This window comes from Phlebotomus papatasi, chromosome 1 (assembly GCF_024763615.1).
Source record: "Phlebotomus papatasi isolate M1 chromosome 1, Ppap_2.1, whole genome shotgun sequence".
NCBI lineage: Eukaryota > Metazoa > Arthropoda > Insecta > Diptera > Psychodidae > Phlebotomus > Phlebotomus papatasi.
Window position 1 is genome coordinate 16,260,396 of NC_077222.1, and position 288,358 is coordinate 16,548,753.

The 288,358-nt window shown below is 33.7% G+C and overlaps 3 protein-coding genes and 1 non-coding gene across 4 annotated transcripts; all 4 read right to left on the reverse strand.

Annotated features, from left to right (window-relative positions):
• Nucleotides 1-17,769: 17,769 nt before the first annotated feature.
• LOC129798000 (uncharacterized) lies at nucleotides 17,770-19,023 on the reverse strand. The gene is made up of 3 exons (XM_055840929.1): nucleotides 18,716-19,023; nucleotides 18,362-18,654; nucleotides 17,770-18,304 (listed from the first exon to the last, which is right to left on the reverse strand). Exons 1-3 carry the CDS (start codon nucleotides 18,923-18,925, stop codon nucleotides 17,866-17,868), a joined length of 942 nt encoding a protein of 313 aa, XP_055696904.1. The 5' UTR covers nucleotides 18,926-19,023; the 3' UTR covers nucleotides 17,770-17,865.
• A 40,141-nt stretch (nucleotides 19,024-59,164) lies between these two features.
• LOC129798001 (uncharacterized) lies at nucleotides 59,165-198,199 on the reverse strand. Its single transcript, XM_055840930.1, has 7 exons — nucleotides 197,466-198,199; nucleotides 139,473-139,909; nucleotides 74,236-74,327; nucleotides 74,066-74,176; nucleotides 64,891-65,187; nucleotides 60,280-60,431; nucleotides 59,165-60,186 (listed from the first exon to the last, which is right to left on the reverse strand). Exons 2-7 carry the CDS (start codon nucleotides 139,561-139,563, stop codon nucleotides 59,955-59,957), a joined length of 975 nt encoding a protein of 324 aa, XP_055696905.1. The 5' UTR covers nucleotides 139,564-139,909; nucleotides 197,466-198,199; the 3' UTR covers nucleotides 59,165-59,954.
• On the reverse strand, nucleotides 86,249-87,952 carry LOC129798002 (uncharacterized). Its single transcript, XM_055840931.1, has 2 exons — nucleotides 87,514-87,952; nucleotides 86,249-86,829 (listed from the first exon to the last, which is right to left on the reverse strand). Exons 1-2 carry the CDS (start codon nucleotides 87,532-87,534, stop codon nucleotides 86,428-86,430), a joined length of 423 nt encoding a protein of 140 aa, XP_055696906.1. The 5' UTR covers nucleotides 87,535-87,952; the 3' UTR covers nucleotides 86,249-86,427.
• On the reverse strand, nucleotides 164,959-165,031 carry Trnas-aga (transfer RNA serine (anticodon AGA)). Its single transcript has one exon. It is a non-coding gene; the product is annotated as a tRNA-Ser (tRNA).
• Nucleotides 198,200-288,358: the final 90,159 nt, after the last annotated feature.

Here is a 288,358-nt window from a genome sequence, read left to right on the forward strand (position 1 = left end):
ATTGTAGAAAAATATATCATTAATACTGGCTTTTGGATTACAAACTTTAGAATAACCAGAATTTACTAATTCGGTTTTAGATTTTGACTGATAAATTTACCTTCTGATTCGTAAATTTTAAAAATAGGCGCAACTGGTTCGGTGGTAGGGCGCTTGTTCTATGTAGCAAATGCACTGGGTTCGAGTTCCCTTTAGGTCTTTAGAGATCTTCACATCTAGGAATCCTGCTTCTGAGATGACCTAGTTGCTCATACGGATGTTATACTTCTTTATTAGGCACAATAAATATGAGCTCCTGTTCCAGGATTATCAAACCCGAATTAAATCCGATTCAGCCCAAAATATGTAGGGCCACGTTTTAATAAAACAGAGTTTGGATTATCAGTTAATCATATTAGTCCATCCCTCTGTTATGCCCTAGGCACACTTACGACTTAATCCGAGAGACAACTCAGTGGAAAATGATTGAAATGTAGTTTAACCATTATTTCTAATATAATTACGCTAAGTCGTCTCTCGGCTAATCCTCAGGTCTGTCAAGGCCCTTAGTCTGTTTCACAAACGATTCTGGAGATCAAACGGAAAAATATTATGTACTTGCTTCTTTTTTAATGAAAGTATCGGGTGGACGACATCAGACGGTGTTGTTAAGTCTAACGATGATTTAACTATATGAATTTCGACTTATTCTGTACCTGAAATAATTAATATTTTTGTTTGAAAGCAATTTGTTTTTAAAATTTGTTATTACTGTACCTCCATGGTACACGTCTGCCGTCAGCTTAGCTTAATCGACCAGCCTTTAAAGAACCATATTATACTATTCCTTATGCCCTAGACAGACTTACGACTTATGCCGAGAGACGGCTTAGTGGAAAATGATGGAAAAGTAGTTTAAACATTATTGCGTATATAATTGAGCTAAGCGGTCTCTCGGCTAATCCTCAAGTCTGTCGAGGACCTTGCAAACCACAAACCAAGTTTTTTTTTCATAAGTGATTGGTCATCCTCGGATTCACACTAGCCCCTATAATAAGTATCTTCATTAGAGATGGTAAAATTTCAGAAATTTCACAGCAGTCGCCACCTACTTTAGGCGGAAATTCATGAAATTTCTTGAAATTTACCAACTCTAATCTTCATGAGTGTTGACCCAATTTGAAGCAAATCTGGTATATTCTATTAATGTAGATAGATTTTATATTTTACTGCAAGAAGAATGGTACAATTTTAAGTGTGAGCCACCTGAGCCTGATTAAATATTATTTTTCGTGTTTTTTCGCCTCTTTATATTGTGTTTCATCGGTGCCGGCCAAAATCCGGAAAGTCAAAATCCTGAACATCCAAAATACCGAACGCTAGAATCCTGAAACAAAAAAATCCGTAAATGGCCAAAATTCCGAAAATCAAATTTTTGAAAGCCAAAATCTTGAAAACCAAAATTCCAAACAGAAAAGATCTCGAATGGGTCGAACTCTCGAATAGGTCGAAATCTCGAAAAGCCAAATTCCCTAAAACCAAAATCCCAAACAGAAAAATCTGGAATGGGTCAAAATCCCGAATAAGTTGAAATCTCTAAAGCCAAAATCCTAAAAACCAAAATCTTAAAACAGAAAAGATCCCGAATGGGTCGAAATCCCGAATAGGGATATCTCTAAAGCCAAAATTCTGAAAATCAAAATCCCAAACAGAGAAGATCCCAAATGGGTCCAAATCCCGCATAGGTCGAAATCTCTAAAGCCAAAATCCCAAACAGGAGAGATCCCGAACGAGTCGAAATTCCGGAGAGGGCCAAAATCCCGAAAACAAAAATTCCGAAAGCCAAAATACCGAACAGAAAATATCCCGAATGGGTCAAATTCCCCAATAGGTCAAAATCCCGAAAAACCAAGATTCCAAAGTTTAAAATACCTAAACCCAAAATCCTGAACGCTAAAATCCCAAAGGAAAATCCAAAAAGGGTCAAGATTTCGAAAGTCAAAATCCCGAAAGCCAAAATCACGAAAACCAAAATCCCGAAAGGACCAAAATCACTTTGGTGATTTCTTACTTTTTGCATGTGTAATAGGTAATTTTATAATTAATCTTTTTATAAATTTTGATCCACAAAGATTATTACAAATTCTTAAATTGTGAAAAATACTATTTACTTATTTCTGAGTGTATAGTACCATCACACAACAAACCGGACTCAACCATACAATTCTTCATACCATAAAAGAGTCACACTTTATTGTACCTTATCAATTTTATGGTAACAACGTTAGTTATAAAACATTTGATATAACTTTAACAATAAAAAATAAATTAAGCCAATATTGCTCCCATGATATTCAAGAGACAAAACTATTACATTTGTTCTCAGCAAAAGTGGAAACACGAGCCTCACTTTTACTTAAGTACTTATATCCAACTCGTTGTTTATTCTGGCATTTTAATGAGGGAATTTTCCATGGTTTTTCAGGAAAAAGTCCCCTTTCGGGAAAAAAGCATGAGGGGAAATTATCGCGCAAATTGATCATTTTTACGGCAAAGAGATAAAATTGTATGGAGTATTGTGGTGAATCTCAAACCAACTCAAACTCTTCTCATAGAGAACTTTAGCACACCCACCCCCCTTCGAAATCCCAAATGCCAGAAGTTGACTGGTTTTTATTGACTTTCTACGCGGAAATTCGTCTTGCCAGGAATCTAAATTCACTATATTTTGGAGAGAGTGTTGTGAAAGTCAGTTACTAATATTTTTATTGTGAATTTTTAGTACACTTTTTACTGTGAACGTGATGAAATTCTTGGCTTAATGCACTTGTGCTTTATTTATGATTGAACAATTCTCAATGTCGAATGTGGTAAATTTATGGAGCAATTTTGAGACTTTTGAGAAGGATTTTCGTGTTGAAATAATATATGTCATGTAATGTTATTATATGTTGCTTAGGGGAAAGTGGGAAATTTTCGATACCTTTCATTAGTTTAAGTTTAGTTTTTTGAGTTTATTCATATTTTTATATTGGAGTATGATTATATCTATTTTGCGAAGTAGTTGCCCGGCTTACACACTAAAAGTACTTATTAAGCACTTAATAAGTACTTAATTTTATGCAATGTATTAATTTTAAGTAACAAAATGTGAGAATTAAACGGTTCGAGTAATACTTTACCGGGGGTATTATCCTTTAAGAATTAAATTATACGGTTTTCAGACTTGTAATTCAAAGAATCTTTTACCGCTCGAACTTTACAGAGAGAGTAGCAATTTTTTATTAACAAATCTTCGCGTTTTCGACGCTTTCTGAGAAATTTACGTACGCTGTTTGTCCATCTGTCTGTCGGTCTGTCCGGCTGTCGCTAGCTCTATAGGCGAAACGGTTAGAGATAGCGACTTGGGACCTTTGGGGTACTCCTCATAAGTCGATCCAAGGATCGTTAACATGCCCCTCATTTTACCCCCACCCCTCCCCTTACCCTCCATAACCATGTTTTTTTTGGGGATTACTCGAAAATGCGACGCGCGATATTTTTTCGTTTCTGGATACATTTTAGAGGTGACCCAGACGCACATTTCGACCTTATACGAGAAACCGTTGAATCTCTAAAACTTCTTAAGAACAGTTTTTCAAGGTAAAAGTTAAATAGGCTCTAGAGAGCCTTTTTGTCAACCGAATGGTATCATGTCTGGGCTCGTTGGAAAGGTATTAGAATTTCTGAATCAAATTAATTCTGAATTGATAATGAACCGGTTCAAAATCGATAACTAATTTTTATCCGAAGATCAATTTTATTACGGTGAATTGTGGAAAGATGGACACTTAGGAAAAAGTTCAATTTCAAATGAATTTTTAAGCCGTATAGATAGATAAATGTTTATTTCATGTCATTAGAATGTACATTCTGTTACTAACTATATCTTACAAAAATTTGTATATTTTAAATTTGAGTTGCAACCGATCCCTGCGAGAATGAAACTTTTCAGCGTTCTTGCCTTTCCAGCAGATACTTTTTTATGTATAAATATTTATTTTTTCATTTATTTTGTATCATGAGATTCCTTGTGAAATGCTCTAACAGAATCTTAACAGTTTTTATTAGAAATTTCAATCAATGAATTAGAATATTGTATCAATTTAGAAAACAACATATTTTGGAAAGTGGGACAAAAATTTTTGGAAAGATGGACATAGTGATATTAATGACAAAATATTATTCGAAATATGTAGAAAATCAATTATTGGGGGTTTTCTGCGTATACGTGCACATTGGATGCTTATGCTAATCCCTGCTTTATGTCCGGGTAACACTTGAGGAATCCTAATTACCAAGAACTTCCTAGACGTCCAACCAAAAAGAGGTTCTGTAAATTTCACAGACGCTTAGCGCTGTTCAGCAGTTATAGCTTTAAGGCGGATGCAACTTTTTAGTACACTTGGATACCGAATCCGGCCAGGTCCTTTTCCACTTGCTTTGAGAGTTCTGTAGAGGCTCCACTTTGTTTCTCTCAAGGTGTTTTTGCGTTATTTACTACCCACTCTGACAGAAAAAGTAGTCGTCGGAATCTGAAAATCTTGGCAGCCTTTCTCCAAGAAATTTTCTCGTTATCAGCTACTAACTGCTGTTGCAACTATTTCTTCGGATACTTAAGGATCTTTGTCTTTCTTGTTAAGAGTTGTCATGATTTCACTGTAGAAAACCACAAAATTCATTCACGAAATCAACACTTTTTTCTCCTCTTTAACTTTAATATTTCACAAATATTTGTTATTCACCTTTTAAATGGATATAGGGAAACTGGGGCACCACCAAACACGGGGTACCACCAAACACTGCGATTTTTTAATCGGATATTCGACTTCAGATGATAAGACCTATAGGAATTTATAGGCACTATAGGGATGCTTGTCCACTGAAGGAATGGTCAAGATAGTCCAAGTAGTTTAGAAATAAAAATTAGTGTTTGGTGGTGCCCCAGTTTCCCTATATCCTTCGATTTTCACTGCGGACTTAATAATATTTCACAAATTATGCCGAAAAATCAAGCAAAACACTTTGATATTTTCCTAGCAACTTCCATAAGAAGCAGAAAAAATGATAACTAACATAACTACCGTGTGAAGGTTATGAATGTCACGTCAGTAATACATTTTTTAAATTCTTCTTGCAAGTCACCCTTTGATTGTTTAATAACGACTTTTGCATTTTTAACTTCTCAAATAATTATAAAATTAGGTTTAATAATCTTTTTACCGAAAATTGAAATATTTAATTGATTTATTATCAAGTTTTTAAGGAGGTGTCTCACATTCCACACTGCTTTGTCCAATTTTCCAAACTGTCTCGCTTTCCAAATTTTACCCTAATCCTAAGCTATTTTGGGTGATCCTTTGAGTAATTTGTGAATCGGTTTAAATCGTAAACGTAAACGTTAAATGTTGCGAAACTACTTTTGAGATATAGGATCTAAGTTCCGAGTGCGTGCATTTCGCAAGGCATGAGACTAAATCGATAATGAACAGGTTCATGACCGATAACTTATTTTACTCCTATAAGGTATTTTGGGCAATGTTGTGATTTATAAATCAGTTCAATTCGGTTCTGAACTTAATGATTTGTTTATTAAGTTTATTGAACATATTGAGTATTTTTAAACTTTTCATATCTAAAGCCCTCTATTCCCCTAAAGCTTTCCTTACAAAACCAAAATTTGATTGCCGCAACTCCGATTATTTCATTCAGAGAACATCTTACGGTTATCACAATGGTCTGCTACAGTAAAATTTTAATTCAATTGCTGCAAATATTCTTTTCATACTAATAATAATTATAATCATTTAATTTTTCCCTGATGTTGACAATAATAAATTTGTGGGTTTTTATGGCAAAAGCTATCTATTTTCAATAATAATCCAGAAACATATGCATTTGAGCATTTTAATCGCATCAAATTGTTAAGCTGTTCTTCTTTCTTTTGTTTTTGTTCATGGGAAAACCATATCGAAAATGGCAATAAATGCAAGAAATGGGGAAGAATGCAATTTATTTGAAGATTTATCACCTCAAAGATGCGAATGGTGAGAAAGTTTATGGAGTCTAATGAAAAAGCTGTGCACGCTAAAATGGGAAAAGTACGTAGATCACGTGAATTCTTCCTTTATTGTGGGGGGTGGGATGGAAGAAAGATAAATATCAAGTTGAGAACTTCAATACTCATTAACGTCTTTCGGTTGGGTTTGGAATAAATAACTGTTGGTGGTGGAGATAAATATAAAATTTTTATTGTTTTCCTCACGATTCTCGAGCTTTTGTGTGCAAAAATGCAAAAATTGACTGTTTTTGGGTTGGAAAATGGAGAAACTTCCGCAGAAAAGTTGATGGGTATGGGGAATAAGGGAGGGTTTAGAACAATGGGTATATTGGTAATGTTGTCTGCAGATGGGAAAAGCTGTTTCATAAGTTTACTAATAAAAGTTTCTGTGAAAAATATTGGATTTTAATTTGTTTTTACGACTCCATTCAGTGTCGAGTAGATGCTTTTGCAAGATGAAATATATGGATGGGAAGCATCGTCTCTTCAATCTCTTGTCCTGGGCAAAAATACCACACAATACTCTTTCCAAATCGATACATTTTTCATGAGTTCTTCTATGGGGACGAAAATGCAAGAAAGTTTTTAGAGAGAATGAAGAAAACTGAAGATGTAGTACGGGATTTAATTGGGGAAATCTGTTATCACATACATTCAACCCCAATAGCACGGAACATTTGCCTTCCACCATAAAGCTTTCCATCTGCCCTCAATGTATTCCTCATCTTGAGCGAAAGTTCAACAATGAGCCATCCACCACCACCCAACCAATCAAGCACATCATCTTTCAATTTCAATTGCAAACTCTTCACTTTGCAACCCCCGCAAGCCATACTACGCCCCCTAAAGCTGTGTATTCATTGAGTGAACCCATCTTTCACGATCCACCCCCGTACGTCTCATCGAAACATTTTATGTTTTGAGGGAAGGTGGCTCCATGAGACGGTACTTGGGGGTTGAGTGAACCGGTTTAATTTTAATTGGAGTAGTTTCATCCGATTCTCAACCCTTTTGTCTTCCACCCATCCAAAGACATAGTTTGGATTTCGGCAACGGAAAATTTATCGACCTTTAAGTGCTGCCTAATCTTTCCTTTCGTCGACTGTACAATATAGTTAGACATTTCAAATAAATAGAGACTTTTGGATAAATGAGTTTCACCTCCAATAGAGAAAAGCACCTCGAGAGTCTCTTAATTTTCATCAGTCTATTGGGAAATTTTGCAAAAACTTTTCCAATTGCATACTCTTGAATTCTGAAACTTTTAATACTGAATTTATATTATTTGTAGAACTCTAAATATTTTATTTATAGATATTAAATATCTAGGTGGAGTTTTTTTTTAGTTTTCTGAAAATCCGTGGTGTGGCGCTGAAGTAATAAACGTACCTATTAGGCCGACTAACCGTTCGTCCATTCGTTCTGTTGAGTTCGAAGAGATTTAAAAAGTCAATGTAGGAGAAATTAGGGCAAGGTGTGTCAAGCTGGAAATTTCAAATTTAGTTTTATCCTTTGATACTGGAAGAACCGTTAAAAATAATGTTTTTTTTGTTAAGGTTCACTGAAAACCGAAAATTGGTATCTTTCACCGTTTAAATAGGAGGTCGGTGATAAGTTAAACTGAAAGCGGATTGTATATACTGCTCACTCTTTGGAAGAGAAGTAAACAAAAAAGTTATTGAGAATTATTCTAGGGCATTTTTATATTGTATTTAAACGTAATATTGCACTGAATACATAATCTTTATACAAAACCGAAAAAATCGTAAAAATCGTTTTAAACTACTACTTTGGAAGCATTAGCGTTCGGAAAACTAAGGCTCTGTCTGAAACAGTTTGACGTGATAATCATCAGATAGACAATCGAATCAAAAGACGAATTTACACAATCGAAAATCTTGGAAAATATTGACCTAGTTTGAATATTTTCCCATATACAGACTTGTTGATGAGCTTCTTTTATACGGGCTTCAGACGTAACGTCCTATACAGACTTACTGCTGAAGTCGAGAGATAGCTTAGTGGGAAATTGATGGGAATGTAGTCTAATCGTTACTTTGACTGGGTCTCGGTCAAAATCCCGAAAGCCAAAATTCCCTAATGCCAAAATTCCGTAAGCCAAAATTCCAAATGGAATAAAATCCCGAATTCTTATAAGTGTTCTAGCTACTCCCACGATTGCACCAGCGCGTGCTGGACGCAAAGGGAAATTTTCTGTATCCTGGGAAATTATTTTATATATCTAAATTTTGGCGTTCGGGAGTTTGGCTTTCGAGATTTTTGGCTTTCGGGATTTTGACCGGGACCCAATCTTTCGGTCTTTGTGATCATATCTCCAGCCACTGCAATATTCTTTTGGGCTGTGATCTCCCATCACTCTTTGTCAGCGATCGGGTTCTTTTCTTTTTCGTCGGATAATTTCTGGAAGCCTTCATTACTTAGCCTCACTTCTGATTCCAAGAGCTTCGACTAGGATAAGGGGACTCTTGGTCCCGAAGGCTCGCTCGAACCAGCTTTCGCGGACAATATTTATTTATGGGGTAGTTCTTTTCTACTCCCTTCCTTCTCATGCCAGAACTTCTCTGAAAGGCATTGCAAGCTATTTGCCAATTTGGTTCAAACCAAGTACAGCTTTTTCTTTTTTTTTGTTTTATTTACGTTTATCTTTTTTCATACTTTCTTGTATTTTCTCTGTACCTTTTTTTCTCGTGTATTCAAACAATGTAGGACGCATAGACCCTATCTGTTTTGAATTAAAAAATTGCCAGATAAATAAAAAAAATATCAATTTATAAATATCAAATTATATATACTTCTACTTCCTCTGTCCCTATAATGCTACGTTTGGGTAAAATTTTAAGATTAAGAAATGATTTCTAGAAATTGTTTTAATATTGATAAAAAGTCTCAAATATGTTTACATATGAGGCATTAACAGAACATTAAACATTTACCTTAAAAGATCTACTCTCAATGATTTTACTCGAAAAAAAAACTTTTCTCAGAATAAAAAAATTTCTAAATGCAAGGTAAAGTGCCCTCAAGTCGACCGGTAGAGTTATTTATTCAATTTATTTTTATTTGCACTAAAATTTGGCGTATGATCTAACATTAATAGGTCAATTATTGTATAAATAAGTACGAATCAGTGACAATTTCATAGAAATTCACCATCAAACATTCAAATATTGACCACCGGTCGAGTCGAGGAACCGGTCGACTCGAGGGAACTTTACCTTACGACTTTTTTTGGGACAGAGGGAATATCATGTTAAAGCTAAGAGCATAATTAATATTGTTTTGCTTTGAAACTTCTTCAATAGAGTAGGTGAATGAAACGAAGATCTAGTCGTTTCGAATATTCTAAGAGGCAGTTTCGAAGACATGTTTATAAAACGAAAGTTATTGTACATTGGGCATAAATTTCCATCCTGAAATCATAGGTAAAGTTGATCATAAACCCTTTGATTTAGATTATTGTGATTTTGTAATATTTTTCCTGAAGAAATTAAAATGAAAAATAATTTAACAAATAACTGGAATTGCTAACAATCTCTCGTAACGAGCGCCAAATAGCCTAACTTTTCCATATGACTGGGACTCTGGGGCATTAAATGTTTCGAGAACTAATCTCAAAACTTCATTTGTTTTGTTAAGAGAATATTTCCTTGTTGAATTTACCTAAAGATTATCAGTTCAAGAGCTTCCAAAACATTATGATTTTACTTTGTCTCCCCTGGTGTGATCCTTTGAACTCTGGCTCCATTTAGGTGTTCTTAAGCAATGAAAAATTTCTTCAAACTTCTTCGACACTTTGCACATGTTTCACCGAAAAGTTCCCAAGCACGTGCCCTGAGGTGCGAGAAATAGAACTCCTCTGCAAATGAAGATGATGTTTCTGATGACGATAAGGGACTCACATGTGTGGAGGGTTATCTTGTGAGGAAAGGGTGACGAAGAAATCAACACTGTGGAAAATTTACTAAGCTCATCCACTAAAATGGGTATTCCTTTGTGCGATTTCTTGCTTATTTGGATTTAGTCTCCTCTCTGGCACGCAAAATTGAATGGAACGCTATATGAGGATGCCCTTTTCCTTTGGTCATACTAGTGGAAAATTGATTTTGACGGAAAAAACAAGTTAAGGGACAACTTTCAACTACTGATTGCATTTCTAATTCTAAGCTCTGTTGTATTCTCTATTCTCAGTTTTCCGAATTTTCCTCCAATTTTACTTGGTCTATTCAAGAAAGGGATTAACACGAAGTTGGGGAGTTTCTAGGAAATTCGCGTATACTTGTAGCAAGCAACATCATTATATCCAAAAACTTATATAGCCTTCTAAATACTAAAGTTTGGGGAATATTGAGTAAAGTTTATTTTACAAACAGTGCTACATTTTCATAGTGTTTTGAGTTTTTAATGTGCTAAATTTTGTAAAAGTATCATGTTTTTGTTAAAATACTATTTAAAATAAAGTTGAGTCTTTCGGGAAAATTTAAATTCTTGTCAGTTATGGAATTACGTTTTAGATGAAAATTAAACTATTCTATTAAATTCTATAAATTGCAATTCAGTTGCTTTTCGATAACGTAAATAGTCCATTGTATTTACTCTATTAATTTAACCCATTTAGTCAATGTACAGGAAGGTGCCCATGCTTCGTACGATCCCAAACTAGGTATTGACTAAATTTTTCCTATGTTTCTGAACGTGTAAAAAATCATTTGTAGTGAAAAAGATATCTAGGGGAAAGTACTCTCCCTTCGAACGTACATGCCTTCGAATAATGTGAATTTATTCTACTTTTCTTAAGAGATTTACACATGATTATCACATAATTATCAATAATTGATGATAAGCTAACCAATATTTAATAGAAATGTGTAAGTGTCTTAAGAAAACTAAAAGTAAATTCATATTATTCGAAGGGAGAGTACTTTCCCCTACGATAGGTCATGTAGCTTAATTTTTGCTCCGAGCAGGCCATATGGTACTAATGTCATTGAAGTCACATTTATAAAATTCTCAGAAAGTTCTGTAAAACCTTGATATCAAAGCTGAATGTAATTTCACAAGCTCTTATTGAATCTAAATGGGTACCAAGTTAATTAGACTTTAGCAACTTTAGTAGATGTTATTCAAGATTTTCCTTTCATCTGCACATACTCATATTTTTCGGAAGGAACGTGAAAATGTAGAGAATTTATCTATGTTTATATGTGTCACAATGGGTGAGATAGAGGCGGGCGCAATTAAATGCAATATCGCTAGGAAAGATATCATGTCACATATGCACCCTGCTCGAATAATGCCTCATAAGTTGCCGTAGTACGACTTGAATTATTATTATTGTACGTGTAATACACGGTGTGCGGCTTACGTAAGCCTTTCGGGATCAAAGGAGTTCCATTGGACAGAGGTGAAGCATTTCACAATGTTCCCAGAGACAATGGAGCTCACACGGAGGCAGGATGAGATGACATAAATTGGCGCGCTTTTACCTCCAAAAGAGGCGGCATCGTATGCAACACATTCACGTACATCTGCATCTATTCATTTCTTATACTTTTTACCTTTTTTCCACCTGAAATTGCACAATGGTATACACCCTTTTCGTGGCAGTTGTACAATATTACTGCAAATAGGGTACTTTTGGTGACATAGTCATAACTGTAAATAAGTTTTTTAACCGACAGATTATGGATCTGATAGTGGGTTTTGTATTAAGATTCTTAAAAATGATATTAGGTAGGTATTAATTTTTAGCAATAACCGCGTTAAATGATGTACGTCATTTCCCGGAGAAGTAGACAAGATAGTTTTTTTTAGTGTTCTGGAAGCTTTGCTTTTCTCTTTTATTTGAAAAGCACAAAAAAAACTGAAGCTCATCGTTTGCCTGAAAAAGCCTATCGCTAACGTAAACCTTAGTTTAGCGTTTTGCAAATACGGCAATACAGTCTGGAGCTTGAAACCATAAACATACCGATCTGCTAGCGAAATACTAGTTGAAACCGGGCAGAATACTCCGAATTTTTTATTTTTTATTTTATTTTATTGTGCTTACACTCGAGTCCTTTTCAAGTAATTATATATTTTGCGTTTATGCGGCCACCACCGTCTTAGCGTTGACGACCAACCTCCGGAGTGAAAACGGTGGAAAACTCCTTCACAGGTTGTATATGCCAATCATTCATAGGATACATAGTTATAATTCTTGCTATATGACATAACAACATTCCCTAAACACCGTTATGCAAAATTTAATACTGGACCTCGAGGGATAAGTACCGACTTAAAATTTAAGTAATTTTGTTACGAATAACAAAGGTGGTGACCATGTAGCTTATATTGGGTGAGATTCTTAACAATCTCACCTACTATAATCCTAACAAAATTTCATGTCGTCCGATCGACCTCAAATTTGGCCAAAATGTGTTTCAGCACTTCCTGATCACGAATATATATGTGGCTAATTTACGTTCCCGGCCGGCCGGCCGGCCGGCCGGCCGCTCTTTGGAGCTTAATAGCTCCTAAACTAAAAAAGATATCGACTTGCGGTTTTCGGCAAAGGTTATATATCGGGTGAAAATTGCAACTTGGTGCATAGACCCCCCACCCCCCACCCCTCCTTCCGCCATTTTGAAGACCCCCCTTTTTTTGTTTTCTCAATAGCTCCGCCCCTATGGCATTCAGCGGACTTAAATTTTAGTATGTTATAGCTGGGCCTTAGAGCTTTCCATCAATACCAAACTTAAGGTCCCCCGACCCCCCTGGCCCTAGCTATAAGGGTCCAAAAAAAATTTCTTAAAATGGCCATAACTCCGGTTCTAATTGTCAGAATATAAAAAGTGAGGGCTTTTTGGAAAGCTCTCGTGAAATGCCACTTCCCCTTCTAATATCGCAAGTTCATAAAACCACCGCTAGGGGCGCTTTTTTTAAAAAGAAAATTTTTAAATCTTAAAAGTTAAATAACTCAAAAATTCCATTGTGCATCGGGCTGAAAATTTAGTATGTTGTAGCCGTTGATTATACCTATCAAACAAAAAAAACCTTAAGTCGATCCATAACCCCTGACCCGAGCTATAAGGGGTCAAAGTTCGAACATTGACCGGCCTCTATCTCCGGTTCTAATTAACATAGCGACCTAAATTTTACCTTTTTGGTTTCGTCTCGATGAGCACTTTCAGATGGAAGTTCAAAAAGTCACCACAGGTGGCGCTGTGATAGCATCAAAATTCATCGAAATTCAAAGTCACTTTTCTCAAAAACGGCATTGTGCAAGTTAATGAAATTTTAGTATGTTGTAGTCCAGTCTAGGACGTTTTCAAAATGGTGCGTATGCGCGCTGTGGTTTCAATAGAACCGGAGATATGAGGGGTCAAAGTTCACGAAATTCAAAAAATCATATCTCCGGTTCTATGTGACCGATTTTGATGAATGAGGGCTTAAACGAAAGATCTCACCAAATGCTACAACTTTCTAGAATATTTGAACTTCGTGGGACCAACACCAGGGGCGCCACAGTCGAAAAACCAATTTCAATATCACATAACCTCAATTATCTCGACTGTCGCTGAACCGATTTTGATGATTACTTCAACATAATTGTAGAGCACATTTGTCTCTACATTTCGTCCATACATCATTTTCCACTCAGACTACGCTATCACTCCGATTTTGCCGTTTAAGTGTGAAAAAATTGATTTTTCCCATAATAACGCTTTGAAATCACTCAGATGCCAATTTGACTGCCTCTACTCCACCAAGACACTTAAAATAGGGGTTTAAATGGAAAGTCCCGCAAAATACAACAATTCTTTGATATAGTTGAAGTTCAACAAATGACTACTTGGGGAACTCTGGATGAAAAAACGAGTTAAGAAACAAAAAACCTCGCTTATCTCGGCTTCTGAGTAATCGATGAGATCAAGTTCTACGGCAAAATTATAGAGAACATTCTGGTCTACATTTTACCCATATATCACTTTTGTGCCAGTTCATCCAAATCCTTGATATTTTGGTTTAAATACAAAATTTGTATAATTTCACGAATTTGATTCAAGATAACTGAATGGCGTCTCCCAACTTCAGCTCCAAATCGAATTTGCATGCACTCCGAGTTAGCTCACGTTAAGAATCTCACCTACATAAGCCGGTTAGGATTATCTGTCCCTTTTCCTCCCAAATAATATTTTGATATTTATTTTTGACAACATCTTGAAAAATCTTATCATATGTAGCACCATTGGGAAATAAATTGGAAATGCTAGAAAAATCAAAAGTAGCCTCCATTATTGTGGTACAGTATTTATGGAATTCCATACAGCTTTTCTTAATATCAATTTTATATTACTGCTAATGCAAAAAAAAATAACAGAAAATGGCTTTTCTTGAAACACAGAATATCAAAAAAAAAATAAATAATAGCAAATAATCTTATCGCTGGAAAAGGATTATAATAAACTGTTACATCTGGAGGATTCTGGAGGTAGCTAACCTTGTAATTTACGTGTTAGTGGTTCATAATTGATTAAAGCTTGTTCGAAATTCCAATACCTTTCAAATGAGTATGAACTTGACAAAATCGGTTGAGAAGTACGTCTTTAATTTAACTAATTATTCTTCGACCTTAAAAACTTACTAATTTGGATTCTTCATGCAATCTTTGGCCATTTTACACGAGTTTACTAATTCCGTTCAAGTTTCGGTTAACGAAAATCTTGTTTTCAAAGTGTGGCACTTCTAAGAATATTTCATTTGAGATCTTTGAAACTAGTTTTTTACTGCTCGAACTCAAAGAGAGAGCAATTATATAATCGTCTTTTTTTTTCAACTTTGCACTGTTCTGGAGCTTAAACGGTAAGAGATATCGACTTCCAGTCTTAGATGACCCCCAATGAAAAAAACAATATCTCTCGACGTTTCCCCCCCTCTAACCCCTCGAAAACCATATTTTTTCGGTTTTTCTCAAAATTGGCCCAAGCTCTCTCAATGATTTTTGGATATGTTTTAGAGGTAGTCCAGGCCCAAACATACCTATGACCGGAAAATTCGCCATTTTGAATTATTGAAGGTCAAAGGTCAACTACTTTGAAGGGCCCATTTTTCTACCGACTTGAAATCGCTATTTTGAATTATTGAAGGTCAAAGGTCAACCACTTTGGAAGGGTAATTTTTCACCCCGTTTGGTTAAATTTGGATTTTTTGGAAAGGTATTGAAATTTCGAACCCGGCTGTATCGGTAATGAACCGGTTAAGTACAGATTTTTGAATAATTTTACATCCCCAATAATTAATATTCCCTAAAAATAATGTTTTTTCGGTTTTTATCAAAATTGGCCCAAGCTTTTTTTAATGATTTTTGGATACGTTTTAGAGCTAGTCCAGGCGCACATTTCGCCCACACATACCTATGACCGGAAAATTCGCCATTTTGAATTATTGAAAGTCAAAGGTCACCCACTTTGGAAGGCTCATTTTTCACCCCATTTGGTTAAATTTGGATTTTTTGTAAAGGCATTGAAATTTCGAACCCGGCTGCATCGGTCTTCATCGGTAATGAGTCGGTTAAGTACCGATTTTTTGATTTTCAAATGCTTTTGTGATTTATGAATCAATTTGATGTCTAGTAGATCAGTAATACCAAAAGATCATGCAAAAAAACTAATTCACGGTGAGCTCTATCTCGTGAGTTTGAGCATTCCGTAAAGTTGGGACGCTTTGCCATCTCTTTTTTATTGCAACATTTCTTATTCTTGTAATTTTTGTAGGAAAATAGAATTCTAGTTTTTGAATAAGCTCCACCTACGTTTTTTTGGCCACGCCTCCTTTAAAAACTAGGCCCGTTTAAAGTACAATATTTCATACTTGTAACCAATCAATCAACATTTAATTAATATTTATCTAAAGAACATTGTGGAAGTTTTAGAATCTTAGTTAATTTTCTCGAAAAATCAAGTAGATACTTCTAATCGTTCGAATTTTAGGCTCAAAAGCTTAAAACAGGTTTATTAGGGGATGAACGGAAACACTTAATCTATCTTGATTTTCACAAATTATGAGGATGGTTGTCATCTTCAACACGTATCGAATATGGCAGGGAAAATTACATACAAACGGGAATTATTACACTGCACTTGGTGTTGGGTCACTACTTCTGCTGTAAAGTGTACTGACTTTCTATTCTACTATTCAACTGACTGACTGTTGTGCCATTTTTTCACTTCTGGATATGTTTTAGATTAGAAGTTAAAATCGTCGTCATCGTTTTCAACCGCTTATTGCTATTGGGGTTGCGGGCCCATGACAGCCCGTACCTGTAGATTTTCCGCCACATAGACAAACATTTCGAAGTGCCGTTGTCATCGTGGTAGGCTTGCCGAACCTGATGTCACTCCAGAGCCTCTTCTGTTACTGTAGTGCCCTCCGACTGGGACCAGTAGTTGAAGCAACAGTTTGCCCATTGTCTTGTATAGGTCATTTCCAGTGCAATCGATCCGTCATCTGAGACTATTTGTTGTGTTTTTTTGCGAGCAGAATACTGTGAAACAGGGTGCAATGTTGAGGTCACAGGCTTCCTTCCACAGGAGACACGGGTTTTGAGGTGGTCCGAGGTTTAGTATTCACTAGGAACTTCTCGTAGACGCCTGTAGCTACTTCCAAACAAACTATAGCCACTTTCTATCCACTAAATGGGACGCGCCCGATTGGTACCCCAACCACACAGGCTTAGAACTTACCTAAGCGGACATTTCGTCCACATACGAAAATACCGCTGAATCATGCTTAATACTGTTTTTTCAAGGTTAAAGATTAAAATGACCATAGAGAATGTATTTCTTAAGCGAATGGTATCATATTGGGCTCGTTGGAAAGGTCTTGGAATTTCATACAAGTCTGAACCGGTTCCAACTTTTATATTACTTCTAAGCTATTTTGAGAAAGATAAGATAAGATAAGATAATGCAATTTTCTGAGTGATTTTTAAGTCGGTTAAAATCGGTTTTGAACCGGTAAACGAATGATCCAAAAGTACTTTTGAGGTATATCATCTAAGTTACGAGTTGGATCATTTTGCGAAGCCTTAATTGAATGCTTTTCAACCTCGTTTTTAAGTGTTAGAGCAATAACATTCGCAACATTTTCTTATTATCTTAAAAGTAAAATAGCATTTCCTCAAAAAATAATGTGAAATGTCAATTATATTCAAAAACTTTTGTCATAGCGCAAACTTTTAGAGTTTTCACCAAAGATAGCAAAGGATATAACCAGACTTGCTACTTTGTGTATTTCATTGAATTGTTGAGCAAATTGTTAATGACTGATTCACCCCTTGAAATTTGTCCATTCTTTTCAATCTTCGCGAAGTTATGTGGATGAAATTGTTGAGATATGAAAAATTGTAAGATGTACAATGAACACGAACTCAACCAGCTTTGTGCAAGAATATTGTTTGCATGGAAAACCGCATCAATTTTCCGCGAACTTTTTGCATTTATATTGCAATTATGAGCGAAAAGTGGGCGGATGGTGAGGGTATGAAAAACTTGTCGATGAAAACTTTCGAGAAATACTTAAAATTCTTAACGCATATTGCTCCATATTAAAAATGACTTGCTTGAGCTTTTCTTTGAAAGTTGCACCGATTTTCACGAAAACTCTAATGATAATATTATGCAACATTTTAGTTTTTTTTTGTATATGATTATCTGTTGAATTTTATTGCATTATCTTGGTTATTTTTGGAGATATTACAAGTTTTTTGTTCTTGGCGTTGGGTATGTTTATTTTCCTTGGGAAGATTGGGTAGTGGTTGTCGTGGAAGATGATTGCGCATTTGTTGTAGTTGTACTGGACGCTGGAGGTTGTGTGGTCACTTCCGGTGTGCAGGTTCCCTTAGCGCATTTTGAGCCAACTGGATCGAAGAAGTAACCAGTAGGACACTGAACACTGTCCACTTGGAATGTCGATCCGACTCTGTAGCAAACGTTGTATTTGGTGCAGTCAAGTACGTCTACAAACTTGCCCTCTTTGCTGCAACGGAAGGTGCATTCGCCAACATTCGGATCGTATTGGCTGTTAACTTCATCAAGACACTTCATCACGACGGTTTTTTTCGTATTTTTGTCGGATAAGCAGAAGTAATAGTAAGCTGGATCGTTTTTGTATACCCCAAATTCGTTGGGTGTCTTGGAACAGTCGACTGTAGCGCAATCTAGGGCACTAAAGATAAATTATTAGTTGATGTTACTATAGAGTAGATGATAATCTGTGACTTACTTCACTCTCCTGCCGCAACCGCGTTCCTTGGACTTGTAGACGTAGTTTGTTGGACAGTCGTAGGCTACGGCATCCTGTAATGGTCCTGGGCAGATATAGTACCTGGTGCATTGATCAGGATCAGGGTAGTATCCTTCCCCAGTGCATGTGAAGTCTGACTTCTGGGGTTCTTTGCAAGTGGGATCAGAATCATCAGGCGTAGCTGAACAGTAAGTTTTGGTGCAGTAGGGCGTATTGGGATTCCTTTCTGCGCAACTCTGGCTACTTACAGGAGGGTCCGCTCCCAGGCATTTCTGAAAAATTTTCAAACCCCGTTCTAGGTAACAAGTTTATCTAATTAATTATCAAGCATACCATCAAAGTTCGGCAGTCCTTGCATTTTGGCCCAAAGGTATTCCCACAAGTTGCTCCAGGTCCTGCAGCTCTTGATGCAAAGACAGTTTGCCTCGTAGAGCGCCTTTGGACAGGAATTCCTGGCACTACTTCTTCACAATGCACATTGACGACAAATGTCGCCAAGATGACGAGGGAAGAAATAGAGAGTATGACTTTCTTGGGTGACATTGCAACTCAAACTGCTTTCAAGAGCATCTTTGTGGTCTTTTTATAGTGCAAAAGCCGTAAATTTGTAATCTTATCACCTCAGTTAAAGAGAAATGCAGACAACAATCTTATTGCATCTTCAGACGTTTGATATTACGATGCACTGATAAGGTCAATGTTATTGTTATTTGCATTAATTAATCCCCTGATTTATTACACGAATTCTGCGGATGAATTGCAGGTATAATTAGGTATAGAGACCGGAAAGGGGATTTTTGATTCAAATATTGGGATTTGTGTCTATTGTACACGTACAGTTCTTGGGAATTGACGTGAAAATTTATATGGATAATTTAATCACAATAATACATTGTTGAGAACCCATTCATCTGTGTTCATTGATAAATGACAGCGGTTTATTTGAAAACAAATTTATTGGGGTAATTATAAAAGTTTAGAATTACTTGCAGGGGAAAGATACTGAGAATTAGCAGGAAAACTCATAAATCGATTAGGCAGTAGAAAAAAACTAATATTACTGTTCAAATAATTATTTATTATTTTATCACGTTTACGAAGCAAGTTTTCAAGATTCTTTTGAATAAGATCTTATAAGTATCTTTGCATTATTTACCGTTTACCGGTACTCAACCGATTTCAACTAACTCATAGGGTAAGTGTGCCGAATTTCGGCATAGTTGCATGCAAGCGCCAAAGTCCCAGGTTTGAAATGCAATATTTTTAATACAAATTTAATTTTTTTGTTACTTCTTTTTAAGGAGTGTTGCTTGGAACCTTATAGAAAGTTTATCGTCTTTATTTTCTTTAAAATCATTCTTAATATATTATAAATAAATTAAAATGTGTTCCCATGTCTTTTTCACATTATCTCGTTCATCGAAAATACATTTTTTGTTACTTTTTTTTTGCATCGTGTGATCTTTAGAGTATGTAGAAACTAAAAATTCATGGAAAATTTGAAGACTGAAAAAGTGGCAAAATTACAAGCTGGCCGAAATTTGGTACACTTACCCTAAATCACTTAAAAAATACTCCAAAATAGTTTTAAGAGTAATAAAATTGATTTTCGTACAAAAATTACAACAGATCTGAATCGATTTATAATTCACTCAACACATTTTCCAAAATGACTTAGGAGTAATAATGTAAGTGTGGCAAATTTCGGTATAGTTGCATGCAAGCGCTAAAGTTTCAAGTTTGAAATGCAATATTTTTTTTTTAATACAAATTGAATTTTTTTTATTTTTTCTTCTTAAGGAGTGTTGCTTGGAATCTTGTAGACAGTTTATCGTTTTTATTTTCCCTAAAATCATTCTTAATACATTTTAAAATGAATAAAAATGTAGACATAGCTTTGGTGGTCTATTTCGGCCACCTTCATTCCCATAGTTCCTTGCCCTTCGGGAATTCTTCCAATGCCTTTTTCACATCTTCCCGTTTATCGAAGCTACATTTTTTTGTTATTTTTTCGAATTGTATAATCTCTAGAGTGTCTACTAGAGTATACAAAAATTAAAGGCGTGATTAGAAGGAATCACACCTAAAAATTCATGGAAATTCTAGGAATAAAAAAGGTGGCCATAATTGGAAGCTAGCCGGAATTTGGTACACTTACTCTAAATCACTGAAAATCTCCCTCAAAATAGTTTTAACCCTTTAAGGACAAGAGGGTTAAAAGTTGGGGGTCAGAAAAAAATCAATTGTTGTGACTTTTTAGTGCAAAACATAAATTTAGAAAGACGTAGGAAGAATTTCATTTTTGGGTCACCGGTGACCCAATCGCCCTTAAGAAGTTAAAAGTAATAGGGGAAACTGGGGTAAAAAGTCACAAATTGAAAATTAAATATCTTGCAAGATAAAAGAGATAGCGACTTAAAATTTTTTCTATAGATGGCTACCATAGACCTTCTTCAAAGTCGTAAGTTTCTTAGAATTCGAACAAGGACTTTAGAAAATAAAAAATATTGAAATTTTTAGCCCTATTTTTGAAATGTTTTCCTTACAACAGATATCAATTTTGACAAAAAATTATGCACTGGTAAGTATTTCCTAAATGATTTGAATTCTTTGAACCACTATCTATTTTAGAATTTTACAAAGATTCTTTTCTCCAGAAATTCTTTTATGAGAAATTGCCACTTGGGGTAAAAAGTAACAAAAGGTATGGAGTAAAAATTAACAAAGATCGAAGTAATTTCTGATGTCTCACAGCGAAAAGATACGTCATTTCCGCGTCTCGCCGCTTGTTGTTTGCATTGGTCAAACGATTAGCAGTTTCTTGTGTGTTTTTTTCTAAAATAGCTTGAAAGGCGCTTTTCTCGTTCAGGTAGAGAAAACGGTGTTTTACAAAGATGTAGAGGAATAAATTTCCTATGAAAATATGTCATCTAGCTATTTTTTTTTAATTTACGAAAGCTTGTAATAAAGCAAATCAAAATGTGATGATATCTCACACCTGGTACTATTTGCCCCAGCATTTTTGAGAATGGTCACAAAATAATTACCTTTTAGAAAATATCTCGATAAATGTATTTCCTTACAAAATAGAGGAAAATGACTTTCACAAAGTTGTAAAGCAGTAAATTTCCTATAAAACTGCACTAATTATAAATTTCTGGGGCGTTAGGGTAGCTTGTAAAAAAATAAAATATCCGTTTTGTTACTTTTTGCCCCAGTCTCCCCTAATATTTATTTTCATACAAAAATTACATATCGGTTCATTACTAATTCACAACTGATTTGAACCCTTTGAACTGATTTATAAATCACTCAAAACATAGCTCAAAATGACTTAGGTGTAACATAATTTAATTTGGGATAAAAAACTGTTTATGGGTTATGAACCCATTCATAATCGGTTCAAAACCGATTAGAATCGGTTCAGTTCGAGCAGTAAAATGTAAAAATAATATAAGGGAAACTGGGGCACCACTAAACACGGAGTAGCACCAAACACTGCAATTTTTTAATAGGATATTCGACTTCAGAGGACAAGACTTATACAAATTTTTAGGCATTATAGGGATGCTTGTCCACTGAATAAATGGTCGAGATAGTCCAAATAGTTTAGAAATAAAAATTAGTGATTGGTGCTACCCCGTGTTTGGTGGTGCCCAGTTTCCCCTATACATATATTTTCTAGAATTCATAATCCTTTAGCTTTGTGATATAAATCAACGATATGGTGCGTATACCCGTGTACGCATGTTGGTCGAAAATTAAATTCGACGTGTAATTAATTCACACTCAATTTAAATGCAAAAGAGTTTGAGGGAACTTTCTCACCTGCTCTCCCGAATTTTCATCCAGGGGTTGAATGTTTTTAATTGCGAGCAATTTGACTAAAAGCCATTATCTTAGAGTAAAATTTCAATTATCGAAGGGGAGGTGTGATGTTTGAACCCCTTGATTTTATGCTTACCGCCCCCCAGAAAAAGTCTTGTTGATGCGGGCCAAAAAGGAATCCAAATACGAAAATGTGGGACTGGGAAATAAATTAATGGGTTGGGAGAGTGCCGTAGTTAGTCAGAGCTATTAAATTAATTGTTTTCAATGACTGCGTATTTTATGGGAAGTTTCGGTCTCCATGGTCCTCTAACCAGAAAAAGGTGAACATACCCCCCACATCCAGTTCAATTTTCCAAAAGCTTCGTTTTAGCATTTTCCTGGACATTAAAATAGAGTTGGATGCTCCTTGTCCGAAATTATTTAACATTATTTAATTGACTTCTTTCACTTGGATATTCTCAAGAGGGGTGTACACAAATATTTCTCCGCTTTGAGAGCTTTTTTTCTGAGAAAATAGTGCAACCGAACAGAACAGTCAATTCGGAGAAAATTCTGCACTTTTAGTTCTATGTGGAGCATACTTGGGTGAATGATGAGAATTCTATTCCGTATAATATAGGTCGGGTTAGGGTACTGTGTGTAGTTGGCAGGATGTGTGTGTGTATTACATCGCAGTGTAAGCAAAAAACAATTTCAATTAGAATGAAATGCCCTGAAGCAATTACCGGACATTTAAATGCAAACAATAGTACCATTTTCAATCGAAAGTCGTCATGGGGATCCAGCACGAGACAGAGAGCATGTCTGCGAATTTGTCCCTTTTACCATCAAAATGTACTCACTTTTCCTGGGGCTGTAGGAGGGGGTGCTTTCCAGGAGAGAGAGTGGATGGGTAAAAAGAACACGAGCATCCCGCTTCAAATGAACACCCTGAGCTGATATTTGTTCAAAGCTTCCTTTCCTTGTTCCGTGGAACGTGTGGCGTGTGAATTGGCAGAACGGGGGTTTTTCCTTCGCAAGAAGCGGAAAATGGACTTTTAATGGTATTTTCGAATAACAGTTTGTTAATTGAAGTTCGTTTTTAATTATTTGATGCCATCCACTGTGACCCTTCCTGGGTTTTTCTTGCATTTTCTTTGTGAAGAAAGGACTCATGCAATTTTCTGTGATGGGTTTTCCCAATTAATTCTTTTCACCGGGTATAAAAAGCTCAATTGTCTTTACCAAGAATAATAATTCATTTAAAATTAAGTTTAATAATTTTTATAAGTACCATTTTTAGATGTTCTAAGGTTGGCTGGTTTATACTACCTTACGATGTAATAATAGTGAATATATCACGAAAATTAATTTTTCTTTTAACGTTCAGGTTTTAATAAAATCCAAGGAAATGAGTAAAACTTCTTGAAATGATGTTGAATTCTTTGCTAAATGAAAATCATCTTGACTGCAGTGTATTCGTGAAACGAATACATTTAAGCGTATGCTTCAGTCGAGGTGAAATTTTACATAAAAAAATAGAGGAATAAGTACATCGATATCCGTCAAGTTAATTAAACTCTATTAGGGTAAGTGTGCCAAATTTCGGCATAGTTGCATGTAAGCACCGAAGTCCTAAGTTTGAAATGCAATATTTTTAATAAATATTGATAATTTTTGTTGCTTCCTTTTCGGGAGGGTTGTGTGGAACCTTGAAAACTAGTTTATCATTTTTGTTTTCTTTAAATCACTTCCTAAAATATTAAAAAATTAATAAAAATATGGACATTGCTTTGGGTAGTATTTCGGCCACTTTGTGTGAAATTTCGGCCACCTTTTATCTGACCACCTTTTGTGACGGAACGGATAGAAAATTTCAAAACGTCAAAAGGAACGAGTTTAATATTTAATTTAATACGTTTATATGACTCACAAGCCCTGAAATCTTCCGTGTAATTTGTCCTAAACACCTGAAGAGTAGCATCTCAAATTTATGCGCAGATTCCCGTAGCAATTTGCACTTCCTGAACTCTTCCAATGCCTTTTCCACGTCATCTTTTTCATAGAAGCGATGGTTTTTTCTCTGGTTATTGTAGAACTCAGAAATTGAAAAAAAAAACCTTAAAATGAATAAGAAATTTAGGAAAGCAAAAGATATTACCGAAATAGGCAACACTACCTCACCGGAGAGACGCTCACAAAGTATATACTTTTTTACGCGAAATACAGGATCCAGCTGGGAAATTTGACCCGAAATTAAAAGATTGATTCACTATTAACATAAACAGAAACAATCTTTAATGAAAACTAATCAATTTTCATGAAAAACACCGAAGGAAAACCTTCTGCACTTCACCACAAATCACAAGACTGCTAAAGACACAATCAATCTGTCACATTTTTTGTAAGACTCTTTCCACACTGAGTTTTTACAACGCAGTTTAAATTCAAATTATACCTAAAATTTAACTGTCTTTGTGTTAATACATCCTAAAATGGATAAATATTTGAAAGCAAAATGAATTGATTGACTATTCGAAGATTACATACATAATTTTAATTAATTTATTTGCATGGCCGAAATTACACTCAAAGTGGCCGAAATTAGAAGCTGGCCGAAATTTGGCACACTTCCCCTATACACAGAAAAAAAAATATTTTGTAAAAATGTTCGTAAATGTTTGTGAATTTCTATGGGGGACTTACGAAATGTTCGTAAATTGTATAACCCACAAACATGTTCGTAAAAGTTTGAACTTTTTTCACAAACATTGTTTGTAACATGATCACTTGACGAGCATTTTTTGTATTTTTACAAACATTAATTCGTAAATGTTCGTAAAATTTTGTCATTTGTTCGTAAATGTTTGTTTGTTTGACGAACATTTTACGAACATTCACGAAAAAATAGCAAAATTTTACCAAAAAATTTTGTGTGTTTACGAACATTTACGAACAAATGTTTGTAAAAGTACAAAAATGCTCGTCAAGTGATCATGTTACAAACAATGTTTGTGAAAAAAGTTCAAACTTTTACGAACATGTTTGTGGGTTATACAATTTACGAACATTTCGTAAGTCCCCCATAGAAATTCACAAACATTTACGAACATTTTTACAAAATATTTTTTTTCTGTATAGAGTTATTTCGACTCTACAGGTCTTTTCTTATTGCATCCACAGTTTAAGCTTACTTATTGCTCATATCAAGGGTTTTTCGACATTCATTTTTCCGTACGTTTTTGCATAGAGGCACTGAAGACTAATGACATTTTTTTTCCTAAAGAGAATTGACTTATCAGTCTGATATACTTCAAAATAGTGCATTCAGAATTATATAAAAATACATATTTCATAATGTTCGCCAAAATAATACAAGAACTATAATCAAATTTGTTAAAGTCGCAGTGCAATATCTGCAAAATTTTTTACAGTAAAAAATGAAAAATAGCTTCACTTTTTATCAGGCTTGATGGGCCCCTGGCTCATATGAAGTTACAAAGGCACAACTTACTCTATATTTTTGCTGGAACGCTTTGGAGAGAAAACTGTAATTCCTCGATTTTTTGGCACCCTAAAATTGTTCGTCCTCCACCCTCTGGGAACCATGTTTCTTAACATTTCTTTTCGAATGAGACAGTGATGCTGTAACGCTAGCTGTCGCGTATCCTTCTGATCCATCTCGAAATTACAGATAGAGGTTAAACGGTTAGAAATAGCGATTTGGGTGGAACTCTCGAAAGACAAAACAGATTTCATATAAAACGGATCAAGGATCATGTTCTTTAACATTTCTTTTCGAATCAGACGGTTTTTGTGAAATTATGTAACCCTGGCGATCGCCTGTCCGTTTTATCTAAATAGAAAAGCCTTTTTGTTACAGTAAATTCGATTTTAGTGACTTCTACTCGGGAATGACTGCTACTCTGGAATGACTCTCAAATGTTAAAAGAAGATTAAAATTGATGTAAAAATCCCAAATAAACGTTAACCCTTTAAGGACGATTGGGTCACCGATGACCCAAAAGTGAAATTTTTCCTACGGCTTATTTTATATTTTACTCTATAAAGTCAGAAAAAGTTAATTTTTCTGACCCCCGATTTTTGACCCTCTCGTCCCTAAAGGGTTAAAGGCGGAAAGCGAAGTAGGGTAACGTGTGGTATTTCCGGACTAGGTTCTTTTTAGGACATAATATGGGTTTTTCTGGACACACCAAAAATCCTCTAAATATTTGTTATCTTATTATTTTTAAGTTATATATGAAATTTTAAGCTCTTTTCGTATCAGAAAAACATAAGACTTCTGAAATTTTATTTAATTTAAAGTGTAAAATACGCGTGAATTTTGAGTATCACATTCCACTTTTTTACAAAACCTTCAGTGTGGTCAATTTTGCAGATGTCAACACAAACAGTGCTGAGTTTTTTTCGATTAAAGACACTTTACAAGTGAAATTTAAACAATTTTTTTATGAAAGAGTGAAGTTTAGACCTTCTACTTAAAGGTAAATAGTCAGGCTCAGTGACATTTATTTGCTTAATAGCGATTTTTGTCTGTCCCGAAAAACCCAATTGTTCCGAAATACATAATTCTTACTTCTTTACATTTTTTGCAATTTTGAATAAAAAATTATGCAATTTTCAAAATTTTTCGGTAAGACCGTCTTCAGACTAGAGGTTTAGTCCAGTTTCCGAAGGTCTTAAAATCCTAAATAGCAATCAATTTAATAGTTTTTCAGATTCAAATAAATTATTTCCCCTTAATAAATCATTTCTAAGTCAAAATTTTCCAAAAAATTTCGACTGATAAGAAATTAGAGAAATTAAGCCTTCTGGCTAAGTCTTAAGTCTGAAGCCCGTATAAGAATTTTATTCTGGATAGAATAAGGAACATAAATATTTGTATCAACAAAGAAAAAAAATAATTTGAGAAGTCCTTAGGGTGCTTGAAATTTAATAGTGCTGAAAAGTGTCCCGAAATACCACACGTTACCCTATAGGCTGCATAGTTGTTTAAACCAATTCTCGTATTCCAAGTATCAAGTGGAGGTCAATTTTCCCTTGACCCTCTTCATTTCCTCCAAAATCAAAGTTTTTTGGATTTCTTCGAAAGAGGCTTCAACGATGCCATTTATTTTTGGATATATTTTGGGTCCAAAGATCTAGTTTGTAGTTGTCAAAAAAGTTATCGACATTGAATTTTCGAAGCTCAGAGTTAAATTACTATGCAGGGTCTATTTCTCCACAGGTTTTCTTCTTAGACACTGCCACGTTTTTGCATGAAATTACTCCGTATTGGGTACTTTCTGAAACCAACTTAGGGATTTGTAAGCACATGTATTTATTAGTCTCTTTCAAGTAACTGTAACATTAATGCGGGCTTCAGACTGAGGGTTTAGATCAGTTTCCGAAGGTTTCGAAATCCTAAATAATAAGCAATTTTAAAGATTTTTTAGAAAATAATTTACCATTCGCTTTCGTATATAATTTTCAGCCAAATTTTCCCAAAAAAAAATGCTTGACAAGAAATTAGAAAAGTTAAAGAGAGAGAGAAGATCTGTACGGAAGTTATAGATCAAACGGTTAAAGATAGCAACTTTATAGTTTAAGATGACCCATATACCATCGCACTAATTATACATGATTTTAATTTATCGTTCATCCTCATCAATTTTTGGATTTATTCGCTTAACAATTTGTTTCTTATTCAGACTTTTATTGAAAGTGGTCTAAGGGAGTTCGAATTAACACGGCTAGTGATGTGTAAGGTCTTACTCCATATCTGTTATTTATTTATTTTTACCAAATGATAGAAAATTTTTTTATTGATTGATGATTTGGTATTTTTAAATACATTAGGTGAATTTATTTCGAATTTGATTTTGGTCAAAATAGGCCTCAAGTCCGAAGACCTTGGTAAGGGGGGGTAGGTAAGGGGGTAACAAAAAAGGGAGTTCGAACGATTAATGTCGAAGTATTTGTAACGAATTTTTTTTCATTCTGTAAAAGAATGTTATTAGAATAGACTAAGTAGGGGAAAGTACTCTCCCTTCGAACGTTCATGCCTTCGAATAATGTGAATTTCTGTTACTTTTCCTAAGAGATTTCCACATGTTTGTCACATAAATATCAGTAATTGATAATAAGCTAACTAATATTTAATAGAAATGTAAAAGTCTCTTAGGCAAACTTAAGGAAAATTCATATTAGTCGAAGGTATGAACGGTCGAAGGGAGAGTACTTTCCCCTACAGGTATCAATGTTACACAAATCGATGTGTCAGTTAGCACATATTACGCCTTGTCCTTATGATGGATATTTTCCCCAATCCACCAAAGTTCCAATGTACTCAACGTACTTATTTCTTGGTATTCTATCCGGTGGTGACGGAAAAGTGAATCAGCTGAGTTAAAAAGATGAGGCCACAGTGAATCGCTCAAGTGGGGGCTCTGTGGCTTTGAATAGTGGGGCTCCAGTAGAAATTTGAGACTGAAGGGCTGAGAGAGAAAATGCCATGGGCGGAAGTAAATGACCGGTGAATCAAAGGGAAAAGGGAGAGAGATTCGTGTGGTTTGTCGGTTTCTGGTTTTCCACCCGCCGCCGTGTAACTCGTATTTGGTGGACCAAAGAGTAGATGGGATTGCATGAGGTTTAAGGGGGAAAAAAGGTGATTTAGTTTACCTCTTCAATATTTTTCTGCACTCCGGGCGCACCATGAGTTTACCTCTCACACTTCTCTCAGTCATTTTTCCCTGGGTTCCAAAAACCCTTCCATCTGACTGGGAAATGAGAAAAATTTCTCATTTTGTTAATGTTAAAAGCTTCACGGAGCTTTTACTTATTCCTCACCGAGAGACTTCTTTTTTTTTTCATTTTGACTCTATTCATTTTCATCTCGGGTGATGTTTTATCAAGAAAATTTCCAGTGAAATAGACATTCTGTTTTCTTTTCATGCATTTTCCCCATCCAGTTAAAATATCTCCAGTTATTGTTGGCTATATGGTGCACGTTAAAAATGAGAAAGTTACGTCTCTGACAATTTTTCATCACCTTCTGCCAAGGTAAAGCTCCTGTTGAAAATAAATTTGCAACGTAGTATCGAAAGGTATGAATTTCCAGCCAAAGAAACTTCAGTTCAATCCAAATGTCCAGCAAAAAAAAAGATCGTCTTGCATTGTAATTGAGAGGAGGTAATACTTCGTGTAAGAAATTTCACGTAAGAGCTGTGAACGGTATAAGTTAAAATGGGGGAGCTTTTAGGGGTGGTTGCATTGAGAAAAGTCTCACATAAGGGGCGTATATGCTGTAAATGTGAGTAATTTCTCTTTGGACATTTGCCAACTAAATTTAAGAATTGCAACTGTTCGCCACGGGCACTTTATGCTAAATGACCTGAATCGAATTTTAATGCAAACGAAGCCAGAGGCTTAGACATGTCGCACAGCACCAACTCCTCAATCGGCCAGACCTTTTTCTGGCTCTCACACGAACCCCTACTCCCCTTATGGCATTTACTATGTCTACAGAGTAAAGCTCCGGAATTGTGCACAGAGTCCCTTTTTATCCGATTTCCTCTCAGCAGAGCTTTATATTCCACATCAGCGTCCTCTTTGCACGAAATTGCATTTTAAATGTGTACACAATGAATGCCTTTGGGAGGGCATGTTTGCTTTATTACCATGAAAGCTCATACCAGTGATTAAGTGATTGAAAAGAAATTTTATATATACAACCATCCTTTGTGCAACATTCCATGAGTTTTTAGTTCAGTTATCGTCTGAGGTTTACAAACTTATAATCATATCTAAATTTATTTTCTTTTTCACGTCCAATTTTTTATGACAAAAGCAAATAAAAGGCCAATAAGAATTTTAAATTTGGTCAATAAAAAGTTCAATTCGGTCCAAGCCACTATCTCTGGTAACTTCTGGATTAATATTTAAAATTGCCTTAGTACTCTCAGTCATAGTCTTACTAAAATTTCTTTTGAATGTTTGAACTCATTTTGACTCTTCGTTTTATTCTTAGGGCAGAATCACATTTACAGTAAAATGCTCACCGTCACCGTCAAAGCCCTCACCGTATTTCGTTGATTTACGCATTTTCATTGCAATTATTACGCAAATTTTCCATTACGATATTAACTTGTCTCATACTCGGTGGCACTAGGTGAAAATAGTATAAGAAAATAGAATAAATAAAGCGAAAATGCGATAAACGGTAAGCAAAAAAAAACTGTAGGATTTTTTGCTACAGTTTTTCGCACAGTTTTTTTGCTCACCGTTTATCGCATTTTTGCTTTCTTTATTCAATTTTGTTATACTATTTTTACCTAGTGCCACCGAGTATGAGATAATGTAACATGGTAATTGAGAATTTGCGTAAGAATTGCAAAGAAAATGCGTAAATTAACGAAATACGGAGAGGGCTTTGACGGTGACGGTGAGCATTTTACTGTCAATGTGATTCTGCCCTTATCCTTAATTTTGTGTGACATGTCAGAAAAAAGTAAGATTTTTTTTGTACAAAAAATCATATTTATAAATTGAAGAAAAATACTGATTTATTTGTTACTGAAAAGTATGTCGTTCTACTTTGTACATTTGATATTTAAAAAATAATGAAAAAGTGAAATTTAGAAGCGAAGTGAGTTTAATTTTTTTTATATTCGCACCTGGCCCTTAAACTAAAATAAACAATGAAGAACGGATGGCATTTTTGAGTTTATTGGACCATAAATTGACTTATAAAAATATTACATTACTTTTTTCATATTAAAAAAAAATTGACGTTAGAGGATTAAACTGAACTTTATAAATTTTTTTTTTTTTAAAAAGATTGTATTCCTTATTGGCGCGTTCCTTATTAATTGGTCTTTGTTAAAATTGGTCTTTATTTGACAAGAGTGAAGGCTTTGGCAAGAATCCTAAGTCTTTTAATTTGAAAAGTACGAATTATATGGTGAACACCGGCTGTAATTACAAGCAACTATGCTGAAATTTGGTACAGTTCCCCTATTTCTGATGTTTCACTTTTTTGATAAGATCTGAATGAGAAAAGATTGCTTTATTTACATTTGTTTTATTTACATTATATTGCTTTATTTACTCATTTAGGTGGCTGCAACGTCCCTTTAAAGGACCAGTAGGGGAATTCTGTAATTTTCGTGGCATTGTCACGCGTGAGTTCGAAACCTGACAATGCCATTCGAGCTTTTTTTGTCATATCATATGAGTTCGAAAATGCAATTCATTGAATTTTTAATGAAATCTCTTTACTTGATGATTTTATGAAAATACAGTAGGGGAGACTGGGGCAAAAAGTCACAAAACGGATATTTTATTTTTTTACAAGCTACTCGAGCGCTTCAAAAATTTCTAATTAACGCAGTTTTATAGGAAATTTACCGCTCTACAACTTTGTGAAAGTAATTTTCCTCTATTTTGTAAAGAAATACGTTTATAGAGCCAATTTCTAAAATGTAATTTTGTGAACATTCTCAAAATGCTGGGGCAAATAGTATCAGACATTGGATATTATCATATTTTGATTCGCTTTATTACGGGCTTCCGTAAATTTGTAAAAATACCTAGAGGACATATTTTCATAAAAAAATTATTCATCTACATTTTTTGTAAAACGCCGTTGTCTCTGCGAGAAAAGTGAGAAAACGAGAGAAGCGCTTTTCAAGCTATTTTAGAAAATACACACAAAAGACTGCAAATCGTTTGACCCGGTGGCAGCCAAAATCCCGAAAGCCAAAATCCCGAAAGCCAAAATCCCGAACGCCAAAATCCCGAAAAGGCCAAAATCCCGAAAGCCAAAATCCCGAAAGCCAAAATCCCGAAAGCCAAAATCCCGAATTTTTAAAATCCTGAAAGGGATGAAATTATATGGAGGAAAATGTTTAGAATAATTTTCCAAGACACAGAAGATTTCCCTTTGCCTCCAGCAAGCGCGAGTGAAATCGTGGGAGTAGCTATGACACTTTTAATAATTCGGGATTTTGGCTTTCGGGATTTTGGCCTATTCGGGATTTTGGCTTTCGGGATTTTGGCGTTCGGGATTTTGGCTTTCGGGATTTTGGCTTTCGGGATTTTGACCGGGACCCGTTTGACCAATGCAAACAACAAGCAGCGAGACATGATAATGACGTTTCTTTTCGCTGTGAGACATCAGAAATTGCTTCGCTTTTTTTTGTTACTTTTCGCTCTCTACCTTTTGTTACTTTTTACCCCAAGTGTCCATTTTTAATAAAAGGATTTCTGGAGAAAGGACTTTTGTGAAATTCTAAAATAGCGGATTCGTATTCAAAGAATCCAAATTATTTAGAAAATATTCACCACTGCATCAATTTTGGTAAATAAATAGATAATAGGGGAAAGACTCATAATTTTGTCCAGTTTCTTATTTTGGACACTTTGAGGATAAAATTGGATACTAAAAATAAATTGATTAAAATGATGGATTTTTATTCCAATAATTGATGAATAATGAATTCTATCTAAGTATTTGTTCTTTTTGGAAGATTTTAACACTAAATACGTTAAATTTTGAATATGATTTGAGTTAAAATTGCTTTGTTGAAAATTCAGTGTGAGCAATTGCTTACGAGAAATATGACAGAACTTTGTGTTTACTTCAGTCTTATTTAGCTGTGTTGAAGTACTAACAATGTTTCTTCGCTTTTTTTGAGTGATATTATTGAATATTCATTGAATATTGTGTTGATTCGAATTCTAAGAAACTTACGACATTGAAGAAGATCTATGGAGGCTATCTATAGAAAAAAATTTGATGCGCTATCTTTTTTACCTTGGAAGATATTGAATTTTGAATTTTTCCATTTGTGACTTTTTGCCCAAGTTTCCCCTACGTCTTGGTTGATTTGTTTAACAAAATTCATTGTCATTTGAATTGCCAGAAATCTCAAATATGTGACTTCTGACAATGCCACGTGAGCTAAAATGGCAATGTCACGGCATCAAAATCGCATTTTCGAAAAAGTTCTCCTAAGATTCGAACCCAATTTGTCATATGGCATTGTCAGAGCGTTATGCTGGTTTCAGACTGGTGTTTTAGCCCAGTTCCCTGAGGTCTCAAAAATATAAATAACAAAGAATTTTATTGATTTTTCAAAATCAAATGGATCATTTGCCCTTAATATCCAATCCTAAATACCAATTTCCTAAAAAATCGTGTCTGATTATGAATTAGAGGAGTTAATCCGGATGGGTTTATCTTAGAATTCCCCTCCAGGCCTCTCGCACTAACCTCATCGAGTCCTGGCGAGTCTCCGTTAGCTCGCTCCAGAAACGGAGCATAGGTCGCTGTCGAAAAGTCCGTCTTGTAGGATGCTTCTTGCGAGTTTTCGTAACAATCTTGGTTTTACGGGGAGGGGTTGTTAGCCCTTGCCCAACACTCTCTAGAAGGAACAGATTCCTTGTTCGTTAGCCTCAGGTTCGTGACTTCCTATTGGGGTTGGTTACCCAATCTTCTGTCATTCACCTGAGTGTACCGTGTCCTAGCAGGTATCCAGTCCGCTTGGAGGTGAATATAGGAATTGAGGGGAATAGGCTGTGTGTGGCATTACTGCCCCATTTAGACCACGTTATATTGTTTTAGAGTTCAATTTTTATTGCTCGAACTCCACGGAGAGAGCAGTTTATATACCTAAATTTTTTCACCCTCCGGTACTGAACCGGTTCAAAACCGATAACTAATTTTTATTTGAAATTCTATTATATTAGTCCTAAGTTATTTTGGGAAATGTTTTGAGTGATTTACAAAACGGTTTAAATCGGTTGAGAACCGGTTTTGAGTCGATAAGTAATTTTTGTCCGAAAATCAATTTCATTGCTCTTAAAATTATTTTGTGGGATATTTTGAGTGATTTACAAATCAGTTTAAATCGGTTGAGAACCGGTAAACGGTAAATAATGTGAATGTATTTTTCAGTGATAGCATTTAAGTCACGAGTTCGAGCACTTTGCAAAGCCTAGGACGCTTTGCCATTTTTTTTTAAATAAAATCACTTGTATAATTCAAAATACAGGCAAGTGGAAATTTATGGATGGACATGGGGTTCAGGATCTGCTCTGAGAAAAAAGAGGGTACGATTAACTTTTTTTCCTCATAACATTAACACTTTTTAGGTGTAAAAATATATCAACATTTTTTAATGTTAATTTTACACATTTTAAGAGTAAAATTAACATGAAAAAGGTTAACTTTAATCCCCAATACACCTAAAATGGGTAATATTTACATCGATTTCGGATCAATACTGCAGGGTAAAATTAACATTTCCGGAATGTTATTTTAACTTATTCGGATTTCTCTCACTCAGTGTAGTAATTTTGATTTAACTTATCCTTCTTGCAGGGACAATAGAAAAGATTAAAGATGAAAATACCTCTCCCTGAAACTGCCCCATCTTCCCCGGTGAGGATTTTAAAAATTAAATCCTTTGTCTAAAATGGACATAAATCTGTAAAACTTCGTGCATTTTTTTAATGAATAAGAGTAATTCTTAAGCTAATTTGAGTTATTAAAGCAACTTTTCCATTGCAATGCATATCAAAATTGTTTTTACAGAGCCCCTTTTCATCTGTGAGTGTTTGTTCTCAAACACTTTCAGTAACTTTCTTTTCGTAATGTATTCATTTTGTTGTGGAAAGGAAAGCTCAAAGCTTTTCGCTGAAGTTTCCATTGTTATATGATCCCAGAGGGTTGATGAAATCTCTGTGTGTGAATTTTTTTGCGGTGACTTGACGTCAAATGCTCAAATATCAATTTTTTCCCATTGATTTCCACTCAAGACAGTTGTCAATGGTACCACAGAGGATCTCTCCTGAGATTCTACAATTTCTCAGCCTCTTGTACATCCTCCATCTGCGATGTTGGGAATATGGGGATGCGCGGGGGGGGGTCTATCACTTAGGGTGGTTGGGTGAAGTACGAGACACGCCGGAATTTCATGTGATATGATTTTCTTGTTTATTCAGTCGAATATCCAAGGATATTTGGAAAGTGTGTATGGTGTTTTTCCTTCCTCATCCACTCCAAAAAAACATGACAGCATAAAATATGTCAGAGTGACTTTGGGCTTGTCGATAAAAATTTGCTCACAGTGCTTCAAACCTTCTCTTGGCGAATTATCCCAAAACTATATATGTAAGTCCTACACCGAATACAATTTATTTTATCGAAATTTGTATGCTCGAGGGATGGATGAGACCACAACATTGGTCTTATGCTGCAAATATTTGCCAACTGTTTTTGGGGAGGATTATTTGGGGTGCACAAAAAAAAGCAGAGTCTTTCAACCACAATTCATGTTCCAGATATTTATTGGAAAATCCTTCCAACAGAAAATATATATAATATTATATATATTTTTTTCAGAGTGTCTCATACCATCCAATAAAAGTCAGTCTTGTGGTTTATTTTGCTGAAAAGTATTCATCTCTTTTAATGAATCTCAATGTCCTTTTCACCCATTTCCCCCCTTGAAAAATCTTATACTGAAACTTTTCTCTCAAGCGAATCATTAACAAATTAGCAAAGCCCAAAATTTAATTAGGATTCGCTAATATTATCTTCAGTTGTATTCTTTGGGCCAAATTATTCCATTCTCGCGAAACTTTTTTTTTGTGTTACACCCCTACCCCTTCGATGCGCAGAAGAAATGCGGAATTAGCAAAAATTAATATTCAAAGGGAAATTAGCATCTTGATAAGGGTGTGTGGACGTTGAGAAAAAAGTTTAACCACCGATGGGACAGAATATTGCTTAATTAATTATAATTTCTCTTTTTTAACTTTTTTTTTTACACTTCTCTTGAACTACAATATTCTGTTTTGGTGGTTGTTTGGGTGTTTCTTGAAAGAATGTAGCACTTTTTCACAAGACAGTGATTCATGCACAATTTCATTAAGGCAAACTACAGACGGTGTGAAAAGTTTACTAACTTAATTTTGGTTTTCTAAATTGCAAGGATCATTTAAGGAGGTAAACATTCTGTGAGATTGTGAGACAGTGTAAAATTATATTACTTAGCTATGGGATTATTATTTTATTTTTAATAGAGTTTTTGAAAGGTGTTGATTATACCATTAAGGATACATTGAAATTCTTTTGAGTGACTTACGAAAATGTTGATTTTGTTAAAAGCTTCGTGGGTATTAAAACTGTATTTTTTCAAAATACATATTTTAAAAATCAAAATTTTGAAGAGACCACCAAATTTTGAGAAATGTTAATTCGTTTTTTCCGAAAAATCCTTAATTTTAAAGAGCCAATTTTTTTAACGTGTAAAATAAATTGTAGCGATTTTTGTAATAATAATTCTGAAATAGCCTAGATCTTGAAAATTTATTGAACCCGTAAACACTGAAAATAAAGATGAGATCCAATGAGATCTCATGTAACATAGAGAATCGGTTAACGGATTTCAGACAGAAGACTTAGGCCCTTGATAGACTTGAGGATTAGCCTAGAGACGGCTTTTTTAAGGCCAACTAGCAATCTTAGCTGTATTTTGTTGAGATTTTGAATTTCTGCTCCCTGGATACTGTGCTCTTGACTCCCACTTAAAAAGAATAGGCATTAGCACGGATGAGACTTGCCGATATAGTCTGGAAGACGAAGAGGACAATATTCACATCCTGTGCTACTGTCCGGCATTTGGGATACAGCGGAGAATATCACTGGACGACTCTGTCTGCCCCGCCTCTGTCATCAAAACGTCCCAATCTGGAGCTTTACTGTCCTTTATTAAGGGCACCAAAATAGAGCTCTAAAAAACAAGGAGGTTGGGTACAATAGACTGATCAGTCGCAGTGCCCGGGCCTGTTTCTAGGACCTCCTCAACATGAATAATAATAATAATAATAATAGAGACGGCTTAGCGTAATTATATTAGAAATAATGCTAAAACCAGATTTCCATAATTTTCCGCTAAGTCGTCCCTCGGCTTAAGTCGTAAGTCTGTCAAAGACCTTATTCAGAGGAGTTAATTGTAGGACTGATTAACATTGTAGCCTTAAACTTAGAACAGGAAATTTTTATTCCAAAAATATGTGCAGCCACAGTGAGGCACTTCATCAATTTGTTAATGCCATATTCGCTAGTTTATTCGTTTCTGACATCTTATTCGTTTCATTATTCGCTACCCCCTCTTTCGGGGGGCCACTGTAAATCTTTGGCTAATATATGCACCAACTGTCTGCATTTTTCAAACTTGTCGATCCATCCGTCGAAGAGTTTCGTTCCGTTCTCGTGGCAGACTATAACGTCGACTAATTGGAGCCCTTCTCAATTTTATAAAATAAAGTCGGGTCTGAGGCAGGTTTTGTACGGCAGATCGATAGGTGTCTCCTTCATTACTATGGATCCGTTCGGGCAATTTCAGAGACGATAAAGTCCAAAATCTTGTCATGGTGATGAATTTGTCTTATTTTAATGTGGGTACACATTCCAAGGATGCGACCTAAAGGCTCCGTTCAGTAACAACCTTTCGAAGAGACAAAGCAACTTCAAAGCCAAGCCAAACCTATTCGAATATCAACCGGAAGCCTTAAGTGCCAGTTCATGTACTCGACGCTTTAGCTGATTGTTCTGCCATTTAAAATTTCGGTATTCTTGATACTTCAATCGTCAACAATGTTAACAACATTGCGTAAACGCTTGTCGCAAAAAGTGAACTTTTGTGTAGTTATGTGTACTTTTGTGTAACTCGAACGCACGTTGGAAGTTTGAATGTTCGAACTTCCAACTGGATTTTAGGTAAGTTCTCTTTGATACTCCTTCGAATCGATGCAGAAAAACCTCAACCGGAGAGAGTCCTCAAATCGGGAAGGTTATTACTGAACGAGAAGAATGTCTCCAGCATCGAACCGAATCTATTTGAAGTGAGGCGTTATTATTATTTATTATTATAGTATTGAAGTGGTCTCAAAACAGGCCCAGGTACTACGATTGATCAATCTATTATATCCACCCTTCTTTATTTGTTAGAGCTTTATTTTAGTATCCTTAACAAAGAAAAATGAAGTTCCAGGTTTTGCCCATGTCATAACAGAGGTAGGGAAAACTGTATCGCTCAAAAATATCTTCCGTTGTATCCCAAATGTTAGGCAGTAGCACAGGATGTGAATATTACCGTCTTTGTCCTCTAGACAATGTTGGCAAATCTCATCTGTGCTGATGCTTATCTCTTTTAAATGGGAGCCAAGAGTACAGTGCCCCGTAAGCAGGTCAACTTGCGTTGTTAACTGGCGTATTGCTGAGATTTATGATCTCTCATTCCCATTTTTCGTAAGGTTCCATTATTAGTTTAGCACGCCGAAGATGAGATCGTTTAAGCCAGTGTATCTTGTGCAAATAGGCGTTGGATCAATGATTGTCTAAGCTTTTTGATGCACTCTTCCACCCAGCTTATGTCTGACGATGTTTTTTGATGAGATGGAGAAAATGGTGATACAATCTTTAGAAGCCTCCAGAAATTGTGTTGCCTGTAGGGCTTTATATGGGTGTGAAGTTGCAGAGCCCATGTTTAGTTCATGGTCTGGGACTGCTTATTTACGAAGAATTGCTTATTTGAAGCTAACCCTGGCAGGTCTTACACGAGAACTGTCTAGCCTGTTCAGTGATCCACCACCTACCGACCCCTCTCCAGGTAGTGTAAGCAAAGCTCCGGAAAGTGAGAGATTTCTTGCCTAAATTATTGAGAAATAAAGCTTTCCTATCTTTTTAGTGTTAACTTTTTAAGTCTACCGTTTCATAACCGATCAGACGTGTTGAAGATTCAAAGACCTTTCCAGTGAAGTAAAATTTTCTTCAATCAATCAAAAAAAAAACCTGTTTTAGAACTAAATTAACCTATCATTTTGAAAGAATCGATAATTAGAAAAAGGCTTCCAGGCTTCGCACACGCTCTGGCTTCGAACACGTCATATTTTTCCCATATTCCTTTAATGAACTTGACCTATTTCTTCAAGATGTGTTTAATTTAAAACTAGCTATCAAGAGATATTGCCACAGATATGTCAGATTAATTAAAGGAATATAGGAAGAATATGAAGTGTTCGAAGCTAAATTATTTGAGAAGCCTGGAGGCCTACCCCTACAATGATAACTCAGAATTATTCTTCAATATTTTCGTGTTTTTCATGTAGAATAGGACAGCAAGTATATAAGAACATCCACTGGTTCTGCATATATCTAAAGTTATTGTAAAAATTTACTTATAGTACATGGTCTTCGGAACAGAAACTAGAACGCCGCCTGTGTAACTTTTATAAATATTCCTTATTTTAAAGAGTTAATATTTAAATTTAAAGACCTTTCAATTGCACTTTAGATGAATTAAATCGTTTGGAGAAAACTGAAATTATCACAAATAAAGTACCAAAATATGGTGAAAATTCCATTGCCTACATTACAGGCGCAAGGGGTGCAAATCCTGATTTTTGACAAAATATGAGAGGAAGAATACAAAATAATTGTTTGTGTATAGAGTAATTTTTAGAGGTGATGAAAAAGGTGACAAGTTGTTGATCTTGGTGTTAGCAATCCTAACTTATACACTGTGTAACTTGGAGTACTTTCTTTACGAGATATTTTCAACAAACACAATTTCCGACAGTTCTTATCCAAAAAGCGTCTATTTACTCTACCATGTATGTTCTATGCTTAAGTTTATTATCTCATAAAATGAAATGGATGGGTTTTCCTTCCATTTCAGCCAGTCTCATCCTCTTGTAAAAATTCAAGAGGCTGTATCTTTTTCTTTTACAATTTATATACATCATCTTTTCTCGGTATGAGAATGAGTGCATTTTCAAGTCATAAAAAACCATACCATGGCACTTCTGTGTGATAAAGTGCCCCCATGTCACACTCAATTGGCATATTGCCTGGTACTTTTATGATTTGTCTTAATTAGCAAATTAGTCTTATGCTAATGTGCACTCTCGATTACAATCTCATCACATACAAATTGCAATCATTAGTGTCATCTTCTGGTGGTGCAGAAATTTGTGCAAAAGCTCCGCCCCATGTGAACAATTTATGAGGGGGTGGTGTTTGCCAATGTTCGTGCGGGGTTAATTATTTTGGAACTCTCAAGGAGGTTCATCTCACATTTCTCATTTTGAATGTTGTATTAATTAGCTGAGAATTGTCTTCAATGGATTATTGACACAACTATATTGATTATAAAACCAAGAAGCTTGATGTGTCTGATTAGTGCCAATTAAAGGGATAAGGTATTGCACTATAGCTTAGGAGATTTCCATTACCAAACTGCTTAAAGCAATTTAATATGCCTCATAGGACAATTCTTTTAATTGAGACTATTTCACTGACTTTACTATCACAGATGATTTTATGTGGTCTGATTAACCATCTGCGATTGAACTTATATTCACATAGTATCTATATTTAAAAAAAAGTCTTTGATCTGGGAAATATCAACCGGTTTAAACGGTCTGGCCAGCTGTCCCGTATAATAGAAGTTATTAGGGTTCAATTGATCAATTTCACGTTTAGGGGAAGGTTTTTAGGCTTCGTACAAAATCTCACTTCGAACACTTCATATTTTCCCCATATTCTTTTAATGAATGTGACCTACTGTAATTTATTTTAATAGCTAGTCTTAATGAATATGAGAAAAATATGAAGTGTTCGAAGCCAGAGTATGTGCAAAGCTTGAAAGCCTTCCTATACATAATTTGAAGAAAAAAAATTCACGCTAAAAATTTTGTACCTACGAAGAGTTTCAATATATTTTTGAATAGCCAGATTTTTGGCAGTATTGATTGCAAAAATGTGATTCGCATGAAATATCTCTACTGTCCTTTACGTCATGACTTTAACTTAATTTAGTTTTATTTTTTAAATGTATCTGTTTAACTTATTCTGATGACTCTTTGTAAAAAGGCTGTAGCATACCGGGCAAAATTATAATAACGACCATCTAAAATCAAATCTGGCAAGTAGATAGCTAAAATGGAAATTATAAATTATTAATGCTTTAAAATAGGTAAATGGGAGATTAATAAATCATGAGCTATATTGGAAAGTCAAGAATAATTTAATCTGATTGGTTTTGCATTATTTACCCCACTCCATTGTATCCCGACCAGACTATTACTATATCGAAATTGACCGGACTCTATCTCTTATATTTATTAAATAATTTCAATGAACTATTTTCCTTTTATTAGTCATCTGTACTGCGCCCACAGAGCTGGGGTAAGTGTAAATAGCCGAGACAGCGACAACTGAGCGATAACCATTTTTTTACACTTCGTGTCTCAGCTATGACCATTTTTCTTCAGTAATTATTGAGGAATTACCATTTTTCGTTCCGAAAGCTCTTGGCACTCCGAACATTTTTATTCGCGTTAATTGTATGAATGACCGTTTATTTTTAAATCATTAAATCGCCAAATTGAAGATATAAGTACATCGAAAATTGTTCATTGATAGAAAATTCTTCCAGGAATGATAAAATATGCTAAGTTTACTACAAATTAAATCTTGGTAATATCAAAATTGTTTACAATTTTCGTGATTCTAAAATTAACACTCTGATTGATTGTTATTGTTTGATAACAAATAATAAACTTAATCATTAAACTAATATTTTATTTATTAATTTAATTATTTACATATTTATTCCTTATTATCTTTAAATTAATATTTGCATTTTGTCAGGTAATAATGAAAAAATATTCTTTTTTCTGTTTATGAGCTTTAAAATATATTTAAAAATTTCGAAGGGTAATATCAAAAATCTACGGGAATCGAAAAATCCCGTGGACAATTTTTAATAAGTTGAAAAACTTTTTTTAAAATAAATAATAAAATAAATAATGAACAAAAAAATAAAAAATGTAAATTAAATAACTAATAGTCATTTTTATTTTATAGGTATATTTTTAAATAATTCACAATATCTTCACTAATACTAATCAAATGATAATAAGTATATAAGTAAAAATAAAAAAATTAAAGAAAAACATATGATTAAAATTTGATGTTTTATGAGGATTATTTCTTAAATTTCAAGGAAACAGTCTCATATTTTATATAAATTTTATATAAAACTTAACTTTAAATTCATTCCGGAGATTAAAATCGGCGCTAAGGCAGCGTAAATTTAAAAATTTTACAGAAGAATATTTTATAAAAGTATTTGAAAATTCATATTGGCATTTTAGGTTTCTCTGTGTTTTCTGTTGAAGACTTTTTATTTATTTATTAATGAAAACTTTAGAACCAAATCGATTTTCTTTGATCCGAAAGAGAGTATAATTGGAATACTAATGAAAATTTAGGTCAATTACATAAGCTGTCCCAGCTATCCGCTTGAGATCGAACAATAATAAAAAGTGGGCAAGACAACGAATTTGTAATTTCATGATTCTCGCTCTTCTCGCTAGGGTTGAAAGTTTGTAAACAATACCAATAGGCTTATGAAAGCCGCAAATCGAAAAAATAGTAAGGAATTCTTAGAAATTCCCACTAGTTTTTGCTTGTTTACATTCTCCCCACACTTGCAGAAACATCAGCTGATTAATTCTATTCCGAAAAAGCACAGACATCAGCGCCACCTTTTCTTCAACATTTGTGGTGAATATGGATAACCATTTTTTTGGTTATCGAAGCTTTCAAAAATGGTTTCCGAAGCTTTCGCAAAATGGTTTCAGAAAGCTCGGGTAAAAATTTCTCCTGGCTCTGTGGGCACTATTTAAAATTCTAAATAACCAGTGATAAGCTCAGATTACAGGGGATCTCGGTGTGCTTGAAAGTTAGGGTGCACGCAACTTGGAATGCACGGATTTAATTTCGCGGATTTATCGCTACCCTTTTGATCTGACGAGTCGTTCCGATCTGCCGATTCGGCAGAATTTTTGTATAATATCTGCGTGGAAATCTGTTGTAAAATTCCGCAGAAATTCCATGGAAATGCTGTGGAACTTCCGTGGAAATTCCGTAGAAACTGCGTGGAAATTCCACGTAAGTTTCGTGTAAACTGTTTGTTCAGTGTATTTCTTTACCTCCAAAATTCAACTTACAATCTAATTTTCACGCATTGCGAGTTAAGAGTGCATACTGCGAGTTTAGTAAGAGAAAGCGCGCTACCTTCGGTCGATTCAAGCTATGGATAATTCATTTTTTTCTATAGGTTCCTTATGGATTTCACCCATAGCCCTTTTCTGAAAATTTAAGGTATTGCACTAGCTATTTAAATTTAATATTATAATGGGCCACATTCATTTATAACACATTGAAAAAAAAATGAATTGTTTGAGTTTGAACCATAAATCGTCCGAAGGTAGTGCGCTTTCCCCTACTACGGTACGACAATGGTACTATTTAATTATTTCTCTCTTGGGTATTGTTGTATAGGATTTTAATAGACATCTTTCCAAAACGATATTAATTTTCGAGATTTGTGTGTAGGTTCATTCCTTGTGGTATCTGACTCTCCTTTTCTATCGCCAATTCACAGCTACAATAAGGTAATGCAGACTTATCATTAAATTTCTAGGATTCTTTCATAAAATATATTGAGAGAATGCTCTGCTGAATTTTCTTTCATATCTCGTGTGACAGTTGTGTATAAAATTAGAGGAAAAAGAAATTCTCCACGGTGTCAGAAATATGCTTGGCACTTTTCTGTAAAACAATCGCATAAATTTACACCTATTTTCCCTCAAGTTGCTGGCACATTTTGCAGCATGTTGAGCAAGAGTGTCACATTCAGTTGGTGCTATATTTTCCCTTCTATCAGCCAATATTGTACAGGGATGGAGCAATACATGCCAAATACGGCAATTGCTGATGAAAATGACAACATAATAAAAGTGGTTTGGGGGAATATGTGAAAAGATTCACCTGGAATGTTGCCTTGAATGTGCTTTCGAGGGCTTTTTCTGTTTCTGAAAATGGAAAGAAATTGAATTTTAGGGTATCCCACACAAGTGTGTGAATCTCAAACTGACACCCTTCATAGGGGGAATATGAGGTTTTAGCACCCAAAGCCCGTATTTCAAACCAACTTACTTTTTATGTTTGGTCCCTTGGGAGGACACACTGCGAGCGCATAGTCCACGGAAAAGTGAATTAAATTTTTTGGTCATGAAGAAAAGACTGTTTTACACCCGAAATTTCGCTGTGAGATTTCTGAGGATTTATTCAGTGGGTGAAATTGGGTGACTAAAAAGTTACTGTATGATGACAGATGTTACCCTGTATTGATTTTCTTATTTTATTTTCATTCTCATGTGTATTGAAGCAATTCAGAAGAAATTATCGCGATGGGAATACCCAAGAGTTTCAAAGATTATAAGGGGATTCAAATTTCTTTTTTTTTTTTTGAATATGAAAGTCTAAGAATAATTCGAAAATTCGCAAATCAAGGACAAAATACTTTATTAGTTTGTAAATAATTGAAAATTAATACTATAAAATATTATAAAATAAACTTGTGATTTGAAAAACTTATGATTTTTCTTAGTCTTGCAATAAAAAATTTAAAAAAATAGTTACCAAATAAAAACTAGTAATATATTTATTTTTTTGATTATTTTAATGTGAATTTAGTTAGAATGTAAAAGAACTAACAATAAATGTGTAATATTTTTATATCGCTTTTGTAAGTTGATAAACAAACTGAAAAAAATATTTTCTTTGCAAATTTTTAAAAAATTCAAAATGTAATCTTAAAGAAAATTTTGTGTTAAGTAATAGACCTCTTTTTTGAAACCTACTAAATTACAAAAATATTTAAATAATTGCCATAGTATTTAAATATCACAGTGAAAAAATTAACACTATTATAGTGTGTAATCTTTCACACCACTATTATAGTGTTAAATTTGGAAAAAGTGTGTAATTTAAAATTGTTTAATTTAAAGTTCCTGATGGTTGTTGAATTTCAAGATGTTGAATGTGAAATTGTTGAATTTTCTTTTCGTTTCGAAGATTTTGATTTTTTTGCCTTTTTAGACATCTTTATTGGTTTTTCCTGTACTCAGGATCCCCTCTAATGCGAAATGATTACATCAGATGCTCGGATCTTTACGATATACTTATTATGCATACAAATATTTGATGTTCTATGTGACTTTTGCCCAATGAAAAGCACCTCGACTGAAGTATAAGTCTTAATTGGAAATTCAACAATTTTTACACAGCTTTTGTTTAAAAATTCAACAACTTTTGTCTCAAAATTCAACAACTTTTGTTTAAAAATTCAACAAATTTGGTTGAAATACACGAGGCGTCACACTATAATAGTGTTAAAAATTATGATCAAACTATAATAGTGTTAATTTTTGATCATGTGACAAAAAATACCATAAAGTTGTGTATTTTTTCACACTATAATAATGTGAAAAACTGCAATCATACTATAATAGTGGTAATTTTTAGAATTTGTCAAACAGTTTTAAATCACGAAACATTGTTGAAAATTTTTTATGATTATAACAGTGAGAAATTTTACACAGATCGCAATTAAATAATTAATTCATCCGATTTCATACACACCATAATTTTACACATTTTCAAATTAAACATTATTGTTGAAAATTTTTCAACTATAATAGTGGTAATTTTCAATCACGAGACAATAAATTACCAAAATGTTGTGGATTTTTAAAATATTTTAAAATTAAACAACTAAAATGGTCGATTTTGCACTATTGTAATAGTAAAATTTTACACATTTTTTTACTGTGTAATTAAAACGAATTTCTATTTGAACATATAAAAACTGAATTAAAATCAATATCCCGAATAGGACTCAATAATAATATGAAACAATCTTTTAATTTTAAACAATACAATAACTTTAACAATAATTTATTTTCGAGTATAGAGGGAAGTGGGGTACCTTTGAAATTGGGATTTTTCTCCTATGTTATTATTATTTCTCCTATGAAACTGAGCCATATTATAATGTAATTTAACTTCTCAAGCTGTTTGTGTAGCTAAATTATGTCACGATAAGGCTCAATTTTATTTAAAAGTAAGTGAAAAATCCCAATTTTAAAGGTACCCCACTTTCAAAGGTGCTGCACTTCCCTGTACTATTCGCTCTTATTTAATGTTGTTAAAAAGGAAGATCTTTAAGTAAATAAACTGCTTATTATACTTTTTAGACAGTTCAATAATTGTGAGAAAAAAGGTTTGCGACACGTCCTAGACTTTGCGAAGTGTTCGAATTCATGACTTAGATGCCTTAGAACACTGAGAAAAAAACGGGGGTGCGATTAACTTTTTTTTCCTCATTATTTTAACACTTTTTAGGTGTAAAAATATATCAACATTTTTTAATGTTAATTTTACACCTTTTAAGGGTAAAATCAACATGAAAAAAGGGCAACTTTAACCCATAATACACCTAAAAAGGGTAATATTTACACCGATATCGGATCAATACTGCAGGGTAAAATTAATATTTCCGGAATGTTATTTTAACTTTTTCGGATTTCTTTCAGTGAAGAGTGTATTTATTTTATTCATAAATCACTTAAAAGATCTCCCAAAAAATTGTTTTAAGTGTAATTGGAATTAATTTTCGGCCAAAAATTACTTATCGATTCATAACCAGTTCATTACCGATTCACAACCTATTAGAATCGTTTCAGGCCTTAGTTAAGGCTTGTCGGGAATTCCAAGCCGTTTTCAACGAGCCCAAAAAATGATACCAATCGATTGAGAAATGCGCTCTCAGAGCTTTGACTTAGAAAAACCGTTATTCGGAGTGATTCAACCACTGAGAGAAATCCGAAAAAGTTAAAATAACATTACGGAAATGTTAATTGTACCCTGCAGTATTGATCCAAAATCGGCGTAAATATTACTCTTTTTAGGTTTATTAGGGGTTAAAGTTACCCTTTTTCATGTTAATTTTACCCTTAAAAAGGTGTAAAATTAACATTAAAAATGTTGATATATTTTTACACCTAAAAAGTGTTAAAATTATGAGGAAAAAAAGTTAATTCGACTGTACTCTGCATGTCGAAACTTGTTTCCTATACCAATTTCTCTTTTTAGGTGGTTTATTGTCTGCGGTGTCACTTGGTTCTCATTGTAAAGCGTACGTCCTATTCGACAATTGTTAGCCCAGTAAGTGCCAGAACAAACCAAACCTCATCCCTAGACGGGTTCTGAAGTTTGCTTGAAGATTTGTTCCGAGGAGGAAGTTAAAAGGTGGGTGGCACCACGGACACTCGTTCAGAAACACAATTTTTAAGCATATCTCAAGAACTAAACGATCGATTCCCTCTAATCTTAGATGTGTTTTAGAGACTGTCCTAGCGGATATTTAAGCCATAGATCCCAAAGATGCCCTACCACTCCTTCTTGATGTTCTCTCAAATTTTACATTTTCATTCCCGAGCATCAAATCGCATAATTCCAATGTAAACCCTATTTAATCCGGTTCCTTTGAAATCGGGCTTTAAATTCGGAAGTCAGTTACGTTTAGAAAAAAAGTTTGTTGACATTTTTTCACATTTGGTTATGAATGTCGAGTGAAGAAAATAAGCCTAATTTTTCTATGATTTTTCTTTGTTGTGTTGTAATTTATTTTCATGACCGAATTTTTCTGTAACTTGCGTGGCATTTCGGTCCCATATGACCGAATTTGAGATAGTGTACTGTATTAAATTCTTTAGAGACTGTCCCATTTCACATTGATTACCCTGTGGAAGTAAATGATAGAGTGAAGTGAACGATCATCTCATATTGACCGTAAAAATGTGAAAAACCACTTTGCTCTAGATTTTATTGGCTAGAAACATACGACCAATAAAAGTCCCGTGACACCGTTAAAAAGTAACTTAAAAAAAATCATGCCATTTCGCTGACCATCTTTGAATCGTGTCACAAAGGAATCCTCATGTTCCTTTTAGGAGAGCTTTCTCACTCTCCTCAAATACTCAAAAATTCAGAGAAAATATGCTTACAAGACTTGAAATAGTAATGTCTACCAAATATAATTGATTTTACCTGTTCATAAAATTTCTCCTTTCATCGGGAAAATTCAATGGGAGAATTTAATTTGTCCCGATGCTCATAGATATTTCTGGAGAACTTTTCAGGTGGGATGAGTGGAAAAAAAAATCTGTCTATATATATGTTCCAAAATTGCTTTGTGTGGAAACTTTTTCATCACTCGGCTTTCTCATCAAATCACATCAATGAATTCGATTCTCTTCCAATTTGAATGGTGCACACACAGCAAATTCTCGTGCAGTCACTCCAGGCTTTCGTGTTTTCTGTTTTCTCCCCGGGAAAAAATCCAAAGCTCTGGCAATACATACCTTCCTGGAGGTACTTTCTCTTCCCATTGTGGGGTTTCCTTCTCTATTCTACCCTTTTCCTAACTGTCTTTTTTTCTGTGGAACTATTTGTCTGACAGTAGAAGACACAATCCGCTTATAATGACATGAGAGTACTGCAAGCAGCCACCAGTGTCCAAAAATTGTATGTTCTCTGTGAATTTGCGCCACCCCCTACCAATCCTTTTGATTCTCATAAATCTCAATGAATGGGAAGCATGCCTATCTCGTTTCTAACAAAAGAGGGGCATATTTTTTTGCTCACCAATTGATTATTTCCTCTAGTCTTTTTTCTGCTGTCCGTGAAAACTTTCCATCGGATGTTTTCTCTTGCATCCCGGAGGTTTAGTATCTCGATGTTCCACAAAAATCTCCGATGAAATGCAAGTCCAGCAAAATTTCGTACACGCGTACACAGAATATCAGTGGCAGTGGCACATAGAACGGATATACCAGGAAAGTGAATAACATGATTCTCATTTCTGCTGAAAATTCTCCAGGAATAGTTCTATTGGCCATGAAAAGCTTTTCAAAAATTTTTGCTGAATAGAATATTTTGTCTTTATTTTCTTTTCAACAATGTTAAAAAGCTAAAATTAATTTACTATTCATTTTCAAAATATAATCATCATCATAATTAAAAGGCCTTATTTAAAACTTTATTAAAATGTATTAAACTACTAAAATTTTTTGAATCGCTTTCGAAATATTATATTACATGCCGAAATTCCGGTGGCAGTCAAAGTCCTCAAAGCCTAAATACGAAAAGACAAAATTCTAGAAAACCAAAATCTCGATAAGATAAATTCTCCAAAGCCAAAATACCGAATAAACTAAATCTCCAAGATACAAAATCCTTAATGGACTCAAATTCCGAACAGCCAAAATTCCGAAAACCTAAATACCGAAGACCAAAATTGCAAAAGTCAAAATTATCCAGAATAGCTTAAATCTCGAACAGATAAAATCCCGAATGGATCAAAATTCCGAATAGCCAAAATTCCGAAAAGCCAAAATTCTGAATAGCCAAAATGCCGATTGGGTCGAAATTTTGAATAAATATTCTGAAAATACAATACCCAATGACGATAATTTTTCGCTGGAGTCTTCCTAATATACAGGATGCGTTAATTAAATTGCAACTTTTCAAAATTGATGGCTCCGGCACACCTTTTAAATTGGGAAAATTTCATTAAGTCGAAATTCAGAATCCCTTTCTTTCTCACACGCTTTGCATATACCTGTCTCATTCTTTCGCACTCTTCTTCTTCTTTTGAACATCACAATAAATTCGATATATCTCAATCGAATTTGAAGACTGAAAGAATGAGATAGACATGCAAATCTTTTGAGAAAAAAATGGGATACAAATTTTGATTTCATGAAATATTACCGATTTAAAAGGTGTGCCGGGGACATTATGAAACAATTTTATATTTTTGTTTTGATCACTTTTTGCATGGACAATGACTGAGTCCGGAGATGAACATTTCGCACGTAGCTCGAACGTTGGCTTCTGGAATTCGGCCATCCACGACGCTGGGTTGCTTTCAAAGCATTAATACTTAGATTTTTGTATTGGAATCGGTTTTGCAGTACTACGACGTTAACTTATACTGGGTAACTAGACTTCAGATTTTTCAAGAAAATTGTTTTCAAGATAGGTAGGGGAAGGTTTTGAAGGTTCGTATTAAAAAAGGAGTCCAAGATTTAAGATTTTTTACTGAATGTCACACACGCCGAATCAATTATATCACTATATCAAAAAATCTCTTACATATTGGCTTCATAATTCTGCCTCACAAAATTCCTGGAAGTCCTTTGATTTTGCTCTACAAGAAAATGAAAATATAGCGGCATTTTTTACGAAGGTGCTCTGGTTAACTCAGCTTCGTACCACTTCTTCCCACCTCTGTAAGCCTCATTTTCCCCGAAAACATTACACCGAACACAAAAATTTGGGCATCACTACTTAGATGGAACTTTCATCTACTTGTTTTCACCATTTGTAGGAGATATCACGCATTAAAAAACAATTTTGAACTGTTTTTCTAACACATGTTTTTGACACTCGGAAAACCATTTCTTCCTTGCATTCTGACAGTCAGTTAAGAGCTTGGTTAGGTATGATTCTCTCATAATCACACCTATTGTATTCCTAGGATTTTCTCTATCACCTCCAATTGGTCTTACAGAACATATTTCGGACGTAACTGATTTCAAAAATGACCAGCAACCAATTTAAAGTGAAATGTGGGAAGTTTCACTTTAAAACAGGGAAAATTGGATGAGAAATACTCAAAATACATCGATGTGGCAATTAAAGAATCACATATACCATAAGCAGTCTAGTTTCATCACTGCACAAATCAGAAAGTAGTAATCACACCTATTGTAATAATTGTTTTTTCTCTACTCTAACGTCTCGAATCTGTCTTACAGAACATTTTTTTAACATCGGTGATTCTTAGAATTACCAGTGATTAATTTAAAGAAAAATGTGAAAAATTCCGCTTGAAACAAGACAAATTGGATGAAAAATTCTTAAAACGCACCACATGGGCAATGAAAGAATCACACATACCATAAGAATATCTGGCTTAATGTTTAATTTGACAGAAGTAAAATAAAAACATCTGATGAAGTCTCATTTTGATAGGGAAGTGCGTGTTTTCCTTCGAGATTTTAGTGAAAATTGTTTAATATCCTAATTTTCTTGAGGATTTATTCAGTGGAATCTCTGATGAGTCAAATATCCCGAGCGGCGTGCACAGTGTGACCTAAAACAATGAGGAATTCTCAAATTCGGTGGTTAATAATTTTGACAGATTTTTTACGAATCTGCAAAATTAAATTTTCCTGAGCTGCAACGGTGGTAATTTTTTTGAATTTTCCTCCACCCACAAAAACGACCCCCTTCAAGCAAGAGATTTTCACGGTAAATATTAACCCTAATAAACCCTCTATAACTTGGAATGGTTGCTTTTTCGAAAAGACACTTGCAGTGTGCAAAAATGCATAAAATATTACGCATCAGAATTACGATTTTAGGCCTATTTTTTTTTTTATTTTTGCCTTTTGGACCCAGGAAAAAGGCCTAGGCTTCCAAGTTTGTCAGGAAATGTGAGATGTAGGACTAGCTTTTAGATTATATGTCCATGGATGAAATTCATTTAGTAACTTGGAAAAAAAATCAACTTTTACGAAGCTGCAACATTACGAAGGTGCAAAACCTTCCCCTAACTCACTTTGTTGGTGTGTGGTATTCTTTTTTGACTGCGGTTTGGTGTCGCTTTTAATTGCACTCTGTTCGATTTTCGAGATATCCTTATACAGGCTTTAGACCTAAACTTTAGTCAGTCATATGGCTTAACTTCTCTAATTTCTTATCAAACAACATTTTTGGGAAAAAAATTGATTTAATATTAGATATTAAAGGCAGATGGTCCATTAGATCCCGAAAAGCCTCTAAAATTGCTTATTATTCAGGATTGCGAGACCTTCGGGAACTAGACTAGGTTCACTAAATACCAAACAAATTCGTTGTTTCCTGTTGCGGCTTCACTTTTTGGAGTATCGTTTCCCGGCTGTAAAGTAAATGGACAGGACGAACTTGCAATTTTGAGGAGAGGGACTATTTAGATGATCAGGTTGACTGTTCTTATGGTTGTAATACCTTACCTCCATTTCGTAGGGCACCTCTGTCGAATATTCAGAGTTTCCATTGCATCTGCAAATCTTTTATCCATTCATCCATCGCCGTCTTGCATTAATTGCAACCTCCACGACAATAGGTCATTTATCTGCCGGACTGACCCTACACGATACCGATTTTGTTCAGTTATTTTTACGATTATATAGTTATTTTTCGATATCGACCATAAAGTTACGCAACCACTGCCAGTATCCCTGTCTCCCTGTATCCGCCTAAGGTTCGAAACACAAAAAAACTACTCACATTTAGGAGTTAAGGGGTCTTCTTTTGGAATACTATTGACTGGCAAAATGGAAGCCAGTCAATGTTAACAATGAAATGAAGTAAATACTCTGTAGTAAATGAGTCTTATTATACGTAAAGTATTATTACATTATTAGTTAAAAGTGTATCGTAATATTATTATGGCTATGTGGTATGTGCCTCTGCTCACTGTCTTCTCTCTTAATATCAATGGGAATATGTTTTTTTAAGTATTGCCCCTAGAAAAGGCAAGTTTATAAAGGTATTTATCGTATTTATCATTTTTTATTTGAAGTAATTGCATTCAATTTAATTTGAAATCGAAGTGTAAATGCAAAATATATCATGATATTTTGCGAAATTTTCAGATATTGTTATTAATTGCATTTTCAATTTTATTTATCTGGTATTTCATAAAAGTAGAAACAGATAAAGAAGCCAATTTTCCACCATTAGTTCTTTTTCATTCAATGATTTTTTCCACAATCCATGCTTCATATATATTAATTCACTGCTCCATTATCCCGATCGCCACTTGGAGGTTTCTTCTTGGGGTAGGAGAAGTTTCCCATGATTTTGGGGGATCAGATATACCTCCCTGAAAAAAAAAAATTGGTATGAGTGCTCTGTGTTGAAAATGATACAAAGAGTTCCTGTTTCCCATCGCGTAATAAGAATTCGCCCCATTGTTGATCCCATGGAGGAAGTTGAACGAGTTGTTTGCTCTTCCCTTCTGCCTCACTGTCACTTCCGGTTCCGTTTGTTCGTTCTGACGTTCAAATTATTGCGCAATCACCGCTACAACGGTGGCATGTAAACAAAAGACAAGCAATTGGCAGAATTTTTGAACTTTTGCCTTCCATCTCTTTGTACTTGGTGTCTCTGACCTTTCTTGGATAGCAATGTGTGAGCTTTTTCTTGGTGCATTTTCTGTGCCAGTTCAGATGGAAAAAGGCACACAAGAGCAATGAACGGAGGAGAGGAAGTGATTTAGTAAAAGACACTAAACGGAAGCTGATTTTGCTCAGTCATTTCTTTACTGTCTGTCGCTATTTGCAATTGCAGAAACAACTTCTTCCTGAAATGTGGTAATCCTTCAGCTTTCTCATTGACTTGTACAGATAAAGACAATTTCCAAACAATTCCACCATGCATAATTTGTGCGCTGAAAAGATGGGAGCTTTTGCTACTGAAAGCTATTTTGGTAAATTTATTCTCAGTAATATCTCCCTCTCTGTTAATGGATTCCATCAAATGGAAATTGAAATAAATTAGGAAATGTTCCAAAAAAACTAAATGATAGTTACATTGATGAATCAGATGAATCGATATGAAAAATCATGAAAAACTCCCTGCTAATAATTGTGAATCGAATTCGTTTTAATTAAAATAATTAATTATTGGCTACAGAAACAAGCATGTGGCAAGTTAATTTTTTTATATGGAGCTAATTAAAGCCAATTCCTAAATTGATCTCTGAAATTTAGTATATTTTTCTCTCCATACGGAAAGGTATCTTATAATACGGAAAAACTTCTCTTTTTTTTGTTATATAGTGTAACGGTCATGAGTGCAAAAAACTTCCCATATAAATTTAAATCAAAGTATGAGAAAGTGGCTTCAAATTTCAGGCAACTTGCCATGGGCGTGTACAGAAAGCTTCTCCATGAGCCTACATGAAACTGCCGCTCTCGTACCTTTAGAACTTAAAGCAAAATTGTCAGGACCATCTTAGAATTTTACTAATGATGAATATCTTATTGTAATCACGAAGCTACTAGTAAATTTTATTAGAATTATGTTAATTCGATAGACAACTGCAATGGTCCAGAAATTTACGAAAAAAGGGAACAAGACTTGAGCACTGCTTTAAAGAGTTTTATCCCATCCTTTTCAAAAGAATAAGAATACATATGCAAAAATTGAAACTGGCCCTTCGTTAATTGTCCCACCTTCCACTAATCATAGCTTCAGAAGACATAGGAAAATTGCAAAATTGCATTTTCTTCTGACATTTAAAATTAATATAAGGTTTCTCGAACATAAATTCGTCAAGAAACTTTTGCCCGACATTGTCGGGGGACGTGGGGTACCTTTGAATTGGGGCGGCTTTAAAATTGGGCTTTTCGGGATTTTCTCTCCTATTTTTAAATGAAATTAGATTCAATCATGAAGCAATTGTGAAGCTAAATTACTTTCTGAAAAAGCTCAATTACATTTAAAAATGCAAGAAAAACACCTAATTTAAAAGCTGTCTCAATTCAAAGTTTCCCCACACCCTTCATATTCCATTTACGTTTACATTAAATTTTTTTGTTAAGCACTTACCTGTGAGGGTCCCGATCACGTATAGCTGTGCAGAGAAAATCTCACTGAAAAATTGGCACGATATAAATGAACAGTAAAAGTTGAAATTAAACAGTAATAAAAAAAATTAAATTCAATAAAATTGTCATGAAAATTTTGGCAAAAGGAATAGTTTCGCATTTTACCTGTAACGTCTGTAACCATTTCGGACGTTTTTTATTTAAATTATAGGGAAGACTGGGTCAAAAGTAACATATCGAAAATTTCAAAATTCACGGACGACTATAACTTCGAATAATTCATTTTTTTAATGTGCTTTAAAAAAATTAGATCATTATAATATCATATTTTAATAGCTAGTCCAATGTCTCAAGTTTTCAGAAAAGAACTATGAGCGAAATCCATAAAGAACATAGAAAAAATTGGGTTATTCGAAGCTTGAGCCGTTCGAAGGTAGTGCGCTTTCCCCTATCTTCCAAGATAAAAAAGCGGCTTAAATTTTTTCCGTATAAGGTAAAGTGCCCTCGAGTCGACCGGTTCCTCGAATCGACCGGTGGTCAATATTTGAATGTTTGATAGTCAATTTCTTTAAAATTGTCACTAATTCGTATTTATTTATGGAATACTTGACCTATTAATGTTAGGTCATACGCCAAATATTAGTGCAAATATAAATAAATTGAATAAATAACTCTACCGGTCGAATTAAGGAACCGGTCGACTTGAGGGCACTTTACCTTGCACTGTCTCCATAGACCTTCTTCATTGCCGTAAGTTCCTTAGAATTCGAACAAGGAATTTAGAAAATAAAAAAAAAATTAAATTTTTGGACCTGTTTTTTTTTTTAATATTTTCCTTACAGCAGATATCGATTTTTAACTATTTATTCAAATGATTTGGATTCTTTGATTACGTCGCCATTATCTGTTTTAGCATTTTTAAAAAGATTCTTATCTCCAGAAATCCTTTTATTAAAAATGATTACTTGGGATAAAAAGTAACAAAAGGTATGGGGCAAAAAGTAACAAAAACCGAAGGAATTTCTGATGTCTCACGGCGAAAAGAAACGTCATTGCCATATGTCTCTGTTTGTTGTTTGTATAAAATGATGGTGATAAAGATCCGAATAAAATTAAATAATACGCACAGACCAATGTAAACTCTGTAGGATAAAAATTCTACAGCGATTTACTGAATCTAAGATATTTAGTGTAAAAGGAACACAAAACGCTTTTTCTATTATTTTTTTGTTTTTTTTCTGCACTTAAGTGACATTTTCTCGAGAACTCTTCGGCAGAACGGTTTAATAGAATTTTCTTCTGTCAGAAATAGCCTTTGGAAAATAACTTGAAAAGCGCTTTTCTCGCTCTGATATAGAAAATGCTGTTCGATGAAAATATGTCATCTAGGTGTTTTCAAGGATGTTTTTTAAATTTACGCGAGTCCGTAATAAAGCGAATCAAAATGTGATAATTTTACCCAATGCCTGATACTATTTATTCCAGCATTTTTGAGAATGATCACAATATTTCCTTTTAGAAAATGGCTCAATAAATGTTTTTTTTTTTACAAATTAGGGGAATATAACTTTCACAAAGTTTAGGCCTGAGCTAAAATAAAAGCCGAAGAGAATTTGGTGGTGCCTGTTGAGATTCTTCGAAGTACCGTGAAAATTCACGTGGAAAAAAATGAGAGGTTTTTTAATGTTAAAATAGCTTAATACCTTGGAGTTAAGTCATTTTCACAAGAAAATCCTTTTTATAATTTAGTTGAATACAGCTATTTGGGTTAATTGTATATACTTGTCGATATTACAACAAGAACATTGGGATGAAATTTTGAGCTGGAAGACTCATATTCTTTTGAGCTGTCCCAAAATTCAGGATAGGTTTGAGAAAAATACTTTTGTACAACACTATTTTGGTTAATAAGGAATGCAAAAGTACTTATTACAAGAAGGGACACGCCCTGATAATAAGGATAAAATAGAGAAGAAAATATTTTGTCGCATTTTAGAGATTTTTCGCAAACGCAGCGCCGCGGGACGTTTGTCAAGTGAATTATTTGTGTCTCTATCTCTCTCTCACAGTTGAATTGCGCGCGATTTAAGAACTTTCCATCTGAAGTGATATTTGCATTTAATTTCTTTGTGTTTCTACAAGATTCAAGTAAAAGGACGTATAGTGAACAGCTATCCGTCTTCCGACGAAGATATCAAGAAGACTATTTCTTTTTATGTGAGTTTTTCTTTCTATTATGTCTTTTAATAAAAATAATATCTGTTTTGTGATTTATTTCCCCAGTCTCCCCTACCTGTTTTGTAGTATAAATTTAAGTTTTTAATTGACCAAAATTTAATTATTCACAATTTTGTTATTTTTACTGTTCATTAACTTTTTGACGTGATATTTAAATACTGCTTATAGGAAGGAATTTTAAGATTCAAAACAAATTAGGACAAATAATTTGAATACATTTTTGTACCATTACTGATACTACCAATTTTATTCTATGAGGACACCTCCGGTAATCGCCAGTGGAAAATTTGATTCACCTCAAGAAGAATATCAAATTTTCTGTCTTGCCCAGAGCTTTCGGTCCTGATGTGGACCTTCTTCAGTGGCTACAGAAAGGTTTTCATTTATTTTCAAGAATATTCTCATACAACTCAAATTCTCATATTAACTTTTAAAAGGATTTTTTAATGCTTCTGCAACTTTATTTACCATAAATAAGTTAAATATATAGAAAAATCCAATTTCGCGATTAATTGCAATAGTTGTAATCGAATGTGAGCATAATACATCGATGGCTGTTTCAGGAAAAATGCCAATATTTAATTGCGAAAATTGAGGAAAATATGCTTTTTTCAAAAGAAAAAACATATTTTTCATAAATAATGAATAATTTTATAACCCCCGATTGAATATTTCCTCAGAATAATTTTTTTTTTCTCTAGAAAACAATAACGAAATTCACTAAAAAATGCAAAATTTTTGGTCAGGAGTATGTTTAATACTCCTATTTGACCATTCTCTATAGACAGCATACCGCAGCATAAATCCTATAACAATATAGGTAATAAAAATCGCGATTATGATATCCCCCAAGTTGTTAAATAATTTCAGGAGAAATTCCAAGTTCATTTTGAGAGAAAAAGAAAAAATGAAAGAGAAAATCGGGTAAATGGTTTCCAGCGCCATCTACCGGCAGTGTTTAGTTCTCCCATCATCCGCTGCGAGCGCTAAACAGTGCCATTTTCATGTATTTGCTCAGCACTTTTTGTTCGAGAGCTGCTGACTGGCCAGCAGACCGATTCAGCAAAAAATGCTGAAAATGCTATTTTTTCTGCTAACTGTGCTCGCTGGGAAGGTACTTCTGTGAGCTTTTAAACTTTAATTTACGATTAAAGCTGTAATCTTTCTTTTGCTTTTCTTGCTATTTATTTTAAACTTCCTTCTTTTCAAAGTGTCAAAATATCTTGTATTCACCTTTTCAAAGATTCTACCATAAAATATTAATACTGTCACGATTTTTTTTCCATAAGAGATATTTTTAGGCAATTGTAGAAGATGTTTTCTGTGAAGTCAACCAGTCATATTTGGTGAAAGACATTCAATTGATGAAACGAGACACGTGCGAACAAAAATTCTTCTAAATCATCATGATGTTCAGGAAAAAGGGAGTCTCAAATATTATTTATTTCAATGATGCTCAAGGTGAGGGCGGGAAAAAAAGGTGTGTGAATTTTCATGGTAGCGTATATGAAGGCTGTAATGAGGATTTTCACTTTGTTAACTTGCAATAATGTGCCCCTTTGGCATTTGCCAAGTGCTTAAGGATGTAGAGAGAGAGGTGCAATATTAAGGATGTTGGTGGCAAAAGATGCTGAAAAATACGTAATCCTATGTCCCATTAGGATGAAGTGAAGGAGGAAGGGGATGGGCTTCAAGTGAATCATCAAATGAAGCACTCTCGTAAATGAGATGCATATACCTTTTCATTCACATGCTGGTACATCATTATAGACAGACGATGCGTTTTTTATGCTCTGAATGAGCTTTTATGATGTTGCAAAAAGGAAGCTCGCTTGGGGAAAAAAAAAACAAGGAGCAAAAAGTTATGATGGGAAAATTGCAAAAGAATATCGGATTTTTCTGATGGAATTTCAATGGGCGATACTAATTTTTTATTCAGCTTTATAATTTTGTACATATTTTATTTTTTTGGGATAGAAATAGAATATGATTGAAAAGGTAAATGTACTCACGTACGAGCCCAGTTTTTTTTCTCCTAGTAGCTGTCCAACTGCCAAAGGGACCAAAAAAAACACAAACTTGGTGTAATTTTTCAAAATTTATTGTGTCACGATTTTCTTCTACATTTTTCTCTCACATATTTCCCATTCTCTATACACACTTAAGTCTTTTTTTTTATTTCCTTATCTTACATTTCTATATACACTGGGGGATGTTTTTTTTTATGTCAATATCGGAGCTCTGTTAATTGTTATTATGCTTCTTTCTGTAAAGTCACTACTGTACATTTTATCATGGAATATTTCCTCACTAAATACCTTTTAAAGCAGCTTAATTGTTTTACAATCTCATTAAGTTCCTCTGCGTAATGAATTTTCCTATCTGAGAGCTTTTTTCGCAACAAACCTCTTCCTCATGCTCCTTGAATCACACTTTGGGACTTTTTTTCAGTACAGCTCCTTCTCAGAAAATTATCCGCAAATTTTGCACTTCAAAGTATTATTCATAATTAACGAAATGAAATTTATTCATGAACTATTGCATTTTAAATTTAATCAAAGATTAAAAAAATATATACACATAACAAATAATTATGATGCGTATAATTATCTGAGCAAGAACTGTAGGTTACTTAACCTTTCTCTGCTCATCCAGGAAAAAAAAAAGGAATTCTCTCTATAAAATGTAAAATAAATTATTTCCCTGGTATATTTTTTTTCATCCAACAAGACTCAGCTGTAAGTGAGGTCTTTTGCCCTAAAATGTTTTGTGGTGAAACATGGGGAAAAAAAAACTTGAAATTTCCGCCGAAAAGGTGAAATATGAAGAAATGCGTGGTGGGCGTTTTTAAATGGGAGGTAGGGTGGATTTATGAAAACATTAACACAACCACCAGAAAACAAACAACTGTCCGGAATATAAAACACTTGTAACATCCACCTAGAAGGATGGCACTTCCGGTGAGTGCTGAGTTGTCCGGATCACTGCCCTTGCCACTTCCGCTTCCGCTCCGTTGATCCATCGTAGGGCTAACTTTCTCACCGAAAGACCATGGATTATCCTGTATCAACTCCAAGTCCACGGCAGCTGCACCGCGGTATCTGATTGGGTAGGGAGGGAAAGAAAAAAAAATTTGCATGAGTGGAGTTTTTCCTAAAAGGGATGATTTCTGATTTCCACTAATAAGTCCTTACAATGTGTATATGTTGGTTTCGCAGCGCACGATGAGGTGCCTTGTGTAGGGGGATACTAGATTGTAGTTGATGTGAATGACTAGCTCTGACCAGGCTTCGCGTGCCTCCCACGATTGACCACCGTTGACGCTGTGGAAGCCCGTATGAGTGGACTACGAAAGACAGAGTTGTAAATATTTGTAATTATAACGATTTTATAGATATCCTTATTATCAATCAATGAAATTTACATGTAAACAATTAATTTTGAGTAATATTTCAGAAGGCAGCATTATCGTATTATCTCTCTTAAAATTTTAAAGCGGACTTTTAGTACATGACTATTTTTTTGTACTAAATCATAATCAATTTTTCGTACTGCTGACACCTGTCAAGGCTGTTTTTCTCAGGCCTTGTCGTGTATCAAAACCACTAAGCAGTGTTGTGACACAAACCGAAACAAAAAATATCGATTAACCCATTCAGTCAATGTACCAGAAATACTTGAGATAGAATGTTCGTATTTTGGGATTAGTTTCCTACAGATTAATAGATGAAGTTTTTGAAAAGAAAAAAAATTTATCCATCATGGGGGCGCGGGGAGCCGCCCTCAAACACGCGTCTTAACGGTCACTGAATTTAAATTCTGTACATTAATTCATTACAAACTCTATCGATTTAGATAGAGTAACTATCAAAGAAAACATATTGTCAACCAGAATTCAAATCAGGAAAGAGGATGAAGGCCAATTTTAACAAATTCGACGGGATATCGAATTTTCCGTCCGCCATTTTGAGCAAAATTTTTGCAAGACTTCACGCGAAGCGAGAAAAGAACAACAAAATGTATTCCCATCTCTGTCGGCCTATTTTTTCCAAGTAATTGAAGGACTAAGGTAACTAAAAATCCATTCCCGACATAAATTCGAATATTAATTTCCCTAGAATAAATCATCTAAAATCAGTCAATTTGCGTATGATGTATAATACCATGGTAAGGAACGGGTTAAGTAAAAGCACATGAGAACAAGCATGTACTAAAAATTCTCCAATGAAAGATTTCTCCTTTGCATTTTTGATGGAATATCACTATTAATCATTAAATTCGCTGCAAATTACTTTTTACGTTGATTTCTGGTTAATTACTATATTGAAACCCTATCAACCTCGCTAGCAACAACAGAAGTTTCATGTTTAATATTTAAAAATATGTTTAAAAACCTGGATTAGTTCAATAATTTCAAATAGAGTGCACAGAGCACATCTTTCAAGAATAAAAATGATACAAGAACATCTCGCGCGAGCTAGTATCTCTTTTAACAGACTAATGCTCAACGTCTTTAAAACATGATTAGTTTGCATGGGAGCTACCAGATGAACCAGTCAGAGGGAAAATAAAAAAAAAATTATTTAAAGCTTAAGTCATATGTCAACTTTGAGCCGAATTTCGTTAAGATCGGCCAAGCCGTTTTCAAGTAATAAATTTTCGAAGTTGTGAATTTTCATAAGCATAGGGGAAAGTGCCCATGTTTTACACGGTCCCAAGCTTCATATTGTCTGAATTTCCTCCTATGTTTCTGAATAAATATGACTCGGCAATGTATTTTAAAATTAGGAGACTCTCCCCTAGTTTTCAAAATATGGGTGCGATGGGTCACATTTATTGGAAAACATAGGAAAAATTTGGTCATTCTTAAGCTTGGGACCGTGTAAAGCTTGAGCACTTTCCCCTATCGTTATATTTTCCCAGGGACTGACAGTCCGTTTTGACTTGGGTCTCGGGAAATTTTAAGTTATACACCGATACCTACAAAATGAGCCTAGTCGGCCTAGTCCCGTCTCTGGCGAAAGGTTGGACCAGCTCATATACATTTTATTTATTTTTTTATTTATTTATAAAAATCACTCGAGATCCCCTTACATAGACAGATAGATAGACTACATTTTTGCTCATTGTCCTTTGCAAAGATTTTTTTATGATGACTTATTATTTATTATCGTTTTTATGTTTGTCTCGCGATATTACAACTAAATGTATCCAGCAAGATTTGAAAACAAATTCAACTAAAAGTCATTACAAGTACAGCACATAATAATTCTGAATAAGAAATTGAATTTTTCACGATCTCTAATTCCTATATCGTGAAGTACATCGCCTTCAATTTTTTCTACTTAAAAGCTCTATTCTAAAGCTACTAAATGTGCTGTATAAGGATTTTTTGAGAATAGCATTAATATTTTTTGGAGCCTGCTTAAAAAAGAATGCATTAGGTCACTTTTACTGGTACTATCAAAACGCTACTTTTTGATATTAAATTTTATTTTACGCATAACTTACGTAAATCAGGTAGGGAATTCTTTAACAGTATGACAATGTCATATGACAAATTTAATTTTTTTATGTGGTAAATTCGGTAGAACTAATTAAAGATCCGACTTATATCGGTTACATAGAGTTTCACAGAGTTGCTTTACAATTACCATTACATGCTCACTGGGCTTTAATGTTGTTCTACTCGAATATTTATTTTGAAAATTTGTCATATGACATTGTCATACTGTTACAGAATACCCCTGCACTCTGCAGGTTGTAATATAATCGGTTTAAATAAACTTCACAATTCACAAGTTAAAAAATATGAAATGGAAACTTTAAATTATTCAAAAATTCTAATTCTTCTTCTTTCGGTTGGGAATTTTTGATATTTTTTATCTAACAAGTTTTTTTTCTTAAAATTTTCGTTTGTATCAGGTTTCAGCGCATCCCCTTAGCAAAATCTTAAGTTTTATTCTAAGATTTTTGCTGAATATGTTTTTTTTTCAAAGATCTTGTGTATAATCCCTTAAATGTAAAATTGATTGCTTGGGGTATTAACAAATATTTTAGTTTTATTTATTATTCTCTTAATTCTTTACATTAAATTAAAATGTAACGTTAAAATTAATATGGAAAATCACTTCTTTGGCGTCTACACACTAGTAGAAATTTCTTTAAAAAATGCCTTTTCAAAGAAAATTATCCCTGTCCTTATAGGCAGTAACGTCAGAATTTTCTTTAAAAAAGCATTTTTTTTAAAAAAAATTTCTACTAGTGTGTAGACGCCAAGCCTTTTAGCGATCTGCAGATTGAAAGTTTAGCTCAGTTATGCCGAAAATAGACACAGGCTGATCTTGGAGAATACTCAGCTCGAAAAATTTGGCGGTAAAGGATCAGCCCAAACTATCATACACTGAGGATTTAGGATTAAGGATTAACGTTTTCAGCGTAAATTTCTGTTAAATGTGCACACTTTGATTGCTGAAATACTTCTTAAGTGCAATATCAATGGATTTTGCATATAGATAGGAGCACTCTGACCATCCAATTATTCTAATTTTAATGCATTTTAAGTTTTTGCGACATTGCATACCATTACTCTCCATGTTTTTTCACCCAATTGAAATATCGAAAAGCACCCAAAAACTCCCAAAGTGAAGTTTTTCATTTTCAGCACTGGCGCTGCTGTCGCCTAATCTTCGTAATTTCACTAGACCTCACGAATTTAGAAGATCAGCCTGATCCTCCAAATTATGGGCTGATCCGTAAGTGTATCGACACCAATCCTCATTTTTCGGGCTGATCCCTAAGCCGATCCCTGTGTCTATTTTGGGCTTTACCGAAGGTCCCAAAATCCTAAAGCCCATATTACATCAGAGATTTAACTAAATTTGCAGAGATTTTACATTTCGAAATACTATTTAAATAAATTAAATATGAAGTATTTGAAGAAGCAAATACTACTTTATACTAATTTCAGTCATATGTAGTAAATACCATTTTTTGTGCAATTTGTACATTTTAAACGATATAAACTATGTGATCAGATCAAAACTCAAAAACTAAAGACATTTCTAGCCAGATTTTTTTGTTGGCTCACAATTAAATATCAGTAATCTATTTGGTTCTCAACTAATTTTTCGTTTATACGCTAAACTTCGATTAAATGTGGAATTTATGCTCATTTAAATCATTAATAATGTAGCAACATTAATTGTTTAATAACAGGTTAGCAATCCAAGGAAATTTTTTATTAGGGTATTATGGGCTGGATGGATCGGTTGGATCAGAAATTGTGGCAGGGGAAAGTGGTCTGCCTTTGAATGCGACAGAATTTGAATGTTTCCATTTTTCTTTTATTTCTCAAAGCAAAAATTCTATTTCATGAACTATGGTTAATACTATTAACTATTTTCTATTAACTTCGATTAACAAAATGGAATTTTAGCTTTGGGAAATATGAGAAAAATTGGAACATTCAATGGCTGCCGCATTCAAAGGCAGGCCACTTTCCCCTACTTGCATTTTCTTTGTGTATGCATATATTGTAAATGATGCACCGCTGCGTGTCGTTTGCAAAGATTGCAAATACAAAGCAAATGCAATTAGCATAGTTGCTGATGAATTCGACGATATGCAAGAACTTGCAACTGAAGATAGGCAATATCCAAAATAAAACAAATGCAATTGTAATATTAATCTTAGATCTGCCTTGGCAACTCTGTTGCGGTATTTCTGTCTTTGCTATCAATGATTGTCGACAGGAGTCAATCAATGGGAAGAATAGTGTGTGGATGAAAAGAATGTTGTCTCACCGAATAAGGTATGGCATTGATGCTCCATGTGAAATTGACAGGCGGATATGATGGACTGGACGTGCAAATCATCTTTAGGCTCTCATCCATCCGCACCAGGATCTTGTTGTTGAACACACGCAAACTATTCACTGTCATTGAGGGCTGTGCTTCCGGTAGAACAGCCACAAGCATCGTGGCCTGAGCCACTTCGGTGTGAAAGGATGGTGCATCTGCTGACACTTCACACTGATACGTGCCCGTTTGGTTTCTCGTCACGGCTCTCAGTGTCACGATATTGGCGTTAGACTTGTTAATCTGAGGATGAGAGTTTGGTGTTAGCAGGAAGAGGCGTATGGTTTTTGAAGGAAGAAGAGAGAGAGAGAGAGAGAGAAATTGGTTTCATGAATGTAATTTGAGTGCTTGAGACTGGATGAGGACAAATTGGCCACAATATGAGCTATCCTTGTGGATGCATTGCTCTCGAGCAACAACATCAAAGAACCTCTCCCCTCAAATCGATCGCCCAGTGAATTCATGCAAGATTCCAGACTCCTCTGGTATGCACTTAATTAATAAGATAAATTCTGCACAAGCTCTGGAGGTTAATGTCCAATATGCGCATCTGTTGAACGTCACTCAAAGGAAACCCTGGGAGCTTTGGTCTTTTAAATGCCAACGGACCAAGATAATTAATCAGTGGATAAAAACTTCTGATATTATTTTTGCATAAAATTAATCAGCACAGTTAAAAGTTGACACATCCTGAAAGGCATTTAAGGCCACACCCTTTCAGGAGTCATCACTAAGCTAAACTTTCGAGCACTTTACTGCCAAATGGAGAGGACAATTAAGAAAATCATCAGCACTATTTCAATCATAAGCTGGACTCGAAGAGTTCTATCAAGTGAAAAATAAGCCACGCCCCTTTAAAAAAACAATTATTGCATTTGCTTTTAGTATTCCGGTAGAATGTTAAATTCTTCATAAAAAATTAGAGATTTAAGGTGTCTACACATTGGGAGCAATTTTCGTCAAAAATTGCGTTTTTGACAGAAATTTGACGTTTCCCCCTACAACGCTGCAGGGAATTTCCTTCAAAAAACAATTTTTGACAAAAATTGCTCCCAATGTGTAGAGGCCATTAAACAGGAGGAGCAAAACACAACAGTGGGCGTGGTTTTCCACGGTTTTTAGTCTATTAATTATTCTATTATTTTTATCTTTCAACAGACTTAGCTTAAATTTATTCAGGACCTCATAAAATCTTCTATTATACGACTTAAGAATATATTTCAAATAAAACACTTCAAGGGGGCGTGGCCTATTTTTTAAAGAGGCGGAGCTTTGCTTGTCCGCTGATTATAATATTTGTCAGATGTTTCCCTTATTTAATTTCATAAAACCCTTTTTTCATCTTTGAAAACGGTCACGTGTAATAGAAGTCGCTTTTTAATGAACAATCCTTCAGATAGAGGCGTGGCTTGAAGTTACACTAAGAAAAAACCTAAAGAGTTAAAACAACTCTATGGCAGAGTTGAATTAACTCTACGAATATCGATGCAATTGTTACTCTTGCTGTGTTATCACACTTGCACATTAAAATTTTAATATGATTCACATTAATTGTCGCTGGTGAGAGTCCAAATGTGTAATTTGTGTGTTTGAATCATTTTATATTTAAAATTTGATCTATTTGTTGATAAAAAGGTAGACTTGGCCCGCAAAATTTGATATAAATTGATTTATAGCATTAATGAGAAAAATTAATGCGATTTTCTCTTTAATTTTTTAATGTGAAAAATATTTATGCTTTAGGTAAATTTAAACTTATTTTTGCATGCCAAGTCCACTTCTTTATCAATAAATAGAAAAACCCCAAATATTAAGTGAATCAAAGACACAAATAACATATTTGGACGCTCACAAGCGACAATTAATGTGAATCACATTAACATTTTAATGTGCAAGTGTGATAACGCCGTTATTCGTTGTAAATTTCAGTAAATAGAGTTGAAACAACTCTTCGTGCGAGTTGAATTAATTCGTCGGATATCGATGTAATTATTACACTTTTTTGTGTAAAATTTCATCTCGACTGAAGTATATGCTTAAGTATTTCCATTTTAAGAATATACTTCAGTCTAGAAGATTTTCGTGTGACAAAGTTCATATGGAACATCAACTAGAAATATGCCTAACAGTGTTTCATGAAGACATGCGCGTGCATTATACGTGATATTTCGCTCGAAACATAGGGAACTTGAGGTCAGGCAAATATTAAAAAAAAGAAAATTATAAAATAAAAAAAAATTAAATTGCAAAACATATTCATTTTGGGATTTGAAAGAGTTATTTTAACTCTAAAAGAGATTTTTTTAACTCTTGAAACGAGTTATTTTAACTCTTAAAACGAGTTATTTTCAGTCTTAAAAAACGTTATTTACACTCTTTTGTCATGTAAATTTTAGGAAAAAAAAGTTAAAACAACTCTTCCGAATATTACACCTAAGTCAAATTAAAATCAACTTTAAAATATAGTTAAATGAAAATCACAACGAAAAAGAGTTAATTTAACATCGATTCGAGCAAATTTACTCGATCATTTTTCTGAGTGTACTTTTTTTGCATGGAACTTATGCAGATAGTGCAAGATGAGATTTGAAGAGAATTTTTAAATCAATTTATTATTTATTATATAGAAGTTCCTATGGAAAAGAAATCCCATAAAAAAGGGCATAATTACTATATATAATTTTCCAATTTGTCCCTTAGATTCCATCTCAATATCCCGACATAAATTTCCACCCCTATTCAGTTTTTTTTCGCAAGGTTGGAAAAAAATGTTGCTCCCTAAATGACTGGCAATAAATTGCAAGTAATTTTTGGTGCCTAATTTGCATAATTAAAATTAGACTCCTTTTTTTCGGGTTAGAATAAGGGTGGAATGTGCTTCGAAGGAATTGTCAACAATAAAAATTATTATTTCAATTTTGAATACAGCGCTTACAGCAAAGCACTATACTTTTTCAAGCTTGTCACAGTTGGAAATTTCCACTGCAAGGGGTGAAAAACTGGTGCAATTGAGACATCTTTCATTCTTGCGCAGCTTCTGGTGGAATGGAGGGCAACCGCCCTTGGGGTGTTTTTCTGGCTAAAAGTATGATAAAGAAGAGCTTGAGATAAAATTAATGGGATGAATTGCAGAGGAATTTTTAGGGGATGTTTCACGAATATTTCAAATGTCTTATTTCGAGGATAAGAATAACAAAAGGCAGAATTTGTGGAAATTGTGGCTTTAAGAAAATCACTTTGAGAGTTGCTATTGGTTGCTATTTGATATAAGCCTTTTGGATTTTTACCAATCAAAACTATTACTGAATTTTTATATTTATTAAGCAACGGGCCAAAATTGAAAAAGTGTGGATCTTGTGGAAACTGTAAGATATCAGCATGTTTTTCTTTTTTGTTTTTGAGCAGGCAACACTCTTATTATTATTTAAATTTTTAAGGACTATTCGCATTGAGTTAAATTATTTATTTCTATAAAATATTTTTATGCTATTGCGTTCTCTGATTGGCTAAAGCTATAATGCTTACAAGGCCTAACCAATCGTATACGGATGGTGCACTAAAATATTTGGATAATGTCCAATACTCGATTTAGTTCATGGAATTAAACTAAGCTGCCAAATTTGTGGAACTTGTGGAACTATAACTTTGGAAACAGTGGAAATTGTCCTAGCAACTGTGGTATTTGGTCTCTATTAGACTTCGTTACTAATATTCATGCATTTCTTCAACACATTTTGAGCTCATATCTTTCCTAAGGCTCTTTGTTTTAATATTCTATTAATTTATTCAAATTGTGGAAACTATTAAACGTGGAAGTTGTGGAACTAAATTTTCAAATTGAGGTTTTGGTAAAAATCTAATCATGTCTTGTGATCATTTATTATTGTAACATCATTCAATTGAATACTGTAAATCATCCACTAAAATAAAATTGTGGAATTTGTGGAATCAATCCTTATAATTTCGAATTGGCCACCAAACATGCAAAGTATCTCTTCGGTTTTGCAGTGAACTGAATTGAATCATTGCAGATTTTTCTTTTTCCCTGCACTCCATATCATAAACACAATTTCTGTTTTTTGCTTTTCCCACATTTTCCACAGAAATCGTTAAAACTAAAAGCTCAACGCATAAAATGCTAACATTGATTGTGGGTTATAGGTGACAAAAAATCCCTGGGGATGCTTGTAAATTAAATTCAATGTAGTAGGTGAATTTCCTCACATTGACTGCAATGTGTGAGTTGCAGTTTTTTTTTCTTCATTCAAATCCAATGTCCACAGAGTTGAGTTAGAGGTAGTTCTAAATATGAATATTCATTGAAATGGATTGTATGGTGTTGCATAGTGAGCTTTCAGAAACTCTCATTCCTTCGCTAGCATAGTGACCAACATTGCGACCACACCATTGCACACAGAATGCAAAGCTGCTAAAACTCTTTCAACATCATCCACTCAAAGTTGAGTGTCTGGCACTCTCATTCTCTAACATTGAGTGCATAGTGTACTTCCTGACCACCCTACTTCTGTAAAAGGGCCCTGTTAGACATTTAGAATGCAACAGCATTTATTAATTTCTGCATTTTGTAATTCTTCCCCTTCTTTATCATCTCGTGCGCTGTTATGCATGATTATAGGCAAAGTATAGAGTAACTCCCATTTACCACATACTGACACTGCAGGACGTTAGCAAACATCATGGGGTTGATAAATAATTGAATATTGTGCATTGTGCACTAAGTAATACAAATATTTTGAAAATTGCTTTTTGTAATACTATCGAATTAGTGAGATGCATAATGCTTCCATGGTAAAGTTCTAGGCGTTAGATATTTAACTTGTCTTGTGGTATATCTTCTCTCTAAATAGCTGGAGAAATGTATGTACATATTGAAGCAAATTCCCTACGTTTGTGCAGGAAAAACTCTTCAATATGGACATAAAGTTCTCTTGTGTGTAGAGGCCATAAGATATAGGCTCTGATACGACTTTGAACAGGTATATATTACAATGTGGTCAAACTCCCGAAAAGACCAAAAAACCCGAAAAGGCCAAAAACCCGAACGACAAAATCTCGAGATGGTAAAATCTGATGCTAAAATTTCGCATGGTTAAAATCTTAATAGGGACGACATTACAAGGAGGGTAAAGTATAGAATAATTTTCCAAAACATAGAAAATTAACCTTTGCCTCCAACAAACCTGGGTGCGATCGATGGGATACCTATCACACTTTTAAGAATTTGTGATTTTGGCTTTTCGGAATTTTGGCTTTCTGCGTTTTTGATTTTGGGTTTCTGGTTTTGACAAATTTTGGCTTTTTGGGATTGTGAATTTAGGCTTTGGATTTGCGGGATTTTAGCTTTCCAAGATTTTGGCTTTAAGGGATTTTGGCTTTTCAGATTTTGGCGTTTAAAATTTTGGCTTTCAGGGCATTTGGACTACTCGCGAGATCTTAGCCATACGGGATTTTGACCCATTCGGGATTTCGATCCAAGGGTTTTTGGCCAACGAAATTTCAACAAATTAGGAATATTCTCTCTTTAAAATTTTGACTTGTCGGGATTTTGATTTTCGGGATTTTAGCTTTTAGGAATTGCGACTTTCGAGATTTTGGCTTTTAAGTTTTTGGGATTTTGGATTTTTTTTTTTAGTATTTTGGGCTTTTTAGGATTTTGGTGTTTGGAAATTTGGTTTTTCGGGATTTTGTCTTTTCGGGATTTTGCCTGTCCGGGATTTCTGTTTTCGAGATTTTGGTTTTCGGTATTATTGTACCCTTCAGTTAATAACAGTACAACGAGAAGGAAGCCCCTTCCCTATATAGTTACGCCCCTTCTTTTTCAATAAAATTTTTAACTCAAAGAATACTTTTTCTTTCCATTCTTATAATATTAGTTATCCAGGTTAATGATCCCATTAAGTGATACTTAAGGAGTTTTATCCATTTGATTCTTTTGGAGAAATTTACATTTAATCATTTACTTCAGGAGTGAAAAAGATGGAGGAATTAACTAAAAATACCCTGCTAAGAAGCAATGATACTTATATTGTTGTCTTGGGGAATGCTCCTATTTCCTACCAATGCTGACTACCCTGTCCATAAATACTCTCTTTGCGAATATTTGCGATATTTTAATAGAAGAATCGACTTTTACAAATATTATAATCATTCAGAAATTTAATTGATATAAATTCTCTCATTCTATCAAATATAACAATTTTATTTTTTCTCTTAAGTTTGAATAAATGTGTACTATATATTCAAACGGATGAACCCTGTAGGACTTAATCCGAAATTGATTGAAATTGAAAATTTTAGTCCTTTTTCCTAAGTAAGTTTTTGATATATCAAAACTTCATAACTCCTAAAGACAATACACCCTGAATATGTTCGTGGGTAGAGTTTTTTTTTTTGAAGGATTGAAATTTAGTAATTTAAGACAGGTTAAAATCAATATTTATTACTACGGGTTTTTTTTTTAAGAAAGAATGCCTTATGTTAGATTTTTGCAAAATATCATGAATGACATTTTGTAATGACGTTATATCATTTACCGAATAGAAAAGCAAGTTATATATGAATTGAGTTTGTTTTTTTTTTAAACTCAAATTCAAAAGTTATATAAAATTTTAGAAAATGTTTGTGAAATTTAGGAAATTCGTTTAATAAATTTATTTCCTAATTTATCTAAAATATTCAATTGTTTTGAAATGATAAACTAAAAATGAAGTTTTGTATAAGGGAAGAGTACCATGGATTGGAATTTTAAGAGATATATATACTCTATTTTAGTTGAAAATATAAGCTCCATTATTTGGTATTTTTGAATATACTAATTGGCATACTAAGAAAAAAAAGGAGGGTGTGATTAACTTTTTTTTCCTCATAACTTCAACACTTTTTAAGTGAAAAAATATATCAACAATTTTTAATGTTAATTTTACACCTTTTTAAGGGTAAAATTAATATAGAAAAGGGTAACTTTAACTCCTTATACACCTAAAAAGGGTAATATTTACACCGATTTTGGATCAATACTGCAGGGTAAAATTAACATTTCCAAAATGTTATTTTAACCTTTTCGGATTTCTCTCACTCAGTGTATATTACTGATCTATTTAACTATTTCACTGAATTTACAATTTTTCTATTTACGGAAATCAATAATAAATAGCATTTTTCTGAGAATAATCGCTAAAAAGCAGCGAATTTATTTTCAAAAATTTATTGTTAAAAATTATTTTGAAAAATCATAGCAATTTGTGAAATAAAAAAAATACATTGAAAATTTTTGAATCTGAAAGGAAGTAATTTTGTGAAAGGTCTGAAAACAGATTATAACCAATACCATTTTATCTTGCCACGTTTTCCAACATATTGTTTTGAGTTAACTGATAAGCAGAACAACCATTTAATACAAGGTACTCTGACAAAGAAAAAGCTAGTCAAAAAAATATAAGGAAGGGTAACACTATCCTTTACAAGTCCGGGCTTTATTTTTACTTCGAGAAACTGACCTAGTATTGGTAACCCACTTGTCTTTTATTAGGTTAAGGTTGCCATATCAAATCCATGCTTAACATTTTACTTAATATTTTTGAACATAAACTTGAACATAAATGAAAATTTTGATCTATTGCATACTTCCCTTAAAATGATTATCTAATACCAAGCGATTTACGCTGACGTTTTCAAAAGAGAATCATATCATAAATTTTCGAAGTATATCTTTATAAGCTCCTCATACAATTCATTTTCATTCAAGATGCAGCAGTTATTCATGCTTTAGGATTGATCCTTAAAATCATTTGCAATTATGTGAGAGTCATGAAAAGTTTTCCATAAGAAAAAGTCTGAGAAAATTATGTCCGAATGACTCTTATGAGATAATAAATTGTTGGTCGTACGATAGATTTTCGCAAGTGAAGTGTTTGGTGTGTAGCCAAAAGATGCAACCATGCACAAAAGCTTCCCCAATGTCTAAAAATTGCATCAGTCATTCTCCCCTTTCTGCAGAAATCGTTCTTTTCATATTCTTTTTTTTCGCCTAGGGTTGGGGTTCTTTTTTTGGGGAATAAAAGTGTGAGAATGGAAAATTCTGTTTGACGCTCATTTGCATTTTTATGGATGAACATTGTATATGGGGACATGTAGAAAAAAGTTTGGGATTTCACTAGTGATATTGCTTGGTACTTATTCACTTGCTTTAGCTATTTATGTGTGTAGAGACTCATTCCAAAATTTTAAAATATGTCTTTCTGTTGGACAAAAAAAATGGTTAAGATTAAATTGAATGAATGGAATTATAGACAACTGCAACCATTCTGTGTGCGGAGTGTCCTTAACCATAAACACTTTTATTTGCGTCTCTAGGATTTTGAAGATTCTCGTTTTTACTTCTCTAGCCAAATTTATGAAAATATAAAACGCAATGAGCATCTAAAGCAGACGCCTTGCGTAAAATTCACCCTCAGAACGAAAAAAAAACTCGAGAAATTCCATTGCTAAAACCCCCAAAAAAAGCTCATAAATGAGAACCTCATCATGGCACATTGGGTGGATTTATTCGGCCGTTTCTTCAGCCCAGCCCTTCAATTTTTCAGAGGTGTGAGCCACTCCGGCGGATTTAACTCTTGATCCCTAAGCTCATAGTTTTTACTCGTCCTGAGTAGTTTCTGCCTGCCATACTTCAGGGGGGAGAAAGCTCATTTATCTCGCGAAATGATGTAATTTAAAGTATAATCTGGCTTTAGTGATAAATCCTCTTAAAAAATTCTTCGGCTCCTAATCTCAACTTTGCGTGCATTTTTACGAGCATCTTCAGAGTGAGTAATTTTATCCAGAGATCCATACACACTGTTTTGTTTCTAAATTGCAAATATTCCTTTTCACCACGCCATCCACGGGAATCCATTTAATCATGCCTCGAGGGTAAAAGAAGTATCCCAGCCTCTCGATGGGCTATGTTTCAAGACGATACACACCAGCTATGAATATTCCACTCCACCCCAACCATGAAATTCGCGCCAAAAAAATACCCTAACCTCAGTGTGAACAACCTCCACCAGCTTGTGCGTGAATTTATGCTCATGTTTTTCATCTCTTATCCCATGATACTCACATTCACCGAGATGCCGGAAATCTCAAAGACACGCGCCGGGGGCTCCTCTTTCGGGACATACCGGTAGAATTCCTCCGAGTCGAGATACCATCGAATTAAGTAGAGTGCATCCTGCGGAGACAATTTATCGGATTACACAACTTACCCACTCAGCACTGCATGATACTCACAGCCTCGAGGTCGTAGTGACAAGATAGGGTCACCGTGTCACCCACTGCGACGGCTTCGGGAACGATGATTTTCACATTTTTGAGGCAAACAGCTGAAAAGAGAACCGTGTTAATGCTATTATTTCATATTTTTCCGGGTGCTTATAAAAAGTGTTAAAGTAAATATTGTCCAAAATTTGCACCACTAGGATTTTAATAATACGGGAAACTGAGGCACCACCGTACACTTTTGAAAAATAGGAATTTTACGGCATTTTCCATGAAAACCATGTAAGTTAGGAAAATATTGCCTACATCATGTTATAGCCTTATGCCCTAGACAGACTACGGCTAAAGCCGAGAGACGAGTTTGTAGGAAACTGATGGGAATGTAACTTAATCATTATTATCATTACAATTACGTTCAATCAACTCTCGGTTTATGCTGTAAATCTGTCCAACACATTAGACATAGGGGACATAGGCTATACACTAAGGCAAAACAAAGGTGCTGTAAAGTTGTGAAATTTTCTGGGAAAAGAAAATTGTGTGACTAGCGCAAGGTGCCCATGCTTTGCACGGTTCCAAGCTTGGTAATGACTTTTCCTACGTTGTTAAATAATTGTGACTCACGCCCAAATATAAAAAAAAAACAGAGGAAAGTGTCTCGTTTTAAAATATATTGCGGAATCACATTTATTTGAAAACAGAGGAAAAATTTTGTCATTATGAAGCTTGGTACTGTTCATCAAAGCATGAGCACTTTCCTCTATACATTTTTGACGTTTCACCAAATATTCGGGGTGCCTTCGAACACTGTTTTGAAAAACAATGTACGATCTCATAAATAGAACTAATGTAGCAATGTTTTGATTAATTTTGACCTTGTCCATGGATTCTAATACATGTCGGTCTCTTTCTCTGAGGTTTATTATCTAATTAAAAAACCTGAATGTTCGAAACTACCCCTTCCCCTGTTTGCTGGTGTCCCAGTTTCCCCTAACATACAACACATTATTTTAATTCGAAAAGTTACGTGTTTGAAAATCATTAGACTTATTGATTTTGATTACACACAGAAACAATTTTTTTCATAAAAACAGTTCTATATGGAAGATGGGGCAGTTCCAGACAGCTAACCTTTATAAATTATTTTTAAGCTAACTGAATTCAAATCAATTGGGCACTTAGGGGAGACCGGGGTACTTTTAACCAGCAAATGAGGCTTTTTTTCGCGCATGATTTGTGAAAAAATGATAAGGTTTGTCTAATATTTTTATGTTTCATAAGTAGCATTGGGTTATTGGCTATATGAAACAGTGTAGTTCAAAGCTCTAAAATCCTTGACTTATTTGACAAATTTCTCATCCGAATGGCAATATTGCATGAAATATCAATAGTACTTTTTCATCTAACAATTATCCATGTATTAGCGAAAAATCATCAATAGTTTTATCTCGCCACGGAAGAGTGACTACATCTGCCCCGAGGGCTGTTTTAGTATTTATCATCTTATATAAAAAAGTAGATAATTATTGTCCAAGTGTAATATATCTCTTAATTAACTTTATTAAACCAGAAACAAAGTAAAACTATGAGATTTTGACTAACAACTTAGAAAACCAAATGCTGGGTCAAAAACTGTAACATCAAAACTGCAATTCTATACCCATTTTATAAAAATGCTTCTAAATTGTAAGATTACAGGATCAGACTTACAAATATTTCTGGGATTATGGAGATGTATTCCTGCTTTTATCAAAAAATACTTTGCTCAATGTACATTTTAAGGGAAACGAGAAAAAAACCACTGTCTACTTCTACCCCTGGCTATAGGTACTCCGGTCTCCCCTAATGCGCCAAGGCCAAGTGGTACAGCATTCGCTCTATGATGGAAGTGTCCCGGTTTCGAATCCCCCTATTAGGTCATTAGGAATTTTTCTGGAATTAAGGTGTTCAAATTGCATCCAGTGAGCTTTACTGCACTTTATTTCACAGGGCGGGATTGACAACCCTATCCCGTATAAGAAACAAAATAATAATTCATGTTCCGTTTTCCCCTAAGGGAAGGCCTAGCCCCTCTATGGAATGTTGTCTTAGCATTATTATTATTTTAACTTTATTATTAATTTTAACTAGTTTCCTATGGTTATTGGCTATTTGAAATTCACGACACATTTCTAGGATAAGGGAAGTGCTACAGAAATCGCTATTGTTTTAAGATAGATGAGTTGTACGTACAATATTCATTGCTTCAATGTAAAAAAAATCGAAAATTATTTGCTGATTTTTAATAAATGCGAAACATAACTCGATAATTCCTACGCTGCAAGTTCTAAATGGTGGTGTACTGATTAAGTTTGGTTTTTTATTTGCTAAATTTAATTTACTAATGACCAAAATGGGTCTTTCTCAATTTTTTCAACCAATATTTCCTTTCAATTTTTCTGGCACACCTTTCAAAAGACACAAGTTTGAGCACTCTGCAAAATGGAGAGGCTCTGGAGTTGATTTTCTTATACGTTTCTATAATGATTTTCCGTCACATAAATTATCCATATCAATTTACCTGAGGATATTAAATTGAGTACTTGGTATTATATTTTCAGGAGTATAGTAGTATTAAAGATTTCATCTTGTTGTGAGCTGAAGGAGTTAAATGCTTAAAATTTACTTTAGGAAGTGATTTCAGGGCCTTAAAGGACATTTAGTTGCGGAATACACGCAAATTCATCGATTTAATTATGCGCTAAATTTGTAGCATAATGAGAATAATTTAATTACTATTGGTATACATCTTGACATTACAATTAAGATATTGACTAAGGTGATTTATGAGAAATTCTTCTTAATTTATAAAGTTAATCGTTAGTTTCGTAGCACTTAACAAGTTCCTTTGTAGATACAGTCGCTATTTAAAATCGGTTTTGCATAAGTTCGAATTTTAACGAACCTTCGGAGAAATCAGGATAAAAGTTTGAACGGAAGAAGGTAAATCATTTGCATTCATCGATTTTTTCAGGCTTAATCTTCAGGAAGTATTTTATAATAATAATGCTGGCACAGCATTCCATAAAGGAACAAGGCCTTCCCACAAGGGGATTTCTAGACATGCATTATTATTTTTTCTTGTACGGGATAAGGTTGCCAGTCCCATGCCCGTGGAATCAAGTGCAGTGAAGCTCACTGGATGCAATCCGAACACCTTTAATGCCAGAAAAATTCCTGGTGACCTAAAGGGGATTCGAACCCGGAACACTTGCATCATGAGCGAGTGCTCTACCACTTGACCCATTGAGTGCCCCAGGAAGTATTTTGCACTTCTTTATTGTACGACAAAAGGTGTGCACCATGCGTATTACAAACGAAACACGGGATACGTTGTATGCTATATGAATACGATATACAAAGTACGATATACGTACTACAAAGGAAGGACTACATACGTACGAAAAGCAACACACGACATACTCTGTACGAATACAATGTACGAAATACGTACGATGTCCGACAAAAGGAATACGACATTCGAATCCGACATACGAAATGCTAAATAAACACGTCATACGACAACCGAAATACGAAAGTACCAACCGAATGAAAACGGGTTACGACCTATATTTGTTTCTTTCAATTTTTATTCACTACAACGTTTCGGGAATACGCTATCCTTTTCATCAGATCTACAAAACGTTTCAAACAATTCAGTTACACTTTGAAAAAAAAAGACATTTTCAGAGGAAACTTACATAGAATAATTTAGGAAGAAACACGTAAGGTATATATCGTTACACTTGACCTGCACTGGGATTGGATCATGGAGCTCATCACCTACCTGATTAGGATACATCATATTCCCTAAACGTTCGTTGTAACGAATAAAAATTAATTGAAGCGGAAATAGGCCTTAATCCGTTTTTACCAGATATTGCACTCAATCGGGATATGGAAACTTCGTATTTTACATTTCGTATTTTACATTTCGTATTTTACATGTTCGTATTGCACATTTCGTATTTTACCACTTCGTATTTCACATTTCGCCTTTCATAAATTTTGTATAAAAATTGAACAGGCTCTACTGATATCTTCCCTAAGCACAGAAAATTTCTCTTAACCTCAACAAGCGCTACTGATATCTTCCCAAAACACAGAAAATTTCCCTTTGTCCCAACAGGAGATACTGATATCTTCTAAAAACACAGAAAATTTCCCTTAGCCCCAAAGAGGCAATACTTATAATTAGAGCTTGAAGTTCGACTTTCAACTGAGACCCGAGGCGCATAGTGCCCTTAGCCCCATAAAACTGCAATTCTATTATTTTATTAACAAATTTAATATGATACACACTATACGAATACGACATACGAAATACTACGAATATGAATTCGAAATACGCACAACTTAAGACACAAGAAGTATGACACACGAAACTGAATGCGAGATACGTACGACAAATGGAAGGCGACGCACGTACTAAAACAGAACACGACAGTAACAACAGGAATACGACTTACGAAATAAGTTTGATTAACGAAGTACGACATACGTACAATTTACGGAATAAACACGGTTAACGAAATGCGTACGATTAACAAAATACGACATACGATATACGCATGTCATATGACGTAATACAGTAGAACCCCGCTATAGGCCATCGCTCTATAATCCACAATTTATTGGCCGTTGATTTCAAAACACTGATTTTAAGTTAGGTTATGTTTTTTAGTACGCGACATGCAAAGTTGTCATAATTATTTTAATATTTTTGGCAAACTATTGAGTAGTTGTGATAATTGTGATCCAGAATGAAGAGAGCGAGGACAAGTACCACAATCGCAAAGAAAGTGGAAGCCGTCGAGCAATTTCAATACTAAAACTCGTGGATAATTTTAATGGACTATAGTGCGACCCAAGTGTCAAATCTGGAACCAAATATGGCCTATAGCGGGGCTATAGGCGGGGCTAATATATGTACGACCTATAAAAAACGACATATGTAGGACCTAGTACCCGGCGATTGGCCTTCAAAGTTGAAGCCTATTTCTTACTTTCACATACAAATGCGTATGGGAATTTTTCTGCACTAGTGACCGTTACACGATATATGTCAAAATTGTGGTATGCCTTGTGTACAAGACTCTGAGCCTTGTAAAGAAGAATAAATATACTATATATCCGTCTAAATGCGGTCTTGTTCTGAGAAGTGTAAGCCGAGTTTATGAACAATTTGTGAGTTGGCTTCAAACAGCTCCATATAAAAAAAAAACACTTCGCCGGGGGCTAGTGTAGGACAAACGGAATAAAACATACTTCATACGAATGCGCCATACAACATACGAATCTGTGTCATTTAGGCATGAAAGAAATCCACTCCTTAGCAATCACGCGGCAATTTATCCTCAAAATGAGTAATACACTTTCACACATTTCACATCTCAATGAGGTGGAATTTGTCATTTTGGTCTTGGGCATGGTGCCCCATTTCTCACTGACGCCCAAGACATATTTTATGTTTGTACACACTCTGAGCAAATTGCAATGGTTGTTCCACCCCGGGGATGCCCTTCGCAATCCCTGGGAGCAGGAGGTACAGTGTGAGAGTCCATGAAGAAAATATATTGATAAAGTTTACAGTGGGTAAAGGAACTCCCACCCTCCTACATCACATTCTCGCACTAATAGTCGATACTTGGTATGTTTGAGCTTCCCAGAAGCCCATCCAAAAATAAAATGGATGGGTATCGTGGCATGAAAAAGTTCTTGTTTTCATCTTCACCCACTCGTTTTATCCTCATGGTGAATTTATATGGTGGATATTGGGTGGAAAAAGAGTTGATTTATGTCATGTTTAAGTGAAATCGATAGTGAAAATCAAACATCAAGCCACTGAAATGCTGACTTTCAGGGTCAGATGGAATATGAATGAGGAGAGAGCTTTTATTCTTTTGGAGCATCTTGAGAGTGAGTGAGAGATGAAGACAAAGTTTTCTGGTTGAACGAATTTCATTTTGTCAAGTTCGAAAAATACATTTTTGAAATTGGAATTACAAATGACTCAAAGACTTTTCAATTAGATTATTCTGTTTGAGACTATCGTATTTCGTAACTGTTTATTCCTTTTTGCAAGAAGAAACTTCTTATTCATCTTGCAGAATGTCTGGATCGAATGAATAATAAATTTTGCAGAAAGCGACAACACATCTCCGAAGGGATATGTGATACCCTTTCCAGGAAAACTTTATACTTTTCCAGAATCATTTCCATGAATAAATAATTTAATGCTATTGAATTCTGTGGATCCACTTTCATCTCTTCACGCATTTCGCTATATGTGCAAATTCTCTGGCACAAGAAATCTCTTATGTCGTCATCCAATTATGTATATATATCGTCCAATTAAATCCACCAAAGATGAATCAAAGAAATTTCTCAATATTCCATTATGATTCACATCACCAGGGAATTTACTCTTCAGTGTGGTAGCATGTAAGGAGATAGATAGGGAAGATGAGGAAAAATAATGGGGGAGTTTTTCTTGGATGCCCATTAATAAAATAAATCATTTTATTTTTATGCTCTTTCCACTCTGACGAGACAACAGACTGTTTCATAAAGTGAAATTGTATAATGGGGCGTTCGTCTCAACCCTCTGTCGTATATGAATTTTCTCTCTATTTCCTCAATGGTAGGTGGGAGAACTTTGAGTGACATCCAACGACAAAGAATCAGCATTTCTTACCATAAAAAAAAACTTTTTAACAATACCCCAAAATGAAAATACATCCATCGTCGTCCTTCCGCTCACATAGACCCGAGACAACTTGCATTGTGACTGAGAAATGCTTGTATTTTCATTTCGTATCACCAGCTTTTAGTTTCTCATAAGGTTTCTGGAAATTTCAGAAGTTTTTGATGAAAATTTCACAATTTGTATTTTTCTTTCTTTACAGATGAAGTTCTTTCAATGAAGCTTTTTAAAATGGTAAGTTGCTAACTAATCATATACTTCTATGGGGGAGGGTGGGGCAGTTTCACACATGCATTACTTTTGAAAATTACATTTTTGGGTGATAAGGTAAAATGCTCTCGAGTCGACCGGTTTGATGGTGAATTTCTATAAAATTGTCACTGATTCGTATTTATTTATAGAATAATTAACCTATTAATGTTAGATCATACGCCAAATATTAGTGCAAATATAAATAAATTGAATAAATAACTCTACCGGTCGGATTGAGGAACCGGTCGACTTGAGGGCACTTTACCTTAATTTAGGAATTGTGCTATATAATACTACTAGGTTCTTAACTATGATTTTTTACAAATATATGGGAGTTGCGACATATGTAGTGCACACACTTGAGTGAAGTTATGTTTCTTTGGATGATATAGTCATCTGTTAAGAATATTCAGTTACAATACCCACAGATATTGCAAATTAAAAAAAAAATGTTTTACTAACAACAAAAATGTTCCGTTTTGTGCCAAAAAGCAGCATTTGCGGGGAGTGGTACTTTAGGGCTTTAATTGAGAAAAAATCAATTAAAGCACGTCATTTGGCTAAAGAGACCAACAGAAAGCATGCATAATCGAAAACCGCATATGGAAATCGGTTAAAATATTTCAGAAATAGTAGGTGAGATTGTTAAGAATCTCATCTAATAGCGATTTAGAAGAAGATAATTGACTTCTACATAATCGACTTTTCTTTGTTGGTTCCTGTCACGACTTTTTGGTGAATTTAGAACATTACGAGAACTAGGGAAAAGAGTCGTTATAGGGTAAGGAACCGACGTAACAATTTATTTACAATCATCCGGTGATCGTCGGATGGGAAATTTCAGCCGAGAATAAAAAACTTTTCTTCCCAGAGCTTTCGGTGCCCTACGTACCTTCTTCAGTGGTCGAAAATGTCAGGTTTCTGGGGATTTGTCTTTCTTGGGGGCCAAGGGAATGTCTTCATTGGGTTGATGGATTCCGAAATGAGTACATTGGGTACAAGGATTTCCCTTTGGCCCCCAAGAAAAACAAAGCCCTAGAAACCTGACATTTTCGACCACTGAAGAAGGTGCGTAGTACACCGAAAGCTATGGGAAGAAAAGTTTTTTATCCTGGGCTAAAATTTCCCATCTGACGATCACCGGATTATTGTCAAGGCAAATAGTCGAGATGGGAATCAACGCAAAGAATTGTCGATAATGCAGAAGCACTTGAGAACAGTAAAGTTCTAAAAAAAGCAAGTTCATCCTTCATTAGAATAGCACCATAAAACTCGATGTTTCCTGTATTTTTAAAAGCGTGAATCGCGTACTAAATTTTTGATTTACTAATAATAAAAATTTATCGTTCGTATTATTTTAAATTACTTTTTTTTAAGTCACAAACGGTTCTTTGAATTTTCTGATTCAGTTTTATAATCGGTTGTAGAGAAGAGTGCTATTAAACGTGGTATAAATTTCGTTCTTTAATGGAACTCCTATTTTCCACACTAAAATTCTATTTGGGTAAGTGTGCCAAATTTCAGCCAGCTTTATATTTCGGCCACTTTGAGTGTAATTTCGGCCAAGCAATTAAATAAATTACAATTATGAATTTAATCTTCGAATAGTCAATGAATTTATTATGCTTTTAAATATTTATTCATTTTAGGATGTATTAACACAAAAATCATTAAATTTTAGGTATAATTTGAATTTAAATAGTGTTGTAGAAACTCTGTGTGGAAAGAGTCTTATAAAACAATCTGACAGATCGCTTGTGTTTTAAGCAGTCTTACGATTTGTGGTGAAGTGCAGAGGGTTTTCTATCGATGTTTTTCATGAAAATTGATTAGTTTTCATTAAAGATTGTTTCTGTTTATGTTAATAGTGAATCAATCTTCAAATTTCGGGTGAAATTTCCCAGCTGGATCCTGTATTTCGCGTAAAAAGTAGATATTTTGTGAGCGTCTCTCCGGTGAGGTAATATTGCCTATTCCGGCAACATCTTTTACTTTCCTAAATTTCTTATTCATTTTATTTTTTTTCAATTTCTGAGTTCTACAATTGCCCATAGAAAAAAGAACATCGCCTCTATGAAAAAGATGACGTGGAAGAGGCCTTGGAAGGGTTCAGGAAGGAAAAACTGCTACCGTCGTTGCGGGTGACTTTGCACGTTTTTTCGCTATTTTTCAACTTTGCTCTCTAAAAGTGGATAGTTAAAGTGAAGGGAGGGGGGTTTTTGAGTAAAATTATTTGTATTCAGTTGTTAATGAATGGATTTTGTGCCACTAGCATTAATTTTATAAAATTTTACTATGTTTAAAAAAATCAAGAAAAAAGGCTTGCACTGGGAATAAGGTGCGGGTGACTTTGCACTTTTTAATAAATACTAAAAAATCAACAATTTCTGATAATAAACGACAATCAGGATCTTCACATCTAAGGGTAAGATGCACGAGATCTACAAGATGACATGATCGCCATCTTGATTTGACGTTTCTGTTCGCCATTTTGAATAACTGTCAAAACCTAAAACTGGTCCGATTGAGTTGAAATTTTAGTATGTTGTAGCTGATGTCAAGACCTTTTCAGAACGTATCTATGTCCCAGTCTACGTCAAGTATTTACCTAGATACAGAGGCTCAAATTTTAAAATTTTGAAATCATCATATTTTGGCGATCTTTATTTACTAATCCTTAAATTTAAAATCTAAATGAAATGCCTCAGTAACCATTAAAAATGGTTGAGGTTTTTATTTTATATATTTATTTACTCTTACATAATTAAAAAAAAGTAAATGAAAAGTGCATTTATTAATTTTTTTATTTTTTCATTTTTGCAAAAACAGTTTTTCAGATCTTCAAATAATATGCTGTTATAAAGAAAAACATTACTTTTCTTTTTGTTTGTTATTTAGATCTCATCGCCTGACGATAGTACTGTCTTTTTTGTGATGATTTCGATAAAAGAAGCTCTCCGTAGTTCTGTATTCATGAAAATGTCAAAATTTTGAACTTAGAGCTCCTGTATCCAGGCAATCGCTTGACCGAAGTCGGATGTTATATATGTTCTGAAAAGGTTTTGACATCAGCTAGAACATACTAAAATTTCAGCTCAATCGGACCAGTTTTAGGTTTTGACAGTTATTCAAAATGGCGGACAGAAATGTCAAACCAAGATGGCTACCACACCATCTTGTAGATCTCGGTCACTTTATCTTAAATTATCAAAAAATTGGATAATTTTTAGCCAAATACTTTTATAATAAAGCTTTAGAAAGACCATTACATGCAATTTTATAACATAAATCATGCGTTCTTAGAAAGGTAACAGGGAAAAAAATATTTTAATAAAAATAATCAACAAAATCGAAGTGGATTATTCTAGCCAGATAAATTTAGAATAGATTTGGGCAATTTACTACTCTGAAATCGATTTTAAAATTGCACCTTCAGATAACTTTTTCACGGAGTCGTTTTTTGACAAAATACCTATACTAGGATTTCATTGACTATTACTGAAACCACAAGAATCCTTTTGAGGATCATTGTACCTTACTTGGTACTTAAGATATCCCTATATACTTTGACATGGTAGACCGGATCGGCGAAGACTATCAATAAGTGCTAGAATTGTTCAAAGTCTTACGAACAGCAGAGTGCAAAGTCACCCCCCGAGTGCAAAGTCACCCGCAACGACGGTACGGGAATTTGCGCGTAAATTTGGAATGCCAAGGTAAACTCTTCAGATCTTCAAGACAAATTACACGGAAGGTCTCAGGGCTTGTGGGTCATATAAAGGTATTAGAGTAAATATTTTTAAACTCATTCCTTATGACGTTTTGAAATTTTCTATCCGTTGCTTCATTAAAATGGGTCACAAACAAGGTGGCCGGTATTACACTCAAAGTGGCCGGAATTCTACTCAAAGCAATGTCCATATTTTTATTAGTTTTTCAATATTTTAGGAACTGATTTAAAGAAAACAAAGATGATAAACTAGTCTTAAAGGTTCCACACAACCCTCCCGAAAAGGAAGTAACAAGGAATTTCAATATGTATTAAAAATATTGCATTCCAAACTTAGGACTTCTGTGCTTATTTGCAACTATGCCGAAATTTGGCACACTTACCCTACTTGATCTGAGTTTCCAAAGAAAAAAAAACAGACACGATGTCTCTTACCGTTTGGTCTCTAATGGTGTCTACTCACTAGTAGAAATTTCTTTAAAAAATGCCTTTTTAAAGAAAATTTCCCCTATCCTTGTAAGCAGAAACGTCAGAATTTTTTAAAAAAGGCAATTCTTAACGAAAATTGCTTCTAGTGTGTAGACACCATAATAGAATAATGATCGTCAAAATTATGATCTTCATGTCTGTTCTCGCAAAACAAAAGTATTTTGAGTACAGAAATCCCGTTTTCTAGCACTCTTTGTAGTTCACGTATTTTTATTTATTATTTCGTTCAGTTTTTATTCAAAATATCGCTTTGTGAATGCAGTTTTCACTAAAGAGTAATTAAAATAAAAGAAAACAAATGTCCCCTGGAATGTTATCAGTTGGTGGAGTTTTTGATACAAGCATCAATTTATAATAGTTTATTATTTAGCAGAAATGTTTTTCACTATTCAGTATTATTAAACAATTCTATAAAAACAAACAATAGCAGAAAAAATATAATTTTAAATATAAAGAGTGCGCACTTTGATATCGATACCATCATCAAATAATTATTTTAATGGATGAAATGCCTTTAGCATTTTTTAACGTTTTTTTTCAGTAGTTTAGGCTTCTTTGAAATTTTCGAAAGTTTCACACACTATTCTTTAAATTTAGATTCCTTTCTAACAGTCGAAGATGTGGTATTTTCTTGGAATGAGGGTGAATTGAGATAAATGGAACGGAGAGAAATGGGACAATACTATAGATGGTGAATATATAATCAACTAGTGAGGGTATATCGCAATTCATGAGGGGTGGTCCCCTTTTTCAAAGCATAACCACCAACGTGGAACATCAGTGAAAGATGGAGATTGAAACGAATATAGTGAATTATCTAATCGAAATTCTCGTTTATTGCTTCATTGGTTTCACTATGAGTTGCCACTTTCTATTTACGTTGCCACAACTCTCAAATTCTCACAGGTTCACGGAATTGGAGTTCTGTGTCTGGGAAGTCGGTGAAAATAAATAAATATATTGGCAGGAGAAATGGGAGTCCCACATGTTACGAAATGAAATTATCGAGTTCGTCCTTAGGCAGAGCTCGAATGTTCCTTCCGAAGCTTCCGTTGGCTCTTGCGAGGGCATAGTACACTGGATATGCTCCGCCGGCGAAGTTTACTGGTACCACATGACCTCGAGGTCTTGGGGAAACACCCAGCATTCTAAGGTGTCGGTCTTGATGGTAGTTGGGAGGAAGGGGTTGGATCACAACAATCTCTGAAGAATCCTTCTCTGGTGGTAGGTCTTCTTCCCGAAACTTTCTGTCGCTCCGATGTAGGGAATAGGGCAGGGCTCCATCGGGAGAGAGGATTGTGATGACTTGAAGAGGAGAATCTCCTTCAACTCCTGGTGCTGGAGCAGCAATGCTTTGTCGAACAAAGATGAAGATGACAAGGGGAACTATCTGCCAGAGGGAGATAGATTATTGCAGTCTTAAGGCTAAATAGTCAGAGTCTTTGACCTGAAAGCTTCTCGGAAAATTCACAATACTATTATTTTCCATGATACTCAACATTCTTAACAAATTAATCACAGTCCTTAGGGGTCTTAAGCGATTTTTAACCGGTTTGCAATAATTTTATGCAAATTTAACAAGGTGCTAAATTATTCTAAGGTCTTTATTTAGCATATACGGATTTTTTTTTGTAATGACAAAATTGCAGTTAATAACACCAATTTTTCAACCTTAACTTCTTTAAACACCAAACAATTTTATGTAATCAAACAATTTGCTTTGCCATCATTCGCAAAATTGGGTATTTCTTTGAACATCTGCTGCATTAATTATATCTCTAAATTAAATATTTTTTTAAGCTCTTCACACTGAAATTGCATGTTTTTGTGAGAAGACAACAGTCCATATACTTAAGCATTGTATAACATTTTTCACACATTTCACAATAAATCTTTCGAGAAGCTTTCACGGTCACTCAAACTGCCATAATAGCTCTTCTCCGAATATCTGTGCATTTTTGGAGAAAAAGAAGAAGAAGAAAAAAAGAACTTTTGCGGTGAAAAATTCAATTTCCATAAATTATTTTCCGGTTCACATTCGGAGAAAAGTTCCACTTCTAGCATTTTTTTTTACCACTTTTCCAAGAGTCTGCATTTTTCCGGTGAGACCGCACTAGAGTGATAAATTTTTGCAAGAGAATGTAGAAGAGGGGCAAGAAACACCTCTTAAGTCAGGCACTCTCCAGGCACTGCGAATGGTATCTGAGTACTAAACTATTCGATGGGAGAAGCTAGTGACATTCACTCTTGTTTACTATCTTCACACTTGCGGTAATTAATTTTTTGGAGGTCCACCAAGTTGTGCACTCACGAACAGACTGGTCAGTTTTCGCTGAGTACGAATCAATTTAATCAATTGGCAGGTTTTTTCGCCATCAGCATCTCTAGACTCCGATGATCTCCCTCCCTCATGCCATTGGGTACAATGAAAAATTCTCTGGGATGTTTTTTATCACTTCACCTCGGTAAATTGCTCATAAACACACGGCAGTGTATATCAAAAGAGTCCGGTAAAAAATCACGCGTATTCTCTCATGAGATTCACTCAGGTAGCAGTAGTCGTTTCAGAGACTTCGCGATGTAAACTTGGCGAGAAGATTCAAAGTTTCATGAAAATTTGATCATTCTTAAATTGCTTCATATTTGAAAAGTAACGTTTACTGAAATTCTTTAGAGAAATTTTACAGACTTTATGATGCAAATTAATTAGTTTGTTAGTTATTTTATCTTTCATTTTGTTATTTTATTGTATTTCATTTAGAAAACTTAGTGGCCATTTAAATATCTTAGTGAATCTATGACTTAATCGTATGAGTTTTAACCCTTTAAGGAAAATAGTATTAAAGATTAAAGGTCAAAAAAATCACTTTTATTGACTTTTTAGCTTTTTCTGGCTTTACAAGGCCGTAGGAAATTTTTTTTGGGACAGTCCCAAAACTTTTCTACAAGGCTTAGAGAAAATTCGGATTTGAGAATTTCAAAGGGAAAAGCAGTTGCCAGTATTTTCTTTGTTATTTTATTTTAAAGAAATTTTATTTTTTAAATGATCAGAAAAAATGATTTTTGTTTTTGGGACACTACTGGTGTCCCACTTGTCCTTAAAGGTTTTAAGAGAAAAATTGAACACTCAAAGGTTGACACATTAAAAATTTGATGACTATTTTCCGTTAATTTTGTAATTGTGAAATATTCAACCATGAAAATTCCACACCTAATATATTTCATGCACGAGAATTTTCTGCATTTTGAACTTGAAAGTTTCGAATTTTGAACCTATACTTAATTAAAACAATTCTATTTTTTCATGTGCCTCATCTTCAAGACGATTTTACAGATTTTTATATTAATGCCAAGATTTATATGAAAATTTATTTATTTTCAACTGATATTTTTTTAATAACCAAAATAAATGAAATATTATCCACAAGATCGTAAGTTTTACATCAACTATACCATCATCCCATATGCATATCTAAAGATATATTTAGACTCTTGCAGAGATTTTGAGTAGAATGATAGAATAATTCTAAGTAATCCTTTAAACTTCTTAACTTGAGTGGTTTCGTCTTCTTTTTAAAAATTTTCAGGGTCCCAGAAAAGAAGTCAAAAACAGTCTTACTGTGTTATCACACTTGCACATTAAAATTTTAATATGATTCACATTAATTGTCGCTGGTGTGAGTCCAAATGTGTAATTTGTGTGTTTGAATAATTTTATATTCAAAATTTGATCTATTTGTTGATAAAAAGGTAGACTTGGCCCGCAAAATTTGATATAAATTGATTTATAGCATTAATGCGAAAAATTAATGCGATTTTCTCTTTAATTTTTTAATGTGAAAAATATTTATGCTTTCGGTAAGTTTAACCTTATTTTTGCAGGCCAAGTCCACTTCTTTATCAAGAAATAGAAAAACCCCAAATATTAAATGACTCAGAGACACAAGTAACATATTTGGACGCTCACAAGCGACAATTAATGTGAATCACATTAAAATTTTAATGTGCAAGTGTGATAACGCCGTTATAATGTGAAAGCAATTTAATTCAATTTAGATTTACTTTAATATCGAGAGACAAGTTCTTCCTGATACTGAGCTTAATAACTGGTGTGAATTTGGTATAAATCAGTTTTTCAAATATATTTAAAATTTTCTAGAAAGAAATTATACATATGCAGCTTTTAAAGTATTAAGATTTCCAATAGTATCTTTGATAATTTTGATATTTTGAGATAGAACGATATGGAAAGGAAACATTTACGCATTCCAATTATGGACAAGCAGCTGAAAATGAATGAATACAAACGTTGATGTAGTTTTTTTCTTAATAAAAAATAGTTAAAACTTATTAAAACAGCATGAAATTTTAGAGTATAAATTCCAAAATATTCGATAAATGTTTAAGTCATGAATATTCGAAGGTACCAAATTTACGCAATGGAACTTATACGTACGAAGCATTAACTATATTTAAGTTTTGAAAATTATGCATACCATTTAATTCTGGTTCTTTTAAAAATTTGTTTTTGAGAATATTATGCTTTTGGGTCCATTTATATTTGATATAAAAATTTATTTTTAAGTTTATGTAATAAGTTCTGACTGATGAGATTGTAAAGTTTTTTAAGTTTTGTTTCTCCAACTTGGTTTCTTGAAATTGCACATCTAAAAAATTCGCATCCTGTGCCACTTGTTATAGGTACAGTAGATACAGGTGACTACCCGGGGTGACTTTATCTCTCTGCTGACCGTAAGCTTATCTTTAATTCTAGCATGGATAGTCTTCATCGATCGATGAAAACCATCATTAAGAGATAGAATTAAAGAAAAGCTTATACGGACATCAGGGGAAAAAGTCACTCCCGAAAGCCAGAGTCATCCGAATCTACGATATAGGGGAGACCGGGGGAGACTTAGCCAGCAAATGAAAATTTTTCTTGCGTATAATTTGTAAGAAAAATGTTTTTGTTAAATAGGTGTTTCGTGTTTTCTTCAAATAAGTAGTGATTTCTTCAATATTCCCTCAACGGCAGGCTGTAACATCCCACTGCCTAATACCATGCGTGGCTAATTCTACCCAGGTCTCCCCTACTTCATATCTGCCAAATTTAAAGCGGTTTATAACTTGTTTTCTGTGAAATTTCGTTTTTCTTAAGTTTCATATCCTCAAATTTTTACTTTGTGTATTTTATCGAATGATTTAAAGAGGCTTTATTTAAGAAAAACTTTATGTTGATGATACTACATAAGACTATTTCATTTCGACAGTATGAGATAAAACTATTTTGTAAACCATGTAAGATTTTCGGTTTTAGGAGCTACGACAGTGAACGATAAATTTTAACGTTAAAAAACGTTGAAATTATGTTTTATGTTAAATCTATAATTTTGTATGAAAACGGTTTTGGTTTTTTTTTGTTTTGTTTGTTTGTTTGAAAACGGTTTGGTTGGATTTGTTCGTTCAAGTGCTCTATAACAAAATAAGTCATTTACTTTCTCGTACAAATTTTATTAGTCAATTCAGCGAATCTGTCTTTTGTACTGATCAAGCGTTTGTTGCACAGAAAACAAATTTTTCTAAAAATTGTTCGTAAATGTTTGTAAATCCCTACTGGGAACTAACGAAATGCTCGTAAATAGTATAACCTACTTGAAATTTCAAAAAACTTTGTACTTTTTCCACAAATGTTAAACACTTTACGTGTATTTTTTTATTCCTTTACAGACGTGCATTTTTGTTTGACAAAACTTTACGAGCAAATGACGAAATTTTACGAATATTTTTCTATGTGTTTTTCGAACATTTACGAAAAAATTCTTGTAAGAAAACAAAAATTCTCATCGAGTGCTCATGTTGCGAACAATGTTCATGAAAACGTACAAACTTTTACAATTTTTTTGTGTGACACAATTTACGAGCATTTCGCAAATGCCAAAAAGTAGTTCACAGACATTTACAAACAATTTTCGATTTTTTTTTCTGTGTGAAAAGAAGATAGGGCGTTGTGCTCAAAAAGTATAAAAAAACATAGTTTAGTCGAGCGAGTAGAAGTTCGAATTGTTCAAAGAAAAATGTCCTCACTTTCAATGGATACCAGATGGTCCCCTATCTATAGGGCTTTGACGCATAATTTTTTTACGGTTTAGAATTAACTTTACATTTGATATTATAACAAAATTTCAAATGCTTTGAAAGCCAGCTGTGACAAAGTTAAGCCAAATTTTATTTTGAATCTTACGGCTATCCATCTTAAGGTAGGTCCTTCACACACTTACGACTTAATCCGAGAGACGGCTTAGTCGGAAATGAAAGAAATGTCGTTTAACCACTATTCCGAGTATAAATACACTAAGCCGTCTCTCGGGTAATCCTCAGGTCTGTCAAGGCATTAAAGCTTTTAAGGTATAATTGAAATGTTTATTCATATCCCGAAAGCCAAAATCCTGAGAGCCAAAATCCCGAATGCCAAAATCCCGAAAACCAAAATTCCGAAAGGGCCAAAATTCCGAATTCTTAGAAGTGACATAGCTACTCCCACGATTGTACCCGCGCTTTCTGGATGCAAAGGAAAATCTTCTGTGTCTTAGAAAATTATTCAAAATATTTTCCCCTATACAATTTTATCCCTTTCAGGATTTTGAACATTCGTGATTTTGGCTTTCGGGATTTTGACCTTTTCGGGATTTTGGCGTTCGGGATTTTGGCTTTCGGGATTTTGGCTGCCACCGGTTTAAAATATTCCAATAATGCCTGATCATTAACAATTATTTTAAGTAAAATTCCACGGCTTCTTTTTAGATCAGCCAAGCTTTCAATAGGGCGTGAGACTGACAACCCCATCCCTGTATAAGGAAAAATAATAATGGATGTCCCGAACTCCCCTTGTGGGAAGGCCTAGTTCCTCTATGGAACGTTGTGCCACCATTATTATTATTATATTATTAATCTTTCAATAGATATTAAAGAAAAGGACTTTTAAGTTATCAATTGGAATGGGGTGATATAATATCTAAGAACACTATGCTAAAGACATTTGAATAAACATTCATTATTCAAGAGAAGGTTAGTAGATGCACTTGAGATTGAGATTAGTATTCAAATTGGTTTAGTGGCTGAAATAGTCCTACTCACTCTTGTTAAAATGGTTAAGTTTGTCTTGCTTATTTCATAATTGCAAGATTATTGCATTATAAGATATTTATCAAAATATCCAGTAACTTGGATAATTCTTCAAGATTTTACCGCCAAGAATAATGTTCTAGTTCTTGTGGTATTCGTTTTGGCACGTTTTAGTTGAATTTTGCTTCTTGCGAATGGATTTAAATTTCCGTAAACATTTCCAATAATTCCGAAAGTTTAAGCATATAACGTTTGATGACTTGTTGAGTGTGAACTCATCGATGATTTGCCTAACGAGCATGCAAGGGAATGTGCCTGGAGCGAATGATGTATGTAGTGTATTCTAGCTTTCTGACGCGCAAAACATCAAACTCGACCTTGCATCTCTTGACCCGGGACGTCATGCACAACACCTGAGATTCTACGAAGTGCCACTGCGATGAACTAAGCTCTGAGTCACACTCCCTTGGCAAAATCTTTGGAGTTTGGGTATGGATTTGTCGACAAGTATCGATTGTGATGAATAAATAATGGAGTAATCGCGTGGTATCACATACTGAAATATCTTCGATGTTTGGCGCGCAGACAAATATGAATAAATAATGTTGACATCATCGCACAATCTTCCACCGTGACTTTATCTCTCCCACCCAGAGATTCCCGAAATGCATGAGAGGCATTCCTACCACATGACACCGTCTCAATGCACATTTTCTCGCCTGATTTATTGGAAGATTCCTCGACATGGCATTCACACTACCATTCTCGTAAGACGTTTTTTTTACGATCGTCTCGTTTTCTGGCGATTTGAGGGAATTGATTGAGCACACAGCAAAATCGATAGCTATCAATTTTTACAGTATATATGCCATTGAGAAGCTGCAGAGGCAAGTTAAGTGGCAAAAAAAGGGTTTACACACAAGAACAAAATAAGATTAACTTCAAAAGAGAACAATTAATTTTTTTTAAATCTCTCTTCTTGTCTTTTGTTGGGTTAATCCATCGTGCTAGAAGAAAACGGTAGAAGAGGCACTACGATAGTTGGAAGTTCAGCAAAAAGAAGCTCAACTTGAAATTGCTTCAGTTTCACAAGAACCCCACCATCTCGGTAATTGCGAGGTCGTCCCCACCCTGAAGAAAAAAAAATCCACGCCTGAAAAGTGCAAAAGCCTCAAGTGGCGGCAAGTCAGGTTCTCTGCAAAAATCACTCTATTTGTTCTATGCCATGCCTCTAAGTCTCTTAAGCTTTCAATCCACTTAAGACATCTTATTTGTTTTCGGAGTGTATTGAAAATTCATGGTGACTTCTTCTTTCACGGATTTTTCATCATTCGACTGGGTATTTTGTTCCAAAGATTGTGCTTCAACAATGCCCGGGTCCGTGAGAAACTGGGGAACATCAGGCCATTCAGTCGCCTTCCGGTTGAGTTTTTTTGCAATTGAAAGGATGTTTCAGAATGTAAAAGAAGTTTATAAATAATACGACTAAATTAACATCGTCTGGGAAAATTTTATAAATACGAAGATGATACTAAGGTTGACCTTAAAACGTTAGTTCAGAAGCTTTAAACATTTTACACATAAATATTTAAAAGCCAAACTGATAACAACATCTGATGATTTTATCTTCAGACATAATTAAAAGTTTTAAGTATCTTGTATCACAATTTGTTTTTTTTTTCTTGTTATGACGTACATATTGAGCCTTGAGAAAGTTAACCGTTCAGGCTTAACGGGTCATAAAGCACAGTGAGAATTAAGTTTTTGTGGATATACCGTAAGAAAACTAATAAAATTGACCTAAATACGTTGTGCGAACGGGTAAGAAGCGTATGAGCTAAAAAGAAATTAAAAATTGGAGCAAGTAGGGGAGATCAGGGCAGAATTAGCCAGAAGAAGAGTCATACAGTGAGGTGTTATAGTTTTTTCAGAGAGAATATTGAGCAAACTATTATTTATTCAAAGTAATTAATTCCCTTCATTGAAATATTTATCATTCTAATTTAAACAAGTTTTTGTCAAATTATAAGCAAAAAAAAATTTCATTTAATGCCTAAATCTGTCCCGGTCTCTCCTACCTGCAAAGTAACTTTAGTGTATAGAAAAGAAGAAGATGGCTTAACAATGTATAAAAAAAAATATTTCTTATTAAAAAAATATTTTTCGAAAATTTGATGAATCATTTTGATGTATTGACTTAATAAACAAGTAATAAATTAGCTTGTTATCCGATTAATTAAAAAGAATCATGGAATCAATAAAAGTGTTCGTTTGCAGTTTTTTTCTTTACGACCATAACTTATTAACGATAACGACTAACTGCTATAAGGTGAAGGCTTTCAGGCCTCGCACACATTCTCTCTTCAAACACTTCATATTGTTCTCAGATTTCTTTAATAAATCTGACCTATCTATCGCAATATATATTAATAGTTAGTCTTAAGTCACATATTCATGAAAAAAATAAATCAGTATTATGTGGCTCCTTGGAAATTACAAGGGGTCAACTCACTTTTTTACGATTTTGAGATTCTAATGCACTTAGAAAGACAATTTAATAAATTTTAAGATGATATAAGTCATTAAATTTCGTTATTAGAAAAGTTTTTCAAAATTTTAATCTTTTCAATTACTTGCATAATTTTGTTTGAAGTAAAGGGGCACAAAATATATTCATCGTTCAAATTTTTGTGAAACAGGGGACTAACTCAAGCAAGTTGATCCCTTGTAATTCTAATTTCAGCAAAATTTGTACATAATTTAGAACGACAAAGAGCTAACTCATTAAAAAACATATTTTGAGAGGTAAAAATATAAAAGTTTCGATGTTTATATTAGTGCTCATACAAATAGAAAAGAAATAAATTGTTTTTGTTTAGTCATTAAATTGAGATACTTATTTACACAAAGTTGAATCTTTCATGTTGTCTCCTGAAAAATTTCCGAAAATTAGTTGGCCCCTTGTAATTTCCAAGGAGCGATATGAAGTGTTCAAAGCTCAAAGTCAGAGCCAGAGCGAAGTTTGAAAGCATTCCCCTTGCCATTTCACTTTGGATGTTTTTATATAGAGGTCCTTTTGCTTGTTAAATAAATGGTTTTATAAATTGCTTTGCGTTTTGTAAAATTGATTTTGTGATTTTTTTAATTACCAAAACGAATTAAACAATTTATAAGCTTATTCATTTTATTAAGCTCCATTGAAGCTTGCTTTAATTATTGGTAAGTGCGTTGTTCCAGTATATGTCATATTTAAAAACTAAATATTTTTGCTGGACAATTATATTCTATTTATTGAGTTTGTCTTTCAAGATTATCAACACTTAAAACATTTGAAACCTCATTACAAATTTTTCACTTTTTAACAATAAACCGACTAACTGTTTTTGGTCGTTTTTCCTAGCGCGCTTGGTCAAATGACAGACCGCGGTAGGGTAGGATATTCAACAATTTTTTTTCTTAGAAGAGAGAAAAAATTAAAATTTAAACACTAAAAATATATTATATGCATAGGGTGGAATTACCACTTCTCGCCAGTGCTCTACTTTTCGCCATTTATACTCAAATCGCATTTTTACTATTATTTGTGAAATAAATTAGCCGTAAAATTATGTGTATCTCTACTGCTGCTACATATAGAATCGAAAAACATTAACTTTTTGTTTTAAATTAAGGTGTTTGAGCATTTTTTAGGGCAATATTTTAATCAAGTGCATGGAATCAAATATTTCTTAGCAAATATGCCAAGTGCCATGAAACTTTTATTGAACAAAATTTATGTTTAATTATTTATATATTTAATATTATAGTTAAATATTTAATTTTATATCATTTTTATGTAAAAATAAGCCATGGCGGAAAGTAGTAATATTCAGAAATTTATTTACCACTTTTCAATAGGCGACGCTAACTTCACTTCATAGATTCTCAGTTGTCAAATCTGCTTTGCTTACTTTCTGCAATAGTCTAATAATTTGATTTCTCAAACAAAAGTGAAGAAGAATCTTTTAAAGTGGGTAATAATAAGATTACAATAAGGAAAAAGAAATGCTGAATGGGCTGAATATATTATTTTCATAATATTGCCTAAAATAATTGAGTTTAGACCTTTTCAAGTGAGTGGCGAGAAGTGGTTACAAAACTGGCGAAGAGTGGTAAAAAGTGGCGACGAAGTGGTTATTTTTGCATTGTTAATAAAAAATAGTTTTCTACGTAGTCCAGTGTTAAATTGTAGGACTATTGTTGTGACGAATCTAGAGTCAATATATCTGAGTAACTTTGTGTCAAATTTGAGTTAGGGTAAAGTGGTACAAGTTGGACAGTGCTACAAGTTGGACAATCAATGGTACAATTTGGACAGGGCTTTTTGTCTTGATAAATTTAGTACTTCACTTTTATTTGTATATTTTTAATGCTTTAGTTTTATAATTTAGTTCCTTGTGCTTAAAAACAAATATTGTACTGTATTTATCAAGAAAAAGGCCATGTTCAACTTGTACCGGCGAATTGTCCATCTTGTAAAACTAATTCCAAATTATATCACTTTACCCTATCTGATAATTAGGGGTCAAATGAAATTTTATATTTTTTCCTAAAAGTGGCGATAAGTGGTTACTTCAACGTATTTTAAGAAATTCGCAAAATTTGATAGTGACATTGTACCATTTAAATATGTATTAATTTTAAAAAGCTTTTAAACTGGTGAATTTGACCGGTTCTTAGTAGGTTTAGTGTTAGATAAAAATAATTTTAGGAATTATATTAGCTTTTTTATAAGTTAAAAAAATTGGAAGGTTAGGAAAATAAATAAATAACAAATGTAATACACAATACTAAGACATTTTTTTTCTTTTTCTCCTAAAAATGAGAAAACTTAGAGGAAAATGTGTTAAATCGAAAAGTTTAGAATTCGGTTTATTCCAAGATAACAAACGAGAGAATAGCAATTTAGAAATAGAGATTAGAAAATAGTTCTGAAAGCACTTTTCCAATGAAGAGAGAGGTAAATGGTTTTAGCAAAATTGTCAAGCGATAAATTTTCCATAGAAAGGTTCTAATTGGAAATCTCATGTCCTTGGGAGCTCGTAAAAAATGAAATATCCGTTCTTGAATTATTCTATTAATTTTCCTCTGTTTTAAATTGTGTATTGTTCTATGTTATGTTTTCATTGTTTTAAATGTGTTTTTGATTTAGGATCATTTTATCTTATAAGTTAGTTCGCGGAAGAAAATCTAAATTCAGTCACAAATTAATAAACTACTTTTGGAGTATTGCAACCTAGTCAAGAGTTTGTTAATTTTGCAAAACCGGAATACTTCATCATTATTTTTCCTGCATAAAAAATATTTCGTAAAATTGTTTGTAAATGTTTGTAAATTCTTACTGAGGACTTATGAATTATGCCCAACGCACAATAACTTTTGTTTAGTAAACATGTTTTTGACATTTTAATGAGAGTGAGTGAGATCTAGATCTAGTCATCTCGCTCATTCTAATAGGAGATTTTGAAAACATGTTTACAAACAAAAGTTATTGTGCGTTGGGCATTATGATCAGCATAGAATAACTTTTGTTTGTAAACATGTTTTCAAAATTTCCCATGAAAATGAGCGAGATGACTAGTTCTAGATCTCACTCCCTCTTATTGAAATGCCAAAAACATGTTTACTAAACAAAAGTTATTGCGCGTTGAGCATTACTCGTATATCGTATAACCCACTAAAAAAATCGTAAAAGTTTCACTGGTAAAAATGAAAGAATCGAATTAGATTATATTCCATCCTTTTCAAAAGGATGGATCATATTTGAACCTTTGAAAGGATCAATATAGTGTCTCTTGAAATTTTGTATACAAATTTATCACGTTAGATTATGTTTTATCACGAACTGATTACTGATAACATATTTCTCTCATCTGAGCGAACACCAAAGATGACTTTATAAATGTTTTTGTTCGTTTATTCCGGAGGTAAATAAGTGTCACAACAGGGATACTTTCAAAGGATACTCGGTGATCCTTTCGTTTTTACCAATTGGATAAATTTGACCCTTTTATTTTTACCACGTGTTGTACTATATCACAAACATTGTTCACAACTTGATTACTTGACAAGCTTTTTTGTTTTTTGCAAATATATTTTTGGTGAATGTTCGAAAACACAGAGAAAAATGTTTGCCAAATTTCGTCATTTGTTCGTAAAGTATTGTTAGATAAACAAAAAAATAACAAAAAATGTTTGTCAATTTTTGTCAGTCTGACAATGTGTGTCAAGAAAATACAAACTTATACGAACTTTTAAGTAAGTTTATAGGATTTACGAGCATTTCATAAATTCCCAGTGTAAATTCACAAACATTCACAAACAATTTTACGAAATATTTTCTCCGTGTACTGATTTACCTCTTGGTTTATTACACTAACACAAATCATATCACTGGAATTATATTTTTCTCATTTCTTTTATTGTTCTGAGATGTCAAAGCTCCCCACAGTTGTCACTTGCACCTAAAAAATCTCATGATAAATCCCATCAGTCTCCCAACAACATTGTCCCCAAGAGGATTTCAAAATATTAAAAAAAAAATCCAGAGCAGAGGTGTCATTCAGTGACCTTTGGAGAATTTAAAGCCGGTACTGCAGAAAAAGCTCCCCGTAGTGTCCCATGATGGATTCTTCTTGGGAATCAATGGGGGAATGGTGTGTCAGTCCGAAAAAAAAGCTCATGAGTATCTGCATGAATATTAGATGAAGGAGCTAAATGTTTTTTATACTCAATGATTGCGTGTTTTTATGTTTGGGGCAGTGTTCGTTTTTTTTTTCTTTGGGAAGGCCCTCTGAAGCAGCAAATATTTCATCGAGAGTGGAATTTCTAAATGGTATGTTGGCGAAAACATTGGGAGATAGGAAATTTACTGCTGTGCTTGGGTCAGGGAGTTAATTACACTTAAATTAAATATTAGCCGCAGTGTGTAGAGTGTAGATGCTCCCGGAAGACAGTATAACCAAAAGAGAAAACACTGATCGATAATGTGCTTTTTCGGGAACCCACAAAACATCATCGTTTTACCGTGAATGCTCAAAAAGACATGCCAGCTCGTAACTTGGAGGTTGGAAATGATGCTAAAAGCTTCACTCTTAATGCGTAATTTTATACTTGAGATAATTACGGCAGATATATATTAAATAGCGGATATTTTCATCAGGCAGAAGAGTACTTGAGCAAAAAAAAAGTGCCTCGTCTCTTTGGTGAATTCCAAGTGATTTTTGAAGCACAAAAGGGTTGATAAATTCTTCAAATTTTCTCACCTGATGGCAAATGGGCGACAAAATCAATTTAACCCTCACCATTTTGCATAAATTTTTAGCATCCATTCAGTGGGGTTGAATATGGCAAATCACCCCAAAGCATTCCACCATTTATTCTCATCTGATAATGTGTTTTCATATAAAATTTATTAATTGATCTATCGCAATAAATTTTATGTATGCAAAATCCAGATGCAAATTGAATTTATATTGATTAACTGTCGTTAGGGAGGCATATTTAATGAAATTCTATTTTAATTTTGTACCCTTTTTTTGTCTCATGGCACAAGCAAAAAATGATTTACAATCAACTCAGAGTCTGTGTATTCCCAATTGGTTAAAAGCAATTCCACGTAAAAATTGGTAAACAGAGTTGAAACAATTTTATATCATTAATATTGGCTTTGGGAATTTTGATTAATTTGCTTGGATCGGAAAAATTGGAAAAAACAGAAATATATTCTGTAGAGCACAGAGACAATTTGATAATTGTTAATGCAGTCGACGCCAGAATCCGCTAATCGTAATCTTACGACTTAAACCAAGAGACGGCTTAACGTAATTATAATCAAGATAATAATTTGACCAAATTCCCATCAGTTTTCCACTAACTAAGCCGATTCCCGACTTAAGCCGAGAGATGGATTAGTCATAAACTGATGAAAATGTAATCTGATAATTATTTCGATTATAATTACGTTAATCCGTCTCTCGGCTGAATTCATAAGAGAGAGTTCAAATAGAGTCAGGCCGATCCTTAAAGATATTTGGCCTATAAAATTTGACAGTTAAGATTTATCCAAAATTGTTATAGACTGAAGGCTTAGGACCATCGATGAGAGCTCCTTTTCCAAAATGTCCTTTATCCAATCTAAATATTCGCGATGATCCCTGAGCCTGAGCCTATTCTGGCTCTAAGGATGGGGGATGTACTTAATTGTTCTCTTATACTTTATTGAAATTATTACCAGTAGTTGTAACATTATTTTGGTGAGTCCTTACTCTGTTAAAAATCGCTCGTAAAAGTTTTGTAAAATCTCGTTGCCACATATAGAAAAGTAACGAGATGTTTGTCTACCCCTGTCGCCATAGAGATTTTTGTAAAAATCATTTCATTTTCAACAAGATATCTTGTTGATATCGGACACTCCACATTTTTTACTATTAATATACAAAATCTTGTAAAAGTTTTGTCAGTATTCTTTTTTTATTCACCAAAAAATGACGACTTTGTAGTCGGAAGTGGTCTCTAAAGTCCTATTTAACTATTTCCTGCAGACAGCATGCCGGCGTATAATTGCTATATATAACATAAAGCATGAAAATCATGATTATTACTTCCATCAAATTGATAAAAAATTTGACAAATAAATTCCAAGACCATTTTGAGAGAAAGAGATAAAAATGAAAGAGAAAACGATATATTTTGCAACGCCATCTATTGAGAAATTCCCATGAAAACCAGATTTTGTTAATTAATTTTGGTGGATTTGGTTTTAATAAGATATCTTGTTGGAAATCAAAAGATTTTACGAGAATCCCTATGACGACAGGGGTAGCCAAACATCTTGTTACATTTCCATATAAATCGTCTTATTTTACAAATATTTTACGAGATTATTTACGAGATATTTTTTTCAGAGTACGATTAAAACTTTGACAGCTGTCAACTCTCAAATTGTTACGTCGAAACCGTGAAATTTGAATGTGTAAATATTTTGTTTTTTAAAAACTGCAGTTGCTCGGTAAACATTATATTACGTATTTTTTTGTATCGAATAATGACATCTGTCAGATTATTCATATCATATAGATAAATGACAGATGTCATAATTTGTCTTCTATTTATTGTGTGAGGAATTATATGTCTGTTAGATTCTTTGTAAAAAGAATGATAACTATCATACTTTAAGCCCGAAAACGGAGAAGGCATAGGATGAAGATCAGCGATTGAAGCAACCTCATATTTTGCAGTAGCAACTAAGAACTAGGGAAAACTAGGGCAAAATTTGTCAAAACGAAAATTTCAATATTCACTATTTTCTAAAATAAAAGAGACTGAAGCTTGAAATTTTTATTATAGATAGCCTTCATGAACCTTCTTAAACTTACAAAGTTTCAAGGGATTTGAGGAAGGATTATGTAAAACAAAATATAATGAAATTTTGAGCCCTAATTTTGGAATATTTGGCTTACAGAAAATATCAATACTGATTAGCTCAATTTAAGCATATTTAGTAGAGAAATAGAGAAATAGAAATAATAGAGAAAAAATATCTTCGACAAAGTTGTAGAGGAATAAATTTCCTATAAAAATATGTTTATTTGATATTTTTAACGTTTGCGAGAGTAAAACGTCACAAATTATCCGAAGACTGACAAAATTTGCCCCAGCAATTTTGAGAATTTCCACAAAATTGACTTTTAGAAAATGATTCGAAAATCACAGTTTTTTTTCAAAATAGAAGAAAATAGTCTTCTGCAATGTTGTAGATCAGTCAATTTCCTATAAGAATATGCTCATTATAAAACGTTTAAGTTTTCTCAGAACTCGTGAAAAAATTAAATATGCGTTTTGATAAGTTTTGCCCCAGTCTCCTCTACTCAAGTACAATGGTCTTTGTGCGTTTTTTATTAAGAAATTGCTTGATAAGCATACTGTACCGTACGAGTTTATTGGATCAGTGAACAAATGTCGAGCTTTTATTGATGGGATATAATAGAATGACATTAGCAATGTCATCCATACGTAAGAACGACAACTGTCATATTCTTAAAAAAAATAGTGACATCTGTCATATTCTGCGTTCTATGATGACAACTATCATAACTGTCATACACAATGTTATTAATCAAGAATGGTGACTAAACAGTTGATAAATTATCTAATTCGATTTTAAGTCGTCACGTCGTTCCTCAGATAGCACATATATTACTCAAAACAAGGCAATGGGTTGTATTTATGCAAAAGTTGTAATAGTTAACCTAGATAATGATAGTTCTAATTTTCTACTAAATTTTTACTACCATTAGCACCGAAAGTGTTTTGCATACATCAGAGTGTTTCTGTAACTTATTCCAAAGAACTCTCCTGTGGACTTGCAATTTTTCTGTGCCACTGAAGTGAATTCGCAGGCTTTTTTAGTCCCGAAAATTTCTTTGAAAACAGAACTCCCTGTAATTATAGGTCTGTATTCGGGATTGTAAAATTGTTGATTGATACTGACTGAATTAGTAAAGGTTGCAGAGAAAGTTTGAAGATATATCTTATTAAGATCGGTTCAGGAATGTATAGTTGCTTCAAATTCACAGCCTAGGGAGAGGTCGATCTATTTTGCGCAGTTGGGATAATCTGGATAAACTGAGTTTTAGCAATAGGCTGAGTTATCTTTAGAAATTTGCGAAAAAAATCTTATGTCTACGTAACTTCACAGTTAAATGTAAGCCCACATTCCCCTATAGATTCAAAAATTTTAATACAAATATACTGACTGCAGAAGACAATTAAATAATGAAAACTCGTGGTGTTTTGCAAATGAAATGGGTTTTGAAACAATTTGAATAGGGTTTGCTATTTAAATGAAAGAAGTCTATATGTATGATAGCCTTCTAGAAGTCTATATGTATGATAGCCTTCTATTCTATAAAATTTTGTTTTTTGCATCTTAAAAATTCAGTGATGAAGAATTTGAATCATGACGAATGACATCTGTCATTATTTTGTGTCAAAGAATGACAGCTGTCATATTCCATCAGTAGAAGAATGACAGAACAGCTGTTGGTTTCATAATCCATGTAATCCACTGTAATCCTAATCTATAACATGTATTGCAATATTAATTCTGTTCACAATATCCTCTGCAAAAAACAACAGAATCCTTGACGACGCTAAAACCATTTAGAAACTCTTCTCTCAATAATTAACGTGCGCATGAACAAACGTAGTGTTTCCTATTGAGATAAGACATTTAATAACAACACATGAAAAATGAATCAGTTTCTTCGTGAAAATTAATTAATTATAAAACAAGAGGGGAATTAAGTGCCTCTCATATGAGTTGGGAGCAAATTTATTCTGACGTTTGTATTCAAGTGAAGTATTTTGGGCACCATAATTCTCATCATCTTTTTTCCATCCCATCTCCCTTCATTTTGGCCACACAATTCAGTGAACCGTTGACCCGTGCAAAATCCATTAATAATTGCTTCATTGTCCAGCAAACAAAGTGCCCGTGACACATTCTTGAGAACATAAATCCTCCACTTGGTTCCCATGAAATTCAACGAAACAAACACTATGTGCCCACTTCTTGAAGATCCTCCAGTCACATATGCGGGGTTGGGATGATGGGTGGAAATTGTTATGCGATTATAATACGAAAGGAAGAGACACTGGGGTATCCTTCATACCTTGGACCGCTCTCTTGCGTAATTACTTTCCATTCTGCTCGTGTTTGGTACCCACACAAACCCCTGTTGGTGCGGTTTTGCACATGAGTCAGTACGATACAGAAGGCGCCATTATAGCCCCTTATGTTATCCTCTTCCTAATGTTATAATGAAAATTTCCTTTGACACATGAAAGAAAGATTTCTCTTGTTTTTTTCACCCTCAGACTCTCTAATGCTTAGACTCTTTTCCTCTGCTTTTACTGCATGAGTCCTTTTTCATATTAATATGGATGTGACATCATAAAACCCATACATTTCCTTTCATTTATACATCAGTTAGGTTTGTGGTTTTTACGAAATTCAAGATGTGCTTGAATGTGGGAAGTTAGTGCCATGTTCCTAATGTATCGATTTATCAACATTACATATCTTTAGTATAGGCTATTCATTTCAAGAAAATACAAAGAGTAGTTGCTTTGAAGATCTTAGTGAAAGAAAAGTGACTTTCTCGTTCTTAAATCGAACAAAACGATAGTAGAAAAGAAACATTTGTTCTCAATTTGAACCCTAATCGTTCAAAAATGTGTAACACTAGACACATTTTAGAATCCCCTGTAAAACCTGTACTGAGTTAATTTACTAATAATGGAGAGTTTTTAAGTGAAATTGGAGGTAAGGTTGGGGATATGTCATTGTAGACTTTATGCTTGATAAGGGGTGTCTATGCCCCAAAAATATAAGCTTCCACTTAAGTCAATTTTTCAAAATCTAATGTAAAAATTTAACAAATATATTTTTGAAAAAAATATGGTTAAAGTTATTTGATATAGAAATAGATTAAGTGGATTTAAAATTTTTATTAGAACATTGTAACATTCAAGAGAAATTATGAAAATAATACCTTTAGAATGCGTTTCTATTTCTCTTTGTCTTTGATGAGTTTGACTATAAAAGAATTGGTGATTTAAGTGACGGTTAAGTTCTGATAATTAACCCAAGCGCCAGCACCGGTAGGAAAGTGGCCATAATCCTAATCTGTGATCTTAAATTACGACCCTATCTATGATATACTGAATTAGGATCTGTCCCTAGATAAACTATATGGGATCAGGGTCAATATTCCGAAAGTTAAAATCTCGAACGTCAAAATCCTGAAAGCAAAAATCTCGAATACCGAAAATCCCGAAAAGTCAAAATTCTTAATGGGCCAAAATCCTAAAAAGGCCAAATTTCCAAAAACTTCAAAATCCTGAAAAAGTTCCGAAAAGCTTAAATACGTAAAAGGCCAAAATCCGAAAAAGCCTAAATCCAAGGCCAAAATCTTGAAAAGCCAAAATCCTGAACGCCAAGTGCCTGAGCGCCAAAGGCCCAAAAAGGCCAAAACCCTGAATGGGCCAACTCCCGAATGGACAAAAAGAAAATCAAACATTCTGAATAGACAAAATCCTGAATAGGCCAAAATTTCCAATGCTAATAGCTCGAAAGCCAAAATACCAAATAGTTAAAAGTTGCATAGTTTCTACCACGATTGCAGCCGCACTTATTGAAATTTCTTGTGTTTTAGGAAATTATTCTACGCATTATCCTCCGTACAATTGCGATCCTTTCAGGATTTTGACGATTCCAGAATTTGGCTTTCGAGATTTTGGCTTTTAGAGATTTTGGATTTTCGGAATTTTGACCCATTCGGGATTTCAGCTTTCGAGATCTTGGCCGGTACCAAATATAGGCATCTACTGAATTGGAATTCATCTCGTATACAGGCTTCAGGCTAGAGCTATTGCTGAGACTGAACGCTTAAGGCATAGCCAGAAAAGATCAGGTTATAGCTAAGTCCAAATATTTGAATTATCTCGTAGCTTATCAATGATGAGGCATAAAATATAATTATACGGTGTTCAGGTACTATTGTATAACGTTTTGGACAAAAAATAGAAATGAAAAAATATTAAAAGAGATTTCCCACAAAAGGTTGTCAAAATACTATTTGACAATCCATCAGATTTATTGTCAGAATCTAAGCACTAAAAGTCTCAATTCAGATGTCTAATTCTCGAACGTAACCAGTCACAACTTCTTACTGATTATTGTCTATTTTGTTTGTCGTTTAACTGGTTAATCGTAAATTTAGCCATAGCCAAAACCAATTATCTCATACAACATATGATTACATATGTTGATGATGATATATATGATTAATACATTCTGTATTAATCCGAGACACTTTTCCTTTTTTTAAGCAGTGAGGCAAAATTATTGTAAGAAAATATATTAACCAGTACTAAATCAAATACTTATTTGAATACGTTCGTGAATTTGAACCGAAGTTTGAAAAGGCTTCTGGATCATCCTCAGTAAGTAATAAAATTATTTTAGTAAGGAAATGATATTAGCCTTAGGTTTGAAGCCGACCGTATGGATTCTTCCTTACCGTTGCTTTTTGCACATATTATGTGTAAAATCAAACAGTTCTGCGATAATAAATTAAATCATGCTCTATTCTTCATTGCTACACAAATAGATTTGAGTTAATAAGGGAAATGACATTTTTTCCGAATAAGAATGAGTACACGGTAAAAAATTTCGGCAAATGTTTGTTCTAAAAATTAGCTCGTCCACGGAAACCATAATTTTTGGCACAATCTTGTTCATTTTACGAGACTCAAACAGATAATCAATATTAGTAACGAATTACTTCCAAAACGTAAACATTCTTAAATTGTTTTTTATTTGATGTTCCTTATGAACTTTCGTCACCCAAATCCATCTCGACTGAAGTATAGGCCTTAACTGTAAGACGAAATCTATTACACGAATTTGTTCCCGACAATTCGAACAAAAAGATTTCCCATATGAGTAACAATTTCGTTCCAAAAATTACCTCGTCCACGGACACCGATAATTTTTGGAACAAATATGTTACAGATGTAGGAATAATATTGTTATAAAAAAGTGCCAATTTGTTCCTGACAGCGGAAACAAAACAGCCGAGTGCAACAAATTCTATTCCAATTTTTAGGAACAAATTTGTATAAACGAAATCAACTTAAATTTGTAGACATTCCACCCGATGGAAGCCAAAATTCCGAAAGCTAAAATCCCGAACGCCAAAATCCAGAAAAAGCCAAAATCCCGAAAGCCAAAATCCCGAAAATTCAAAATCCTTAAAGGGATGAAATTATATGGAGGAAAATGTTTAGAATAATTTCCCAAGACACAGATGATTTCCCTTTGCCTCCAGCAAGCGTGGGTGCAATCGTGGGAGTAGCTATGACACTTTTAAGAATTCGGGATTTTGGAAATTCGGGATTTTGGCTTTCGGAATTTTGGCTTTCGGGATTTTGACCGGGAACCATTCCACCGTATCAAAACGATTCCAAAAGAAAACTGTAACAAAATTGTAACTATATTTCGCAACAAAACTGTAAAGAAAACTTTTTGGAACAAATAAATATCTTCTCTAGGTACAAATTGATTCCAAAAAAAATGTTCCAAGAAAAAATTGTTCCAATGTTTTGGCCAGTGTCCAAAAGTTTTTACCGTGTATACAGTAGAGTTTCTCAAATTCGAGCATTTTAGACCGAAATGTCATCCGAATTATTGAGAAATTCTAGCGTAAAACTGTTTGAAATCCATTTTTTTTTTTATTTAACTGCCGCCGGAATTAACTATTAGTAGCACATTATTGGAAGATCTGAATTAGCGAGAATCTACTGTATAATAAGGATATAAAATATCAACCATAAAAATGTAAGGCTAATTATTAGCCTTTTAATTCTAATTTAAAGCTTACCAAAGGCTTATGCTCCGTTAATTTTTTTCAGGGGCGGAATTTCATTCCAAAATTGATACTAGGGTAAGGGCTCATAATTTTGGACAATCTGCTTATAAGCATCGAAGTTCCAAGTTTGAAGTGCGCTATTTTCAATACTAATTGACATTTCTTGTTACTCTCTTTTCAGAAGGGTTGTTTAGAAACTTAGCAAGCTATTTATCGTCTTATTTTTATTAAAATTAGTTTTAATACGTTTAAAAATTAATTGATATGTAGAGGTGACTTTGGCTCTTATTTTGGACAACTTGTTTATTAATTTGTCCAACTTGGCTGTAAATTTGGACAGCTAATCCGCCTCAATAGGATGCCCATTGTTCTTCATTTGATGAACCAATCTTACCAAGTCCTCTTCCTGTTCATGTAAGGGAAACGTAGAATGTCACAGAAGCCCGGAAACTTTCCATATCATTCATTAAAGTGAGTTGACTTCGATACTCCAAGTACGTGCGGATTCGCTCATTCCCTGACCATTCCGGCAGCCTTTCAGGGCATTTCTCGCTACATCTCTTTCGTAGAGATGATGCTCCTTTGTTTCTCCAGGCATTTGTCCAACCTAGTCATCACAAAAGCTAAAACTTCACGAAATTTCGTGAGAAAAACACCTGTCCAAAATAAGAACCATCACCTCACTGGTGAATGTCTTAGAAAATTTCCCATTTTTCACACGAAAAATCTAATTCACAAGGCAAATCTCACTTCAGATCAAATGTACAAATCACCACTAACGTGAATCAACACAATATTCAATGAGTATTCAATAATATCACTCAAAAACAGCGAACAAACTTTGTTAGTACTTCACCACAGCTAAATAAGAACTGAAACACGAAGTTCTGTCATATTTCTCGTAAGCAATTGCTCGCACTGAATTTTCAACAAAGCAATTACAACTCAAATCATATTCAAATTTTAACGTATTTAGTGTTAAAATATTCCAAAAAGAACAAATATTTAGATAGAATTCATTATTCATCAAATATTGGAATAAAAATCCATCATTTTAATCAATTTATTTTTAGTGTCCAATAATAGTAATAGTACTAGTTGAATATAAAACTTTCTACGAAACAATGCAAAAATGTAGAGTAGCGAAGGAACTTCAACGAAATTTAAAATAAACATTTCAATGTTTTTTTTTTTGGTGAATATAAAACAAAGACTTCTTTGTCGTCTTTGGTACTTCTAAGTTTTTTCTTGTCATTTTACTTTTTAGTTAACTTTTTTTCAAGACATGAAAATTGGTGTAGTATATTTCACATTTTCACTGTATTTATCCACTTTATGTCATTGACGTTGTAGGGGGTTCGGTCTAACCCCTGCTGGGAGCAATACAAGGGGGTGGTAAATCCTCTCTATGTGGTTGGTAATTAGTGTAATACTGGTTAATTGCTTTTGGGGCACATTGTTGCTCTCCCATGTTCATCTAGACATTTTTTCCTTGAGCCTTGGCGACCATTTCGATAAATCCATGCGAAGCTCTCGGGGAAATTTATCTGCAGGACATTATCTCAATTTTTCACCACAGCGATCTCCATCCAAAGTGATTAAAGTCAGTGAAAAGACGATAGACGAAAAGAGTGAGTGACGTGCTGTCAAAACTTTTGCACTAAGACCCTCCCCTCAATAAATCTCTATTGTGCACAGGAAGTGCTGAAAATTTCTCAAGAGATTAATGGTTTTCCTATTTTTTTTTTCGGGAACACCTCTTCACTAATTGCTAGGCAAAGTTTTTGGAAGAGATTGTTTTTTTTTAGGGTAATGTTTGGGGAATTCTGGCAAAATGTAAATTTTTATGTTAAAAAAAAATTGTGGAGAATGTGAGGTTAGGACTTTACTCCAGATTTAGTGAGTTCTATCAAATTTCTGTTGGGAATTCCACTTTAGGAAAATTTCTCTCTGAATATTTTTGCTGTTGAAACTTTTTGGAGCATGCAATTAAATCATGTACAGTACAAATGAAAGTGATACACGTGTTTTCAGTATAATTTTGAGACACCCTCCATCATCTCCATGCATTGTGGCATGGTCCTCTCCAAAAACTTTTCCCAGAAAGTTCCCTAGCAAAGGTGCTTTCGTTGGGGGCGGAGTGGGAAAGGGGTCTGGAAATTGTGGGCGGAAAGTGAATTTCCTCGTGTGCGATGGTGGATGACATGAGCGGAATGTAATCTGAGACGGATTAGTTTAAAACCATCTCGCTAGATACATGGATAATTTATTATATAATTTTAGGAGCTGAAATTTATATCATCGCGATAGGGCTCGCTCTCGCATGAATTTTATACCACATTTGCCCATTGATATATGGGGTAAATTTCCACAAAGATAGAGAAATATACCAACCAAATAGTGTTAAATGGTAATGGGATTGTGTTAACTAAATAGAATTAATCGAATAATCTACAATTTAGTCTTTTCGGTTTTGTCATGAAATTGCGAAAGAGAACTTGGTACATAAAATTTGGGCCATTATCTCTATTGCAAAAGCTTTTCATGATTACAGAAAATTCGGAACATTTTATGGGATTTTTCATGTTATTTTAGGGAATTTGTTCAAATTGAGATACAGAGAAATATTTAAAAGGTTCAGATTTTTTTGTTTGTTTTATCTGATATTTAACCATCATTTTCAGATAAGCCTAAATGTGCATTAATTTTGTTTTCGTAAAGTTAAATACAATGAAGATTAATGAATACGATTCTATTAAGCTTAAAATCAGGATATTTCATATGATCTTGAGGCCAAACAGAAGTAGATTTTGATTCTCCAATTGTGTCTTGGATAAAAGGTAAATGGAATTATATTTGAAGAAAAAGTCGTTGAAGTTCGAAGAATTTAAATTCAATTTCGAGTTTTCATACTAAATTTTCGAACAAAGTGGGGAAAATTTATCAAATATCACACTAAAAGGCTGGCAAAAGAGTTACTCAGAGATTGTGGAGTGATTAACTTCTGGGGCAAGAACAGTAAACGTCGTTGTTCTGTTTTTTCCTCACAACAATGTGAAAACCGTCATATTTTGACACTGAGCACTTCGAAATTCGAAAAGGATGTTACTTCCGCCACCTTGCGAAAGTATTAAGAAGTAACAAAGTGTCTTTTTTGGATCTTCAAATAGATTTTCGAATTTTTTCAAGATCTACTTCTGTACGGAAAGAATGGGGATTTTTTAACTATAACATTATCTTATATTATTTTACACTCGTTCTTTCTTATTGGTATTAAATTTATAAAAATAGATAGTGCAATACCATTAGAAAAGTGTCTTCTTTTATGTATTTTGACATCTGTCAATTTTCTTTCAAATATAATTGCTACATAAAGTTTCTCTTATTTTAAGTAAGACTTGTAAATATTTCAATAGAATACAACACAGTATCTGAAATTTTTATCTACGTGTTTACTAAGCAGTTATTAAAATAGTTTTTGTAATCATAACATCTGTCACACAATTGTCATTTTTGACAGATCTTAAAAATATTTTCTAAATTATGTAAATTTCATATCTTCTCCAAAGAACATTGAAGATGGCTGAATACACGAATAATTGGGTTTAAAACACAATTTGACTTCCATGAATGTATATCCATTCCATAGCAACATTTGGAGAGAGAACGGAGAGAGATATCGACAAGCGGTTATCGGCAAAGGTTATAAATGTCGATTGGTGTCTAGAAGTAGGTGATGTTTGGTCTATATCTGATTGTTTCTATATCGCCATTCTGCAAAATTTTGATTTCTCGAAAACCGAGCCTCTTCAGCTCCTAAGATATCGATCGATATTAAATTATTAATATAAAATTTTAATTTTAGTACGGTATTTCTGAATCTAAGAGGTATTGGTTAAAATAAAACTTAAGTCCTCTCTATCCCCTTGACCCGAGCTACGAGGGGTCAAGAATTGAATTTTAAAATGGATATATCTCGGGTTCTAATTGTCAGAATTTGAAAAATTTTTGTGTTTTCGAAAGCTCTCGTGAAATAATAAAACTCTTTTAGTATAGTCTTTTGGTCCGATGGAGTGTAACGGGAGATAGACCGAAGTCGCGAGATGTTCGGTATTTTCATTCATCTCCTGTAAAATTCTTTCGATTAATCGAAAAATCGATTTTCGAAATTTCGATTTCGAATATTTCGAAAAATAGACAATGCTTTTTTTTAATTTTTTAGTGTGTTGTAGCTAAAATCGAGACCTTTCCAACGGTAAGTCGCACTCTTTCCTCGATGTTCCCTGACCTGAGCTAATAATCAAAAATGTTTTGACCGGACTGCATATTCGGTGTTTATCAAAGTGTTATTCATAAGCAATTAGAGAGCCTCGAGTTCTCGGTTCCTCGATGAAATATATGGGTTACCCGGGTTCTCAGAAAAAATTTATGGGTTCCCCGGGTTCCCTGAAAAAATATATGAGTACCTTGCTCGTAAGTTCCCCGGGTTACTTGAGATTTCCATGAAAAATGTAAGGGTTCCCCGGTTTCCCCGTGAGTTTTCTGAAAAAATGTTAAGGTTCCCCGAGGTTCCTGTGAGTTCTGCTAGTTCCACGTGGGTTCCTTAGGTTCCTCGTGAGTTCCCCGGGTTCCCCGTGGTTTACCCACGGGTTCCCTGGCCGAATAGATTCGAGTTCCACGAAATGGGTTACCCTTTGGTGTTTTTGAAGTGATTTCAATAAAAAATTAGCATATCTTGTCTGAGATCGAGACCTTTCTAATACGGGCTTTAGATTAGAGACTTATGGCTGAGACTTAGCCAAGGCGTAACTCATTTCCATTTTTTCTAACAAGGGTTTCTGGTTTCTCGGGTTTCGCGATGCAAAGAGTGGGTTTTTCGGGTTTCGTGAAGCGTTTCTCGGACAATTGACGAGAGTTTCTCAATGTGAGTTACCCCTTGGACTTAGCCCTTAAGTCACAATCTGAAAAGATCAAGTTGTTGCTAATTCCAAAAATTTCGTGACTTGAATTGAATTTGAATTTATTTCATCTCATTCTTAACTTTGCTAGATCCTCCTAGAATCGAAGGTTTAGTGCTTTTTTAGTGGCTCATCGATGATGGTGCACCCTTGTAGTGAAACATAATTTAGTCATTTCGGAGGTAAAAAAAAATCTTTTTGTTCTTTTGTTGGCTTTCTGTACTTAAACTGTTTAGAATAGGAAATGCATAGTGACAAGCCCAGATAAGTTTATGGTAGTTGAGATCAGATCGTGCATTAATCTAGTTCAGCATAGTTTATTTATTTTGTTAAATAAGTTCATAGCTGGTTCGTTATGTTTCTAATGGTAACTTTCCCGATGGAGCAGATTTAAAGTATAGGAGAAAATGCCCATTCTTGTTCAAATGTTTGGTTTTTGTATTTTTGTGAGTAGGATTGATTTCTGGACATTTATTTTTTCGGTTTTAAAAATACTGAAGTCGGGCTAAATGAATCCGAAAATTTATTATTTTGGATTTTGAAAATTGCAATGTTATTTGATGAAATTCCTCACGACAATGATTCGGTTAGTAGGGGAAAGTGCCTATGCTTTACACGGTTCCAAGCTTTACAATGACTAAATTTTTTGTGTGTTTCTCAAAAAATGTGACTCAACTCATCGATATTTTAAAAACTAGGAGAAATTGTCTTGTTTTAAAAATATATCGCGGGGTCGCATTTGTTCAAAAACATAGGAAAAATTTAGTCATTATAAAGCTTGGGACCGTTCAAAGCATGGGCACTTTCCCCTATCCATGTGATTTTGACATTCCTATCTTTGATTGAATGTTTTATTTTGTCATCTAAAATATTTGACAATGCCTAATTTGGGATAGATTTGAAAATCATTTTCACATAATTTCGCAATTTACTGCTAAACGGCACTTATTGACAGACGTTTATTTTGACATCTGCCAATGAGTCGTCATAAATGACATTTATGTCAATTTGAAATACCATATTAAACTGTGACTTTTTATTCACATTTATAACTTTATGATTTTCACCTCTGCTGTAAAAGGAGATGTGTGAAATGACTGATTTCCAGTCAATTTTATCGGTACTTGCAAAAGAGGATGAACCTTCCTGAGCAGCTATAAAATCTCAGCCGGTATACCATACAAATACCCTCCTTTTTTTGCAATCTTATTTGCTCCATGCAAATTTCAAATCAGTTAAACATAATACGTTCAACCCCAAGAAATATCCCATCACTTCTTTATATGTTGTATGGGGAATATCGCATTTCGTGCGGCAAAATACTGAGCCACAAAAAATACGACACTCATTATGGCACCTTTTCTACCAAAAGAACGGCAAACCCAAGCGATTTCCCATGCCGTGAAAATGTCTTCTGAGAGCAGGAAAAGCTTCTGGTACTTCTTGAGATGTGAATGTCGCACACACTTTTCCATAAATATGTCAAAGGAGATCCCCAGCATTGAGCTTTTGGGAAGTCTTGGGGTGGGAGTGTGCAGAGAGAGGTTACCAAAAAAAAAGCTCCACATTGTTCCACGCACGAAGGTTTTTCTTGTGCACAATGAGTGAAAAACTCAATTTGGTTTAACAAGCACCCCGAGGTTTTATAGACGACCGAGAGTATTTGTTCGCTGATAGAGGTGCCTTTTAATGAAATTCCAAATTGAGGGCGAATTTTGGAGGTTTTCAAAATCTCTGGCCCCATTGAGGCCACAAAAACATCACATTTTCGAGACAGTGCTTCCGGTACGGTGGAAAATTCCATTGTGTCAGGCACAGAAGTATTTCAAGATGCCTTTCTGAGATCAGGAAGAGTGTATTTTGTGAGAAGAAGAAAATTGAGGATTTTCTGCACGAAAAAACTCTCATAATTCACTGAAGGGGTGCAAGAATTAAGTGGTGCAAATGTAACCGTCCTCTGTTTAAATGTTTCACAAAGGCTAAAAAAGTTCTCGAAAGCTTCCCCTTTGAAAATTCAAACGAATTGTTTAAGAGTTTGTATACAGTGCTTAAATTTCCTTTTGAGACTCATACTAATTTAATTGACGTTTTGAAACAAACATGTTCATTACCGAACGGAAAGAGACTTAAAACTTTTGAGTACAGCTTTGAATGTGTACAAAATATTATCAGTAAATAATTATTAAATTAGGATATTTAATTCTAAATTCAATTTGGCTGAAGTTTTCAAATAAAACGTTCAGTATTAAAAATCGAAAATAGCTGACAACGCCACCTGTGTGGAAAAAGCAGAGCCCCCTCGCGGAAAAAAAGGAATTGTCAGCGGATTTATTTAAATTTTTTGTTCCTTTGGAGATATTGTTCCATAAAAGAAGTCATTCAGTTCTCTCAAGATAAAAAAAAACATAATGAAAATAGTGCGAAAATGAATCTTTCCAACTGATATCACAGACTAAATCTATAGCAGTAAAATCTTTGACCAGACAATAATTACGAGCTGTGGATTTTCTCAAAATCAGGGAATACTGCCACAAGGCGCTGTAGTGGTAGTGAACTAATCATTGCTCCGCCATTTTGTAATTTTTTTTTAAGAAAAAAATTATTCACTTGTAATATGTGTAAACATATGCGGAAAATTTCATGAAGCTTATGATTTTCCTTCTCCTCAAAAATAAATAAATAAATAAAAATAAAAATCGCGAAAAAATTCTAAATTTTGACTTTCTAAATCAGACTTCCCCCTTAAGTCAATAAAAATAAAAAAAAAGATAATCACGAAAATCATGAAAATTGGTTCGAATTAAATTAAAAATGTTAAGTAAAAAATTAAAAATGATCCATAAAAATAGAAATTCACAATTTCAAGCACATTTCAAGAAATAAAAAAAAATAAATAAAAATTTCGTTTCATTTATTTTACCCATATGACTATCACACAACGTAAAATCGTTTTGAAGAAAAGTTTTAATGAAAACCAATTCACTTGATAGAAATTACAGTGGCGGCTAAAATAATAGAATCACTTTGCAAAGCTTATACTTTTTTTACTTTTGTGTTTTTTCCCAATTTGTTGATATAGATTCTGAAGTAGAAATCTTCAAATTCTTAGAATTATACAATAAGGGTTGTTTTAACCGCTAGAGGTCTCTATTTTACACAGAATACATAAATAGTGAAATTTAGTTTGGCCAGAAAAATTGCAAAACTATAATTTATGGTTTCTAAATATGGCTTTATTTAAACTTATTCGATCTATAGACCACATTCTTTAATTTATATGAAAGTGGTCCTATCGTGTTGTTCAAACCAATTTCAGTATTGATGTATTCTGTAAAAATAGAGACCTCTAGCGGCCAAAACAATACTTATTTGACGTAAGGTAATTATTTTAAACATCTCTATATCAAAATTATTTCAACGAATAGTAATAAGCAAAAATTCCTAAGGTAAAATAGTGGTCTTTGCGAAATTGATTCTATTCTTTTGTCCGCCACTGTACGTAATATTTAATAATTTAATAAATTAAACCGGCACACTTCTTGTTCCCAAATAGAAGTTCCACTTTTTCTTGTAGAATCAACTGAGATGTTTTTAACAATTCAAAGTGTAAACTTCCGGAGGAGCAGCTCGGAACAGCATCCTCACGACACGACTATTATTCCCAGACTGACACTCGCTTCAGCTGGAATAGCTAAATCATAGCGCCCTCTGTCTAATCGACGTGTATACAGATTTGAAATAACCGATTCGTACGCTTGTGATTACAAAAGGATGATTTTTTATTCGACTCTTATCCAAATTAAATTGAAAAATATGTTTGATATCGTATTAAAAAATAAACGCTAAAACTTTTGTAATAATTAACTTTAAGGTCGCAGGGTTAGGTGGAGGGTGTCAAGAAGTATCTTAAAAGCGATAAAACGAATTTTGCAAAAATAGAGTTTTGCCAAAAATAGAGTTATTCGTTTTATATTCTCAGCCGTCGATCTGTTTATCTAAAAAAAAGTCGATACTGTTTATTAGAGTTTAATATGTCAATATAATCACAATCAATCACATAATTTTTCTCATATTTTGTGTTAACCGAATGCCACCTTAGAGTGAAAGGAACACCTATTGACACTTTAAGAACTCGTGTCAGATCCTAGTGACACCCTATTCTATACCATTTTGAATACACTTATCCTTACCGAAAAACGTAGATTAATTAAAAAACATAAAATTACTTACATTTTATTAGATACATTAAATAAATTTTAACATTTTGACAAAAGCGTCAATAGGTGATCCCTGTCGAAGAGGTCTCATTCGACCCAACAATTATTTTCTAATTGTCTTTTTTCAGATATTAATATTTAAATTTAAACTGTCAAGTGCACTTGAAACGCAATATCGAAAATGATCCTGGATGTTTGTCGGTAAGTTCAATTTTTTTTTTATCTTCAAAATTTAAATTCGATTCATTAATAGAGAAATCTCATTTATTAAATTTTGTTACGCTTAAAGATTTGTAAATTATTGAAAATCTCGCCTGGGTAATCATTTGTCATTTTGCGAAATTTCTCTTGAAATTTCGTTAATTAATGCAATTTAAGTTACAGGATATTATTTCTTAAACATACTATTTTTAAGTAAAAGAAATTGTAACGATGGCTTTCTTTAAACAGATCAAACAGATAAACCCATCGATCGAATTTTCATTATTTTGGGGACCAATTTATTTGGAAATCAAAAGTGAAATCAATTTGAATGATTCTTGAGTAAATATAGCATTCTCCCCAAATATAAATTTAGAATTCACAGTGAAAATGTAACCGTCTTGTTTGAGGCACTTGAGGCAATAAACTGAGAAAATATATGGATTCTCCTACCCAATATCATCCCTAAATTTATTATTTAATAGAGCAAATTTGAGAAAATCATAAATTCACCGATATATTTGCGTATATAAACCCTTCCTCATTCCATGTCTTACCTTTTTTTAGAGGGGAACATTTTCTCACGACAAAATGCACAATTTAGGATTTTATCAATTTGATATTTCTTTACGACTAGGGGAAACTGGGGCACCACCAAACACGGGGTAGCACCAAACACTAATTTTTATTACTAATGGACTATCTCGATCATTTCTCCATTGAACAAGTATCCCTATAATGCCTTTAAATTTCTATTAGTCTTGTAATCTGAAGTCAAATATCTGATTAAAAAATCGTAGTGTTTGGTGCTACCCCGTGTTTAATGGTGCCCCAGTTTCCCCTATTGAAGATATACCTTTATGGAAAAATAAATGCTTTTAATACTATTTGTTGAATTGCGGTAAAATAATTGAGAGGATTTTATGTAAATTCCGAAACATTTCACGTTGAAAGTTTTTAGATGGAAAGCTCCTCATTAAGATGTGAATTCACAATTTGTTATCTTATTCATCGGATAAGTTCACATGCATGGTCAAAGTTCAGTTGACCACAAAACACTTCTCTGTCTGCACTTGACTTTCCCCCTTAATGTCCTCATATTCAAATGTGCGGACAATATTTGGGATGAAGGCGATAGAAATTGTTAATGTTGGGTGCTTTTCTATGGCACAAAGTTGTCATCAGTGGTGTTTGTGTTGTGTGTGAACTTTTACCACTCAAAACTTTCTCCAAGCTATGACGCATAAAGCTTCTATTAAATTATCCCATACCATTGTGTTTACATTGTGGGTGGTGTATTAATATTCAAGTGGGTGGAAAACACTTCCTCATTGAGGCTTCCAACCACCACTTCCGGGTAACAATACTGATATGAGATCAGAAGTGACGCTTGGGAATTTTACACCATGGACAGTGGCTTTAATGTACTGAAACTTCTCTTAAGGAAAATTGTTATGTACACATTGTTAGAGAATTTGTGGAAGACTCTTTAAAGGTATATTGAATAGATTGTTTGCGAAAGATTCTGTGAGGTTCTAAAACCTCCAAACTAATCATTTTTAAATTACTGAATTACCAGCTCTAACTACCACTCCTCATTATTGACTGATAAGTCAGCAAACTTTAGGCTAACATTGCATTGGAATAGAATGGAAGGAAGTCATGCATTATATAAATGGCTTATGCAATTGCTAATATCTTAAGAGGATCTCCAAGAAATTTCAGCCCCATGGGATATTAATTAGTGGTAGAATGGTGGAGTTTTGGAATATTGATTGACTTAAGTAAAGAGGCAGGGGATCCGACTAAATCACCAAATTACTCCCCAGTAAGGCGAAATTGTAATATCTGAAATTTATTAATTTAGAAAACAAATAAAGGAAGGGTGCTACGGATTGCCAGATTAGGTCAAATGCTTCATAATATTGTATATATATAAGAAAATATAAGTCCTATAAAACTTGGTATTTTTGCAACGTTCATTTTTAGAGGACACTGGGGCAGTAGTAAACAGTGATTTATTATTTCTGTGCCAGGATTAAGTGGGGCACTTTTGAAATTGAGATTTTTGTCATATGTTTAAGTGGAACTGAGCCATATCATAATGTAATTTAGCTTCTCAATCGGTTCGTGTATCTAGATTATGTCAGGATAAGGCTCAAATTTATTTAAAAATAGGTGAAAAATTCCAATTTCAAAGGTACCCTACTTTCGAAGGTGCCCCACTTCCCCCTACTTGAATTTATTTCGTCCACTTCTTGAATGGACAAGACCCCTATCTATGATATCTATTATCAATACATAGGTGCGGATGACCTTGCCTCCCTCTGCTTTTCGTAAGGTTGTTTTTCAATCCAATATATAAGGATGGTGTTAACCCATCTAACATATTAGTTCCGAAATAAGATAGAGACCTTCCTTACTCGGTATTATGAATTGCAGGGGGCAAAGTCATTCCCAGAAGACAAATTCAGACATATCTACTGTATATTATGGGCTTGAGATCTTGGGTAGAACCCTATGGCTTAACTTTTCTAATTTTTTATCAATCCAGATTTTTGGAAAAAAAATTGCTTAGGAATTCATATTAGAATTAAATTTTGAAAAAAATCAGAAATTACTTGTAATTTAGGATTTAAAATTCTAAATTAATCTAAAATTCCAGTCTGAAAGCCATGTATTGTTCTTAAGCATAATAGTCTTATGCAGACAAAATTACGGCTTAACCCGACAGACGACTTAGACGGGAACTGATCTAATCATTATTTTGATTATCTCGGCTTAAGCCGTAGGGTAAAGTGGAGTAATTTAGAATAATGTTTGATTTGGAACTTTCAGATTTCCTAACAGTTTAGATGACAAGAGGAAAAAAACAACGAAGCAGTGTTCTTGAATATAATGTCTTGTACTTTTTCGTGGTTTTCTTTTTCTCTTTGATTCTAAATTTGCCCATATTACCCCAAGATTTAAGATTTAGCCATGGGTCGGCTTAAACCAGTATCGGTTCCTCTGTATCCAGGCCATTTTTTTTAAGGCCCATCATGTACTGTTTATTCCTCTACTCTACTTTAACCGCTAAGGTGGTTCTCCAGCTCTATATCTCGATTTCTGTGTGCCTGAGATATACACACAGAGCTGTTTCCTTATTACGGCAGACTAGCATAGGTTGGTTCAGTTGCAGTGAATGTGTATTTTTATTGACAGATTTCTTAATGCCGAACCCATTTCGGCATTGAGAGATTTCGTTCATTGTCAATCCATTGGCTTTACTTTTTATTCATCTACTGGCCTAATTAGATACGGCTCGGCTGCTAAAACATCTTCAGCTGGCTAATTTCAAACCCAAGACTTCACATACATAGAGACACTACTCTACCAATATATCCACTAAGCCTCTCAAGCTTACGCCGCAGGTGTGTACAGCACATTAAGCGATCTTTGGATTAGAGCTTTAGCCCAGTCCCAGAGGATTTCAAGATCCTGAATATTACCCTATTTTATTGGTTTCTCAGATGCTAGATCGTTTGTCCTTAATAATCCAGTCCTAATTTAAAATTTTCCGAAAACCCTTGATTAATAAAAATTTTAAGAAGATAAGCCATATGGCTGAGTCTTAAGTTTGAAACCCATATTGTATGGTTTCCAAGCCGAGTTTTTGAAAGTCTTGAATTTCTAAAAAAAAAAAGCAATTACAGTGATTTTGTTTAAAAAAGATTTGATGAATGAAATAGATGAAATACTTTTTAAATAAAGACAAACCTATAGGTAAAAAATTCCCTAAAAAATTAAGTAATTAAGGAATTACAACACTTAAGACCTATGGTCACATTTGAGGCCTGCAGACCGTTCTACAAAAAGAGCTTTGTTATTAGAGAACCTGACCGAAAATTCTGCTACCAATATGCTGGGTTTATTTTTTAATTTTTTTGTAATTAGTATTCTTTTTTGTGTCATTAAAATTTTATTTTTTAATATTGGATGGATCTCGAGACCTAAGACCCTAGTAAGAGAACGTCAGGTAATCAGAAACACAAAAAAAGTATTTATATTTGCAATCTGGTATCCTGAAAGATTCCAACTCTTATGGCGCTGGCACACCTTTTCAATTGAGTAAAATTCAATCACTTGAAATTTCACCTCTTACTTACCCTTTCTAAATAAAATATGTTTGTCTCTTTCTGTCAAATGAAAATTGAAATTTCAATTTCATTTTCAATTTCAATTTTCGTTTGGCAGAAAGAGACAACTATATCTGATTTCAGTTTGAAAGAGTGAGAGGTAAAATTTCAATCAATTGAATTTCACTCAATTGAAAAGGTGTGCCAGCGCCATTACAATTTGAATTTCAATTTTTTAAACTGATATAAGGTAAAGTACCCTCACTCGACGGGGTTCCTCGACTCGACCGGTGGGTCAATTTTTGAATATTTAATGGTCAATTTTCGTTAATTTCTATGAATTTATCACTGGTTCGTATTTTTCATGGAATGATTGCCCTGTTAATGTTAGATCATACGCAAAATATTATAGCAATAATAAATCTACCGGTCGAGAGGAGGAACCGGTCGAGCGAGGGCACTTTACCTTATGTTGCACTTCAAGAAACTTTAATTGAAATAATATTAAATTGCTAGGAATAAGTTCATAGAAGTTCTAATCCTAGATTTTCTATGTCAATATGTTACTATTTTTGGCTCTTTAAGAAGTGTCCTAAATACAGTGCTTTTAAAATGACTCTCAGTAAGAGTGCATTTGTATGCTACCTCTAGAAGACTCCTTGAATATTTATAAGGCAATTCCTGACCCTAATGTTGGGTAATTTCGAATCTCAGCCACACCGGAGGATATGTTCACACCCTGAGAAGCACGAAGGTGGCTTCTGGCTTTTCCACACCGAATAACAATATTGCACATGTGGAGCTTTGTTGACGTGTGCAACCGTTTATCTTCATCATCATCAGGGTTGAGGGGGCACATCACAAGACACTCATCAGATGCAGAAGCATCTTCTCATGGTATGGATACCCCAGCTCATGATACCGCGGACTCGGGAAAGTGCCATGAAGTGCAGATGGGACGCGTGGGAATCCATTTTCCTGCGATTGCATGCAGATTTTATAAATTGTTGCAATGTTGAGAGGTGTCTGCTGGCTTCATCACCATCAACCATAAATTCACTCTTCACACTATCTCAACCGTGGGTGTCTAATCAAGAGGTAGAGACAGTTAGGGATGGGAATCACAATGAGGGATTTCAATCTGGGTGATGATTTCAGAATTGTTCCAGGATGTAATATTACAACATATTGCATTTTATATTCATATACCCGAATTAATTAGATGTCAAGAAAGTCTATGAATGTAATAAGATACTATCTGTACATACAACATGAGCTACGTCTAACAATTCGGAAGGAAGTTTTGAATTATTTTAGAAACTTGTAACCTTCGGGGATTCCCCATGTCGATCTGGAGGGTCTCCCGATCTTCCCTACCTCTCCAAAATATTTTTTGGGATTGCTATAAAATACGTCTTGTGTTTTTCCTCATTTTGGTATGTGTTGTTTGGAGATTACCTAGGCGGAAATTCTTCCATATGCGAAAATCTCATTGAATCATTCCTAATAACGATTTTTCAAAGTCAAAGATTTAAAAGGCTTTGTAGATCGCATTTCTCAATCAAATGGTATTATATTTGGGCTCGTTGGAAAGGTCTTGGAATTTTAGATAAGTCGGAATCGGATACAATCGATTATGAACCGGGAATGAACCGGTTCATAACCGATAATAAATTATATTACTCCTAAGCAATTTTGGGCGATGCTTTGAGCGATTTATGAATCGGTTGTGAATCGATAAACGGTAAATATTGCGAAAGTGTTTTTGAGGTATAGGATCTAAGTCACGAGTTCGAGAATTTCGTAATGTATAGTAAGGTGGGGTAACTGGATCGTTTTCTGAAGAGTGCTACTTAAATGCTTGTTTTTGGACTGATGAAATTCTTTTTTCTTCTAAATCTATAGAATTATTCACTGTTTCATTCAGAAACATAATATAAAAAAAAATTATCAAAAATATTAAAGAAAATTTATAAAATAATGATAATACTGAAATAAGTCAGCATACACTAACTGGGTCGCTTTTTCGCTAATTCACTTTTAATTAAATCTTTGGATTTAAAATACTTTTTTCACAACACTCTCATATTCCACAAAATTTTTCCATGCAATCAATTTTTATTTATTTAAATAAATAATAAACTTTCAAGTCCGCACTCTCTTCAACAGCTTTGGAAGTGTTGGGAAATGTATTTCCTTTTTCATAGTTTATTAATATTTTCTGTTCTCACAACTTCTTGTGGACTTCATAATTCCTCTAGTGGAAAGTTCTAATAATTTTCTTCACATTTCACATACTCAGGAGCATTATTGCTGTGAAGATTTCAAATAAATCAATAAAATTTCAACTAAAATAATTCCCTAGCAATGCATAAGAGTGTTTGGAAGTACATTTCGTTCAATTTTAGAGCACTTGAATAAAGGCGTTTTTCAACAATCAGAGATGAAAAAGAAGGGAAAATCATTAAATAACGTTCTCTCTGCTACTAAATTTAATCACCTGAAGTCTTTGAAATTCAAGAACCTACAGAAAATTGTTGGAGCTTTAAGGTGAAGAGAGAGAGCTTTAAAAAGCTACGTGAGTGAAAATATGACTTAATCGTCAGGCCAACACAAGAGCAAAAAAAATGTTCACAGTGTATTGAATTTATTTCTTCTGACGCAACATTGTCAAAAAAGGGGGCTATAACGAAAATTTATTAGATGTGCCTCTTTTTTTCCATATTCAACACTACGCATATATCATTTGTCGCAATATTTTCACTGTCAGAAATTTTAATGGGAAACTGTTGTGTCACTTTGTGTTATTGTGCGATATGTGTTTATATATTTTTTTTCAGTTCATGAGAAAAAGTCTTTTTCACCTCTCACTTTATTTATGGAAAAGAGACAAATCCTGTCATATGCAGAGGAAAATTTGCTGAAATTAAAAAATGTAATTATATGAATTTTAATACACTCAGACTTGGTCATTGTTTGCTGTTCTCTTTGGGCAGAATCACAAAAGCTGGAGAGGGAAACTTATTTCAACATATGAAAACTGTGATTCAGTTTATTAGCTAACTAAAATAAAGGGAAAATTAACAACGTGCGTTGTTGTATTGGACGACACTCGTTCTCACAACCGAAAAAGTTTAGCCATACCGGTAATAATAGTAATAATAATAATGCTGGCGCAACATTCCATGAAGGAAAAAGGCCTTCCCGCAAGGCACGCATTATTATTTTTTGAGGTTATCAATGCCGGTGAAATCAAGTTCCAGTGAAAGCTCACTGGATGCAATTCGAACACCTTTAATGCCAGATAAATTCTTGGTGACGTAAAGGGGATTCGAACCCGGGACACTTACATCATAGAGCGACTGCTTTACCACTTGACCCATTGAGCCATACCGGTCCCTCTGTGAAAAATCCAAACGGTCACGACGGGCACTAATTATTCTATACGAGACCCTCGAGAATTTGCTGATTTGTGAGATAAGTCTGAGATATCACATCGGTTGCATCAACCGTTGTCGTATCTGCATAAGTTTTATGTCTGCATTTGGTGCAATCTACATTACAAATGTCTCCTCTTGCGTAAAATACTGATAATCTACAAAAGAAATGCAGTTGCGACAACGGTCGATGCTACCGACCACTACCGACGATCAGTCTTCTAAAGTAGCTTTTTAAATCGTTTTTTTTTCATGAATTTTGATAAAATAATTTTCCAACTATTAAATTTGTTGTCCTTATTCTTACTAATTCTGCAGATTAAATTTAGAATATTTCTTTTACCGTAAGTTCGGGTTATCTTGTCCCCTGCCGTTGACTTTGACACTGTCCTGTTTGTAAGCTTTTCTTTAGTTCTAGAACTTAAGGAAGGTCTTTACCGATCCGATTTACCATGTCTGATCAATGACAAAGTCACCTGCATTTTTGGTATCTCTTTATTAAGGATTACTAACTACCCAAGTAGCAGAAATTAGTTTGCCCGACGTAAATGTTACTAAGTCTGACTTACTCATAAATAGGGCTATTGAAGGTCATATGATTGGTAATAAGGAATAGTCAGATTTAGAGAGAGTATTAGATTTTCTAGCGTCAGATTATTGGTAACATTGATAATTTTCGCATGCTAAAAACCTTATTAAATCTTATTAAAAATTATGTCAAGTATTGCCTGTAAGAATAATAGCGTTAATATTTCAAAAATATTTATTATTCGATTTAGTAAGGGAGGATGGGTCAGTTTTACACAGTTAAACTTCTTTTAACACTCATTTGCTAAACGAATATAAACTAAATTCTTATTAAGTAGAACCTGTGAGTTTCTCTTGTGTATAGGCTATCTAAAAATACATAGCATAAATCCTAGATACTCATTTATTATCCCAATAATGTATATTTTTGAAGATAATACATGTGTAAAATTGCCCAAAAATCCTCTATTATTTTTAAAAGTATATTTTAATAATTATTTAGAAATATTCCAATATTTCTTCTAAAAATAATTATTCTGACTAAAAGTACTAAAACACGCTGTCATCGAGATGAAAAGAAATTTTGAAGTCTTTTTATTCTAACCAATTAGATCAATGTATTAGAAATACTGGAGATATAGGGGAAACTGGGGCAGAAGTATATATGAGGTAGCTATAAACACTTGTGATTTTTAAATTAGATATTAGATGTCACAGGACGAGATGTATATGAATTTATTGATAAGGGATTATTGTCTACTGGAGAAATGATCGACTTACAACTGCCCCATGTTTACTACTGCCCCAGTCTCCTCTAATGTTTATATTATGAAACTTATTCTAATCTACTATGAGAGTGCTTTTGAACGCTTAACGCATCTTAACTGTATTTATGTTAAATTAAAGACGCGTCTCAACGGTCACAGAATTTCAATTCTTTTTAAACAAACATCATTTATTTATATAGTGTGACTACCTAAAAGAAGAGTTTGTAAACTATAATTCATATCAGAAAAGAGAGTGAAGGAAAATTTTATCAAAAGCGATGCGATGTCAAACTATCCGTGCGTAACTTCGTGCAAGAACTCAACATGTCTTTCCATGAAGTGATAAAATAGCAACAAAATATACTTGTACTTGTTATGAAATATTTTTACCGCCTCATAGAAGGTTAAGGTGTATAATACAGTAGAGCCTCGCTATAGTCCATATTTGGTTCCAGATTTGACACTTGGGTCGCACTATAGTCCATGTCATTTTTTAAAATGATCAACGACTTTTAGCATTGAAATTGCTCGACGGCTTCCACTTTCTTTGCGATTGTGGTACTTGTCCTCGTTCTCTTCATTCTGGATCACAATTATCACAGCTACTCAATAAAGTTTGCCAAAAATATTAAAATAATTATGACAACATTGCATGTCGCGTACTAAAAAACATAATCTGACTTAAAATCATTCTTTTGAAATCAACGGTCGATAAATTGTGGACTATAGAGCGATGGCCTATAGCGGGGTTCTACTGTATATAAAAATCTTTTAGGTCGTTTAGATAAAGGAACACGGATTTTGACTTGGAACTTAGATCCTTCTCCTTCTTTATTACTAAAACAACGTCTCGGAGGTTGTTGGTTCTTCCTCAGGTATGCAAAGTAATGGATAAGTCAATCGTATTCTGACCATCAGCAAGCAATTGTCGTTCTGTAGTGTAAATATACGTAGTGATATTATGTCCAAGCTCCTAAGCGTTGTCTTGTAGCAAACAATTAGGAAGAGGATTTATGTCAAAATCTGTGTCAATCTTTATCTGTCAGTCCGGTCTAGAACGTTAGAGAAGAATAACGTGTGGACTTGGGTGTCTTGGGGGATTTTCCTGGACGTTACAATGTGTAGCGGCTAGTTGCCTTAAGAGAGCCTATTTCCTCTCAATCCCTCAAATTTTAGAATTTGATCGATAGCTTACATAGTGTACTCCTTACGAGTAGTATATCCTAATTGGGTTTCCAATAGATTAAACATTCGGTAATATCTTTTTTTTTAATTCATCTAAACAAAAATATACCCTTTTGTAGGCTGAAATAAAATTGTGCAATGATCAGTCTTGTGATAGTCAAGTTTTACTCACGTCATAATTATTAATAGTCATCGTGACGTCTGCACTCCCACACCAAACTTACAAGAACTTTATTGCTGTCAAAACTACTATATAGTAATAAGCTAGTAATAATTATTGTAATGCAGCATTAAATATATTTAATCAACGTCTTCATGACTAAATGTCGTGCCTATAATCATGCGATGCCACTTGGGTAATTGATGGATCATACAAAAGATTTTACATTGTTTCCTTCTTATTTCTTTTTCCTTGGTTCTCGTTGGGCAAATCCAGGAAATCAGTGAATTCGAAATTATAGCGACAGGCACAGATATTTTATATTTATGAATTTGAAGCGGCTTAAGACTTACGTTTATAGAAGATTTTATGAAAGAACTCTAAGAATTTAAAATTTTTAAGATGGGTTTTTTGTATTGTCTTCGACGGGTAATTGTTGTAGTTTTGCAAAGAATTATAGAGAAATATATAATAGTTAATTTCAAAACCATAATTAAATAGAATTTTGAAACAACTGGTTCCACAAATTATTCATAAATTTTTATTACACAGAAAAAAATATTTCATAAAATTGTTTGTAAATGTTTGTGAATTACTACTGGGGCGTTGCGAAATATTCGTAAGGGCTGAAACACATTGACAGTAAAATGCTCACCGTATTTCGTTAATTTACGCATTTTCACTGCAATTCTTACGCAAATTCTCAATTACCGTATTACCATATCTCATACCCGATGGCACTAGGTGAAAATAATATAATGAAATTGAAGATTTAAAACTAAAATACGATAAACGGTGAGCAAAAAAACTGTACGAAAAACTGTAGCAAAATAATCCTACTGTTTTTTGCTCACCGTTTATCATATTTTCGTTTTCTTTCTTCAATTTTCTTATATTATTTTCATCTAGTGCCACCGATGAGATAAGGTAATATGGTAATTGAGCATTTGCGTAAGAATTGCAATGAAAATGTGTAAATTAACGAAATACGGTGAGCATTTTAATGCCAATGTGATTCTGTCCTAAATAACCTAACTATTCGTTGTAAAAGTTTGTAACTTTTTTTACAAACATTGTTCGTAACATGATCACTTAACGAATATTTGTTGTTCTTTCTCAAACTTGTTCGTACGTTTTTGTGTATCTGGCAAAACTTTACGAAAAAATGACAAAATTTTATGAGCATTATTTTGCGTATTTACGAATATGTTCGGTTGACCCAATTGTAACATTACAATAGCCGTGATTTTGAAACAATCGCAATCGCAGTTAAATAAGATAACAAAGAGGAAAGCTTCCTGAAAGGTGTTGCTTTCACTGCAACAAACATTTGCACTCTGTTGAGCTTTAAGGCTGCACAAGAGATTTAGTAGGTGACTCTTGCAAGCGCAAATATTAATCAAATTCAGAAAAACCTCAACTTTGGTGCCATATCAAGGGCTGTTTTTTGTGCCCTTGTAGAATGTGTAACTTTTCCGCCACAAGAGAATGAAGAATTGAAATGCGAAACTTTTGCACAAAGCTTGTGGCTTTTTTTCTATATATCGTACCTCCCTTTGAAATGGTGCTTTCGACACACTGGTAGAGCTTTCATGGGGTATTGTACGTTTCTTTTCCGAGAAGAAAGGTTAAATGCCTGAAATATGCAAGAGAGGAGATGCCAAAGGACGAGAAAGGAAGAAAAAATGAAAATGTGTGTTACAGCAAATAAAGTGTGAGTGAAAAAAGGGATTTTTCGATATATAGCTTCAGTTCTAAAAAAAAAAGAACCAGATTGAAATGTTTTTTTTTTTTCCTTTCTCCATATCTCTGTCATTCATCTTCGTATGAACGAAAATAATAATACTAGAAATACTTTTTCAACTTTTCATTCCCATGCCCTTCGTTTTTTAAACTGTATATATTTATATTTTCACCTCATTCCCCGGAAAAGCTCCATCATGTCTTGTTTCTTGCTTACTTTATGAAGTAAAGATGCTTTAATACCGTGTTGCACCTCTTTAAAAAGCTGTGCGGAGAGTGAAAAAAAGGAGTATAAAATAAATATTCACGACTTATGAAATATTTTTCTCTGTATCAGAGTTTTTCGTGCAGTTTCTACCATCATATTTGTTCTACACTTTTTTTATTGCTGCACATTCCTGAAGAATTGTTGAGAGCTTTTCAAAAGTTCAGTGGTAAAATCACACGGAGGATGATATTCTGTGCGAGGGGCAAATAAATTGCAATTTTATAGAGCCATCTCATGTGCAGGCTATTTAAATATCAAAGTACTTGACACTCTCTTATTCAATCCCATACGCTTTTTAAAATGTTGTAAATATTTGTCAAAATTTTATAACTTTTTTACAGTATTTTTTTTCTAGGGATACTTTCATTTGAAATACAGTACGACACCGATAGAGTCAACCCCTTAAAATTATAAGCACTGTGAAAAAAATATGTAAAATTCCAGGTTTAATGTTGTTAACCCTTTAAGGACGAGAAGCTTTCCGCTGAGCGAAATTCAACGAAATCAAGTTTTCCTCGACATTTTAGCCTAAATAAGAGATTTACGGTAAAAAAGAAATTTTCCCGTCCCTAGGAGGCCTGGAAAACTATGGGTCATATATGACCCAATCGTCCTTAAAGGTAAAAAAGCACAAAATTTTCCAGACGATTAGTTAACTCGTTTGCTCTGATATTTTTGAAGGATAAATAACTTGAATATATTTGTAATATTAAAAAAAATATTTATAGTACGAGTAAAAATTAAAACGATCAAAAATTAATTTTAAAAAATCTCATTTAATTTTTGGTCTCAAAGACTCTTGAAGACTTGTACACAAAAACAATAATTTTTCTGAAAAAATTTATTATTGTTTACTTCATTTTTAATTTTTATGATATTCATCAAAACAATTGCGAGCACTGGTAACACAGAGATAAATGTCGCATGCCTCACAAATACAATTGGTCTTATAATTCTCTTTTCTGATAGCACCATGTGCACCTCAGTTTTCTTCGAAACATGTTTGATGGTAATGGGTAGGTGCAATGTTGTTTGTCTCTGGGAATTTAAGACGTACAGTTGCACATTGCTGTGGATCTGGGAGTTCTTCCGGAGTTGATGGGTTTTCGATGAAGACTTCAAAGTCCACTTCATCCACATCTTGTTCTAAATATATTACGTCGCTTTCGTTCAGGACAAGATTGCTGGCATCATCACTATCTTCCGGGTATAATATGTGGATGATTTCGGGTTCATTGATCATGAAATTTTTTTTTCCATTTTTGAAGTCATCTACAAGAGTAAAAAGTTATGTATTTACAACATATACGCAGAAGTACCTTATAAATTATTAAAATATTACCTTCTTCAGTCAGTATTGTACTGGGAAATCTTAGCTAATCACACAATATTAAACGAATAATTAATTATTTTGCGCACACATAAACAAAATAATGAAACAGTCTAACCTCAAATCTTCGAAAATCCACTAGAGACAGATTCTGTGTTTTTTACCTTTAGGGACGATTGGGTCATATATGACCCATGAAAATTATGAAGCTTTCTTGAAAATACCAATAAACTATAATTTTTACTTTGTTGAGAAATATTATGTATAGTTATTATAGTTTCTAGTCCCAAGAGGTTTTTGCTTAAAAAAAGAATAGAAATGTTAAAAATAATAAAATTCAAGCACAAACGTGAAAATTTGAAAATTCGTTATTTTTGAGCTCAAATATTTTTTATATACCAAATAGATGGAGATTTGCAAAAAATATCCTAGATTCCCACATCTTTCTACTTTGTAATTATGTACAAACATTAGAAAGAAATACTTCAGATAGTCAGGAAAAATTATTTTCTCTATGGGTCACGGGTGACCCAGTGGTCCTTAAAGGGTTAAAATTATTTCGGTGACATATAGACAGTTAATCCTGATTTTTTAAGAACATTTTTTCAATTTAGAACGAAAAACAATCTTATCGTGAAGTAGTTGCAAACCTTTTGCATGCATAAACTTTCAACGCTTCAGAGATACATCATATAGACAGAGGAAGAAACTTATTATGGGAAACTTATTAAGGCATTGCTGGAACGCGTTCCTTGTTTCTCTTGCATAATCCCTCCCAAAAAAAAATTCAGAGAGAGAAGTTGAGGGAGCAATTTACAAATACGGATTACAAATTCAATAATGTTTGTTCCCGCCAAAGAGGAGTACAATGAAAAGCTCATGGTAAAAGTGGCTGAGTGAAGTTTTTCGAGAGGCCTGGGATGGATGCGAAGAACGCGCAAAAATTTTGGGTGGATGAATGTTGGTTCATGTAATGAAATTATGAGAAAAGTTTCTCGTCAATTTGATGGTTTAATTTTTAATAAACACATCATCGTGGGTGGGAAACACAAGAAAACACCCCAGAGCTATTTGGGCCATCCGGAACGCGTACTCTTGTTCTGGAAGTACAGAGGAGGAGAACATGGGGCTTGGAGGAAAAAAGAGTGACGAGAAAGTTTGTAAATCATGGAGATTGCTGATTTTTGGGCAGAATCTCATTCCTCTTTATGTTTTTATGCGAATCAATATACCACCCCAAAACACATTCATCCCGCTTTTTGAAGGATGTTCCAGTTTCTGAATTTTCCTCATTCCATCTTTAGCTCTTTTAGAGAAAATTGTGTTGAAGAGAGGTTTTCAAATATGAAATTCTGTGGTTAATATTTTCCCGCCCTGGTAAATAATGCAATTGTAATCCAATGGAGAATTCCATAAATTTTCCCATCTCCTTCTTGGTTGAGTAAGACACTGTGATTAAATTAGAATATTCCCAAGCACTTCCTGGATGTGGAAATCCAAGAGAGAAGGAGTACAAATACTGAATACTGTGGTTATGTCAGGAGAGGATATTTTCATATTAGGTTTTGGGATTACTTGAAGTGCATTTTGCTAAATTATATGCAAAATATTGAAGAAATTTCCATCATCGCGAGACGTTGCCCAAAGTGGTTAAATTGCAATTTAAACGTGAATTATAATGGACTTTTGTACACCTCAAAATACATCTAGCATGAATTCTTAAACAGCCAACAAAATGACCTCAAGAACCCCATAATGCGCCTGTACATCCTTTCTAGGCCACATAAATTTCTTGGGAAAATTTAAGTGTTTCAAAGTGGTACGATACACTTAAGATCATCGATTTTCGCCGATAAAAAAAGTGCATGAAATGATTGGAATTTATATGCAACATATATCAAATGGGGATTATGTACGGTAATTTTAAAATATTAATCAAAGTGTTTAAGAGGATGAGGAAGTTTTATGGTGAGTCTGCCGGAAATTACTTTTTGCTGACTTACAGAGAGAGATTTACATTTTCAATTCCTGAATCTCTCTGCACATTTTCCTGATATTGCTTCAGTATAGCCACAATTTAGCCATGGCTCTTGCATCCATGACTTTGGGATAGAACACTCCTTAATTTACAGGGCAATTTAAATAAATTTACTGACATTTTCAAAGGTATTCTTATCTAAAATTCTCGATTGAAAATTCCTTTTGATAAAATATTATGGTTGAAAATGTGAAAAAAGGCAGAGAAAGCTTTTAAAATCTCGGATATTAATTTGTAATACTGAACTTGTTGAACAAAAGCAACATGTAATCCATAATGCTTTTATTTAAAGTTATAAAAGGTATTATGGGCTTTTGTCGGTTAATGACTGATATATAATCGCTTAAAATCAGTTCATACGTGTTATTGTTTCCAAGATATTTAAGATTTATGCTCTCTATATAGAGCCAATTATTATTAGTTTCAAGAAACGGTAAGAGGAAATGTGTCTAGGATACTATCGTACTCGGAGAAAAAAGTCCGCCTAGACAACTTTCGATTGCACCATATTAAGGGGTTACGTAGACCACGAAGACTAAAAAGAGCATTTTTTTCATTTATTTTCAACATAATGAAAAATGATTTCTTTCCAACTGCTGAAGCTTTTTAGAGAATTTAAACTATATTTTTGACATTTTCATTATGTTTTTTTTTTTAATTCAGCCGATGGGACTTGATTTTCGAAGACTGTTTTGGAAAATACATGCTTTTCCGTGTACAAGATTTCTCAGAGTGTATTCATCTGGACTGGAAGTAAAAAAACCTAATATTTCCTGTTAACTGATGAGTTAAAATCGAACTTGAACAGTACCTATAATTTTGAATGAAAATGAAATTTGGATTTTTGGTAGAATTTTGTACAAGAAATACAATTTTCGACGTATTTTGCACAACGTTATGCCTTGTACCATTTGTACCGTTCAAGTACCAGTTTAACTCATCAGTTAACAGGAAATATTTATTTTTTGTGACATCAGACGAATATCAGTACACCTATTAATGTGTAAGATTCACGCCTTTGTTATTTATTGTTTTTCCTCACTATTTGTCAGATAATAATTTTATAGATTGATGATTTTGGTATCTATTTCAATAGATGTTTTTAATTTTTGTTTTCATAGGATACTGGTCAAAATAGGCCTAAAGGCCTAAGACCTAGGTAAGGAGGGTTTGGTAAGGGAAAAAAATTAGACGAATATACTCTGAGAAATTATGTCTACCGAAAAGTATATTTTTAGAAAAAAGAAACCGTCTCAAAAATCAGGTTCCAACAGCTGATTTTTTACTATTTTGAAATGAAAATTTCAAAAAAATATAGTTAATATGTTGTGCTTTCATATGCTTAAGTGCTCGAATTATTTTCGATATTTTGTCGATTTATATTGTCGCTCTCTGTGCATAAACACAAAACTTCTTGGGCTTACGTACCAAGCGAACAGAAGTCTGTTCAATCACTTTCAAAACGAATTATTTTCTTTTATTTTATCGAAAAAACATGAAAAGAAAATATGATGTTTTTCTTAGTTTGCGAGACCCACGTAACCCCTTAAAGTCAAAAAAAAAAAAAAAACAAAAAACCAAATATTTCCTGATCGTGATAGTACATTATGTAAACCCGTACTTGAACGAAGGTTAATGCCCAAGTGTTTAAGTTTATGTAGTTATATGCTTAATGGCGTTATCACACTTGCACATTAAAATTTTAATGTGATTCACATTAATTGTCGCTTGTGAGCGTCAAAATATGTTATTTGTGTCTTTGAGTCACTTAATATTTAGGGTTTTTCTATTTATTGATAAAGAAGTGGACTTGGCCTGCAAAAATAAGTTTAAATTTACCTAAGCATAAATATTTTTCACATTAAAAAATTAAAGAGAAAATCGCATTAATTTTTCACATTAATGCTGTAAGTCAACTTATAACAAATTTTGCGGGCCAAGTCTACATTTTTATCAACAAATAGATCAAATTTTGAATATAAAAGATATAGTATAAGATTAACTTTAATTTAAATTTGTCTATAAATCATCATAAAATCATTTCGAAATTAAAAATGGTTCATGAAAAAGGTATATTAAAAAATGGTAATTTAAAAGATTATGGAAACTGCTCTCTCGTGGAGTTCGGCCAGTTAAAATAATAAATATTTCAATTAATAATTTGACCAAATTGATTGAAAATTGGGCCCTTTTGCTTTCAAATAATTCGGGATAGCAATTTAATAGGTGAAAAGTGTCTAATGGCGAAATGTTAGGCTCTACTAACAACAAAATATATCTGAAAATCATGAAAAAAATTTGGGCAAAATTTGGGAACGGTTAGAAAAACCTCATTTTTTACGGATTTCAGCGGGTTAACAAACAAATGATGGAGGACTGAGGAATATATTCTGTTTTTTAAGTCTTCGTAACCTATTTAACCCCTTGAATACGTGGTGTATTCAAGCTCAGCTTACTAAGCTTTTAAACTAAAGCTTTGGAACATCTTCTTAAGCATTATGAAATTTGTGTTCTTCGGAGCCGACCAAATGTTTTTAAATATAGGGGAGACTGGGGCACATGTAACCATTTTCGATAGATGCGAATTTGATGTGATTTTCCAAGGACACCGTGATTTTTTGGAAAATATTTCTTAGCTCATGTTTTACCCTTGGGTATAGGCAATTCGTCGAGGGTAATGCGGATGCTGGAAAACAATTGAGTTTTCCATAAAAATAAAATTTGTGTCCCTGTGCATTTTTCTCTTTTCACAAAATACCTGGGGTAGAAGTAACCACTTTCTGGGGAGGATGTAAACACCTTTTTTCCCACTCTTGAAATTAACTTTGCACCACTCTCGATTATTTTAATTACTTAAGAGATATATAAAGACTGTATATTTTTCAAAAAATCATGACACTTTTTACAAAGAATAATTAAAATAGCAAAAAACTAAAAGCATGCATATCAAAGACATTTTTCAATGGATTTTCCCCATATTTTGACATCATGTGACTTTTTATTTAACACAGCGCGACCAATTTTTTTCGTAATCTATGAATTATAGATATTTCGCATGAAGGTCAATTTCCCGCTTTTTTACCTATTCATTTTGTGAAATTGAAATTGCCTGATTACATCTACCCCAAATGCTGTTTTCTGACCAATTATTAATTCTTTTGAAATAATGAGAATCTCAATTTCTCTAGTAAATCCATAAATATAATCCTAAAAGATGTAGGAAAGAACTGGTATTGCTACATTTCGATTATTTTACACAGTTTTTAATTTCCAGGTGGAAATCCAAATGACCAAAATAATTGAAATATCAACATTTTCGGGAAAAATGATTTTTATTTTTAAAGTATTAGGATTTTATTGACCAATTCTTCTGTGGACATACATCCCCATGGTATCTATGAATGCTTATGGGTTTTATCCTCTGGAGTCTTAAAATTATTGAAAAAAATCACAGTGTTTACAACTACCCCAGATTACTACTGCCCCAGTTCCCCCTACTCCTTGTTTAACAATATCCATGCAATTGATATTAAGTTCCCAAAGTTCTTTTGGTTCCATTGCATTCTTTGTCTCTTTACAAAGGTATAGGGGAAACTGGGGCACCATCAAACACGGGGTACCACCAAACAGTAATTTTTATTTCTAAACTACTTGGACTATCTCGACCATTTCTTCAGTGGACAAACATCCCTATAGTGCCTATAAATTCTTAAAGGTCCTATCCTCTGATATCCAATATCCGATTAAAAAATCGCAGTGTTTGGTGGTACCCCGTGTTTGGTGGTGCCCCAGTTTCCCCTAGCTAGAAGTCAGAGTGGCTATTTACAGTTCATGATAAGACGGAAAGAATTATAAAAAATTTCACTTTACATGTGGGTGATGTTTTCGAAAATTTTAAATTATTAATAAAAGAGACCAAAACTTCAAGTTTTTACTATTAAACAGCCCTCATGAATATCTCTACGCGAACAATAAGAAAATATATGAAAGAAGAAAATATGAAGAAATATTAAAATTTTCAGCTCTGTATTTTTGGAAGATACTTGTAAGTATCACAAGTTACTAACTTAATGAAAACACGTTTTTCATCAAAACAAAGAAAAATATGTATGACAAAGTTCTAGAGAGAAAAGTGGCTCAACACGCACAAGATAGAAGGAGTGGTTTTAAGAAGAGTTCTAAAATTATTCAAGGATAAATTTCCAATAAGAATATGCTCTTTCAGAAGTCTGAATAATATCTCTTTATTTTCTCGACAGCTTATGAAAAATTACATCATGACTATTTTTCGATACTATAATTGTAAAACCAAAGCAGCAATTTTTTTTTTGGAAAATGCAAAATTTTCCTCACAGACCTAGGTTATTATGTCATGGTTATCAAAAAATCAGAAAATTTCTTAAAGGATTTCATGGAAAATGTTTTACTTGATTTCAAGATGATTGATAGGTTTTTTGAATTTTGTGTAACCAGCCTATATTTCAAAAAGATATCAGAAACTCAAGAAAAATTCCAAAAAATATTTTAAAATATCAATTAAAAAAGTTCTGCGAGACTCAAATGTTGGATTTCAACAGGAGTTAGAATATTTCATTCTATACTTCACTTGATTTGATTGAACATTTCCATAATTTATTTAGAATTTTCTTTGTAAGTAATGCCTAATATAATGGAAAGTTGTTCAGTTAAAGTTTCAATTTAGCTAAAAAAAAATGCGTTTTCAGCGTAAATATTTTTACTGAATCGATCAGCATTTTTTCTGAAAGGTCAACAGTTCTCGAAAAAAAGTGCTATCCACATAATGTGGATATTGCACTGCCTCGCAAGTATCGTTCTAAGGTGAGCAGAATTCAGCTGAAAATACATACGTTTTCAGCTGAATTAAAAGCGGTTAGCGTGTGGTGCTCGTTAGTCTTTTTATCTGTCCTACAGTTTGCTTTAGCGAATCGAATAATACATCTTGAAGTTTTAGTGAGATACGAAATTGGTTAAGAAGGCAGTCGTGGTTTTAGTTAATAGCCAGTAGGGTAAAGTGCCCATGCTTTACATGGTCCCAAGCTTTACAATAACTAAATTTTTCGTGTGATTTTCAATAAATATGACTCATATCATCCACATTTTGAAAATTAGGGGAAAGTATCTTGTTTGTAAAATATATTGCGGAGTCGCATTTATTCAGAAACATAGGAAAAATGTAGTCATTGTAAAGCATGGGACCGTGCAAAGCATGGGCACTTTCCCCTAGTGTTAAGATAATCTGTTTTCATGTTTTCCGGTAAAAACTGCTAATAAATAGAAGAAAGATGCTGGATTATTGGAACAGTTGCAAATATAAGTTGTATTTTTGGTCCTTGGGGCTACGGATAAGCTCTTTTTTTCTTTCACTATTCGAAGTATTTCAGAGGAGAAAGCAAACCTAATATTTTGATATTTATCAAATATTTATTATTGCTTGATGTTCATTCTCATATATTCAGAATGTCAATATTTTTTTAGAAATCTTTATTTTTTTAATAACTGAAAAAATATTCCTGATTTTCCGTATTCCGAATTCAACAGTTTGCCGACTGGTAAATGACTCCTAATTAGATACAGAATATATGTATTAATATCAAATTTTAATAGTGTGCTAAAAAGATGCAGAAGTGTCTATCACTGCAGCAGACCTAAATTCAAAAGTTCAAACGGATGTCCAAAATACGAAAGCTTCTGTTTCAACCATTTAAGCTCTATTTGGATTTTAAATAGATTGTTGATCCAAATGATCCAAATAGCTCCCTGAAAACAGAATTTTTCTGTGCGATTGACGAGAAGTACTGAAAAAAAGTTTAGATAAATAGTCGTACTTTGTACAAAAATCCAACACGTCAAAAGCAAATTGAAACAGAATGTGTGGAAATAATTTTGCCTCAATGTATCCACATATATTTTAATTTCGCGTCTGTCAATAATGAAATTCAATTGAACTCCCATTGATGCTATCGTAATTTATTTTATTTCACCCCTCTCTTGTTTTTCAACCTCTACAGGGCATCCCTACACTGCGGGGGAGTACCTCTCGAAAATCCATTATACTACAAAATGCCCTGGTATTTGCTCATCCACAAAACGCCCATACCTATATTCTAAAATATGTGCGTATTGTGTGTCAAAATTCTGTATACCAGAAAATAAATTTTATAATTACAATAAATTGTGATTAATTGAGTTCAATTTCGAATGAATTTTGCACAATTTGTAAAATTCAAATCGTGCACCATTGAATTGAAATCATTTGGACAAAATGCAATTAATTATTTTACAAAATGCCGAGGGGGATGACGAAGCCCAAAACTCACTTCATTGTAATTTAGCAAATGCGAAATTGCTGTTTTAGTGCTCTGCTAAACCTTGTCTTTTTCTCTATGTGTTTTTTTTTTGTGGAGGTGGAAAATGGGTGTGACATAAATCAGAATTTCATGGTAAGCAATTCACCAATATATTACCTCTGTTAATGTCACGGAGAAGGAGCAAAAGTGTGGCGAACCAGAAGAATGTCTTGGGCCAGAGTCTAGCTGAGATTATCCACTCCATCATGATAAATTTGGCAATTGTGTCCAAAATGCACCGCTCTGATTGTGTCTCACTCAATTGCCACCCCAAGGATTATTTATTAGGCGCCTCGTACACTTTTGTATCGACACAATTGTCCCACTCTAGTGTGATCCATAAATAACCCGGATTATTACAGTGAACACTCGTCTCTTCTGTGCCTGATCCTCAGCACAAAATCAAGACACATTTCTCCAGTCCTCCAGTGACCATTCGTGGATATTTTTCACTCACCACCCAAATCACAGACATTTGCACGATATTCCACCCAACCCAAATGGGGGTCCTCTCGAGGTCAAGCTGACAATGTTTACACGCTCGAAGATGCTGCCTGGAAAAGACAAGAGAAAAGCCAGTGAGGAAAATTGCTGCAAATTGTGTGCGATTTGTTCAAGGATAATTCAATGAATACACCATTTGGACAATATTCAATGGTATTTTTCTTATTTAGACAAGTTTCTTCCTTGCACTTGCAATTCAGCCAAATTCTCTACACTTGACAAGGCAAACTTAGGACGACAGCATTTCTTGCCAGAAGTTTAATACAAAAGCGAAAATGTTCATTTTTACGTTTCAAAGACATTTATCGAAATTTATTTTATCTTATTTCAAAATCGTTATGTTGATAATTTTTATGGAAAAAATATTTTTGGTCAGTTAAATATCTAAAAAAAAAGGACATTAAAATTCGTGAAAAGTCAGATACTATTGATATTACTATAGGGATATGTGCGATAGTTCGGTCAGATGAAACTCCCTTAAGGGCATGGGTTCTTAAGTATACTTAATCCCGGCATTATGCACTTCGGGATTATAAGATAAGATAAGATATTTATTTTCCCATATACCTATTTGGTGGTTGCGACTGCCGCCGACTTACTAAAATCGGCTTCACCAGGTAAACGGCAGAAACCCTGAACCTAACGGAATTATGCACATACAATTATGCAAGTTTGCCTACAATTGGGAGTCAATCTATGAAATCATTTTTGAAATACGCCTGAATGTATACTATCCTGCGACGCGTGAAATTTGAAAACACTGCTTATTTTTCAGAATAAAACTTTAATTTCTTTTATTAAGTTAATATTTTAAATATTCCACCCATTTATTGTATAGTCCTACATGTTACTTTCTGTATCCTGGGCATGAACCAATAAACTTATTATTATTATTATTATTATAACTCTGGCCAAAAGTACTGTTTGTTAATGCATTTCTATTAATCAGTTTAATTTTTTTGAGTACCTTTACTCGGCGAGAAATTCGTTTTATGACCGATTTATTAAGAAAAGCCCCTGCGGGTATGCATTTTTTTTCGATGCATAATGTTCCCGAAAATGTGCATAATCCCGGGAATTAGTGTACTGGTTATTTGAAAATATGCAACACATTTCCCAAATATTACTTTATTATGCTAAAATTTTATTTTTGTGAAATAATGAGTGTTTGAAGCTACCCTGACATCTCCTATTGCATAATTAAATTTTCATGACGACTGCCAATATATTCAGCTTCCCCATGGCAAGAATATTTCAATAGACTTAAACACTAAAATGTGGCGTTATACGGGCTTCAGACCCAAGGCTTAAGCATTTGGCTTAATCGCTGATATCAATATCAACCAAGATATTTTGAAAAAAAAAATAGGATTGGAGTATTAAGGACAAACTACCCATTAAATTCTGAAAAAGCAATAAAATTGGTTGCTGTTTAGGGTTTTGAGATTTTCTGGGATGAGCTAAACCTCTATTCTGAAGACCGCTTTAGGGGAAGCGAATTTTGGATAGAATCTAAACTTCTGTGGAACACCACCGATCGGTCTAACGGCGTTATCACACTTGCACATTAACATTTTAATGTGATTCACATTAATTGTCGCTTGTGAGCGTCCAAATATGTTATTTGTGTCTTTGAGTCACTTAATATTTGGGGTATTTCTATTTATTGATAAAGAAGTGGACTTGGCCTGCAAAAAAAAGTTTAAATTTACCTAAAGCATAAATATTTTTCACATTAAAAAATTAAAGAGAAAATCGCATTAATTTTTCGCATTCATGCTATAAATCAATTTATATCAAATTTTGCGGGCCAAGTCTACCTTTTTATCAACAAATAGATCAAATTTTGAATATAAAATGATTCAAACACACAAATTACACATTTGGACTCTCACCAGCGACAATTAATGTGAATCATATTAAAATTTTAATGTTCAAGTGTGATAACACAGTAACAGAGGCAACCCACCTTTGGGAAACAGTTTCTACAGTATCTCAGCCACTTAATACAGACAGGAAAGGAAGGATAGGAATATAAATATCGGACCGCTCAGAATAAGAAACGAATAACTTGCAGTAGGCACATTTTACAGGAGAGCAATTTGAAGCTAAGATTTTACATGCATAGTATAGGATTTATGAGACTTAAAATCTCTATAACTTCGAAAATAATGATCTTTTAAGTATAATATTCAAAGGGAAGGTAGATGATATGAAAAAGCCTCCAAAAAGCGAATAAAACGATTTTTGCAAAAAATCGAATTGTTCGACTTATATTCTGAGTCGTCAATATGATCTTTATCTACTCTCAAATTGGATAAGATGAAGAGATTTTTTTGAATACCGCTACAAAAAAAAAATTATAATATCTCTTTTAAATATTTTTTTGCCAATTTTCATTTATTAATTTTTTTTAAATGAGAATTTGGAATAATTTGTAATAACCATTTTTAAAATTAAAACATAACGCTCCGAAATAAAAGAGGAAGAATGTTATTGTGTAGAAAAAAAAACATTTATAAAAAGTTTAAAATTAATCAATTAAATTTTGCTAAAATCTTTTAAATAAAATTTTTAAATTTTGGAACGTTGGAAAGGTCTTGGAATTTCTGATAAGACTAGATCGGCTACAAATTACGAACGGTTGTGAACCGATAATTAGATTTTGATTGGAAATTTTTCAAGTACAGTGGGTTCCTGAATTATGCTTACTTTCGCGTCTGAAAGAACCGTACGAAATGACATTCATTCATTCATTTCATTTTCAACCGCTTATCCCTATTGGGGTCGCGGGCCCATGACATCCAAATTAGAAGCCCACACTTGTCGATCCTCCGCCACTTCAGGAAGATGTTCGGGTTCGATCCCGAGGCGTTCCAAGGCAAGATTCTGAATTTGATTCAGCCACCTTGTCCTAGGTCTGCCTCGAGACCGAGGTGTCCTCACAATGGCTTGCATAGCTTTTCTGGGGAATCTTTCTTCATTCATGCCGTGTGGTTGGGGTACCCATCGGACGCGTCCCAGGTGGCGGATAGGGAATGGCTGTAGTTGGTTTTAGAACTGGCTATAGTTTGTTTGGAAATAGCTATAGGCACGTATCGGCATCTTTGCGTCTACGAGAAGTTCTAAGTGAATACTAAACCGCGGACCACCCCAAAACCCGTGTCTCCTGGGTAAGGAGGCCTGTGCATCAGGTTTGCACCCTGTTGTCACAGTAACCTGTCAGCAAAAAAACACAACAAAGAGCCTCGGATGTCGGATGGATTGCACCGGAAACGACCTACGCGAGACAATGGACAAGCTGTTGCTTCAACCGCTGGTCCCGGGGTCGGAGGGCACCAGAGTAACGGAAGAGGCTCTGGAGTGACATCAGGTTCGACAAGCCTACCACGAAAAGACATTATACACCCAAATAATTTGCAAACGCATAAGACATACCTATCGAATAAACTACAGGAATGCCGTGATGTATGTAAGATATTCTTGGCGTCAGTTTTATCCCTATTTTCAGGGCTAACAATTTACAAGAAGTTAATTTTAAATTCACCGGGAAAAAATGCAGATATTTAAGGCATATTTCAAAAAGTATTTGTCGAATCAGCTCTCAATGGTGAGCAAGCTTGAATAATTGTATGGGTATTCCCGGCTAGTGCATAATCCCGAAGTGTATAGTTGCGGTAACCCCAGTATCTCTTCTAAGCTCTTTTGGGCGACTTTTTGAATGTTTAATAAATAATTTCAAATCACTTGTAAACGGGTAAATGATGCGAAATATTTTTGAAATTAAGGTAAAAAAGTGAAGCGTGCATCGACCATGGAGTATCGTTAACAATCGATCGTTTGCTCAAAGTAAAATGACTTTTTGTAAATTATTCATCGCTTATGTCGCGAATTAGAGCATTGCACAAAATATGAAATTCTTTGCCACTCTTGTACTACATCTTCTTTTATCTACCGGTATACAGGAGTAAGCCAATTAAGATTTTAATTAAAAAAGATAGGTGACAAAACATCAGGGCTTTACAGAGTGCTCCAATTCACGAAACAGTTAGAATCCTTTTAATAAACCGAAGATTGACTTTTGTGACATCGCTCGAAGATTCAGGATCGATACCTTTTACTGGTTGGCCTTTGACTCATATCTGAGAAATATTAGGTGAGATTCTTAACAATCTCACCTACTATAATCCTAACAAAATTTCATGTCGTCCGATCGACCTCAAATTTGGCCAAAATGTGTTTCGCCACTTCCTGATTCCGAATATATATGTGACTAAGTTACGTTCCCGGCCGGCCGGCCGGCCGGCCGCTCTTTGGAGCTTAATAGCTCCTAAACTAAAAAAGATATCGACTTGCGGTTTTCGGCAAAGGTTATATATCGGGTGAAAATTGCAACTTGGTGCATAGACCCCCCACCCCCCACCCCTCCTTCCGCCATTTTGAAGACCCCCCTTTTTTTGTTTTCTCAATAGCTCCGCCCCTATGGCATTCAGCGGACTCAAATTTTAGTATGTTATAGCTGGGCCTTAGAGCTTTCCATCAATACCAAACTTAAGGTCCCCCGACCCCCCTGACCCGAGCTATAAGGGTCCAAAAAAAAATTCTTAAAATGGCCATAACTCCGGTTCTAATTGTCAGAATTTAAAAAGTGAGGGCTTTTTGGAAAGCTCTCGTGAAATGCCACTTCCCCTTCTAACATCGCAAGTTCATAAAACCACCGCTAGGGGCGCTTTTTTTAAAAAGAAAATTTTTAAATCTTAAAAGTTAAATAACTCAAAAATTCCATTGTGCATCGGGCTGAAAATTTAGTATGTTGTAGCCGTTGATTATACCTATCAAACAAAAAAAACCTTAAGTCGATCCATAACCCCTGACCCGAGCTATAAGGGGTCAAAGTTCGAACATTGACCGGCCTCTATCTCCGGTTCTAATTAACATAGCGACCTAAATTTTACCTTTTTGGTTTCGTCTCGATGAGCACTTTCAGATGGAAGTTCAAAAAGTCACCATAGGTGGCGCTGTGATAGCGTCAAAATTCATCGAAATTCAAAGTCACTTTTCTCAAAAACGGCATTGTGCAAGTTAATAAAATTTTAGTATGTTGTAGTCCAGTCTAGGACGTTTCCAAAATGGTGCGTATGCGCGCTGTGGTTTCAATAGAACCGGAGATATGAGGGGTCAAAGTTCACGAAATTCAAAAAATCATATCTCCGGTTCTATGTGAGCGATTTTGATGAATGAGGGCTTAAACGAAAGATCTCACCAAATGCTACAACTTTCTAGAATATTTGAACTTCGTGGGACCAACACCAGGGGCGCCACAGTCGAAAAACCAATTTCAATATCACATAACCTCAATTATCTTGACTATCGCTGAACCGATTTTGATGATTACTTCAACATAATTGTAGAGCACATTTGTCTCTACATTTCGTCCATACATCATTTTCCACTCAGACTACGCTATCACTCCGATTTTGCCGTTTAAGTGTGAAAAAAATGATTTTTCCAATAATAACGCTTTGAAATCACTCAGATGCCAATTTGACTGCCTCTACTCCAGCAAGACACTTAAAATATGGTTTTAAATGGAAAGTCCCGCAAAATACAACAATTCTTTGATATAGTTGAAGTTCAACAAATGACTACTTGGGGAACTCTGGATGAAAAAACGAGTTAAGAAACAAAAAACCTCGCTTAACTTGGCTTCTGAGTAATCGATGAGTTCAAGTTCTACGGCAAAATTATAGAGAACATTCTGGTCTACATTTCACCCATATAACACTTTTCTGTCAGTTCATCCAAATCCTTGATATTTTGGTTTAAATACAAAATTTGTATAATTTCACGAATTTGATTCAAGATAACTGAATGGCGTCTCCCAACTTCAGCTCCAAATCGAATTTGCATGCACTCCGAGTTAGCTCACATTAAGAATCTCACCTACATAAGCCGGTTAGGATTATCTGTCCCTTTTTCATTTCAAAGTTCTTCGTATGTTACCCTGTTTTGTTTAGTTCTTCTGCCAATAAGAAAAGCAACAACTAAAGCATTGTTCCCATTGTTTCTATTAGCTCTAACTAAAACATGTTCTCATGAATATTGTAGCAAATCTCCACATTTTCATTTCTGGTTTATAAGGTAAAATAACGATACATTCGTTTGCTTCATTAAATGAGATTCAAAGGGTGAAGGGATTAGGGGAAGGCTTTCAGGCTCCGCACACACTCTGACTTTGTACACTATGAGGTGTGATTCTTTCATAATTACACCAATTTTCCATATATTCCTTTAATGAATCTGCCTATCTATGGTAATACATCTCATTCATTAAAGGAATATGGGAAAATGTGAAATGTTCGAAGCCAGAGTGTGTACGAAGCCCAAAAGCCTATCCTTGGTGAATTTATTAGAGCAAAATCACATTACATTTTCCCACGAAAGACGTAATTTTTGTTAGAACGAGTTCTGAAACAATTACGAAATTATTAAGTTTATTTAAACTAATATTTTATCTTTAAAGTAATTTTAATTTTAGTGAAACGCATTATCATAAAATTGGCATTGTATAAATGAGCAGTAAAAGTTTAAAATTGAGCAGCATCAAATAAATTTGAAACAGTGATATTATCGTCCAAATTTTGGCAAAGGGAAAATAAAGGGATTTTCATTCTATCTGCAACAATTTGAGATGCTAAATAGGGGAAGTGTGCCAAATTTCGGCTAGTTTCTAATTTCGGCCACTATGAGTGTAATTTCGGCCATGCAAATAAATTAATTAAAATTATGTATGTAATGTTCGAATAGACAATGAATTCATTTTGCTTTTAAATATTTATTTATTTTAGGTGCTTCCAACTATGCCGAAATTTGGCACACTACCCTATATAAATTGGACTCTTTTTTTGTAAATTTTAGGTTTTTTACTGACCATAATTAGATATTTTACTTCTCATTTTTAATTTTTTACTGCTCATTTTGATTTTTTAACGGCTCGTTTGTTTTTTGCCCATTTAAGGTAAAGTGCCCTCAAGTCGACCGGTTCCTAAATTCGACCAGTAGAGTTATTTATTCAATTTAATTATATTTCCACTAATATTTGGCGTATGATCTAACATTAATATGTCAATTATTCCATAAATAAATACGAATCAGTGACAATTTTATAAAAATTCTCCATCAAACATTTAAATATTGACCACCGTTCGAGTCGAGGAACCGGTTGACTCGAGGGCACTTTACCTTACATTGACACAATTACCTATACTCGAACTAATTTTATTAGCGTACGTCTTTGTTACGTCAAATTTCTAATTTAACAAAGTGTTTAAAAGGATTTATCAACTCCGCGACTGATTTATTAAAAACTCAATTCACACAATAATTTTGTAATACAAAAAATTTTAAACTGATAGGGTCGAAGGAATACCTATTCGAGAGGGAATCCCTATTGACACTTTTGTCGAAATGATGAAATTTATTTAATGTATCTGATAAAATGCAAGTAATATGATGTTTTTTCTGCAATCTACCTTTTCTTATAAAAAGAAATGTTCATATTTCATATCCTAAATCGGTACAGGAAGTGTCAATAAGTATGGCATGATAAATTCTTAAAGTGTCAATAGGTGTTCTTTCCACCCTATCTCGTTACTCATATTCTTAATTATGCCTAAAAAGTATAAATTGAATTACAATTAAGGCTTTGAAAATATTCCTGAATTATTCACCTTTTTCTTAATCAACTGCCAACACCTCTGTTTCTAAATTTTAGCTGACAGGGTATGTGCAAAAATTTGATTAATTAACCCCAAAAGGCATATTCTAGAGGGTGGAGTTGCCAAAGAGTGAAATGTTGAGAGGATGTCTCTCAAAAGTAACGTAATTTACTGTTGCTGTCTTTTCTCTTTTCCGCACGAGGAGACTTTTAAATAAATTATTAAAAGTGTAAGCTTGGCCAAAATCACTGAAGCACGCATTTTCACGTTTTAATCGGGCAGTCGAGTCACGTATGGAGCACCAAAGCTGGAAAAGTGGGACAGGGTATCCCCCTGTTCTCAAAAAGTTACATTTTTTTTCTTCACCCACAATCCTTCGCGAAATTGGAGCGGCTCATATGTGCTATATTTTCTTTGGAAGCTGAAAAAAAAATCCCACATAAAAATGCGAACGTTGATTTTTTTTAGGAGAAAAGAAATATTCGCATGAGTGAAGTAGAAGGAAAACATGAAGGAAAGATGCACATTATGAGATTCCTCATGGAGTGTGCATATAAAAATATTGCTCTGGAAAAAATAACACAGAAATTGCCTTACTCGAGATGTTTCAACGAAAAAAAATAGCATTAGAGAAAATGCCATATAATGGATGTTTTTCAGTGTTGACACTGGATTTTTTTCCTCAGCTATGATCACAAAAGAAATCACTATATCTAAATGACTAGGAAAATGCAGTAAAAGCTGCAATAAAATTTTTATTGCACCAAGAATCAAATGCGAAAGACGAAAGGCGTATTCTTCCCTTTAGAATAGCTCGTTATAAAATTATGACTGTATTTAGTTTGAAACATAATTTAAATCTTTCACGACGACTCAACTGAAAAATTCCTGATTACTGAATCACAGGTTCATGAGGAGAATAGGGGGAAGTGGGACACCTTTGAAATTGGGAAATTTTCTCCTATGTGTAAATGGAACTGAGCCATATCATTATATTAAGGTGGGGTAACTGGATCGCTTTCCGTAGAGTGCTACTTAACCCTTTAACGACGAGACACTTTTCACAAACTGAAAATCAACAATAAAAATTAAACTGGGAGATATAATCAATTATAAGTCTTACATCTAACCTTAGAAAGTCCAACAGAGTGTGATTCGGTGTATTTTGTGCCTCTATGAACGATAGGGACAAATATAGCCCAAAAATTTAAGTCATTTTTTTTAACAATACCAATGAATAATATTTTTCGCTTTAATAAAAAATATTACGTATGAGAATTGTAGTTTATATTGCCAAAGGGGTTTTGCTAAAAAAAATGAAAGTATAAAAAATAAATAAAATCAATTATGAATTTGAGAATTTAAAAATTCGCCATTTTTGAGCTTAAATATTTACTACATAGCGAATAGCTAGAGACTTGCAAAAAATATTGTAGATTTCTTCAACCTTCTACTTTACAATTATGTACAGACATAAGGAAAAAATAACTTTAGGTAGTCAGGAAAAATTATTTTCTTTATGGGACACCGGTGTTCCAATCGTCCTTAAAGGGCTAAGCGCTGGTTTTTGGACTGATGCAATTCTTTTTTACTTCGTCTAAATCCATAGAATTATTTACTGTTTCATTCAGAAACATAATGTGAAAAAAATTATCAAAAATTATTAAAGAACATTTATAAAATAATAATAATACTGAAATAAGCTGGAGTTCACTAAGTGGATCGCCTTTTCGCTAATTGGGTCAAATGGTTTTTTAATTGGATCACTCAATTTACAAGCATATTAAACGAGAAAATAAATTTTTATTACATTTTTAAAATTTTTATTGGATTATTTCTTTTAACATTTAATGTAAAAGACAATCTTTGGTGTAATATCAGTTTTATGAACAACAATTGGAGGAACAAGTAGGCCAGTAGCAGACACCATAAAGAGTGTTGTGGCACATTCCTTCGATCCAGAATTTTTAAGAACTGGCACAATACGTGAATTTTTCCTGGCCCATAAATTTCCATCTTCTGGTATCAAGAAAAAGGCACTTTCGTCGAAATTAAAAACCCGGTCTGGTGAAATGGTCATTAGATCGTGTTCTGTGAAGTATTCTCAACAATTCTGAAACCATTCCGTGAACTATTCAGCAGTAACCACAACTCTTTCCAATGAGAAGGACTTTGGAGCTGAGCTCTGGATGACGCTTGAGAAAATTCCTGAACCAAGTATCTCCAGGCCTTCCGACTGTAAAATAGTTTGGAATTTTGAAGGTCTCGCAGATTGTGCGCTAGGCATTACTGATCGCATTATTAAAATAATTTGTTTTTCCTAGAGAAATTATTCTCTTTCAAAAATAATGATGTGTTAAGATTACTATATAAAGTCTCATAGCAGTATATTTCGAAGAATTGTATTTTGTTTAATTTAAAATCTATTTTGATGATTCTTACAATATTTGATCCGATCCATCAACTGTTATAGTATCTGCATTTCTTTTGAATGAACATTTTGTGCAAGAAGCGAAGTTTATATTGTTGTTTGCATGAAATACAGATACGACAATAGTCGATGCAGCTGACGATAAGTAGATTTTACTAAAAAAAAAAAACTGCGTTTATGTATAATACACAATTTTACTACCCTCTGTCTTTACTGTTTAAAATAGTTTTTTGATAACTATATCAATTAGGGTAAAGTGATACAAGTTGGACAGGGATTTTTTCTTGATAAATACAGTACAAAATTTTTTTTAAGCACAAGGAATCAAATGGTAAAACTAAAGCATTAAAAATATATAAATAAAAATGAAGTACTAAATTTATCAAGAAAAAAGCCCTGTCCAACTTGTACCACTTTACCCTAATGTAATTAAATTTAAATATATCGGTAATATTTCGCGATTTAAATTTTATTCTGTTGCGTTAATTGCTGAGAGACATTCAGAAACCTTGATTATTTATCTTTAATATTTCAATATTTTCACTCTTGTCATGGATTCATTTTCACGGCAAAATATTTTCATTACAGAATAAAAATCATTTTGCGGGAATTTATTGACGAGAGTAACCTTTTTTTCACGTGAGGGTATCGTATATTCCTGCGGGTGGCGTTTACAACTGTTCTCAATTTTTTTAATTCTCACGCTTTTTGTCGAAAACGATGGTCAAATGAATGTGAATTTATGTGATTTTTTCAAGCTTTTGTTTTTTTACTTGAATTCAGAGATAAAAGCAATTTGTAGTACCTGAATACGAGCGTAGAGGCCAATCGGTAAGAGATAACGTCTCCCGGTCTTCAATGACCCCCTCTTTATAAGTCAACGTTCTCTAGTGATTTTTTTTTTCATTCCATAGAAAATTAATGACAGGAAAATTTACCATTAATATATTTTCAATAACAAACTTAAACCACAATACGTTTTTTTAATAACCAAAAGGTTTTGAGATTTTTCAATTCATCTACTCGATCGGAAGCTGCCCAAGCCGTAGATCGTTAATGTATCTTAATATTAAACGTATTTAAATATCTTACGTGCGATGAAAGGTTTTCGGTATGTTTTGTATGGTCTATCTGCATTCAAGGTGCAAATGAAAAGTACTTGTTTGTCATTACAAAGATCCCGTTATCCATTCTCGATTCGGCTGCAAGTATTAGTAACACTATAGTAAGGTGGGGTATCTGGATCATTTTCCGAAGAGTGCTACTTAAACGCTTATTTTTGGACTGATGAAATTCTTTTTTACTTCTTCTAAATCCATAGAATTATTCACTGTTTCATTCAGAAACATAATATAAAGAAAAAATTATCAAAAATATTAAAGAAAATTTATAAAATAATGATAATACTGAAATAAGTCAGCATGCACTAACTGGGTCACCTTTTCGATAATTCACTTTTAATTAAACCTATGGATTTAAAATACTTTTTTCGCAAGGAAAAAACAATAAATGTTTTCAATCAACAGTTGTCATTAGCGAAAATATCACTGCTAGAAAATTTTTAGTGAAGAACCCAGCTGGCATAAGATTGAAATGAATCGATTACACTCACTCATTTAATGGAAAAAAAATTTTTTTTTGCTTTTTCTCAAACTTGAATAGTTATATTATTGTTACTGTAGTGACTATATTACGGAAACAAAAATAAATATATTATTTTAAGTGGATTAATCATAAACGATCCAGATAGCGAAGCGCCCGGATTAGCACACTTGACTATATGTACCATTATCAGTTGGAATCTAGATAATACCAGCCACGAAGCGACTTAAGCCTCCAACTAATGGTTAAAAATTCATTCAAATTGGAATTTTTTTTTCAGAATTTTGTGTATTCTAATAACCGGATAGTAAAATTTACTATCCGCATATTGGAATCTAATATACGGCTAGGAAAATGTACTATTCAGATATTACAATATTAAATGTGATATCCTTATTATAAAAAATAAGTTTCTTCAATCTTCGATAATTTTTGACTGTCCGATCTAATTTTTTCCTGATTACTTTTTTACTATACGGCTATTAAAATTTTCTTTGTAGGATTATATATTTCACTATCTTAATTTTTTCGATCTATGTAAGACATTCAGTGTTTGCCTACTTAAAAGTGAACGAAGAGGATGAAGTAATAAGGGGAAAGACGGGTCTGTTTCACACATTATAAGTATGATTTTGAAAACTATAACAGTTTTGCATAATAAAATAGGGGAAACTGGGACAGTTGTAATTTTTTTATCACTCTTCACTTGAATTTCACTTCAGTAGTGTGAGCATATTTAAATTTAGCAGAGTGTATTGTTAAACACCCAGAACTCTAGAGAATCTGTAAAAATTGACGTATCTTGTAAAAACTTTAGTAGCTTGAAATTACCCCACTGTCCCCTATAGGTTTCTTCGGAATTCCGTACAAGCAGTTCTTCGTCATAATTTATGCACTTTAAAAGTTCAACTTTCAAAAGTCAAATACTGATACAGGATATACATTTCTTGAAATATTTCATTAACAAAGTGAAATTGAAAATCCCTCCCGATACAAAAGGTATTGAAGAGAAAAAGAAAACTTCTTCCTTCCTCTTTATATCATTGAAAGGGAAAAGCTTGTTGTATAAATTTTTCCTATATTTATTTCTCGTTGAAACAAATCCTGTCTGACTTTTATAGGTTCAATGGCTGTTGAAGCTTTTGAGTGCTTTTCGATTACACGACGAAGTGTGGGTGTTCATTGAAAATTCATGCTTTGGATGCCTCCCGGAAAAAGGTGGGAAAAAAATACCGGTGGAAGGCAAAAAGCTTAATTGAATTGGAAACCTCGTTATATTTATTTCCAAGAGACGAATTGGGTTTGGTTTGAGAATAAAAACCATCACTCAGTTATCAATGTTTGTGTGTTTTTTAATAATTCCCTCGTCGCAGTGTTGTATTTTCGTAAATTAATTTGGATGGAATTTTCATGGCAGAAGAGACTTGATTGCGAATACAAAGAAGAGGTAGAGCACAAATTGAATGAGGCTTTTGTTATTAAAGTTTTTTTTAAACAGAGCTTTTTTTTTGTTTTTTTGTTACTTTTGCAATTTGAGAACAAAATATAGATTTATGTTATTTTATAAATTACAAGGGTTGAAAAGTTTCAGTGATTTTTCACAATTTTCCAACACTTACAACTCTTTCGAAGATTGAAAAGTTATTCTGTCCTCAAAAGGTGAATTGGAGAGGATTTAGTGTCCACCTTTTCAGAAGAAATATACACTTTCTATTTTTTTGAGAGTTTTTCTATGGGGGGCGGGGAAAAGTTTCATTCCAGAGCTTTCCTTTTGCAAAACTCTTCCACTTTCAACAATAACTTTTATTTGGGCGATCAATTGAATTTTAGTGAAGGAGATTTTTCCTTCCAATCTTTCTCATTCTCAAATCTCATGACAATTTTGCTTTTTGTAGTCGTTCCACATGCCTAAGCTCTCTTTCGTGCGATTTTTCTCAACTTCTTGGGCCTTTTTCTGGAGAAAATTGGAAGCTTATCATGCAGAAAAGCTGTAAAATATGCAAAAGATGCTGATTGATTTTAAATAATTTAGCAAGAAGTCACATTTGGATGCCAAAAAAGAAAATCCTCCCATTCAAAAGGGGATTCTTTTTTTGGGAAAATCCGGGTGTAGAGTGGCTAGAAAAAATGTGTGGGAGTGCGTTAAGATGGAATGGGAAAATTGAATCCCATCGCGTGTGAATACCACTTAATGAAATGTCCCAAATGGGCTTCTGATTGGCAGGTATTCAATGAAAATGTTTCTCATACTTTGCTCTTCTTTCTCAACTTTTTCATATGCACTGAAAAATGGAAAAACAGGAAGAAATATCTCTTCCAAAGTAAGGAAGAGGTTATGTGTATCAGTAAATTATTGAAACGAAAAATAAATTGATATCAGAAATATTGTGGTTAGCACTTCATTATTTTAATCAAACTTGACTTCTGCGAATCTCTCTACAGTACTTAGTTCAAGTGATTTTGGACAAACAAATGATGACGAGACTTATTGAATTATTAGTCTGTGAACTCTGCCGCTAGTAGGGGAAGTGCACAATGCGACTCATCAAACCCATATTTTAAGAACTATGGGAAAGAACCTATGTTTTTATAATATTATATTACTGCGGAGTTATATTTATTCAGAAACGTGGGAAAAATTTAGTCATTATGAATCTAGGGATCGTATGAAGCATGGGTATATTCCCTTATATTTTTGAGGAGATGATTAGGTCTAGTGTGATGTGTCCCTGTGATTAAGTCTAGATAGAAATTTAATTATTTCAGCTTCATGAGCCTTCCGCCACCCATCTGTGTGATTCAAAAATTGTCGAGTCTTATCTTCTCTCAATAACTGATCCTCTCCAGAAGCGTTGACGTTCGTCTTCGAGCCCTTGGACGCACTTACGCAGGGGCTCACGCTCATAAGAATGCTCACATTCGCGTTCGATCTCGAGCTCACATCTCACGTTCGCGTTTCCGTTCATACTCTATCTTACGCTTACGCTCGCGCTTGCGTTCACGCTCGCATGCTAGCTCACTTTACACGATTGTCCTAGTTTCCTCCCATACGATTCCAACTACGTCAATTACACACTCCGCCATTGTGTTAACCCTCGTTTGGGGGACATTAGCGACCCTTTCTTTCTTCTCATTCATGTTACTCACGCTTCCTTATTTCAAAATCAGTGAAATGACTTGAATAATATGAAATGTGGGGCAAAATGTAACAAAATTGACATGTTTTATATTTTCATGAACTACCAGAAGATCCAGAAAGTTTTTAATCAAACAAGCTGAAGTCAAAATGAAGTCTAATTTTTTGTTCTTCAATTTGACTTTATTTATTTGGGCAAAATAAAGTCAAAATGAAGAACAAAAAATTAGACTGAACTTTCCATTTTGACTTCAGCTTGTATACGTATACGGTCGAAATATAGCATTTGATTTTTAATTAAAACAACCTTATAGGAAATTTTCCATTCTGTAATGTAAGACGTGTGTCAGTTCCGCGGCTAAAGGCCCTATTATTTTGAATCCCTAAAGACTGATTGGGTACACAAGGTGCCTTGTCCCTAGGGTTAACCCTCTGAGTGGGAGGTGAAGGGTGTGCATTTTTAACGCCCTACAGTGAGCTTGCCTACCAATGGGCATAACACTATGGGCGAGGAGCACTCATGCCTTTCTTTGGCATAACGCTCTCGTATACAATCAGTTGTTCTTCAGCTGTGAGTACAAACGCACCATTAACAAGAGAATCCTTGTTGGGCCACCACAATCAGTCGCGCTACTTTGCCCGATTTCCAAGACCTCGGTTATTTTAATCTCACAATAACGTTTCTGAAGATAATTTTCTTCAAATTCGAAAGGATAGGGGGAAGTAGGACACCTCTGAGTTAGGGTACTACTGAAATACGGATTCTTCTCCTACTTTTAAATGGAACAAGACCAAAGGTGCCTCAATTCTCCCTGTGTGCTTTTCGAACCGTGTTCTGAAAGTTGATTTTATATAGATTTTTAAGAATTATGAAATTTTTATATTTTTTACTACGTGCTATGGCAATTGAAAGACAATTTCAATTTGTTGCCGATTTTTATTCTTTATCTTAATACGAAGTAAGCTCAAAATTCTTCGCAGGTTTAGAAAGACAGAAAAGGCGGCTTGAACTTCATTTTTTTACATCTGTGCCTGTTTTACCCCTAGCGGTAATTTTTGATAAAAGAATTTCTAGAGGATAATTTTTTCGGAAAATCCATAAAATTATTAGCAGCAAATCTGGAAGTAGTCAGTAAGGTATACCTGGTATGGTATTTCAGGTATTCACTAGAATCTCAATATCCCGGTATCCCGAAGACACGAAATCTTGAAAAACCGCATATACAGGAGTTTCGAAATTCGGGGGTACTCCGAATATGAGCCTCTAAATTCTGGTAACCTGAATGCCTAGAGATTCTGATACACCAGTACTCGTAATATCCAGTGGTTTCGAAATCCCGAGGTTCTAAATATCCCAGGCTCTTGAAATCTACAAAACCTCAAATAAAAGGAGGTTCAGAAATCTCAAAAAGCCGAATATTCAGGAATTTTGTAATCCAGAAACTCCGAATAAATATGGGTGTTTTATATCCAGGGATTCCGAAATTCCAAGACCTTAAGTATCCTAGGTTCTCGAGATTCCGGAACCTCAAATTAACAGGGGTCCATAAATTACAGGATTGCGAATAGCTAGTAATCTCGAAATCCCAGGACTCTAAATATTCCAGGTTTCCAAAATTTCGGGAACCCAATAACCTAAAGTCCTGGAATCTCTGAACCCTACAAATAATTAGGGGTTCAAATAGCACGAAACTCTTGAATATCCAGGGGTCCCGAATTTTCGATATCTGAATATCTCGGAATTCCGGAAGCCCGGGACACTAAATTCGACAAGATCCCGAGATCTCGGAATTGTAGTATATTTCACTATTTTATTTGAGGAATTGATTTCAATCCTAAAATTGGTCGAATTCGCGAGATTTTGAGATCTTGTGATTCTATATTCGAAACTTTTCTATTGACTAATGCAGAAATTTTAGAAAGAAAGTTCAATATGCTTTTTTTGTTCTCCTTGTTGATTATTCTAATCCTTGAAGGTTTTGGAAGTTCGAAAAATTGTATATCGATGATAAAAATTTGAAACCTTGTTCTCATTTGTATTTCAAGATATCGAATTTTTTAATTTTCGTCTTGTCACATTTTGCCCCGAGCTCCCGTATATGTAACAATTTTGCAAAAAATAAATGTAAATTTATTATAGATCAGTGAAAAATCTTGCGTAATATGTATTGCAACATTATCGAATATCGAAAATGATCAACTCGATGTAATAGGGGTCTTAAAATTTACCGTCTTTTATTTCCAGTTCTTAATGATATTTTTACCATTTTAGTCATGTTATCAAATGAAAATGAGATATTTAAAAAAATATTTTGATTAGGTTACTCAAGTGAATTTAATCAGGTTTTTAAGATGATAATTTTTTTCTTAGTTATTTTCGTAATTATGCTTACTTTTTTTTTCAAACAAATATTTTTTTATGGTGTCTGTATCTTTCTTAAAATGAAGAAGTTAAAGGAAATACTTTGACAAAGTCTGAGACCGATAAGAGAACATGAAATTCCATGGAGACCACAATAAATAACCTAATATCAATATACATTAATTCACTTAACAGTCATTTAGGTAAATTTCTTCTCCTGCCCAAACAATTTACCAAATAATGGTCTTTGCATTGCATAGACACCATAAGTTACCCCAGTCTTTGATTTATCGCTCAGGTGTGCAACTATAATGTTGCAATTTATCGTTGTCTCGTACCAAGAGAATCACTATATCAGTAATTAATAGCCTTAACAGGTTGATGCTAAATTTAATCAATATTTTGAAGTGTTAGGAAGGTGTTCAAATAACTTGGGCATATTCAGACATCGATTTATAAGTGCAACAATTATTGGTCTTATTTATGGAATTTCTTGTATTTGTGTGTTTAATAGGGCTATATATAACACACAAAATTGCATATTCTGTTTTGGTATGCCACACTGTGCACTTTAATTTGTGAAACTGGGCGTACAATATGGGCAAAGTAGGGGTTGTTATCAGTGTTGAACAATATTTAAATGACTCCAGCAATTGACTAAGTGCACGGTCAGTTACATAATGCGCCAATTAGGGCGACATGCTCAACATGACCATCAATTTTCCACCCACTTTCCCCAGAAACTTTGAGTGACCCCTTTTGTTCTGAATCTCCAGAACATTTTAGAACATCTCAATAAAATTCTTCTGCAGTTGGTGCCAACAAATTCTCCATTGAAATGAAAAAAAAATCCTAGGAAGAGCAAAATTTCCTATGGAGAGGAAATTACCAACAAAATTGAAAGCAAATTTAGTTTAAGCAATAAAATTGAGATATTGAATTCACAACTAACTCCAATCTCATTTCAATCGTTTCTGATTTTCCTTTAAACTTTTGGGATCCTCATGGGGTAGATTTTGGGAGGATGCCTAAATGGCCAATTGACAGGGATGTGCCTCTTCTACCAAAGTGGGGAATATTCCCGCCTAAAGCCATCGACTTCCGTGCAATATTGATTTCTTGTCATCGTTGAAACTTTCGAGTTTTAGAAGCATTTTAGGCTTCTCTATTTCCTGAAAGTTTTGTTTTTCATAAAGTAATTTTCCGTGTTTGTTTTCCCGCAATGTAGATTTAATATAGAGTGAAAGGAACATCCATTGACACTTTAAGAACTCGTGTCAGGACCTATTGACACCCTACTTTGTACCATTTGGAATACGAAATTTGAACACTTATCCTTATCGAATAACGTAAATTAATGACAAAACGCAATATTACTTACATTTTATAAGATACATTAAATAAATTTTAACATTTTGACAAAAGTGTCAATAGGGGTTCCCTGTCGAAGAGTTGTTTATTCGACTCTAGTCATTGACTTCTATATCCTTATCAAATGGAATTGATTCAAAAAGAAAATCATTCCATTTTGAAAATTTCAATGATTTCACCATTTTTTCCTGAAAGTTTCACCTCTTAATATTACTATCAAGTGGAATATTGCATTCTCTAGGGTATGTTGTGGGATTTTGTACTGCAATTTCACGATATAAGTTGTACTTTGTCGTTCAGTGACATTCCTTCATCATATCAAAATCCAAAAACACTCCCATCAAGTTCATTATCACCCCCCAAAACCCCTAAAACGATCGATAGCTGTGGGGGATTCGCGGGTGGTGACATGCATGCATACAGTTTTGCTAGAATGACTGACTCTGACACGTTGACTCGAAGTGCATCCCTCAACTTTAATGATTTACAAAGCACTGGGAAAATTGAAAACTTTCAGCTCTAATTAATTTTCGGCAATTTCCACCCCTCCCTAATTTAATAACTTTGTACGATATATTGCGCAAACTGCTACAATTATTATGCTTATCTGAGTAGCTTCCTGACTGGTTCAGGTGCGACTTGTCAAAGTCGAAAGCAACTACAGAAATTCCACAAATTTGAGCCTACGAGCAGCCAAGAATTAAACTTGGTCAGCAAGAAACCTAATTTGATCAGTACTCAAGTTGGAACTTTTAAGCTACTGATATTTTTATGCAAGTGTCCAAAAAGGGAAAATTAAGTGGCTTTTTTGTTTGGAAGAATTTTAGATAATACTTTTTTTAAAATTAGATCTTTACTTGTAAAATAGCTTTTCTGCGGATCAAAATTCAATTTTTTACTGACCCAATTTAATTTTTACTTGTCAATTTTAATTTTGGATCAATTTTGTTTTTCACTGCCTGAATTTATTTTCTTATGGCCCTAGCACATCTTTTTGTTCAGGAAAATTTCAAGTAATCGAAATTAACATCCCTTTCTTTCTTAAAAGCTTTCCTTATGCCTCTCCCACTCCTCCACTGAGTCTAAAATCCTCTTCTTCTTTTGAACGTCATAATAAATTATGGTCCCGGTCAAAATCCCGAAAGCCAAAATCCCGAACACCAGAATTCCGAAAGCCAAAATCCGGAACTCTAAAATCTCGAAAGCCAAAATCCCGCACGAGCCAACCGAAAGCCAAAATCCCGAATTCTAAAAAGTGTCATAGCTACTCCCTCGATTGCACCCGCGCTTGCTGGAGGTAAAGGAAAATTTTCTGTGTCTTGGGAAATTTTTCCACACATTATCCTCCATATAATTTCATCCCTTTCAGGATTATGAAAATTCAGGATTTTGGCTTTCGGGATTTTGGCCCTTTCGGAATTTTGGCTTTCGGAATTTTAGCGTTCGGGATTTTGGCTGCCTTCGACAAATTCAATTTTTTTCATTATAATTTTGAGACCAAAAGAGTGGGATAGACTTATACAAATCTTTTAAAAAAGGGACGCGAATTTCGATTTTATGAAATTTTACTGATCTAAAAGTTGTGCGAGAGGTATTATGGCTCAAATACACATTTTAAATTAGGAATATTTCATGAACACGAAATTTGCATCTCCTTTTCAAACCTATTGCGTATGTTTATCTCACTATTTCGCACTTTTCTTCTTCTTCTTACACAAAAATTCAATTTAAATCAATCGATTTTAGAGTGCGAAAGAATGAGGCAGATATCAAAACGTTTGTGAAATTTGATTTCACGAAATTTGCCTGATATAAAAGGTGCGCTGGAGCCACTATGCTTCCGCCAAGTCTTTTAGATCAATCAGAATCAAATTTCAAATGAAATCAAAATTCCTATCTTTTCGTTTCTCAAACGTTTTGAATATGTCTTTCCCATTATTTCGCACCTCAATTTAGATTGAGCTCAATTGAATTTTGTGTGATGTTTGAAAGAAGAAGAGTGCGAGGGAATAGGATAGACATATGCAAAAGTATTGAGAAAGAAAAGGACGTGGATATTGATTTTGTGAAATTCTCCAGATCTAAAACGTTTGCTGAAGTCAACCAAATTTAATTTTTTATTATTCATATGTTTTTTTACCTAACTCAAAAAACGAAAAGAATATTTCAATAATCAGTATAAAAAAGAAAGCAAAATATGCCTAAATTTACGATATTTTAGTATTTTTACCTTTCTCGTAACTTTAGCATGACAATGGATAATAATAATGCAAATCCAAAGTATAGTACAAAACTAATCGTCCGACTAGAAGAGAATGTGGCCTGCTTTTGAATATGCGAGCATTGGGATATTTCAATTTTTCTCTTATTTCCCAAAGCAAAAAATCTAGGAAAAGGTGCTCCTTCTTCGTACGACCCCAAGCTTCGTAATGAATAATTTTTTTCTAAGTATTTAATAAATGTGACTGTGCAATATTTTAAAACTGGGAACTTTCCCATCATAGTTTCTAAATTATAGGTGCGATGAGCCTCTTTATTCAGAATTAGTCATTACGAATCTTGGGATTGGTGTCGTACGAAGCATGGACACTTTACCCTATAAACCCTAAATAATACTTTTAACTCTTTTGTATAAGCTTTGTTAATAAAATTAATTTTTATTTGGAAAATAAGAGAAAATTGAAATATTTAAAATCTGGAACAATTAAAGCCAGGCTAGTTTCCCCTAATACGATTTGAATGAGGATTAAATATTTATAAATAACAATAAATGACGACTATCAGTCAATGAATCTTTTTATTTATGGAATTTTTGGTATTAGCAACAGATTTTGATAATGAAATGATCAAAAACAATCGTGTGACACCATATGAAGTTGGTTTAAACCCAATTCGTAATTTCTGATGCGGTATTCCAATTTTTTCTTGTTTTACAATACCCTCTATTGATTGTTCCACTATTCATTATACCAAACGTTTTAATTTTATTGTAAACAAGTATGAAATATTTGAGAGTTTAATCTCTCGCTTATTGATCCTATAAGCTTTCAATTTATTGATGAATTTTGAAACACTATTGGAGGCACTCAATTGAAATCACGTTTATATGACGTTGTATTCTATGAATATTTTATGTTTCGCAGAGATCAACTATCGCACAAAATGCTCTAAATCAAATCAATTATTTATTTGTCAATACTGTGAATATTTCAACAATATGAATTGATTACAATATAATTAAATTTGGCAAAATATTTGAATTAATGGATACGATTACATGCATAGTTTAAAATAAACTAATTACCTGTCCTAAATTATATTTGCTAATCTCTTCTGTATAAATATTAATTTAAATTAAATTAAAGGTCAATTTTATTGATTAAATTTGAAAGTAAAAATGTCCCGTAGATAAATTTGGGACACACTAAGCCTTTGTAAGTTCCATTCATTGATAATTTAGGCCACACCCCTTTAGGATTTATAGAAAATTAAAGTTCCCAACAAACACATAATCTTTAAACTCAGCGTGCTAATAGTTATGAAATTTAAAATTTTTAATTGGTATTTGGGAGTTAATACAAAATCTTCAGATAGACTTTATAAATAGCATTTTCATATGAAATTTAACGTGCAGGCTCCGCCCCTAAACAAATGTATCACACTCATTACATAATAACGGTTCCACTCCATACTATTCTGTCACGCGGACATGGATGACCTTTAAGTTTTCACAAGAAGTAGGACTCGATTACAGGAACAACTTTTCTTTCCGAGTAATAGAATTCTAAGTCGACTAAGAACAATATGGATTTATAATTAATCGTGTCGAGGTCTAAAATTAGGGGAAACTGGGGCACCATTAAACACGGGATAGCATCAAACACTGCGATTTTTTAGTCAGATATTCAACTTCTAAGGACAAGACCTATAGGAATTTATAGGCACTATAGGCATTCTTGTCTACTGAAGAAATGGTTGATATAGTCCAAGTAGTTAAGAAATAAATTACTGTTTGGTACTACCGCGTAAGGTAAAGTACCCTTTATTCGACCGGTTCCTCTATTCGACCGGTAGATTTATTTATTCAATTTAATTATTTTTGCTATAATATTTTGTGTATGATCTAACATTAATAGGTCAATTATTCTTTAAATAATACGAATCAGTGACAAATTCATAAAAATTGATGAAATTCACCATCGAATATTCAAAAATTGACCCACCGGTCGAATACAGGAACCCGGTCGAGTAAGGGTACTTTACCTTATTTGGTGGTGCCCCAGTTTCCCTCAAGTTTATGCCCAAAGGCTAGCCACATCAATGGCAAGCGGACTTGCCGACATTATTTGCGTGTTCTTTCGACACTTAATTTAATCCTCGTGATAGAAGGATTAATCAGTCCCCGGGAACTATCCAGGAGCACCGTTTTAATTCAAAATTAAAGAAATATTAAAATTTATCAAATATTACGGGATAATTTGGAAAGTTAACTGTTTTAAGTAGAAACATTGGAAGAAAGTTAAAGTAATCTTTAGAAGAAGTTTCATAAAAGATTCTTAATTAATTTTTGTAAAGGGCGTGGCTTATTTTTCATTAGAAAAATCTTGTGTTTTACAACAATTTTAAATGGTTGGGGTAATCTTCTTTAAGAGGATTATAATATCCAAATTCCAAATTGAACATTTTTCATCTCAAATCGAGATTTCTATGCCTCTTGAGGAGGCTGAACTTAAAATCATTTATAAAATTAACTTAGATTATATTTGATTATGTTGAGAGAGAGTATGGTGTATTTTATAGGATGAAGACATCTAGAATCTATTTGAAATAAAAAAAAAACTCTAAATAACTTTAAGAAAAGTTATAGAAGCCTTAACGTGAGAAATGGCATTCGAAATAGGAAGATTAAACTTCATCTGGTTGCTTTATGATTGATTTATTCTTTCAAGACAGGAAAACACGGTTTTTTTTCTCCATTTTTTAGTAAAATGTTTTTGGCAAAAGTACCGGTTTGTAACCTATTGGAATCGGTCCAGGCTTTTCAGGAATTCTAGGACCTTTTCAACTACCCCAAATATGACCCCATTCGGTTGAGAAACATGTTGTATAACGCTTATTTAATATTTGACCTTGAAAAACTGTTAATAGGAATGATTCAATGGTATTTTCATGTAAGGAAGAAATGTACGCGTCTGGGTAACCTGTAAGACATATCCAAAAATGAAAAAAAATCGCACGACGCGTTTTCGAGCAATCTTAAAAAACATGGTTTTGGTTGAGAAGGGTAAGGGTAAATTGAGCGGCATGTTATTGGTCCCAAGGTTGAATCATGAGAGGGTCCCCCGAAGATTCCAAGCCTCTATCTCTAACCGGATACCGGATACTTGTCGAGGTGGTAATATTCTTACAGACAGACAGCTAACCAGAGTGACGTTAAACAACTCGAAACTTAAATTTTCAAAATATTTTACCAAAATATGATCACTTCAGAGTTAATTCTCACTTGTTTAGAATTAATATTAGTAATTCTGCGCTATGTGAACTCAGCAATACATACATGGACATTGATCATGTGATGTTCTACTGTCCTCAGTATAGAGGAAATAAAGAACCATTACTTAGATCATGCCAGGGTAGGAGAAGTGTGAGGGATTTGCTGGGAGTCGCTTTCGACAACCACGATAGAAGAGTACCTAGAGCTTTGGCTAAATTCATTAAAGACTGTGATAGGGTAAGTGTATCAAATTTCGGCATAGTTGCATGCAAGCGCCAAAGTCTCAAGTTTGAAATGTAATATTTTAAATTCAAATTGATTTTTTATTCTCTCTTCTTAAAGAGTGTTGCTTGGAACCTTGTAAAGAGTTTACCGTCTTTATTTACTCTAAAATTATTCTTAATACATTTTAAAATGAATAAAAATATAGACATAGCTTTGGTGCCCTATTTCGGCCACCTTCATTCTCATAGTTTCTTGCCCTTCGGGAATTCTTCCAATATCTTTTCATGTCATCTCGTTTGTCGAAGCTACATATTTTGTTATTCTTTTGCATTGTATAATCTTTAGAGTACGTAAAATCTAAAAGTTCATGGAAATTCGAGGAACAAAAAAGGTGGCCGGAATTTGGCACACTTACCCTATATCTATTTAAGATTTGCGTGAGGCTCTGTACCGTTGGAGCGGTCAATAGGTTATGTATCGGGGAGCAGTCTCATGCGCCGCGGCATATCTACAGTTTCTACTAGGTCGTACCGATTATAGGATACATAGCCTCAGATGAACACATGCATTTTGTTTTGTGCCTTATTTATTTATTTAAATATATTTATGTATCTATTTATTTATTTATTTGTTCAATCATTTTTATTAGCATGTGTGTTTACTAAAGCATGTACCGCCTAATGCACAATGACGGAGTTGTCCCAGTCCTAGATAAGCTCAATGAGCTTGGGACCTGGGGGTGGAGGAGGGTAAAAATTCCTGCCTCCACCCAGGCTTGAACTGGGGGCCTTTCGCTGTCTAAGCGAATGCTCTACCAACTGAGTTATGGAGGCACTGGCTCTGATTATCTTTGCCACTGATCTTAACCAATTGCCATGTGCTCTTCAACTCGTTTTCGACTCACTGCGAGCCTTGAGAAACGGTATAAGGCGTACAATTGAACCAGCAGCCCATGTTTTCCATCTAGAAATAATTAATTGTGAAAGTGGTTTCAGTTTCAGTTTCAAATCGCTCTCTAGTAAAATTTGCCTTTTTTGAGTTATTCTTTTCTTATTCTGAGCCATCGAATTCATATTAAAAATATGGTACTTCAACTTAAGACATTTGTTATTATATGCAATGCATCTTGTCCCAAATTAGAGATACTTTCTATAGTCTTTTTGATGAACATTATTAAGTATTTTATTAACCAAATGCTTTTCTACCGGAGTAAAATTCAGTTGTGTTGTTTAAAATAATACTGGGAAAGTGCTGTGAAGGCTGCGAAGAAAGGTTTTGGGGAAGACTGCTGATATGTTTATAGGTTGAGGATGTTGGGATGGTTGAGATAGAGTATAGGGTCAGATAGTTGGATGAGACAAGAGACGACAAATCTCTGCACACAAACATTTTCACACTGACCCCCAGAGAAGGATCTTTTGTGTCATTCTGGAAAATTTTCCACCCATTTTCTTTGTTTCGCGTGCAGAGTTATTATTTACAGAGAAAATTTTATATATATATCGTGCCATCCCCAAAAATCCTTATCTCTGTGTGTTTTCCTGGGTGAATTACAGCTTTTGACGGTCCATGAGCTTTTTGCAATGTGATACTAGGTGGAATGGGATCAAAAGCACTGGGAATAATTTTGTATCAACCTGAAATGAGATTTGCTGCTTTTTCTGCGTGAAGAAGAGGGGTTAAAGAGAAAGCTAAGTGGCACTTAATTATGAAGAATGTGCAACTGTGGATGCCTTATCTTCCAACAAGACTTTTATTCTTCAATTCCACCACCAGAGTGGCCTCTTTTTTTTCGGTCTTATCCCACCCACATAACATACTGGTCTTCATCTTCTTCACGTTTATCGTGACTTGTTTCTATTTGAGTTCCACCCATAAATAGAAAGCAGAAAAAAAAGTAGAAGATGGTGCTTTCTGATGAAATTGCGAGAATTCTGGGAAGAAAAAAAAAACAGAGACACAAATTCATTCATTTTCTCACATTGGTGGCGGCAAAAAGATGAATTTTCCATTGAGGGTACATTTTTCTAGATACATGTTCCTGTGCCAAGGCTTTTCCTAGTAAAAGAACATTCCTCCTTCATCATCTCGATGATGAATTCTATTGATTTTCTTCCCCTTGAAATATATGTTTCCTTATAGTTTTAAAATGTCTCATGTTTGCAGAGGAATTTTTCAGGACGTCCCCTCCCTTCCTGGCTCAGCATCCCTGGGTGATATTTTTGTGGGAAAAAGCACGCATTGTCAATCTTTCACTTTTTGACAGTTTTATTCCATTGACAAAAGAGGTGGAGAAGACTGGTAATCTTTCACATATTTTCTTGTCGATGAAATTGAAGGATTTTTTCCCATTTTTTTTCTTTCGTTCAGCCTCCACCAAACCCCCTTCGATATGTACTTCTCACAGCAAATTTATTTATGATATATGGAGACACATTGGTGGCCTGAGAACTTGTTCATGTGGTGGGAGTTGTGAAAAATATCTGGATTTACCAAGAGTATTTTTGTACTTTCAATCTTGCTATTCTTATACCGAGGGAGAAAATGGTGAGAAACACGAAATCTCTCCCTAAAAGTCAACATGCAACTCAGACACTTCATAAAATGCAATTCCTTCGTGACTTTCGAACACTATCCATATCTGTTTCTCTCCCAAAGGACCTCGAATGTGAAAGTCAGGAACATATTTCAGGACTTTCCAGGAGCTCCGAATTGATAAGTTTATGGAAGTTTCAGGGCTCTAAACACTTCATTCAAGGGAGACGTTCGTCCTAATTTACCATTAGAAATATTTTATGGAGCTTTTTTCATCAAACAGTTTGATAATTTAGGATTAATTATATTTGAAGGAGAGGAAGGCTTTGAAGCTTCGTACACACTTTGGCTTCGAACTTCGAACATTTCAAATTTTTCTCACATTCTTTTAATAAATCTGACCTATTTTTTCAGGAATTGTGTTATTAAAGACTGACTATTAAAATATATCATTATAAGTCAGATTCATTAAAGGACTATGGAAAAAATACGAAGTGTTCAAAGTCAGAGTGTGTGCGAAGCCTGAAAGCCTTCCCCTTGTTACAAGTGTTTAACACAAAGCTACAGTAAATTAATTAAATACTTGCTCTAGTTTATTTTCCACCAATTTACCCAAAAAGTCGTTGTTGTTCGAAGAATTCAAATACTTTTCAAATTCTTAAATTCAAGTTTTCGTACAATACATATTGCGAAGATTTTTTTAATAAATATCACACAACGATACTGTTTAAAAGTATTACTTTGTAATTATGAGAAGAATTATAAGGAAATGAGCCTTGTTTCTTTCATTTTCCCAACAAAAAGGAAAAAACAGATATACATTTTGACTCGAGTTATACATTTTGACTCTGTTCGAGATTCTTCGAAATTCGAACAAAGAGTTATTCAAATAAAAATGTCTTGTCTTTTGCTATCGAAACCTATCTGCGACTTTTTTAAACTCCAGCTGTGAATCAAACAAGTACAGTCGGTGTCAAAAGTTTGTTGCCTCATGTACCTTCCGGGAACTAGATGCAAAAAATTATAGAAAAAATTATTTTTTTTAAATTTTCCTTTTTGCAAATTTATTGACTATTAATAACTTTATCAACCCACCATTTGCCTCTCAAAATGTAACTGGTTTACATTAAGTTGGTGGCATGTTTTGATCATTTTGATTACTTTTTCGAATGAGGCAACAAACTTTTGACACATCAAAAATGATCAACTTTTGGAAATTTCTTTTTATATGAAATGAAATTAATTAATTTTTTTAAATATGCAAATATGATCTACGTCTACGGATTACAGAAAAATCATTTCCAAAAGAAAAATTTTAAAAGTTTCCTGCACATATTAATCTGCCTTCAGTTTGTACTAAATGGGTCAAGTGGTAGAGCACTCGCTCTATGATGCAAGTGTTTCGGGTTCGAATCCCCTTTAGGTCTCCAGGAATTTTTCTGGCGTTAAAGGTGTTCGGATTGCAGCCAGTGAGCTTTCACTGCAACTTAATTCCACGGGCACGGGACTGACAACCTCATCCCGTACAAGAAAAAATAATAATGCATGTCTAGAAATCCACTTGCGGGAAGGCCTTGTTCCTTCATGGAATGTTGTGCCAGCATTATTATTATTATTATTCCTGAACATACATGAGGCAGCAAGCTATTGACACCCACTGTGTCTTAACTCAGAAATTAGGGATAATTCATTCATTAATTTTCAACCGTTTGTCTCAAATATAGGTTTGTGTGGTAAAATGGGGTTATTCGGAACCATGTCTATTTTGAAATTTTGAAATTTTGAAATTTTCTCAGTTTGATGGCCTAATAGAAAAATAAAAGTACGAAGGAGTATAATACTTTATATTCGAAAGTACTTCTTCGCTGTTTTTTTTCTTTTTTTATCTATAAAACTGTTACAAAATTTCATAGTTAAAAATTAGTCGTAATTCCAAATTACCCTATCTTAACCTATTCATCCGAGAGAGAATTGGTTTTTCATCGATTCTAAATTGTCCAAATTGTATTTGTTTTTCTCAAATTAGTCACATTTTCTTTGAGTACCCAGAGTCCCAAAGAGGTAGCTCTTTGGGTTAGTAATCTTAAAATCAGTTTCCAATGGATTTTTATCCATTAATGTTTAAAAAAAAACTGATGCTGTAGAGGACACTTTACGTAATTTGTTATTTGGATAGGTCAACAAGTTTAATATTCTGGATTATACTAGTCATATAAAGCCAAACCACTACTCTTTAACAACGTCAACACGTTTAATTCTTTTATTTCTGAAGTTTTCTAAGTTATTAGTTGTTGTAGTAACTTGGTCACTTACTAAAAGTTGCCTGAGGAGTTAAAAAGTTTGACATTCACTCTCGAATTTCACATATATTTTCAGAGGTATTTAAAATTTTTATAGTCATTATAAATTTTTCTTCTTACCATATTAGATTTTAGTATTAAGTGTGCTAGTACAAACATTTTGCAAAGATTATGCTTTGCATTTTTTTAATAAACTTAATTTATATATTAATGCTTAAATAGGTAATGTGTGTAATCATTAATTTTGAGTAATTAGCAGATATACATAACGTGCTATGTGTACAAAATTAAGCTGGAAAATTTGCAATAATTAAATTTTAATCGAGAATTATACTTTATTTAAATTTTAATGTATACATGTGATACAGGACAGCTTCGAGCAATTCATTTTTTTCAGTATGTTTTTAATTAATTTGATCCATTATAATATTAAATTTTAATAGCTAGTCTAAATGCCTCAGATCTCCAGAAAAAATCCATCGGTCAAATTCATTAAGAACATTGAAAATATTAAGTTGTCCGAAGCTTGAATCGTCCGAAAGTAGCGTGCTTCCTCCTATATTAATGCTTATAATTTTTGAAATTTCCTATTGATTTCGGGGTTTAATATTTTCTTCTTGGAAACAAAGGTAAAAAAAACAAATGGTCAGTAAAAAGTTAAAAGTGGTCAGCAAGAAATAAAATTTGATCAGCAAATAATCCGAATAATCAGTAAAATTTTCAATTTTGTCAGTAAAAAAAGAAATTGTCAGTAAAAAGTTAAATTTGGTCAGTAAAAAATTAAATTTGGTCAGTAAAAACTTCGAATTGATCAGTAGATATATTCGAGTTGAACAGTAAAAACTTAAAAATTAATCAGCAAAAAATTAAAAATGATCAGTAATAAGAAATTTTTTACTAAACTACTACTAAAATTTTTAATTTTTTACTGACCATTTTTAATTTTCTACTGACCAGTTTTTATGTTCTAATGATCACATTTTATTTTCTACTAATCAAATTTTATTTTCTACTGACCACTTTTTATTTTTTACTAACCACATTTTATTACTTACTGCTCATTTTTAATTTTTTACTGACCACTTTTGATTTTCTACTGATCAAATTTTATTTTTTATTGCTTATTTTTAATTTTTTACTGACATTTTATTTTTCACTGATCGCTTTTAATTTTTTACTGACTACTTTTTGTTTTTTACTGGCAATTTTTTTATTTTTTACTCCTCATTTTTAATTCTTTGCTGATCACTTTTTAATTTTTTACTGATTATCTCGAATATTTCTAGTGCTCGTTTTTAATTTTTTGCTGGTCACTTTTTATTTTTTATTGATCAATTTTTATTTTTTACTGCTTTTTCAAATTTTTTTACTGATCATGTTTAATTTTTTGCTGTCCAAATTGAATATTTTTACTGCTCATTTTTAATTTTTTACTGACTACTTTATTTTTTACTGACTCTTTTTTGTTTTTTAGCGATCATCTTTTACTTTTTACTGATCATGTTTTATTTTTTACTGATCACTTTTTACTTTTTACTGATCATGTTTTATTTTTTGCTGACCACTTTTAATTTTTTACTGATTATTTCGAATTTTTTGTTGACCAAATTTGACTTTTTACTGCTCGTTTATTCAATGCCAAAAAAAAACTCCATCGATATATCTACTAAATTCATCAATTTGCACACCAAAATCCTTCTTCAACATCTCCAGAAAATTATTCACCCCCTGAAGAGTGGTTGTGAGAGAATAAACAAATGATTTCCTCAAGAGATTTTCCCTTCTGGGAAATATTCGAATGGGGAAATATTGGTGTTAAGGGGTGTATTCTGTATAAATTATTCCAATAAATACGAATTTATTCCATATGATAAAAAATTCACTTGATGATACTCTTTCTTATACCAAAATGCTTCAATCTTCCAGGAAGAAAAAGCCAAACAAGAATTGAAGAATGAATCCGGAATCGCAATAAATATAAACGATGCGTTCGTGAACATCCGACAGACAATATTAAATTTATTGAAAAAACGATTATAGAGGAAGACGATGCGAATTTTTTTTCCGTTGTTGTAAGGGAGCTGAGAGAGGAATATTGTGTGAATGGCAGGAAAAAGGCCTTTTTTCTTTGCCTTGTATAAATGTTCGATATTTGAGGGGAAAATTTATGACTTTTCATCATATTACAATATTCACATGCCGTCATCATATGTCAGTTCATCTCAACATATTTCTACACTGGGCTTTCTCATATTTCTCGTATTTTTTTTGCGGATGGACGAAGAGGGTTTCTCTGTATAACCGTATGGGATAAATTTGATCCACTTCTGTGAGACAATTTGAGGGAGTATAATAATATTGTCAAAAAGCTCCAACAGAGCTGAAACCGGAAAGGAAGATGTGAGACCATTAATCGGTTAGGAATTTTCTCAGTCAAAATGGAAGTTCCTGCTGGAGGAGACGAATCATTCCCATGTCGATTCTAAGGGTTGAAAATTTATGAGAATCCTCTCTCTCTCTCAATATCAATTCTTTGGAGATTTTTTCTAGCCCCATTCTCCCAATATCGTTGAGCCATGCGGCGAAAATCCAGAAGAAAGAACATTGAGCTTGAGAGATCCAGGGAAGTAAACCACTCAGGGGAGTTAAGCTCATCGTATTTGAGATGTTAAAATATTTTTTTTCTATTTGCCTTTCATCCCCCCATTCCACATTTTTTTTGCTTGCCTTTGGTTTGGGGTTCTAATCGTATTTCTCAGCGAGCAATAAGCACACCGAAAGCTCCTCGAGCATTGGACGCATTTGAAATATGATTGGGTATGAAAAGCTCATGGGATTGTCTTAATATTCCGTTTGCTCAACTTAGCGATTCTCTGTTTATACTTCCTTTCCTTCCAAACGTCCTATTTATTGCTATGCTTGGGCACCTTTCTCCCCTTTTTCACGATAGCCCTCTCCCACAGCATCATCCTATTACCTCTGTTGGAAAAAAAATTTTATTCACCTGACTGTCGCACAATTTTTCGGGAACAAACTTCCAGCAAAACAAAAATAAGTCGATTAGAAAATTCTCTGACAAAGAACAGTGAAAAGAAGATTATTCTTATATTTATTTGTGCAACTTTTTGTCCCCGTTGTCCCCATTCTCTTGGCCAATTTTCTTCAACTTATTTTTCTCATCATTTTCATCTTTTGTCGCGCCCATTTTGCCTGGTGGTTTAATCAAGACTTTGTCAGTCATCAAAATTTTTCACACAAAAACAACTCACAAATGTAATTTGACGAGTTAGAGAATTTTTCATTTCTTAACATATTGTTTTATTTTGGAATGAGTTTTTTTTTGCAGTACTAAAAATTTGGTATTCTAATTTTCTTTCTCTCACAATAGAAGACACCTGGGTTCACAATTGGAAAATATGTTAGTAATACTTCCTTTAACGATCTTTTTCTCTACCATTTAATACACCTCTCCCTTTTACCAAAAAGAAACAAAACCCTAAAAATCACAGAAAATTTATCTGACCTCCCAATAAAAGTCAATATTGCGCATTCCCTAAAGCTCTACCGAAAATTCAATCTGAAATGGGAAAATGATTAGAAAGTACCCCGGAGGCTTTAGTATGTCACAGGCTGATAATATTTTCCCATTTAGCATAAAATATCGATATTACATCGCCCACCAAAATTTCTATCATAATTTTCATGCAGACCACCAAAATTGCTTTTGGGGGTGAACATTGAAATTTGACCTATTGGTTATTTATGTCAAATTATAAATCCCTTTTTAAGTGCATTTGATGTTAAATGGCAATACGCTATTGGAGAAAGACTGACTGCCAGAGGCGTAATTTCTCATATCCGTGAAAATTAAAATCAAAAATCAGTGAGATAGGTTCAGGAGTATTTTTTTTGTTTTTGGTTGAGTTTGACATATTTTATAATCTCATGTTTCTAACGCTATATTTAAAAGCATTTAATTGAAGTATTAATTATAGTTATGAATTATTAAAATACCGCTAAAATTTATAATGCTTTTATCGCATTTTTCTAATAGGGAAAGGCTTTCAGGCTTTGCACACACTCTGGCTTTGAGCGCTTCAAATTTTTCCATAGGGGAATGTAGGCATGGTTCGCATTGAGTGAACCTTCAAACGATGCGAATTTTCTCTTTGTTTGCAAAGAGCTGACTTTCCATTACTCATCTCGTCTCATGAGCTTCATAATTATCTATCTTATGGCTAAGAAATGACGAACTAGCTTTTTGTAAACAAAGAGAAAATTTGCGTTGTTTGAAGGTTCACTCTGTGTGAACCAAGCCAACATTCCCCTAATTGTTGAAAATATCTGACTTATTTATGCCATAATTTAAAAGCTAGGCTTGAGTCATACAGTTTTTGAGAAAAATAGGTCAGAAGCATTGAAGGAATATGGGAAAAATACTAAGTGCTCGAAGCAAGAGTGTAAGCGAAGCCTGAAAGGGTTGCCTAGCATTTTTGAAAGATCTACATTTTTAGTAATATATATATACCTTGACCATTTTCATTATATTTATTATTATTTTATTTTTTTAATAAATTTTAAAAAAGTTTAAGAGGGTATCAACAATAGAAAAATAAAAGAATTTATATAATAGGGGACAGTGGGGCACCTTTGAATTGGAGAATCTTTGAAAATGAACTTTGTTCTCCTGTTTATGAAGAACATTTAAGGTTAAAGGCAGAATCACATTGACAGTAAAATGCTCACCGTATTTCGTTAATTTACGCATTTTCATTGTAATTCTTACGTAAATTCTCGATTACCGTATTACCTTAGTGTGAGGGTGGCACTAGGTGAAAATAATATAACGAAATTGAAGAAATAAAACGAAAATGCGATAAACGGTGAGCAAAAAACTGTAAGAGAAGTTAATCGTACAGTTTTTTTTTTGCCCAGTTTAGCCCAGTTTCCTGAGTTCTCAGAATTTAATTCAATATTTTAATATCCAATTTTAATATCCAACCATAGATCAAAATTTTCAAAAGAAAATCTTGACGGATTTGAATTAACAGCTGTTATGCCATATAACCAAGCCTTAGGTCTGAAGTCCGTATAAGATATCCAGCAAGCCAATTTCATTCACCTCTCCTTTTCAAAGATTTAAGTCTTGAATAAAAAATTATAAGAATAAATCTTCAATAAGAAGATCTCAACATAGTATTTTAAAATTGTGCTTGATTCTGAAAGTATAACTAAAAAGATATCTAAGTTTTTATTGCAAAGATTTTTATAACCTAGTTTTCTGGGTTTAATGATTTAATTAAATATATAAACTAGGGGGAAATGGGGCAATTTTGGAATTGAGGTTTTTCACCTATTTTTATATAAAATTGTGTCTTATCGTGATATATTTTGGCTGCACAAACAGATTAACAAACTAAATTACATTATGTTCAGCGCACAATAACTTTTGTTTGTAAATATGTTTTGAAAATTTTCTATGAGAGTGAGCGAGATGACTAGATCTATATCTCACTCACTCTCAGTGAAATGCCAAAAACATGTTTACAAACAAAAGTTATTGTGCGTTGGGCATTATGATATGGCTCAGTTCCATTTATACATAGGAAAAAATCCCAATTTCAAAGGTGCCCCACTTTCAGAGCTGCCCCACTTCCCCCTAAAATTTTTGTGAATTAGGAAAGGCTTTATGAAGATTGAAAAGTCAGCTTATTAGGAAGAAAGAAGTACTTTTAAAAAGCGTCGCAAGATTTCACTAGATTTTGCTAGATTTATTTTTGGGTAGGTCTTCAATACTTGTTATATTTTAACGGTTAATTAGCTATAAAATTAAAAAAAAATGTGGTGAGTCCTTATTGGTTAGAAATTAAAGATTTGCGGAAACTCATATAAACTTTTATTCTAAAGGCCGTGTTTGAAGCTTTTGTTCCAGCTGTTTCTTAGTTCAGCTCAAAGTACAAAATATGGTTCTCGTTGTTTTTAAATTTTCTTTTATCAACCGGTTTATAGGTGTTTTCAAATACAATAAGCTACCTCAAAATTCGTCTAAAACAGAGAATTTGAAATAAGAAAAATCAATTTATCACTTTGATAATAAAATCGATTTAACGTCTGATCTTATCAATCATAATCATTTGGAATTTCTTTGGAATTCAAGGACTTTTTAGAACTAAGCAGGATTTTGTCGCAATCGGTTAAAAAGTACGCTTTCTAGATTTTTTTTAATTTGACATTGAAAAAAAAACGCTAAAAGGACTGATTTAATCCCATTTACGTAAATGGTAGATATTCCTTCTATGTGGATAAATTGAAAAATAATATCCATTTCATTGGAGAGAAGAGGGCTGATTGTTTACAGAGCGCTGCTTTTGAGACTTCTTTTCGATATCCCTAACCGGTTTAGACCTTGGAAACATTATTACATTTTTTTACAAGCCAGTAAATTTTGTATAAAATTTTTATCGAATTTTCAATTGAATTTTGGATAACTTGAAAAATAGAGGGATTTTCGGAATTCTTATACATTGTTCTCAGCATCATAATATAAAATATTTCGAAGTTATATTCTTCATTTCAGTCTGTAGAATCGAATTTCTTCTCTCTGTTCTGATATAAACATTGAAATCGGTGTGTAACCCTTTTAGGATGAGAAGGTCAAAAATTGAGGGTCAGAAAAAAATCGTTTTTTTCTAACCTTTTAGGACAAAATACAGCTTTAGAAGGCCGTGGGAAAAATTTCATTTTTAAGTCACGAGTGATCCAATCGTCCTTAAAGGGTTAAAGGCTAATTCGTATTCTCCGAAAACGATCTCTAATAAATCATTTAGATAAAATATATATTCGCAGTAACTAATCTGAAATAGAAATATCAAATTATTATCGTTTTCACTCTGGAGGTTGGTCACCAATGCTAAGACGTCGATGGACGCATGGGAGGTGGGAAATGTGAAATGCAAGATGAAAATAAATACAATACAATACAAATACAATACAATTCTTTTACGTTTTTTTTTTTAAATTTTAAAAGCTAGTCACGAAAAGCAAAAAAATAATTATTTTAGAAAATTTTGAGGTAACAATTGAATCAGAGCAGCACTAGCTTTTGCCTCAAAATAAGAAAACTTTTATTTTGACACAAAGTAGGGTAAAATGAGGTAATTTTGAACCATTTACAATTTGGGACATTTAAGATTTTCTCACTGTTTCAGAGATTCAAAGGAAGAAAAGCTGTTTCTGTTCTTCTTAATCGCCTTTTTTCTATTTTGCGATCTTTGTTTTCTCTTAGCTCATCTGAAACAATGAGAAAATCTCAAATGTCCCAAATTGTAAATGGTTCCAAATTACCTCATTTTACCCTATTTAATTTAAATCGTTAAGTGTTTTTTATCTCAGAACTGGAAAGTTTATTTTTAAATATTTTATAATCATTTTATTGGTGCATCATTTAAAAATAATGATAGTCAAAGTCAATAAACATGAAAGTTCCCTTCATATATTGCGTTTATTGTCTAAAGACAAACTTGTTACATCGCAGACTCTATGACGAAGTAACGTTTGCAAATATTAACGCTTTCGTGGTATATCTGTTATTGCTTCTATTGAAGCGTATTACAAGCAAGATACTTGAAGTTACATAACGACATTCTTATTGTAATAAGTTAACAGAGATATTTTATCTTTAATTGCTAAATTGTAGTATGATATAATCTCATCTCCTAAACAGCTTTGCTTATTTTAATTACGTTTTTTTTTGGAAAAAATTCAGATAAAAATCAATCAAACTCATTCTGAATTAAAACCCTGATTTCAGATTATGGATTTAATTTGAAAAAAAAAGACTTACATACTATAATATCATTGACGGATTTCCAATAGTAAAACTCTTTCATTATTAGGTGAGATTCTTAACAATCTCACCTACTATAATCCTAACAAAATTTCATGTCGTCCGATCGACCTCAAACTTGGCCAAAATGTGTTTCAGCACTTCCTGATCACGAATATATATGTGGCTATTTTACGTTCCCGGTCGGCCGGCCGGCCGGCCGCTCTTTGGAGCTTAATAGCTCCTAAACTAAAAAAGATATCGACTTGCGGTTTTCGGCAAAGGTTATATATCGGATGAAAATTGCAACTTGGTGCATTGACCCCCCACCCCCCACCCCTCCTTCCGCCATTTTGAAGACCCCCCTTTTTTGTTTTCTCAATAGCTCCGTCCCTATGGCATCGAGCGGGCTCAAATTTTAGTATGTTATAGCTGGGCCTTAGAGCTCTCCATCAATACCAAACTTAAGGTCCTCTGACCCCCCTGACCCGAGCTATAAGGGTCCAAAAAAAATTTCTTAAAATGGCCATAACTCCGGTTCTAATTGTCAGAATTTAAAAAGTGAGGGCTTTTTGGAAAGCTCTCGTGAAATGCCACTTCCCCTTCTAACATCGCAAGTTCATGAAACCACCGCTAGGGGCGCTATTATTAAAAAGAAAATTTTTAAATCTTAAAAGTTAAATAACTCAAAAATTCCATTGTGCATCGGGCTGAAATTTTAGTATGTTGTAGCCGTTGATTATACCTATCAAACAAAAAAAACCTTAAGTCGATCTAAAACCCCTGACCCGAGCTATAAGGGGTCAAAGTTCGAACATTGACCGGCCTCTATCTCCGGTTCTAACTAACATAGCGACCTAAATTTTACCTTTTTGGTTTCGTCTCGATGAGCACTTTCAGATGGAAGTTCAAAAAGTCACCACAGGTGGCGCTGTGATAGCGTCAAAATTCATCGAAATTCAAAGTCACTTTTCTCAAAAACGGCATTGTGCAAGTTAATGAAATTTTAGTATGTTATAGTCCAGTCTAGGACGTTTCCAAAATGGTGCGTGTGTGCGCTGTGGTTTCAATAGAACCGGAGATATGAGGGGTCAAAGTTCACGAAATTCAAAAAATCATATCTCCGGTTCTATGTGACCGATTTTGATGAATGAGGGTTTAAACGAAAGATCTCACCAAATGCTACAACTTTCTAGAATATTTGAACTTCGTGGGACCAACACCAGGGGCGCCACAGTCGAAAAACCAATTTCAATATCACATAACCTCAATTATCTCGACTGTCGCTGAACCGATTTTGATGATTACTTCGACATAATTGTAGAGCACATTTGTCTTTACATTTCGTCCATACATCATTTTCCGCTCAGACTACGCTATCACTCCGATTTTGCCGTTTAAGTGTGAAAAAATTGATTTTTCCAATAATAACGCTTTGAAATCACTCAGATGCCAATTTGACTGCCTCTACTCCACCAAGACACTTAAAATAGGGGTTTAAATGGAAAGTCCCGCAAAATACAACAATTCTTTGATATAGTTGAAGTTCAACAAATGACTACTTGGGGCACTCTGGATGAAAAAAACGAGTTAAGAAACAAAAAAACCTCGCTTATCTTGGCTTCTGAGTAATCGATGAGTTCAAGTTCTACGGCAAAATTATAGAGAACATTCTGGTCTACATTTCACCCATATAACACTTTTCTGTCAGTTCATCCAAATCCTTGATATTTTGGTTTAAATACAAAATTTGCATAATTTCACGAATTTGATTCAAGATAACTGAATGGCGTCTCCCAACTTCAGCTCCAAATCGAATTTGCATGCACTCCGAGTTAGCTCACGTTAAGAATCTCACCTACATAAGCCGGTTAGGATTATCTGTCCCTTTTTTTTATGTTAAATCCCTCCCATGATAACAAAATTGCAGTGTGTGAATTAAATGTTGGTATATAGCTGAAAAGAAGTGAATTTACCAGATGATTATTTGTAATGCTACACAGCATATTGGATGAAAATAAATAATGGGGAAATGGGGTAAAAATTTGTGGGGAGTAAGTTGAATAATCAACATGGCATTTTCGACAAATTGCACTCATTGCGATAATTATTCGTTTTATGTAGGGGAAACTGGGGCACCACCAAACACGGGGTACCACCAAACACTGTGATTTTTTAATCGGATATTCGACTTCAGAGGATAAGATCTATAGGAATTTATAGGCACTATAGGGATGCTTGTCCATTGAAGGAATGGTCGAGATAGTCCAACTAGTTTAGAAATAAAAAGTAGTGTTTGGTGGTACCCCGTGTTTGGTGGTGCCCCAGTTTCCCCTAATGATAATTGCAGCAGCTGAATGTGTACACCCCTGGTCGTATTAATTAAAAGCAAACACGCATTGAGGGCTTCTATGGGAGTCCTCGATATGCCACTAAGGTTGAGTTTATATGGGTCAATGGATTTGTTGCATTATGTTGATTTGGTATTTGACAAAGCTAAAAATACCAAACGGACTGCAAAGGTGATGTAGAAAAATATTTGCAAATTAAACTAAAAAAAAATATTTGAAAAAGCAATTGAGTTGCGCATTGAAAGCCTACAGGTAGGGCTTTGCAGTGCTTGGAAAATCGCGTGCAAATTTCAATATAATTCACAACGTGTTTACGATAAATAAAACATCATTGGAATTATGTTCATAGAATTGATTTAGTACACTGAGAAAAAAGAATGGTGAAAATCACAATTGTCATAGGAAATTCTACTATTAGTAATAGAAATATCATCTGAAAATTAATTTTTATTAAACAAAATGAGTACATTAGTCTTAAAATTTTTAGATCTTTCATTTAGACGTGTTAGAGTTTCTTGCGATTTTGAATGTCCGTACATAACCGATTTTTAAAGGTAAACTTTAAATTCTCGATAATGAATTAAACTTTTGGTTTGCATTCATGACTTTAAGGAAAAAGATAAATGAGATTGAACATTAATTTCTAAGATAAGATTTACTATAGCGATTCTATAGACGGTTCTGTTTTAGAGATCTGTTATATTGGACATCGAGAATGGAAATGAACAAAGTACTTTATGGTGTAATAAGTTAGTATGGTACATTGCAGAACGAGGTACATTTCAGAATGTAATCTGGAGTGTTTCAGAATACGTCAAAAATATGTCGCAAGTGCCCAGTGAAATGCCAGACTGGACTCTGTGGATGGAGAAGGTTCTAGTGCAATGAATCTTAGATTGTTCTAATCGATGGCATCCAAAAAATAAACATCAAGTGCAAGATAGATAATGTAGATACGAATACGCCTTGTTTTGAAATACCCACTTTGTTTTGTTCCGAAATACCCACAGCATTTCCAAATGTACCCTTTTTATTTCTTTTAAATTTTGCTATTTTATGCCAAAAAATTTTGATAAGAATTTTAATCTTGGTACACCGAGAAAAATGTGGATGGTAAAATTTACCATCCCCCATACAAAATTCCAATGGCCGGATAGTAAAAAAGTCACCCAACAAACGCGATATTAAATTGAACTGTCAAAAATTGTAGAATCTATTGCATAGATGGTAAAATCTAATAGCCGGACGGTAAATTCTAATATCCCGAATATTAGATTTTACTAGCCGGATGGTAAATTTTACTGACAAGATAGTAAATTTTACTAGCCGGATATTTGAATGAAAAATGTCGGAAAAATTTATTTTTCCTTATTTTCATTGATTTTGGGCCATTGTTTGAGGGCTTGGGGCCCTTCTTGGATGCCATTCTGTGTACTTCAAGCCATTTTGGTGCGTGAAAATCTTTTTCCAACTTTGACGACTCAGCCGAGATTTGAACACGCGACCTTTGTGATGACAGTCCAGCATCTTCCAGCTGCGCCACGATTTGTTATAGTGTATTCAAAGCATATCGGGAACCGTTGCATCGGCACCCACGATATTCCAAAATGACATTCTAACAGCAGGATGGCAAATTTTTCTGGCTTGGATAGTAATTTCAATCCAAATTACTATCCTCCGTTAAAATTTACTGTCTTCCAGTTAAATTTTAACATCTAATATGCGGCCAGTAAAATTTACTTCCCGGATATTAGAAACTAAGACAGGTCAAAGTAAAATCTAAATGAGGATAGTAGATTGTACCATCCGGCTGTTAGAATTTACTATCCATAGGATAGTAAATTTTAAAATGTCAAGATGATAGATTCTAAGAGAAAGTTTCTATGGAGGATGGTATTTTCTACTATCTTTTGAGGCAGTAGAATTTAAAGACACGATTTGTAGAAAATACCATCCAAATTTTTCTCGGTGTAGGTTAAAGAGTATAAATATTAATTTCAAAACGAAAAAAAAAATAATTTATGAAATCAATAATGTGGTTTGAAGTTGAAAACGTTCAATCCCGGTTCGAAATGTACTACTTCACCCTTAGGGGAAAGTACTATCCCTTCGAACGTTCATGCCTTCGAATAATGAGAATTTCTGTTACGTTTCCCAAGACATTTTCACATGATTGTCACATAATTATCAATAATTGATGACAAGCTAACTAATAGATAATAGAAATGTGTAAGTGTCTTAGGAAAAATAAAAGAAAATTCACTCGAAGGGACTTCGAAGGGACAGTACTTTCCCCTACTGACGAATAATTTATTTGGGTTTTTAATTTGTGATTTAACCCTAAGTCCAAGCAAGATTTAGTCAAAGATAATGAATTTTAAGACATTAAAGAGGTTAAGCCATATGGCTAAACCTTAGGGTTGAAGATCGTTCTTGTACTTACACGCAACGTCTTAGTGCACTATGTAACCAGCTCGAACTATTGGGTTATTTCACAATAACTTCAATTCTAGCATCCCTTAATTGTAATCAACATCCTGCTTTCTCCATTCTTGATAGATTCTTGATGAACGATCTTCGAAAAGATAATAAATTATTTGTCAGTTCCTAGATAAATAGGTTCAAGGGGGCATAATTTTCACTATTTGGAAGAGAGGCAAAGAGGACCCGTGGAATGAAGGAATTCATTCATTCATTCATTTTTCATTCATTTTCAACCGCTTATCCCTATTGGGGTCGCGAATGAAGGAATACTAAATGTTTTATTTTTTATATCTCACACTTGAAAAAAAATCTATTTGAATAAATGAAGATGTATAGGGGAGACTGGGGCAAAACTTGTTAAAAAGCATATTTAATTCTTTCATGAACTCTGAAAAAACTTAAACGTTTTATAATGAGCATATTCTTATTGAAAATTTATTGCTCTACAACATTGCAGAAGACTACTTTCCTCTATTCTCGAAAGAAATATAATTTTCGAATCATTTTCTAAAAGTCGATTTTGTGGAGATTCTCAAAATTGCTGGGGCAAATTTTGTCAATCTTCGGATAATTTGTGACGTTTTACTCTCGCAAACGTTAAAAATATCAAATAGACATATTTTTATAGGAAATTTATTCCTCTACAACTTTGTCGAAGATAACTTTTCTCTATCTTAACGAGAAATGTGCTTAAATTGAGCTAATCAGTATTGATATTTTCTGTAAGCCAAATATTCCAAAAATAGGGCTCAAAATTTCATTATTTTTTATTTTACATAATCCTTCATCCAATCCCTTGAAACTTTGTAAGTTTAAGAAGGTTCATGAAGGCTATCTAATAATAAAAATTTCAAGCCTCAGTCTCTTTTATTTTAGAAAATAATAAATATTGAAATTTTCGTTTTGACAAATTTTGCCCCAGTCTCCCCTACCCTAAAATAGTTTCTCTTCATTTACCTGTAATTAATAAAGTTTTTCAAAGATCGAATTTATGGTGAAAAATGTCATGCACATAAATTTCAGCATTTCAAAAAGTTTTTTTTTCGTTGAACGATACTTAAAATTTACCGGTTCACAACTGGAGGGGTAATACAATTGATTATCTGATAACAATTATTTATCGGTTAAAAAGTGGTTCCCAAACCCAAACATGACCCCATGAAAAAAATTGCGTGACGTGTTTTCGACTAATCCCAGACATTCGTTCCTCAACTTACCATCAAGGCTGGACCCCTATTAGGTGAGATTCTTGACAAAATCTCACCTACTATAATCCTAACAAAATTTCATGTCGTCCGATCGACCTCAAATTTGGCCAAAATGTGTTTCGCCACTTCCTGATTCCGAATATATATGTGGCTAAGTTACGTTCCCGGCCGGCCGGCCGCTCTTTGGAGCTTAATAGCTCCTAAACTAAAAAAGATATCGACTTGCGGTTTTCGGCAAATGTTATATATCGGGTGAAAATTGCAACTTGGTGCATAGACCCCCCACCCCCCACCCCTCCTTCCGCCATTTTGAAGACCCCCCTTTTTTTGTTTTCTCAATAGCTCCGCCCCTATGGCATTCAGCGGACTCAAATTTTAGTATGTTATAGCTGGGCCTTAGAGCTTTCCATCAATACCAAACTTAAGGTCCCCCGACCCCCCTGACCCGAGCTATAAGGATCCAAAAAAAATTTCTTAAAATGGCCATAACTCCGGTTCTAATTGTCAGAATTTAAAAAGTGAGGGCTTTTTGGAAAGCTCTCGTGAAATGCCACTTCCCCTTCTAACATCGCAAGTTCATAAAACCACCGCTAGGGGCGCTTTTTTTAAAAAGAAAATTTTTAAATCTTAAAAGTTAAATAACTCAAAAATTCCATTGTGCATCGGGCTGAAAATTTAGTATGTTGTAGCCGTTGATTATACCTATCAAACAAAAAAAACCTTAAGTCGATCCATAACCCCTGACCCGAGCTATAAGGGGTCAAAGTTCGAACATTGACCGGCCTCTATCTCCGGTTCTAATTAACGTAGCGACCTAAATTTTACCTTTTTGGTTTCGTCTCGATGAGCACTTTCAGATGGAAGTTCAAAAAGTCACCACAGGTGGCGCTGTGATAGCGTCAAAATTCATCGAAATTCAAAGTCACTTTTCTCAAAAACGGCATTGTGCAAGTTAATGAAATTTTAGTATGTTGTAGTCCAGTCTAGGACGTTTCCAAAATGGTGCGTATGCGCGCTGTGGTTAAAACAGAACCGGAGATATGAGGGGTCAAAGTTCACAAAATTCAAAAAATCATATCTCCGGTTCTATGTGACCGATTTTGATGAGTGAGGGCTTAAACGAAAGATCTCACCAAATGCTACAACTTTCTAGAATATTTGAACTTCGTGGGACCAACACCAGGGGCGCCACAGTCGAAAAACCAATTTCAATATCACATAACCTCAATTATCTCGACTGTCGCTAAACCGATTTTGATGATTACTTCGACACAATTGTAGAGGACATTTGTCTCTACATTTCGTCCATACATCATTTTCCGGTCAGACTACGCTATCACTCCGATTTTGCCGTTTAAGTGTGAAAAAAATGATTTTTCCCATAAAAACGCTTTGAAATCACTCAGATGCCAATTTGACTGCCTCTACTCCACCAAGACACTTAAAATAGGGTTTTAAATGGAAAGTCCCACAAAATACAACAATTCTTTGAAATAGTTGAAGCTCAACAAATGACTACTTGGGGCACTCTGGATGAAAAAACGAGTTAAGAAACAAAAAACCTCGCTTATCTTGGCTTCTGAGTAATCGATGAGATCATGTTCTATGGGAAAATTATAGAGAACATTCTGGTCTACATTTCACCCATATATCACTTTTGTGCCAGTTCATCCAAATCCTTGATATTTTGGTTTAAATACAAAATTTGCATAATTTCACGAATTTGATTCAAGATGACTGAATGGCGTCTCCCAACTTCAGCTCTAAATCGAATTTGCATGCACTCCGAGCTAGCTCACGTTAAGAATCTCACCTACATAAGCCGGTTAGGATTATCTGTCCCTTTTAGTTCTGAACATTAACAATAGTTCTTTAAAAGAGATAATTGTTGATACACAAAACATTTCCCAACAAACTTTCCCTTAATCCCATTTTTTCCTAAACGTATGACTTATTTCGGAACAGGATTTTTTCCTAATCGTACGACTTATTTCGGAACTGAGGGAGTAAAATATTATATGATGTTGAAAATACAATTCAAATGTTTCTCCGTGTAATTTTAGCTGCATTGTAAATTATTTGGGATGGATATGATCATCCAATCAAAGTATTGACAACCTCAAATGCGCACAAACATCATTGGTGACCAAATAAAATTGGGCACATGTGGTGTATTGGATTATATCTATGAGAGATTGAGTGGGAGTGAATGAATTTAAGCACTCATATTGATATGCTCTGAGAGAATTTTGGCTGTGTGAAATTCTGCAGGAATATTCACGAGATTCGTACAAAATTTAGGGTTGATCGTGGGTGACCCGGTGAAAATTAATTGGTGAATTGAGTTGATTTCATCTAGCGGAAGCGGCGTGTGTTGAATTTATTACCAGCCCCCACCAAAAATATTTCGCCACGCGTACAAGTTAGCTGCAAAAGCTCAAAGCTCAATTTTCTGTATTGCCTGGGCAGCTGAATCAAAATTGCACAATTTCAAATAAAACGACCCCCCCCCCAATCACTCTTTCAAAATTAATCACAAATTGCGTGTTCCCTCTGAAAAGGAATTCCGCGGAGTTTTCTCCTGGAAATCAGTGGTTCTTTATGTGTGAATAAATTTTTGGGGGACATTGGACGACACTCTCTACTGGAAATTGTTGGTGAACAATGTTGGTCAGTCTTTGTCCACATTGTCGTGGTAAAAGCATCAAGTGTGTGGGCTTTCAGCGACACACAGAATTCCATTTAATTTCCAAAAGCTAAGCCCAAACTCTGCCCCCCACCACAAAACTTCTCCACACAGAAATTTCATAAATAACCACTTTCTCACAATGAATTGAGAAATATTTTAGCACCAACGTATTGCAATATTTATAAGGGGAGGGAGAAATTTGTTTTAGAAATACCCCCAGAAACCTATTCTTGAGCTGTTGAAAATTTTCCACTCGACTTTGAGGGGGTATTTGGAAAGGATCGTGTTTCAAGGTCATGGTCAATTGAATTTTCAGTGGAAATCTGCAAAGTTTCCCAGTGAATCCCATGAAAAGTCAAGAACAACTGTCCATGAGAGCTAGCCAATCTTTTATCCAAAAGGTCATGGGTTCAAATTGGGAGATTCTTTGGCAGACAGAAAAAAACGGAGGGTGAGATTGCTTTTAAATTTACGGTAATTGCTTATGAAAGAATATTTCAACGTTTTTTTCTGCACAGAAGAGAATTTAATGAAAATCAATGGGAACGTTATTTAATGAGCTTCACTTTAGCTGTATTTTCTCATAAGAGCAATGTTTTTTTTATGCTGCGAATGTCAATAATATAACCACTCTACAGATTATTGCCAAAAGCATATGCATTGTGTAAACTTTGTGGAGTGTATGATGATATTTAATGTTTGAAAACTCAATATAATTTTTCATTTTAATAAAGTTTTAACAATCTCTGAGATGTTTGATTTTCATCTAACGAGTTTAGACTAGTTTTGTAACTCATAAAAGTGATTTGATCTTTTCTTCGTATTTTCTATCAGGAAATAAAACATTAAAGAACTTAAACTAGTGTAAAAGATACGAAGCTTTTACTATATTTTTTTATCTAATTATTCTAAGACACTTGCATAGACAGCAATTTAAGCGTTGTTGCAACACAAATCCAAGATTTGAATCAATCAACTTTTAGATGAGGCTAAGAATTACGCTAGAGGCCCGTTTCAACACTCATTGAGGTTACTGAAGAACCTCATCAAATGTAGAACCGTTACGGTTACAAATCATCAAATGTATGGGCTTGTTTCAACCCTTAATGAGTATATACACTAAGGAAAAAGAGGGTACTATTAATTGTTTTCGCCATATCGGTTTTACTTTGTAGGTGTAAAAATATATCAATACACTGAGTGAGAGAAATCCGAAAAAGTCAAAATAACATTCCGGAAATGTTAATTTTGCCTTACAGTATTGATCCGAAAACGGTGTAAATATTACCCTTTTTAGGTGTATTGTGTGTTAAAGTTACCCTTCTTTCATGTTGATTTTACCCTTAAAAGGTGTAAAATTAACATTAAAAAATTTTGATATATTTTTACACCCAGAAAGTGTTAAAGTTATGAGGAACAAAAGTTAATTGCAGCCTCTTTTTCTCAGTGTACTTCAATTTCAATTTAATTAATTTAAAATAGAACAAACTGTCCTCTGTACAAAGATGGCCATATGCAATAACATAAGATAAATTAGGAACTTGTAGAGACCACATGACTCAGGATAAGCCCCCTCTTTCGCTCTCTGGAGAAAGTGTTTCAGAGTACACTGAGAAAAAAAGAGGCTGCGATTAAATTTTTTTCGACATAACTGTAACACTTCTTGCGTGTAAAAATAAATCAACATTTTTTATGTTAATTTTACACCGTATAAGGGTAAAATCAACATGAAAAATAGTAACTTTAACCCATAAAACACCTAAAAAATGTAATATTTACACCGTTTTCGGATCAATATTGCAGGATAAAATTAATATTTCCGGAATGTTATTTCAACTTTTTCGGATTTCTCCCAGTGTAGAAAAGATAATTTTTACGCCGATTTCGGATCAATAACGTATAGGGTAAAATTAACACTACCGGAATGTTATTTTAACACTTTCGGATTTTTCTCTCTCAGTGTACAGAAGCCTTTTGGTTAAAGTTGTATTTTTGTGCAGTTTTTATTCAATTTTGCGCTGGTGTTAATTCGACACTTGATGTACAACTATTTGAACGCAGCAATTAGGACCCTTATTTAAAGATATTATTGACTGTACACAAAAAAGATCATTTGTAAAATGGTTCGTAAATGTTTGTCAATTCCTACTGAAACTTACGAAATGTTCGTAAGTTCCTAAAAGTTTGTACTTTTTCACAAACAGTGTTCGTAATATAATTACTTAGAAAAAAGTTACTTACTTACTTACTTACTTAGTTCAGAAAAATGTTCGTAAGATGTTGTCATATGTTCGTAAAATTTTGTCAGGCAAACAAAAATGTATGAATAAATGCAATAAATGTTTGTATAGCAACGAAATATGTTCGTCAACTTTTCAAGTTACAAACAATTTTTATGATAAAATGCACAAGCTTTTATGAACTTTGGGAATTCTCAAATATTCAAGAACAATTTTCCGAAACATTATTTTATGTGTACTAACACTCACATGCTCTAAAATGATAATTGCTCAGCAAAGCCTTATTGACATTTGTCACAAAACTGGGAAAGAATTTAAAAAATGACTTTCCCTTAAATTAAAATGGCATTGCTATTTTATGAAACAATTTAATTTCAATTAATGGATTTCTAATTAATATTTAATGAAGAGTGTATCCAAATTCATTTTATATACCTACACTATATTTTTTAATTATTTCACATTTAATAATAAGTTTCACTTTAATTAATCTTCTCAATTTTAATTACTTCATTTATATTAATTTTGCTTTTGAAATCAATATTTTACATTTACATTGAAAATGTATTTTATTTATTTTTGTCCTTGTATGAAATAATCATGACTTTATTAATTAATTTATATTAAATTTCACATTTAAGAAAAATTAGTCACTTTAGCATTTTAATAATTTTCAATTTAAAATTGTAACTGTGAGCAAAAATTATACAGTTGCATAATATCGAATATTCTAAGCTAATATTTAATAGATAATTCATATTTTTTAATAATATTTCAATAGTAGGAGAAAAGGGGAGAAAAGTCACAACACGGATATTTTATTTTTCTGCTTGATATCATAAAATCTGAGAGGTTTGTGATCAGAACATTCTTATATTTAGGAATAATACTGGTTTGAAAATTTTGTTTTTCTTTGCTATTTTCCTCTTGTAGTCACATTTATTGAACGGTTTTCTATAAATTGTTTTTATGGGTATTGTCTAAATTGCTGGACCAATTAAATGAAAGTTATCTAACAGAAATTTTTGAATGATTTTTTTCTTCTTACGCAACTTTGTTAAAACACTCTTTTTCTATCTTCTCTTGGAAATGTTCATTAATTAACGTAGTATTTTATATTTTCTGTAAAGAAAGTATTCTAATAACAGGATTGGACATTTCAGTATTTTTTATTTTCTATGTTCTTTGCTTAAATACTTTAAAACTCTCCACGTTTAAAGAAATTCACAGAGGCTTATCTAATAAATTGCGAAATTTTCAATTTGTGACTTTTTGCCCCAGTTACCCCTAAAGTGCCGTAATTAAATACTTTCATACAATTTCGTGCGACAATAATTTTTCTGTTGTGAATGCTTTGTATATGGTCACACTTCTGTCTGTTGTAATTGCCAGACATATTGCACCAACTGCGTAAAGTGCACGAAAACACGATACTTTCAACATTCTCTATTCAAATAATTTATTAGTGATATTAAAACGTTTGCAGTGGTAGAAGTGAAAATGATGACAAAGTCAGACATTGCAATTCAAACGCTCTCAGTAAGGACTCTTAACTTGAAACGTTTGCATTTTCTCCGAAAATTTACTCTTTGCACAGCTTCATATCAACTGAAACACTTAACCAGTTGTTGAAGCATTCTCAGAAGTAATCAGTAAAATTCTATCCACATCAATTACTCATATATAGCAACAATAACTTTTCGAGGATTTATTTCAACTCAAGTATTTCCATCCCATTGAGAATTTCGTACCAGACTTGGAATTGAATGCACTTTTCAACGAATGACGACTCTTGTCAATGTAATGTGTATAGAATGTAGCCTTAATTTCGATACTTTTCACCCCAAATACTCGTAATTTCATTTAGAACGATTCACAAAATGTGCTTCTAAGTAATCTATTTTCCTTGTATTTTCTGGAGCATTTTGTTGAGACAACGCGAAAAGCATGGTTTGGAAGTAAAATACCAATGCTTAGAATTTTCCTTGTTCTGCGTGCGAAATGTTTTCAGATTGAGAAGGGTGGATTGGCGTGGGAGGGTTCTATTTTTCTGGAATGGAATTACCCAGTAAATCAAATTTTGTTGAATAAAAAATACAGAAAGTATCAAGATTTGGAGTGAAATCTTCTTAAAATGGAAAGAGTGATACATAATCACCTATATCTCTTTTTGTCTTGGATGACAATGATTGAAATTGTTTGCTGTGAATAGGAAGAGATTATCCTACATTTTCTATACGATTTTGCCTTTCTCTTTGGTGGTTCTCGACGGGGTTCAGGGCAACAAATCGTGGCGGAAGATGCAAATACGAAGAAAGCTTTCTTTCTCGGGGTGCTTCATTCAAATTGGTGCATTTAATTAGTTTTAATTTAATTGTCATTCGGTCGAAAAGTTTCCTGCTTCAACTTTTCCCATTTACTTACTCCGATGATTTCTGTAAACGATGTTAATTTATCCAATTAACTCACGCTCGTGTGTCTTCCTCGCTGTGCTTTTGTCAAAAGAAATTCACCCCACTACTGGTAATCTAAAGTTCTTTTTTTTCCTTTTTCCCTTCTTCAGTACCATTTGGGTTTTATTGAATGAAGAAAGTTAATTCGAGACATTTATGCAACTTTTCAGTGCGCTCATGCGAATTTCTGTGCACTTGATGCAACTGGGTGCGGCGTTTTGTGTTTAACTTGGGAATCATTGAGATACAAATAAAAATGAAAGAAAGTTTAGTGTTACCAGTAACACTTAGTAAGTATTGTCGGAACACCAAGCTCAAGACTGTTGTCAATTAAACTTTATGAAGGGTTGTTACTACACACGAGTGTTCAGCTTAGCCAAAACAAGGGTAGATTTTAGTGTATAGTTAACACTTACTCTCTAGCTAACTACCTTTTTTTTACTTTCTTACTTCTTTAATTTTATACATGGCTTTAGTCACGTAACACTATCCTTCACAAATGATCAAAATTACGCAGGGGAAAGGTTTCACGGAGTTATCACACTAGAAAATTTCACATTAAAGTTAAAGTGAAAAGTTGCTCATTAAAACTTCTAGAATCACTCGAAATTGCTGATTTAGTCAGGACACATTGCTAGAATTGCTCAATGTCACGATGGCACGCGGGTTGTCAAATGAGTGATTTTGTTTTTGAAGCATTTTAGTCGTTTGAGTGAAAATGAGTAATTTCAGTGAAAAAGAGGAAGTTCTCCTGTACGCTACTTTTATGGGCGAGTGATTGGCTTCTAATACGATCTTCATATGGCGGTTTCGTTGAAAATCTTTATAAAAACATCGCAACTGACAATTTATTGGATATAATAATTTTCTCCGGATGACTTCGGAGGAATTTTAAGAGCTGCTTCAAATCGTATTGCCTTATTTACAAAGGAAGACTACGAAAATGATGGAGCCAATATCACCCAAATCCCGACTTATGTGTGAGTTTTGGCGATTGGTGACTCAATTTGTCGCAAACAGACTGAAAGCCATCAGATCGGTTGCCTCTATTTTTGTATTCCCGGCATTTTGGAGTCCCAAATGACGGATTCCTGATGCACAGCCTCAATTAATTTGGCGATCATCTCATTTGACCATTTGACCACAAAATCCTAGAAGTTTATGAAGGAATATACAAAATGTAGATCGAACTCTTTTTTGTTTACATTTTTTCTTACTTATCTTCTTGACCGATCTTTTTTAATGTCTTTTGTCCTTTGTCTATCTCGTTCGCGATAAATAATAGGTATTGGAACTACTTTTTGTAACAATTTAATCACGAATAAACTGGTGGGAAAATTGTGGCGCAGAAACTACCCGAATGACTGCAATAAAGTGTTACCCGATGAAAATTTAATGCGCAAATTTTGCTCATTAATTATCAAACGTATTTATCCTATTTTAATCTATTTAAACCAATTTTTGTTACCCAAGTCCACTTTTCATCACTGAATAAATCAATTTCTAAAAGCTCTAGACAAAATTTGCACATTGGGACACATATCAGCAACAATAAATTTGAATCACATTAAAATTTTAATGTGAAATTCTCTAATGTGATACCACGGTCAGGCTTCGCGCATACTCTGGCTTCGAACACTTCATATTTTTTCCACATTCTTTCAAATGAATCTGACCTAAGTTTTTCAAGAAATATGTGACTTAATACTAAGGAATATTAAAAAAAATATACCAAGTGTTCGCAGCCAAGGTGTGTGCGAACCCTGAAAGCCTTCTCCTGTATATGAAATTCTCGTCAATATTGCATAAATAATAGGTCAGATGTAGTGCAAAATTCTTCACCAATACGGTACTAAAATTGCCTCAAAATTCATAATCATATGGCAATTCCGTTTTATTGTTGGAAATTAGCAATACTGTATTGCTAATGAATATTGCTTTGTGCAAGTGGCAATATTGTTTAATTAGCAAGTCTAAAGTACGCGAAATAGATATGCATGTTCCTATGGTTCATATTGATGACATTTTATGGGGTTTGGAAAATTTTGAAAATTCCTACGACGATATGAGAGATCGACAAGAGGAAAACATAAATATGAATCTGACATTTTTGAAATGAATTCTTAACATATCTCTCAATATGTATCAGGGCTGACAAATAGAAGTCTCCATTCTCCATTATTGATAGACCCATATGATTTTAAAAATTAGTTGTAAATTTTCAATTACTTGTAACCCTTGTAACACAAATTAATTTTGTTATGATCTACTACTTTGTATTTTTTTAGGGGACACATATCCTACCTTAACAGAAAAGGCTTGGCTTGATAAGTCAGTAGGGCAATTCTGTAACAGTATGACAATGTCATGTGAGAAATTTTAAAATTTTTAAGTAGTAAATTCGGATAAAATAATTGAAAATCAGTTTCATATTAGTTATTGAGAGCTTCATAAAGCTCGTTAAAATCGTATTGGTTGCTAATTGGGCTTTTACGTTATCCTGATCCGAAATTAAATACAAAATCGTTAGAGAATTCCACTACAATAGGGAAATTCTGTAACTGTGTGACAATGTCATATGACAAATTTGAGAATTTTTACATGGAAAATACGGAAAAATTAATTAAAAATCATATTCATAGCACTTGCTAAGAGCTTCATAGAGATCTTTGCAATGGCTATTCGAAGCTCACTGGCCTTTAATGTTGCCCTGTTCACAAATTCATTACGAAAATTTGTCATATGACATTGTCATATCGTTACACAATTCCGCTGTGTTCCCTCAAAAGCAACCACGAAGATGGTTACAGGTCGTGGCAGTAACAATAATTCATATTATTATAGTACTAATAACTATAAGTCATTAATGCTTATAAGAGAATTATTAGTAGAGGAAAGCTCGTTACTTCGGACGATTTATGCTTCGCACAAATCATTTTTTACAATGTGTTATAAATGAATTTGGCCCATTATAATATTATATTTTAATACCCAACACAATGCCTCAAATTTTAAGAAGAGAGCTATAGATGAAATCCATAAGGAACATAAAGAAAAAATTGAATTGTGCGAAGCTTGAGTCGTCCGAAGGTAGCGCGCTTAACCCTACATAAAATATTGTGTTCTTATATTTATTAGACCTTATTAAATTAAGGCCTTTACAAATTACGAGCCATTTTTGTAAAAAAATGTTTTTTTAAAGAAAATTTCTCTTATCATTGTATGCGGAATCGTCAATTAGTAGATAGGGGTCATACTATATTTTCTGAAATTGAAAAAAAAACTATGTGATTTTCTACATTTTTCTGCGCCTATTGACTGATCATTTTTGAGCACATTAAATATAATACTATTAGTGTTTATTTTTGGTTTATATGATTGAATAGTTCAACAAAACTTTTAAAAAACAAAAAAAATCTATTAATCAATCTACCTTTAGCACAAATTTCCCTATTTTTTTGGTATTTCCCTATTTATATTTACCAATGATATCATTCCGAAACCTCAAATAAAATGTAGTATTCCTGTATTATAAAGATTATAGTTTCTGACTTTACTTTATCTTTTTGAAAATATACAAATATTACTGATATGTCTTTGACAGCATCTTCCTGTTGGCAATATCATAAAATATGCTCAATATAAAGAAATATGCATGTAAAATGTTAAATTTAACGAGCGACGTATAAAAATTTATTGCAATTTATTTTACTGCTGGAGCTCCACAAAGTGAACTGTATTAATCTTAAAATTTCAAGTTATACATGTATTACGACTCCATATCCTATAAGGTGTCATTTTGTTAGAATTTTGGGAATGTGAAGCTTAGAAGATTTTTCTTTTGAAGTCACGCTGTTCGTTTGATTCATCTGTCCATCTAGCAATCCGAGTGTTGTTAGCTATAGAGGCAAAATAGTTAAAGACAGCGACTTCGGACCTTCGGAGCACCCCTCATAAATCGACCCTAGGACCTTTGTGGGAATAAGCCGACGTTAATTGCAATCAACAATTGGGAAAACCGGAAGTCGTCGGGAAGAGATAATCACTCAGGGAAACACATCAACTATCTTTAGCTACTGATGAAGGCTTGGAGACCGAGCCGAAAGCTCTGAAGATAGTTGATGTGTTTTTCTGAGTGATTATCTCTTCCCGGCGACTTCCGGTTTTCCCTATTTTTGACCCTAGCACCGTTTACATAACCTTAATTTTTCTTCCATTCTTCGCTTCCTGTCCTCTTCAGAATGCCCAAAATTTAAATTTATATACATGTTTACTTCTGAACTAAAACTTTTGAATTGAATAATTCTTAATAACTGTTTTTCAAGGTTTCAAGTTTAAAGAACAAAAAGCTCTAGAGAGCGCATCTTCAATCGAATGGATTTATGTTTGGTCTGGTTGGAAAGGTCTTAGATTCTCTGACAATCTTGAATCAGTTCCAAACTTTTTATGAACCGGTTATAAACCGGTAAGTAATTTTTATTCGTAGTTGAATTATATTGGTTCTAAGCTATTTTGGGCGAACTTTTGTGTGATAGGGTCGAAAGAATATCTCTTCGACAGGGAACCGCTATTGACACTTTTGTCAAAATGTTGAAATTTATTTAATGCAATCAATAAAACCTAAGTAATATAACGTTTTTTCATTAATCTGCGTTTATCGATAAGGATAAGTATTCGAATTTCGTATTCCAAATGTTGCAGAGTAGGGTGTCAACAAGTTCTGACACGAGTTCTTAAAGTGTCAATATGTGTTCCTTTCACCCTATAATCGGTTCTATTTAATAAATTCAAATCGGTTGTGAATCACTAAATGGTAGGGAAAGTAGTCTCCCTTCGAATGTTCATGCTTTCGAATAATGTGAATTTCTTTTATTTTTTCCAAGGGACTTACACATAATTATCAATAATTGATACAGCTAAGTGTTATTTCATAGAAATGTGTAAGTTTCTTAGGAAAACTGAATGAAATTTTACATATTTGGAAGGCATGAACGTTCGAAGAGTATTTTCCCTTAAATGATGTAAAGGTATTATTTTGAGGTATAGCACCGAAGTCATAAGTTTGAGCATTTCGCAAAGCATGGAATGCTTTGCCACATCTTCTTAAGTCATGTAATTTCCACATTTAACGCAATACATCTGCTAAATACATTTGGAAGGAATATGACTATGTAGGTGACATTTGTAACACTGTTGTTTGGAATTTTTGACATAATCCAAAATTTGAACAAAGGGAATATTAATTGAAAGATGAATGATAATTCAAGCTAATAACATTTCCCATCAAGAGTTTAACTGCAAAATACTAATTTGATTAATTTAATGAGTTAATACTAAGGGGGTTATTGAGGAAGGAATGTGTAAACCTCTCTTCCCGACACTTCCTAAATTTATACGAGAAACTTAATGTATCATTACTTTTTACTAACTATTATATCTCCTTGTTGATTAAGACTCGATCACGATACACTTAAAATGTAAAATAACTTCTCGTGTATATAAATGTGATCATTTAAGTAGAGGTCTAGTTGTTAAAAGTGTAGAGAAATTGCAAAAAAATATCCGGATTTGGAAACACTACCGAAGTACTGCAAATATGATGAGTTTCTATTTTTATTTAAATTAGAGGAAATTAGGACAGTACACACAGAAAAATGGAAAATTCTTAAACAGAAACACCCAGGAATTTAATTTCAAATCCCATCCAATGAATGCCAATGCCCTAATTCTAAATCCTTGATCATTTAGTTTTAGTTCCAATTTGCAAATCTGTAGATTTAATTTTCCAGCTAATGCTGAACTTAAGTTCCCGATCTCTTAACTTGAAAAAGCTAGGGATTCTAGCCCATTTATTTCGCTCAGAGCTTCTAAACTTAAACGCCTCGGGGATTCACGTCCAATTTAAGTTCCCAGGATCTTATATATTCTTAAATTTAGAGTCAAAATTTTTCTGTGTAGTAAATATGGGATTGTTCTAAACACTATTTTTTATGTCTGCACTACTTGGACTTATGTCGATGATTTCTTCAGTGGACAAGGGTCTGTGTAGTATCTATGAGTTCATATAGGTCTTGTCCTCTGAAGTCTAATGTATATTTAAAAAAAATGCAGTGTTTACAATTACACCATATTTACTACTGCTCTAGTTAGCTGAGATTCTTTTCAATCTCAGCTTTTTTCCCTATGTAACAGAAGAACTGATAGTGATCTGATAAGGAAGTAGCGTATGCTTCATACGATCCCAAGCTTCATACGACTATTTTTTCTATGCTTCTCAATAAATGTGACTCCGCAATATATTTTAAAAAATTGGGCACTTTTCCTATTTTTTTTTTAATATGGGTGCGATAAGTAATATTTGTTGAGAAACTTAGGAAAAATTTAGTATTTACGAAGCTTTGGATCGTACGAAGCATGGGCACTTTCCCCTACAAATATTTAATGAGAATTTCTTTCTTTGCTCACGAACCTTATGTGACACTTATGCTGTTTTGATTAAACAGTTAATAAAAGTAATATGTGTAATCCCTAAACTTCTCTAAGTTTTGATTCAAGTCTCGGCTTACAAAATCGTGTGTTAAAAATGCACATTTTTGTGTAGTATCAAGCCTCATTTCGGGAGTTATTCCAACATTTATTCTTCATAGCAACTTGTTTCAGTACAACAAAGTATATATAGTATTTCTACCAGGGGTCTCTCGACATTTCACTTTTCCATACGTTTTTGCATAGTAGCACTGAAGACTATTGGCAAGTGTTTTCCTAAAGAGAATTGACTTATCAGTCTGATATATTTCGAAATTGTGCATTAAAAATAATCTAAAAATAAATATTTCATAATGTTCTCCGAAATAATGAAAAAACTACGAGCCAATTTGTTTAAGTCGCGGTGCAATATTTGCTAAATTTTTACAGGGAAAAATGAAAAATAGCTTCACTTTTTATTAGGCTTGATGGGCCCCTGATTTCTACGTATACATCCAACTTGAAGCCTAATTACAGAAAAAAAACACTTCATTGTGACGCTCAAAAATGCCAATTAATACCTAACATAATAGCATTATTGTCCAATTTTGTATTTCAGAAATGCTTCCTTTTGTGTATTCATTTAACTGAAATGCTAATAATACGCAATGCCATCAAAATTCTGACTTGTGTTTTCAAGCTATCAATTGAACTCACCTCTAAATATTTCCGCATATCAGACTGCCTCCAAATGATTGACAAGTGGTGTAATTGAGCGTGTATGTTCTCCACAATATTTACCATATGAATACCAATTAATTGATCCGTGTTGAACAAATCAATACAATTCTCACTGTTGGCAATTTCTGGTCACTTTTCACCACGCTAATAAAATTTATCCGGGGGACACTTCACGAGAACAAATTCGATATTTTTTCCCCTTTTCACAGAACACTATATAGGTTTAATTTTGGTTTGGGGGGGGCAGAGGGTGATTGGGGAGCTTTTGGTATATGAAATGTACTTTTTTTTTATTTTGTTGGAATGAACATAAAATGTGTTATGCATACACTATAGAGATAAAATAAAAAAAAACAGTGCAATTAAATTAAATTTTTGGGAGACTTGATTACAGAGTTGTTAATTGAATTTTCAGTTTATTGAAAATTACCCACGGCTATTTCAATGAACACAATTAAACTCGCAAATGAAATTTGTAAACTCGCTCTTTTTTGTCTCACTTTGGTGTGTTTCAGCAAATACAGCACATCACATTTGGCTAACTAATAATCTCATGTCACAGTTGATGGGAAATTGGGTGAATGTCTGATCTATATATACCAAATTATTCAATTGTAGGTTGATCTTTGGAATTATTTCGCGTATTGTAGTGAAGGATGAAAGAGGATTCCTTCATAGAGCCAATCCTCTACCACGTCCGTTTTAGTACTAAAAGTCCTCAGCAAAATCCCTCGGAGATGTACCAAAAGCATCATACATAGATGTCTCAAGCATTTCTCCACAAATACTCTCTCTCTCTCTCAGTTTGACTCTTCCCTCCACGTGGGAAATCTCATCTTGATGCCCACAATGGTAGGGGCTTCATTTTCCCCTTTTCACACCCACTTTCCCATGAGGAAAGGTCTCAGGCGCAGTCGTCAAATCGGTGGGGATGAAAATTAGCACTTTCCACGGGAAATCCGTTGAGAATTGTAAGAATAATTCTTCGATAAACATACCCCAAAAGTTGCAAATTCACCCCTCAATACTTCTCATTCAGAGGCATTCGTCTACTTACTCCACACATTTTCTGCATCTGGCTCCAAATTGTCCAATTTAATTTTTCATCTCAATCTCCCTCATCAATTGTCCACTGGTCACAATTCATCCTCCCATCTCTGCCGAAGAAAAATTCGCCAACTCAAGAGTTTCCATCTTTCAAGCTTGAAATCCATGGCATATGGTGTGCAAAGTATGGCTCTTATTGCTCCAAAATTTGCCCATTTACGATTATCATCTACCAATTTACAGGCCATTTCACGTTTTATTTGGCAATTTCGATCAAATCTCCACCCGCGTCGATACTATGACATTGTGCGGTTGCACTAGGGGAGTTGGGACTTTTATTTTGCATGTGACTTGAGCCCTAAATGGTCCATCGACACCCTCATCTTCCGCACCCAGAGGCACTTTTCATTGTGACCAGATGAACCGTGAAAATTGAGACATTAACTCGGCGTCAGTCGACAGTGAAAATCTTGAAGAATTTTCACAATTGGCCTTTCTATCGGGAATATCATTGCAATAAATTCTCATGCTTCGTTGAGTTATCGTTTTCTATGATTATTTTTATGAATTTTATCACAATTTGATATATCAATTAGTGTTACGTGCGTCAGAGGTATGGCTGCATGGTTTTTGACTGTGTTCAGCAGAAGGATTGCTTAAAATGTGGAATGGATCATTCATAAGAGCATTGTAATTATTTTTAAATTATTATACTCCCAAAAAAGGTATAGTTAAACGAACAAATGAATAAATTTGTCAAGAGGATGATATTTACCAATTTGACAAAACTTTTTCTTGCATTTTATATGGAAAAACACCATTTTGACAATTTTTTAACAAGATTCAGTTGGCTGCCGTTTTGACAAAAAATTTCCATTTTCTGTATGGAAGAACATCATTTTAACAAACTTTACTTGTTAATTTGACAAAACTTTTTTTTTTCAGGCCAGGAGAAAGCGCTCATGCTTCGCACGATCCTAACCTTCGTAAGCACTATTTTTTCCTACACAGAAAAAAATATTTTGTAAAAATGTTCGTAAATGTTTGTGAATTCCTATGGGGGAGTTACGAAATGCTCGTGAATTGTATAACCCACAAACAAGTTCGTAAAAGTTTGTACTTTTTTCTTAAACATTGTACGTAAAATGATCATTTGACGAACATTTTTTGTACTTTTACAAATATTTGTTCGTAAATGTTCGTAAACACACAAAAAATGTTCGTAAAATTTTTCATTTGTTCGTAAATGTTCGTAAAATCTTCGACAGGAGAACAAACATTTACGAACAAATATTTGTAAAAGTACAAAAATGCTCGTCTAGTGATCATGTTATGAACAATGTTTGTAAAAAAGGTACAAACTTTTACGAACATGTTTGTAGGTTATGCGATTCACGAGCATTTCATAACTCCCCCATAGGAAGTCACAAACATTTACGAACATTTTTACAAAATACTTTTTTCTGTGTATATTTATAATATGTGACTCCCCAATATATAATATTTTAGAAACTGGACACTTTCCCTTAAAAATTTTTATCCGTAAATTAAATACGTATAGAATACTTCGTTAAGTTCATTGGTTCCTGTGTAACAATCCTAAATGTTGTGAATGTCAGTATCAGGGTCATACTCTTTCCAACTGTTTCTAGCCAAATATACCGCATGAACATTTTAATTTCCAAAAAGAAAACTCATTTAAATTTTTGGTGAATATATTTCACTCAAGCTTTTTTGACAGGAAATTACATTAAATTATCATTAGTCGTTGAATTTATCATCTCCTATGCATCTTGTTCGGATTTGAAAAAAAAAGTCTTTAATAAATATTAATGCTACGTATGCAACTAACATGGTCACACTCTTGCGTACTGAATGCACCAAATACATTGAACAAAGTGTTGAAAATGCATGAACAAAGGCAGTATGCTAATTTTTAGAAAATCACAGTTGTTGCATTTCTACAAATGCATTTTTTAGCATTTTGAATTGTGTAGAAGTATAATTTTGCAGTAGTACGATAATTTTAAGAGTTATTTTTTTATCGGGCGAGGTGAAAATGTTTGAGATCGGAGGCAGCAAAAATCCCGAAAGTCAAAATCTCGAATGTTCAAAATCCTGAAAGGGATGAAATTAACAAGTGGTGAACGGAAAAGACCTCTCTTGTCTCTTGCAATTTTTATTTTAAACGACGTTTCGGGAATCTATGTCCCCTTCATAAGGTATAAAATAATGGGGAAGAAACACGTAAGGTTTAAGTTCGTACACTGCTTACACTGGGATCTATGGACAAAACAGGGTCGGGAGCTCATCTCCATGCAATAGATAGACACATAATGTGTCTATCTATTGCATCTATCTATATGCATCTATGTGTCTATCTAAGACAGGTCTTTTCCGTTCACCACTTGTTTTACCACATTGGACCGTACCTCATCAAATCACCTCACGGGATTAAATTATATGGAGGATGATGTGTAGGATAATTTCCCAAGACACAGAAAATTTATCTTTGCCTCCAGCAAGCGCGCGTTCAATCGTGGAAGTAGCTATGACATTTTTAAAAATGTTATTTGGGCTTTCAATGGGAGCTAAACATATTGAAATTCAAACTGATTCAAAAACTGATGTGACTTGTGTCTCAAACACTTTAATCTCTCTCGAATTGGTTCTAACTATAAGTGTTACAAATGCCAGTAACGCGGCCACACTCCTAACGACTGTACTCAAGAGTTACATTGCGTAAAGTGTGGAAGTAGCTTGAATAGAATCCTGCAGTGTCAATTTTTGAATAAAAAACTATTTACTAATTGTATTACAATTTTATTAAACAAATTTTTAGCATATTGATTTTCTTTTGCGAAATTTAAAAAAATTTTAAAAAGAAATAGTAAAACTTACTCGAATTCATGTAAAATCAATATTCTTTTTATTATTAAAGCCAATTGATTTTTTTTTTCAGAATAGTAAAATGAACTTTTTTCAGACAAATCCAAAAATATATCACTTTTTATTATTTTCTTGTTTATTTTTTTGAATATTTTTAAATTTTCAATAATATTTTCTTTTATTTATATTAATTTTTACTGCTCGAACTGCACAGAAAAAAGCAATACATAATCTCTGGAGTTTGAGTTATACAGTGCACTCCATACACAGTAAAAAATTCACCTACTTTACCATGATTTACTTAACCATGTGTGTCTGTGCGTCTGTGTATCCGGCCGTTACCATGCCTAGAGCCCAAACGCTTAGAGATAGATACTTGAGAACTTTGGAGCACCCCCCATAAGTCGACCTTTTTATCATTTATTTTCCCCGATCCTTTCCCTTCCCCACCAAAATCATGTTTTTGGGTTTTAACCCTTTAAGGACGATTGGAACACCGGTGTCCCATAAAGAAAATTATTTTTCCTGACTACCTAAAGTTATTTTTTCCTTATATTTGTACGTAATTGCAAAGCAGAAGGTTGAACGAATCTAGGATATTTTTTGCCAGTCTCCAGCTATTTGCTATATACTAAATATTTAAACATAAAAATGGCGAATTTTTAAATTCTCATATTGAAAAATAATTTTAATTATTTTTTATACTTCCAATTTTTTTAAGCAAAATCCTTCTGGGAATAAAAACTACATTACTCATACGTAACATTTTTCATTAGACTGAAAATTAATATTCATTGTTATCGTCAGAAAAATTACTTGAACTTTTGGGCTATTTTTGTCCCTATCGCACGTAGAGGTAAAAAATACACCGAATCAGACTCTGTTGAACGTTCCAAAGTTAGATGTAAAACGTTTCACAAATTTTGTTTATCGGTTTAATTTTTATTGTTGATTTTTGGTCCGTAAAAAGTGTCTCGTCGTCAAAGGGTTGAAGCGTTTTAGAGGTTGTCCTGGCAAACATTCCATCCTTATGTGAAAATACCGTTAAATCATTCCAAATATTGCTTTTCAAGTTCAAAGGTTCAAAATGCTCTACAGAGCACATTAGTCAACCAAATGGTATTATATTTGGGCTCATTGGAAAGGTCTTAGAATTCTTTTTAAGCCTGAACCGAATCCAATAGGTCATATAAACTAGTAATGAACCGATTTACAACCGATAACTAATTTTTATCCGAAATTCAATTACATTACTCATAAGGTATTTTAGGCAATTTCTTGAGTGATTCTTCTTGAGTGATATGATCCGTTTGAGAAATTGTATACGGTAAATGATGCGAAAGTACTTTTCAAATATAGTATCAATGTAAGTCACAAGTTCGAGCACTTTGCAAAGCCTGGGAATATTTAGCCACCTCTTTTTCTGTTTAATATTCAATATAAAATTTTATATTTATTTTATAAATATATAAATAAATATATAAATTTTAGATTTCCGTTGAGTTAATTTAACCCGGCCGTAGACTTGTTTAAAGTCATCGGCTTTTCTAGATATTTTCTAGATTTTTATACATTTAAACCCGATTCTCCCCAAATTACTAAATGTCCACTAATCGCTTCAATCCTGACTCTCGTGAATTAAGCAACGGCCATGAACGTTTTATTGCAATTTGACCAGATATCATGAGCGGTATGAGATGATTTAAAAATCTAAAGTGATATGATTTTGTTAAAAGCTTCTGTTAAGTAATATTGTGGTACATGTCAGTAATATAGTCACAATCCTTTCTTTTAAACTTGGCAGATACATTTCATGAATTGTAAAAAAAATCATGAGTGTATTATCTTTCGCAAAATAAATTTAGCATTAAGGTTTTTTAATAGAAAATATCATTGCGACCTAGCCCCCGGCGAAGTGTTATTGTCAGCGTCTTTGACTCAATAGTCCCCATGATAAATTTTTAAATTTTATAAGAATCAGCAATGTTAATTAAAATTGTTGGGAATGTCAGAAACATGACCACATTCATGTCGACTTCATGTTGCAGATACATTGCGTGAAATGTGGAAATTGCATGAACAAGCATTTTGTGCTAATTTTTGCAAGATCAATATATTTGTGCAGCAAACAGTAAAATTTAGGAAATTGCCAAGAAAATGAGTAGCATGAGATTGAAAGTCTGTATCCAATTTTATCACATTATGAAATGTGTTTAACAAACTCCATCTATAACTATCACATAAAGCACTATAAAAGTTTATGACCCAGAAAAACTGCGCCACTGGAGGGCTGAGAATACCAAACCCCAGCCATTTGGCGGGTAATGGCATTCCCTCTAGGGAGAGGGTGCTACACCCAGTCAGAGAGAGAGCCAGGCCAATAATATTGAATTAGCAGAAGAATCAGCAAACATTTGCAAAACAACAATTGTGGGTAGTTGTACACTAGTCTATGTACAGTATTTTGCCGGCCAAATAAATCGGTGGACGAGGGTTTGTTGGGCACATAGTCTATATAATGCGCGCGTGGAGGAAAAAACATCGCACTGGCCAGCTAATACATGAGCCAAAGGGATGCTTTGCCATGGCAGGATCTCGTCCACACGACACCCAGCCATGAGGAAGTGCCATGGCTGGAAAAAAATCCATCACTGCAATGTGCGTTTTCCTTGTGGACTTTATTGGTTTTTTTTTCTTCCATATTTTACCCTCACGCACCATTCATCATTTTCCGGAGGACGCATTTTGGCTCTCCGGAATTGACTTCTCTTTGACTTTGGGGGCAAAAACAGCGTATGGGATTGGGAAGAGGAAATGAGGATATGGTTTTTGCTCAGGAACGAAGCATGTGGTCAGAAGAGGATATTTCTCATAGAACAGCATTAAATACGATGCGGAAAAGATGGAAATTGGGTCGAATTTAGGGGTGCTTTCTTCCTGTCTCCAATGCAAATAATATTGATGAATCAACAAATTTTAAAGGATCTATCTCCAAAAGATATAACATATACTTGAGTAAACATTAAGAAAATCAACAAAAACTGAAAATTTAGAAATTTATTCAAATCAATTTGATTTTCATTCTGGTTCTCGCTCAATGAAACATATAAAGAAAGGGTTTGTGGGGATGTTTGTTAAGGTATATCAAAGACATAGACTTCCTAATTAAATTTTAGAGAAGTTTAATTGATGAATTATTTAAGCAATACATTATTGAAATTAAAAAATATAAATCTAATGAATTTTTAATGAACATAATACGAATCAGCTTTTAGAGGATGACTCAAAGAATTCAGACTAGGATTTCTCTTAAAATTGGGGGATTTTATCCCTAGTGTAACCATAACACACTCATGTTTAATTAAAGATTGTTCGTTCGAAAGAACATTCGTCCATATATACGAAAATACAGTTGAATTATTCCTAATAACGGTCTTTTCAAGATCAAATGTTAAAAAAGCTCCAAAGAGCGTATTTCTCAACTGAATGGTATCATGTTTCGGCTAGCTGGAAAGGTCTTAGAATTCCTGATAAGCCTGAACCGATTTCAATCGGTTATGATCCGATAATGAACCGATAACTAATTTTTATCTGAAATTCAATCACGTTACTCCTAAGCCATTGCGGGCGATGTTTTGATTGATTTATAAATTGGTTCAAATCAGTTGTGAACGTAAACTTAAAAGCAGAAATTGCTCAAGGCGAAATTCTTGAATTCGTGAACAATTTTCTTTTCTTTATAAATTGAAGCAATAAAGAACTTTAACACTAAACTAAACTAAACTTAAACGTTCAAATACCACTATCTAATGGTCTCTACACACTAGAGAAATTTATATCCATATTTAAGCAAATAACACTCAGAAAAGAGCTCTGTGGAAACAGCTCTTAATTTAGCTCTTGATATAAGAACGGGCATTCGTGTGTTGAGCTTAAAGACTATTTTACTTGAAGGAAAGCATTTATTTTAAAATATGCTTTGGTTCAAGAACGTACAGTCTTTGAATTTTCAGAGATGGCGAAAATAGTCTCTGGAAGAATTTTAAGTACTAACAAGTTCTTGGAGCAAAGCATAACGAGTTTTGATTCTAGTATCAGATTTTTTCTGCTGTATCGCAACAATTTTGACGTACACTCACAATTAAAAACACAATAGAATTTCACGTTTTTTTATTGCCATATGCCACCGTATACACTTCTTAATTTATAATATTTCACATTCCCTATTGTTTTCCTAAAATCCAAGCGAAATTGATCAATTTTTGACTAAAAAAAAACTCACATTTGGGAAGATATTTCTCCATCCGATTATCGCTGAGCGAGATGCCCGACATGTTTACAATTTTCTTTTCACCCGAACCATCTCACAAAAATATTTTAATTTTTCCTCTATATAAGTTTTTCTAAATAAAAAACCGCCTTTTCACAACACTCCAGACACTTGAGCGAGCTCGTGGGGCACAATATTCTAATTTTCAAGAAAAAATATTTTCCTATTTTTCGAGCTTCACTTCACCAAATTTCCACGTAATTCTTATCGGCACTGTATTTTTTTGCACCACAAGATACTTCACTACTTGTAGAGGCTTCTCCCCACAATTTTCACTATAATTTTATTGAAAAAACTCGCGAAAACAATCACAACTTTGCGAATTAATTGCACTGTGAATTATTTTGTCTGTCATTTGACAGCACTGGAAGTCACTGAAAATTTTCTCTGGAGAGACGGTACTCTCTCTCTCGCTCAAGACGCGGCAGCTCTTAGTTGATCTGTTTTAGAAAACAGCTCTTGATTCTAAGCACGACATGTTTAGGTTGATTCGGCTCTTAAAATATTCTTACAGACAAGAGCTGCATTTTTGCAAATCCCATACAAAGTTAGAACTGCCTTTTTCTGAGTGAACCTACGCTAGTAGAAAAAAACTCTTCAATATGGACATAAATTTCTCTAGTGTGTAGAGGCCATAAGTGCATGACTTTTCTTAATGTCCTTGTGATGAGCGTTTGATTTTAAGTTTGTTTTGTTTTTTTCGAGAAATTTTTTTCATGTGCTCTACCTACCGGTATGAATTTGACCGGTATTGAAAAACGTTATCAAAGACTACACCAACGCCTCCTTTCATTCTCGAATGTTTTAAGGAATCTCCTAGAATCCATTTCATCCATTCCCAGCAGAAACGACCCACCCCTCAAATGGTAACAATTTAGACAGAAGGGAAGAATGTCTTCTGATGAGTTTTTTTTCACCAAATGGACTCTAGAAGACTCTCTAAAACATCCAAGACTAAAAGGAGGCGATAGTGTAGTCTTTTATAACCTTTTTCTTTCAATACCGATCAATTTGATCGGATATGGTAGGAATGGGTATATAAAATCTCGGCAGGTTTAGTGCTAATAATATAGGTAAATGATGAGAAAGTACTTTTGAGATATAGCATCTTATTCACGATTTCCAGCATTTTGCAAAGATGGAACGTTTTGCCGCTTCTTTGATTTTTGAGTTTTGTTTATAAATAACTAAAGTTGTTTTTTTTAAGACGTTTAACTCAAAAATGGAAGTTCTTTTTAGGGAATAATACAAAATTTTTGAAATCGTCATATTTGACTTTTTTTATCCTAAAAACCATATTTCTTAATACGTTTAAATTAAAAAATATAAGATAGGGGGACCATTTATTGCCATACGTAATAAATTGATATTTCTCTTCAATTATTTTCGATATTTTAGAAGTGCATTTTAAAATCACATAATTTGATTATGCAAAACCAAATTCTAAATTTGGAATTAATATTCTATTTTATTGCTGGTGGCATTAAATAGGACATGGCATAAAATATTTGCTCTATTCGGTAAGGGCTAAATAAAACTAAATGCAAAAAAAGTTGAAAAATTACAATTAACTAATTCGCTAACTAAGAAAAACAACATTTAATTGAAAAATAAATTTTCACTTTTCAGTTTTACTGGTTTAACCGATTTAACTGATTAAAAATAGTTTCAAAATTTCAATTAGTATTTTAGAAAAGAAGTTAAGTGCAAAATATAACTTTCTTATCCAAGGAAGGGGATGTGGGTTACCCTTGAATTGAGACGCCTTTGATATAGGGATTTTTTCTCTAACTTTTAAATGGAATTGAGCCTTATCATGAATTAATTTAGCTTCATAATTGGCTTATGGAGCAGAATTATGGTAAGGCCCAGTTTCATTTAAAAATCGAAGAAAAAATCCCTATTCTGAAGGTGACCAATTCAAAGTCATCGCTTTACTCCACTCAATGTTACTGATTAACTATAAAACATATGGCAAAGCATCCAAGCTTTGCGGAATGCTCAAAGTCACGAGATAGAGCTTTCCTTGATTTAGTTTTTCGCATGATCTTTCAATACCGGTACGAGTGATTTTGGCACCCTTCTGTTCATAAGATTTTCTTTATTTCTAGAACTTAAGAACTTAAGGATTTACCGATTCGATCTACCTTGTCTGATCAGTAGAGACCATCCTTAGGTTCAACAAATAAAGATAAGCTTACGAACAGGGTGTGTCAAAGTCACCCGCAATTATACGAGCATCACACCTAAGGCTTAGCCATATGGCTTAACTGCTATAATTTCTTATTACTCAAAATTTTGGAAAATTGGATTCAGTTGTTAACTTAGGATTCAATTGTTAAGAACAAATGACCTAATAGATTCTGAAAAAGCAATAAAATAATTGCCATTTATGATTCTGAGACCTTCGGGAACTGGACTAAACCTCTAGTCTAACGACCGCTTTACGGTACTTACTGATTTACTAGTGATTAAATTGATTTGTAAATCATAAAAACATTTTAAAACCGAAAAGTGGTAAAGAAATCATCAGTCTATAATGTTTTGGCATGAGTTATGTGTAAGCATACGGACAAACAAAAAAATGTAAATACAATAAAAATAAGTAATTCTCGGATATTTAACCGATTGATTACTAATTTCAATCATTTCTAAAAAATCCCAATTTAACCAAATCGGTTGAAAAATAGGCCTTTTAAAATAGTAAAAACTTTGACCTTAAAAAAATTGAAGATTGCGATGCTTTTGAGTCATAGGACGAAATGTTCGCATGCACCACCTTCAAAACATATCCAAAAATAAAAGAAATCTTAGGAGTCATGATCCCGATAAACCAGAAAAAACATGGTTTTGTAGGGTTTGGGGATGTGTGGGAAAAAAACGTCAGGAGATATTGTTTTTTTTATTGGGCATCATATCTTTTACCGTTTATGCGCCAGAACCGGAGGCAGTCAAAATCTCGGGAACCAAAATCTCGAATGTTCAAAATCCTGAAAGGAATGAAATTATATGGAGGATAATATATGTAGAATAATTTCCCAAGACACAGAAAATTTCCCTTTTTCTCCAGCAAACTCGGGTGCAATCGTGGGAGTACCTATGACACTTTTAAGAATTCGGGATTTTGGCTTTCGAGATTTTGATCGGGACCCACCAGAACCGAAGGCAAGTTTAAAAACAGTCGATTATATAACTGCTCTTTCTGTGTTCTCGAGCAGTTAAAACATCGACATTTTTCACATTAGTTAAAATGAACTTGCCTTGTAGTACCATGTAAATAATTAAATCAAATATTTCTGTCTTTTTAAAACTACAAATTTACTGGCCATAAATATTTCGTTAGTTTTTATAGAGTATAGGGTAAATTAAGCTAATTCAGAACCTGCTCCAAATGGAAATTTTTCGCTACTCCAAATGGAAACGTCACTGTTTTCATGATAAATACAGTACTAAATGAATATATAATATTTATATGTTTTCTATACCACAGTTTCATTGCTTAGTTAACTTTGCTCCAAATAAAGCGAAAATTCATTCATATTTACAAATTTTAATTTGCTAATTTCTCAGAAAAATTAAAAGTGTACCTTTTCACCATCGAATTTTTCATCGATCGACCATGTTATCCAATGAAAAATACAATGATGTGATTATTGTTTATTCGTTTTGTTTAACATTTAATGTCACATTTCTGGCTAATTTTAGTTTAATTAAGTGCTAATATTTATTGTTAACGGTACGTGAAGTTTTCAAATGAAATAATTACCTATTTCGTAAACAAAAAGGGTCTGCAAATGCTTCAATAGGAAACCCCGGAAATATGATTTTTTGGAGAGATTTTCTTATTGTTTTAGATGGGAAAGGAGAAAAGACCAGGAATAAGAACAAATCCTGTACTCAGAAGCAACTCACCAAGGTTTTGGAAGCCTTTCGTCGTGGTTTCACTTACACTTCTTACACTGTTTGTCTCCAATTAGAAACTTTCCCTTGTCTCCATTTGGATTAATATGTTTCCAATAGAAGCATATTACGCTCCCTTGTATTTAAGAAGTTTTCAAATTATATCTAAGGAATTTTCACTAAACAGTAATATTCTAGAAGAGTCAAGGAGCAAATTTATGCAATTCTCTTCAGAAAAAGTATGAACTTAATGTGTTGAATATCCTGTCAAAGTTAAAGCATCTGGAAATGGTTTTGAATTAGGACATTTACCCTAGAAGAGGGAATGACTTTCTTCCTATAGAACTCAATGAGTTATCACAATAATTTATGTTGAAAATGTTTTACATAGTGTTTAGATACATAGTACGTTGAGTACTCTACTACTCATCCCATTCTATAAGTATTTCCCAAAACCAAATCCCAGCACAAGAAATCCCTCCTGGCTTTGATTTGCCATTCAAACACAAAACATCATTCAAATGCTCTGTCTGAGTTTAATTTAAATTCTATTAATTACAGTGAATAGTCTCTGGGAAACACAAACTTGCATTGAGTGGGTTAGTAAATGTTGGGATGGAAATATGCGCAACTTTAATGTTTCATCTTCCGACATTTATATGCTTCACATCACTCGTGAGGATAAAGTTTAATCAGGAGCAAAATATCTCGGTTGAGTCTTTTTTTTAATCATTTCTAAGTTTCCCAGGGCTTCACAACTATATAGGAAGACTTGGTAGATTTCCGCCATTGACATACTGCACTAAAGATATTATTTAATTCAAAAGTGATCTTCCATCATCTTGCAAAATTGCAACACAACAAGGGGATTCCCATAAATTTTCCCTTGTTGTGCACTTTGCAAAAGTTTTCAAGACAAGGGGAGACACTCATCAAAATATTTTGAGAGGGCTGGGGGCTGGGGATGCATTATTAAACATTTCTCAACCCACGATGTTTTGCCAGAAAATGTAGCAAACAATACCATTATATAGAGTAATACGAAAGCAAATAAATAATATTACAAGTTAACATTATATTACAAAGGTTCTTATTTGTTTGCATTTAAATTGACAAACATCAATTCTCACTCCAAATGCTCTGTCAACACTTATATTCATCAAAGATCCATTTGGCCAGGCCCCCTTATCAGCTTTTCTGAAGCAATTTCTTTTTCTACTTTTCTTTAGTGAATTCAAAAACACACTGTCAAGCAGGGAAGAAGGAGACGATTTTAAGAAAAAGAAACAACGTAGATTTCATTAAGTTTCACCAGGATGACCGGTTGGTGAGTGTGGGGCTAACTTTGAAAAATAAAACTTAATGAACAGCTTAAAAGAAGTTGATTTCGGTAAAATCTCACAAAAAGCTTTTCACACAGAGTATGCTCAATTTTTTCCTGAGAATCTCACGTGAGAAACTGCTCAATAGCGGGGCTAATAAATCCACCAAATTTTGTTGAAAAATACCAGAAAACGTAGCAATGTTTATATTTTATTTAAAATCGATCAATGGATAAAAATAAACATAAAAAATTAAACTTATAGAGGGGTTATTGATGATCGAAAGTCGATATCTCGTACCGTTTAGTTTGTATACCAGGAAAAAAAAACGAAAAAATGCGTTAAATTCTCAAATATGGCCATATGGTCAAAGAAATATCTGTTAGACAACACTGAGAAAAAAAGAGGGTGCGATTAACTTTTTTTCCTCATAACTTTGACACTTTTTAAGTGTAAAAATATATCAACATTTTTTAATGTTAATTTTTCACCTTTTTAAGGGTAAAATTAACATGAAAAAGGGTAACTTTAACCGCCAATAGGGGAAAGTACTCTCCCTTCGCACGTTCATGCCTTTGAATAATGTGAATTTTTTTTTCCTTAAGAGACTTACACATTTCTAATAAATATTACTTAGCCTATCATCAATTATTGATAAATATGTGATAATTGTGTATAAGTCTCTAGGAAAAATAAAAGAAAATTCACATTATTCGAGGGCATGAACGTTCGAAGGGAGAGTGCTTTCCTCTACACCTAAAAAGGGTAATATTTACAACGATTTTGGATAAATACAGCAGGGTAAAATTAACATTTCCGGAATGTTATTTGAACTTTTTCGGATTTCTCGCAGTGAAGAAACGCTTATTGGCAATTTTGTAAAAATATCTTAATTTATTTAGGTGAGATCTCGCATTTTTGAGACTTTGACTTTCAATTTTGAACATTATTTCCAGTTGAAATTTTTCAATAATTTACATCTTCCTATAAGGACAGGTGTTCTAATATAATATCGTAATCGATGGAACATAGAGTGTCAGTCAATAAGTCATGATTCGATTTCTTAAAAGGCCGATAGGTGCTCCTTCGACCCTATAAGAAAGTTCGGGAGAAAATTAGTCGATAAATTAAATTTGTCATTGAATCTAATTCTTAAAAGAATGGATAGATTAGATTAATAAAACATTATGGGAGAAGTGGGGCTACATTGAAAACGTTACTTTTTCCAAGGGCCTCTTGACATTCATTTTTCCATACATTTTTGCATAAAGGCACTGAAGACTAATCGTAAGTTTTTTCCTAAAGAGAATTGACTTATCCAGTCTGATATATTTCGAAATTGTGCATTAAAAGCTTACTAAAAATATATATTTCATAATGTTCACCCAAATAATATAAGAACTACGAGCAAATTTGTTTAAGCCGCGGTGCAATATTTGCAAAATTTTTACAAGGAGAAGTGAAAAATAGCTTCACTTTTTATTAAGCTTGATGGGCCCTTAGTGGCGTCAAGGAATTTTTAAAAGTAAATTTATCTTCCCAAATTGGTCTTCAAAATTGCCCGGTATTCCTTCTACATATTTTTCAATTATGTTGAATGTAAGCATAATTTAATTTAGACACAGTTACTATGTGTTTCTAAATTACAATAAATTTGCAATAAAATTTGGCGACAGCCTTGCTAAAATCTAAAATAAAAAGCCTAGATTCTTTTAGAAATACACATTAATAGAAAAATCATAAAACTATGTTCAAGTGGAAATGTTCTTGTTTCTACAAATATTTTGGGCTCAAGATCCATTTAAATAGAAAGTTTTTAGAAGACTTTAAAACAATATCATTTACATAGATTCATGAGAACGTTTTTTTGCATTTGTCTAAATTCATTAAAATAGGTACAGAAATGAATACAAGTCCTTAGATAGATTTTTTTAAAGATCCTGGTAAAAAATGTCATTGGTTTCTCAATAAGCTCAAATGAATAGAGATTTTAGAGGGAACTGGGGCACCTTTAAATTGAGACACTTTTGAAATTGGACTTGTACACCTATTTTAAAATGGAACTGAGCCTTATCTTAATGTAATTTAACTTCACAATTGATTAGTGGAGGTAAATTCATGGTAAAGTACAGTTCCATTTAAAAATAGGTGTAAAAGGTTCAATTCTAAAACTGCCCCAATCCATAGGTGCCCCACTTTCCCCTACTAAAATTGGATTTAGTTTTTGCATTCCTTTTCAAGAAAATTCTTGTTCTTTGCGTTTTAAAAATCATTTCTTTGAGGGATAATCCTACAAAAATATTCTCCTGAAATTCTATATTATTCAAAATATGGCACCCGTCTTACTAAAACCTTGGCTACGTCCTTCGATGTTTCCTTACTGCTTTTTGTAAACCTTGACCATCCTTAAATGCTAGGATTAAAGAAAAGCAAGCCTACGAGCAGCAGAAGAGAAAGTCATCCCTGGAAGTTGATCTCACACGCATCTAGGGGGAAGTTGGGCTCTTTTGAGCTTTGGGGGTACATAGTTATACGACTTTTTCGATATTTGTAATGGAAACAGGGTTTTAACATGATCTAGTTCGGATAGACATAATAATTGTTGATCAAAATAAAATAATTATAAGGACCAGCTTTGTTTAGAAAGGGTCGGAAAAGTCGTATAACAATATAGCCCCACCTCCCCCTATGGAATGTTTAATAATTCAGGTCCGATAAAATAATTATTTAAAGATATTAAATCTGAGTAGCTAAGAACACGGATGATAACTATTTTTAAATTTCTTTCGAAATTATTCTGTCAATAATTTTTTTGGCATCAATTTGACAAAACTTTTCCATATCCTATATAGAAAAACATTCTTTAGACAAACTTGTCTTGATAATTTGACAAGACTTTAGTTTTTAAATTATAATCCTTTTATGGGACATTTGATTCCGTCTCTGTGATTTCTAAAAGTACAGTGGTGCTGTCTTGAGGAGCTTAAAAGATTCTACAGGAATTTAAACACATAATTTTCATTATAAGCCTTTTGAAGGTGCATTAAAAAGCTTGTCAAAGTCTTGGATCTATAATACCTTAAATTTATTTACGGCTTAAGCCGAGAGACGGTTTAGTGTCAAACTAATAGGAATATACATAGTTTAATCATTATTTTGATTATAATTACGTTAAGACGTCTCTCGGCTTAAGTCGTAAGTGTGATTACGGCATAAGATTTAGCAATGTGACTAAATTTCTCTGATATTTATTTAAATAAAAAACCATAGTATTAAATAAAATAAATAAATAAAATTTTCAAAGGACATGGATGTTATTTGTAAGTAAATACATATTGGCTACTTTTTTGTTTTTCCTGCTGATGAAAACTTGAATATCTAGCCATTGTGGCTCAAACCAAAATTACTCATCAACCTCTTGAAGTTGGAAAATCAATTAAAGGGAAAATGACAAATGAAGCGATACCTTGCCAAAAGTCGGAAAAAAGTTCACCCACGAAAGCTTTCGTCCACTGCTTGATTAATTGCAATCACACGGTGATGACTTCCTGATAAACACACCACCTGATTGATTTTTATTCAATTAAGCCACTCCCACTCGCAGTTGTCCGGTGCAATTGTCTCAAAAGCTTCTACCTCCAGCTTCATTAGGAGTTGTTTGGTGGATCTTTGTTGTGAGATGCTTCTTCAGGGAGCTTGTTTTTGAATTTCTGGGTGAAGTGACACGAAAAATTGGAAAATTAATCAAAATGTGGATTGAGGACATTTTCCAAAGGAGTCTTTTGGATCATTCGCTGGAGGAATTATTGCATTTCCTCACCAATTAGTTCCACATCGATGATTCCTTCGAGGGGATTTGAGAATTCCTTTTTTCCTGGGTTCCTTAATTGGTGTTTTTCCTGTCGATACGGAAGGATTTCTCTGTGGAGTTGGGTGATGTTTTGGCCAATAAATTTTTTTTTGTATCCCGGAAAGGCTCATGAAAACACTTCTCAAGACATGATTTACAGCGGTAGCAATAAATAATCTCTAATTCTTCATATTTCTCCAATACTTGCCTCTCTTTTTTTCCGCGATAAATAAAATGCTCTCCTCTCCAATGATTATCATGGGGATATCCGAAAAATATCTCTCTACGGAATTCCCAAGGCATATAATTCGTCTGCCAAATGTGAATTTGATAATGCGAAAAGTGCGAATATTTTACGCACACAGGAAAGTGCCTCTGGGGCTTTTGATGCGGGGGCGGGGAGGGGGGGGGCTTCGTAATAGGAGAATGCACACACAATAAAATAACTAACGACCTAGCAGGAAAACATTTTTCCCGACAAATTTCCCCCCACTGTGCGCGATTTCGTCATGTATTGAAAATTCTTTGCCATCAACACAAGAAAATTGAATTCCCAGTTTATAAATTTTCCGTTCATGACACAAATGGTGTCGTTTATTTTCAAAATACTTCTCCCCATTTACTCCAGTTGGTGTTCAGGGAGGAGAAGAGATGTATTCCAAAAGGCAGGGCTAGACCCCAATGTTGTCGTCTTATGTGGTGGCTCATACTCTTGGAGGAAAAGTCTGCTGACTGGGGAGGAAGGAGTTGAGTTACCACTGTGAGATTTTCCTCTCGACAATTTATGTGACTAAAAATATTTATTTGCTTCACATTTGTGCATATGAAGGTTCAGTTTCATCCCACCCAGAATCCATTCACACCCATTCAATTCCCAACCATACAGACACTTTGGCCACCGACTGAGCAATTGCATTTTCACCACCATTCTGGTGCCCCCCCCCCAAACACTCCCCCTTTTTTTGGCTGAAAGATGCAAAAAAATTCAATGCCGAATTTCATTTACATTCTCACACTCTTGAACTTTTCGGCCACAACTCTCTTTGCTTCCTCAACCCTTCTCTGGTCCCCGGGAAAGTGATGGTCAAAGTATGAGAAAAATTGCACAAGGAGGGAAAAATTGAAAATATGATGCAATTTGCATTTTCAATTGAAATATCTACACTATGGAAAATTTATGACTTGTTCCATGTCAACAAACACGACAGTGAATCACACTGAGGGGTTTTCTACTTGGAAGTCTATATGGATGTGCATTGTGTAATTCATTTAGAGATATTCAACAAGAAGCTTTCCTGTGAGACTTGTCGGATAACAATCCAATCACTGCAAAAAAGAAGCAGCTATCCTGTTGCTTAAAGTTAAAGTAAGGGGAAGCTTTTTCAGGCTGCGTATACACTCTGGTTTCGAACACTTTATATTTTTCCCTATTCGTTTAATGATTTTGACTACTCTGAAGAAAATGTTTTGTCAAATTAACGAGACAAGTTTGTAAAAAGGATGTTCTTCCATACAGAATATGGAAAATTTTTGTCAAATCGGCTGTCAACTGGATCTTGTTAAAAGTTTGTCAAAAGGTTGTTTTTCCATATAAAATGCAAGAAATAGTTTTGTCAAATTCGTAGAAATACATCCTTGTGACAAAATTTCAACAAAACCCATTTGTTCGTTTAACAAGACATTTTTTTCAGAGTAGTATTGAGTCACATATTTCCTGAAAGCTTACCCCTAAATTACTTAGTGTTAGTAGCTTCTTTCTTGAGTTGACATCATTAATGTCTCTTAGAACGGCACAGGTTGCCTCTAAGAACGTTCCTTGTGATAGACCAGGACTTATCCCTTCAGAGGGGTATCGTAGGTAGAGTAGATTATTAGGAAGAACAATGCGAAGGTTCTTCTACATACCACCATAGTCCTTATGCCGGCTTCAGACTGGAGGTTTAGCCCAGTTCCCGAAGGTCCCAAAAATCTAAATAACAAGGAATTTTTTTGATTTTTCAAAGTCAAATGAATAATTTGCCCTTGTACTTTATTCCTAAACAACAGTTTTCCAAAAAATCGTGCCTAATTGGGAATTAGAAGAGTTAAGCCAGATAGCTAAGTCTTAGGTCTGAAGCCCGTATTAGACGGGCTTCAAATTTAATGTCCTAGACACATTTACGACTTAATCCGAGAGACAACCTAGCGTAACTATAATCAAAATTAGTTAGTAAGACAGTAATGGGAATTTAGTCTAATCATTACTTTGATTATAATTACGTTAAGCTCCCTCTCGATTTAAGTCGCAAGTGTATCTAGGGCATAAGGTTTAGCAATGTGGTTAAACTTCTCTGAAATCTTATCCGGTTTTAGGACTCATATATCGCGCCTTATAGCAGTAGTTGCTTATCTATGGCAATTCTAACCATTCGAGACGTAACGTAATGCCTCCTTTCTGAACTAGCGCCTCTGGAGGTGGAGAAGACGACCCAAGCAGCAATTTTTTCTTAAAATAGTCTTGTAGAATTCCCTACGTAAGGCACTATAGAACCAAAAATCTATTTATTTACTTATAACTCTCTTCCTTCCCTCACTGAGATTACTATAAGTAAAGTGGCGCACTCTTAAGGATCTTAAGAGCTGCTATAGGAATTTCAACAGAAAATTTTCACTTTAAATCTTTTAAAAGTGCACTAAAAGACTTGTCTAATACTTGGTTCTATAAGGCAGCTATTTTGCTTCTTGGGGACTGTATTAGTTTAAGTCAATCGTACGATCTCAATATGGACAGAAGTTAGTTCTCAGTGACATGTGAAGGTGATATTATGTAGAATGGAGAGCTACAGCCTGGCGCCCACACCCGTTGATGCATAGGGGAAATTGGGGCTCCACCAAACACGGGGTAGCACCAAACACTGTAGTTTTTTAAACGGATATTTGACTTCAGAGCACAAGACTTATAGAAATTTATAGACATTGCTTGTTCACTGAGCAAATGGTCGAGAGTCGAGATAGTCCAAGTAGTTTAGAAATAAAAATTAGTGTTAGGTGCTACCCCATGTTTGGTGGTGTCCTAGTTTCCCCTAAGCCGGTAATTTTCCTAATAAATATCCCAATAAACATTTTTAGGCAGATGATCGAGAAAAGGAAAAACTCGATGCTTAAAAGGCTGAAACTTGACACACGCTAAGCATAATGTCGAAAGTGGGGAATTAATTAATCGCAAAACGAAATTTAAACCCATTTCTAAGTGGAAAAAAAAGTGTATTGGAATGCGATAGAAAGTGTTTGTGCCCTTATAAGGCAAGATTTTTAAGAAAATTTTGACTTAGTACTAGGGATATTAATAGAACATGATCTACTAAATCTCGAAAAATCACTGAAATTGCTAATTGTGTAGTATTTCGAGACCTTCAGGAATCGTGAAAAACTGACAATCCTGTATTGTACTTTTTCTAACAAGATCTAACAGAAATTTAATAGATTATGTTTTTCATCCTAGAATCTCAGAAGGATCAATCTGAAAAAAGGGCACGAAGATGGTCTTACAATTGAAGACTTAAGAGAACTGTACCAAATTCCGGGTCAGGTTGTCTAAAAAGCAGTCTTCACTGAAACGGATTAGCAACTGAATCAGCTCCAGAATATTTTAAATTCCTTCACAATAGCCAACTGCAATAATATTAGGTGAGATTCTTAACAATCTCACCTACTATAATCCTAACAAAATTTCATGTCGTCCGATCGAGCTCAAACTTGGCCAAAACGTGTTTCAGCACTTCCTGATCACGAATATATATGTGGCTAATTTACGTTCCCGGCCGGCCGGCCGGCTGGCCGGCCGGCCGGCCGGCCGGCCGCTCTTTGGAGCTTAATAGCTCCTAAACTAAAAAAGATATCGACTTGCGGTTTTCGGCAAAGGTTATATATCGGGTGAAAATTGCAACTTGGTGCATTGACCCCCCACCCCCCACCCCTCCTTCCGCCATTTTGAAGACCCCCCTTTTTTTGTTTTCTCAATAGCTCCGCCCCTATGGCATCGAGCGGGCTCAAATTTTAGTATGTTATAGCTGGGCCTTAGAGCTTTCCATCAATACCAAACTTAAGGTCCCCCGGCCCCCCTGACCCGAGCTATAAGGGTCCAAAAAAAATTTCTTAAAATGGCCATAACTCCGGTTCTAATTGTCATAATTTAAAAAGTGAGGGCTTTTTGGAAAGCTCTCGTGAAATGCCACTTCTTCTTCTAACATCGCAAGTTCATAAAACCACCGCTAGGGGCGCTATTATTAAAAAGAAAATTTTTAAATCTTATAAGTTAAATAACTCAAAAATTCCATTGTGCATCGGGCTGAAATTTTAGTATGTTGTAGCCGTTGATTATACCTATCAAACAAAAAAAACATTAAGTCGATCCATAACCCCTGACCCGAGCTATAAGGGGTCAAAGTTCCAACATTGACCGGCCTCTATCTCCGGTTCTAATTAACATAGCGACCTAAATTTTACCTTCTTGGTTTCGTCTCAATGAGCACTTTCAGATGGAAGTTCAAAAAGTCACCACAGATGGCGCTGTGATAGCGTCAAAATTCATCGAAATTCAAAGTCACTTTTCTCAAAAACGGCATTGTGCAAGTTAATGAAATTTTAGTATGTTGTAGTCCAGTCTAGGACGTTTCCAAAATGGTGCGTATGTGCGCTGTGGTTTCAATAGAACCGGAGATATGAGGGGTCAAAGTTCACGAAATTCAAAAAATCATATCTCCGGTTCTATGTGACCGATTTTGATGAATGAGGGCTTAAACGAAAGATCTCACTAAATGCTACAACTTTCTAGAATATTTGAACTTCGTGGGACCAACACCAGGGGCGCCACAGTCGAAAAACCAAGTTCAATATCACATAACCTCAATTATCTCGACTGTCGCTGAACCGATTTTGATGATTACTTCAACATAATTGTAGAGGACATTTGTCTCTACATTTTGTCCATACATCATTTTCCGCTCAGACTACGCTATCACTCCGATTTTGCCGTTTAAGTGTGAAAAAATTGATTTTTCCCATAATAACGCTTTGAAATCACTCAGATGCCAATTTGACTGCCTCTACTCCACCAAGACACTTAAAATATGGTTTTAAATGGAAAGTCCCACAAAATACAACAATTCTTTGATATAGTTGAAGTTCAACAAATGACTACTTGGGACACTCTGGATGAAAAAACGAGTTAAGAAACAAACAACCTCGATTATCTCGGCTTCTAATTAATCGATGAGATCAAGTTCTACGGCAAAATTATAGAGTACATTCTGGTCTACATTTCACCCATATATCACTTTTGTGCCAGTTCATCCAAATCCTTGATATTTTGGTTTAAATACAAAATTTGTATAATTTCACGAATTTGATTCAAGATAACTGAATGGCGACTCACAATTTCAGCTCTAAATCGAATTTGCATGCACTCCGAGTTAGCTCACGTTAAGAATCTCACCTACATAAGCCGGTTAGGATTATCTGTCCCTTTCTTGATGTTTTAAACCAATTCCTCTTAGTATACAAATATAAGAAATTTTCTTCAGCGATAAACCGATTACAAGTTCATACTGATTCATTACGGATTGGAACCAATACATCCGGATTAGGAATTTCAAAACCTCTCCAAAAAATCCAAATTTATACAAATCGGTTGAAAAATGTGACTTCCAAATAGGTTGAAATTTTATCTTCGAAAATTCGATGTCGAAAATTTTTTCGGTCACAGGTATGCATAGACGAAATTTTTATCTAGGCTATCCCGGAAACATATCTGAAAATAAAAGATATCTTAGAAGACATTTTTGAAAATAACCAAAATGTGGTTTTGGGAAAATAGAAGAAAACATCTGCAGATAATGTTTTTTTATTTACTAAAGATCACCGAGTCTTTATGAAAATTTTCATTGTTTTTTTTTTGTTAAAACTTTCGATTGAGAACTGATCAAATTTGATTTTTTGTTGGCCAAATGTATTTTTTCAACTTCATACCTCGATGGAATTTAAACGGTGAAAATCATCTTATAACGTTTTTTTATCGAACCAATACTCCTCTAGCTCTTTCAAAATTAATTACGTTATTTTGGAATGTCCCAAAATTGGCTCCAGCTTTTTCAATGATTTTTGAATATATTCTGGAAGTAGCTTAGGGTAACATTTCTTTCGTAAATTTCTATAACCGGAAAATTCGCCATTTTGAATTTTGGAAGCTCAAAAAGTTTAACCGGAGGGCTCAATTTTCAACAAAATTGATTAAATTTGAATTTTTCTCTAAAGTCTTGAAATGTCCAACCCGGCTGTATTGGTTTCCATCGGTAACAAATCAGTAAAGTACCCGAAATTTATTTTTACCTCTCTAGAATTAATATTTTTTATTTGTTAAAAATAAAATTTAATTCGATGTTTCCCAATCTAACCTAAAAAACAAAACAAAAAAATTAAATCATTTTGCTTTAAAGTTAATTATTCAGATTATCTCTTATCAATCGTATTCTTGCTTTAAACCCCTCGATTTTACCATTTGTCGCCACTTTTCCCCAAACTCCTCAAACGCTGCATTTTGGTAAATCGTGCCAAGAAGAAGCAAGAGATCACTGCAAAAAAAACTACCCAAGAAATGCAGAGAATTTTAATTTTCCACAAAATCAGTGAATTGGATGGGAGTTCAATTTAGTGATTGGTAAATATAAAATAACTTTCAATAGATACGAAAATATTTTGGTTGATTGTTCAGCACAAATAGTTTTGTGCTTGGGCAAAATCAAACAGACCAGTTTCTAAACATTGCGGATGATGGGAGAAAATTTTGGGCAAATTTGCATATTCAGTCACAATGAAATGGGCCAATTAATAGTGGATCAAAATATGCTCCAGTGACTCTAGTGAGCCCTCGAGTCCAATTATATTATTATACAATATAATCTAGACATAGAGAGTGGAAATTTATCCGAGGCCAGACTGGAATGGGTGTTGTGCAAAAACACGCAATTGTGTGGGATTTGGGGTGGTTTTTTGGGGGGTGTGGGGTGTATAGCCACTGTTTGGGGTGGTGATCCATATGTTATTGGGTCGGACGATGTTTAATGCTGTGAAGACAGAGAGCGAATGGGAAGTTGATGAAAGCACCCAAATTTGATTAAGTCAATCCTTTTCTGGGCCATAATCACCAACATAATTGAGTTTGTGCCAAGATTAAACGAAGGAGCATACACATTGTTGTCTGGCAAAAGGGATACCGCTCTTCATGGGTGTAAAATTCATACCCACACCCCTCTGGCCCATCCTTCAGGGAAGCACTTCACCCAGACCCACTTCACATGAGATCTTCACCAATGACGACACTTCCAGATTCACTGAACCTGACAGTTCAACATGCGATAGTTGAGTCTGCAGAAGTTGGACTATCAAAGCTCTAGAAACTGCTAAAATAACTCCCAAGTTGGAACTTTAACTGAATCAATTAGATTGTCTTGAAAGCTTAGTTTCAATTTGTTTGTTTAATTTCAGGATGAATATTTTCAATTCTAAAGAATTTGAAAAAAAAATGGAAAAATTCATTCACTAGAAGCCTTAAGGGTATTTTTTTTAGATAATTTACCATAATTAGCTAGAAGAACACAATCATTTTAGTCTGTGAAATTTATATAAAATTATTTAAAATCACTTTTTTTTTACTAAGACGCTTTAAAACTTCCCATTATTTCCTTTCCCAAGAATTTTGATATTATTTTCAATGGGAAATAAATTATACATATTTTCTGAGCAAGAATAACCAAAATTGTTCGCTAATCTGCTGCAACTTATGATTTATGTCCAAGTTCTCGTACTACACAAATGTTTATAAAGACAATTGATTTTCTTATACTTAAAAACAGGAGTAGCAAAGCGTTCCAGGTTTTGCGAAGTGCTCGAACTCGTGAATTAGATGTTATACCTGGAAAGTATTTTCGCATGAATTACCATTTACCGATTCTCAACCGATTTATTCGAACCGATTTATAAATTACTCGAAAGCCAAAAGATCGCCCAAAATTGTTTATAGGTTTAGGAGTAACAATTGATTTCTTGATGTTAATTAGTTATCGGTTATGAATCGATTTATTACCAGTTTATAACCGATTTTAACCAGTTCAGTCTTATCATAAATTCCACGAACTTTCCTACGAATTCAAACATAACTCCATGCAGTTGACATATGCGATCTCAGGAGATTTTTTTCGGAAGCCTTGGGTATTATCTACTGCAGTCTCAGATTTCGTCAGTTAGATCAGCAATTGTCGTAACTTTCTCGTCATCTCATTAGCACTGTAAAAGTACAAAAAATGCTCATCAAATCATTTTTCGAACAATTTTTGTGAAAAAGTACAAACTTTTACGAACTTGTTTTTGGGTTATACGATTTACGAGCATTTCGTAAATCCCCAATAGGAATTCACACCACAAACAATTTTGCTAGATATTTTTTTCAGTTTAGTTGATCATTAAATGACAGAACTGTATAAGACCGTTTTTAACCAATTATTGCAGAATGCTAAAGTAACCACAATTTAATTTATTTTAGAATCTTAATTATTTTGAAATCTTTTTATCAAGATCTCAAAGATTGAGCAACATAGTGTGGATGTCTTTAATATGAGTGATAGTAGGGTGGAGTAACCACTTATCGCCTCTTTTAGGAAAAAATGAAATTCACTTTATTATAACTTTTGCTCCCTTATTATCAGATAACTCAAATTTGACACAAAGTTACTTAGATATAATGGCTCTAGATTCGTCAAAACAATGGTCCTATAATTTAACGCGGGAGTACATAAAAAATTGATTTTTATTAACAATGCAAAAAAGACCACTTTTCGCCAGTTCTGTAACCACTTCTCGCCACTCACTTGGGAAGGTTCAAACTCGATTATTTTGGGCAATAATATGCAAAGAATACATTCAGCATTTCTTTTTCCTTATAATCACCTTATTATTACTCACTTTAAATGATTTTTCTTCACTTTTATTTGAGAAATCAAATTATTAAACTCTTGCAGAAAGTAAACAAAGCAGATTTGACAACTGAGAATCTATGAAGTGAAGTTAACGTCGCCTATTGAAAAGCAATGGCGACAGGTGGTAAATCAATTTTAGAATATTACCACTTTCCGCCATGGCTCATTTTTACATAAAAATAACGCAAAATGAAACATTAGCTAACTGAATTCAAATTTTATGTATTCGCCGAACATAATTAAATGTTCAATAGACAAATTATTTAGTCAAAATAATAAATTTTATTCGATAAAAGTTTCATGACACTTACTATATTTGGTAATAAATATTGCATTCGATGCACTTACTTAAAATATTCTTCTAAAAAATACTCAAACATTTAAATACAAAACAGAAAATTAATGTTTTTCAACTCTATAAGTAACAGCAGTTGAAATACAAATAATTTTACGGCTCATTTATTTCACAAATAATAAAAAAAATTGCGATTTCATTATAAGTGGCGAAAAGTGGTGATTCCACCCTAGTTGTTAAGTGGATTCTTTAAGGATCTCAAATCCGAAAGCTCTTCATTGCGGTCTTTGCGGTCAGCCTGGCTTTTCATCTATTAGAATTTTCAAATATTTTCCGAGTTTTAAAATGTTTAATTATAAGATTTTACTTTATTAAATTATAAGATTTTCTTTTGGAAGAAGAAAGCACTGTGATATTTAAATAAACTTTTTGGAACTTATTGCAAAACCTTTTTCAAATGCATTTTATATATAGGATCATGGTCATGAACATTCTGAAAATGAATTATGTCATAACTTCTCAGAACGAAAGATTTTACTAAAAGCCAATATTTTCAATTTATAAATTTTGTTTCCGATATTTTAACTGCCTAATCTAAGATCTATATGCTAATACACTTGCAACATTTAAATTAACATTAAGTTTATTCAAGAATCTTATTTTGAAATTTATGGTTTCATTGAGCATTTTAAAATTGCGTCATAGATAAGAAAAGAGATGGCAAAGCGTTCTTGCTTTGCGGAGTACTCGAACTTACAAGAAAGAGCTCTCCGTATATTATTTTTTCGCATTGTTTTCGGATACATAACGTTTTATTATCGATTAAATTGATTGATAGATTAAAAAAAAAACCATTCCGAAATTAAAAATTGCTTAAGAAAAGTAGGTTTTAAAATATTTTAGCTTGAGTAACAAGCATACGAACAAATAGAAAAATAAATCCAGGAAAGGTAGGGTAACGTGTGGTATTTCTGGACAAGGTGCTTTTCGGGACGTTTCACGGGTATTTTGGAACACATAAAATATGCTATAAATATTTGTTTTCTAATTATTTTTAAGTTCTATATGAAATAAAAAGCTCTTTACGTATCAGATAAATATAAAATTTCTGAAATTTTATTTAATTTAAAACGTGAAATACGCGTGAATTATGAGTGTGACATTTCACTTTTTACAAAACCTTTAGTGTGGTCAATTTTGCAGATGTCAACACAAACAGTACTTAGTTTTTTTTCGATTTTTTCGAGTCACTTTACAAGTGAAATTTAAACAAAATTTTTATGCAAGAGTAAAGTTTAGACCTTCTACTTAAAGGTAAAAAATCAGGCTCGGTGAAATTTATTTACTTAAAAGCGACTTTTGTCTGTCCCGAAATACCCAACTGTCCTGAAATATACCACTCTTACTTTCTTACATATTTTGCTATTTTGTTAAAAAAAATTATGCATTTTTCAACATTTTTCGATAAGAATCTTATTCTGGAAAGCATAAGGAAGCATTTGAGAAGTCGTTAAACTGTTTGAAACTTGAAAGTGCTAAAATGTGTCCCAAAATACCACACGTTACCCTAAATCATTTACGGATATACACTGCTGGCAATAATCATAGCTCCACTTTTTCATACTGGAAAAACTTTGAAAAAAAAATTTTTTTTTGAAAAAAAAATCAAAAAGTCATTTGAAGGTATTTTCATACCGATATGAAAAATTGCCATTTGAATTTCATACCGTTAGAACTGCGAGGACTGTAATAGAATCTTTATCAAAATGGCGATTTTTGGGTGGCAATAATTATAGCTCCACTCAATAAATTTGGCTCCAGGGTATTTATTTTCAATGAGTGAAGGTAAATATCTTTTAGTAATTTAATTAATAACTTTATTAAACTAATTAGAATCGTTTTTATAAAGTTTTTCATGAATTTTGCTGAAATTTTCTAAGGAAAATGTGTAATGAACACAAATAAGGGATTATTAAAGGTCTTGAAATGGATGGAAATTGACAACCAAAAAATTTCCATAAAAATGACAAGATCCTATCACCTTTTATCCGAATTTGTCCATATAGCCAACATATATACATTTTAAACCACTCCCAGGGCTAAAAATCTTCTTTTGTTAGAGGCAAAAGTGTGCAAATTTCCGTGTTACAGTCGGAAAAAACCAGTTTTCTACCGAAATTTCATGTAAAACAATGCTGACTGCTTAGTTTCATCGTGTCCTGTTGATTCTGCCCCAAACCAGAATCCCAAGTGACTAAGGGGGTCTTCAAAATACTGAAATAAAAAATTATCAAAAAGAAGCTTATTGCAATTTGATGAACAGAAGGTGTTTTACATAATTTAAGTGATACAATTTTTTTTTAATAAAAAAAATGATTAGTTTTGTCCTAACTTGTTTTCTGTCTGAAAAAATAATTTTAAACCACTTAAATGGCGTAAAACACTTTCTATTCATCAAACTGCAATAAGCTTCTTTTTGATAATTTTTTTATTTCAGTATTCTGAAGACCTCCTTAGTCACTTGGGATTCTGGTTTGGGGAAGAATCAACAGGACATGATGAGACTAAGCAGTCAGCATTGTTTTACATCAAATTTCGGTAGAAAACTGTTTTTTTCCGACTGTAACACGGAAATTTGCACACTTTTGCCTCTAACAAAAGAAGATTTTTAGCCCTGGGAGTGGTTTAAAATGTATATATGATGGCTATATGGACAAATTCGGATGAAAGGTGATAGGATCTTGTCAATTTTATGGAAATTTTTTGGTTATCAATTTCCATCCATTTCAAGACCTTTAATAATCCCTTATTTGTGTTCATTAAACATTTTCCTTACAAAATTTCAGCAAAATTCATGAAAAACTTTATAAAAATGATTCTAATTAGCTTAATAAAGTTATTAATTAAATTACTAAAAGATATTTACTTTCACTCATTGAAAATAAATACTCTGGAGCCAAATTTATTGAGTGGAGCTATAATTATTGCCACCCAAAAATCGCCATTTTGATAAAGATTCTATTACAGTCCTCGCAATTCTAACGGTATGAAATTCAAATGGCAATTTTTCATATCGATATGAAAATACCTACAAACGATTTTTTTATTTTTCTCTAAAAAAATTTTTTTTTTTCCAGTATGAAAAAGTGGAGCTTTGATTATTGCCAGCAGTGTATTACCTATTCGCTACTGATCAAGTGCGATGTATGTTAGAAATTTCAAGATTTTTCAAAAAATTCAAATTAAGGCAAATCGGTTGAAAAATAGGCTCTCCAAAGTAGTCAAACTTTGATGTTTGAAAATTCGACATCGAAATAGTTTTCGAACATAGGTATCCAAGGTCGAAATATTCGCCTCGACTACTTCTAAAACATATCCGAAAATGAAAAAAATCGTAGGAGCAATTTTCTTATAAAGCAAAAAGTATGGTTTTGGAGGGAAAGGAGGGTGGTGGGAGGGAAATAAAAGGTCTGTTCTAGGTAATATCGACTTATTGGGGGGGGGGAGGGTCATCGAAGACCGGAAGATGATATCTCTTACCGTTTGGCCTCTAGCCGTATCACAAGTTGAAAAAAAAGTGGAATATAAACTGGTCTTTGAGTTCGAGCAGTAATTAAAGTCCGCAAAAAAGAAACATATTTTAAGACTTTGTAGTATATTTTCCAAGAAAGTTGCAAACTCTTTAAACCATAGAACTTTTTAATTGCTATTATTATCTCATTAAACTCTATAGAGTAAATTTGGGTATTTATCTTTAAATTCTCTCATCCTTTTTGTACGTATTTCTATGAATATCCCAAGCTATTGAAAGTCCCAGAACAAATGATTTTCCTCTGAGTATCCAATACCCCTAAAACCATATGGAAGACTAAACAAAAATCAGATGGGGGTGCCTAGTGAAAGTTTCTTGAAAAGGCGAATTCTTCTAAGGGGTAATTTCTTTGAAAAATCTTCTTAGAAGTCAGTTCAATCTTCAATCTTCAATCTTTCCTTTCCACTCTCATCATCTCTGTGCTCAATCAAACCCTGAGGGCTGAATGGTGTGGATGAGTGAGGGAACCTGGTGAGCAAATGGGGTGATTAGTTGCTCAATGGCTTTTCCAGGAGAGTGTATGTAGGTGGTGGAAGGAAAAAAGGGTGGTAGAAATGTGAGGAGTTTGGGATTGAGATTGATTTTATTACTCGACTCTGTGGCAGTATAATGAAATCGATACACGCAATTGAGTGACAAGGGAAAATTCTCTGATGAACGTGGAACAACTCCATTCTCATTCAAACGTCGTGGGAGTTAATCTGGGGGAAGTCACCCAAAGATCATACGTGGAAAAGCTCTTGGGATGGAAATCGAAAATAATCTCAAGGATTCTCTCATTGGATTCTTTTTTTTGTTATTAGCACAAATGACATAAAGAGAGTGATCTTGTCTTGCAATTGTGAATTGGATAAGAAGTGTTGTGATTCCAATGACCAAAAACACATCTCATGAAAATTGATATGAATACTACGGAGAAAATATCGTGTATGTATATTTAGTATTCAATAATGGGAGAATGGAGGACTTGAGTGGTGCCAGGAGGAAAATTGTGCAAATATTGGACGATGGAAGTGACCAGATATTTGATTCTCACCCCATTGGTACCTTCTTCGTTTTGTTCCCGCTGGAAAATATACTCAGAAAGCGTGTGACCACTCTTAAGTACACACTTTCACAAGGACACGGAATCAATTTCATTCCGGATTGATTGAATTTGTTCAATGAAATTGATATTGAGTTGTACGAGTGAAGTGCTTTAATATTAAGATTGGTTGTGAGATGTGTATCTTTCCACCTCATTTGCACCACAAATTTCCATCACTGTCTTTTGATACGAAAACAACAACTAGTGTCTCTGTTTTCATTGGCAAAACACTAATGTTGTTGTGTTAAAGTGCGAAATACGTTTGCAATAATACATTGTACTTGACACATTTTTGTCAGATTGCTCGAACCCTACAGAAAATATTATATATGAATCCTAATAACCGATTTAACTTTGGGAACGAGGTCCATCTTCTAGGGTTTTTTTGTTAGAGGTTAATTTGCAGATTGTCTAGACGTATATATCGTTCATAACAATGACCATGAATACTTTCTTTTAACCGTTTTTGAAGCATTAAGTTCAAACTGTACTAGAGAACGTATTTCTTAACTGAATGTGGCAAGTTCGAATTCACTTGAAAGCTCTTTAAGTACCGCATAAATTTGAATCAGCTATGAACCAGTAATGCAGTTGCGTTTTTAAATAAATGTGAAATAGAGAAAATTTGACATGATCTTCAATAGGGTTGCAGCATTAAAATTTTGACTTAAGATTAGATATTAATGGCATATGATCGATTAGATTTTGAAAAAAGGAAACGAAAAATGATTGCTATTTAGAATTTTAAGACCTTTAAGCACATGGCTGAACTAAACCTCTAGTGAAAAGACCGCCTTATATATTTTATTTTTTCGATGTGCGTCAGCCAGGAAATCTATAGCAGGTACCTTGACCTTCAACAGTTTAAAAAATTATTACAATTGACTTTTGTTTAAAAAATCAAGACTTTCGTAAAACTAGTATTAAGATCTAGTATAAAACCTAGGGCAAGTTCTTTTAGTATATGCCTAAATAAGGTGGCAGCGGAAATCGGGAAAGCCAAAATTTTGAAATTCGAAATCCTAAAGGGTCAAAATCTTGAAGGGAACTAAATTATACGCAGAATAATATGTGAAGTAATTTCCTAAAGCATAAGCAAGGTTGCTTTAAGCAAGTGCGAGTGCAATTACAGAAGTAGCTATGATACTTTTAAGAACTCAGGCTTTTGGCATTTAGGATTTTGGCTTTTCGGAATTATGGCTTTTCGGGGTTTTAGATTTTCGAGGTTTTGGCTTTTCGGGATTTCGGCCTTTCGAAATTTTGGCGTTTCGGAATTTTGACTTATCGGGGTTTCGGGGCTTTTGAAACTTTGGACTTTCGGGGCTTTGGATTTTCCGAGTTTTGTCCTTTTGTGATTTTGATATTCAGGATTTTGGCTTTTCAGGGTTTTGGCTTTACAGCATTTTGGCTTTCCGAGATTTTGCTTTTTCAAAATTTTGACTTTTCGGGATTTTGGCTTATCGGGGTTTTGGCTTTTGAAACTTTGGCCTTTCGGGGTTTTGCCTTTTGAAATTTTGACTTTTTCTAGTTTAGGCTTTTCGGGATTTTAATATTCAGGATTTTGGCTTTTCGAGGTTTTGGCTTTACGGCATTTTGGCTTTCCGAGATTTTGCCTTTTCGAAATTTTGACTTTTCGGGATTTTGACTTATCGGGGTTTGGGCTTTTGAAATTTTGGCTTTTCCGAGTTTTGGATTTTCGGGATTTTGATATTCAGGATTTTGGCTTTTCGGGGTTTTGGCTTTACGACGTTTTGGTTTTTCGAGATTTCGCCTTTTCGAAATTTTGGCTTTTTGGGATTTTGATATTCAGGATTTTGGCTTTACGATGTTTTGGCTTTTCAAGATTTTGGCTTTTGAAATTTTGGTTTATCGGGGTTTTGACTTTCGAAATTTTGACATTCGGAATTTTGGTTTTCAAAATTTTGGCTTTTCGGGATTTTGGCATTGAGGATATAGGATTTCAAAATGTTGGATTTTTGGAGTTCTGGTTTTTCTGAATTCTGACTTTCGAAATTTTGACTTTCAGAATTTTGGCCGGGACTCGCCTAAATAGCATATCGATTGAACATTTTAAAACCATTGTAATTGTGCTAATTAGTTCTCAAAGATACAAGATTTTCTAAGTAATTTTATAGATTTTTAGGATTTTCGCAAATTTCCAGATATTTGGTTTAAAAATGGAATAGCCTGGTTAAAGCTCACACTCTATCCAACTCCTCTGAATCTTGCAATTTTCATTTCGAATCAGGTACAAATTGTAGAAATCCATAACTTTGTCGAAATATATAATTGAAAATCTAATAAAATCTCAAAGTAATGAATGGCTCTTCTTCTCCCATCTCAGTCATAGATTGTTAATTGATTCTGAGAATTTGTCTGTTTTTGCAGTTCTCTCCATGGGTTTCCTTTTTGTAATCTCATCGGCAATTTTCACCCACGCAAAGCTCTATTAAAATTGAAATGAACACCTCAAAGTGAAAGAATAAAAGCTAGGAAAGATAATAATTGGCTATGCGGAGACAATCAAAATAATCACATTGAATATTTCATCAATCATCTTCACGCAAGTTGAATTTAATTATTCCATCTATATAAATGATATTAATTCCAATTTACGACGGGGGAATGCTTCCTAGCCATACGATGATATATATACATATAGAAAATGACGCTTTCGCAACAATTTATTACAGAAAAGCCTTGTCTGTCATTCAAATGGACTTAGGGCCACCGACATGGTATGCTGTTGTCTGTTATATTTGTTACCATGAAGACAATATATAGCCTCCAGAGTAATGGGAGAAGATACACCCCAAACTATGGGGATCATACTATTCCCCAGGAAAGCAACATGAAAAACCACCCCTCAGCAGTATATCTGGCGAATGAATAAAATTAAGACTAATTTTATTTTTCTCCCTTTTCACATTCACCCATCCAAACACTGTTAATACTATTTAGTATTCAAGAGCAAATAAAATGAATAAATGGGAAGTGATATAAATTCTGTACACGGTTTCGATATATTTGTATGATTGTGCTGAGAGTTGGGGAAAAATGAAGGAGAGAGTGAGGGGGTGGGTTCAGGAGAAGAATTGTAGGGTGGTTGAGTAAGAGATATAGTGCTATTTTTCAATTTGGACAAAAGTTTAACTTAGCTTAATTTTTTCGTCTGACTCAAAGACAAGGGGTTTGTGAACTACGAAAGTTTAGATGCATTTTGGCCTTATTTAATTTTAAACTCTTAAGTCAATTTCGAAGAATAATTAAAGGAAAGAAATTAATTAATAATTAAAACTTTTGATCATAGTATTGTGTCCTAGAGTCACTTAATGAGGATACACAGTAAAAGCAAGTAAAGATTAATTATATGCTATATATCGGATACCTTTTCCAATTTTGTTACTTTCACTTTAGCCAATAATATTTTATCACTGTTGAAATAAGTATTAAAAATTTCTGATTTCCTTATTAATTATTTACTTTTTAATTCAAATAATGTCAATTCCGGTAAGCTTTGGGGGATACGGGAGCTTATAAAAATTGGTTTTCCTTGAAGCTGTCGGCTCGGGCTCCAAGCTTTCCTCAGTGGTCAAATCTGTTTCTTTCTTGCTCAGTAGTGGCGACTTTTACGAAGCTGCTCTGGTTTGTTCAGCTTCGTACAACATTTTGCCATCTATGTAGGCTTTGTTTTCCCCAGAAATATTACACCGGACACAAAAATTTGAGCATCACTGCCTAGATGGAACTATCATCTAATTCTTTTCACCGTTTGTAGGAGGTATCACGCATTAAAAAATTAATTCTATGTTATTTTTCTAACACATGTTTTTTGACACTAGTAAAACCATTTTTGCACTGCATTCTGACAGTAAATTAAGTGCTTGGTTAGGTGTAATACTCTCATAATCACACCTATTGTAATCTTCAGATTTTCTCTAACACCTCTTATCTGTGTTATATTCATAAAACATATTTTCAACATCATTCATTCTGAAAATGATCAATGACCAATCTGAAGAAAATGTGAAAACAAAACAAATAGGATGAAAAATGATCATAACGCATCTCTTGGGCATTGAAAGAATCACACCTACCATAAGCAGATTTTGGCTTAATGTTTGATTTGACAAAAGGAAAACAAAAACATCTGATGAAATCACATTTTGATGGGAAAGTGCGCGTTTTTCTTCGAGATTTTCGTCAAAATTATTTAATAACCAAGGTTAATAACCCAATTTTCTTGTGAATTTATTCAATAGAATCTCCGAATTGGTGAAATATTCCAGAGCGGTGTGCACAGTGTGACCCAAAACTGTGAACAATTCTCAAAGTTGGTGGTCAATAATTTTGAAAATTGTTTTTACGAAGCTACAAAATTCAATTTTCCCAAGCTACAAAGGTGGCGTTTTTGTGAATTTTCTTCCACCCATAAAAACGAACTCCCCTGCAAAACCTTCCCCTATTCAAAATAATTTTGGAATATCCAGTAATATAATTAAAATTGAAAACTAAAAACATTTTCTTAAAAAAAAATTAAATTGTTGATAAACAATATGGAAACACCTGCATAGGAATTTCTCAAATGCAAAATTAAATAATTCATTTAAAATTTAAATGTTAATTTGTCAATTTTAAGAAAAGACTTAGATTTGTAATATTTTCTGAAAATCTAAATGAAATTCTCAAAAAATCTGTATATTTACAAAATGCTAGAGAGACGCCTGGTAAAAGCTATGAAATTCTTAAATCTTCGTAAGTCAAGCAATAAACTTGTTAGGATTCTTTACTTTGTTGATAAGAGTTTCAAAGTATAGTCAAATAGGTCAAATGGCTTACTAAAGATCAAGCAGGTAAATATGCAAAGCTCTCATAGGGGTTAACCTCAGGAGAGTAAACCCAATTTTCTACTAAATTTTTCCGCCCCTCGACATTACCCTGAGGGAATAGGGAGTGTGCCCCATCCCTCTGAGTGTTTATGTTTGTGTCGATGGTTTCCCCGTGGGTGGAAAAACGTGGTGGATGCACAAAGGCGACAGTTCCGAAAGAGATATTTCACGTCGTCGCGCGACTCCACATTGTCTGAATGGCTAGGATTTTGTGTCCCCATTCCTCTGCAGTCGCCACAATCCATCCTGGGGTTACCTTGTCGTTCTGGAAAGTGAATCTACATAGAAGTACTCGGATTGAAAAGGACTTCGATGACCGAGAAAGTGGAAGTCCTGGGGTGCTAAAGAAAAGACACCATCTGTGGTGAAATCAGCTTATGGCACCGACCAATCGGACTTGATGGCACTTTCCAATTACATTTCAATTCAAAATGAGTTACTTCCCTTTTGCACCCTGAGCTTTCACATAGGAAGCTCCCTATGCTCCTGCCTTTAATTCAATATTCATTTACAATGTAATCCTTCTGATATGTGACCTCTGCAGAGGATACCCAGGAAACATTTTCTCATGCATCCATTTCAAACATTCCAATGAAAATGAACATGTGGAATATAGATAGAAAGCTAGATAATTTTCGGCCAGTAAACTGAGTATAAGGGACAGTAAAACACGGTATTGACCTTTGGCTCCTTTCTTCTTTTAATTTCTCAAGCCGAAAACGTCGGCTCCGAAACGTCGGTTTGAGAAATTAAAAGGAGAAAGGAGCCAAAGGTCAATACCGTGTTTTAGTATCCCTTATGTGGAATATATTTTTTTAGCACTTCACTATCCTCAAGTCCATCCACACAATGGGCTGTTTTTTGTGTTGGTTCCTGTCACGACTGTTTTCTCTAATCTTAGTCGTGTTATAAAACAACCAAACAGTCGTGACAGGAACCAATACAAAGAAAAGTCGATAATGTCGAAGCACTTAAGGACAGGAAACTGCTAAAAAACATGTTTATTTTTCATTGGGATTGAAATAAAAATATTTCTTTCTCAGTGGAGACAGGAAAAATTCCTGCCTCCACCCAGAATCGAACTGGAGACCTCTCGTTAACTAGACGAGTGCTCTACCAACTGAGCTATTAGAGGCCACATGCTCTGCTTGACTTGCTACACGACCTTTAGCCAATTGCATTATGCACTGCAATCGCTTACTCTCGGGATTGCGAGATTTGGAAACGATGTGGTGCGTACAATTGAGCCGGCAGCTCATGGTGTCCATGAATTTTTGGTTTATTGTGAGAATTTTACGAACTTTAGTTCAATGTTAATTGTATTTATGTACAGAGAAATCGTCAATCAGAGCAAATGACACTCAAATCATCCAATTTTTTTCTCAGTGGAGACAGGAAAAATTCCTGCCTCCACCCAGAATCGAACTGGAGACCTCTCGTTAACTAGACGAGTGCTCTACCAACTGAGCTATTAGAGGCCACATGCTCTGCTTGACTTGCTACACGACCTTTAGCCAATTGCATTATGCACTGCAATCGCTTACTCTCGGGATTGCGAGATTTGGAAACGATGTGGTGCGTACAATTGAGCCGGCAGCTCATGGTGTCCATGAATTTTTGGTTTATTGTGAGAATTTTACGAACTTTAGTTCAATGTTAATTGTATTTATGTACAGAGAAATCGTCAATCAGAGCAAATGACACTCAAATCATCCAATTTTTTTCTCAGTGGAGACAGGAAAAATTCCTGCCTCCACCCAGAATCGAACTGGAGACCTCTCGTTAACTAGACGAGTGCTCTACCAACTGAGCTATTAGAGGCCACATGCTCTGCTTGACTTGCTACACGACCTTTAGCCAATTGCATTATGCACTGCAATCGCTTACTCTCGGGATTGCGAGATTTGGAAACGATGTGGTGCGTACAATTGAGCCGGCAGCTCATGGTGTCCATGAATTTTTGGTTTATTGTGAGAATTTTACGAACTTTAGTTCAATGTTAATTGTATTTATGTACAGAGAAATCGTCAATCAGAGCAAATGACACTCAAATCATCCAATTTTTTTCTCAGTGGAGACAGGAAAAATTCCTGCCTCCACCCAGAATCGAACTGGAGACCTCTCGTTAACTAGACGAGTGCTCTACCAACTGAGCTATTAGAGGCCACATGCTCTGCTTGACTTGCTACACGACCTTTAGCCAATTGCATTATGCACTGCAATCGCTTACTCTCGGGATTGCGAGATTTGGAAACGATGTGGTGCGTACAATTGAGCCGGCAGCTCATGGTGTCCATGAATTTTTGGTTTATTGTGAGAATTTTACGAACTTTAGTTCAATGTTAATTGTATTTATGTACAGAGAAATCGTCAATCAGAGCAAATGACACTCAAATCATCCAATTTTTTTCTCAGTGGAGACAGGAAAAATTCCTGCCTCCACCCAGAATCGAACTGGAGACCTCTCGTTAACTAGACGAGTGCTCTACCAACTGAGCTATTAGAGGCCACATGCTCTGCTTGACTTGCTACACGACCTTTAGCCAATTGCATTATGGTAGAAGTTAATTGCATTATGGTAGTTATGGTCTCAGTTTTATGGTTTTACTTTTTTATTTTTTTTTTATGGTTTTACTGACCAATTTTTATTTTCTACTGACCACTTTTGATTTTCTACTGCTCAAATTTTATTTTTTACTGCCCAATTTTAATTTTTTTACTGCCCATATTTTATTTTTCACTGATCACTTTTAATTTTTGCTGATCACTTTTTATTTTTTACTGACCACTTTTTATTTTTTGCTGACCAATTTTGATTTTCTACTGATCAAATTTTATTTTTTACTGACAAATTTGTATTTTTTACAGACCACTTTTAATTTTGTACTGACTACTTTTAATTTTTTATTTACCATTTTTAATTTTTCACTGACCACATTTAATATTTTACTGTTCACTTTTAATTTTTACTGACCAATTTTTATTTTTTACTAACCACTTTTAATTTTTTACTGACCAATTTGTATTTTTTACAACCACTTTTAATTTTTTACTGACCAATTTGTATTTTTTACAACCACTTTTAATTTTTTACTGACCAATTTTTATTTTTTACTGCTCATTTTTAATTTTTTTACTGACCGTATTTTCTTTATACTGACCATTTTTAGTTTTTTGTTGATTAATTTTTAATTTTTTACTATGATCATCTCGAATATATCTACTGATCAATTCGAAGTTTTTACTGACCAAATTTAACTTTTTACTCACAAAATTTTACTTTTTACTGACAAAATTGAAAATTTTTGCTGATTATTTCGAATTATTTGCTGATCAAATTTGATTTTCTGCTGACCACTTTTGACTTTATAGTGGCCATTTGTTTTTTGCCATTAAATTTTCGTTATATTGGTTCGTGTCACCAGTGTTTCTCGGTTTTAGAACACAACAAGGACTCGGGTAAACAATCATGACAAAAACCTTCACAAAGAAAACCGCTTAAGCAGAAGCACATGAGAGTAGTCATGTGCTAAAAAAAATGTTGAGGAACGAGACTTCTTCTTTTCATTTTTTATTTATAATAGATTTATGTCTCTTGGGTAGAGTATTTAGGAAACTTTATTTAGGAAGCTTTTACTGACATGAAGTTTCTAGTACTATTGCTATAATTTGCAGTGCACAAAAGATAGAAAGAAATCGATCGTGATTATACCTCCATTTCCGTGATCAAAGCCAAAAAAGGAGTCAAAAGCTCTTCAGTGGAACTTTTAGACGATTGCGGAAAATTTCAATAAGAATAGCTTCCTGTTGATTAGCAAAAACCGACAACTGCATTGACGTATAGATCTGACAAAGATGGGAATCTGATACTGAAAGCAATGGGTGGGATAGAGTGAATGGACTCGTAGGGTTATAATCAGAAATTCCACACAGGTTTCATTCAATTTTCGCCAATATTAGCACCTCGTAAATCACAAACGGATGGAGGATGCCTCTTCTCCGAGTGAATGGGCAACAGTGGCGGCAAACAATCAAACATTCTCTCTATGGCAGAGCTTTCGGTATTGGCGGCACGAATTATTGATTCTATATTAGGCAGAGAAATGGCACAATTGGGGGTCTCTGTCGGAGGTTCTGGTGAATGGAATTCTACCAAAATACATTTGACCTATCCTGAATATCCGAAATAGACAACATTCACGCTCTTTTCGCACCCAAATATTGCCAATAATATTTAATAGTAATGAGCACAACTTTGAGGATAATTAATGCTTCGAATTCATGCGTTCATATTGAATATTAATCTGATCGCACCATATTGGAAAATTCGCACGAGACCGCCGAAAAGCGCATATATAAAAGATAAAAGCGCTATAACCCAACTGTGAAACAATTCGCCAGGAAAATGCAATTGGCAAGTGGAAATTTGAAAGTTTTGAAAAGGGAAAATATACGAGGTGGAAGATGAGAATGCATGGAGAGTTCATCTCATGTGAGACAAACTATTGAACACACAAAAGTTCTACCATCCCCTACGCGGAAAAAGAGAAAAAAAGATGAAGTTCTACTTTGAGGGGGGAGTGAAAAAGATGGAAAAAAGGAGGACATGTCGGAGGAAAAGTTCAAAAACAACATTTTCATAAATTCATTTCAACATATAAATTTCTTAAAATGTTGAAGACGTGCTTTTCGGGTTTTATTTAGTTGTTGCAACTTTTCAAATTTATTTGCTCATTTTGAACTTTCAACTTTTCCCACCCACCTCAACTCATGCTTTTAATAGCTTAGCTCTCCTGAATTCAGCATGCACTTCTGCACCAGGAACTTCCTAATATTTCCCGCTGTCGCTTATCCTGCTGTGGGATTGTGGATTAATTAAGATGTCATATTGGATATTTTTATGCACACATGAAAGCTCAGGTCTTGGGTGCAACGGTACGGAAAATTCTGATATGGGAAATCTGACTTTGTTTCGGTCATTAACGAATGTTCATAAAAACGTAGAAAGATTAAGTAAAATTTGAGAAAATAAATAAACTTATTTTATAATCCACAATTACACATTAGAACTTTGCCGTAATAAATTTTATGTAACGTTTAAACTAAGCTTTTGTAAATTTACTTAAAATCACGGAAGTTTCACGTAGTAAAGGAAGAAGTAAAGTTCACGAAACGAAATAGATTAGAGAGTAGATGTTGATAGATAGAGAAAAAGTTCAACCTCTATAGTATGATGCACTTACCAAATAATTAATTACAATTACGATAATGCTAGCACGATTGACACAATGTATTATAAAGAACAAACGCTTTCTAAACCATATATTCTGCATATTTCTATCTGATAGACTAACGTTATTAAAATTATTTTATTAAAATTATATTAAAAAAATAATATTGAATAATATTGAAATTGTTGAAGAATTAAAATTCAATTTTCTTTATTTTCTTTATGACCGAAACTTTATTGATATTTAATAAAATTTTTGAATTAGTTAATTTTCATTCTACCTGCAGAAATACTTTTTTCATATCTAATTTTAAAAAAATATAATAACAGATTTAATATTTAACCCTAAAAAAGCAATATTTAAAGTTCTTTTCTTCAAGTTTTCATTTTAAGAATTTCAAAATTCAGCTGTTTATACCTAATTTTCAAAGACTACCTTTAGAAAAACCGTCCATATGCATCTAAAAATAAGTATTTCGTTTCTGAAATCAGTCCCAAATGAACTAGAATTCAGTGAGTTTATTAAAAAAGTTTTAAGGAGTATTTCCATTAATCAAATTGGATAAAATAGCCTAATATAGAATCTGCTCCAAATAGGAATTCTTAATTAAAATTATTTTTCCATTTATTCTAAACACAAACACTCAAACAATAAGATTATAACATAATAGCGTTATGTTAACTAAGGAAAAATTCCTTATTATCATTAGGTATTGGAAAAATTTCCATTTGACGCAGATATTTCTAAAAAGTCTAATTGTACCAAATTTCGGCCAGCTTGTAATTCCAGTCACTTTTTTCTGTTCTTCGAATTTCCATGAATTTTTAGTTTTTGCATACTCTAGAGATTATACAAAGCAAAAATTAACAAAAAATGCCGCTTCGCCAAACCAGAATGATGTGAGAAATACATAGAAAGAATTCTGGAATGGCAAAGAACTAGTATAATAGAATGAAGGTGGCCGAAAAGGCCACCAAAACTATATCTACGCTTTATTCACTTTAAAATGTATTAAAAATGATTTTAGAGAAAATATAGACGATAAACTGTCTATAGGGTCTCAAGCAAAAGTCCTTAAGAAGAAGTATTAAAAAATATTCACTTTGTATTAAAAATATTTCATTTCAAAATTGAGATTAGCGTTTGCATGCAACTATGTCGAAATTTGGCACACTTGCCCTATAGTTTTTAAAGTGAATTTTATTGATTTCAGTGGCAGTTGTACTAAGGAATTAAAAAAAAAACTAAATTTGTCCAGAGTTCTGTACAGAAAAAAATTTTAATACATTTAGAACGATATTTGCAGGGTATGTCCATGAAAAAACTGTTCCTAATCATGTGACATTTTGACGAGTGATGTCAATAACGTCAATAACTGAGAATTTGTTATAATTTAAACCAGGGGCATGGCATTTCCTATGTTTCCTATATGTTTCTAGTGCGCCGTAAAAACTTTTGAGTTTATTAGCTGTTTTCTGTCATTGTAGAATGAATTAGCAAAAAATACAAATACAAAATAAAAGAAAATTTAATAACGAAAAGGCAACCGAAAACCCTAAATTGGCAACCTACGTAGTTTTGGAGATATCTCGTGAAATATGTACGAAAACAGGAAAAAAATTACACTAAAATTGGTCGCATTTTTCAGGGATTTAAACATTATAGGGCATGAGTGTAGCTTTTTTTTTGGTAAAACTTCCATTAAATTCTGTGCATTTTTCACTGAGATGGGAGATAATAATGGAGAAGAGAAGGAAACTAATCGTTAACATGTATTACAATCCTGGTACCAATTATGAAATACTCAGACCTTGGACAACTCATGAATACATCACGCCAAACCACCAGGAGGGTGATTGTTCAGTTCCTTAACATGGCTAAAAGCCAGGATACAGAAAAAAAATGGAGTATTTCTGATAAAGTTTTGGAAAAAAGTGATCAAGCCCTATAGGCAATGGACAATCCTTCGCCATTTGTGAGGAATTTGGCTAAAATTCAAGTGTTCTCTCAGTCTTTTGAACAAAATCAAACACAGGATTGGACTGAAGACTTAAAGCCCAATCAGCCTCCATTGCACCGACACACAAAGTCAGATGGAAAACACGAGCTCGAAGGTTAAACAATAAGATGATTAGTGGTTTTAAAGGGTGCATTTTGAAGGGTAGTGAAACATATGTGGAAGGAGACTTCAAATGATTACCAGGACAGCAATATTACACCGAATGTGATAAAAAGACGGATTCAAAAAGTTTTCAAAAAAATCATGTTATGAATAACGATCTGCACATTTTGAGATTCCAAAAATGCTTATTGATCCTGTACAGAAGCCATGACATGCCCTTGATCTTCTGACCAAAGGACAATGGGCAAAACGGTCCAACCTTTCGCCATGAATGAAACCTATACCATCGAATAGGTATTGGCAAAGGTAACAACTTTTGTTCCGCGACCAATCCTAAAAGTATATAGGAAAAGCACTAGAACATAAAACATATCTATAAGAATTGTATAATGGTTCTTTTTTGCAAAACTCCCTTTATACGCTAACGGTTAATCGTTTATTGGTCGTTTCTAGGAATAATTTGTAAAGAAGGGCTCAAAGAAAATTTTCCTAGAACAAACTACATCTTTATCTCTTCATTTTCCCTGAAATTTTCCAGATCTTCCTTATTTTACCATCCTTCAAATTCATAAAAAAAAAGAATTGTATCTAGGAAAATGTCTTTTATGCAGTAATATTCTTCTTGAAAAAAGAGTTCAAAACTCTAAAGATCACAGGATTCTTAAAGATACCGGTATTTAAATACTTTGAGTAATAAATTCGAAAAAAATGTTTTAATTAATTATACTCAGAACCTTTTGTTAAAATTCTTTAGTAACGGTACCTCTACATTTACAACCCTATGAACTTCAGCAATCCTATAGCTCATTTTTTAGAGGAGAAAACTTCTCTAAAGACGATGCAATCGACGCAATACTTTTAACGGAATTAAAGAATATTCGAGGATATTTGAGGACAATCTGGATACATGAAAAATCGAGGGATAAGGATACGGTTTCTTTAGAGAAAATATTCCTTGAGTTCAGTTCTCTTTTAGAAAACGTCCTTTGGCGCCAAGAACTTACGGTATGCCGTTGTTTAGAAAAGTAAGTTTCACAGAAATAGTTCTACCTACCCATTTCTTAAGAACCCTTACTTTAAGATATCTGTAAAAGTTGATGTGATGGACATGTGTATCTTCGAGTCATAGGTTCAAGATACACCCAAGGACTCCAAAAATACCTGTCATTTGACATTAAACGAAAAAAGTTTTCATTTTGTTGCCCTGTAATGTGTGATGACTTAAAAACATGGCTAGTTTCTTTGGGAGCTACCAGATGAAGTAGTCAGAGGGAAAATCTAAAAATATCTATTTAAAGCTTAAGTCATACATCGACTTTGACCCGAATTTCATTAAGATCGGTTAAGCCGTTTTCGAGTAATAAATTGTCAAAGTAGAGAATTTTCTGAAGGATATCATTAATTTCCCATGGATTGACAGTCCTTTTTGATTTGGGTCTTGGTAATTTTTAAGTCATACACCAATACCTACAAAATGGACCTAGTCCCATCTGTGGCGAAAGGTTGGACCGGCTCCCATACATTTCTGCCCATTGTTCTTTGGCATCCTGTCATTACTCAAAGGCAACTTAAAAATAGTACGAGGAAAATAAAGTCCGTAACGCAACCAAGGAGATGAACCCACCAAACACCCTTAATATTTGTCCCATATTGGGAGATATTGGGCTATTACTAAAAAGGATTAGAAGAAGGTCAGACTAGTTTAGAACGTAGAGGACTTCAAGAAAAAGTGAAATAAAATCGTCAAGGATCACGGTGATGCTCTTGTGAAGAACTTAATCGGAGGAATCAAGCAGAATCTGTGTAATTTTGCTAATTTAAAACTTGACTAAAAAAACAGTTCTCAAATCAGAAATATTTTTAAATATATATACATGTATGAACTGCCCTAAGTTCGTCTAGTCCAGGGTTTCAGGTTATAATTTAGGGAAAATAATTCACGGATACAATGTTTCTACAAATCAGATCGAAGTTGTTATCTTCGGTTTCTTCCGGTGCTCGTCAGAGGATTGACTTCTTCACAAAATCAAAATGATTCAATTTTCTCCAAAGCTTTCGACCCTTCCTCAGGTCGTTCGGGTCTTCCTCAGTGGACTGAAAATGTTTTATTATTTTATATAATTTTCTGTTGGACAATTTTTACGACCTCTCCTGCTTAATCAATTAAAATCTTTTAAATAATTTAGAATCGATTTGATTTTGAGAAGAAGACAATCCTCTCCGAACACCGGAAGAAACTGAAGTTAACACTCGAACGTCAGATACAATATTTGAAAAAATCAAAGTTTATTCTCATATTTTAAACCTTTTAAACACCTTTATTTGTTTCTGAAAGTATCTTTTATTCCTTTATTGAGAGGTTTAGGGTAAATGTGCCAAATTTCGGCATAGTTCCATGCAAGCGCCAAAGTCTAAAGTTTGAAATGTAATATCTTTAATAGAAATTGATTTTTTTATTCCTTCAACTTAAGGAGTGTTGCTTAGAACCTTGTAGACAGTTTATCGTTTTTATTTTTTCTAAAATCATTCTTAATACATTTTAAAATGAATAAAAATGTAGACATAGCTTTGGTGCCCTATTTCGGCCACCTTCATTCTCATAGTTTCTTGTCCTTTGGGAATTATTCCAATTCAGATAAATTTAATGAGAATTCTTTCACCTAAATCGTTCTCAATGAAAATTTTCTCTTGATGACTCCCATCTCTTGGAAATGTTATCTGGAAAATTGACGTTGAGTCATACCAAAAGAGTTTGAAATGGTATGGGAAGTTCCATTGAAAGATGTGTGAATTTGAGAGTAGTTGCTCCAGGATGAATTTCTTGCATAATATTTATAGTATCATTAAAGTTGTGGGTGCTTTGTATAAGAAAGCAATTACTGTGGGGTAAGAGGAGGAATAGCGATAGATTGACTGTGCATAGAGAGGCGGAAATTACGCGTCGTATTTCAATTATTGTATGTCATTGCTCTTCAATCTCCATCCCTCCCCTCTATAATTTATTCCATGTGATTACATCAATTATGTGACGCGCTCCTGTGTTAGATATTGGCGGGAAGGTGGGAAGTAGAGCTTTTTCCTTAGGTGGTGCCTTCCTTCAAAAGCTCACCTGCAATCGATTAATTCCCAGGGAAAATTGTAAATGAGATTTCTCATGAGAGAGCGAGGTTTACACTATATGGTGATGGTGAAAATGTATTTTGAGAGGACATGGCTGGAAAATTGCACGTGATCGATTGGATTGAGGGTTGAAAGGTAGGAAATTACACTTTCGGTGTAGGAGTTTTCGCGGGAAATCAGCGCAAAACAATTTTTGGGGGTGGGAGGATGGGTGTTTGAAAAGTTCTGACAGGACTCTCTTGTTGCCCTAATATTTCAATCATCTTCGCACCATTATTCTCCGGGAAAATCCCAATGCTTCCCGGAATTCTTTTTTGTCCATTCCATGGCTCCACCTTGAGCTTTTCTTGCTCAGAGGGATTTCTTTTTCTATATATATTTTTTTCTCGCTACCTTTCACCTTTTGTTTCTCCCATCAACCACGGAAACTGAAACTCATTAGTGTGGTGAAAATAATTTCCCGCCAAAAGGTGGATCATGGGGGAGGGGTAGGGGCGGTGGGAGGAAAAGGATGGAGGGTGTTGAGAAAAATTTTTATCTCTTAATTGACATTCAACTTTCATTTGCATTTAAATCAAATAATTACTCTCGCACAAACCGTCATCAGCACTTCCGTCTTTCTTGCCTGTCATTTTGCTTAGTTTATGCTGTCTATACACTGTATTATTTATAATGCTCTAATGAACATTAAGGGTTGAAAAAGATTCAGAGATCTCTTATCAAATTGACGCTGTTAGTTTATACTCTCTGACTCAGTGAATATATAGAATGGCTATTTTATAAATTGTACCAACTTTCATCTTGTCTTATCTATTTTAATTGATACAGCACTTTTTTTTCCTCAGTGTCCTCTCTCTTTAATTTCCCCTCAGAAAAGCTCCCATCAACACCAACAACAAAAATTCACCATCAATTCCCTCAAGAAGATTGCTCTGCTAAAAAATTTATTCAACTCATTTCCGGACTGCATTTAGATTAACATTGGGAGATTAATAAGATTTCTCTTAATAACGTTACGCAGCAGCGTAATGAAAAAAAAACCTAATCAAAGGAGATTTTTTTCTGCAAAGAAATTTCCACCAAAAATACCCACAAAATTGCGAGAATCTGGGAAAAGCTCTCTTTTTTTAATGAAAGTCAATTCTGCTTTAAGTGTCCATAAGAAATTACAACGGAAGATTTTATTCCAAGGATTATGGGAATGTATATGCATATCCATATAAAAAATCTCACTAAATGAGTTAAAAGCAGGTTCAACATGTGAACTTTTTTGCTGCATAAATCATACGGCTTCAGCAGTTGTATGAATAAAATTTTGACCAGTCGTGAGGTTTCCTCCGCATTCTGCATATCCCTGAAAGTTAATTAAAAATTACGATGGAATTAAATAAAATTTTACACTACTGTACCATATATTTGACCTCGAGCTGAATTGTATTGACAGTAAAAGTTTGTGGCTTTCACTCAGCATTTCAGTATTTATTAAAAATTTCACTAATTTTCCCAGTTTTAGAGGATTTTCTATTTTTAAGAAGTATCCACGGCAATTTCAATAAAACGCGCACATACTGCCAAGTGCTACAATAACAAATGCAGTTCAGATCAGAATTACATAGAGGAGTACCGGGCAATTTTGAAGACGAATTTGGGAAGATAAATTTACTTTTAAAAATTCATAGACGCCACAAAGCTAAAAATAAAAAAAAAATATAACAATGATTGTGTTTTAATTAGTGGATAAAACTACGCAAAATAAAGCTCATTAGGGTAAAATGGTATATTTTGGAATCACGTCTAATTTAAAATTTTGAGATTTCCTAACAGTTTTAGATTACTAAAGGACCAATCAACGAAGAAATACTTTCGATTGTAAAGTCTTGTATAGTAAAGAGAGGTAATCCCGATGCTTTTCATAGAGTGCGACTTTACCGCTTATTTTTGGACTGATGAAATATTTTTTCCCCATTCCAAATCAATAGAATTATTCTCTGTTTCATTTAGAATCATGATAAGAAAAGAATTTTAGCAATAATATTGAAGAAAATTAATGAAATTACGATCAGAGGCATGACATTTCCAATGTTTCCCATATGTTTCTAGCGAGCCGAAAAAACTTTTGAGTTTATTAGCTGTTTTCTGTCATTGTAGAATGAATTAGCAAAAAAGACTAATACAAAATAAAAGTCAATTTAATAGCGAAGAGGCAACCGAAAACTCTAAATGGGCAACCTACGTGGTTTTGGAGATCTCTCGTGAAATGTGTACTAAAACAGGGAAAAAATTACACTAAAACCGGTCGCATTTTTCAGAGCTAATGTCACCTCCCTATAATATCAACCTATATGCAAGAACATTACTGCGATGTTTTTTTTCTAACTCCGTTGAATTCGAACAAACTCGGATGCTCATTTTAAGGAAAAGTTTAATGCAGTTGTGTTCTGTTAAATATCTAAGACAATTCTGAAACCATTCCGTGAGGTCTTCAGCAGTAACTGTAGCTCTTTAAAATGATATGGATTTTGGTTTGCGCTTGCTGAGCTCTGGATGACGCTGAAGAAAATTCCTGAACCAAACGTCTCTGGGTCTTACATCTGTAAAATGGTTTGGAATTTGGTACATCTCACACATGAGTGATGGGATGCCAGCCATCCGCACATCTCAGGATCCATTTGACAAGTTCTTTTTCCTGTTCTTTTGATAGCGTTGTTGGCCTTCCATTGGGGCACTCCTCTGGGTATTTGCCGGTCAATTTGTTGTGCAGTGTTGTTCTTGGGACATTGAATGTTTTGGATTCATATGCTATGGTAGAACCATCTCATACACACTGCAAGGCATTCCCAAGACCTTCCTTATTAAGGGCTTGTCCTTATGGGTCTTTTCTTTTGTTCCTTTCGGCATCTGAAATAGAAAAAGAGTCCTGACCAAGTGTGAAGAATTTCGGTCCGATCGATGGGGTGTAGCAAGAATTGACGTATCTGTGTCGATCAGTCGAATGGTGAATTTAAAAGTTCAAGCTGTGATCCAAGTCCAAAAAAGTGTAACCATTTCCCGCCTGTACGTGATTTTCCCAACAAAATTCGATACTTGATGAAGAGGACATTCATTCTCGAAAAGTCGAAAAGAATAAAATTGCGAAAGTCAAGAATGAGTCCTGAACAATGCAATTTCTCAACTAAAACATTGATATTCACAGTATCCGACTTGGGTCGAAATGTAAACATTTACAAATTCACTTATTTCTGTATGAATTATAAATATGTCATTAATATACTCTTACTCACCTTGTAGAACAATAACTAAGCTTCACTTTTATTAATAATTTTGATTGAAAATAATATTTCATAATAAAGAAAAACCATTAAACGTTTTCCAGCGAAGAGCTGTCAACAGCAAAATTTTCTCGGAAATAAAATTTTTAGTACACAACCCAGCTGACACGAGTTTGTTTCACGCACTTATTAAACCCATAAAAATACAATTTCTGGTTTTTCTTAAAGTAGAATTGTTGTATTATGTTACTGCAGTGATTAATTATGGAAATAAAAATATAAATTATATTTTAAGTGGATTTATCGGAGTTGAATCGGTCGCGGCATCCGAGTTTTGCAGTCGCCGCAGTTACATGGCCTGACTATACTTCTTCGGGGTTTTCTTTTTCTCCTGACCATCTGAGACAGTGAGAAAGTCTTAAAATTCCATAATAGACATGATTCCAAATTACCCCATGTTACCCTAAATTTGAATTTGAACACCTTTAAATTCAGAAATAAAATTTATAGCCTCAATGGGATTTGAACTTAGGACATTTGACATTGATCTATTGCTCTATCACTTAATCATTTACTCGTCAAAACTGACTTTTTTCTATCCTTAAAATTATAACTAATCACACTTAATATTTTTTTTTCTAATTTTTATATTTTTAAAAATTTTAACATGCTATTCTAATAATGACCGACTTTTTAAGTTTTCAAACAAATAAAAAATGTTTTAAAAAAATATTTGATAAAGATACATCAATCACGGCTGCTTTACCGATTAGAAATTTTCATATCTCTCAGTCAGAAAAATCCAATTTTAAGCAAATCGGTTGAAGAACAGACTTTCTAAAATGCTTAAACTTTGACTTTCAAAAATTCGATATTGAAATATTTTTCGGATATAAGGTGTCCGAGAACTTCATTGAAACATATTGTCTCAGCACATCCTAATTAACGGGAAATTTACAACTGGCAACTTGTGTGAAAAAAAAGTAGGGCAGCTGTGTTCAATTTCGGTCAGCTTTAAATTTCGGCCACGTTAAATATAACTTCGGCCAAGCAACGAAATTATTTAAAATTATAGATTTAATCTTTGAAAAATCAATGATTTTTTCTTTAAAATATTTAATTTATTTAGAATACATTAACGCAAAAAACGTTAAATTTTTGATATAGTTTGAATTAGTATCAAGATTAGTATTCAGTGTAGAAAGAGTCTTATAAAAAAGCATGACAGATCACTTGTATTGCTATAAGTCTTGCGGTTTGTGAAGATTGAACTACAAATGAGTTTCCTCCGAAATTATCCATTTAAATTGATTGATAAATTGATTGGTCATTAAGGATTGTTTTTGTTCATTAGTGAATCTTTAGATTCTGAGTAAAATTTCCCAGCTAGATAATGTATTTCGTGTAAAAACGATAGACATTTTATAAGCATCTCTCCAGAGAGGTATTGCTTGCTATTGCGGTCAGATCTACTGCTTCTCCAAAATTCTTATTTGTTTTAGTTCTTTTTTAATTTGTAGGCTGTAAAATGCCCAAAGAAAGAAAAAAGTATCGTCTTCATGAAAAAGATGACATGGAAAATGATTTGGAAGGGTTGTGGATAGGCAAGTCGCTACGGGAATTATCACGTAAATTTGGGATACCAAGTTTAACTTCAGAATCAATTGTGAAAAGATCTCAGGGTTTGCGGGTCGCATAAAAATATTCAATTAAATACTGAACTTACTCCGTATGACGTTTTGAAAAATTCTAACCGTGGTTTTACACAAGGTGATTTGATCATGGTGGCCGAAATACCAATCATAGTGGCCGGAATATTCAAAGTAGCGTCTATATATTCTCATTTATTTTTAAATATTTTAGGAATTGATTAGAAGAAAACAAAGAAATTTTTTTAACTATGCCGGAATTAGGCACACTTTCCCTAATTAAAAATAAATAAATTTTCATAAATGTATGTATAAAGAAAAAATCGAGGAAAACCCTCAAACTGGACCTTTTTTAAAATCGTTTTTTAGAGCAATAGGGTAAGTGTGCCAAATTTCGGCATAGTTGCATGCAAGCGTCAAAGTCTCAAGTTTGAAATGTAATATTTTAAATACAAATTGATTTTTTTTTGTTTTTTCTTTTATAATAGTGTTGCTGTGAACCTTGTAAAGAGTTTACCGTCTTTATTTACTCTAAAATCATTCTTAATACATTTTAAGATGAATAAAAATATACATATAGCTTTGGTGCCCTATTTCGACCACCTTCATTTTCATAGTTTCTTGCCCTTCGGGAGTTCTTCTAATATCTTTTTCACGTCATCTCGTTTGTCGAAGCTACATTTTTTGTTATTCTTTTGCATTGTATAATCTCTAGAGTACGGAAAATATAAAAGTTCATGGAAATTCGAGGAACAAAAAAGGCGGACGAAATTGCAAGCTGGCCGGAATTTGGCATACTTACCCTATGCCTGTTTAAGAGTAAAATATTAATCTTAATATGTTCAATTAACCTCTTACCTTCCTACATAATTAAACGTAAATTTACTAACAAGATATTACATACCCCGCTCTCCCCTAAAACATTTGTTTGGAGAAATCATGAGAACACAACCATTTTAACAGCCAACAGGAATAGTATTTGGAACATAATCCTCGAAAAAAATTTCAATGACAAAATAGAAACAACAATTCCTTTGGCACAAATGCGGAAAAGTGTCATGCACTGTTGCTGCTGGGGTTTTTTCACTCTGTACAAAATACTCTTGTGCAGTGTCTTGCACCACCGAAAAAAAATGAAAGAAGAATCAGGGGGCAACCAAACAGAGGCAATAAACTCCCGCTGTGCCTCTGTGATAATTCAACATGCGAAACTTTTGCTAAAGTGTTATATTTATAATTGAGGATGCACTCTCTAGTGAGGATGTTTCCCTTATTCTACTTATTCATAGCTGCGGTAAAATTTCCTCTTTCTCAATTATGTGTCTATATATGTGGAAAATTGTGTATTCTCTCATTCCCTGCCTTTCCGGCTAAATTAGCACAAATGCTGGTGTTCATTCTCCAGAAAGTGCAATCATCATCAGAAATCATTTTCAAACCCGTACATCAGCCATTTCTCGCGGTGGATGCCAGCATGGCTTCATATAAACCACGGTCAGAGATGCTCATTATGACTATTTGGCAACATTTATTGATAATGCACACAATACAAAATTGTTCCACGCCACCCACAGACAATCAAACAATCGAACAGACTGGAACTCCTGCTAGAAAATGCAGATGCAAGATACTTGTAATGAAAGCATTCAAAATCAGGGGGTGAATTCTGTAGTTCGTGACTTAATCACGTGAGAAATTCATAGCTCTTTGTTTGGAACTTTGATAGGCTATTTTTTGTCTTCGCTTTTTACAAAATTAATTTTAATACGTTTAAAAAATGAAGAAATACGTAGAGATGAATTTGACTGTAATTTTGGACACCTTGCTTGTATTTTTGGAGAACTAATCTGCCTCAATAAGGTGACCATTATTGTGGAGCATTTAAAGAACCTAACTTGCCAAGTCGTCTTCCTATTTATGAGAAGGAATCGTAGAATATACCAAGGAGCTCGGAAGCTTTCCATATATAGTGGAACCTCGATAGAGTCAACCCCCGATAGAGTCAACAGCTAGTTTTTTACTCTACGGACTCCGATAGAGTCAACTTTTCCATTATTATAATAAATATATTTATATTATGTTATTACATTTTATTTACATTTACATTTATTGATAAAACAGTAGGGCATGCCCTCTTATACAAGAAAAGTGTACATATATAAAAGAAAACAAAAATACAAATGAACAACAGGAAAGTAAAACGAAAAAAGAAAAACAGATCTTAATCACTCCCAATCAATGACGAAAAACGACTCAAAAGCTCTCGCTTACGAGTTCGTGGGAGTTCATTCCCAAAAATGACTCCCCCAACGAATAAAGAGCAATGCAGGATGCGACCCACCGATCTCGGAATGAGCAGACACGAAGACTTCTCCGACGGCCCGCGCTCAATCAACTCCGCAAGATATACCGGTCGACCTGTCCATAACAGGCGACAGATAAACTGAACAGTCCGAAACTGAAAGTGGTCCAGCAATGCCCGTCTCAGAATCTTGGCGGCCCAAGAGGAAACATGATCAAAACGGCCAAGGTCAAATACATACCTCGCAAGAGAGTTAAATGCTCTATTCAGCATTTTTAAGGAAGTCTTGTCAGTTGCAAAAAATAGTTCCGCTTCGTACATGAAATGTGGAACGAGCAATTTCTCACTACATCTCGTTCGTAGAGATGATGCTCCTTTGTTTCTTTAGGCATTTGTCCAACCTAGTCATCAGAAAAGCTAAAATTTCACGAAATTTCGAAAGAAAAACACCTGTCCAAAATAAAAAGTATCACATCGGTGGTGAACTTCTTAGAAAATTGCACATTTTTCACACGAGAAACGTAATTCATAAGGCAAATCTTACTTTAGGTCAAATGTACAAATCACCATTAACGTGAATCAACACAATACTTAATTAATATTTAATAATATCACTCAAAAAGGGAAGCAAATTTTTTTAGTACTTCACTACAGCTAAACAAGTCTGAAGTAAGCACGAAGTTCTGTCATATTTCTCGTAAGCAATTGCTCACACTGAATTTTCAACAAAGCAATTTTTACTCAAATCATATTCAAAAATTTAAAGTATTTAGTGTTAAAATCTTCCAAAAATAACAAATATTTAGATAAAATTCATTATTCATCAAATTTGAGAGTAAAATCCATAATTTTATTCAATATATTTGTAGTGTCCAATTTTACACTCAAAATGTCCAAATTTAGAAACTGTCCAAAATTATGAGCCCTTACCCTAAGCGTAATTGTCTAATAAATAATTACAAATCAATGAGAATTTTATAGAAATTGACCCTGCAACATTAAAAAAAATGAACAAATAATTTCTTCGGTTAATTTTAGGGTACTTAATGTAATAATTGGAATTATTCGTTCAAACTTATATAGGCTCATAACATGTAATGGTAAATGGTACTGAATATTTTATATGCAATAATTTCACTGAAGTCAATTATGAATAGCAGGACAGGAAATTTTATTTTGATGATTTTTTTCTGTAATGCAATATTTGACCTGAAATATCATGATATCTCTTTCAATTTGTTGTGAAGCAATTTGAAGTATTTCAAGTATCAACTTCCTGTGTTCGATATTTTTAAATAGAGAATTGAAATTCATGGAAATAGTTGTAATTCTTTCTGGTCAATTTCCTGTTGAGATCCTGAATTGGATGGTATTGCCAAATCGAAAATCAGTGTCATGTGAGTGGAAGTTCATGTAAAATGATGGTGAAATCTTCTGTAATCCACCCTCTCAACTCTGTCAACATCTTCCCATTCGATAGTGGCAAAAGTTCAACATTGTACTTTCTCCACAATCTGCATACAAATACTTTGGCCATCCCCTTTCGGCCTGGACATCTTTTTCACAATCCACCATTTGAGGGAGCTTTTCTATTGGGATGCAAGAGAAAGGATACGCCTCATGGGTGAGATGCTAGAAGGAAACGATACTATCGAGTGCATAATGGAGAAAAGTCACTTAAAATAATTAACAAAAGTTGCTGAATGCAGTATACTATGTTGGAGAGGGACTATGGTAAGAGGCATCGTAACCCAAAGTGGGTGGCCACAGTAACAAATGGGTATAACAACAACAACACCGGTGTCTGTCGTTGGTGCTATGCAGTGTTGCAGGCGAACATATTAGAGGCGTCGTGCTGCAACCAAAGAGCGATTGTGTCCGCAAACTTTGTACACAAAATTGAAATTTATTGAGGTATTGCGAGTTTCAATATTAGTTAATAAAGTTGATTCGTTTATAGTGAAAAGAGCTTTGTTTGCGCCCTCATGTTTCGTCATGTTTCTACCTGGTGCACCAACGTATTCTGCATGTCATAGTTACTTCACACAGTGACTAATGGACTTTGTTATCGAACTTTCATTTTACCGTTTTCTTCCCGCATCCAACCCTCAAGCTCACGGTTGGGATGAAAAGCTCAATGCTCCAAAAAGGGGAAGTTTCAGTATGGACCACACTTAAAATCACAACTTGGCAAAAGCTTTTATCAAAGTTAAATTGCAAACTCACACAAGAATTTTCATTTGCTATTTCCGCGAGATTTTTTTTTTATTTTTCAATAAAATACCAAATAAAAACTATCAAGAGGTCGAGTAACAGATGGTGAAATTTATATTATTAACATGAGGTATAAATTTTAAAGATTTTTTTTTCATTTTGGAAACTTCAAAACCGCAAATTAATATCAAAATGGTACAAGTTAAATACGAAAGTTTCATTCTATCCCCACTGCTTGGATTCCCTAGTACAGACGTAAGGATAGGAGTAAATTTGAGAAATAAATTATGATAACATGCTTTAACACTAAACCTACCGGACGTTTTTCCGAAAAAAAAGAAAATATTTAAATTTAAACACTGACTGGAAAAAATACATGCATATTTTGAGAAATTCATAAAGATTGATAGCGACATTGTTCCCATTAAATAAGTGTTAATTTTAGAAAGTTTTAAACAGGTCAATTTGAGAATTTGACCGGGTCTTGGTAGGTTTAGTGTTAAAATATTGAAAATTCAAATTTGAGTACCATTCAAAACTATTTTTAATACAATTTTTAATATATTAGATGAGATCATATATTCTGTCAGTAGAAGAGGTAAAAAGTTTGGAGTGGTATATCTCAGCTCCTGATGAACATAATTGGATGAGTGAACTATTGTTGGAAAGCTTGGTTCATTAGCTTTCAGAATCTGGTATATGTAATTGGCTATGGGTAAATCATGGTCATCCAGAACCATTTATGTCGAAGAAGACACTTTTTGCAGCGTCATTTTTGACCATCTACTGCTGGGACCAGGAGTGACCCACAATTCTCGCACTTGGACTGTTCGTTAGAGGAACTCAAAGGGTATAATTTGTAGAAGAAACTTTTTTTTTAGACATCTTACTTTTTTTTATTCATCGACTTTTGCAAGAATTTTAAAATGTTAAACGCAAGGAAAAAATTACAGAAATCCTTCTATTCCATTTTCTGGACAAACTAATGAAGATATCGACTTGGAATGTTCTGAGTACCCCCCCATAAGTTGATCCAAGGAATCCAAATGTCACTTCAATTTCATCCCCACGTCTATCCTTCCCCTCCAGAAATCACTCCTTTAGGAATATCTCAAGAACCAGACCATCGATGCATTTCATTTTGGGATATGTTTTAGAGAGTATCCTGGCGGACATTTCATTCATACATCTCAAAGACGTCCGACCTCTTCTTCTTGCACTTGCTAATAATCTGGTTAGAAGAGCAGAATTTCTTCTGATCAATTTTCTGACCAAAGAGACAAAGTTAGCGACTTTTATTGTTCTGAGTACCCCCCAAAAGTCAATCTAAGGAATCGAAATAACATATGCAATTGCCTCTCATCCCACTCCTTGTCCTCCAGAAATCACTCTTTTGAGAATATCTCAAGAACCAAATCATCGATCCTTTTCATTTTTGGATATGTTTTTGACATGGCCAAGGCGGACATTTTGTCCTCAGACACCAATATTGTACAGAAATTTCTTCTTGGAATTTAGAAGATAATTTTTTAAATTCTTGTACCAACGAATTTCAGCATAAAAAAAATATTTAAGCAAGTAAGAATTGATTAGGCTTGTGAAAAATTTCGAGATTGATTAAATAAACCACATTCTGAAAGAAATTTCTGGATGATATTGGTGTCTGAGGACAAAATGTCCGCCTTGGCCATGTCAAAAACATATCCAAAAATGAAAAGGATCGATGATTTGGTTCTTGAGATATTCTCAAAAGAGTGATTTCTGGAGGACAAGGAGTGGGATGAGAGGCAATTGCATATGTTATTTCGATTCCTTAGATTGACTTTTGGGGGGTACTCAGAACAATAAAAGTCGCTAACTTTGTCTCTTTGGTCAGAAAATTGATCAGAAGAAATTCTGCTCTTCTAACCAGATTATTAGCAAGTGCAAGAAGAAGAGGTCGGACGTCTTTGAGATGTATGAATGAAATGTCCGCCAGGATACTCTCTAAAACATATTCCAAAATGAAATGCATCGATGGTCTGGTTCTTGAGATATTCCTAAAGGAGTGATTTCTGGAGGGGAAGGATAGACGTGGGGATGAAATTGAAGTGACATTTGGATTCCTTGGATCAACTTATGGGGGGGTACTCAGAACATTCCAAGTCGATATCTTCATTAGTTTGTCCAGAAAATGGAATAGAAGGATTTCTGTAATTTTTTCCTTGCGTTTAACATTTTAAAATTCTTGCAAAAGTCGATGAATAAAAAAAAGTAAGATGTCTAAAAAAAAAGTTTCTTCTACAAATTATACCCTTTGAGTTCCTCTAACGAACAGTCCAAGTGCGAGAATTGTGGGTCACTCCTGGTCCCAGCAGTAGATGGTCAAAAATGACGCTGCAAAAAGTGTCTTCTTCGACATAAATGGTTCTGGATGACCATGATTTACCCATAGCCAATTACATATACCAGATTCTGAAAGCTAATGAACCAAGCTTTCCAACAATAGTTCACTCATCCAATTATGTTCATCAGGAGCTGAGATATACCACTCCAAACTTTTTACCTCTTCTACTGACAGAATATATGATCTCATCTAATATTTTTCAAATTTTGCCACAGCGATATTGTTATTTATTATAAAAAAAATTAAAATGAAGTACTTTTCAAATAGTTAAGCCATTACGTTGTTCAAGAATTAATTAATATTTCCTTACACTTAGAATAAGGTTTTACGGGATCCCGGTATCCGGAAATCCTGGAATTTCCAGAAATTATTAAATCTTACGATCTCAAAATCCTTAGCGAGATTTTCGGGATTTTAGGACCGTCGGTATTTTAGGATCCCAGGATTTTTTGGGTTTTGAGATCCCCTGGAATTTTTGTATTCTTATGGCGTTTACACACTAGAGCAATTTATGTCCATATTGAAGCAAATTCCCTACGCTTGTGTAGGAAGAACTCTTCAATATGGACATAAATTTCTCTACTCTGAAAAAATGTCTTGTTAAACGAACAAATAGATTTTGTTGAAATTTTGTCAAAAGGATGTTATTTACCAATTTGACAAAACTTTTTCTTGCATTTTATATGGAAAAACACCCTTTTGACAAATCTTTAACAAGATCCAGCTGGCCGCCGATTTGACAAAACTTTTCTATATTCTGTATGGAAGAACATCCTTTTTACAAACTTGTTTTGTTAATTTGACAAAACATTTTTTTTTTTCAGAGTAATGTGTAGAGACCCATTAGAGATATTTTTAAAACTTTGATTACTGTTCTAACTCCATAGCGAGAGTAGTATATTCCCTCGATTTTGTATTATATAATTATACTTCGACTACTTACCCGCAAGGGGTTGTCTATTGGTAGAATTTTGTAAATTTATTCGAGTTTTTTGACGCCACGGTGTTTGTCCATCTATCCGTTTGATCCATCTGTTCCTTCGACTATCGCCATCGCCAGCTCTAAAGGCCAAACAGTTCGAGATACAGATACAGACTTGCAATCCCCCATTAGGGGAAGAACTTATAATTTTGGCCAGTTTCTAAATTTGGACACTTTGAGGGTAAAATTGGACATTTCACCTCTAAATTCAATTTTTAAGCGTATTAAGACTAATTTTAATAAAAATAAAGACAATAAGCAGCTTGCTAAGTTTCTAAACAACCTCTCTGAAAGGAGAGTAACAAAAAAATCAATCAAAATTGAAAATATCGCACTTTAAACTTAGAACGTTGATGCTTATAAGCACCCTGTCCAAAATTATAGGCTCTTCCCCTAAGTCGACCGAATGATCGTTAACATGCTTTGATGTCTCAGTGATTCAATAGGCAAGGCCGGGAAGACCGTTGGCTCTTGGACGGATAGATCCCTGGCTTTACTCCCCCGCTTATGTAGAAAACAATATTTTCCCTTTGATATAACCTAACAAAACCGTATTTCTTTAAAAAAAAAAATCGGGAGGACGGTGAAGCATTCACATTGAGGGGAAGGGCGCTTCTGAATGATATGCGATCAGCAAATTCTTCCAACACGGGATATGTAACATTGTAACATGATTACATTGTAACAAATAATCACGATATGATTAATAATAATGATAAATAAATTCCTCAATTTTCTCCCACCCTTCCCCTACATCTCCAAAACCAAGATTTTGAGATTGCTTGAAAATGCGTTGTATAATTTTTCTTAAAATTTTGGACATGTTTTAGAGATTATCCAGGCGCACATTTCGTCCTTATACGAAAATACCGTTGACTCATTCTTAATAACTGGTTTTCAAAATCCAAATTTTAAATGGTTAGGCTAGAGAGAAGTGCTAGGTTAGAAGTAGGGTTGCATTGAGCCGGAGCAACATTGAACACGGTACTTTTTTCATTTTCTAAAAGAAGCTGAGCATTAACGTATAGCGCAGATGCGGTTAACTTTGAATTCCGGAGCGATTTTGCATTCCTGATTTTTGAAGCTTTTCTTTAATTCTAGAAATTATTAAAGGTCTTAAGAACACAAGGATAATTTAGGATGTTTTATTTTAAAGACTATTTTTAAGTGTTAAAATTAGAGAAAAGCTTATTACGAATAGTAAGGGTGTAAAGTCACTTACATCTACTAACGGTCACGTAATTTAGATCGACAAAACAATTGTGGACCTAAATTATATTATGAATAAGTTAAGCTCCTTTTAGAAAAAATTGAAAAAATAACGTTTTCAATGTAGCCCGACCTACGTTTACTTTAAAATAATTTTAGTCCCACCACATTCATATTGAGCAGTGAGAACAATCTGACCCAAATATTTTATGAGAATAATTATTAAACATATCTAATTCTGCTTTACAAATAATTTTTTATTCTCACAATTTATTTTCGCACCTACTAATTTTATTATTTACTGTTATTACATTTTATAATAATGTATTTTCCATTTTTTTGTATCAAAGTTCTATTCAATAAATTTTTATTTGTTCTGACAATTTCTTTTTATAATCTACATTTTCTTTTGCCATATTCTCAATTTTTATTTATTACTATTTGTCTTATTTTATCTTAATGAGAGCCATTTTCTGTCTTAATATTGATATTATTATTCCATTATTGCGTTTTTCAGGTCATTTGCTTTATTGTTTTAACAGCTATTTTTTTAATTTTAAATATCATTTACTATTATTGTTTAGACCGAATTTCGTTTTATCTCCTTGATTTTATTTTTGCTTTATTGACGGATTCAAATTTTATTTTTTATTAAATTTTATTTCGTTCTGAAAAGTTTTAATTTCTCCCCTGAGTTATTTCAAAATTTTACTGATTAAATTTTTCTGACATCTTATTTTTACTTAGACAACCACTTTAAAACTTTTTGCTAGAAAAAAAATTATTTAACTTTATTGATTCTTTTTATCTGTTTTATATTTTGACCTATCAAAGATATTACCTATAAATTTTATATTGTTCTATTATTCTGCGTATTTTTTACCTTTTTTATTTAATAATTTATTTTTATATTTGTTTTTATTGACTGATTTTTATTTTTATTTATTGAAGTTCTACTTTATTATTGTAACTTACATTATTTTTATGGACTGGATTTTATTTAGTAACCAAATATTATTTTGACTGAACAATTTTATTTTAATTATATTATATTCAATTTTATTGTGTACTTAATTGTTTTATTTTCTCTGATACAATTTTATTTTTATTTGATATTTTTATTCTTCATTAATTCTTCTTTTTATAAATACAGATGTTTTAATTATTTTATTTTATAATGCTATAATAGATCGATTTATATACCAATCATTTTTAGTGACCTCCTTTTATTTTTAATTGACTATTTCTTAATTTAAACAACTCAATATATTTTTATTGAGTTTTATAATATTTTGACAGAATTTTATTTGTCTGACCCTGTCAACTTGAATTTATTTATTTATTTTATTTAATGTTATTCTGGATGTGATTTATAAAATTTATTGATCATGTGTTGAAGTTTATTTGTAGTAGTAATAAAAATAATTTATTTAACACTTAATAAAATATTGAAATACCGCTAAAACATTTCTCTCGTTCTATTTCTCTGATCATTTCACAAATTACTGTTTAGATTTCTCTGTTTACCAAACAAAAAAGCTTTTAAAATTTAACTGGTGCTTAAGGGACTTTGGAATGGACTTTTGAAAATACTTAAAGAAAACTTTCTTTGAAAAGATCATGAAATTTACCGCTGGGAAATGTTTTCCCAGTTAAACTAAATTCATTGTGAAAATGTTAAAAGATTTGTCATAAGTTTGATGCAATTGCACTTTCCAGTATTCTCACCGCTTGAAGCGTTTTTGCCAAGAAAGAGAATCAAAAAAGTTTATGAAAAATCTACTCACAGAACTTTCCCTGAAACATGGAAGCTTTCATTGTGAATGCCTTTTCAGTTTTGAAGTGGATTAAACTACAAGAGTATTAATATGAAAAGTTCACACTATTTCAAGTACTCTCGTGAGACTTCTTTTTTTTCTGTAATCTCTAGATTAGAGTTATGAAATATTTCACCGGGAACCCGTTGAAATATATCATGAGCTTTCGGTAGGTGTATCTTTGGCCTGAGAAATTACCTTTTATGGTGTCTATATGGAAAAATCTCTCGAATATTGAGATTCTGCCGGTGTGAATTTACAACCCAAAAGTGCTAAATGCAAAACAGGAGGCAATCATGTGTGGGAAGATTTCTTTGCAGTCTCCGTGGTAGTTGAATTTATTGGGTAACATGAAGTTGTGGTTGGTAAAAAGCTTCAGCATCGCATGAAAAATGAGTGTGAATGGTTGAGCTTTCTTTTGCCTTGTGCAACACCCACAGCAATATATTTCGTTTGCTGTTCACTAGACACATGTGCGAAGAAAAAGGAATTCCAACACGTAATTGAAGTAAATAGAGATAAGTAAATCATTTGTTATGTAACAGAGAGTTGCTGGAAGAGCTTTTTTTTTCGGTGGTGAATTAGAGGGTGGCACTTGGTGTGACGAGAAAAAAAAGAAATAACTTGAGATGGAAAAGAAAGCTTTAAAAGTGTCACAAAGTTTCAGCGAAAATGCACCGAAAAGTTCATTTGGAGACAGTCACAATGGGATGAATTATGGAATACCCTTGTCCAATGACTTTGTTCTGGGAAAGTAGAAACGGAAAATGAAGAAAATCCAATGGTATCAAGAAAACGAATTAATTACATGCTGTACTCACAAGTGTTCATGATTCATCCCTTGACTCCCATAAAGCTCACAAGTGCTACTCATGAAGCAGAGCTTTTTACGCGACTTGACGTTCTGAGTTGTCTCTTTGCTGATTTATCTGTCAGCATTGGGTGAAAATTGCAAACACGTTGCATATCACATGTCCAATGGACATATAATCATTTGACGAGAGAGTCTCTATTGCTGATTTCACAAGGATCATCACCACGAAGTATAACGTATGAGGTCTGAAAAATTGTATTACAGTAGAGTTCCTCAAATTTGAACAATATTTTCAAAAACGTTACGGAATTCATGTGAAATGCACTTTCTTTAAATTAACAAAAAACCTTTAGAAGAATATATTAATGTAATTTATTGTGAAATAAATTGAATTTGTTACGAATGTTAATATAATACGATAAATATTGAGCAAGCACTAGAGAAATATGGTTCTGATTTAGACTCCACACAAAACTTTCTTCACGTAACCTCAAATTTTGCACTTTGAATTCAACCGTCGCGTCGTTCAAATTTCAAATTTGAGGAACTCGACTGTAATTTAAAAAATCAGAATTTCGTTTTAGACCCTGGTACACAAACTCTAAGCTTTGATATAAATGTAGAAAATGTAAATTAAAATAGGTTAAGCTACTGTGAATAGGGTCAAAAAGCCTCTAATGCGTTCCAAGACAAGTAGAGTTTGATTCTCCAATAATATCTTGGAGAAAAGGTACATGGAACTCTATTTGCACAAAAAATCTTTGATGTTCAAAGAATTCAAATTCAGTTTCCAATTTTTATACTTAATTTTCGAACAATAATGTGGGAAAATTTGTGAAAAATATTGCACTAAAAAGCTCGCAAAAGAATTACTCAGTGATTATGGAGTTTTTCCTCACAACAAAGTGAAGACCAACACATTTTGACACTTGAGCACTTCGAAATCCAAACTGGATGTACTTCAGCTACTTTGCGAAAGTAACAAGGAGAAGAACGTCTCTTTTTTAGCTTTTCAAGTAGAACTTCGAATATTTCAATGATGAATAAGAATGATAAGAGTTGGGCGACAAATGTAATAATTCTTTCTAAGACCGATAAGATGTACTATATTACTTCATATTTTCTCTTTTTACCCCCTTTTCTTCCAAACATCTTCAGCCATAGCAAAAATCTTCCCTTAAAAACTTATCTCTTCCTCTTTCTCACAAATTAAATAAAAATAATATGCTCAAATGAATAGATCGAGTAAGAATCCCATTTAGGTTTAAAATTGGAAAGATTTTAATTTACGATTCTATTTCTGTTTCCGTAACGAGGTACATGCATTGAACATGTAAAGGGTACTTAATAATACTCCTCGGTGTCTGGACCTGGGGTTTGTCCGATGTATTCTCTAAGTGGGGCATTCGAATCTTTAATTTTTTAGTTTTAATTTAGGGTAAGTGTGCCAAATTCCGGCCAGCTTGCAATTCCGGCCACCTTTTTTGTTCATTGAATTTCCATAAATTTTTACTTTTTACATACTCTAGAGATTATACAATGCGAAAGAGTAGCAAAAAATGTAGCTTTGACAAACGAGAAGACGTGAACATGATATTGGAAGAATTCCCGAAGGGCAAGGAGCTATGAGAATGAAGGTGGCCGAAATAGGGAACCAAAGCTATGTTTACATTTTTATTCATTTTATAATGTATTGAGATTTTTTTTTAGAGTAAATAAAGACGGTAAACTGTCTAGAAGTTTCCAAGCAACGCTCCTTAAGAAGAAAGAATAAAAAAATCAATTTGTATTAAAAATATTATTCTATTACTTCTTTATTATGTGCTGCATATTTTCAACTTTAGGGAATTTAAAAAAAAAAACAAATTTTGCACTTTTTGAATATACCACGTTTAATTTGATGCCTTTCTGCGTAGTTGAGCAAAGCCTCAGATTTATATGATTTTGATGACTCGAGTACTTCCCTTGTTAGAAGAACAACAACTTTTTCCAGAGCTTTCGGTTCGGTCTCCAAGACTTCATCACTCTGCCGATATATTTCCAAGCTTTAGTCACAATCTATAAAAGCACTTAATGAAACTTCAATATCTAATAAGTTTAATAGTTAATAATAGTTAAATTTAATGGATACATTTCATCCCTCATACCCTACAATGCTCGACTTTTCAACCACTTCACATGGAACCCATCACCTTTCAGATCGCTTCTATGAAAAATCCCATTCTTTCGAGATTGAAAGCTCTCACGGAAAGCTCCTCACTTTTTCATCGAAATGACAAAGGGAATGGCAACCAATGTCCCTCTAATTTCTCTGGGCAAATCACAAGAGGAAGTCTCTTTGATGTACTTTCATCTCTTTGAGGTGAATCGTCCGTTGGTTGAAGTTTTTGAATATGTGCATTCAACTTTCAATGTTCAATAAATCCCCAAGATTACCAGAATGCAGGAAACATCAATTTACTGAGTAGAAAATTCTCTTTTTGAATCAGACAATGACCCCAAGAGCTTCAATTGAGAGGAGAATTAGCAGTTGTCGCAGTCATTTGATGGATCCGGAATGTGTGACCAAGGGTGTAATATTGAACATTGTTGCATTTGCAACATTTTCATTGTATTGATTGCCCATATTGAGACACAATCATGCACCCAGTGATTGTGGATGCCCCATTCAAGAACACCCTCTCCAATGTTTATCACGAGTTCTGAATGGGTGATGAGAAAGCTGAGTGAACAAACAGCCAATGGCGGTTGGAAAATCTATTGCACCAAAAGCATCACTGTCGACTGCAGTGTAAATTAGGCATTTCTCCAACAGGTTAATTAACTATTTCAGTGCACAATAGCAATTCCAAAAGATAAATTGTAATCAAAATTATAAGTCTGTCACATGAATGAAAGGACATCAATGAATACTTTCTGATGGGCCTCAGTTAACAGCTTTGAGTCATTTTCTCGCCAATTTTACACGATAAACTCCGAATGAACACTTGTATGAATTATTTGGTGAATTTTCTCAAGTTGCTTCACAGTATTCTCTATTGGCACAAAAATCCCCAAGGAAGTATAGAACTCAATATCATTCTCCAAGTTTATGATAAATTGCATTTATGCTGCAACGAAATACCCTGAAATGTAGGTTTCATATTCTAAAGAATTTGCTGAACAATCCCTGTATCCAGACAAATTTCCAAGTGCATTATTATATGAAAAGGGGCAGTTTCATACGTGGGAATATTCTTTGAGAGAACTTTAATTCCATTATTACTTTTTATAAGCATCAAATTTTTATGTATTCTGGGATATTGAATTGACGGGGAATTGATTGACTAGGATAAATGTCCTAATTCAAAACCATTTCCAGACGCTTTAACTTTGATAGAAGATTCAACGCATTAAGTTCATATTTTTTCTGAAGAGAATTACATAAATTTACTCCTTGACTCTTCTAGAATGTTACTGTTTAGTGAAAATTCTTTAGATACAAGAAAAATACGCTCGCGTAAAATACTTCCATTGAAAACATGTTAATCCAAATGGAGACAAAAGAAAGTTTCTAATTGGAGACAAACAGTGTAACTGAAAGCGCGACGAAACGCTTCCAAAACCTTGTTGAGTTGCACCTAAATACAGAATTTGTTCTTATTCCTGGTCTTTTCTCCTTTTCTATCTGAAACAATAAGGAAATCTCTCCAAAAAATCATATTTCCGGGGTTTCCTATTGAAGCATTTGCAGACACTTCAGAAAAACCCTTTTTTTACGATATAGGTAATTATTTCATTTGAAATCTTCACATACCGTTAACAATAAAGATTAGCATTTAATTTAACTAAAATTAGCCAAAAATATGACAAAAATGTTAAACAAAATGAATAAACAACAGTCACCTCATTGTGTTTTTCATTGGAAAACATGGTCGATCGATGAAAAATTCAATGGTGAAAAGCTACACTTTTAATTTTTCTGAGAAATTAACAAATTAAAATTTGTGAATATGAATGGATTTACGCTTTATTTGGAGCAAAATTAACTAAATAATGAAACTGTGTGATAGAAAATACTTAAATAAAATAACTTAATGCTATAGTTATCATGAAAACAATGACGTTTCCATTTGGAGTAGAGAAAAATTTGCATTTGGAGCAGGTTTTGAAATAGCTTAATTTACCCTAGTTCTTGATTCATTTTAATTGTTTGAATTTAAAAAAATATATTTTTCGATAGAGCTTTACATAAAGTCATTGGATAACATTGTACTAAGCTTGATTTATAAAGACTCTCAAGTCGAATTAAATTCCAAAACTTTATGTAGGGTAAGTGTGCCAAATTCCGGCCAGTTTGCAATTTCGGCCATATTTTTTGTTCCTCGAATTTCCACGAATTTTTAGTTTTTGCATTCTCTTGAGAGTGTACAATACAAAAAAATAACAAAAAATGTCGTTTCGACGAGCAAGATGATCTGAAGAAAAAGACATTGAAAGAATACTGGAAGGGCAAGGTACTATGAGAATGAAGGTGGCTGAATAGGCCACCAATGCTATGTCTACATTTTTATTCATTTTAAAATGTATTAAGAATGATTTTAGAGAAAATAAAATTGGTAAACTGTCTGCAAGATTCCAAGCAACAATCCTTATAAAAAAGTAACACAGAAATTCAATTTATATTAAAAATATTGCATTTTAAACTTGAGAATTTGGCGCTTGCATGCAACTATGCCGAAATTTGGCACACTTACCCTAATATGTATTATTTTTTTTTTTTTTCAAAATTCTAAGTCCTGATTTGTGTTTAACACCCCGAATATGCGTCAAGGGGTTACGAAATGTATAAACAAATTGATAAAGTCGAAGAATTTAGACATAGAAAACATTGAGAACAGAAGAAACTGCTGACAATCAGGACATAGTAGTTTCTTTCAATTAGAGCAGAATATTTTGCCCTGAAACCATCAATAAATCTATTAGGATGGACGGCATTCAAGAAAATGTCCACAGGAGCTTAACTCTAATGGTGAAATGTCTGAGGCGATTGTGTGGAAATCACTCGTAAAGACAAATCCATCTCAGCTTGTGTAGCATGGCTTGTAATCCATCAACTGATTGTGCCAATAGAGCTTGCAAGAAATCGTCCCAGAACAGCACTATTATTCAAATGGGGCTGCAGTGTTCGAGAAAGAAGGCGCCAAATCCTCCCCGTGTGTCCCAACATCGCGTAATATGCATTCTAAATCCTTTTATTGTGGCCCACACTTTGGGCGAAAAGACCAACGGTGGAGTAAAAAAAAAGCTTAGATGGAACTTATTCCGTATTCAAAACACCAAAATCCTATTACTTATGCCACCCAGTCTTTTTTCCCTTTCTGAGCGATGTTCGTCCCTTTTAACTCAAGTCACCAACGTAAGGGAGCTTTCCTGAATCAAAGACTGTGTCTGAAATTAAGAAATGTTGCAGAGTAACACAGTTCAAGCATGAACTTGAGTTCAGTTTCCGAAGATCTTGATGTTCTAAATAACGGACCAATTCAATTTCAATTTCAATTCAATTTATTAAAATTCTCAACTCCTAATACATTCACCGAGAAAAATGTGGATGGTAAAATTTACCATCCTCCATACAAAATTCTAATGGCCGGATAGTAAAAAAGTCACCCAGCAAACGCGATATTAAATTGGACTGTCAAAAATTGTAGAATCTATTGCATGGATAGTAAATTCTAATAGCCGGATGGTAAATTCTAATATCCCCGGATATTAGATTTTACTAGCCGGATGGTACATTTTACTGGCAGGATAGTAAATTTTACTAGCCGGATATTAGAATGAAAAATGTCGGAAAAATTTATTTTTCCTTATTTTCATTAATTTTTGGCCATTGTTTGAGGGCTTGGGGCCCTTCTTGGATGATATTCTCTGCATTTCAAGCCATTTTGGTGCGTGAAAATCTTTTTCAAACACTGTCGACTGCGCCGAGATTTGAACACGCGACCTTTGTGATGACAGTCCAGCATCTTCCAGCTGCGCCACGAATTGCTATAATGTATTCAAAGCATATCAGGAACCGTTGCATCGGCACCCACGATATTCCAAAATGACATTCTAACAGCAGGATGGCAAATTTTACTGGCTTGGATAGTAATTTCAATCGAAATTACTATCCTCCGTTAAAATTTACTGTCTTCCAGTTAAATTTTAACATCTAATATGCGGCCAGTAAAATTTACTTCCCGGATATTAGAATCTAAGAGAGGTCAAGGTAAAATCTAAATGAGGATAGTAGATTTTACCATCCGGCTATTAGAATTTACTATCCATAGGATAGTAAATTTTAAAATGTCAAGATGGTAGATTCTAAAGGAAAGTTTCTATGGAGGATGGTATTTTCTACTATCTTTTGAGATAGTAGAATTTAAAGACACGATTTGTAGAAAATACCATCCAAATTTTTCTCGGTGTTGGCAGCTAATACATAAAGAATTTCAGTAGATGTATGTACATATCAATCAGAATACATTCAGATCGCCTGGATCTGTCAGAGTTTAGTGCCAATGCATGGAGGGGTTACACTCAGACTTGGTTCAGAGAACATGTGTCGTCTGAGTGGTTTAATTAATTTAATTAACTAGTTCTATACCAATTTTGGTATTTCTTTCAAAACCAATTCCAAAAACTTTACCAAATACGAAACTATAGAATATAAGCCATATGGCTAAGTTAGCTGAGATTTTAAATCTGAAGTCCGTAAAAGGGTCGTATATGTACAGCACTGCTTCTTTTAATCGCTTTTTGGTTTAATGTGTAAGATCAAAATACATCACTTTACTTTTTAATTATTTAAACGAATAATTATGTGAGATATTCAAATCTTAAACAAAGTTAAATTGGTTTTCATTTACATTACAGTATTTGAGTTCTTATTTATTACGTCATGTACTAACAAGGAATTATATCAAATTTATTATAATAATTTGGCTTTTATCGATACCAGTTAAAATCCTGAAAAATACACGAATTGCAAAATCCTTAAATTCGAATCCAGAAAATACCGAAAAGTCAGGGATCATCTTTCACGATTTTGGCTTTCGGGATTTTAGACTATTAGGGATCTTCGATTTTTGCAATTTTGATTTATTTGGGATATTAGCGTTCGGGATTTCGACTTATTCTGGATTTTAGCTTGCGGAATTTTGGCTTTTTGGATTTTGGTTCGTTTGGGAGAAGTGAGGCACATCTAAAATGGGGTACCTTTGGAATTGGGCTTTTATCTCTTATACTTTTAAAAAGAAATGTATCTTACCGTAACATTATTTAGCTTCATAAACCAATTGTGAAGCTAAATTACGTTACGATAAGCATTAATTTCTTCTGAAAATAGGTGATAAAAGCCCATTTTCAAAGGTACCCCATTTCAAAGGTGCTTCACTGTGGTCTACCTCTTGGCCTCGCAGACGATGCTGGAAGATTTTTTTTATTTATTTTATGATTTTATTGATTTTTCAAAATCTAATGGAATATTTGTCATTAATAGCCAATCCTAAAAAACAATTTCCGAAAAAATCTTGCCTGATAAGGAATTAGAGGACTTAAGCCAGATGGCTAAGCCTTAGGTCTGAAGGCCGTATTAGATACCCAGATATTGCGGCTGCTCTTGCGGCTTGATGACGAAATTCTGCACGCAGATCCCTATGGCTAGTTCTCTCCACACCTAAGTATTTTAACTCCATCACTTGTTCAATGGGAGCGTCGTTGACACTGTAAGGGCTTTGGTCTTCGAAGTTGAGATGATCAAATAGGTGCTGTAGCTGTTGGTCATCTTGATGATCTTCTTTATGATCTTCTTGATGTGATCTTCATCCTGATACGCGTCTAATTATTTCGATTTTTTTAATTTTCAAAATTACTTTCTCTTCTGTATAAATTTTCTTTTACTTACCAATTGATGATACTACTGACGTCCTAGGCTTCCCACTCCAGATAACTAATTATCCGCTCCTCGAGGCACAGAGCACAGAACTAGATGCTCATCTTTCCGTGTTTCTCCCAAGACTGTCTCTTACTCAATTGATAGGGGATCTGGGGCAAAAAGTCACAAATTGAAAATTTCAAAATTCAATATCTTCCAAGATAAATTAGATAGCGCTTTAATTTTTTTTCCATGGATAGCTTTCATAGACCTTCTTCGATGTTGTATGTTTCTTATAATTCAAGCAAGGAATTCAGAAAACAAAAAATATTAAAACTTTTAGCCCTATTTTTGATATATTTTCCTTGAAGAATATAACAATTATTACCTACTTATTATTCAAAATTTATGCACTGATGATTATTTCCTAAATGACTTTGATTCTTTCAATACAAAACCGCTATCTATTTTATAATTTTACAAATATACTTCTCTCAATAAATCTTTTTATTAAGAACGACCACTTGGGATAAAAAGTAACAAAAAGTATGGAGCAAAAAGTAAGAAAAACCGAAACAATTTATGATAATTTATGAGGAATAAATTTCCAATGAAAATATGTTATCCAGGATTTTTTTTTAAATTTACGGAATTCCGTAACAAAGCGAATCAAAATGCAATAACATCCCATGCCTGATACTATTTGCCCCAGCATTTTTGAGAATGGCCACAAAATTACGTTTTATAAAACGGCTCCATAAATATATTTCCTTACAAAATAGAGGAAAATGACTTTCACAAAGTTGTAGAGCTGTAAATTTTCTATAAAACTGCGCTAGTTAATTGGAAATTTCTGGGGCGTTCGAGTAGGTTTGTAAAAAAATAAAATATCCATTTTGTTACTTTTTGCCCCAGTATCCCCTACTGTCTGACTTCTCGTGTTCTCGCGAACGAGAAATGATACAGAAATTTTAAATAGTAACTGTTAAGATTAGTGTGAGAGAATGGTCGCCAAAATTACCCTACGGTGTATTTTTATAGTGTTTAATTCCGTTTTCAGCCTTAAAAAATGTCTAAAAATGAATTTGAAAAAAAAACAGCCAACAGATCATATTCAATGGATTAGTAATACCGCATTAGGGGAATGCATGCTACCTTCGGACGACCTAAGTTTCGGACAACTCAATTTGTTTCAACACTGCCTGAGAGAAATGCGAAAAAGTTAAAATAACATTCCGGAAATGTTAATTTTACCCTGCAGTATTGATCCGAAATCGGTGTAAATATTACCTTTTTTAGGTGTATTATGGGTTAAAGTTACACTTTTTTCATGTTGATTTTACCCTCAAAATGTGTAAAATTAACATTAAAAAATGTTGATATATTTTTACACCCGGAAAGTATTAAAGTTATGACGAAAAAAAGTTAATCGTAGCCTCTTTTTTTCTCAGTCAGTGCTCTTAATTGTGACTCATAATTCGTTTCAGGAAATTGAAAGCATTACACGAGCTATTAAACTATAATATAATATTATGATATATCAAACACATAAAAAACATATTGAAAAAAATGAATTGTTCGAAGCTTGAGTGGTTCGAAAGTAGCGCGCTTTCCCTATTGATTTTATTTGCCTTCATAATTTTCGATACTGTCTTTCTAATGTTTTATTTTTTGGTTGTGTAGCCTCATACGATATACGTAGGTGACATAAAACAATAAACCCAGGGAACGTGTCTCAGTGGGTGGTACATTTCTGACCCCGTCATTGCATACAGGAAATAATGTCATAATGTGGCCTGAAATTGGTTAAATATTGACGGGTAGTGCAAATCCAAAAGCTCTTGCAAAAAGCTCTAGCAAAGTGGGCGATAGATTTGTGCAAATTTAGCGTATAATTGTATTTTCACAGAGAATCATATTAGCAATCTCATTTGGTAAAATATATTCAGCAAAAGGATAATATATATTAAACCAATTTTGAAGTGCTTGTATATATGTGAAATTTTGTGAGTTTGTCAATTCTCCAAAATGCAATAAATTTTCTGGCATTGGTATCTGGATAGTATGGACAAATTTATTCTTCATAAAAGTTGCATGAGAGTTGAATATTGAAAACGGTAGGTTTATTTTAATTTACAAGTCCAATTCTGGGATATTGGTGAAAAATTCTCCAACAATACCATGCACGTGACCAATAAAAGTTCTTTTCATGTTCACTGGTACTTCTCTCTCTTCCCGAAAGTCCGATGTAAAAGCTGCTCCATTGCATTTTGCTATATATAGTTTCTTTTGTAGCGGAACTGTAAAGACCAGCAAAACTATTTCTTCCAGGACTATTTAGAAAAAGGGAAGTTTTTCAAGAGTATTCCATGGCATGAAGTTAAACTCTCTCACATGCTCCAAATGGTGAATACCAAAAACCCAGGAAAAGTGACTTAATAGAATTGATTCAATTTGCATGAGGGATTAAATGGGAGTGTTTGAGGCACACTGCAAAAGACTAAGGGGGTGGTTGTTGATATTTTTTTTTCCACTCACTTTGGCATGTACTAAAAGAAGTGTAGGGAAGCAGAAAATGGGCAAAAGTACCAGGAACTGTAGAGCCACTTTATGTTAGTGGAAATTGTGTATTTTTTTCTTTGAAACAATATTGAGAACTTTTTTTTTCAGCATCCTTGATAATTCAAGTATGAGATTATTGTTTGCACAGTTTCTTTGAGCAACTTTTTCGTACGCCACTTTAGCTCCTCAATTGTATATTAAAGTTATATCAGAAATATCTAACTAAATAAAACACACCATAATACACCCCCTACAATTCTCACAATATTCTACACAAAATACTTTGCGCAAACAACATAACGTTAGGCAAGAAATTGGTTCTATTGCCAATTCAAGAAATGGTCACTCTGAGCCTCTATCGACCTAAAGGAAAAGTTTAGACCATTTGCTAGTAAAAGCCCCTCTTTCCTGAAATGGCTATTTGGTCGAGTGTATAAAATCATAGAATATTCAATTTCGAGTCAATTGACAAGATAACACTGTCCAAGACTGAAAACACTTCCTATCCAAAGCTCTCCAAAGCTCCATTCGCTGGGAAAAGCATTCGAAGGGGAGATATAAAGAATGAGAGTAGAAAAGTCGGTGTCTCCATCAGGGAGAACCACTTAAATCACAAAACAAGTCGAGAACACTCAGAAAGTACATATTTCAGCTTGTTCAATGTATTACACACCTTTTTTCCATGCTTCTCGAGGGGTGAAATGTGAAGAAATTTTTTTTACCCACATAGGAGGTTACAAGAGATAGATTTATGATAACTGCAAGAGAAAAGCGCCTGAGTGCACATCATTTGAAGAGAAATTAATTCAGGATCTTTTCTATAAATTATATTAATGTTGGGTATAAAACATACCTCAATAGGCACAATGGTACAATTTCCATTTTTCTCTTTCGAAAACCAACGAAAGAATTTTGGCTGAAAACAGAGTTGTAAAAGGTAGATCATTATGGTCGGTTTGAACCATGGCAATTGAAAATGTGTTCCACTATGCAGGTTCAGGTGACTCTTGGAAAATCTCCTTTAGTGGTTTGTTCCTGAGATAAAATCTCCCTGTTATCGGGTAAAATTTCCCATAAGGTGTACTGGCTAAAATGAAAACTTTAAGCAGAATTTCTGTTTTAGGATGATCACATGGCTTCGAACACTTTATATTATTCCAATATTCCTTTAATAAATCTGACCTATTTTTTCAGGAAATGTATGATCTAAATAAGACTAACTATTAAAATATATTTTTATAGATTGGTCAGATTCCTTAAAGGAAGTGTGCAAAACCAGAGTGTGTACGAAGCCTGAAAATCTTCCCCTACTGTTTTCACGTGGGGACGTTATAACAGATAGTCGATAAAATTTATCTCAGGATCGAACCACATCGGAAGATTTTATGATACTCATCGATGCATCGAACAGTGAGGTGATTTTCGGGATTACCCCGTATATAAGACGCCTAGAAGTCAAGTATCCTACGCATGACAATTCAAAATGAACTCTACTTCCCGTCGATGAATCTTCGAAAATCTTCCTTAACCCTCAAGGACGAATGGGACACCGGTGTCCCAAAAACGAAAATAATTCTTTCTGTTTATTTAGAGGATAATATAAATTTCTATAATTAAAAGAACTATATAGGTTTTGGGACGCCGGTGCCCCATTCGTCCTTGAAGGGTTAATGGTTTGACCGGGTGGCAGCCAAAATCCCGAAAAGGCCAAAATCTTGAAAGTCAAAATCCCGAAAGCCAAAATCCCGAATGTTCGAAATCCTGAAAGGGATGAAATTATTTTGAGGAAAATGTCTAGAATAATTTCCCACGACACAGAAGATTTTCCTTTGCCTCCAGAAGGCGTGGGTGCAATCGTGGGAATAGCTGACACTTTTAAGAATTCAGGATTTTGGCTTTCGGGATTTTGGCGTTCGTGATTGTGGCTTTCGATATTTTGGCCGGGACCCGTTTGACCCTATGATTAAACTCGAATTTTGTCGGTTATATAATTCCTTCTTTTGTATACTGGATAAAATATACAGATCAAGCAAAATCTGACGCCCTGGGCCCTGGAGTGCCCGATCTCCGTAGCCCGGGAACCTTAAGCTTGATGCTTCCCATTCCTCGGTTGAACTTACTTTTTTTCACCAGAGACATCGTGAGGTATCATTCTAAAAAGGGGAAGTCAATGGGTAAGAGACTCACGACTTTCGAATTATGACCGTTGTAAATTTAGTAGAATAATTGGATTCTACAAATTTCTGTTTCACGGAACAGTGCAACGTTTGTTACTGTTTTCTCTTTTATTCATAATAATAATAATAATATACTTTATTCACAAAAATAGGATCAACCCTTTTACAATTGTGAAAGAAAAAAAAGGAAATAATGAAAAATATAAATGTACAGAAAGAATTAAAAATGAAAAGAAAGAAGAATCAAGTGAAAAAAGAAAAAGCGAAAAAGAGTCTCCACTTCCTATGCTTCTCATGCCTCTATTTGAAAAAATTAACGAATGGCGGTAACAGAATTGCGCCTATCATTCGGTATGCTATTAACACAATATATTTATTATGAATATTATTAACACAATGTTACGGGGATAAATTTCTTCCTCGTTCGAGAGGGGAATTCTGCAACCGTCTGGCAATACCATATGACCAATTGGGTTCGAATCTTAGGAGAGCTTTTTCGAAAATGTGATTCTGTTGTCGTGACATTGCCATTTGAGCTCACGTGGCATTGTCAGAAGTCACATATTTGAGATTTCTGGCAATTCAAATGACAATGAATTTTGTTAAACAAATCAACCAAGACGTATTGTATTTTCATAAAATCATCAAGTAAAGGGACTTCATAAAAAATCAATGAATTGCATTTTCGAACTCATATGATATGACAAAAAAAGCTAGATTGGCATTGTCAGGTTTCGAACTCACGCGTGACAATGTCACGAAAATTACAGAATTTACAGCCACTAACAATTTCAATTTTATTTTGCAATATTATCAAGTAATAAAAAAGTGTTTTAAGTTACAAGGAAATAAACATAATATTCCAGCTAGAAATCTGGAAATAAAAGGAAGAAAAGAAAGACTTTTATGGTACAGGTTTTTGTACTAATATAATCAGTAATTCAATTAGAAGTAACAAAAAAGAAATATCAATTTCCTTTCTTGTTTTATTTTGCTTTGTTTATTATGACTATGACTTACAACGAAAAAAATAAATATTAATAACACTGAATGAGAGAAATCCGAAAAAGTTAAAATAACATTCCGAAAATGTTTATTTTATCCTGCAGTATTGATCCGAAACCGGTGTAAATATTATGCTTTTTAGGTGTATCAGGGGTTAATGTTACCCCTTTTTCATGTTAATTTTACTCTTAAATAGGAGTAAAATTAAGTGAAATTAAAGTTATTAAAAAAAAATTTAATATTATGATTATTATATCATTATACTATTGAAACAATAACTTCGAAAATCATTATTATGATAAAATTTCCAGCTTAAGTATTTCTTGCATTATTTGCACTTTACTGGCGTAAAATTAGCAAGATGTAGAGCCTCATTAAAAATTTGACAAATCCTAATAATTTGAACTAATTAGAACTCTTTTAAAATCACAGTCATTTTGTAATATGAAAACACTGAGCCTAATAAGCAAAGTATTTTCGAAAATGTTTCGAACTTAAAGATTGACAGTGAAGGTTATCGAATTCTCCTTAAAGTAGGCAAATTGGAACAGGGGCAAAGCTCATTAGGGTATTTTCATTTAAAAAGTGAGCTCGATTTCGGAATAACATACCTTTCTTCAAATGTGCTCAAGAGACATTTTAACACAATTTTCCATTATTTTCGAAATATTTGAAAAATAAAACAAAAAAAAAACATTAAATTTCGCTATACAGGAAGATGTAATTTAATTCAAATGATCTTGAGAGCTTTTAAAAGTTGTATTCTTAAACCTAAATCTATTAATTCGTTCTGCAACAACTCTGATTGGATATTTCCTAAATATTTTTTCACCACACCAATTTTCCGGGTAGAAATGTCTGGACGTTTGAGATAAATCGATCGATTCTTTTGCCTTTGCAAGAGGATGGTCTGATGTGTATTCTGTTCTGGGATGTGAACTCACAAGAGGGTGCCGAAGAATTTCCTTCTTCACAATTCTTTTTTTTCTGTAAAGAGGTAAGTATTAAAATTCAAATGAGGAAAAAGGGTTCATGAATTTCTAATTTATCTTATTTTCAATTGCTCAGGACACTTGCAATTCGAGCAACCTTAGCTGGTCGAAGAAGTCTCATGATTGCTCTGTAAATAGAATCAAAAGGACTTCTGTAGTCCTTTTTTTTTCAAGTCTCGCACAATTATCTGCTGGCAGCGAGACCATGAGGAGTATTAAATCAAAATTTGCATAATTTATTTCCATGGCGGAACCTTTGATTTCTCCTGCAATTTTGACGTTGGTGGACCAAAGTTTTTTTCCCTGGGAGAAAGACAAAGACAGAGAGCTTTTGGAAAAGCTCGAATGAAAATAGGGGAAAAATGGAGATTTGAGCACTTTTTTGGGCAGAAGGAGGATTTCTCGAAGTGGAAGCGAATGTGAGATATTCTTTTAAACATTTTCTATATACCCTATATATATAATTCTGTGATTTCTGTATGATTTTTTGAGGGTGACACGACTTTAGGAGTTTTGAGCTTTCTTTGCACCACTTATTTGTTTAATCTCTTGGAAGTTATTTACATTTCTTTCTGGGGTTTGGATATTTTTTTTGTGCCAAAGATGTCATTTACATAAACTTGAGGATTTTGTGACAAAAATTGGTGTCCTCTCCAATCCGGATATTCCACCTCATGTTGCACGAATGTGAAAATGGTTTATCCAAAAAAGTATTCTATTACCTTCATTATTCTCCATTCCCTGAGGGAGAAATGCTCCATCCCAGACATTTTGGACCATCCTCGGTCAACTGTAATCAATTCAGGCGTGAGTGGACAGAAAGACGTCTGTCTCAGGGTGGATTTGATAGATTTAGTAAAATTCAGGGTGAGAGATTTTGGGGCTGAGGGTGAAAAAAGCATATCCCCCCCAAAAACACGGAGCAAGAGATTCTGTGTTGAGGAAATTGAATAACAATGTCACTGAGCTAAACACGATGTTAGACACAAATTTATTTATGTTGGAATAAAACTTATATGGTAATACATTTGGATGTGAGGAGAACCTGGCTGAAGGTAAATAAGGGTATGTCGTAAGGGTATTTTTTTGCCTGGGCTTCGTCCTGGACTCCCTCCCACGTGTGTTTGTCTCTATTTGGGGACACGTGAAAGGAATCGTTTGCAAACAAACGCAATATTCCAAACACGTTCTTCTCGCAATAAATTTCAATTTGGTTGAGATTTAAGTATAACTTAATCTTCTTTTATGGTGTCTCGCTTGGATGGAATTCACTGCAGAGACACACACACTTCTTCCCTTATTGGACTCGAGCCCATTTCAACTTCCGGTTGCATCCTTCTGCCGTTACTTCCTCATCCTTTTCAACTTGCCACGCAAGATGCACTTTGCTGGGATGTTGAACACCATGAGATTCTAATACTTTTATTTTGCTCGTACAAAATACTGGAAACCGCTGAAAGTGCTTATTTGACGAATTATCTTTAAGCCGTCACAGGGAAATTTTTTTTAGTCATCCTTACGCAAGATTATTTCCATAATAAACGACGTAAGGGAAGAGTACCCCGGATCGGAATGTTAAGAGACATGCTCCATATTTAGTTGAAAATATAATCCTCAAAACATTATTTGGTATTTTTATATATGCTAATTGGTACATTAGTGATCCCTTTAACCATATCTGTGCTTTTTAATTTTTAATTTTTACAATAAATTAATAAAAAATAAGTGTAATTGCAAACTTGCACTCTGTACCTCGGATCGTCAGGAATTTAATCAGGTGTCTCAGGGAAAATTGGTTTTATAAATTAAATCTGAGTGAATGCACTGTATTCTTGTGAGAGTTAAATGGTAAAAAGTAGCTAATAATTTTTAAAAAATTATTTAATTTGGAGCAACAATGTGGTATTAAAATGACGATCCGAGGCACACTGCCGATCGCTGGTGCTCTTCCCTTATAATCAACACTTAAAATTTGATGATCGTTAAAAAACTAATTTTGACTGCAGAGTTCAGGCACCTGGCTAAATCTTCCTTTGGAAAGTTGCATGCATGGATACTGGCTTCAGACTTGAACTTTAGCACGGATTACTTAATTCCTGGATAGTAGGTAGAGATTTTCGTGTCTCATAGTAGTGCAAACAAACCAAATAAAAGTGCATCCAGGAATGATGCGATTTGATACTAAGGAATAAAATGTAGGATTTAAGTGACTTTCAGTCTCGAGAATATCAAGAAGTAAGTGTACGACGTCTTTATTTGTACTTTTATTCACTTTGTTTGCACTACTATGGGACACAAAAATGTCTACCTACTATCCAGGAATATAGTAATCCGTGACTTTAGCCATATGGCTTAATTTTTCTAATTTTTCATCAGAATTCTAAGTCTTAATTTTCGAGCCAAATGATCCATTACATTTTGAAAATAGAAACTGATCTAAACTTCCCCAAGATGCCACAATTTTTGGAATTTTACGATTTTGAAGTTCTGGAAAAATAGTTGCGATGTTTATTTATCTTTTTACTACACACTTAGAAGCCAAAGCATATGAGATATAAATTTGAAGACTTTGAAAGACTTCTTAGACATATCAAACTTTGAATGATTGGCATAAATATCATTATTCTTCTCTGTGTATTTCCTTCACTGAGAGAAATCCGAAAAAGTTAAAATAACATTCCGAAAATGTTTATTCTACCCTGCATGATCCGAAATCGGTGTAAATATTACGCTTTTTAGGTGTATTAGGGGTTAAAGTTACCCTTTTCATGTTAATTTAACCCTAAAAAAAAGGTGTAAAATAACATTTAAAAATGTTGATATATTTTTTACACCTAAAAAGTGTTAAAAGTATGAGGAAAAAAGTTAATCGCACCTCCTTTTTTTCTCAGAGTTATAAAAGCACAATTTTGCTAATCATAAAAAGGTGCTTAGCCCTATTCTTTTGAGTCATGCACGCTATAGCACACCATACTAAACGGAGATAAGGATAAAATCAGCTCAAAATACTCAAAAATGATTTCAAATGGTTTATTGACTTCTGGAACTTCTAAGTAAAATTATGAATTTCTTAAATGTCATTATCGCATAGACAAATTCAAAACCAGACACAAATGTTTAGTCCCTACGGTCAGGGTCTATTTTTTAGTCTTATGATTATATTGTTAAAGCCATGAATTTATCCATTAACAAAACCAATTATCTCGTACATTATTTCACCTAAAACTCAATACTAAAACCGTTAATTATTGTTTTTGAGAAATTTACAGGGAAATTTACATTCATAAATGTTATTAATTTTAAATAAAAAATAAAAGCTACAACAGATTGGCAAGATTTTCGTAAAATTAGTCAAGCAAAAATTCAAGTTTGATTTTTCAAAAAGCAAATTGATCAATAAATGTTGTGGCAAAGGATCGCATACTTTACGAAATGTTCGAACTTGTGACATATATAAATGCTATACATCAAAAGTACTTTCACATTATTTACCGTTTACCGGTTTACCGTTTCACAACCGATAGACAATTTACAGATCACTCAGAAGATCTCTCAAAATATATTATATTAATATAGTAATGCAATTGATTTTCTCAAGCAAAGGTTGCTTATCAGTTTATGAACCGGTTCTTAACCGATTGAAACCGGTTCATAAATTCTAGAGATATTAAATCATTCTCAACGAAACCAAATATAACCTCATTTGATTGAGAAAGACGTTCTCTAAAAGCCTTTTTAAACTTAAACTTTGAAAAAACGTTTTTTGGGATTCAACTGTATTTTCGTATATGGACGTAATCTCCACCTAGGCAACTACTGAAACATATTTAAAATGTTTTGGATGGTCAGGGCAGGGGTGAGGGAACATTAGAGACATGCTAATGGTCCCAGGGTTGGCTTATGGAGGGTTTCCCAAAGATTCCAACAGGCATTGTAACGGTCGGATGCACAGACGGACAAACAACGTGACGTGATAGGAATAGTCATATAAAAACGTTTCAGAAAGAAAAGGAAGTTAATTTTGATTTCGTGAAACATTCCTGATCCTGATCAAAAATGTGTACCGGAGTTATAAAAAATCAAATTTAGTCAGTAATGATGCTTCCATATTTTTTCAATTTAGTCCAAATAAGTAATTTTTTATTTTAATTCGAGCTCCTTAATGACTGGCTAAATCTTTTCGTGTAGAAAAACTAAAATTTTGTCTTGTTTTAAATCCATTTCTGTCCGGCAATGTTTGTCAAATTTAATTTCACATTTATCTACTGATAGACGAATTTCATTGATTTGAAATAGAATTTCATTAAAATAAAAAGAAGTGTAAGCACCGTAAAACATCGATATTGGTCAATAAAAATTAATTTGGTCAGACAGAATTCAATTTTGATCACAAATGTGTTCGTAACATATTTTATATCAGTATAAATAGTGTAATCCAAATTCACATTCTTGTATTCCTCAAATGTCTTGCATATGGTTATCAAAGTCTTTCACATTTAAAATTTGATTAAACTAAATTGAATTTGTTGTAACGTTCAAAAAAGGAGGAGTATGAAAGAGTACGATAGACATTAGCAAAACGTTTGAGAATGAAATCGATATGAATTTTTATGTCATGAAGTTTTCGTAAACTTAGAGATCTAATGGGACCGAAGATAATAATTAATTTTAGTGAAATAAAGGAACAATTTTGGTCAAGAAAATTATCGATTAACGTTATTTAGAAGACCCAATTTAACATTTTTCCTACCAAATAATTTTTTACTCTCAAAATATGCGTTTCCATTTGCTTATTTTTGTGTACTAACCTTTATTATCAAAATCTTGATTTTAATATTCATTTCTAAAAATCAAAGTGAGATCAAAATTAAATTTTCGATAGATACGTAATGACCACGACCACGACACACCTTGTAGATCAGGCAAATTTCATGAAATAAAAATTGACATCCCTTTTATCTCAAACGTTTTGTATTATATAACTGTACCTGTACCACTCTTTCGTACTCTTCTTTTTCTGTTGAACGTTAAAACAAATTAAATTTAGTTCAAACAAATTCTGAGTCCAAAGAATTTGAATAGACATAACGTAGGGGAAAACATTTTTCCTTCGGACGATTCAAGGTTCGAACAACTGATTGTTTTCACTGTATTTTTAATGAATTTCACTCATTATATTATATTTCAAAACCTAGTACAAAGCCTCAATTTTCCAGAAAGGAGCCATGGGTCAAATCCATTAAGAACATAGGAAAAAATTGAGTTGTCCGGAGGTAGCTTTCCCGTAGCGGGCTTTCCCCTGTACATAAGGTTTATAAAAGTAATTAATGTGAATTTCGATTACATGAAATTTTCTTGATTTAAAAGAAATACCGGAGGCTTAAACATTTAATTCACTACCTTTTGCATGTCACAGTTTATACCAGTTAGAAATTGAGAGACAGTATAGATAGTAGGAATGGGTGAAATTTTAAAGAAGCTTATAAGTTTCTTGGAATACCAAAAGCTTATTTCGAAGCACAACACCAAACCCATGAGCATGTGAATTCTGGAAAGTTTGTTTTACATAGTCAAGACATTATTTTGATTAAATTGCTAGAGGAATTTCTAAAATTTAATGCGAAACACTCCTGTCCTTTATTAGCCCTGTAGTAAATTTCAAACAATCTTCTGGAAGTGTCGTGTTAATTAGTTCAAATAGAGAGAATAGAAATATTTCATAAACATTTACTAATACTTTGTATTAGGAAGAAGCTTTTTGTGATGATTTTTACCCAAGTATGGTTTATTTTTTAAAGTGAAAATGTCTCAATCAGTAACTTTTCAACAACATTCCACTCTGTGTTGAATTTTTAGTTGGAAAATCCATCTATTGAAATGGACTTTTGCATTGGAGCATGCACACGAGTGTTTTTGCATGTACCTTAATATCCTCTCGTGAATAATTCACAGTGAATCACCTAGACCAAACTTTCCTGCTGTACCATCAACTTTTCCACAAGTGAATGATTTTTTTTTTATTTTGAATTATTGAAATTCCTATTGAATGTTTGACAAGTTGTCCGTGATTTTTGTCACTTTAAGAATATTTAAGTATTTAATTTTGTCTGTAAATTATCACAGGATATGAGTAGAAAGGTAATGACTTAGGCTTCAAAGTGTTCAAATCTTGGATGGTGAAGAAAAACGAAATAAAATAAAACCAATCATCTGTTGAAGCTTTCGCTTTAGTGTAAGAAGATTATCATGTTCTCTTCATACAAATCGAATTTCTTTGTATGACGCAAAGTAAGATCAACATTTCACTGATATGGATAACGCAAAATACAGTGTGCTATCCTCATCCATTCGTGAGTGAAAAAGTGCTCTCAGACATTGAGCTGGAAGAAAGAAGGGAATGATACAAGTTGTAATGCTTTCTAAAGTCTACAATCCCTTCTGGGTATGTATTTCAATTTCACGTCATTAATACCATCCGGGATGGATGGAAAATGCTTTTGGGAGGAAAATGGCTGAAGAATCCCCATAACCAATGGATTACAATTATCAAAATTTCCATGTGGGCAATCAATCAATAATCCATTTGGCCTCAATACCCAAAATGGAATCTCTATCCTGTTTCAGGTGGATTGAATCTCACTCATCATGGTGAAATCTCGGCCATACGCCTAATTGGAGGTGAACTAGGGAAATTGTGCTATATTACAGAAATCACCTCTCAATGACCAACCAAGTGCTTGATTAATGACTTTTGTTAAAAGGCCACTTGTAAACTATTGCGTCGGATTGAAATCTAATACATTTAATTTATAACACTTCACACAAAACTCCACAAAATAGCTTCAATGCTTTGAATGAACAGAGAAAGGGAGTTAGTAAAAGTATACTTACCAATTGAAATGTATTAGGCGACTGATAAAACTATTTCCAATCAACAAGTTATTAAACTCTTCAATAAATTTCAGTCGTATTACTGATTTACAGAAAGTTGATCAAAATTGTTAAACTTTTCCAATTCAAATTGGACTGTAATTTGCACTTAGTGCTCCTATTGATTAATAAGTTTAATCACATATTCGTTAGAACTAAAGGCATAATTTCCTACAACAAGATAGTGTTTTGATTTAAAGACAACTCGAAATTTAATTGGCTAGAATTTGAAAGCATTCGAACCAATTAGTCCTCTTAAAACGACACATACTTGCAACAGGAAATGGACGGAGACACTGAACCTCTCTTGACTTGTACAATTTTATTCTCTACGACGACGTTTCGAGAATGGATGTCCTCTTCAACAGGTATCGAATATGGCAGGGAAAACCACGTACAAACACGAATTGTTACACTGCACTTGGACTTGGATCACAACTTTTGTCGTAATGTCCACCATTCGACTGACTGACACAAAATCTAGAAATGTTTAGTGTCTCTGTCCATTTCCAATTGCATTCCTTTGGACCGAAAGTCTTCTGAGACATTCTTGTAAAAAAAAAACAACTTTCTGAAAACTTGATGTCCGATATATAAAAAATAGGAAATATCTAAATTTTTATTCAATTTTAAATATATTGAGAATAATTCTATAGAAAACAAATATGTTGAAATACTATTCAACGTTCTGAACAACGTTTCTGAAAAGAAATAACAAAAAAATCAATCGGTTTTAAAAAATATTCCATTTCAAATTTAGAATTTTTAGGTTTAAAGGCAAGATGTCCGAAATTCCGAACAGTTCCCCTAAATGATACCGCAAGGGGAATTCAGCAACACTATGAAAATATCATATGACAAATTTCAAATATTTGTATGGTAAATCCGAAAGTACTAATCGAAAACCTGATTCATATCAGTTACTAAGTGCTTCTTGATAGAGTGTCTTGCAATGGCCACTCAATATTCAATGTGTTTTTTATATTGTACTCTTTCCAAATTTACCATGAAAATTTGTCACATGACATTGTCATATTATTACAGAATTCTTATGCAGAACACTCGATTTTTGTTCGATTTCTGAGCCTCTTCATTTCTTAAGTAAATATTCCATTTTCCCTTCCATACTGTTGCCTGCATTAAAGAAAAACTATGAAAAATATAACTCTTGTCATACCCTGATCCCACTTATAAATTTAACAATAACATTCGAAATTTTGGGATTGATATTTTGATTTAAATATTTAAAAACTGAGGAATCACTAAAGGTAACACATTGAATTGGCTGAACTAGCCATTGAATTGATAAACAATAAAGGCTTAGTATTTGGATTCATGAAATTTGTTAAATTAAAGACATTTCAATAAAATAAAATCCCGGGACTGAAAATTGCGAATGGGTCGGAATCCCGAAAACCAAGATCACTGGGTAAAATGAAAGAATAAAATTGAATTATATTTGATCCTTTTCAAAGGGATGGTTCATATTTGATCCTTTGAAAGGACCATTAGTGCATCTTGAAATTTGGTATGCACATTTATCACGTTACAATATGCTTTATCGTAAATTACAATTACACATATCGTAATTCCCTCATTTGAGCGAACATCAATTTGCTTTGTTTTTATTCCTTTATTGCGAAGTTAAATAAGCGTCATAACAGGGATACTTTCAAAGGATCTTCGGTGATCCTTTCGTGTTTACCAATGATCTCGAAAATCCAAAATCTAGACAAGGTAAAATCGCCAATGAGTCGAAATCACGAATGCCAAAATTCTTAGTGTGTCATTATCCTATGGGCATAAATCTCAAATCGGCCGAATTCCCAATTGAGTCAAAATCTCGATAAATCCAAAATCCCAAAAATCCAAATTTCGAAAGAGAAGAAATCCCGAAATTTCCAAAAACAAAGAAAATTTTCCTTTGCTTCCAACAAGAGCGGGTACAATCGTAAGAGCAGCTACTACTCTCTTATGGATTTGGGATTTCGGCTTTTGAGATTTTTGCCTTTGAAGATTTTTGCCCCTTTGGATTTTGACTCATTGGGAATTTTGGCTTTCGGGATTTCAACCCATTCTGGATTTCGAACTATTCGGAATTTTGGTTATTTAAGATTTCAATCCATTTGGGATTTTGGCATTCGGGATTTTGCAAGGGGTAATTCATAATCAATCAGATTGGCTCGGATTCCCAAAAAAATGTATGGGTTCCCCGGGTTTCCTGAAAAAAATGTATGGGTTCCCCAACCAGATTGGCTCGAGTTCCCCGAAATGAGTTACCCCTCGGGATTTTGGTTTTTTGGGGATTTCAGCTTTCTAGATATTTGAGTTCGGAGATTTGACTTGTTCAGGACTTTGATACATTTGAAATTTTGGCTGTTCGGTATTTCGATTCGTTCAGGATTATGGCTTTAGAGTTTTTGACTAATACCTCTCAGATTTGTGTTTTTTCTGAGCAAGTTTCTGAGTTACTCTACGTTTCTTACTATAACCAAAATAGAATATTTCACTGATCACCCTTGTTATTGCCCTTTCAATTATTCAATTTTCTCAATGAAAAAATTAATGAAAATTAAAATGAAACATAACTTCCCATATGACAATTTTTATTACATAATTACTCCATTACAACGTTGAAGTTATTTTCATTTTAATAGGTGGACGTAAGCACGTCCTTACGCCTTAACAAATTGGGAGAAATTTCCATAAAAAATTGTATTTTTGGAAGAATTTTGTCGTTTTACGTAAAAAACACTCAGAAAAAGACAGTTCTAACTTTGTATGGGATTTGCAAAAATGCAGCTCTTGTCTGTAAGAATATTTTAAGAGCCGAATCAACCTAAACATGTCGTGCTTAGAATCAAGAGCTGTTTTCTAAAACAGATTAACTAAGAGCTGCCGCGTCTTGAGCGAGAGAGAGAGAGTACCGTCTCTCCAGAGAAAATTTTCAGTGACTTCCAGTGCTGTCAAATGACAGACAAAATAATTCACAGTGCAATTAATTCGCAAAGTTGTGATTGTTTTCGCGAGTTTTTTCAATAAAATTATAGTGAAAATTGTGGGGAGAAGCCTCTACAAGTAGTGAAGTGTCTTGTGGTGCAAAAAAATATAGTGCCGATAAGAATTACGTGGAAATTTGGTGAAGTGAAGCTCGAAAAATAGGAAAATATTTTTTCTTGAAAATTAGAATATTGTGCCCCACGAGCTCGCTCAAGTGTCTGGAGTGTTGTGAAAAGGTGGTTTTTTATTTAGAAAAACTTATATAGAGGAAAAATTAAAAGATTTTTGTGAGATGGTTCGGGTGAAAAAAAATTGTAAACATGTCGGGCATCTCGCTCAGCGATAATCGGATGGAGAAATATCTTCCCAAATGTGAGTTTTTTTTAGTCAAAAATTGATCAATTTCGCTTGGATTTTAGGAAAACAATAGGGAATGTGAAATATTATAAATTAAGAAGTGTATACGGTGGCATAGGGCAATAAAAAAACGTGAAATTCTATTGTGTTTTTAATTGTGAGTGTACGTCAAAATTGTTGCGACACAGCAGAAAAAATCTGATACTAGAATCAAAACTCGTTATGCTTTGCTCCAAGAACTTGTTAGTACTTAAAATTCTTCCAGAGACTATTTTTGCCATCTCTGAAAATTCAAAGACTGTACGTTCTTGAACCAAAGCATATTTTAAAATAAATGCTTTCCTTCAAGTAAAATAGTCTTTAAGCTCAACACACGAATGCCCGTTCTTATATCAAGAGCTAAATTAAGAGCTGTTTCCACAGAGCTCTTTTCTGAGTGAAGCATTTGTTGAGGAAAATTGCTCACAATATGTAGAAGCCTTTAGGGGGAAGTGGGGCACCTTTGAAAGTGAGGCAGCTTTGAAATTGGGATTTTTCTCCTATTTTTTTAAATGGAATGGAGCCATATCATAACGGAATTTAGCTTCTCAATCTGTTTGTGCAGCTAAATTATATCACGATAAGACTCAATTTTATTTAATAATAGTTGATAAATCCCAATTTCAAATGTGCCCCATTTTCAAAGGTGCCTCACTTCCCCCTATGCTGACTTCATTTTACTACTTAACACTAAACCTACCGACCGTTTTGGTCCTTTTTCGGACAAACCGCGGTAGGATAGGATACTCAACAAATTTCTCTTGGAAGATAGTAAAAAAATAAAATTTAAACGCTGAAAAATTACATGCATATTTTAAGAGAATAATAGAGTTTGATAGTGACATTATACTGTTTAAATATGTGTTAATTTTAAAACGGTCAATTTGACCGGGTCTTGGTAGGTTTAGTGTTAAGCAAGCATTCACTCAGAGAAAGGCAGTTCTAACTTTGTATGGGATTTGCAAAAATGCAGCTCTTGTCTGTAAGAATATTTTAAGAGCCGAATCAACCTAAACATGTCGTGCTTAGAATCAAGAACTGTTTTCTAAAACAGATCAACTAAGAGCTGCCGCGTCTTGAGCGAGAGAGAGAGTACCGTCTCTCCAGAGAAAATTTTCAGTGACTTCCAGTTCTGTCAAGTGACAGACAAAATAATTCACAGTGCAATTAATTCGCAAAGTTGTGATTGTTTTCGCGAGTTTTTTCAATAAAATTATAGTGAAAATTGTGGGGAGAAGCCTCTACAAGTAGTGAAGTGTCTTGTGGTGCAAAAAAATACAGTGCCGATAAGAATTACGTGGAAATTTGGTGAAGTGAAGCTCGAAAAATAGGAAAATATTTTTTCTTGAAAATTAGAATATTGTGCCCCACGAGCTCGCTCAAGTGTCTGGAGTGTTGTGAAAAGGTGGTTTTTTATTTAGAAAAACTTATATAGAGGAAAAATTAAAAGATTTTTGTGAGATTGTTCGGGTGAAAAAAAAATTGTAAACATGTCGGGCATCTCGCTCAGCGATAATCGGATGGAGAAATATCTTTCCAAATGTGAGTTTTTTTTAGTCAAAAATTGATCAATTTCGCTTGGATTTTAGGAAAACAATAGGGAATGTGAAATATTATAAATTAAGAAGTGTATACGGTGGCATAGGGCAATAAAAAAACGTGAAATTCTATTGTGTTTTTAATTGTGAGTGTACGTCAAAATTGTTGCGATACAGCAGAAAAAATCTGATACTAGAATCAAAACTCGTTATGCTTTGCTCCAAGAACTTGTTAGTACTTAAAATTCTTCCAGAGACTATTTTTGCCATCTCTGAAAATTCAAAGACTGTACGTTCTTGAACCAAAGCATATTTTAAAATAAATGCTTTCCTTCAAGTAAAATAGTCTTTAAGCTCAACACACGAATGCCCGTTCTTATATCAAGAGCTAAATTAAGAGCTGTTTCCACAGAGCTCTTTTCTGAGTGTTGCTTATAGCCGGAACGACTTTCGATTTAATAATCTCATACAGTTCTTTATGAATCCGAAATGAAAATTTTGAGACATATCGAACATATCGAAATTAAGAGAATAAATTTTTCGGTTTTAGTACCCTGACTCATGGTCAGTCACAATACATGAAAGAGTAGTTCCTTAAATTTATCCTTTCTTGTTGAAGATAAATAAAACTGTATGTGTACATACGTAAGTGCCCGTAAAGTTTTTGCATTGTAGTATTTATACTGTTTATTTTGCTTCATTCTCTTTGCATGGGGTTTTTTAGTAAAACCCTCATGGTCATTTTCATTTTATATTCGGATTTTATTTCAAATCTGATAAAATTCTGTGTTAGCAAAGGTCTTTTCTCATTTATCAAAGTTCAAAGCAGGAAGTAAAAAAAATCCCATAAATATTCCACTTCCTCATTTACTCTTTATTTTTAATTTCACCTCAGTTTCATCTTTGTCTTGTGTTTCCCACGGAAACAAGACAAAAAAAAAGTCGACGGCCAGGATGAAAAGAAGTTACCATTTACAACAATGAAAAGACCTCAAGTGAAAATTCTCTTGTTCCATGCTACTGACTAAATTAAATAAGAAAGTGA

Bases quoted from the DNA above. Each gene is read 5' to 3' on its own strand.
- LOC129798001 (XM_055840930.1), bottom strand. From the start codon at position 139,563: ATGATGGAGTGGATAATCTCAGCTAGACTCTGGCCCAAGACATTCTTC. The intron at 60,432-64,890 runs GTGAGACAACAT...TGTCTTTCGTAG, and splicing joins TCAATGCCATACCTTATTCG to TCCACTCATACGGGCTTCCA. The intron at 60,187-60,279 runs GTAAGGACTTAT...CTACCCAATCAG, and splicing joins GAAACCAACATATACACATT to ATACCGCGGTGCAGCTGCCG.
- LOC129798000 (XM_055840929.1), bottom strand. From the start codon at position 18,925: ATGTCACCCAAGAAAGTCATACTCTCTATTTCTTCCCTCGTCATCTTG. The intron at 18,655-18,715 runs GTATGCTTGATA...AAAATTTTTCAG, and splicing joins AGGACTGCCGAACTTTGATG to AAATGCCTGGGAGCGGACCC. The intron at 18,305-18,361 runs GTAAGTCACAGA...ATTTATCTTTAG, and splicing joins GGTTGCGGCAGGAGAGTGAA to TGCCCTAGATTGCGCTACAG.
- LOC129798002 (XM_055840931.1), bottom strand. From the start codon at position 87,534: ATGCAGACTCTTGGAAAAGTG. The intron at 86,830-87,513 runs GTAAAAAAAAAT...TCCCTCTGGCAG, and splicing joins TGCAGACTCTTGGAAAAGTG to ATAGTTCCCCTTGTCATCTT.